Genomic DNA, 280561 nt, shown 5'->3' on the forward strand with positions numbered 1-280561 from the left:
CCACTTCAGCCTCTGAATGATCATGGGCCAAGTCTCCATTTCAGCCTCTGATTGGTTGCAGGCCAATCCTTCATAGGGTTTAGCCAATTGGAGGAGGCCAGTTTTATCTCATGGCTGTTGGAACAACCTGCAGGGACACCAAGACTAGCTTCACCCACCGCCATCACTCACCAGTCAGAGCTTCACCCGCTGCCATCACTCACTAGTCAGAGCTTCACCTGCTGCCGTCACTCACCAGTCAGAGCTTTACCCACTGTCGTCATTCACCAATCAGAGCTTCACCCACCACGTTGCTCACCAGTCAGAGCTTCACCCGCCGCCATCACTCACCAGTCAGAGCTTCACCCACCGCCATCACTCACCAGTCAGAGCTTCACCCGCCGCCATCACTCACCAATCAGAGCTCCACCCGCCGCCATCACTCACCAGTCAGAGCTCCACCTGCCGCCATCACTCACCAGTCAGAGCTCCACCTGCCGCCATCACTCACCAGTCAGAGCTTCACCCGCTGCCATCACTCACCAATCAGCGCTTCACCCACCGCCATCACTCACCAGTCAGAGCTTCACCTGCTGAAGGGGTGGCCAGCCACTCCACAACCTGTGGGTGTTTCTCATCAGGTGGGACGAGAGACTGAGAAAAGAAATAAGACACAGAGACAAAGTATAGAGAAAGAAAAGTGGGCCCAGGGGACTGACACTCAGCATATGGAGGACCCGTGCTGGCACTGGTCTCTGAGTTCCCTCAGTATTTGTTGATCACTATCTGTACCATCTCAGAGATGGGGATGTGGCAGGACTATAGAGTAATGGGGAGAGGGTCAGCAGGAAAACATGTGAGCAAAGATCTCTGTGTCATAAATAAGTTTAAGGAAAGGTGCTGTGCCTTAATGTGCATGTAGGCCAGATTTATGTTTGACTTCACACAGACCTCTCAGTGCATTAAGGAGCAGTATTGCTGCCAGCATGTCTCACCTCCAGCCATAAGGTGGTTTTCTCCTATCTCAGTAAATAGAACGTACAATCGGGTTTTACACCAAGACATTCCATTCCCAGGGATGAGCAGGAGACAGATGCCTTTCTCTTATCTCAACTGCAAAGAGGCCTTCCTCTTTTACTAATCCTCCTCAGCACAGACCGTTTACGGGTATCAGGCTGGGGGATGGTCAGGTCTTTCCCTTCCCACGTGGCCATGTCTCAGGCTATCACATGGGGAGAAACCTTGGACAATAACTGGCTTTCCTAGGCAGAGGTCCCTGTGGCCTTCCGCAGTGTATTGTGTCTCTGGGTGCTCAAGATTAGAAAATGGTGATGGCTTTTACTAAGCATACTGCCTTTAAGCACTTTTTTAACAAAGCACATCCTGCACAGCCCTAAATCCATGAAACCTTGAGTCAACACATCACATGTCTCTGCAAGCACAGGGTTGGGGCTAGGGTTACAGATTAACAGCATCTCAAGGCAGAAGAATTTCTCTTAGTACAGAACAAAATGGAGTCTCTTATGTCTACTTCTTTCTACATAGATACAGTAACAGTCTGATCTCTCTTTCTTTTCCCCACAATTCCTCCTTTTCTTTTCAACAAAACCGCCATCGTCATCATGGCCCGTTCTTGATGGTCGCTGTCTCTTCGGAGCTGCTGGGAACACCTGCAGACTAACAACAGACCGAACAGGCACACAAGGATTAATATGAAATTTACACTAGTAGTGCTTCCGATGGTCTTAACCTAAGTGATGGTTAAGGTTTGCGAGGCCATCAGCAACTCCTGCGATTGCCTCAGTTCCTGGTACCAAATTTAAATGGGCTTTTGATGCTTCAAAAATTTGTTCTTTTAATTTGGAAATGTCTAAAGTGAGATTTTTTCTCTTCCCAGTAGATGGTGTCTAACCATGTCCCAGTGATGCTCAGACTCATAAACTCAGGGTGTAATAGACAAATCTGATGTATTCCAGTCACACTGTAACTGGAAACGATGTTCTAAGCTCATGGGCCTATCTCCCATCCAAATGACAGTTTGTCTAAGATCATTCATTTGATTTGCCAATTTTTGATCAATACCAGATTGTGAATTCCACAATCTTGTAGAATTCGTTTGCCAATCATTAACATAGTTTACTGTCTGAACAGAAGAGTGCAATGCAACTCCTGACACAGCAGCCACAGCTGTGACTGCAGTTAATCCCATAGTCACTGCAATTAACGTAAAAATGAATCTTTTGGATCTATTTAGAATTCCTTGTAATACTGCAGTCAAAATATGGATGGATGGTGAGGCCTCCCATGGTCAGTCCATGGACACAGGGATCCACACGCCTTCTCTTGCCCTCACTAGCAGAATACGGTGCTGCCAATTAAAAGTCGAATCAATGCGAGTAAACAATCTGCAATTTTCACAGGTTATAGTTTGGGAGTCTGGTTTAATAACTATATTTCCTACAACTAGCATATAAGGGGGCTTTACACAACTTTGCTAAGGAACTGTTTGACTGGAATTTAGGTTGATAGTATAGATCTCTTGTTTCTATAGCTTGATTTCCAGACCAAATTCTAATGCGGTATGAGGCCACAGTAAGCCTCCATAATTCTGGATGTTCAGGGCCAGAAACAGGACTTATTGTTTTTGGTCTTGGAGTAGAGATTCCTTTTTCTCCCCATTCCCAAGGGTAGAAAGACTGTAATTTTTTGTGCTTATTTTGTCTAAACTTTCTGTTAAGTCACTATCAACTGTTGGACTCACTTGTGCACTGGGACACGATTGAGTTTGTCCTGTGCAATTGTGGTAGAATTGACCTCGAGGTGCCCAATCTATAATAGTTCTGAATTCATTGTTTTGTAATATCACTGCACTATTGGCCACACATTCTTCCCAAACTAAAACTTCTGTGCCTTTTTATCTTTTGGGAATTTCCTTGGGACAAGATTTCCGTTTAGGCCTAAATTTTAATGATCTTTGATAAGAAAAGTCCTGTAAATAATTTACCTGTGGCCTGAGTGACATTCCACTTACCATGTGATAAGTAAATCTACTGGTGGTACTGACAGTAGGTACTTCTACCAACCAATTTTGGATTGCAGGCATTAAACATCCTGGTGCTCTCCCTAGGCAAATAGGAGGATAACAATACCCAGTGGAAATATTCATCATCGTTCCTTCTTCCTCAGGTTTGGCAGAGCAACGATCATCTGTGGGGCCAGGTACCCATACACTATTATTAACATATATTTCAACAGGATTATCCATCCATGTGACTGCTCGAATTAAGGGTGGGAAAGGCACATAGGCCCAGTAGGTATAATTAGCTGCAGCCGCTCCTGCAGGCATGGGGAGACTTACCACCATTGATACAATCATCAAAGCTGCAAGCAGCATATTCTCTGGAGTTTGTGTCACCTTTGTGTTCTCTAGGCTTTTTTAGCTAACTGTGTCAGCTTCTTTAATTGTGCCCAAGTCGGCGGCTCCGCTTTCTTGGAGGATGGCAACTTCATCTATTCTTCTGACATCACCATTTTGTTCATCTTGTGAGTCGATGGTGCCCGATTGCGGTGTCTCCGTCTCCGTGGAGGCGCTTTTCTTTGCATCTCCTGTGGGTTCATTGTAGAACTTCAAATGTCTAGTGGGTATCCAGACAGGAAGCTGATTTCCTCCTGGTGAAACACAAGCAAAACCTCTCCCCCACGTTACCACCTTCCCTATTTCCCATGCCTTATTTTTGTTGTCTTTCCACCAAATCAGTTTTTCTTCATGTGAGCTGTTCTTTTTTCCAGTAAGATGTTGTTCTGCAGAGGTAGTAGTCTGATTTCTATAAATGTTTAAAAAATTTAAAGTATAGAGTGCTAGATTAAGTTGCATCTGAGGCGTGGTACACTCCTTACTGTCTCCCCCTTCTTTTTGTTTAACTAATTGAGTTTTGAGTGTTCTATTAGTTCTTTCAACTATGGCCTGTCCTTGGGAATTGTAGGGAATTTCTGTTGTATGTGTAATTTTCCACTGATTTAAGAATTTTTAGAAAGTTTTACTGCAGTATCCTGGTCCATTGTCAGTTTTAATTTTTTCTGGAACTCCCATTACAGCAAAACAAGATAATAAATGTTTTTTAACATGGGAAGTACTTTCCCCTGTCTGGCAGGTTGCCCATATGAAATGTGGATAAGTATCAACTGTTATATGGACACATGATAATCTTCCAAATGAAGGTACATGTGTGGCATCCACTTGCATAACGCATTAGGACACAGACCTCTGGGATTAACTTCTGCCTCTTGAGTGGGCAGGTGTAGGACTTGACACTGGGTGCAATGTTGTGCAATATTTTTTGCCTGTTTCCGTGTGACATCAAATTTGTTTTTTAATCCTGCTGCATTTATATGATTCAAAGCATGAAGTTCCTGTGCTTTTATGAATGCAGATGATACCAGTAAGTCAACTTGTTCATTTGCTTTAGTTAAAGGCCCTGGTAAATTAGTGTGTGCTCGAATATGAGTAATATAAAACGGGAAATTTCTTTTTCTTACAGTTTGTTGTAATAAACTGAACAGCTGGTTTAACTGATCATCCATGCTATATTTAATTAGAGCTGTCTCAACATCCCTTGTAGCCTGTACTACATATGCAGAATCTGATACAATATTAATAGGTTGATTAAAGTCTTGTAACACTGTAATGACTGCAACCAACTCTGCTCTTTGAGCCAATTGATAATGAGTTTTGATGACTCTCTCTTTTTTTGCCACCTTTCCATGGCTGGAACCATCAGTAAACACTGTCAGAGCATTTTCGAAAGGTTTATGTCTGGTAATTTTAGGTAAAATCCAAGTAGTCAATTTTAAAAACTGGAAGATTTTTGTTTTTGGGTAATTATTATGAATAATTCCCACAAAATTAGCAAGACCAATCTGCCATGCACCAAAATTGATAAAGGCTTGTTTAACTTGTTCCTTGTTTAAAGGAATGACTATTTTGTCTGGGTCATTTCCACACAATTTTATTATTCGTAATCTTGCCTGACCAATTAATGTAGCTATTTCATCCAAGTACAACGTAAAAATCTTAATTGTACTGTGAGGAAGGAATGACCACTCCACAAGATCAGTATTTTGAACAATGATGCCTGTTGGAGAATGTGCAGTAGCAAAAATCAAAAGTTGGAGTGGGGCTAAGGGATCTACCCTGTTTATTTGTGCTGACTGAATTTTTTCTTCCACTGATTAATTTCTTTTGTTGCCTCTGGGGTTAATATTCTTTTACTATTTAAGTCTTCTGGGTCTCCTCTTAAGATAGAGAACAAATTTGACATGGCATAAGTAGGAATGCCTTAGAGTTGGCCAAAACCAATTAATATCTCCTAGCAATTTTTGAAAGTCATTTAATGTTTTTAATGTTTCTTATTTCTATTTTTTGTGGCTGAATTTTTCTATTTTCTGTCTGTATCCCTAAATAATGAAAAGGAGTAGAGGTTTGAATCTTATCAGATGCTATTGCCAGTCCTGCGTTGGCAACCTCTGCTTGTAGAAATGTATAACAGTCAATTAATTTGTCTCTCGTTTCTGTAGCACATAAAATATCATCAACATAATGAATGATATAACAGTCTGAAAAGTTGTCTCTCACTGGTTGAAGAGCTCGACCTACGAAAGTCTGACAACTAGTTGGACGATTAAGCCTTCTCTGAGGCAACACTTTCCACTGAAACCTGGTGGCTGGTTCTTTATTATTTATGGCTGGTATAGTAAAGTCAATTTTTCACAATCCTGCTCCGTCAGAGGAATGGTAAAAAAGCAATCCTTCAGATCAATTATAATTAAAAGCCAGTCTTTTGGGGTCATGGCCGGAGAGGACAACACGGGTTGGAGAGGCCCCATGGGTTGAATTACGGCATTTACGGCTCTTAAGTCACTTAGCATACGCCATCTGCCGGATTTTTTTCTGAATTACAAACACAGGAGAATTCCAAGGCGAGAATGAAAGCTTAATATGTCCCTTTTTAAGTTGTTCCTTTGCTAATAAATGTAAAGCCTTGAGTTTTTGTTTTGGTAGCGGCCACTGATTTACCCATACTGGTTTTTCTGTTTTCCAAGTTAATGGAATGGGTTTAGGAGGCTCTACAGTGGCCACCCCTAAAAAGGATACCCTATTCCTTTTCTTTCTTGATTTCTCTCAGTCTCAATTGGGACTTTAATGCCATTTTCATTTTTTCCTAGTCCCTTTCCTGGTACATATCCCATCTTAGTCACAATTTTGTGACTCGTGGGACTGTATAAGGGAGCGGGCATAGTGATTTCCACACCCCATTGTTGTAATAAATCTCGACCCCACAGATTAACAGGAATTGAAGTAATCATGGGCTGAACAGTACTTTCTCGATTATCTGGCCCTAAACGATGTAAAATCATAGTACTTTGATACACTTCTGAGGCTGTGCCTACGCCAACAAGTCCTCTAATAGCCTTTTGTTTAGGCCAATTTTTTGGTCACTGATTTAAAGCAATGATAGAGACATCTGCTCGTGTCTACTAACCTTTCAAACTGTTTTCCTTCAATAATGGCCTTACACACAGGTCTGCTCTCTGAGACCTGACTTGCCCAATATGCAGCCTTTCCTGTTGGATCAGTGCTTCCAAACCCTCCTGTTCTTTTTATCTCACTATTTCCAACCTTAGTATAAGGCAGGAGTAATAATTGAGCAATCCTGTCTCCTGGACTGGCACTCTAAGGAATTGAAGAACTAATAACCAATTGAATTTCACCTTTATAGTCTGAATCAACCACACCAGTATGAATTTGAACTCCCTTTAGATTTAGACTTGATCTTCCTAAGATTAGTCCTACAGTCCCCTCAGGCAGTGGGTCATATACCCCTGTGGGGATTTTTTTGGGGGCTCCCCTGGAAGCAGAGAGACTGCTTGTATAGTATATAAATCTGCTGCACTGCCACTTTTGGTGGGGGACAATTGTTGTATTGTGGTAACTGGCTCATTCCTTGAGGCACTTGTGACAGCGGGGGTTGTTGTCCTTGAAAACCCTGAGGAACAAAGGGCTGAATTGGGAATGCTCCAGTTTGTTGTGGGGCCTGAGGCTGGCCCCTCTTCTCGTTTCTGACAATGGTTGCCCATTTTTATCAAATTTAGAACGACATTGATTAACCCAATGTTTTCCTTTTTTACATCTTGGACATAGGCCAGGTGGTTCTTTATCTGTTGTTGTAGTAGCTTGAGTTGTCATATTTTGTTTATTTGACACTTGGCAATTCTTTTTTAGATGACCAATTTGACCACAATTTAACATTTTTCCCCAAATGTTCTAACTTGTCCTGGTAAAGCAACTCGCGTTATTGCCTGAACCATAAGCATAGCTTTAAGCATAGCTCCTCCACTTCCATCACAGGCTTTTATGTACTCTGAGATTACATCTGACCCTGCTGGGACCTTCCCTTTTAATGGCTTAATGGCTGATTGACACTCAGGATTGGCGTTTTTCGTATGCCATCAACTCCACTATGAACTTACGGGCATTTTCATTGGTAATTGACTTTTGAGCAGCATCTTGGAGCCTTGCCACAAAATCAGGGTAGGGCTCTTTAGAGCCTTGTGTTATTGTATTGAACGAGGGGCAGGTGGTTCCTGGGTCTTGGATTTTTTTCCCAGGCCCTAAGGCAGATAGCTCTAACTTGCTCAATGGCCTCATTTTGCATCATTGCTTGTTGATTAGTAGTGCTCCAGTTTTGACCTGTTCCTAATAGTTGATCTGCATCTATGTTAACTGGAGGATTGGCGGCCCTATTTTTCGGGACCTGTTCTTGTGCCCCGTCAACCCACCAAGTCTTAAATTGTAAAAATTGAGAGGGTGAGAGTGATGATTTGGCCAAAATCTCCCAATCATAAGGAATGAGTCTATGCCCACGAGCAATGGAATCTAATAATGTTCTCATATAAGGGGAGTTGGGTCCATCCTGTTTTACTCCCTCTTTCATATCTTTTAGCATCTTTATAGAAAAGGACTCATATCTGGCCTCAGCTAGGGGAGGCGCTCCCTCGTGGGCCCCTTCTCCAGGTGGTATGGGCTGTAATATTACTGGGAACGGCCTGCCCTCCATATCTCCTTGTTGTCTTGCTTTATTAATAATTTTGTGTAATGCACCATCATGTCCACTAGGTGGTGGTGTAGGATTAAGTCTCATAGCGGGCGGCTGCGGATATAGCGCCCTGCCCTGTGGTGCTGGAAGCATTCCTGGCTGTCCATACTGATTTTCTTGGGGCGGCTGATACTGAAGTTCGGCTGTCGGCCAGTATTGATAGGCTACTGGCTATTGGGTCTTATTTTCTACCGGCTGATATTGTGGATACTATATTTGGATTGGCATCGCTGTGACAGAGACTCTTTCGCTATTTGATATTCTCTTGGGGTTTGTACTTGTCTAACCTGCATTTGAGGTTATAATGTTACAAGGCATCTGAACCACTGGAAGAGGAATTGGCCATCGTGGTTTAGACTCTGATGGCCCCGCTAATTCTGGACCTTTTTCTTCTAATTCTAATGTTTCAGGATATATTACCTCCTGTAATTGATTGTAGTCAACATTTTGCATTGACCAAGCCGTTACAGACTCTGCTACATATTCACAATGTGAACTTCCCATTCCTTTCCGGGATTCTATCCCCACCTCTTCTTCACAGTCTATTACACAGCTTTCAGGGGCATCAGAAACTGAAACACTATCTTCTTCTGTTTGAAACGGTTCTAAAGCTGCTTTAATAATGGCCCAATCATTCCATACTGTAAGTTGGATGATTTTACCCTCCCTACTTGTTTGTTTTAATTCTTTGCCAATTTTTTCCCAATCTTCTAGATCTAAAGTTCCCTGTTCTGGAAACCATGGGCAGAATTGTTCTATTGTTTGAAATAGCGTGATTAGATTTTCTGTAGAGACTCTAACTCCCCCTCTTCTTAAAAGAATTTTAATAAAGCTGAGATAAGAAGCATATTTACTTTCAGTTTGTCCTATTGTTACCTTAGGTTCTTCTGAGGGCACAAGCTTATCGCAAGGCTGACCGTAGATGTACTCGGGAATCTCTCATCAACTTGTCCTCAATGACCATGCTCTAGCATACCTTCGCCCTAGAGAAAAGCCCCACGTTGGGCGCCAGATGAAGGGGTGGCCAGCCCCCTCCACAACCGGTGGGTGTTTCTCATCAGGTGGGACGAGAGACTGAGAAAAGAAATAAGACACAGAGACAAAATATAGAGAAAGAAAAGTGGGCCCAGGATACTGGTGCTCAGCATATGGAGGACCCACGCTGGCACTGGTCTCTGAGTTCCCTCAGTATTTGTTGATCACTATCTCTACCATCTCGGAGACAGGGATGTGGCAGGACTATAGGGTAATGGTGGGGAGAGGGTCAGCATGAAAACATGTGAGCAAAGATCTCTGTGTCATAAATAAGTTTAAGGAAAAGTGCTGTGCCTTGATGTGCACATAGGCCAGATTTATGTTTGACTTTACACAAACATCTTGGTGCATTAAGGAGCAGTATTGCCACCAGCATGTCTCACCTCCAGCTATAAGGTGGTTTTCTCCTATCTCAGTAAATAGAACATACGATCAGGTTTTACACCGAGATATTCCATTCCCAGAGATGAGCAGGAGACAGATGCCTTTCTCTCATCTCAACTGCAAAGAGCCCTTCCTCTTTTACTAATCCTCCTCAGCACAGACCATTTATGGGTGTCAGGCTGGGGGACAGTCAGGTCTTTCCCTTCCCATGAGACCGTATCTCAGGCTATCACATGGGGAGAAACCTTGGACAATAACTGGCTTTCCTAGGCAGAGGTCCCTGTGGCCTTCCATGGTGTATTGTGTCTCTGGGTGCTCAAGATTAGAAAATGGTGATGACTTTTACTAAGCATACTGCCTTTAAGCACTTTTTTAACAAAGCACATCCTGCACAGCCCTAAATCCATGAAACCTTGAGTCAACACATCACATGTCTCTGCAAGCACAGGGTTGGGGCTAGGGTTACAGATTAACAGCATCTCAAGGCAGAAGAATTTCTCTTAGTACAGAACAAAATGGAGTCTCTTATGTCTACTTCTTTCTACATAGATACAGTAACAGTCTGATCTCTCTTTCCCCCCACCACCATCACTCATCTGTTAAAGCTTTGCCCACCACCATCACTCACTAGTCAGAGCTTCATCTACCACCATCACTCATCTATTAGAGCTTTACCCACTTCAGTCACTCACCAATCAGAGTTTGCCAACTCCCTAGAACCTTACTAGTGCCAATGAAGTTTCTGGAAAAACAGTATGTGACATTTTTCATTTTTATAAAACCTCTAACAGCTGAGCATGATGGCTGACAGGTGTGAGGTGGGAGGATCACTTAAGGCCAGGAGTTCAAGACCAGCCTGGACAACATAGTGAGACCCCCCTGTCTCTACTAAAAATCAGAAAAATTAGTCAGGCATGGTGGCATGTACCTTGTAATCCCAGCAACTTGGGAGGCTGAGGTAGGAGAATTGCTTGAGCCCAGGAGTTGGAGGCTGCAGTGAGCAATAATTGCACCACTGCAGTGCAGACTGGCCAATAGAGCCAGACCCTGTCTCAAAAAAAGCAAAACAAAACAAAAACAATTTTTTTAAATAATAGAAAAATATCCTCAAAGTCCAGCACGAGGCAATTGGTTAAATAGATTATGCTCCACTTCTTGCTAAAATAAGACATATTTTGGTGACAGATAGCAGCAGACAGATGGCAGCCAATCGGAGGCCTCTAAAGGGCAGCAAGGGGTGTTGCTGGGTTCCTTTAGCTTAATAAAAACCCTAATTGAGGAGGCTCTTGAGCCGTTTGCTCTAGCTACTCCCACCCTGTGAATTGTTTTCAATAAAGCTGTGATTTCCGGGTCTTTTGTTGCTTTGTTTTTCATTTGTTCTTTCTTTGTTCTTTCTTACTTTGTGCATTTTGTTCAGTTCTTTTTTCAGCACACCAAGAACCTGGATGACTCTATCTCTGCTTCGGTCTAATCAGTTATCAAACTAGAGTCAGACTGGATCTAAACAAAACCCCCTTCCAAACGGGGTCACCTCTTTATAGACAGCTCCTCCCAGGTCATTGAAGGAAAAAGGCACAACAGGCACTCCTTAGTTGTTGGGGAGACCTCACAGAGGTAGAGTCAGGAAGACTGCCAAATGCCTGGTCTGCCAAACATGTGAACTCTTTGCATTAAACCAAGCCTTAAAATCCCAGCAGAATCAGGAAGGAACTGTTTATACCGACTCCAAGTATGCCTTCGGAGTAGTCCATACCTTTGAAAAATCTGGACTCAACAAGACCTCATAAATAGTAAGGGCCAAGATCTGGTCCACAAAGAATTAATTATGCAAGCACTAGAAAATCTTCAGCTGCCAGGCCGGGTGTGGTGGCTCGCGCCTGTAATCCCAGCACTTTGGGAGGCCAAGGCGGGCAGATCACCTGACGTCAGGAGTTCAAGACAAGCCTGGCCAACATGGTGAAATCTCATCTCTACAAAAATACAAAAATTAGCCAGGTGTGGTGTTGGGTACCTGTAATACCATCTACTTGGGAGGCTGAGGCTGGAGAATTGCTTGAACCTGGGAGGCGGAGGTTGCAGTGAGCCGAGATGGTGCCACTGCACTCCAGCCTGGGCAACAGAGCGAGACTTCGTGTCAATAAATGAATGAATGAAAATCTTCAGCTGCCAGAAGAAATTCCAATTATCCATGTCCCAGGCCCCCAAACACCCATCTTTTGAAAGCTGGGGAAACAACTTCGCAGATCAGATAGCTAAACAAGTGTCTCTTCCCAAGAGGCGCCCATTTTCCATCTCACCCCTTGTCTTCCCCCTCCAGCTGTGATCCCCATCTTGTCCTGTGCAGACCAAGAGAAACTAAAGAACATAGGAGCTAAGGAGAGCCCAGAGGGAAAGTGGGTAATACCAGATGGAAGGGAAATGCTGTCTAAACCCCTCATGACAGAAATATTGTCACAGCTTCATCAGGGAACTCACTGGGGTCCTCAAGCTATGTGCAATGCAGCCCTCAGAGAGTCTATGAGTGTGTAGGGATATATACCCTTGCTAGGCAAGTGACAGATGGTTGCATAGTGTGCAGAAAAACTAATAAGCAAACCCTTAAAGAAGCAACCTCCTGGGGGACAAAACCCAGGGTTGAGGCCATTCCAAAGTGCCCAAGTTGCCTACACTGAAATGCCCCCAGTAGGCCGCCTCAAGTATTTACTAGTAATAGTACACCATATCACCCACTGGGTAGAAGCCTCCCCTTCCCAAGCGCAACAGCCAGTAACGTAGTCAAAGCCCTGTTGGAACATATCATGCCCAGGTTTGGACTAATAGAGAACATTGATTCAGACAATGGGACCCACTTCACTGCACACATCATTAAGGTGCTAACCCAAGCACTAGGAATAAGATGGGAATATCATATTCCTTGATCCACCCTCATTAGGGAAGGTAGAAAGAATGAATCAAACTGTAAAAAAATCACCTAACCAAACTAATCTTGGAAACGCGGTTACCATGGACAAAATGCCTTCCCATTGCCTTACTAAGAATCCAAACTGCCCCTCGAAAAGATCTTGGCCTGTCCTCTTATGAAATGCTCTATGGACTGCCTTATCTAAATTCCACTACTGACCTTCCTACATTTGAAACAAAAGATCAGTTTCTAAAAAAATGTATATTTGGTCTGTCTTCCACCCTTTCCTCCCTCAGGACTCAAGGCCTTCTAGTGCAAACTCCACCCCTCGAATTCCCAGTTCACTAACACCAGCCCAGAGATCATGTCCTTATCCAAAGATGGAAAGAGGGAAAGCTCGAACCAACCTGGGAAGGACCTTATCTAATACTCCTAACCACTGAGATAGCAATCCAAACGGCTGAAAAAGGAGGGACCCACCCCTTGCAAAGTCATGGACCATCACTCCAGGACCAACACCCTCCAAACTAATGTTCAAAAGGGTTTAATCTGTCTTTTTTTTCCTTCCTTTAGTTACCAAAGAACATCTTCTCATCAATGTAACCCAATCACCCTGCCTTCAAACAATCACATTCAGTGCTTGCCTTGTCATGCCCCGTGGAGACCTTCAGAGTCAAAAACAGCTAGCTTCTTCAGAAAAGTACCTCTGCCCCTCCACCCGCTTCAGACAAACCAGAAACTCCGGCCCTTGTGATGGACAACCACGAGCCTTCCAGGGGTTATGTTATAATTGGGTAGATGTTATCTAGACCACCCAATATCAGGGCTGGACCTCCTCAGAGGGTTGCACTGCCCTAAAACCTTACATCCACTTTACCAAAGGAGCCACACCCTCAAATTGCCAAAACCACCAGTTTTCCCAAAAGTCAGAAGCCCTATGGGACAGCCCCCAAGGGCCACTCGACTTCCAGCTCTTGATGCCAATTTTACCTCATGTCTCTCATGGCAAGGGGAAAATCTGACATTCCTCGGAAACCTGATGGGATGTAGTGGGCCTAAACCTTTCCAAGAGCTAACCAATCAGTCAGCCCTAATCCATCCCCAAGCAGATGTATAGTGGTATTGTGGGGGGACGAACAATATTGAGTACTCTGCCAAACAATTGGAGCAGCATTTGCGCTCTGATCCAATTGGCCATCCCTTTCAACTTGGCATTTCACCAACCAGACAGGAAGCAGGTAACCCAAAGGAAAAGAGAAGCCCCTCATGGGTCCTTCGACCCCTCATGTTTACATAGTATCAGGGTCGCACTGTGGGGTACCAAATGAATTCAAAGCTCGAAACCAAATAGCCACCAGGTTTGAGTCTATCTTACTCTGGTGGTCCACTATAAACAAAAATGTAGACTGGATACATTATATATACTATAATCAACAGTGATTCATCAATTACACCAGAGATGCCATAAAAGGAATAGCTCAACAATTAGGCCCTACCAGCCAGATGGCCTGGGAAAATAGGATAGCCCTTGACATGATATTGGCCAAAAAAAGACAGAGTCTGTGTCATGATTGGGGTCCAATGTTGCACTTTTATCCTCAATAACACAGCCCCGGACGGGACAATCACAAAAGCCTTACAAGCCTTACCACCCTAGCAAATGAATTAGCCGAGAACTCTGGAATAGATGACCTCTTTACAGGTGTCATGGAGAAATGGTTTGGAAAATGGAAGGGACTCATGACCTCAATCTTTACCTCCCTTGCAACAGTTACAGGTGTACTCATCCTTGTGGGCTGCTGTATCATACCTTGTATTCATGGGTTAACCCAAAGGCTCATAGAAGCAGCTCTCACAAAAACCTCCCCCACCTCTCCCCATCCATAGTCAGATAAGCTCTTGCTCCTAGATGATCAAGAAGAACAACAAAGCCAAATTCTATTAAAGAAATTTGAAGAGGAAGAACTATAAAACAGAAGAGGGGAAATCGTTGGGACAACTAAGTTCCTCTTCAAAGATTCAACTTCCTGGCCATAACTTGTAAACCAATCCTACCCTGCAACCTTTTCCAAAATCACACCTTTACCTTATTTGGGAAGGTTTAAGCCTTAGCCAGTCGGGGTCAGCTTAGATTATGTGGCCCAACCCCAGCCAATAGGGGAAGGACACAGAAATAGAAACTGCGTTAGGGATAAAAACCCCTTCCCTCCTTTGTTCAGTGTGCTCTTGGGATTGTAACAGCACAAGCAGCACCCTTCTGCAGAAGTAAAAGTGACTTGCTGAGAAATTTTCTAAGTGCAGGTTTTCTTCGCTACACTGAGCACTTGTTTCCAACACATGCAAACCAGAATGGAGGTCTCCCTGGACCTGGGTTTGGGCCACAACGTTGCCCTGAATTCTGCAAGACCTTGGGCAAGACTGTTCCCTCTTCTGAACCAAGTCCTTCCCTGGCCCAGCCGCTTGTGAGTAACAGAGTAACACATTGGTTTCATGCTTACACCTCCTGGTCTGACCGGGCTCTCCTTTGCAGAACCTTTTATTCCTTCCCTTCCTCTGAACACTGGCTGGCTGTTTTCAGGGAAGAAGTTCAGGGCAGTGGCAGGGAGCTCCTTGCACATCACCATGACAAATGTTTTATGGAAACAGTGAGCTGATGGGACGAGGGGTGGGGGCTAGAACGTCAGCCAAAAGGTGTGAGAACCCGGACTAGCCCCCAGCCCTGAACATGGCAGGCCACTGTGCCATGGTAGGGGAGTGAAAGCTTCCCTCTTAGGGTTCCAACTGGGGCTCCTTACAAAAGAGAAAAACAATTAATGCATGTAGCGCACATCTCACTGGAGAAGCCTCAACAAAAAGCAACTCAGAACAGTGACTTAGAACTGGGTTATGATGCCGGGCGCGGTGGCTCACGCTTGTAATCCCAGCACTTTGGGAGGCCGAGGCGGGCGGATCACGAGGTCAGGAGATCGAGACCACAGTGAAACCCCGTCTCTACTAAAAATACAAAAAATTAGCCGAGCGTGGTGGTGGGCACCTGTAGTCCCAGCTACTCGGAGAGGCTGAGGCAGGAGAATGGCGTGAACCTGGGAGGCGGAGCTTGCAGTGAGCCGAGATCGCGCCACTGCACTCCAGCCTGGGTGATAGAGCGAGACTCCGTCTCAAAAAAAAAAAAAAAAAAAAAAAAGAACTGGGTTATGGAGCATGTTCAACAAAGAATAATCAACATGTGGGGAAATGACAAGACCCAGGAGAGCGGTTTTAGGCTTCCAAGGTTGGGAAACCGACAAGGTGAGTATTGGGAGGAAACTAAGGTGGAAGATTCGTTCACAGAGTCCTCGGGTGCCTTCTTTCCTCTGGCTGATGCGTCTCTCTCCTATAAAGAGCATTTCCATCCTGCCTCAGACAGCAGAGGGACAGGGCAGAGAGAGATTTCCCTGCTTCTGCTGCATCTTAGTTGCCTTCAACTCAAGATAGTTTCTGAGGCTCATTTTGGGGTGACATATTCTGGTGTCCTTCACGGTACAGGGCACAGCCTCAGAGGACTGGATCCACAGCTGATCACTGAGCTCTTCCATGTGCCAGGCCCGTCCAGGGAGAACACTCAGCCCTGCAAACAGGGCAGGTGGCCCCAGGATGCTGGGCCGCAGCCTAACCCTCAGCTCATGGGTGGTGGAGTGGAGATCACCCTCCCCATGTGGGGCTCTCTGGTCGTGGACCTGGAGACCACCAAGGCTCTGAGGTCTCAGAAGTGGCCTGTTGGAATGGGGTCTGCAGGCAGGGAAGCCTTGGGCCAGAGTCCCTCAGGGGCAGGAACACAGCCCCCGGGCTTGTCCCACTTGTCCCTCTGAATAGTTAAGGGCTGCCCACAGGGAACTTCCCTCCCTCCCTCCCTCCCTCCTTTCCTTCCTTCCTTCCTTCCTTCCTTCCTTCCTTCCTTCCTTCCTCCCTCCCTCTGTCCCTCCCTCCCTCCCTTCTGTCCCCTTTTCTTCCTCCATCCTCTCCTTTCTTCCTTTCTTACTGTGGTAAAATACACATAACATAAAATTTACCATCTCAACTATTTAAACATGCACAGTTCCATGGTGTTGAGTTCATTCACATTGTTACGCAGCCATCACCAGCATCCATCCACAACACTATTTTCATGCTGTTGAGTTCATTCACATTGTTACGCAGCCATCACCAGCATCCATCCACAACACTATTTTCATCTTCCCAGACTGAAACTTGACACCATTCACAGCTCCCCATTCCCGCCTTCCCCAGGCGCCCACCATTCTCCTCTCTATTTCTACGAATTTGATGACTCCAGTCCCTCAGACATGTGGAATTGTGGCTGGGCACGGTGGTTCACATCTGTAATCCCAGCACTTTCAGAGGCCAAGGCAGGCAAATCACCTTAGGTCAGGAGTTCTAGAACGGCCTGGCCAACATGGTGAAACCCAGTCTCTACTAAAAATACAAAAATTAGCCGGGCATGGTGGCACACATCTGTGGTGCCAGCTACTTGGGAGGCTGAGGCAGGAGAATCACTTAAACCTGGGAGGCAGAGGTTGCAGTGAGCCGAGATCTCACCACTGCACTCCATCCTGGGCGAGAGAGTGAGACTCTGCCAAAAAAAAAAAAAAAAAAGTAAATAGAATCACATGGCATTTTTCCTTGTTGGACTGGCTTATTTTACTTAGCATAAGGCATCAAGGCTCACCCATGCTGTAGCAGGGGTCAGCGTCTCCTCCCTTTCTAGGGCTGAGTAATATTCCATCTACAGACAGACTCAGTGCAGCCATCACGCCTTGGTGAACACCGCAGCTGCTTCCAGCTTTTGGCTATGGTGAGTTCCGTTGCTAGGAACACAGACGTGCACATGTCTCTTCCAGACCCCCTTTCAATTCCTCGGGTGTATACCCAAAAGTAGGATTGCCAGCTCATATGGTAATAATATTTTTATTTTTATTTTTTGAGGAGTCTTGCTATGTTGCCCAGGCTGGAGTGCAGTGGGTGCGATTTTGGTTCACTGCAACCTCCACCTCTTAAGTTCAAGCAATTCTCCTGCCTCAGCGTCCCAGGTAGCTGGGATTACAGACTCAAGCCACCACGACAGGCTAATTTTTGTATTTTTAGTGGAGATGGAGGATTCACCATGTTGGGCAGGCTGGTCTCGAACTTCTGACCTCAAGTGATCCGCCCACCTCGGCCTCTGAAAGTGCTAGGATTCTAGGCGTGAGCCACCGCGCCGGGCCTCGTACGGTAATTCTGTTTGATGTTTTGAGGAATTGCCACACTTTTTTCCTGCGCCTGCACCAGGGACACGTCTTGGAGCTGGCGAACTGGACTTGGGGTGGGAGGGAAAGGAAGCATTAAAGATGCCCCCAGCTTTCACGGAGATGAGAACGGTGCCCCGCCCAGGGAGGGCGGGACGGCATCAGGGTCCTGTGAACAGGGTATCAGTGTAAACTCCTCTGAGAGATACCAGGAAAAGCGGGAAGAAGCCTCTGGGACGTCGCCTGGACCCTTCGGGAGGTACCTCCTCTTCGCAGCGGGGCGCGCTCTCCCCAGTCACTGCAGCCTTGAGCGGAGGCCAGGCAAGGGCGGGGGTCGTAGCGGGGCGGAGCAGGGCTTTGTCCACGGAACGCGCGAAGAGGCCTCAGGGCCCGGTGCGGGCGCCCGAGGGGGACTCGATCGCAGGGGGAGCGCGAAGGTTCCACAGTCTGCGGGACGCAGAGCTCCGTGCGGCCGCGAGCCGGGGCCGGAGGAGAGACTCTGCCTAAGGGGATGTCGCGGACGCGGGGCACAGGGTCCTGCGGGGCTGGAGGGCTACAGGCTGCGGCGCGCGCGAGCCGGAAGGCCGGGGATCGTGGGTTCTGGGGCCGGAGCTTCACGGGTTCGTCTCCCCCGCCTCCCCGGGGGAGCAGGATGTCAGGGGGTCGCCCCCGCCCCGGAGACAGGGTGTCAAGGGTCCCCCGGGGGCGGGGCTTCAGGGGCAACCGGAGCCGCTCGGCCCCGGGCGGGATGCAGGGACAGGGCCCCAGGGAACCAGGGCTACGAGGGGCTCGCGGGTCCCATGGGGGCGCGCGCAAGGAGGCGCGGTCCCTTCCTAGCAGGGGTCCTTGGGGACCCCCGGCCGCCTCCTGCGCTCCGCTGTCCCCTCCCGTGTTCGGCCTCGGCAAGTCGGGGCGGCGGGCGGCGCGGGCCGGGAGGGGGCGCCTCGGGCTCACCCCGCCCCAGGGCGGTCGGGCGGAAGGCGGAGGCCGAGACCAGACGCGGAGCTATGGCCGAGCTGCTGCGGACGCCGGCCGGTGAGTGCAGGCCTCGGCCCCGGGTGCCCTCAAAGGAGCCGCTGCGGTCGGGAATCCGGGGTGCACCCGACAGCCGGGCCGGGGTGGGGTGGGGGCGCTCAGGGCTGCGAGGTTTCAGGCCGGCCGCCGCCCCAGCCTCCGAGACCCTGCGTCCTGGGGAGCCGCCGGGCAGGTGGGCGCGGCCGCGCTGTGGGTGCCTGGGACCCGCAGGCAGGATGGGCGCGGTGGCGCGGCCTGGCGGGGGACTCGTCTCCGGGGTCCCCGGGTCCTGGTGAGAGTGGGGTCCCTCGACGCCGTGGCGGTCTCCAGTCTCTCCTCGCCCCTCCACGCTCCCCGCCTTCCATGAGCTGCTATTTTCAGCACCTAGCGCCCGACCCTGGACGAGGACAAGCCTCGGGGCTGCCCTGCCTGCCCCCCAGCCCTTCTCTCGGGCACGGCGGCCAGGCGCCCGGGTTGGCCGGGAACAGCCTCCATACCACAAACGCCGAGGCGCCTCGGGAAGGCGAGGTGGGCAAGTTTAATACCAAGCGTGACGGGGGAACTGCGCCCCGGGCGATCAGGTGATATAGGAGTTAAGAGGAAATTATTTAGGCAACCGGATGCGGTGACTCAGGCCTGTAATCCCAGCACTTTGGGAGGCCGAGGGTAGATCACCTGTCCTTAATTTTCTTGGCGCCAGAAGATGAATTGAGTATTTACCCAGACAACAACGTCGCTTCAGAGGGAGGGATGCAGAACGCAGGGCCACGGGGCGCAGGCTGCAGGCCAGTGAACCCCAACGCCAAAGGCCAGGGAGAGCCGGGGGGGTGCCCAGAGCCAGCACACAGCCCTTTAATTTAGAGGAGTGCTGTGTACACATTTGGGGAGAGAAATGTTTTACTTTGATTTGGAATCAGGTGGGGGATAAGGCATACTGAGGCCTGAGGTGGTGAGGGCTCCTGCCCTGGAGGTGCAGCCCTGGAGGAGCGGGAGGCAGAGGAGTGGAAAATTCATGAAGAAAACTGGGTGTGGTGTAGGTCGAGGCCCTGCCCTCAACAGTGCTCACCATTGTCAGTGTTTACTGTGCGGCAGCACTGTGTTCATTATCGCTGAGTTCTCAGGAAGGAACAGTAAATACTTCCCGGGTCATTCTTTCACCCACGGGAAAACAGGTTTAGAGAGATCTGGGACAGTGTTCTGGTCCCAGGCAGGAAGGGCTGAGGCCTGAGACTCAGATCTGACTGCAAACACCTGCCTCTTCCCTGTGCTGCCAGCGCGTTCCGGGTTCTTCCCTGTCCCTCCTTTGTGGTCTTTGTTTTCCTTTTTTTGTTCCCTTTTTTTGTCTTAATATGTTTCAACAGATGTATACAATAAACTGCATATAAAAGGTACAGCTGGATACATCTTGACCCAGTCAAGATGATGAACACAGCTGCCACCCCAGGAGTCTGTCCTGCCCCACGGGTTATGCTGTCTTAGTTGGTCTCATGTCAGGGAGCCTTGGAGGACCACGGACTGGGCAGTTTGTCTCCATACTCCTGGGGTTCTGGCACTGGCTCTGGCCCATGATCGCACCCAAGGCAAACATCTTGAAGACTAAGAGGTTAGGTCTTTTGAGAAACCTGGCAAATGAGTGCCCATTCTCAGGTTACCCACATTCTGCATGTTGATTTAGTCATCCAACCAATGTTGGTTGAACACTGATGAGAACAAGCAGGCCTGTGCTGGAAGGGGCCTGCAGCCAGGAGCTGGTGAGCGGGTGTCCTTAGGGACACCAATGGTGAGGGACCCAGTGTGTGGAAATCTGGAGGACGAGCATGCCAGGGAGAAGAGCTCGCATGGGGAAGGCCCTGCTCCACAAATCAGTCAGGCTTGTTGGGGCGGGCAGGAGGGCAGGGTGGTGGAGTCAGAGTTTGTGGTCCCCCGAAAGGCAGGAAGAGGACATGAGAGAGCCTTGGAGATGACGGTGAGGATGTGGTTGGTGGGCGGTGAGCTGGGTGTCATGTGCTGCTGGCTCCTCAGAGAATGCTCAGCTCCTTCACGCCCATCATAATCCCTGGAGGACTGCGACCACGTGCAGGAGTTTTGGAAGCTGGCAGTGCACCCAGTCCTGGCTCTCCTCCATTCTGGTGGGTCTCACCAGAGATTGGCCAAGAAGAGATCAAACTGCTCCTGGACCAAACTGAGGGTGGGCTGCTACCTCTCGCGGCCCAATAACGAGATGCAGATGAACTGGGGAGGAAGAGAGTTTTTATTTCTGTAACCAGTTACAAGGAGAAGACCTGGAAATTGTCACCAGACCAACTCAAAATTACAAAGTTTTCCAGACCTTATATACCTTCTAAGCTATGTGTCTATGTGTAAGTGTGCATTCATCTAAAGACATAAGTAATTGACTTATGTTAATCTATAACTAAGGTCTAAGTCCGAAGACCTTCCTCTGGATCCTCAGTAAATTTACTTAATCTAAAACCCTTACCTTGTCTCCTAAATCATGGGGGTTTGGGAAGTTCCTTCAGACCCCCAGTAAACTTATTTGTGGAGTCCTGGGGAGTTTCTTCAGACTCCCAATAAAACTTGTTTAATCATAAATGGGTCCTATTAAGAATTCCTTCGTTATTTTGTCATGCTTGAAGGCCCAGGAAAGGTCTAGGCGAAACTCTTGGTGGGACTTTGTTACATTCCAGCCTTTTTATGAGGGCACTGGCTTTTAATATTTAACTTAACCACTCAGTCAGTACTGAAACCGTTGTTATGGAGGCCTGCGTTAGCGAGACCTGACCTGCCACAAAACATCTTACTCGGAATGGTGCCCATAACTTCAAAAAATCAACTTGGACGGAGCCCTACTGAACACACCTAGCATCTCTCTTCCTTCAGCTTAAGGTCAATGGGCTGGGGTTGATGGCACCATTACAAGAAACAGCTTTATTGCCGTGTCATTGATATGCCATAAAATTCACCTGTTTCAAATGAATTATTTTTCAGTTAGTTTACAGAGTTGTGAAATAAATTTTAGAACTTTTCCATCCCCAGCCCGCCAAAACTCCCTGGAACTCCTCCGCAGTCATTCCCCATTCCCATCTGGCCTCAGACGATCACTTTCTGTCTCTCCAGTTTTGCCTTTTCTGGACCGCTCATATGAATGGAGTCCTATGTTACACGGTCTTTTGCATCTGACTTCCTTCACTTAGAATAATGTTTCCGAGATTCATGTATGTTGTAGTATGTATCAGTATTTAATTCCTTTTTACTACTGAATAATCTATTGTACGGATAGGCCACATTTTATCCATTCATCAGCTGAAGGACATTTCAGCTGTTTCTGCTTTTTTAGCTATTTTAAACTGCACAACACTGCATGAACATTCGTGTACAAGACTTTGTGTGAACATGTTTTCATTTCTCTTGGGTTGATACCCAGCAGTGGAATTGCTGGGTAATACAGGAAGTCTATATTTAACATTTTAAGAAACTAGAAAACTGTTTTCCAAAGTGACTGCCCCATTTTACATTCCCATCAGCAGTGTATAACGGTTCTAATTTTCTTTTTCTTTTTTTGAGACAAGGTCTTGCTCTGTCACCCAGGCTGGAGTGCAGTGGCGTGATCTTGGCTCACTGCAGCCTCAATCTCTTGGGCTCAATTGGTCCTCCCACCTCAGCCTCCTGAGTAGCTGGGACTACAGATGAGTACCACCACATCCAGCTAATTTTTGTATTTTTTTGTAGAGATGGGGTTTTGCCATGTTGCTCAGGCTGTTCTCAAACTCTTGGGCTCAAGTGATCTGCCCACCTCGGCCTCCCCAAGTCCTGGAAGTATAGGTGTGAGCCACTGCACCTGGCTGAGGGTTCCACTGTCTGTACATCTGCAGCAATACATACCATTCTTGTGGGTAAAAGGTGGTATCTCATTATAGTTTTGATTTACATTTCCCCAAGGACAAATGATGGCAAGTGGCTTTTCTTTTTTTTTTTTTTTTTTTTTCTTTTTGAGACGGAGTCTCGCTCTGTCACCCAGGCTGGAGTGCAGTGGCGCAGTCTCGGCTCACTGCAAGCTCCGCCTCCCGGGTTCACGCCATTCTCCTGCCTCAGCCTCTCCGAGTAGCTGGGACTACAAGCGCCCGCCACCACACCCGGCTAATTTTTTGTATTTTTAGTAGAGACGGGGTTTCACCGTGGTCTCGATCTCCTGACCTTGTGATCCGCCCGCCTCGGCCTCCCAAAGTGCTGGGATTACAAGCGTGAGCCACCGCGCCCGGCCAGGCAAGTGGCTTTTCTTGTGCTTTTTAGCCATTTGTATATGTTTTTGGTGAAATGCCTGCTGAAATGTTTTGCCTTTTTAAAAATTGAGTTGTCTCCTTTGTTCAGTTTTGAGAGTTCTTTACATATACTGAATACATAGTATCATATGTATATATATATATATACACACACACACACCAGATATATGATTTGCAAATATTTTCAACCATCGATAGTTTATCTTAACACTTTTTTATTGGTGTTTTGAAGTACAAAAGTTTTACATTTTGATCCATTCCAATTTATTAACTTTTTCTTTTATTGTGCATCTGGTATCATATCTAAGAAATCTTAATCCAATGTCACAAAGATTTAATCTTGTATTTTCTTCTAACCGCTTTCTAGTTGATGTGTAAGAATCTGTCCATTTTACCTAAGTTGTGTAATTCGTTGGCAAACAGTTGTTCATAGTATTTCCTTGAAATCCTTTTAATTTCGTAAGATTGGAATTTTAGTGATTTGTGTTCTCTCTCTCTCTGGTCGATGTAGCTAAAGCTTTGTCAATTCTCTTGATCTTTTCAGAGAACTGACATTTGATATTATTTTACTTTATCTTTTTCTTTCTGTTCTCTAGTTCATTGGTTTCCACTCTAATATTTATTAATTTCCCTTCGTCTCACTTTGGGTTTAATTTGTTCTGTCTTTTCTTATTGTAGTTACTTACAATGGAAGCTTACACACTGATTTAAGATGTTTTTTCTAATGTAGACATTTATAGCTATAAATTTCCCTTGAAACACAGCTTTAGTTATATCTCATAAATTTTGGTATGTTGTGTTTACATTTTCATCCAGCTCAGAGTATCTTTTGATTTTCTTCTTTGACCCATTGCTTATTTAGAAGTGTGTTGTTTAATTTCTATGTATTTATAGATTTCCCAAATTTCTTTTGTTAATTTCTGATTTCATTCCCCTGTGGTTAGAGAAGAAACTTTGTGGATATCAGTCCTTTTGAATTTCTCAAGACTTGTTTTATGGTCCAGCATATGATTGACCTTGGAGACTGTTGCATGTGCACTTGAGGAGAACGTGACTTCTGCTCTTGCCAGGTGGAGTCTTCTAGAGATGTCAGCTGGTGTCCAGTGATGTCAAGTCATTTGTATCTACTGATTTTCTTTCTAATTATTCTATCCATTATTGAGAGTGGGGTAGGATTTTGGTGTCCAATTATTGTTTTGTTTTTTTTTTTTTGAGGTGGAGTCTCACTTTGTCACCCAGGCTGGAGTGCAGTGGTATGATCACAGCTCACTGCAGCCCCCACCTCCCAAGGCTTAGGTCACCTCAGCCTCCTGAGTAGCTACAACGACAGGCAAGCACCATCATGCCTAGCTGATTTTTGCATTTTTTGTAGAGACAGGGTTTTGCCATGTTATTCAGGCTGGTCACGAACTCCTCGGCTCAAGTGACCCACCTGCCTCGGCCTCCCAAAGTACTGGGATTACAAGCGTGAGTCACCATGCCCGGCCCAACCATTGTTGTTGAATTGACTGTTTCACCCTTCAATTCTGTGAGTTTTTGCTTCATGTATTGCTGCGGGATAATTAAGGAACCAGAGAGACCGATGGGGTTGAGGAGGAATTATTTAATTATTTAGGTGCACCGACCCAGTCAGATTAACATCCAAAGGACTGAGCCCCAAACAAAGAGTCAAGCTACCTTTTAAGCATTTTGTGGGGCGGAGGGAGATTCGTGCAGGAGGAAGAGTATTACAGAAGCGAGAAACAAAGACAGTTATTCAATTAAGATATGCATTACATTATTTCTTACTTTTCAAGGAACAACATGTTTTACCACTCAAGATTATCTGTTTAGTGACCTTGCAGCTGCACAGCTAGAGAAAGAGAGTCTTCACCACGTCTGGGAAAGGGAGAGATAAGGCTCACTAGCCACAGAAAAACGGGCAGTTAATTTTTAAAGGACTCCAGCCCTTTCTCTTCCTCAAGGGGAATTGGTTTTTTACATACAACTGAGTTTTTGCTTACACAATTTTTAATTTCTTTTAATTCCTGTTCTAGTATTTTGGGGCTAGGTTGTCAGGTGTGTATATATTTCTGTTTGTTATATTTTCCTGATGTATTCACTTTATATCATGGCAGAATGTTTCTCTTTAGTAAGATTTTTGATCTTAAAAATGTTGGCCAGATGTGGTGGCTCATGTCTGTAATCCCAGCACTTTGGGAGGCCAAGGCAGGTGGATCACCTGAGGTCAGGAGTTTTGAGACTAGCCTGGTGAACATGGTGAAACCCCGTCTCTACTAAAAATACAAAAAAATTAGCCAGCTGTGATGGTGTGCGCCTGTAATCCCAGCTACTTGGGAGGCTGAGGCATGAGAACTGCTTGAACCCGGGAGGCTGAGGTTACAGTCAGCCAAGATCGTGCCACTGCACTCCAACCTGGGTGACAGAGTGAGACTCTGTCTCAAAAAAACAAAAAAATTATTTAGTCTGATGTTAGCATTTCTCCTCAAGCTCCCTTATGGTTGTTTACATAGCAAATCTACTATCCTTTTGCTTTGACCTATTTGTATCTTTGTTTCTAAAGTATGTCTCTCATAGGCAGCATATAGTCAAAGCTTAAAAAAAAAAATCCGGTCTAACGATCTCTGCCTTTTGATTGGCATGCTCATTCTATTCCCATTCAATGTTATTATTGCTGTGGTTGGATTTCCATCTATCAGTTCACAATTTGTTTTCTATGTTTTATGCCTTTTTGTTCTTCTGTTCATCTTTTACTACCTTCTTTTGTATTATTTTCTAGTGTAGCATTTAAATTCCCTTTTTCTTTTTAAGTGTATATTTTAAAGTTATTTTGTTAGTGTTTGCTCCAGGGATTACAATATGCATTTTAATTTATCAGGATCTACTTCAGATTAATACTAATTTTAGTAAAATACAGAAACTTGACTCCAATATAACTCCATTTCCTCCCTCCTTGCTTGTGGTTTATAGTATTATTGTCATATATGTTCATCTATATATGTTATAAACTCAACAACATGGTGTTATAATTATTGTTTCACACAATCTTATTTCTTTTCAATTCAGTAAGACAAGTAAGGAGAAAAACACTTTTCAAGTCTTTTATATTACACTGTATATTTATCACTGACTTTACTCTTGATTTCTTCCTGTATATTCAAGTTATTGTCTGGTGACTTTCCTTGCTCCAGTATATATAATAACTTCATTGCCTCGTTGCTCCCTTATGCTGTTATTGTCATATATATTATATATGTTTATGCTGTGAGCCCATCAACTAAGTCAGCTTAGCAAGGTCTCAAGATACAAAGTCAATGAATAAATCAGGTTGGGTGTGGTGGCTCACACCTGCAATCCCAGCACTTTGGGAGGCCGAGGTGGGTAGATCACTTGAGGCCAGGAGTTTGAGAGCAGCCTGGCCCACATGGCAAGACTCCATCTTTACAAAAATACAAAAAAAAAAAAAAAAAAACGTTGAGTGTGGTGGTGTGCCTGTAATCCCACCTACTTGGGAGGCTGAGGCATGAGAATTGCTTGAACCCAGGAGGGAGAGGTTGCAATGACTGGAGATCACACCACTGCACTCCAGACTGGGCAACAGGGCAAGACTCAGTCTAAAAAAAAAAAAAGAAAAAGCAAGAATAAATCAATTATTTTTCTATAATACTTGCCACAATCAATTGAACCATGAAAAATTTTAAATACCATTTACAGTAGCATCATAAAACATGAAATATTTAGAGAATAATTTACCAAATTAGGAGAAATGCCTATACAATTAAAACTGCAATACAAACTAGGCACCATGGCTCATGCCTGTAATCCCAGCACTTTAGCAGGCCAAGGTGGCCAGATCACTTGAGCCCAGAAGTTTGAGACCAGCCTGGGCAACATAGTGAGACCCTGTCTCTACAAAAAAAAAAATTAGCTGGGCATGGTGGCATGCACCTGTAGCCCCAGCTACTCAGGAGGCTGAGGTGAGAGGATGACTTGAGCCCAGTGGGCAGAGATTGCAGTGCACTCCAGCCTGGGCTACACAGCAAGACCCTGACAAAAAAAAAGAAAAGAAAAAGAAGGTCACAAAAAACCACAAAACTGCAAAATATTGCTGACAAAAATTAAAGAAGACATAAATAAATGGAGAAATATACCATGATCATGGATTGGAAGACTTATATTGCTAAACTGTCACTTCTCCCTAGATGGATCTATAGAGTCCACATAATCTCACTTAAAACTCCAGAAGAAATTTTTGTAAAGTTGACAGCTGATTCTAAAATTTTACATAGAAATGCAAAGGTCTCCGAATAGTCAAAACAATTAGAAAAAGAAAAACAAAGTTGGAAGACTTACTTTCCAGGCTAGATTTCAAGGTGGACTACACAGCTACAGTAATCAAAAAAGGTTGATATTAGGATAGACCGATAGTTCAATGGAATAGAATGCAGAGTTTAGAAATAGACTCACACAGAAATAGTCAATTATTTTTTAATAGTTGCTTTTTGATAAGGGTGCTAAGGCAATGTGATAAAGAAAGGAAAGTATTTTCTTTTTTTTTTTTTTTTTTTTTTTTTTGAGACGGAGTCTCACTCTGTCGCCCAGGCTGGAGTGCGGTGGCACGATCTCGGCTCACTGCAAGCTCCGCCTCCCGGGTTCACGCCATTCTCCTGCCTCAGCCTCTCCGAGTAGCTGGGACTACAGGCGCCCGCCACCACGCCCGGCTAATTTTTTGTATTTTTAGTAGAGACAGGGTTTCACCGTGGTCTCGATCTCCTGACCTCGTGATCCGCCTGCCTCGGCCTCCCAAAGTGCTGGGATTACAAGCGTGAGCCACTGCGCCCGGCCCGAAAGGAAAGTATTTTCAATTCAAATGGCTGAAATGACTGGATATCCATTGGGGGAAGAAAGGGACTTTAGCCTTTCACACAATACACAAAAATTATGGAATTCTGAAGAAAATAAGAGAAAATGTTCATGAACTTGGGGTAGGCAAAACTGTAATAGATGAGGCAAAAAAAAAAAAAAGCTCAAACCATAAAAATGGTTTCATTTTCATAAGGATAAATTAGAGTTTATAAAAATTAACACTTCCCTTCAAAAGAAAACTTAAGGAAAAATGAATAAATAAGCCACAGACTGAGAGAAAATATTTGTTTTCTTTTTTTTTTTTTTTTTTTTTTTTTTTGAGACAGAGTCTCGCTGTCGCCCAGGCTGGAATGCAATGGCGCGATCTCGGCTCACTGCAGGCTCTGCCCCCCGGGGTTCACGCCATTCTCCTGCCTCAGCCTCCCGAGTAGCTGGGACTACAGGCGCCCGCCACCTCGCCCGGCTAATTTTTTGTATTTTTAGTAGACACGGGGTTTCACCGTGGTCTCGATCTCCTGACCTCCTGATCCGCCCGCCTCGGCCTCCTAAAGTGCTGGGATTACAGGCATGAGCCACCGCGCCCGGCCGAAAATATTTGTTTTCTAAGAAGTATTTTTGTTTTTCATTTTTATGGGTTCATAGTAGGTGTATATATTTATGGGGTCCATGAAATATTGTGGTTCAGTCATACAATGGAAGATTCACATCATGGAGAACTGGTATCCATCCCCTTGAGCAATTATCCTTTTTGTTACAAACAATCCAACTATACTCTTTTAGTTATTTTTATTCTTTTTTTTTTTTTTTGAGACGGAGTCTCGCTCTGTCACCCAGGCTGGAGTACGGTGGCGCCATCTCAACTCACTGCAACCTCTGCCTCCCAGGTTCAAGTGATTCTCCTGCCTCAGCTTCCCGAGTAGCTGGGACTACAGGCACCCACCACCACGCCCGGCTAGTTTTTGTATTTTTAAACTTTTTTTTTTCTTTTTATTTTTTTTCTTTTTTTTTTTGAGATGGAGTCTCGCTCTGTCGCCCGGGCTGGAGTGCAGTGGTGCGATCTCGGCTCACTGCAACCTCTGTCTCCCAGGTTCAGGAGATTCTCCTGCCTCAGCCTCCCAAGTAGCTGGGATTACAGGCATGCGCCACCACACCTAGCTAATTTTTTGTATTTTTAGTAGAGGCAGGATTTCCCCATGTTGGTCAGGCTAGACTCGAATGCCTGACCTCATGATCCACCCACCTCGGCCTCCCAAAGTGCTGGGGTTACAGGCGTAAGCCACCACGCCTGGCCTTAGTTTTTGTATTTTTAGTAGAGATGAGGTTTCACCATGTTGGCCAGGCTGGTCTTGAACTCCGGATCTCAGGTGATCCACCTGCCTCGGCCTCCCAAAGTGCTGAGATTACAGGCATGAGCCACTGTGCCCGAACTCTCTTTTAGTTATTTTTAAATGTACAATTAAATTATTATTGACTATAGTCTCCCTGTTATGCTATCAAATACTGGGTCTTATTCATTCTTTCTATTTATTTGTACACATTAACCATCCCTACATACCCTCCCACCACTGCCACTACCCTTCCAAGTCTCTGTGAACCATCCTTCTATTCTCTATCTCCATGAGTTTAATTGTTTTGATGTTTTGATACTACAGATAAGTGAGAACATGCAGTGTCTGTCTCTCTGTGCCTGGCGAGAAAATATTTGTAATATTTGTATTTGGCAAAGGACTTGTATCCAAAATATAGAAATAAATTCTGCTCAATAATAAAAAGAGAAACAACTTAATTTAAAATGAGACCCAGTGTCTGCAAAAAGTAGAATAATTAGCCGGGCATGTTGGTGCATGTCTGTAGTCCCACCTAATCAGGAGGCTGAGGGGGAAAGATCGCTTAAGCCCAGGAGTTCGAGGTTGCAGCGAGCTGTGATCGTGCCACTGCACTCTAGCCTGGGTGACAGAGTAAGATCCTGTCTCTAAAAAAAATAAAAATAAAGGGCCGAGTGAGGTGGCTTATGCCTGTAATCCCAGCACATTGGGAAGCTGAGGCAGGTGGATCGCTTAAGACCAGGAGTTCAAGACCAGCCTGGGCAACATGGTGAAACCCCATCTCTACCAAAACCACAAAAAATTAGCTAGATGTGGTGCATGCCTGTAGTCCAGCTACTCAAAAGGCTGAGGTGGGAGGATCACCTGAGCCCAGGAAGTCGCGGCTGCAGTGAGCTGTGATCATGCCACCACACTCCAGCCTGGGCAACTGGAGTGGGACCGTGCCCCCCCAAAAATATATATAAGTAAATAAATAAATAAATAAATAATAAAATGAGCTAAAGATCTGCACGGGCTTCATAAGAAGCAAGCAAATGGCCAATAAATACATGAAAAGATGATTTACCTCCTTAGTCACTGGACACACTTAGATACCACTCCTCATCCACTAGCATGGCTAAAGCATAAAAGAGTGACCATCAAGTGTTGGCAAGGATTGTGGTTCTCCTACATTCCTGGCAGGAATGGAAAATTCAGTCACCACTTTGGAACACAGTTTGGCAGTTTCTTACAAAGTTAAATATATACTTACCATATGACCAGTCTTTTCCTTGCCTTGGTATTTACTCAAGGGAAATGAAAACACAGGTCCACAAATACCTGCACATGAGTGTTTACAGAAGCTTTGTTGTTAGTGGCCCCAAACAGTGAAAAAACCAGGAGACAGAATAAATGAATTGTGGCGGATTAACAATGGCATGCTTCTCGGCAATAAAAAAAGTTGAATTGTGGCGGATTAACAATGGTGTGCTTCTCAGCAATGAAAAAGAATGAACAATTGATACACGTGACGATATAGGTGAATCTTCAAAACAGCATGTGATGTGATACAGCCAGACATAAAAGAGCATGTATCAGATGATTCCGTTTACGGGAAATGCCAGGAAATCAGATCCATGGTTGCCGGGGTCAGGAGGGACCTTACTGGGGTGATGAAAATGTGTATATGTTGTTTGGGGTGGTGATTACATGTGTACATACATTGTGTGAAACTCATCAAAACCGTGTACCTAAAGTGGGTACATTTTATTGGATGTAAGTTATCTCTCAAATTAAATTAATTTTCAAAGTTTTAACAAATGGAACCATTTTTGCCAAATTGAAGGAAAATTATTTCCACTGAGATTTCCCTACAGCCAAACAATCTACCAACTACAAAATGGAAAAAATAATTTAGGACATGTAAAGTTCAAATGTTTTGCCTCCCACGTTTCTGTTTCAGGAAGCTATTCCAGATAAATCATTCCATGGTCACAGGACTTAAAAAGGTGGAGGTAAATACACACAAGCATTGTAAGATAAGAAGTAACAGATGAATTAGTTGAAAGGGACCGATTTTGGGGGAAGGAATAGGAACTGGGCCGGGAGATAGATGCCTTTCAGACTTGCCCTTGTGAAAACAGTAGTCCCCTCTTACCTGCAGGGGATAGCTTCTGAGATCCCCAGTGGATGTCTGAAACCACGGATAGTACCAAACCCTATAGAGAGTATGTTTTCTCCTATACACACATACCTATGATAGGGTTTAATTTATAAAGTAGGCACAGGGTGGGATTAACAACCATAATTAATAATAAAATAGAACAATTATAACAATATACTGTCCGAGGCGGGTGGATCACTTGAAGTCAGGAGATCGAGACCAGCCTGGCCAACATGGTGAAACCCGTCTCTACTAAAAATACAAAAAATTAGCCAGGCATGGTGGTGGGCGCCTGTAAACCCAGCTACTCAGGACACTGAGGGAGGAGAATTGCTGGAACCCGGGAGGCGGAGGCTGTAGTGAGCTGAAGTTGCCCCTTTGCACTCCAGCCTGGGCAACGAGCGAAACTCCGTCTCAAAAACAACAACAACAACAACAAAAACAATATACTGTAATAAAGGTTACGTGAATGTGGTCTCTCTAAAAAAATTATGTGTATATATCTTAATTTGTGGGGTTTTTCTTGTTGTTGTTTTGTTTATTTTTAAGAGACAGGGTCTTGCTCTGTCACCCAGGCTGGAGTGCAGTGGTGCAATCATGGCTCACTGCAGGCTTCACCTCCTAGGCTCAAGTGATCCTTCCACCTCAGCCTCCTGGGACCAGAGGCATGCACCACTATGCCCAGCTGATCGTTTTTTTTGTTTTTGTTTTTGTTTTTTGATAGAAATTAGTTCTCACTATGTTGCCCAGGCTGGTCTAGAACTCCTGGCTTCCAGCAATTCTCCTGGCTAAGCCTCCCAAAGTGCTGGGATTATAGGCATGTGCCACCATGCCTGTCCTCAAAATATTTTACTGTACCATACTCACCTATTATTGGCCTTTGGTTGACCATGGGTAACTGAACTCCAGCAAGCGAAGGTGTGGATAAGGGAACTACGGTACATGACTTTACTATACATAAAATCACCTTAAAAGAAAGACAATGATTCTTTCCAGGGCACAAGCCTCTGAGAGAGCAGGGAGATACTAGGGGAAGTTGGTGGCTCCTCTCCCTGGCAGAAACTGGTCTGGGCTCCTGGCTCAGCCGGCCATGAGGCTGTCCTGGCCTCCCTCGCTGGGTTCGACAGTGACCTCGACATGCTCATTTCAGTGTGGTTCGTTCCGGTCTCCCAGGGGAAGGGGGTGCGGAGTAGAAGGAGGTCATTAGGAAGCCGGGGTGGCTCTCAGAGTCTGCAGGGGCAGTCAGGCTGATGAGCTGGGAGGAGCAGACCACCTCCCTCTTCTCTGAGTGGGAGGAGGGCTGCATCTGGACTAGGTTTGGAGATTCTCAGGTGGGGCTCAGAGCATCACCTGTGGGGCAGAGGGACCATCTTGGCAGATGAAGGCCTGTCACAGGATGTGATGCCTGAATTACAAGACAGGACAGGTAAAGTGGGGCAGGTGAGAGAAGGAGGGTGAGTAATGTGATTTTTCTACCCCTGTTTTCCAGGAAAACCAAAATGCTACGCACTTCTACCTATGATCCTTTTCCTAATAATGCTTGTCTTGGTCTTGTTCGGGTAAGACACATTTGACCATCGAGGCTGGCCTGGTTTGGGGACAAGTGACCACAACAGCCAATCAGACCCATGGGGCCTCCCTGAGCTCCCCAAGTATCACAGTCATCAGGGTCCTAAGGACAGTTGTTGCCCGCGTCCAGCTCTGGCGGAGGGTGTCTTTACTTGCTACCTTATTTAAGCCTTACCTGGGCAATGGGCTCATCTCACTCCCATTTAGAATTTTCCTGAGTGTGGAGTCTGGGGCTGGGAGAGCAAGCCCCTTGCCCACAGTTGCGTGGTTGGGGGTGGGGAAGGCAATTCTGGGTCCCAAGCTGTTAGTTGCTTCCAGACACAGAAGGTCCCAGAACCACAGAATGAAGTCACCTGTTGGCTCTACTGGAGCATCTGTGGACACGGCCTGGAAACACTCCCTGAGGTGGCCTCGGGGGCTGCACTGACCAAGGCACGGGTGGCGGGGGGTAGGGGAGGGGGGGTCTGGAGCTCCTGCAGGTGCCCATACGTGAGCAATATCCCAGGGACAACCCTCCTGCCCACCTCCCGGTGTGGGACGTGGCGAGGCACCTGAGCTTTGCTGAGAACTTGCCCTACCTGCCTCAAGGCCTTGCAGCTTCACTGGGAACTCTTGTTCTCATGCTGCTGGCTGCACCATGCGCTTTTTGGAGGAAGGGACCAACAGGCAGTCTTGGTTCTGTGTCCTGAGTCTTGGCGCACTTCCTTCCTGCAGTTACGGGGTCCTAAGCCCCAGAAGTCTAATGCCAGAAAGCCTGGAAAGGGGATTCTGGTGAGTGCAGGGAAGAGCAGGTGGAGCGTCCGTGCTGGCCGAGGTGCTGGCTGTGGCCTGGGGTCCCACTCTGGAAACTCCCCCTCCCCGTCCTGGGCACACACATGGGTAGGCCTGGGCCCCCTCTATGCTCTGCCCAGTGTAGACATGGTCAACTCTGTGGCCTTGAAGGGTCACCTGGATACGTCTGGAGTCAGCCTTGACCTCCCTTCTGACCTCCAGTCCCCAACTCCAGGCTTACCCAGAGTTCCCATGCATGGTCACTGCTCCCCCACCCCACCCCTCCTCCACCAGCCATCCTCAACTCTCCCTTTGCTCTCATCCCTACACTGGGTTCCCAAATCCTGCCAGCCCTGCTCTTTAGCAGCTCGCTTGCCCACTGGCCGCCCTACCTTCGAGGTCCTGCTCCAGGGGTCTGGTGGGGCTGCCCTCATCTCTGCAACAGCCTCAGACTTGTCTCCCCATCCCCATCAGCCCTGTCCCCCTTCTCCTCACAGCAGCTGGAGTGATCTTTCCAGAACATAAGGTAGGAGGCTCTCCATGATCTGATCCTGCCTTCCTGACCTCCCCAGCCTCATCTCTCCCTCCCCTGCCCTTGCCCTCTGTGCTCCAGCCAACGTGGCCTGTTACTTGTCCACCTGCTGTGCTGTCCTGACTCCAGGCCTTTGCCTGTGCTATGGCCTCTGTTGGGACCACTCTTGTCTCTCCCCTGCTGTGTCTGCGAATTCCCACTCGTGTCAGTGATCCATGGCTGCAGAACACACCACTCCATCCATGGAAAACAATCGCAATCATTGATTACTATCTCTCCCTGGGCTTCCTGGGGTGGACTGGGCTCAGCTGGGTGGTTCACTTTGGGGCCTCAGCAGTCGTGGACAGACAGTGGCTGGGGTCACTGCAAAGACTTCCCTGCGTCTCCGGCAGTTGATGCTGGCTGTCATCTGAGACACCTACCCAGAGCCTCACCCCGGGGCCTGGGCTCCTGCTCAGCTTGGTTGGGAGGCTCCAAGACCAACATCCCAAGAAAGATGAGACAGAAGCCGGATCGCCTTTTTGGGCCTGGCTTCAGAAGTCACCCAGTGTCACTTCTGCTGCATTTTATTTCTTAGAAACATGGAATATCAGACCCCATCTCTTGATGGGAGGGGGACTCACGGTTTGCAGACATGTTCTGAAACTCCGCTCTGCCTGGCCTTGGCTTCGACATGTCTGGTGAATGTGTGGGCTGTGAGGCTCCCCGAATGTAGACCTCAGACTGCAATGTGGGCCGTTACAGGGTCTGGCACACGGGTCCACACCAGGCCCATCGCCACAGTGATGGCTGTTCTGTGACTGTTTCTGGTGGCCTCTGCTCCACACTCCAGGCTGACGCTGTGTCCCTTCCACTGGGACCCTCAGGTGGCTTCCATGCACTTGTGCCCTAAATCCTGCTCCTGGAATAAACTTCATCTCCTATGTTCTCATTCTGCAGCATGGCTGTTAGGGAACCTGACCGTCTGCAGCGTGTCTCGTTGCCAAGGTATAACGTCAGTGCCTCCCTTCAGTGCCTCCCATGTCACAGAATTGTCCTGCAGCCCTGGCACATGTGTGCATGTGGACACAAGTGCGTGGGAGCTAGGGCAGGTCCTCTTTCCTCCTGTGGCTCCAAGGGAGGGGGCCGCTCCTTCCCCAGTCTCTACCCTGACTTGGCCCTCATCCTGCAGCCACTCAGAGAGCACGATGGAGCTGGAGCTTCAGTTTTGACCAGCTGCGTGTCGCTGGCTTTTGTGTGTGTGTGTGTGTGTGTGTGTGTGTGTGTGTGTGATGGAGTCTCGCTCTGTTGCCCAGGCTGGAGTGCACTGGCACCATCTCTGCCCACTGCAACCTCTACCTCCCGGGCTCCAGTGATTCTCCTGCCTCAGCCTCCTGAGTAGCTGGGATTACAGGCGCCCACCACCACACCTGGCTAATTTTTGTATTTTTAGCAGAGACAGCGTTTCATCATGTTGGCCAGGCTAGTCTTGAACTCCTGACTTCAAATGATCCGCCTGCCTCAGCCTCCCAAAGTGCTGGAATTACAGGCATGAGCCCCTGCACCTGGCCTTCAAACTGGCTTTTAAAGAGGATGACCAGCTGGTCTGTTCTGTCTGGGGCCTTGGAGGGCTGTTTCCCAGGATGTGGGCCTTTATCAGTGCTGACCTGAGAAAGTCTAGGCAATCAAGGCCAAGCTGGCTACACTGCTTTTGATTTTTTTTAATTGTGATAAAATACACTTAACATAAAATTTGCCATCTTAGTCATTTTGGAGTGTTCAGTAGTGTTAAGTCCATTCACATCGCTGTGCAGCCATCACCACCATCCATCTCCAGAACTCTTCATTTTGCCAAACTGAAGCTCTGTCCCCAGAAAATAGCATCTCCGTTTTCCCTCCCCCAGCTCACCATTCCATGGTCTGTTGTTATGAGTCTGACTACTCAAACTACCTTTTATAAGTGCAATCGATGGTACCTGTGTTTTTATGTCGGGCCCAAACCACTGAGCATGATGTCCTCACGGTCCATCCAGGTTGTACCAAGTGTCAGAATTTCCGTCCTCTTTTCTGCTGACTCCCTGCTTTTAAGGGCCATCTTGAACATTCAAATTGTGGCCATTACTGACAGTTAAAATGGCCCCAGCTCATGACTCCTGAGCCTCTACAATACTTTAGGTGGGGACAGTACTGTGGCCCACACGTCCCCACAGGCTGCGTGTGGCACCTGACAGTGCTTTGTGCCACTGTGGAGCAGGTGTCACTCTCCCACTTCTTAGAGAGGAAGCTGGGCTCTGGAAGCCACCAGCCCACAAGGAGGCCCAGCAGGCTTCGGGCCCAGGTGGGGAGGTCTGCACATCTCAGGGCCTTTCCCTGGGAACAACCAGGGACAGAGGCCACACACCCAGCCTCCTCTCTGCCCACAGTGAATTGAGACACAACCCCTTACGTCCCTCCCAGCCTTGACTCAAGTGGAAAGCAATGGCCCCTGAGGTCACTTAGTCCCTCTTGCCAGTCTCTGAATCAGAGACTCTGAGCTTCGGCCCTTTCCCGAGGTCCCGGGATTGTGAGCTGACACCGCCCCCAAGCAACCACAGTGATTCCAGCCTGGGAGTGTGGCCTTGGCGGGAGGGTCGACGCCCGGTCATGGTTCAGCGGCTGTGCATACCCCCTGCTCACCTGCATCCCACGCTTTCCACGCAAACTCACGTGACGGCGCTTTGTGCTTGCAGGATGGCCTACCCCCAGCCAAAGGTGCTGACACCCTGGTGAGTAAAGTTACTGAAGCTGAAACTGAACGCAGCTCAAGGGGCTGTTCTGAAGGTATTAGAGGGCGGTTTCCTTGATGTAAATCTCAGTTGGGGCTGCTTCGCTATTCTCTCCTCTCAGTTTCTCCTGACATCTGAATTCAGAGGCCCACATGGCTGTCCTCTTTCCCTTTGCTTTCTCTGACTTGCGTCTCGTTTCCTGTCCCTTTGTTCTCCAAAGCCCCTGCAAAGGCCTGATAGCTACCTCCTTCCTGGGGAGGGGCAGCGGGGGTTGGGTGCCGGCGGGGTTGGTTCCTACCTCTTTGCCAGCAAAGCTCAGCTTGCTCTGGGTTCCGGCAGGCCCAGTGTTGAGGGAGGGCTGGGAATGATCTGCCCGGTTGGAGTCGCATTTGCCTCTGGTTGGTTTCCTGGGGAAGGGCGGCTGCCTCTGGAAGGGTGGTCAGAGGAGGCAGAAGCTGAGTGGAGTTTCCAGGTGGGGGTGGCTGTGTGCCAGAGGCGCATATGGGTGGCACCCTGCCAGCTCCATGTGATCGCACTCCTCCCTCCATGTGCAGTAGGAAGGACGTCCTTGTGGTGACCCCTTGGCTGGCTCCCATTGTCTGGGAGGGCACGTTCAACATCGACATCCTCAATGAGCAGTTCAGGCTCCAGAACACCACCATTGGGTTAACTGTGTTTGCCATCAAAAAGTAAGTCAGTGAGGTGGCCGAGGGCAGAGACCCAGGCAGTGGCGAGTGACCACGGACATCGAGGTCTCTCCTTGTGTTCAAGACAGAGTGGGGTGGCGGCCAGCTTTGTCCTCCCAGAGGGTAGATGGGAAAGGTCATTCATGCATCTTACTGAGCTCACGTGGGCTCGTGGGCTCGCCGGGTCGGTAAAACCCAGCTCCTTCTCCAGAGGCTGCGTCTCACCCAGGGATGGTGGTTTCTGCTGCCCCCTCCTCTCTGTAACTGTGGCCGGCCCTCATGCTGAGCCACCCCCTCAATACAAGGCTCCAGATGTTTCCCGCTCACTGACCAGAGATAGCAGGAGGGGGACACCTGTTTGCTGTCCTTGGACCCTAGAAAGAGGATGCTGGCAGAGCCGTGGTCACTTCTCTGTCAGATGTAGCTGGGGCAGGCAAGGCAGTTGGCCCCAGACACCAAGGGAAGTGGCTGGCCCACAAGGCCCTCTAACACTGGGCCGGGCCAGAGAGGGAGCTAGCCAGGCAACCACAGACATATATTTGACCTCTGGGCAGCTGTGGGCAGCTGGGCCAGCGACAGTGGCGGAGGCCAGGAATGACCTACTCTTAGGAATATGTGCAGTTCAAGCCGGAGGGAGGAAGCTCTAGGGTGCAGAGGCGGGTGTGTGGAGGCCTCGCGTGCAGCTTATAATGAGGGGGCACGTGGCCGACCTGGCCATAAGAGGGGCAGCTGCGTGGGGAGGCGTGGCTCAGGCCAGGCTGAGGGGGAGTGAGCGGCGCCAGCCTGCAGCCTGCTACCAGCCTCCAGCCGCCTGCCCTCAGCCCTCCTTAGTAAGAGGGGGTGCTGGTGGTCCCCCATTGCTGGGAAGAGGATGAAGCGAGTTGCAGCCCGAGGACTCGCTCAGGACAGGGCAGGAGAACGTGGTGCTTCTGCTGCTCTGAGCCTTCCAATGGCCACTGGTTGGCCGGCGCAGGGCGGGCCTCCTGCAGCCCAGGGGTGCACGGCCGGCCGCTCCCCCAGCCCTCGTCCGCCTGCCTTGCAGATACGTGGCCTTCCTGAAGCTGTTCCTGGAGACGGCGGAGAAGCACTTCATGGTGGGCCACCGTGTCCACTACTATGTCTTCACCGACCAGCCGGCCGCGGTGCCGCGCGTGACGCTGGGGACCGGTCGGCAGCTGTCGGTGCTGGAGGTGCGCGCCCACAAGCGCTGGCAGGACGTGTCCATGCGCCGCATGGAGATGATCAGTGATTTCTGCGAGCGGCGCTTCCTCAGCGAGGTGGATTACCTGGTGTGCGCGGACGTGGACATGGAGTTCCGCGACCACGTGGGCGTGGAGATCCTCACTCCGCTGTTTGGCACCCTGCACCCCAGCTTCTACGGAAGCAGCCGGGAGGCCTTCACCTACGAGCGCCGGCCCCAGTCCCAGGCCTACATCCCCAAGGACGAGGGCGATTTCTACTACATGGGGGCGTTCTTCGGGGGGTCGGTGCGAGAGGTGCAGCGGCTCACCAGGGCCTGCCACCAGGCCATGATGGTCGACCAGGCCAACGGCATCGAGGCCGTGTGGCACGACGAGAGCCACCTGAACAAGTATCTGCTGCGCCACAAACCCACCAAGGTGCTCTCCCCCGAGTACTTGTGGGACCAGCAGCTGCTGGGCTGGCCCGCCGTCCTGAGGAAGCTGAGGTTCACTGCGGTGCCCAAGAACCACCAGGCGATCCGGAACCCGTGAGCGGCTGCCAGGGGCTCTGGGAGGGCTGCCGGCAGCCCTGTCCCCCTCCCGCCCTTGGTTTTAGCAGAACGGGTAAACTCTGCTTCCTTTGTCCATCCTGTTGTGTCCTCTCTGTGCATGTCTGTGTGTCGATATGTCTGTGTCTTTGTATCTGTGTCTGTGTGTCTTTGTGTCTGGTGCGTGTCTTTCTGTGTGTGTGTGTCTTTCTGTGTATGTCTGTGTGTCTGTGTCTCTGTGTGTCTGTGTCTGCGTATGTAATGGTTCGTCTCTGTGGCAGGAAGAGGGTGTGTGTGATTGTGTGTCTGTATGTGTGTCTTTCTGTGTGTGTCTGTGTGTGTAATGGTATGTCTCTGTGGCGGGGAGTAACTGAAGCCTAGGCCCCACCCCCACCTCAAATCACACACACCCCCTCCCCACCACAGAGACACCATTACATACACAGACACACACAGAAAGACACACACAGACACACAATCACAGATACCCCCTCCCGGCCACAGAGACACACCGTTACACACACATATATAGAAAGACACACACAGTCACACAATCACACACACACCTTCCCCGCCACAGAGACACACCATTACATACACAGACACACACAGACTCACAATCACACACACACCCTTCCCGCCACAGAGACACACCGTTACATACACAGACATACACACACACACACGGACATACACAGACACACACACAGACACACAATCACACACACCACCTCCCCGCCACAGAGACATTCCATTACACACACAGACACACATGGAAAGACACACATACAGACAAACAATCACACACACCCTCTTCCTGCCACAGAGACGCACCATTACATACGCAGACACAGACACACAGAGATACAGACACACAGACATACACAGAAAGACACACACACACACAGAAAGACATGCACCAGACACACAAAGACACACAGACACAGATACAAAGACAGAGACATACAGACACACAGATATGCACAGAGACATATGGAGACACATGCAAAAACACACAGAGAAAGACATACAGAAGTGTACACACAGACACATAGACCACACAGACACACAGACATGCGTGCAAACATACAGACATGCAGACACACAGACATGCAGACACGCACACACAGACAGACTTGCAGACATGCACACAAACACAGACGCACGTGCACAGACTTAGGCAGCCCAAATTCAGCACCTGGGGCATAAGTTCCTGGAGGGGTGGCCACCTTCAGCCCCCGCAGTGAGGTCCTGAGGAACCTTCCCCTTAGACGAGGGATCACGGAGGAGGTCTCTTCCGGAGCCTGGAGGGAGGCCTCAGGTGGTCCTTCCACCTTGGCATTCCAAAGTGCTAGGATTATAAGCATGAGCCACTGCACCTGGCCCCAGCATCATTTATTGAAGAGACTGTTGTTTCCACCTTGTTTCTTGGCATTTCTGTCAAAAATCAGTTGACCATAAATGCATGGATTCACTTCTGGGCTCTCTATTCTGTTTCATTGGTCTGTTTGTTTTTATGCCAATACCATGCTGTTTTGATTATTATAGCTTTGTAGTATATTTTGAAGTTAGGTAGTGTATTGTCTCCAGCTTTGTTCTTTTTGCTTAAGATTGCTTTGGCTATTTAGGGGTCTTTGTGGCCATTACTGACAGTTAAAATGGCCCCGACTGATGTCTCCTGAGCCTCTACAGTACTTTAGGTGGGGAAGTACTGTGGCCCACATATCCCAACAGGCTGTGTGTGGCACCTGACAGTGCTTTGTGCCACTGTGGAGCAGGTGTTACTCCCTCATACGAATTTTAGGATTATTTTATTTATTTCAGTGAAAAATGTCAATGAAATTTTGATAGGGATTGCATTGAATCTGTAGATTGTTTGGGGTTGTATGGACATTTTAACAATATTAATTCTTCCAATTCATGAACATGGGATGTCTTTTTTTGGCACCTGATCTCAGATATGGGATAGCTTTCTAATTATTTGTATCTTCAATTTCTTTCACAAATGTTTTATAGTTTTCAGCATACAGATCTTTCATTTCCTTGGCTGGATTTATTCGCAAGTATTTTTTCTAGCTATTGTAAATGAGATTGTTTTCTTGATTTCTTTGTTAGGGTATAGAAATGCTACAGATTGTTGTATGTTAATTTTATATCCTGCAACTTTACTGATTTCATTTATTCTAACAGCTTATTGGTGGAATCTTCAGTGTTTTCTATAAGATCATGTCATCTGTAAACAGGGACAATTTAACTTCTTCCTTTCCAATTTGGATACCTTTTATTTCTTCCTCTTGCCTAATTATTTTGGCTGAGGGCCAACTTGTTGGGTTTGTTGTTGTTGCTGTTTTTTGTCTGTGTCTTTTGGTGTTTCGTGTTGCTGGCTTTTCCAGCACGCAGTCGCAGATATATCAGGCAGAAAGAAAACCCAGGGAACTCCTGTCATGTCATTCTTCAGGTCCCAAGGTCCCTACCTGGTCTGCCTTCTTCTCTCCACCTTTTAGTGTTTGATATACATACATTTATGTATGTAGTTATATATGAATGTGTAATATCCAGGGAAATATACAGGGCTTTTAACTGTCCTTAGTGTAGGGCATGGGGACAGGTGCATCTATTGTACCTTGCCTGGAAGTGGAAAAATCTTCAAGAAGTCAATTTATCACCAACTGGCATGACAGAACTCCTGGTTTAGTGTCTAGCTGTCCCCACTAAAATCAATCACCATGCCATCAGGCACTCTCTTCCCTGTGTGCTGTGTACTGAGACCTGAAACACCGCCCAGCACCCTGAGATTACAGGAAGTCTGAGGGGCAGGAAAGAATGAACGCGGCTTCTTATGTGCCCCACCCAATAATCCCAAGTCAAGCACGGACCTGGGAGCTGATGTGACAAGCTGGAGGTCAGGCAGTTCTATTACTTAAGCCTGGTTCTTCCTGACTCCAAAGGCCAGGCGCCACCCCATGCTCCTTTCCAGCAGAAGCTGCTTTTCACCGGGTCAGGAGGACAGGATGGCTATTCCTGACCGTTGTACAGCAGTGCCACATCTCCTAGTTTCCAGAACATTTAATGTGTTGCTGTGGAGGCCCGGCAGCTCTGAATTAGCCCCACGCGCCCAGGAGAAACCGGGCCTGGGTAGGGGTGGGGTGGGGTAGGCTGAGACTTCCAGTATCCCACGTGGGCATCCCATTGCTGAGGGCAACCGCCCCTCCCTGCAAGGGAGGGGAAGGAGCAGGGAGGCACACCCTTCCTCCCTCTGCGTTTCACTGGAGATGACCTGCGTCCGACTGTGGTTGCACGTGGACCAGCCCAGAGGGACTGGAGTGACTCTTCCCGCAGGTGGGGCGCAGCCGGCCTGGGCACAGGGCCTCGAGGCAATCCCTGCGCCCCGCCTCCCTGGGGAATTTCCAGGGGCCGTCCCGCTGCTTGGTGAGCTGGGGGTGTGGGGGACCACAGATGAGGCAGGTGCCTAAATTGCTCGGGCGGAGTCCGGCTGCTCTCCCCCTCCAGGCCCCTTCCTGTGTCCTTGGGCCCCTCGGGTCCCTGCACCAGGCCAGCAGCGGTCGGGTGTCAGAGGTTCAAGTCCAGGCTGACTCCTCAGATGCACTGACTTTGCCCAGGAGGGCTGGGGAGAGGGCAGCCCCAAAGTGTCATCTTTGATTATTCTTTGTCCTCAAAGCCAGCCTTGGGCATGTGCCCAGCACAGGGAGAGCTGCTGCGTCTGCGGGCTTGAGTCACTTTTGCTTCCTTGCCCCTCTCTGCTCTGTTTGGTTTAAAAAACAAAAACCTACACCCGTGGGTGAGGCGAGGCGAGCCTTGACCCACCCGCTTCCGCCCCTGCAACCTCGGGCCCCATCCTCCCACGTAGCCACACTAGGGATGCTGCGGGCGGAGTGGGGACCAGACCTGAGTGGGTTCTGGGTTCGGCTTCCTAGCAGGAGCAGCTGGGGCATCATCAGTCGGGCAGGTGACCCAGTATCTGAGCAGGACTCTTCCAGGCAGAGGTGGGGCCACCCCTCTGCTTCCCACAGCTGCCTTCTGCTCTGGGAGCAGCTCTGGCTGAGAATACAGTGAAGTAAGGGCTTTGAAATGGTTTTGATTGTAAAAGTAATGTTTAGCCATTCCTTTTTTTTTTCTTTTCTTTTCTTTTCTGAGACAGGTCTCCCTCTGTCACCCAGGCTGGAGTGCAGTAGTGAAATCTGGGCTCACTGCAACCTCCACCTCCCAGGTTCAAGTGATTCTCCTGCCTCAGCCTCCTGAGTAGTTAGGATTACAAGCGCCTGCCACCACACTTGACTAATTTTTGTATTTTTTAGTACAGATGGAGTTTCACCATGTCGGCCAGGCTGGTCTCAAACTCATATCCTCAAGTGATCCACCCTCCTTGTCCTCCCAAAGTGCTGGGATTTTGGCATGAGCCACCACGTGCAGCCATGTTTAGCCATTTTTAAAAGTTGTGAACAGATAATTAAGTCTATTCGCAACATTAGGAAATTTAAGTTAAAATTTAAATGACTCTAGCAAGAATTAGCCTTTAGGTGCCCTGGGTCCCCCTCCTCACCGCCCCCCCAACCCTGCCGCCTTCTGAGAAGTGTTTTGTAATTTTTCTTATTTATAAAATGGGTTTGATTCAAAACTGACTTTTCCTCTTCACAGAGTCTCGCAGGTCCTTTCCCAGGTCCAAGAGGCTCTTCTGTGGCCTGATGAGGAGTAGCTGCCCAGCCGTGGTAGCACCTCCCATCATATGTTAAGGGACACCTCCCCAGGGCTATACCTGGCAGAAGATGGCTTATGATGTCAGAAGCTTGAAAGTAGTATAAACCAAAGATAAAATTCTAAGCCCACCCCCCAGCCATCGGAATGGACCCCTCCTCTTGGCCAGGCACTCCAAAGTTAGCCTGAAAAACTGGTTCAGGCTGTGAAGAGAAGGTGGGGTGGACATGCCTCATTTATGTCCTCCTCCCTTTTGGAATTCAGCAAATCTGACCAGCAGGAACAGTAACACAGACCTTAAGTCTGATAAGAGGCATTTACAATCCATTCTCTCTGAAGCCTGCTACCTGGAGGCTTCCTTTGCATGATAAAACTTTGGTCTCCACAACCCCTTACCATAACCTAGACATTCCTTTCTAGTGATAATAACTCTTTCAACCAATTGCCAAGAAAAAAATTTCGAATCTACCTATAACCTGGAACCTCCCCGCTCCACCTTCGAGTTGTCCCACCTTTCTGGGACATGCGGATCTTGCATGTATTTGATTGATGTCTCATGTCTCCCTAAAATGTAGACAATTAGGCTGTGCCCAGATCACTCTGGGCACGTGTTCTCAGGCCCTCCTGAGAGCTCTGTCTTGGGCCATTGGTCACTCAGATTTGGCTCAGAATAAATCTCTTCAAATATTTTACAGAGTTTGACTCTTTTTGTCGACAATAAGCTCATCAGATTAAAGCTGTTGGTACTTTAAATTACTTTGAACCTTGAAGGAATGTGATTCTGAGACCCTAGTCAAGCAGCAAGTTGCTGTGAACTTTGCTTCTCCAATTATAGATTAACGCTCTTCCTTTCTTGATTTGTAAATTGTTATGAAGGACTAAATGGCACCAGATGTAAGACCCCTTCCCTTTCTTAGTTACTGACCTTTTGTTACGAATTAACTTCTTTCTTTTCTTGCACCCAACTCAGACCAGGTGGTACAAAAGACCCCATGCCTATCAAATTCCATAAGACAGTATGTTAAATATACTTTTCCCGAAGGGAACAAGATATAACCAAACAAATTGCTGCAAGTCATAAGCCAATCTTATGTGGAAAATGTAATCATGCTAAATCTCCTTGCATTTTCCCATTTAAGTGAAGCCCTAATCCCTCCACCTCAGAACACTGAGCCCATTCCTTTAGTGTCTGTGTTTTCTGAGTGGTGGTCCTCAAACTTAGAGTTAGAATAAACTCTATTAACATTGGATTTTGAACCTTTCAATTATTTCAGGTGGCAGAAGAAACACACAGACCCCACCTCTTCCTTTGGAGTTCTGTACTGCTCATTTCAAAGGGATTTCATCCTGCCCTTCGTAACCACCCAAGGGGTTCCTCCTGCTCCCTTTCTACATAAAGACCCTGCATTCCAGTAAAGAAAGAGTTTAATAGAACGAGGCCAGCCACACCGCATGGTAGAGAGAGTTTGTACTCAAATCATCTCATCAAAGGCTCATAGGTAGGGGTTTCTCAAGGCAGTTTGGGGGGTCGGGGTGGCCAAGTAACAGGTACTGATTGGCTGGGGCAGACATGAACTCATAGAGGGTCAAGGCTGTCCTCCTGCAGGCTAAATTGCTTCTTAGGGAGGTGCCAGAGGAGTGCGGTTGGGGGTTCCAGGTAGAACCATGGGTATCAGACCTGCAAAAAACCTGAAAAGATATCTCAAAAGACCAATCTACAGTTGGAGAAATTGCATATTTTGTGAGAGCAGGTCTACACCTTAGCTCCTCCCTCTAGCCTCATAGCTTTTCATTAGCTCTACACAGGCAGAAGAGTTTTGGGGGAGGCCTGTTGTTATTTAAACTATAAATTAAATGTCTCCCAAGGTTAGCTCAGCCCAAAAGCCCAGGAATCATTAAGGGAAAGGAAAGATGAGGGGCGGGTTAGCTCAGCCCACTCTTACGGTTTTTCTATCCCGAGTTTTTGCGAAGGCGGTTTCACTTTCAGCGTGGTCGTTCTCCTAACCTCTCCTGCTTCCTCAGGTCTTCACCCCAAACCAGCACCCACCCTGCACTCCCAGGGTGTACCCTCCCTTCCCTCCTGCTCACCTGGGCCCAACCCAGGTTCCCCCCAGGAGCTTTGGAAGGGCCCAGTGGTGCCACCTTGGCCTCCAGGCATCACTCTCCAGCTTCTTCCCTCCTCCCTCCACAGGAACCTTGCCTCAAACGTCCGTCCCGCTGCTCTCTGCTGCGCTCAGCATCTTCCTGGCAAGTGTGCCCCTCCCCTCTTGAAAAAGAAGCCATCACCAGCCTCTCGTGCCCACCCCCATCTAGGCTCCCCACTCCTCTCCAGTCCCGGTGTCTTGGAAGAGCCTGTGGATCACAGGGGCTGGGAAATTCGGCTTGTCATCCCCGCCAAGCAAACACATGCTCTCATCCAGGGCCCCTCAGTGGGTGAAGGCTGAGCCCCAGTAAAGGATAGATCATCACTGTCGGAGGCGAGTGAACTAGAGCGACTCCATGTTGAGTAGGGGCTGGGTAAAATGAGGCTGAACCTTCTGCACTGCATTCTCAGGGGGTTAGGCATTCTTAGTCACAGGATAAGATAGGAGGTTGGCAGGATTAGTATCACAAGATACAAGTCACCAAGACCCTGCTGATCAAACAGGATGCAGTAAAGAAGCCGGCCAAAACCTACCAAAACCAAGATGGCGACAAAAGTAACCTCCAGTCATCCTCACTGCTCATTATGCGCTAATTATAATGCATTAGCTGCTAAAAGACACTTGCACCTGCGCCACAACAGTTTACCAATGCCATGGCAACATCCAGAAGTTACCCTATGTGGTCTAAAAAGGAGAGGGACCCTCAGTTCAGAAAAATCCCCTCCCCTTTCTTGGAAAACTCACAAACAATCCACCTGTTGTTGGGCATATAATCCAGAAATAAGTATAAGTATACTCAGCTGAGACCCAAGAACCCTGTCTTGGGGTTTGGACTGGGACTCCTTTCTGGTAACAATACTAGGGTACCTGGAGCCTCACATCCCGGGGCAAGTGGTGCAGAAGCCGGAGCCATCAGCAGCCACCCCTGTCATGCTCCTATGTGGACTCCTTGGTGCAGGGCATTTGGTTTACCAGGCCTGAGAGACCCATACCCGAAGCGCTAGCCCAGCCCCATCACCACAGCCCAGCCCCACCACTGCAGCCCAGACACACCACTGCAACCCAGCCCACCACGGCAGACCGGCCCACTACTGCACCCCAGCCCCTTCACTGCAGCCCGGCCCCTTCACTGCAGCTCAGCCCCACCACTGCACCCCAGACACACCACTGCACTGCAGGGTCACCACTGCAGCCCAGCCCACCACTGCACCCCAGACACACCACTGCACCCCAACCCCACCACTGCAGCCCAGCCCCATCACTGCACGCCAGGCTCACCACTGCAGCCCAGCCGACCACTGCACCCCAGCCTCACCACTGTAGCCCAGCCTCACTACTGCAGCCCAGCCCACCATTGCAGCCCAGGCCCTGCAGTTGTTGTCCCTGCTAGGTCTGTGTGGAGGAATCAGAGAGAAAACTCTGGGAAGTGCTAGACACATGGGAGGCCCTCAAGGAGTGCTGCCTGGCAGTGGGAACTCTGTTTCTGTGGCGCTTACTGGACAGATGGCTCCTTTGCAGATTTTTATTCCAAAACTAAGCTCGCATCACCCAGTCCTGTCCTACCTACTGGCAGAGCTTGTCCCTGGATCCAAGCTGTCTCCTCTGCATCAAATCCGGTGGCCTCGATTCCCAGCTCTGCTTTGCAAAGGGGCTTTTCAAAGCCCTGTCTGCCCTGCTGTGAGATGGGGTCACCCAGCTGCCCCCCGGGGGGTGGTGTTGCTGATGGAGCAGGTGAGGACGATGCCAAGAGCTGCACGTGGTCTGGCTTTCCCAGGCTGGATGTGCCCCTCTGATCCTCAGTCTCCCCACATGGACAATGGGTGATGCCGACCACCCACACTAGGTTTGCCCCAGAGTCAAAGTGAGCTCCTTGAGGACAGGGATCTGACCCCCACACAGGGCACCCCAGGATCTGCTTGAGGAGGCGCCAGGCAGTTCTCCCGGAAGGCAGGGGGTGTCTTCAGAGCTCTCTGGGTTGAGTGGGCCTAGGCCATCGCTGCCTCTGCCCAAGTCTTTCTAGAGGCTTCCCAAGTACCAGAGCTGCCCTGGAGGGCCAGGGTTACCGGAAAGCCCAAAGGGAGAAAGTCAGAGAGACACCAGCACACCCAAGAAGTCCAGGGCCTTGGGGACACCAAGGGTGAACTCTGTGCTGTGCAGGGCAGGCCTGGCCCGGAGAGAGGGAGCCTGCGGAGGAGACGGGAGATCTCTCGGTACTCTTCCGAGGAAGCCCCTGGATCTCCCACTGTGTTCTGCTCTCCGGGGCGTGCAGGTGTCAGGATGGTGCCTGGTACAGCTGGTTTTGGGCAGAAGCCCCGCCCGTGGCCTGCACGTTGGGTGTCTGCGTGTTGGGCCCCTGCTCTGCAGCCTCAGCAGGTACTGTGACGGGGGATGGCTGGGCAGGGACCTGGCCAGCTCTTTGTCTCAGCTACCTTCACACAGGAGGGTTTGCTTTGCACATTACATCCCTGTGAACATACAGGTGCGATTAGTTTGCTGGTTTGTGGCAGGGTGGTTTTCTCTTCTTCCTAAAAATGGCTTTAGTGGATTTTTAGCTTCCCAGGTTTCGTCTGAACCAATGACTTGGAATTTAAGACAATGGCTACACGCTTTTGACTCGGTTTGGGATTTGTGATCCAAAACGGTTCTTGGTTCATTTGTTATATGGCTAGAATATGACATGACTTTTCGTGTGTTTTAAAAAATATAATGAGGCGGCGGCTGCGTCCACATCGACCAAGACTGGAGCGAAGTTTAAGGAAGGGACAGAATCGCCGGGGAGTGCCCTTGTTGTTGCTGGGGGACTCCCAGCCTTCCCCGTGGCCCGAGAAGGAGAAGCAGTGGCTCTGTGAAGCAGGCATGGAGAGGAGAAAACTGGAGTTATTAGCATACCCTAGTACATCTTACAACTTTCCCTTCCATGTTAGCACTTTAGTGCTGGAGTCTCAGTTTTCTTAACATTGAGACAATAAATGTGCGTTGTGTCTTGTAGATGGCATAAAGAGTAAATAAGAAGTTTCAGCGTTGTTCTGGAAAATGTTAGAATAAGTCTCCACTTGGGTTGTGTATTCGGCTAGTCCAAGTGGACAGCAACTTCCTGCTACCTTCCCTCCATGAAAACAGCCATGCAGACAAGTCTCTCATCTGAAGAACCAATTAGATTTAGCTAATTAGAATTAATCCTTGCTTTCCTTGCCATCATCTGTAAAATAGTTTGATGGACAGACCACTTTATACCTTTGCAATACGGTCTCTGTGGGAAAAAAACAAATATCTGTAATGCAGACAGGAAGATGTAAAAAGTTCTGCTGCACATATTTTTTTGTTGTTGTTGTTTGTTTTTTTGAGATGGAGTCTCACTCTGTCCCCCAGGCTGGAGTGCAGTGGCGCGATCTCAGCTCACTGCAAGCAAGCTCCACCTCCTGGGTTCACGCCATTCTCCTGCCTCAGCCTCCCGAGTCGTTGGGATTACAGGCGCCCGCCAACACACCTGGCTAATTTTTTGTATTTTTAGTAGAGATGGGGTTTCACCAGTTGCATGTATTTTTAATTCTGTGGCTGTCACATGATAGAGAATGGAATTGAATGGAGATTTCCCTTTTGCTTCTTAGGGTTGGAAATATTCCCATGAAAATGTTCAGATTTGGAATTTGAAAGCCGCCAAATGAATCTTTATGTATAAATCCTTGTAAATGATAGATTCATTCCAATCCTTGTAAATGATAGATTCCATTATGTATTTCGGGTGGGAGCCTACTGGCATATATTTTTAAATGTTCATATTACTTAGAATCTCCAATAGGAAGCCTTTATTTGAAATAGTTGAATCAGTGTTCTCGTATTTTCCTTTCAGCAAGATCTGTTAGGTTTTTACCCCTTCAAAAATAAGTTTTATTTCATCTGCAAATTGCGGCAATATTATAATGATCAGAAACTACGTAAGGAATGTTATATAGGCTTGTCAGTTCCCATTTATCTTAACAACAATAAATATCACCTTTCTTCTTTTTAAAATGACACATATTTAGGCCGGGCATGGTGGCTCACGCCTGTAATCCCAGCCCTTTGGGAGGCCGAGGCAGGAGGATCATGAGGTCAGGAGATCCAGGCCATCTGGCTAACATGGTGAAACCCTGTCTCTATTATAAATACAAAAAAATTAGCAGGGCTTGGTGGCAGGTGCCTGTAATCCCAGCTACTCGGGAGGCTGAGGCAGGAGAATGGTGTGAACCTAGGAGGTGGAGCTTGCAGTGAGCGGAGATCGTGCCGCTGCACTCAAGCCTGGGCGACAGAGCAAGACTCCGCCTCATAAAACAAAACAAGGCCGGGTGCGGTGGCTCACACCTGTAATCCCAGCACTTTGGGAGGCCGAGGCGGGTGGATCACGAGGTCAGGAGATCGAGACCATCCTGGATAACACAGTGAAACCCCGTCTCTACTAAAAATATAAAAAAATAGCCGGGCATGGTGGCAGGCGCCTGTAGTCCCAGCTACTCGGGAGGCTGAGGTAGGAGAATGGCGTGAACCCGGGAGGCGGAGTTTTCAGTGAGCCGAGATCGTGCCAGTGCACTCCAGCCTGGGCGACAGAGTGAGACTCCGTCTCAAAAACCAAACCAAACCAAACCAAACCAAACAAAACAACAAAACAACAAAACATATTTAAACACTTAGAAAATAAAGTTAACACTTACTGAAGTCCTGGTACTACATTCTGCTAGTACTAAAAGGAAGCAGGTTGGAACATATATATGTTCTATCATTTATAACAGAATTAACTTGTCGAATGTCTATAAATGATTTTTTTTTTTTTGCAAAGGAAAAAATTGATACTGGAAAAGATTGTTGTGCATAGTTATTAGTCATTTGTAAGCTCGCTTAAGTATTTCTTAGTTCAACATAGACATTTTTTTCTCCTTACCATGCATTTTTAAAAATAGTCTATTACCTGACTTTGAACTTAAAGCTTTAATCATAATTTCTCATGTATACATAGTTCTTCTGATGGTAAGCTGGATTTGAAGGTAGTGGTTTCAGCGTTTCTTAAGTTGGTAGCTGAGGGTATCAGGCATCAGTTCATGCAATAATACAAAAAAATGTATATCCTTTGCTTGCCAAGGGGTAGAGTGATGTGCATTTATCTGTTTTCTGTTCTGTAAGTCTAGACTTTCAAAACGTTTTGTAAACCAACCGTTGGGAAATTTGAGATTACCTTATAACTTAAGACTCTGTGGTCTCTGGAATCACCCTATCTGTTTCTTGTCTGCGTAGGTATTTATAACATTGCTGTTTGACTATAGTGTGCACTCTGAAATGTTATCAGTGGAAATTAGTTTGAGTTTCGTTAATGCTATTTCACCAGTTGGACATAATTACTTCTACCAGTGTAAATGACACTGATGCCCACAGAGTTTCCAGATCTTTCCGACTCAACTACTAGGTCAATTAGTTTGCATAATAAAACTTGGCAGTTTCTACAAGCCTATTATGACTAACCAGGAACTAATTCTTTAATGAAAAACTATCCATTCTGAATGATAGGGACATAATTATTTGCTGCTGCTGTGCTTTGTAAATTTTGAACATGGCATTATACTCTGTACCTACCAAAGGTATCCTCTGGAGTTTTTTGAGAGGAGGGAAACTGGAAAATTAAATTGTATTTTTGCCAGAAGACTCTTACTTGCATGTGTCTCAGGGTCTTCAGTTTTTCTAGAAGTTTCCATATCCAAGGTTCAGAGTTCATGTGAAATACTTGTTTGGAAGAAAAAATCCTTCATTCCTGGTATTCATTGGATTGGAAATCTGCAGCAAGTTTAAAATTACTATGTGGTTTTTTTGTCTTATACTTAGCTCTCTGGCTATTGAACTTTTTTTTCTTCCTTGAAGTTAGCTTCAAATTTGCTTCTATGCTAAATTACTTGTAAATATTCTGGATAGGAACTATTTGAAATAGTAATTTGTTAAAAGAAATGATAAAATGAAAATGTTCAAACTACAGAGATTTTAAAATGCCATAATGATCTTGCAAGACTAACTTTAAAATATACTATAAATGGTTATTATGATTTTGGTGGTAACGATCCCCCACACACAACCACTATGAAGAAATAACGCCACACTTTCCGCTATTGTACCAAAAAGATAAAGATGGTAAACATTGATCAAGGTATTTGGTATTGTCAAGGTGTGCATATTCTAAAGAGTTAAATGCCAACTCAGCAGCACTGGCTTCCTGGCTGGTCAACCATATGAAACCTTGTTCATTTCTCCCAATACCGTGATGTTACTTCTACAATCTTTCCTGTCATGACTTTAACTTCTACGTTTCATTAACCATTCCTGATGTTAGTTCTTAGAGCTTCTTCTTTTTTTTTTTTTGAGATGGAGTCTCACCCTGTCGCCCACACTGGAGTGCAGTGGCCCGATCTCGGCTCACTGCAACCTCCGCCTCCCGGGTTCAAGCGATTCTTCTGCCTCAGCCTCCCAAGTAGCTGGGACTACAGGCGTGCACCACCATGCCCAGCTAATTTTTGTATTTTTAGTAGAGGTGGGGTTTCACCATGTTGGACAGGATGGTCTCGATCTCTTGACCTCGTGATCCTCCTGACTTGGCCTCCCAAAGTGCTGGGATTACACGTGTGAGCCACTGCTGATTCTTAGAGATTCTTAAGGTAAAAATAAAATGATTTAATTCTGAAAAAATATAAATAAATAAATAATGAAAAATATAATGAATCTGGAGGACTGCATGGTGTCCTATAGCATGATGGTTAAAAGCTTGGGCTTTGGAACCAAGTCGGCTTCGAAATTGCAGCTTTGCTGCTGCCTGGGCCACTGGACCTTCTAAGCCTTGTTTTCCTCCTATGTCAAGTGAGGGTGGTGACTTGGGCTCCCGCTCAGTGGCTGAAAGAGATTCTGCAGCCTCTGGAGCTGCCCCTCAGCGCATCATCACTGGGTCTGCTGTTCTCGGTACCTGCCTGGGTGGAGGTTTCTGTGACTTCTCAACAGAAGTGGCAGTCTCAGGCGAATGCTGTAACAGTGACCATCCCTTGAGGTGCCTGTTTCTTGCTCTGTTTTTATTTAAAGATCTGTGGAAATGTTGAATATGAAAAATGAACTGCAATATTCGGGATGAAAATGGACTAGGCTAAGTATTCCTGATTTAAAAAAAACTTTTATCTTAGGTTTAGGGGAGCATGTGCGGGATTGTCATATAGGTAAACTCCGTGTCTTGGGGGTTTGTTGTATAGGCTATTTAGTCACCCAGGTAATAATCATAGTACCCAATAGGTATTTTTTTTTTTATCCTTTCCCTACTCACATGCTTCACTCTCAACTAGGCGTTGCTGTTCCCTTCTTTGTGTCCAAGCATTCCTGATTAATGAGCCTAAAGAAATAGTGAAAGAACAAGCGAAACAAATCCGTTCTCTTTCCTGCTACCCTCTCCCCCATGCCTCCCTCTCTCTAGAAACCCATGCCTCCCTCTCTCTAGAAAACAACAGTTCTAATCTTGGCTGCACATTAGAGTCACCTAGGGTGCTTTTAAAATTCCCTTTGCCGGGAGCCACACTTGAACGTTGTGATTTAGTTGCCTGGCCCAGGTGTCAACATTTTTTTTTAAGAGATGGGGGTCTTTCTCTGTTGCCCAGGCTAGAATGCAGTGGCGTATTCATAGCGCACTGTAGCCTTGAACTCCTGGGCTCAAGAGATCCTCCGACCTCAACCTCTTGAGTAGCTGGGACTACGGACACGTGCTACCATGCCTGGTTAATTTTTAAAAAGTGTTTGTAGAGATGAAGTCTCACTATGTTGCCCAGACTGGTCTCTAACTTCTGAGCTCAAGCGATTTCCTGCTTCAGTCTTCCAAAGTGCTGGGAATATAGGCATGAGCCACTGGGCCCGGCTGGCATCAGTATCTTTTGAAGTTCCCCTGATGATTCTACAGAGCAGCCACAGTTGACAACCATTGCCCTGGAATCATCGTCTTCACTCACATTTCATTTTTACAATGACTGTAATTGGAAAGACACATTTGGTCATGAGGAATAGGAAATGGACAATTCATGTCTCATACAAATCACAACAAGTACCTCCCGGTGGAAGCAGCAGGCCTCTAGGAAGGTTCTAGAAAGAACGGGTCCCTGTGTTTGGAGCTGTGCTTCTGAGCAACTGCCTGGCTGGGGCACCCCTGCTCACTGGGTGGTCACTGAATTTCACACACTGCTCCCCAGCTACGCTTTCCTCCTTCATGCTTCCTTCTCCTTGCTTGACTGGACTCCAACCAGGAAGGCTCTTTTTCTTCATGATTAAAAGAGTAGTAAGTGCTCATGGGAGAAAAATAAAGTCATATAGAAGCAGGCAGGTTGGGTGCGGTGGCTCATGCCTGTAATCTCAGCACTTTGGGAGGCCGAGGTGGGTGGATCACTGGAGCTCAGGAGTTTGAGACCAGCCTGGGGAACATGGTGAAACCCCATCTCTACAAATAATGCAAAAAAAAAAAAATTAGACAGGCATGGTGGCACTCACCTGTAGTCCCAACTACTCGGGAGGGTGAGATGGGAGGTTCACTTGAGCCTGGGAGTTCGAAGCTACAATGAGCTGTGATCAGGCCACTGCATTGCAGCCTGGGGGACCCAGCCCGACCATGTCCCAAAATATAAAATAAAATAAAATAAAATATAAAATAAAATAAAATATAAAATAAAATAAATAAAATAAAATAAAATAAATAAAATAAAATAAAATAAATAAAATAAAATAAACATAAAAAAGGAAGGAGATGAGCAGAAAGTAACCACCCAACCCCAAAAGCTCCTCTACCTGGGACAGTAGGTTGGGGGAGTGTGGCACCCTGGAGCCAAAGGTCCCAGGCTCCTGTCCCGCTCACTACAGGCCATCTCTGCTCTCTAACCCCAAGCCTGAGTTTCCTTGCTTGTAAAATGGAGAGGACAGCAGAGCCTGCCCCTGGGCCTGGGAATGAGGAGTAGAGGAGTAAAGGAGTCGGAGCATTACCGGCACGTGGGGTGGCAGAAGTGCTGTGTCCTGTTTTTACACACATGCGCAGCTGTAAAACGGTTTTTTTTGTTGTTGTTGTCTTTTTTTTTTTTTTTTTTTTGACAGAGTCTCGCTCTGTCGCCCAGGCTGGAGTGCAGTGGTGCGATCTCGGCTCACTGCAAGCTCCGCCTCCCGGGTTCACGCCATTCTCCTGCCTCAGCTTCTCCGAGTAGCTGGAACTACAGACACCCGCCACCACACGCAGCTAATTTTGTGTGTGTGTGTGTGTGTGTGTGTGTTTACTAGAGACGGGGTTTCACCGTGTTAGCCAGGGTGGTTTCCATCTCCTGACCTCGTGATCCACCCGCCTCTTCCTCCCAAAGTGCTGGGATTACAGGCGTGATCCACCGCGCCTGGCCAAAAGGTTTTTAAAAACATGAAATGAGTCATTCTGTGCACACCATTTTGTTGTCCTGACTTTGTGCCCAGGGCTGAGTTTGCCAGACGAAGGACCACCAGTCAGCACCGTGGGCTCAAGAGAGGGCAGCCTCAGAATCTCAAGTGGCCTGGCTCCGGGCTAGCCCCAGTGTCTTGGACAGTGCCCAGACCTGAAGGCAGCAGGGACCCCCTCCCCCACACTGCCCAGAGTGAAAGCTCCAGAAACAGCTCAGGCCCTGAGCCGGGAATCACTGATCCCTAAAGTGGAGTTACAGAACTTTCAGGGCTGTGGGGAGGATGATGAAAGGGGCTCGGGGCGGCAGCCCCGTTGAGTCAAGGGGGAGTGGCCAGCTTTGACATTTTATCCACAGGAGGCTTGGAGGGGCAAAGTCCCATTTCGCTTCCATCTGGCTTTCCCGCCACTTGCTCTGTGTGCCTGGTTTTTTGTTTTTTGTTTTTTTTTTTTGAGGGAGTCTCGCCCTGTTGCCAGGCTGGAGTGCAGTGGTGCTATCTTGGCTCACTGCAACCTCCGCCTTCCGGGTTCAAGCGATTCTCCTGCCTCAGCCTCCCGTGTAGCTGGGATTACAGGTGACCGCCACCAAACCCAGCTAATTTTTTGTATTTTTAGTAGAGACGAAATTTCACCATGTTGGTCAGGCTGATCTCGAACTCCTGACCTCGAGTGATCCGCCCACCTCAGCCTCCCAAAGTGCTAGGATCCTTGTGCCTTTAACTCCTTGCCTTTCGGAGTCGCCGTGCTGAAAGCAGCACTGCCGAGGGGTAAGGGCGGGCGCTGGAGACTGGCAGTGCTCACCAGCGCCCCCAGCTGGTAAGTATGGCAGTCATCGAGCCTGGGGGGCACAGAAAGCACCACTGGGATTTCTCCCAGCTGAGGTGGGCAGGTCTCTCCTCTGCCCAGGGCGCTGCCGTGCCCCCAGAGGGCTTTGGGAAATGTGAGTTGGCTCTTGTGGCTGTTCCTATGCCTGGGGAATTTGGGAGAGACCAATGTCATTGGGAGGAACAGAAAGTACCACGCACTAAAGAAGTGTGCCCACCTCCCAACCCCATGCCCAGGGTGCTCAGGAGAGGACCACTGGGAAGACCGCGGATGAACATTCCAGATCTGTCTCATTGGGTGACTGGAGAGAGAAGGCGCTCCTAGCCAGCTGGTCCTTGAGCGCACGCGCACTCCGTGCTGCAGCACATTTAGAATAAACATTCAAACCCTCAGAGCCCACTGGAGGGCTCAGGGCCTTTCACCTTGGCTAAGAAACGATCCCCACAGCCTTGAAGCTGAGTGGAAGCTCAGGTAGGTGGTCAGGGTCCGTGGGTCAGCCTGTCTGCCCAGCTTCCCTGATCCTTACAAACTCTGGGTGCAGCTCCGCACCGCCGGGTCCCGCCCACCGGCCCCGCCCCGACCACGCCCACTCTACCCCTCAACACAGCCTTGACCCTGCCCACTGGCCCTGCCCCAACCACGCTCATCCCACTCCTCTGCTCCGCCCATCTCGGCCCCGCCTCCCCCGCCCAGCTCAGCCCCCACTGGGCCTGGACCTCCCTGGTTCCTTTCTATCCTCCCCCTCCACCCTGCCCTGTCTGACCGAATCCCTGCCCCATCTAGAGCCCTAACCTCTAGCTGGAGTGGGGGTTCATAGATCATAAGCCAGGCCCTGCTGGTGACCTGGAGGCCGCAGACAGCCGCCCTTCACCCTGGTGGGGCCACCCTGCCAGGAGCTGACCTGGAGGCGGGGCCCGGGGCTGAATTTGGGGTCGCTGCTCCCACTGCCCACGGTTCTTCCCCCAACCCTGCCCAGCTCTGCTGGGGGGCCTTTCTCTCATCTCTCTCCCTTTTGTTGTTGCTGAAAAATGCTGCTGTTTTTCTCATGGCTAAGTTATATATGCTCTTAAAAAGTAATGCCCGGCATGGAGGTTCACACCTTTAATCCCAACGCTTTAGGAGGTGGAGGCGGGAGGATCGCTTGAGCCCAGGAGTTCAAGACCAGCCTGGGTAACAAAGTGAGACCCCCATCTCCATAAACAAACAAATAAATAGTAAGAACTTGATAAAGGTCTGAGAAAGAAATTAGAGATCACTGTGAATCCTTTCCATGCTGACATTTTGGCACATTTTCTCCAGGCTGCGTGAGGCCCAGGCTGAATGTGCACGTTGGCATCTTGTTTTCTTTATTAACATCATTTCAGAAGCATTTTCTGAGATGAGTACAAACTGAAAACATTCTTCTGAACAGCTACATGAAGCCCTCTTTTCACACATGACCCTGTGATGGGCCAGCTGGGCTTTGGATAAAAAAAAGAAAAAAAGGAAAAAGTGATCAGAGGTGATCCAGTAGCGCGATGCTCCTTCCATCTGAGGCAAAGGAAGAAGAAATAATTTTAAAATGTTCCCAGGGTAAAAACAGCCGTTTTCTAAAGAATGACCCCACAATCGGTTCAAGTTGAAGAGCCTCCCTGAGGAATAACATCTTCGTCCTCCATCTGATTCAGGGGTTGTTTCTATAGTAACCTGTGACACGGTCCCCTTCCCAAAACACAAAACAAAACAAAAAAAGAAACAAAGACAATGAATCCCTGAGAACAGTGAGAAAGAGAAAGCTCTTGCTTCCTTTGGCCTGCAGAAGGGTGTGGCTGTTGAGCTGAGCCTTGGAGTTCCTGGGTTTGCCAGTTTCCCCATCTGGCAGTGCTGGGGGCTTCGAGCCAGCGACCTCAAAGAATGGCCATGCCAGGGAGGCCAGTGTGCGCCCAAATTTTGACGTTGGCTTTCCATAGATGCAGTGAGCTGCATAATGGTTTGGGGTGAGGATTTAAACGTTTTGAGACAGGCATGGCTTGCCGCTGTTTTAAAGGTCAGCTGCTGCCATTTCAAAGATACGTCCTGTTGCTTTGCCAAGGGGCCCACTCCATGTTGCTGGGAATCAGCAGCGGTGCTGCTCTGACGTGGCCGGTGGCTGTCCCAAGCCTCCACACCTCCCTGACCTCTTGCTGCCCAGCACTCCCCTCTCCAGGGGCACTCACACCAGCCATGACTCCCCCTCCCAATGCTCACATCCCCTGCCTGTCCACTGTGCCCTGTCCACAGCACAGCTAGCTCAACACACGTGGCATCCATGCCAGACACCATGCTTTGCCTCACACTGCTGAGCCTGCCTGGCCCTACATGCCTACGTGGCTGGAGTCCAGGCGTGGGGCAGGCTTCCGGGATGGTGTCAAGGACTGGGCACTTCCTGCCTCTCTCCTCAAGGTCCCCAGGGCTGCCTCATCCCAACTGGGTCCCCTGCTGTGGTTCTCAGATGCCCTCTGCGTGTTTCTTCTCTGGGCTTCCTGGCCCATTCCAGAGCAATCACAGACCAGAGGGACAGTGCCCCATTAGATCAATCAGACAAGCCCTGGAGTGGGGAGTGCAGTCACCATCCATGAGGATGCTGGTGTGTTGGGGGATGCAGGGAGGGGAATGGATACCACGTCAGCCACCAACAGCTCTGATGGGCCCCTGACTTCCTGCACTAACATCGTCCCAGTGCTCACATCTGCCCAGTACCACTGGGGCCATTCTCACCTATGGCTCTACCAGATGCCCAGGAAATGCCCCCCAAAATGTATGGTGCTCACAAGGCAAAGGCCACCTGCCCTGAAGGATGCAGGGGCCACAGGGTAATGGAAAGCAAAGGGATGGGGGAGTTATCCCCAAATCAGTTACACACCTGATGGCAGCCCTGTCAAAATCTCTAGGGAGGTTTTATGTTTTGTTGTGTTTTTGGAGGGGGGTGACTTTGTAGACAAACTGCATTTTTTCTTAAAAATGTAAAATGATCTGCAATGCAAATATACCATGCTCTGTTTAGGGCAAGTAGCTTCTTCTGATTTTGAGTCTACAAGTAATCAGAAAGCACTGAAAATTCAAAAGCAGGAGTTAATGTCCTCAGCAGCGCTTGGGTGATGGATGCTGAAACTGTGGGCTTTAAAGGCCAACACAGGAAGGAAGGAGAGGGCCTCAGAGGAGGGGGCAGATCGGACCCGGTCCACCCCCGGCGTGGCACCCTCAGCCCTTCTCAGCTCCCGGTGCCTCTTAACATTGCTGGCAGGTGTGAGCCTGGGGTTGTGCCAGCCTCCGAGCGAGTTCAGCCCCTTCCTCACCATTTCCAGCCTCACCTTCCTCTCCCATGAAAGGGGCACGAGGGTAACAGCTCCCTCATGGGAGTGCAAGGCTGGTACAGGCTTTAGCCGCATCTCTGAGCCCTTTCACCAAAAAGGAGTCACCGAACCAAAGAGTTGCACAGAACATTGGCATCCACCCCCACCCCAGAGAGGGGCTTCCTAGTGCTCACCTGGGGGAGGGTGTGTGTGCAGGTGGGAGGACAGGGAACGTGGCCTCTCTCCACGTGGCTTGTGGTATGAAGACTCCACCTCAGACATCTCCTGCCTCCCAGGTGGCAGCTGCCTGAGTGTCGGGTGGTGGCTGGAACCAGGAGACCCGGTTCTGCCTGGCTGGGCCTCAGTTTCCCAGGAGGTGACCTGGACAGGGTCACACTTCCCCCTCTCTGTGGCACCTGGCTTGGGACTCCCTCCCTCCCTCCCCGCTGCTCTTCCTTCTCCTTACTCCTTGGGTCTTCCAGGAAAGTGCCGATCCCGGAGTAAGATTTGGGGGGCAGTTCCCGCGCTGGCCTCAAGCCCCCTGTGCACTCCTTCCCCAGCGGCAGAGCGAGGGCATCCCATCCTCCAGGAGAAGAGCTGGGCTAGGAGCTTAGTGTGTTCCCCGTGTCACGGGGCCTCTTCCACCCCGACTCATGGACCTCATGCTGGCCGCGCTACGGAGGCCTGCCAGGCTTCCAGACGCCGGCGACTCCCCTCCTGGGACCAGCCTTCTGGAAGGGGGGTGTTGAGCCCATGAGGAGCTCCATGAGTGGGGAAGCAAATGGGGACGGCCGTGTCCACAGCATCACCTTGGCAGCTGATAGGCAGGAAGACAGATCCAGGCGACCTCCAGGCACATTCTTGTTTGTGTGACATTCACCGTGACTGGTGCATGCTGTGGCACACAGGGTCTTGTATGCAGATAAGCCAGGGCCTCGGAGGATCTCAGGCAGAGGAAAGAGCCGGAATACAAACACGGCGCAACCTTTCCCGGGGAGGAGCCCCTCCACGAATGCGCCCTGGGCCCCCCTGCCACGCCCTGGGCCCCCATGGCCAAGTGCCCCTCACTTCCACCACCCGCAACTCCACTCAGCCCAGCTGAGCCTCAAGAGCCTCTGCTGAGCCCAGCCCAGAAGGACCAGGGAGCCTGGGTGGCCAGAGAGGGTCGAGGCCTGTCGGGATGACTGGGCTCCTTCAGAACAGGCACCCACCAGTGACAGGGACGTGCAGGGACTGCTGCGGCTGCCCTGGCCCAAGATGCCCAGGATGCCAGGCAGGCAGGGCCCCTTCCTCCTCCAGGAGGTGGGACTGGGCTGGGTTTTGAGGGATGGCAGCGGCCGGGTAGACTCAGGGCGTGGACAGGGAAGGCCACACAGGCCTAAAAGCACACAGACTCAGGCGGGTGGGAACTGTGAGGTCAAATCCTGGAACCCTTGGAGGGGGACTCAGGAAATCAGATGCTCAGTGGGGGGTCGAGTTTGGAGCCTTGGCCTTGGGGCAGGCGCTGTGTCCAGCAGAGGGGCTGCTGCCCCCCACAGCTGGCCTTGCCCTTGGCGTTGGCCCCGGGGAAGTGCAGGGTGCAAGAGAGACACCACAAGGCCCTTGGGTGTCCTTCCTGCAGCTTCCTTCAGTCACAGGCGGGTGACACATCTTTGTCACCGCATCCACGCAAGACGCTCTGTTAGAAAAAAGACAGGAAGGAAACTGTTCCAACTCACGAGTGAGTCACTGAGGAGGTGGGATTGGAAGTGATTTTCTCCCCTCTTCCAGCTTTCTAAGATTTATAACACGTGTGCATCCTTTAAACACGTGTCAGGAAGTGACCTCACTAGGGCGTTGTGTCTGGGCGTGTGTGTGCATGTGTATGGGTGTGTGTGCATTTGTATTGTGCACATGTGCATGTGTGTGCATGTGTGTGTGCATGTGCGTGCACATGTGTGTGTATATCTGTGTGTGTGTTGTGTTTTCAGAGCTGCTGCACTCTGGCTGGTTTCCTCCACTCACTTTATTACTAGCTCCAGGCTGGAGACTGAATCTATCTGTAACACCTCAATTTCTCTTTCTAATTTTTCTGTCTTCATTGATTTTGTTAGTACTATCTTCCATGACACTAAGTCTCTTTTCTACTATGTCAAGTCTGGAATTTAACCTGTCTCTTGAGTTTTTTATTCACTTTATTATTCATCTTCAAGATTTGTAATTATTTCTATTTCGTTTCTCCTTGTTTCTTATATTCCAGCCATTTCTAATTTTATACTTTGCATATTTTTAAATCACTAGGCATCTTGATCATACTCCTGCAGTTTTAAAGTGTATATCAGACTTTCCTTAGCTGGTGTAGGTTCCTGTACCAATTGCTCGTTTTTAGCCTGCCTTTCTTAGTGTGGTGTTTCCTTGGGTAATTTGGAACCTGGCCTTGCTCATTTCAAGGCGAGGATATTGTGTCTCTGCATTTCTGCCTTTCTCCGCCATCTTGTTGTCACTGTTCCCTGTCTAGCAGTGTTTCATAGCCTCTGCCCCGGGTCCCAGGCTTCTGCTCTGCAGCGATGTGGAGGATGTCACAGATAAAGTCACCCTTTCCGAGGACGGCTTGTCTCAGCTTCTGCCCTTCAGGCTGTGTCGATGTCCTCTTGTCTTCCTATGCCCACAGTGCTCCACTAAGTTATAAGAAGTTACAGCCCTGGGATGTGTCAGGAAGGGTTTCTCAGCTTCCTTTCTGGAGTCAGGGAAGCCCCTCCCATCACTCTCAGGAGCTGGACCTAGGCCCTCTCTGCCTGCCTTGGGACTTGGAGCTGACAGGTCCCTGCCTCTGCCCCATCACCAGCCTGTGGTTCTCCTCCATTCCTGGTTTCATGTGAGTGATTGTGTGTGTGTGTGTGTGCATGTGTATATGTACACACATGCATACACACACACCCCTGTCTTGGTCTTGTCTGGCCTATTGCTGTTCTGTGTGTGGAGCAGAGAGGGTCCTCACTGCATACCTTGCTCAGGAGAGTGGACACCCTCTTTAAATGCACATGGTACCATGTTCACACAGGAGGATCCCTGCTTTTCCATGATGAATCTGAGGCCAAGTAACCTGCCCAGAGATGCAGGAAGCTCAGCCGAGCCCCAAGCCCACGGCCCTCGGACTCCAACCCCAAACCCCCTTGGTGATGTGCACGTCAGCATGTGTGGGATGGCTGGAGGGCATCTGTTACTGCCGCACATGTCCCCAGGAAGCCTGCACGCCCTTCACTCCCTTCAGTTTTCCTTCAGGTGAAATCTGCAAACCTGCTCCTCTGGACCTGGTCCTGTCCAGGTGAGCCTCTGGAATTAACAAGCTGTTATTCACCAGCCTCCAATAACAATGGCACGTTACCTGCTCCGTTGCAGAACTGGCCGTGGTTTACATCCAGGAAGGGATTGGTCAGTCACCTGTGCCAGGTCCCGGGTGGATCCTGAGCCCAAAGGTATAAAGGGCAGCTGTGGGAGTGGCACAGCCTCTCTCAGCCCCAGCAAGCGAACTGTCAGGCAGCCGTGGACTCAGACCCCAGAGATGAAGCCCCTGTTCTTGGCCGTCAGCCTCAGCCTCGTTGCTGCCCTACAGGCCCACCACCTCCTGGCCTCAGACAAGGAGATTCAGGATATGAGGCTTGGATAGGGAGGGAGGGCTGGAGGGGCCACGGGGCGAGGCTGAGACTGCTGGATGGAGACCCCATCCCTCCCCCATCCAAGGAGACTCTCATTTTCAGGTTGGGCATTAAAGCCCTGCCCTGAAGGATGGTGAGATGGGACAGCAGGAGTCTGGGCTGGGGGGGCCGGGGTGCAGAAGGGCAGGGCTGGGAGGGTGGGGGTCTGGCTGATTTCACTTCTCTCCTGGGGGTGAGGGCTCCTGTGGTCCTGGCCAACTTGCAGGGGCTGGAGTCACGTTCAGGTGGGCCCAGCGAGGGTGCTGGGTGTTTTCTGGGTGGATTAGATTGGGGAATGTTCCCTGTGTTCAGCCCTTGGGGTAGGTAGAGTCTGGGGGGCTGCAGGCCAGGGAAGGGGGAGGCTTTGGAGCGGTCGGCCTGAGCCTGATAGAGAGGAACTTTCTCCAGGTGTCAGGCACGTGGTATCTGAAGGCCATAATGGTGGACGGGGAGCTCCCTGAGATGAATCTGGAATCGGTGACACCGATGACTCTCACAGCCCTGGAAGGGGGCAACCTGGAAGCCAAGGTCACCATGCTGTGAGTGTCTGCCAGCCGCCGGGCACCTGCAACCTGGTCTAGGGCCTTCCCTTTCCCCACCCAGGAGAGCTCTGGTGCTGGGGAGGTGGGCAGACCTGCTGGGAGGCTTCTCTCAGCCCTGCCTGCTCACGCAATGCTTGAGGGCAAATGGTGCCAGTGAGGTGCCTCGGCTGGAGGGGGCCTGAGGGAGTAGAGGCCCCTGTGGGCTATCAGGGGCAGTGCTGGGTACCGCCCACCACCTCCTCCTACTAGGGAATATCTGGTGCCATGCAGGCCCCTTTGGGAAAAGGTGTTTACCCCCGATCAGAGTCAGAGCCAGCAGGCAGGGCTTGCAGACTCTAGACTTGTAGTCCTGGCAGTAAATTTCTGCTTTGGAGAAGTGCAGGGATGGCGCCACCAGGGCCCTCGGCACTGACGCTGAGTCCGTGAGGCTGGACGTTCGGGGAGGGGACAGCAGCTCAAGGCAGGGTGTGGCTCAGGCTTGAGCTCACCGGGGAAGCCAGTCCTGTCCTCCAGCAAACCACACCAGCACTGCCCCCAGGGTCTGGCTCCACGCTGTCCCTCTCTGTGCCTGGGTAGGTTTGGGACAGCAAGTTCCCAGCTTGGGAGCAGCCACCAGAGGTCCCACCTGGCGCAGGTGCCTTTCCTGACCCTGGCGGTTTGTAGGATTTAAAGTTTCTTTCGATGCCGCAACATCGCACAGTGACACTGGGAGCGAGGAGAGGCAGACTCTTAGTGACTTGCTGCTCCGCAGGAGAGGGCAGCTGCCAGGCAGGGCCACACGGGGTGGCTTGAGCCCAGGACAGGAGAGTAGCCTGTGGAGCTCAGGGGAGGGAGCGGAAAGGGTAGCAGGTGACCGGCTGCCTGTAGACAGCTAACATGAGTCATTTCTCTGCTCCAGGGCATAGGGGCTGTCCCTGATTGTCTGGTACCTGGCCTTGGGGCAATGAGGGCTGGTGGGGAGTGGCCCCCCAGTGGGGCTGTCTTATTAAGGCCCGGCTGCTGTGTGGACCAATCGGCTGCTCAGGAAGGGGCCGGCCCCTAACCAGGGCCTCAGGGATGGGTCAAGACTGCATTAAAAAAAAAAAAAAACTATAAAGACACATGCACACGTATGTTTATTGTGGCACTATTCACAATAGTAAAGATTTGGAACCAACCCAAATGTCCATCAATGATAGACTGGATTAAGAAAATGTGGCACATATACACCATGGAATACTCTGCAGCCATAAAAAATGATGAGTTCACGTCCTTTGTAGGGACATGGATGAAGCTGGAAACCATCATTCTCAGCAAACACCGCATGTTCTCACTCATAGGTGGGAATTGAACAATGAGAACACATGGACACAGGAAGGGGAACATCACACACCGGGGCCTGTTGTGGGGTGGGGGGAGGGGGAGGGACAGCATTAGGAGATATACCTAATGTAAATGACGAGTAAATGGGTGCAGCAAACCAACATGGCACATGTATACATATGTAACAAACCTGCATGTTGTGCACATGTACCCTAGAACTTAAAGTATAATAAAACAAAACAAAAAACTCGATTCTGGCCAGGCATGGTGGCTCATGCCTGTGTTCCAGCACTTTGGGAGGCTGAGGTGAGAGAATAACTTGAAGCCAGGAGTTGGAGACCAGCCTGGGCAACATAGCGAGATCCCATCTCTACCAAAAAAAAAAATTAGCCAGGCTTGCTGGTGCACACCTGTAATCCCAGATACTCAGGAGGCTGAGGTGGGAGGATTGCTTGAGCCCAGGAGGTCGAGGCTGCAATGAGCTATGATCATGTCACTCCAGCCTGGGGGACAGAGCAAGACCCTGTATCAAAAAATAAGATAAAAAATAAAAGAAACCCGATTCCATTTGGGCTCCGCTTTCTGCATCTCAAGATGAATCTTGGTTCTTATGAGGTGTCTGAGGTTCTCACTCATAGCAGATGTCACACATCCCCAGCTCCATCTCCCATCTGCCGGGCTCCAGGGGTGACATGGCTGTAGAGGGTGTCACCTGCAGCAGGCAGACGTGACCATGCCGGCCAGCACGCCCATCTCAGGTGAGCGAGTCTCTGCACCAGTCTTCAGATGCCACACAGATGAGTGCAAAGAGCCCATGCGAGCACCTGTAGCTCATAAAGTTCTGCGTGCTCCACACAACCTCCACGGGGAAGCCAGAACCCCCTCTCCCGCAGGGCCAGTGCCAGAGCCCAGGCCCAGGGACAGACTGGGCGACTGTGCAGAGAGGAGAGGATGATGGGGCAGCAGTGATAGAAGACAGACACCCCGCCTGCGTGCACCCCAGAAGGGAGCACCCCTCGCTACGTGCGGCGATAATGAGAACTCTCGTGTGGACCAGAGCGTGACTGCACGGGAGCTGGAAAGGGAGTTTGGAAGGCACTGGACCGGAATCGACCTCTTAGGGAGGCACAGGGTCAGTGCGGAGGGGCCATCTGCAGAGGAGGTGTCCCTGGAGGATTGGTGTGGAAGAAAGTGGGCTGTGAAGAAAGTGGTGAAGAAAGAGGACCGGAGAATGCCTTGGAAGACGTTACGGAAGGTCAGAGGGCAGCCCATCAGCCCTAATGACTCTGTTCATCCCAATTTCATCTCAATTCATGTGTCAGCTTTTTCATTATCCCTCTATGCATTATTTTAAAAGTGTCTGCTCTAGGGGTAACAATGACATCCTTAATTCACAGTGGACTTGGAGCGAGCACTGCGTCCTTTACTTAAAACATGAAGACCTTGTGACAGCACAGGTGCGTCCTCCCCGCTCTCCCTCATGTCACGGACCTTGTGACGGCACAGGTGCATCCTCCCTGCTCTGCCTCATGTCACAGACCTTGTGACGGCACAGTGAACTTCTCTGCCATCCCCGGGGGCACAGACACACCCTCTCCACGGCGGCCTGAACGCCTTCCAGGTTGTTCCTGCCCCGGTGCTGAGCCTGAGCCCTGGGGTAGAGCTGGCTCCCATTTCTGTTATTTCTGTGGTGTTAGAGTCCTCTTTACCTGTTGGCAGCCCCTCTCCTGTTACCAGTTGGGGATTCTTTACAGTAATTTGCTTTTCAAATGACTGCACGACCTGTCTCCGACACCCTCTCTGTGTGAACCACGGCCTTTACTTTCTGATTTTGGACCCTTTGACATCTGGGGCCTTGCTAACCCTGGAGGAAGTGCTTCTCCTTGAGTTGGCTAATTTCTAGAAATAGCAAATGACTTGTCTGTACGTGTGCCTTCCATATGCAAACCAACCAGTCCAGAGCCCACACCCTCCCCAGGGCAGGTACCAGACAGCTAGGGACAGCCAGCCCCCACACCCCAGGGCCTGGGACATTATTGAAACCAGCCGTCCCTGAGCCGGCTTACTCTGCTTCCTCTGTTCCTTCCCGTGGGAAACGTGGGAACCGCAGGAACCGCAGGAACCGCAGTGCAGGCTCTGCCCGGTGCCTCCAGACAGGCCCTGGTGCTTCCGTGAGGCCCCGCCCCTCCTGTTTCTAGGGGCCTGAGTGTAATAAGCCTCCGTCCCACAGTCATTCCTACGGCTGTGTCTTCCCCCACCAGCCTAAAGCAAACCCTGGGAACCCTTCAAACACCTGCAGCGCTGAGTCATTTCTCCGTGTTATATGGGGCCACTCTGGTGTCCCAGCCCCTGTGAGTGAGGTCACGACGCCAGCTCAGCCAGTCCTGGAAGCCATCGTGAGAGCTGCTCTCCTGCTCAAGCCAATGTGTGAAATACGGCATTTTGGATACATCGTCACCAGTGAGCCAGGCTGGACGCTAGTTAAAGCGGTGAGGACAGTATTTATTCAGCAACTTCTGAGAGCCAGGGACAGACTGGTTCCATGCCACTTTGTGCAGGGGTGAAGGGGCGTTGTGAAGGGAGAGTGGGAGGGGGTGCGGGAGGGAGTGGGGGCTTCAGTGAAGAGTTACAGAGAGCTGGTCAGGGTCGGTGCAGTGGGGCCAGCTGTGTGGCGGTTATGGAAGGAGGACTCTGTCCCCCAACAGAGTCTGGAAGATGGAGGCCCATTCTTCCTGAAAGTCACATTTCCAAGGAATGGCTCTCAGGTCCTTGAGAATGACACTTTTTTTTTTTTTTTTTGGAGTCTTGCTCTGTCGTGCAGGCTGGAGTGCAGTGGCATGATCTCGGCTTCCTGCAACCTCTTCTGCTTCCCAGGTTCAAGCGATTCTCCTGCCTCAGCCTCCTGAGTAGCTGGGATTACAGGCATGTGCCTCCACGCCCCGCTAATTTTTGTACTTTTAGTAAAGACAGGGTTTCACCATGTTGGCCAGGCTGATCTTGAACTCCTGACCTCACTTGATCCACCCACCTATTCCTCCCAAAGTGCTGGGATTATGGATGCGAGCCACTGCACCTAGCCTGAGAAAGACAGTTCTGCATTGTAGGAGAAACACAGATTTCTCAAAGGGGCAGAGGAAGGAGTCACAGGTGTAAGCCCTTTTTAGCAAAAGCTCTAAGAAGGGGCAGCTGGGTGCTGGCCAGGACACACAGCGAATTCACCTGCAGTGCTGAGCTCTCAGGCAAGCATTTAGGGGGCTGGGGCCGCCCCAGGGATGCACCTCCTGCTGTTGGATGCCATGAGAGCTTGGCGGTCTCCTGTCCCCTGGTGCAGGGGCTTGGGCAGAGCCGATCCGTGCCGAGAGCTCTGCCGTGCTCAGTACCTAAGCACTGACACACTCACCTTGGGTCCACATTGAAGCGCGGTTCTCCTGGTGTAACGCCCCTAGAATCCATCCCCACACAACTGCCTCGGGGGAAGATGTCTGAGAAAGGGAAGTCTCATCTCCTCACGCAAAGGAGGAGAGGGTGACTCTGCCCAGTCAGGTTCAGGGGGTTTGGGGAAGGGATCAAGTTTCTCACTTCCATCTGAGATCACATAAGTGTCCCAGTTCTGTGTGTCATGGCCCCTCTCCTTAAGCAGTGACCCAACTTTCACATAAAACACTTAGCAACTTTTGAATCCAACTCACCATGCAACTCACACTATTAAATATGGAGTCTGATTTTCAGCCATTTCTGCTCTGTGGCTGCAAGAATGAAATATTATTCTAAGGCCAGGATGGAGCATCTCCAGTGTCTTGCCTGTTACTCAAGCTCAGACCTTGGCATTTCCTTTCTGAAAGCCCAGATCAGTCAGGGTAGCCCCCACCCCATTCTCCTTGCAGTCATCATTACCATATTTGTGGCCAAGCATAGCAGCCAGTTGGCTTCCCAAAGCCTTGGTTCCAATGGGTGCCATGTCCCAATGAGCAACCACAGCAAACAATTTAGGGAATTGTGGTGTCACTTCATGCCATGCCCATGAGTATCCCATTTTCCATCGATGAGATGCCCTCCCTGCATCTGTGCACACCCAAGCAATCTGCACACGCGCCCGTAGACATGAGAAAGTCCTGTGGTTGGCAAGGGTGGGAAGAACGACTCCAAAGTTCCATTGAATGAGAGGGAGAAGTCAAATAATTCCAAATGCTTTCCCTCCTTGAGCTGCAGGAGAAAGCTGTGAGGAAATGCATCCTCTGGTTGTGGGGCTGGGACTAGGAATAGATATTCACTCTCCCTTTCAGCCGATGGTGCATGGGGTCTTAGAATGCTTTCATTTGTTGGTCAAAAAACCCGTAACCACGACCGAGCATGCAGGTTTTGCTGAGAGAGCTTCAGATGCTTCATTCCAGCTCTTCTTTTCAGCATGTTTCACGGGGCTAAAACGAAGGTTGGCAGGGCTGGCTCCTTCTGGAGGCTGTTGGCGGGGAATCTGTCCCTGCCTTTTCCAGCTTCCAGAGGCCTCCACATGCCTTGGCTCGTGGCCCCTCCTCCACCTTCAAAGCCAGCAGCACAGCCTCTTCTGCTTCTGTCCCTAAATATTCTCTCTCCCCGCTTCCCTCCCTCGCACCCCAGCCTGTCTCCTATAAGAGCCCCTGTGATAACAGTGGGCCCACCCAGATAATCCAGGGTATTTGCTCATCTCAGATCCTTCACTGAATTATATCTGCGAAGTCCCTTTTACCATCCACACATCCACAGGGCCAGGGATGAGGATGTGGACATCTTTAGGGGACCATTATTCAGTCTACCATACGGGGGACACAGGGCCAGGGATGAGGATGTGGACATCTTTAGGGGACCATTATTCCACATTGGGAAAATTGACAATCAGTAGGATTGCAAGTGAATGAACAGGGTGTCTCCGGGGAGTGATGTGTCCTAAATGGAACACAGCTCAGGGAAGTGACAGGGAGAGGAGGGGCTGCATCTTTCCATTGTGTAGCCTGGAGAGGCTTCTCTGGGGAGGTGGTTTTTAAAATTTTTATTTGGTATATATTTCACATGCCATCATACTCACTCTTTAAAAATGCCCAAGTCAGTGGGTTTCAATAAATTCACAAGGCTGTGAAACCATTACCACTATCTAATTCCAGGAGATCTCCACCATCTCACAAAGGTCCCCACGCCCGTCAGCTCTCACCCCCATTCTTCCCTCCCCACCCCGGCAGCTCTCATCTACTTCCCGTCTGCATGAACTTGCCTGCTCTGGACATTTCATAGAAATGGAATCATATATATGTGTTTCTTGTGACTGGTTTCTTTCCCTTAGCATAATGTTTCAGCGTTTGCCCACGTGTAGCATGTGTCACTGTTTTCTTTTTATGACAGAATAATATTTCGTGGTGTGGATAATACCACCTTTTTTATCCATTCATCCATTGGTAGACATTTGAGTTGTTTCTACTTCTTGGGTTTTGTAATGTTGCTAGGGACGTTTGTGCATAAATGTTTTCGTGGGAACCTATGTTTTCGTTTCTCCTGGGTGTAAACCTGGGAGTGGAACTGCTGGGTCATATGGTATTAAATAATTCTATGTGTAACTGTTGTATAAACTGCCAAACTATGTTTTTCTGAGCAGCTGTGCCATTTACATTCCCACGAGCGGTGCATGAGGGTTCTAATTGCTCCACATCCTTGTCAACCCTTATTATCTGGCTTTGTGTTTCTAGCCATCCTAACGAATATGAAGTTGTATTTAACTGTAATTTTGACTTGCATTTCCCTAATGACTAATGACATTGAGCATATTTTCATGTGCTTATTGGTCATTTTTATATCTTCTCTGAAGAAAGTCTATTCAAGTCATTTCCCTTTTTAAAATTGGGCTATTTGTGTTTTTATGTTGAGTTATAAGTGTATTTTATATATTGTTGATACGAGACTCGACTCATCAGATATGTGATTTGCAAGTATTTTCTCACGTTCTGTATCTTGTCTTTTCATTTCCTTGACAGTGTCCACTGATGTACAAAAGTTTTTAATTTTGATGAAGTCCGATTTGTCTGTTCCTTTGGTTGCATGCTATTTGAGTTTATAGAGAAGAATTCATTGTCAAAGCCAAAGTCACAGAGATTTACGAATCTTCTTAGAGTTGTACAGTTTTAGCTCTTATGTTTAGGTCTTTGATCCATTTTGGGTGAAAGCTTGTGTGTGGCGTGAGGTCCCACCTCAGTCTTTTGCATGTGGACATCCAGTTGTCCCAGAGGCATTTGTTGAAGACAGTTCTTCTCTTGGCGTCTCAACTCATTCTTGCACCTGTGTTTGTGGGGTGTCGATTTTCTTCAGTTCCTTGGAATCCCTCTTTACCCAAACGTCATTTTCTCTGGCCCTGTGGAGTTCCACCCTCTGCCTGCATGGACCGGTATTTAGCTATGGTCTTGAGGACCCCTCTGCACGTTTCTGACGCTCTTCCTCTGCAGAGCGCTCTCCTGTCTGCTTCCTTGTCTTCCACATTCTAGTTGTCTGCGATGCCCAGAGTCCAATCTGTGTCCCGTCCACGCCGTCTGACTCCTTGCTCTGTTGGGTTCCTCTCTGCGGTGGGTTGGAATTCCCTCCAGGCGTAAAGCTGCCATGATCCAGCTGAGCTCGTTAGCTCCCACTCTCAGGGATCACAGCCTGCACTGTCTGTGTCCAGTGTCTAAACACAAGCGTTTTGCACCTGGGGGCCAGTTTCCCTCTGTTTCTGGTGGGACCGTTAGGTCCATCCCCTGTTCTCCTGGATGCCCAGGTATAAATCAATGCACCATCCTGGGTTATTGCTGCGTCTTTTCTAAATGCTTTATCTGCTTCTATATTCGGCCCCCAAATCTGTGCTCAATGCAGCAACTGGAGTGACCCCTTAAATATGTAAGTCACAGCTTGCCTTTATCAGAGCTCTCCAGGGTCTTTCACTCAGAGCAGAAGCTGAAGTCCTCGTGGTGGTCCTCAAGCCCTTCATGGCAGTTCCGCCCACTCCCCAGCCTCAGGTGTGGCCGGTCTCCCTGGATTATTTGCTGCAGCTGCTCTGCTGTGTGTTCCCAGAGACTGCCAGCCTTCTCCCACCTCCGGGCTGGCACTGGAAGCTCCTGTCACCTGGACTCCTCTTCCAGCTGACGAGCTCATGGCTTGCTTCCTTCATGTCTTAAATTCGGTGTTTGAATGCCACCTTGACGAGGCTGTTCCTCATCATTTCATTTAAAGGACAAATAACCCCTTGTCCTGACACTCCCTGTCCAACTTGTCCACTTTGCTTTTTCCATAGCACTGATCACCATTTAAAATAATATATAATTATATGAACCAGTGACCCATCAGGATCCAGAGACAATAGATTGAACAGGGATTGCTTGCACAATGAACAATCAGCTCTAGAGGTTTAAAGAGAACCACAAAGAATGGCTCAGGATTGCAGGAGGGCAGATAAGGAAGAAATAAACAGGGGCGGGGATCCTTTCCACAAGGCTGGGTTCAGACTTCGTGGGAGAAGGTGTGGTTCTCCCAAAGGATGCTGGAGAAGTTTGCTGGGTTGCCCTGACCAGAGCTGGTCCATGGTCGGGGCAGAGGCCAGCAGGCAGGGAAATGCAGGCTGGGTCTGGCAAGCAGGAAGCCTCTCTTCCCTCCCAAGGCAGGTGGGCTGGGGCTGGGAAGCCTACAAGAGTCGCTGGGAAGCCTACAAGAGTCACTGGGAACCCACATGTGCAGATGCCACTGAATCTCAATAGGAAGCCATCGGGGGGTCCCCTGAATTCAATGTGGTGAGTGCCGCCAGATGTCCCTGACTTGTGCCACTGCCATTTGTACAGGAAGAGAATGAAAAAGAAAGAAATGGAAACATCCTGGAACCAGGCATCCTGGACCCATGCTGGGAGGCGCTTCCCCCTACACCTCAACCCACAAAGCTTAGCATTGCGCCAGATGCACAAGAGAAGCGCCTGCTGGCTCCAGCTCCATTGCCTTGCAACCGGCCATGAAGGGTGGGTGTGGAGCTGGAGGCAAGACATTGATTGCTGGCACTGCAATTCACTTATTTATTTTGTTCATTTTATGTCCCCTGCACCTAGAGTATAAGCCCCACGAGCACAGGACATTTGTTTTATTGATTGATGTATTCCTTGTGCCCCAAAGAATGAGAGGCATCTAGAAAGTCTGCAAAAATCAAACATAAAAATGAACCTTTATTCAGTCATTGTTATTCTGATGGATATTTGAGGCATTTCCAAGATTTGTAAGTAACGATTGAACCCATCTACTGGTTCGCGTGTGGGAGGGTATCTGTTGAAATGATGCTTCTGAGTGGAGTTGCTGAGTCTTTGGCTCTAGGTTTGTTTTTCTTTTTTAAGCATTTATGCTCATTGTGGTTTTTAAATTACACATTTAACCCTGAGACATTGTAGATTCCCATGCAGTTGTAAAAGGCCACACAGGGCTATCATGTGTATCTTCACCTGGCTTGCTCCAGCCCCAACCCTAGCAATGACAGACCTGTTCTCCACTCCTGCAATCTGCTCATTGCAAGAATGTCATCTATTGCAATCATAAAATTGTGGGATTGGCTTTTTTTTTCCTGTGCAGCATCATTCTCTGGAGATTCATCCCATTGTTGCATTTATCAATAGTTTATTCCATTTTACTTCTGAGTAGTGCTCTACGGTATGGATATACCACAGTCTGTTTAACCATTCACCTGTTGGAGGATGTCTGTGTTTATAGATTTGGGCTATGACACATGTACAGGTTTCTGCATGGACATCAGTTTTCATTTCTCTGGGACAAAGGCCCGGGGGTTCTATTGCTGGGTTCTATGCTTGTTGCAGGGTTGTTGTTTTTTTTTAAACCTGTCAAGCCATTTTCCAGAAGCCGTCCAGTTTCCATGCATCCTCACCAGGCTTCAGTGTGATCACTATGATCTTATCTCAGCCACCTTGATAGGTATGTACTGATATATCATGGCTATTATTTGCATTTCACTGATGACTAATGGCGTTGAGCATCTTTTCATGTGTTTATTTGCCATCTGTATATCCTCTCTAGTCAAGTGTCCCTTCATGTCTTTTGTTTACGTTCTATTTTTGAAACTGTTGAGTTTTGAAAAATTCTTTATAAAGTATAGAAACTAATTCTTTGTTGAATATGTAGTTTGTCAATATTTTCTTTCAGTCTTTAGCTTGTCTTTTTACTCTCTTAACAGGGTCTCTTACAGAGCAAAAGGTTTTTATTTTGATGAAGTCTATTTTAACAATTTTTCCTTTTATGGATCATATTTTTGGTGACAAATCTAAAATCTCCTGACCCAGCTCCATATCCCAAAGATTTTCTTTCTGTTTTCTAAAGCTTTTATAGTTTTAAGTCTTATGTTGAAGTCTGTGATCCATTTTGAGTTAATTTTCATGCAGGGTGTGAGACCTAGGTTGTGGTTCTTCTTTTTGTTTGGTGGTTTTGTCTGTGGATGTCTAGTTGCCCCAGCCCATTTGCTACAAAAGCTATCTTCCCTTGAATTGCTTTTGCATCTTTGTAAAAACTTAACTGGGTATATGTGTGCAGGTCTGTTTGAGGATTCTTTATTGTCTGTCCCATTGATCTATGCATCTGTCCATCTGCTAGCTATATAATAAGTCTTGAAAGGGTAGCCTGTAGCTGGATATGGTGGTGCACATCTGTAATCCCAGCTACTCAGGAGGCAGAGGCAGGAGAATCACTTGAACCTGGGAGATGGAGGTTGCAATGAGTCAAGATTGTGCTACTGCACTCCAGCCTCGGCGACAGAGCAAGACTCTGTCTCAAAGAAAAAAAAAAAATGAAGAAGAAGAGGAAAGAAAGGGTAGCCTGATTCCTCCCACTTTATTCTTAAAAAAAAAAAAAGTTTTAGTTATTCTAGTTCCTTTGCCTTTCCATATAAATGTTAGAATAATCTTGTCTATGTCTACAAAAATTCCTTCTGGAATTTTGACAGAAATTGTGTTAATCTTTATATTATTTGAGAGAAATGACGTTTTTATTATACTGAGTCTCCTAATCCATGGATATAGCACATCTCTCCATTTGTTTAGATCTTCTTTGATTGATTTTATAATCATTGCATTATTTTCAGCATACAAATCCAGCATATGGGTTGTTAAACTTATGCCTAGGTATCTCATTTTTTTAGCCATTATAAATAGTATTGTGTTTTTAAGTTTAGGGTCCATTACTAGTATGTAGTCACACAATTGGTCTTTGTATATTTATCTTGTGTCCTGCAACCTTGCTGAACTTGCTTAATAGTTCTAGGAGGTGTATTGTTTTCTTTTGTTTTGTTTTTCAGTTTCTTGGGATTTTCTACAGAGATGATCATGTCATCTGCAGATGCAGACAGTTTTCTTCCTTCCTTTCCAATTTGTATGTCTTTAATTTCCTTTTTAAAAAACCTTTATTGCTCTGACTAGAACTTTCTGTACTATATTAAATACAAGTGGTGAGAGTGGACATCCTTGCCTTGTCCCTGATGTTAAGGAGAAAGCGTTTGTAACTGAGTATCCCAGCCTCAAAATGTGCTTAAAAACTTTTTTCCTTTCTTCTTTCAGCCTTGAAACATACTTTGAAACTATTTCTTCCTTTCCCACCAGGCACTTCCGCGAGCAGTGCTTGCTTATCTAATTATGTGCTTACTTAGAAATTCCAGGGGCCAATTTTGAAACAAACCAGGCAGAGAGACCCAGCTGCAGAATCCTCCCTCTTAGGGGGAGTTACAGGTAGCCTACCACTTCCTGGCTGAAATCAGGATGATGCAAACCAGATCTCCGGACAGACGATTGATGACTCACGATAATTGTCGGAACAAGATGCAGACCAACATCCTCCTGCACCATTCCCACATATTTCCCACACCTTTTCCTCCTTAAACCCCTTCACGCAGTCCAGAAAGTTAGAAGGGTCTTTTAAAGGCACGGGCCTGGCCATTCCTCAACTGCTAGCATTTGAATAAAGCTGCTTTCCTTTAACCACACTTCACTTCTCATGCCTTGACTTCTGAGCAGCGAGCAGCTGGACTTGAGCCAGTTACACATCAGTCTTTCACCATTAGAAATAATGTTAGCCATAGGTTTTTTGTAGATGTTCTTTGTCAAGTTAAGGAAGTTCTCTTCTATTCCTACTTTTTTGAGAGTTGTTTTCCTGAATGGGTGTTGAATTTAGTCAAATACTTTTTCTGCATTGATCGATATGATCGTGTAATTTTTCTTCTTAACATATTAATATGGTTGATTTTTGAGTATTGTACCAGGTTTCCATCCCTGGAATAAACTGCTTTTGGTCATGGTGTAGAATTATTTTTATATGTTGTTATTTGCTAATATTTTGTAAAGGATTTTTGTATCGATATTCATGAGGTATATTGTTCTGCAGCTTTCCTTTTTGTGTTGTCTGGTTTTGGTTGGGAGATATTCTCTCATCTTCTGAGATTATGTAGAGTTGGTGTTATTTATTCTTTAAATGGTTGGTAGAATTTTCTAGTGAAACCATGTGGACATGAAGAATTCTTTTTGGAAGCTTTTAACATTAAAATGTTAACTTTAATTGTCATAGAGCTATTAAAGTTATGTATCTTATATTGGTGTGTTTTTTGAGAAATTGGTTCATTTCACCTATGTTGTCAAATATATGTGGGAAGGTCTCTTTGTAGTATTCCCTTATTATCCTTTGATGTCTGCAGGGTCTGTAGTGATAGTCTCTATTTTGTTCCAGATGTTGGTTATTTGTGTCCTTCTTTCTTTTTTTCTTTGTCAGTCTTTCTAGAACTGCCTAAATTTTATTAATTTTTCCAGAGAACTAGCCCTCATTTCATTGTTTTTCTCTGTTGTTTTTCTGCTTTCGATTTTATTAACTGCTGCTGTTATCTTTGTTATTTCTTTTCTTCTTGCTTTGGGCTTATTTTGCTCTTCTTTTTCTAGGTTCTTGAAGTGGGAGCTTAGATAATTGATTTTGGACTTCTCTTTTTCTAATGTATGCATTTAGTGCCTCTCAGCATTGATTTAGCTGTGTCTCACAAATTTTGATATGTTTTTGTTTGTTTGTTTTTGAGGCGGAGTCTCGCTCTGTATCTCAGGCTGGAGTGCAGTGGCACTATCTCGGCTCACTGCAAACTCCACCTCCTGGGTTCAAGTAATTCTCCTGCCTCAGTCCCCCAAGTAGCTGGGATTACAGACGTATGCAACCATGCCCAGCAATTTATTTATTTATTTATTTTTGTATTTTTAGTAGAGATGAGGTTTTGTCATGCTGGCCAGGCTGGTCTCGAACTCCTGATCTCAAGTGATCTGCCTACGTGGGCCTCCAAAGCACTGAGATTATAGGCATGAGCCACTGTGCCCAGCCTGTTTTTGTCTTTTTTGAGACGGAGTCTTGCTCTGTCACCCAGGCTGGAGTGCAATGACATGATCTCAGCTCACTGCAACCTCCGCCTCCCAGGTTCAAGCGATTCTCCTGCCTCAGCCTCCTGAGTAGCTGGGATTACAGGTGCACACCACCACACTCAGCTAGTTTTTGCATTTTTGGTAGAGATGGGTTTTTGCCATGTTGGCTAGGCTGGTCTCAAATTCCTGATTGCAAGTGGTCTACCCGCCTGGGCCTCCCAAAGTGCTGGAATTATAGGTGAGAGCCACCCACGCCCAGCTGATACGTTGTATTTTCATTTTCATCCAGCCTAGTATATTTTTAAATTTACCTTCAGGCTTCCTCTTTGACCTGTGGATTGTTTACAGGTGTGTTGTTTCCAAGCATCTGAAGAAAGATTTTCCATTATCTTTCTGTCATTGATTTATAGTTTGATTCCATGTGGTCAGAGACCACCCTCTATATCATTTAAATTTTTAAAAATTTCTTGAGGCTCATTTTCTGATCCAGGATATGGTCTATCTTGGTATATATTCTGGTGCACTTGAAAAGAATGTGTGTAGTGCTGTTGCTAGGTGGTGTGTTCTACAAATGACAATTCGATTATGTTAATTGATGGGTGGCCAAGTTCTTTGATGTCCTTGCTGGTTTTCTGTCTAGTTGCTCTGAGAGAAGGGTGTTGAAGTCTTCAACTATAATTGTGGCTTTTAAAATTTCTCCTTTCAGTTCTGTTTTGCTTCACATATTGTGCAGCTAATGTTTGGTGCACACACGTTTAGGATTACTATGTCTTCTTTGCAGAATGGCCCACTTATTATTGTATAATTTCCCTCTCTGTTAACTAGTCTTTGTTCTAAAGTTTATTTTATCTGTTATTGAAATAATGCTTCTGCTTTCTTTTGATTAATGTTTATGTATCTTTTTTCATGTTTTTACTTTCAACCTGCCTCTATTGTTATATTTGAAGTAAGTTTCTTGTAGACGGCATATAGTTGTATAATGGCTTTTAATTCACTTTGCAAATCACTGTCATTTAATATTTAAACCATTTACATTTAATATAATTATTAATATGCTAGAGTTTGTATTATTTTTATAGGGCTGCTATAACAAAATACTACAAACTGGGTGGCTTAGAACAAAAATTTATTTTCTCACATCCTGGTGGCCGGAAGTCTGAGATCAAGTGAGATTTGGAAGGTAGAAAAACCAACAAAATATGTTAATGAGAAGGTTACCATTGTGGACAACTGGGACTCAGTCCTTCTGAGGACCATCTGAGAAATAGGGTGGAACCATATTAGATTGTCCCACTCAGAAGGAAGAGTCCAGGCCATTTATCCCATCAGTTACTATCCCTATGGACTGAGGATGCTGATTCACTTGCACATCTGGGTTTCATCAGTGTTGGGGAAGCACAGAAGAAAAGGTGCAGGCACTTAAGGTGGGAAGCTGTGAATACATCCATGCGCCAGGAACCATCTACAACTGCTGCAGGTGGGCCAACAGGGTGGGTCACCAGTGCCTTCAGCCACCCCTTGCACTGCACTGACCCACTCACACAGCAAATCAAGTCCATTTTGTAACTGATGCTTCAGCATGGTGGCCAGCCACAGTCTCTGAAATAATTAAAATAGGTGGTTAGTGGCACAGGCGATGGTCCCTACTGTGCAGTTGGTCTTGCAGCCTTAACTGAGATTCATCGTAAGCTCCCCCCTGCTCCTTCTTGGTGTGCCTCAGTCCCAACCAGCACATGCTCTGGTCTGGGTGCTTGTTTGGTGGTGCCATCTAAACCTTCTTATGCCCAGATGTCGGGTAAAGCCCAGACACTGTCCACTTCAGTGAAGCACCTAGGAATTAGCAGCCCTGAAAAGCTGTGATCACCCTGAGATTCAAAGAAAAGGGTCGTGAGGGAAGTGGTGAGAGAGAAAGCTGTGTGGTAGCGGCAGCCCAACAGGAGCCACCATCAGAAGGAACACAGCCATCCAGAGAAGTGCCCCAGGCCACAAATCACTGCGGGCCAGAGATCTTGCTCCTCATGTCTGCCATGGGTTGACCCCCAACCTCCAGCCCTACCATCCCTTGACGGTGTCTGCACCAGTTGAACCCAACCAGTATCTAACAGAACACAGTTGGCGAATGAGACTGGGACACAGGGCAAGATAGGTGGATGATGGGAGACTCCTGGTGAGCACTCGTCGCACTGAGTGTGGACCTCATGGGAGAGCCCTGTTCTCTGAAGCATCTGTGCATGTTGTTCCAGCATTTTCTTCAAGGATTGAGCCAGCAGCACCAGTGTTGTAAGGTGCTTAGATCAATGATTCACAAACAACCAATGAAATACGGGGTGCCTGGATTACAGTCAACAAACACAGAGAACAGAGAAACCTTCCCGTTGATATAGAGACTCCAGCCTGTTTGCTCATCTCTGGTCCTGAAGAGCCCAGGCCCCATCCTTTCCTGCCCGGGGGGATGAGGGTGGGGTTTCTGCTCGGAAGCACTTGCCGTGAGAGGGGTGAGGCACTGGGTCACGCCAGCCCTTTCTTTACAGCCCCCAGAGTTTATTAGAGTATGCATTAGTATTATTGAGTAAGTACTTGAGGGTGTCTGATCTTGGGCCAGAGAGGCACAAAGATGCCATTGTGTGGGTCCAGCACCTGCCTGCAGAGCGTGGGTCACCCGTGGGTCCCAGGGAAGATGACACACACCCGGGAACTACAGGGTCCGGGAAGGAGAAGGCAAAGTTCTGGCTCAGGTTGGCTGAGGATGAGGCCAGCAGAGCCAGGTGCCCAAGGGACCTCAGCCACGAACTCTGAGCACAGGCTGGCAGGTGGCTCTTGGTGCCTCATGCGACCTGTTTATCTAAAGGGATGAGATTCAAGGCCTGTCCTGGGGGCTGGGGGCTGTCAAAGCTGATGAGAGAGGGGAATGTATATTCTAACAGGGAGATGATCGATGAACACGTGCACGAAGAAATGGGCAGGACAATCCAGAGAGATCGCGTGTTCTGAGGACAGCACAGCCAGGCTGCGGTACGGAAGCGGGGTAGGGGAGGCGGCGGGGTCCCTTGTATGGCCCAAGGAGGCCGTATATAAACTGAGCCACACAGTAGTGCCCTCCTCTGCCCCTAGGATGCTCGAGTACACGGTCCAGATGGGGAAGATCAACGCAGAGTGGGTCCCAGAGTGGGTGGAAGCTTGGGCTCTAGGGCGTGCGGGACTCAGCTGGCAGCAGCCCCACGTCTCTGTGGTTCTAAAGCCCAATCCGTTTCTGCTCAGCAGGGAGACGGCCAGTTCCCCAGAGAACTTGTCCAGGGTCCCAGCTGTGGCTCTGGGAGGGCTCAGGGGTTGGGGAGGGAGTATCCCGAGGCCATGGGCCCTCCCTCTGTGGCTTGGGGTGCAGATGTGCACCACCCTGCCCTGTCCTCTTGAGTCCTCTGGGCTCATCTGAGTGGGCGCATTCGGGTGGTGCAAACTCTGGACGGCATCGTGTGTCTTTTCTTCTCTGGCTGGCACTGAATTGCTGTTCACCAGATGCCAGCAATGAGGACACTCCCCCTCCCGGATGCAGGACTGGTTGCCACCACGGGGAGGGGTGCACTGTGCCACATGCTCCCAGGACATTGGCCAGGGGGCTATAAAGAACATCTTGAGAGGAGCCAGCACAGCCTTGTTCAGACGCCCAGTGACGTGCCGAGGTTGGCAGCACAGAGCTCTGGAGATGAAGACCCTGTTCCTGGGTGTCACTCTCGGCCTAGCCACTGCCCTGTCCTTTGCCCTGGAGGAGGAGGATGTGAACTAGGCTGGCATAGGTGGGTGGAGGAGCCAGGCGGACTCCTGGGCGGGGGGCAGTGCCAGGGGCCCTGCTTTAGGAGGTGTCACTTAAGGCTGGCTTCTGACCCCGTGCTCCCAGTCTGGGGTGGCGGTGGGGGGGTCCTATTGCTCCTCCAGCAGACACGGCCCCCCAGAGGCCCAGGGCCGGAGCAGGCTCAGTTCAGGGGTTCCTGCTGCACTGATGCCTGGAGCCTGAAGGTCTCGCAGGGTTGGGCCCTGTGGAGGGAGGGCTCACCTGGTGCTGGGGCCCGGGGGTCCATGGGGTGCAGACATGCTGTCCTTCCACTGGGGGCTGGGAGCCCTGAGCAGGGGGCTGGCTCTAACTCACTCCAGCTGAGCTCTAACTAAGGTGCAGGAATCCAGCCTGCCTTTAGGGGCAGCAGCCGGGCACCATGGGTGTCTGGTTATAGCTGCAGGCCTGAATGCCAGAGTCAGAGTAGAATCTGGGCCAGTCCATGGTTGGCTCACGGCCTCGGCCTGCTCCAGATCACAGGGACCTGGTACGTGAAGGCCATGGTGGTCGATAAGGACTTTCCGGAGGACAGGAGGCCCAGGAAGGTGTCCCCAGTGAAGGTGACAGCCCTGGGCGGTGGGGACTTGGAAGCCACGTTCACCTCCATGTGAGTGTTGCCCACTGCGGGGCCCCTCAGGCCACTTTCTCTCCCCTCCCCAGACCCACCTGGTGCCCATTGCCCCATCCACGTTTCGGGTGTTGGTAAGAATCACCCTCTGCCTTGGAGGGAAATAGCCTGGGCATCCTAAAGCTCGGTGGGGTGGGGGACAGTGGAATTTTCAGGTTGCCAGGTCAGGGCCATGCACCAGGTGAGCTGAGGATGGCCCAGGTGTGTCCTGGGAGCTGCTGCTGCCCGCGTGTCTACTGTTTTCCAGGAGGGAGGATCGGTGCATCCAGAAGAAAATCCTGATGCGGAAAACGGAGGAGCCTGGCAAATTCAGCACCTGTGAGCCCCTTCCCCACCCCCACCCTCCCCCACTGCCAACCCCAGCGCACCAGCCCCACCACAGGCAGAGAGTGCCCAGGCTGCCCTTTTGCCAGGGTCCCAGCTCTGCCCACCTCCAAGGAGGGGCTAGCTTCTCCTTCCTGGGGGGCTGGTGGCCCTGACATCAGACACCAGGCATGACAGGCTTGTCCACAGTGGAGATGGACCAGATCACGCCTGCCCTCTGGGAGGCCCTAGCCATTGACACATTGAGGAAGCTGAGGATTGGGACAAGGAGGCCAAGGATTAGGGACGGGGAGGCGGAGGGTTAGGGATGGAGAAGCTGAGGGTTAAGGATGGGGAGGCTGAGGGTTAGGGATGGGGGGCCAAGGGTTAGGGATTGGGAAGCTGAGGGTTAGGGATGGGGAGGCCGAGGGTTAGGGCTGGAGAAGCTGAGGATTAGAGATGGGGAGGCTGAGGGGGAAGATGAGGGTTAGGGACAGGGAAGTGGGGCAGGAGCAGCTGCTGGAGCTGGGAAGGCTGGGCTCTAGTCCCGGATGTGCTCTGGCCTTGTGGCTCCATTACTTGCGTTGGGACCTTCCTGAGAGGAAGCTCCTGCGTCAGTGTCCGGGTCCACACTGTGCAGAGCAGCCAGGCCTGGCTCAGGCTGTCCAGGGCACCCGGGTGACCGCTGAAACATTCCTGAGTGTTTCTTCATGTGGTCCTGAGTGCTGTCTCTGGGAATGACCCATCTTCTCCATCATCTACAGATGGGGGCAGGAAGCTCCTGTACCTGCAGGAGCTGTCTGGGAGGGACCACTATGTCTTTTACTGCAAAGACCAGCGCCGTGGGGGCTGCTCCACACGGGAAAGCTTGTGGGTGAGGGGCCCACTGGTGTCTGCATATCCTGCCACACAGTCTCTGCCTCCGGAAGCCAGTGGAACCAGCACCACCATCCCTGGCACGGGGGGAAAAGGAAGCCCCCTGTGCCAGCTTTCGTGTGCCGGGCACCGCTGGGCAGCCGGTCCAAGTACCTGAAGTGGGAATGGGGTGGGCAAGGCAGGGACAGACATGGCCCTCGGTGACATGAACCTGCCAAGGGCTGCTTCTGGGGTCTCAGGTGTAAGGGCCTCACCTTAAGGGGGAGGTAGCGTCCTAACAGCTCTTCATGGGGCAGGGAGCCTCCAGGGCAGGAGGGTGGCAAGTGCCTCGGGGACACAAGGTCCCTCCAGGTGAGGGCTGTGACCCTGCAGGGTGGCTTTGGGAGCTGCCCAGGTCCCCTGTGGTTGCTGAGTGGCTTAGAGAGTCCCCGCCACTGTCCCCCTTCCTGGGGACCTCTCATCTGGGCAGTGGCCGTCTCCTCTGTCCCCAGCCCCACCCCCGAGCTCTGATGTCCTGGTGCTGGGCCGTGGTCGTCTCCTTTCAGCATCTGCTCCCTGCAGGGCCGTGCCACTGTCCCCACCTCGGCTCACCTGGCCACCTCACCCGCAGGGAGGAATCCTGATACCAACCTGGAGGCCCTGGAAGGATTTAAGAAATTGGTGCAGCGCAAGGGACTCTCGGAGGAGGACATTTTCACGCCCCTGCAGACGGGTGAGGACGGCTGTGCCCAGTCCCCTGTGTCCCTCTGCCGTGTCTGTCTGTGATCTCCACTGTCCCATGACCCCCATGTCCTCCCATGTCCCCCGCATTCCCCGTGTGCCCCGAGTCTCCTCGCAGGGGCTCCTGGGCCCTGCTTAGCGTCCTTGTCATTGGAGGCTCTGCGCTCTGGGCTGTGATGGGGTCTGGGGCTCTGCGCTCTGGGCTGTGATGGGGTCTGGGGCTCTGCGCTCTGGGCTGTGATGGGGTCTGGGCCCTGGTCTAGGGCGTCTTCTCATCCCTGGGTTTTTCTTGGTCTCTGCAGGAAGCTGCGTTCCCGAACACTAGGGTGAGTGAGGCTTTGGGAGGACACTGGACAAGCCCAGAGTCCTGGGTTCCTGGGGTTCAAGGGTCCATCTGCTCTGGCCCCTCCCATCCCACACAGGCAGGGAGACCCCCCAGCGTCAGGCACGAGGTTGGCACCTCAGCGGCTGCCCACCCACAATTCCTGGGACATTCAGGAAGTCCTTTGTTTTACCTATTCCTGCACCTGCCAGCCCGAGTGAGGGTCCTCCTCGGCCCTTCCACAGCGAGGCCTCCCTCGGGCTCTCTCAGGTGTCAGCTCGGCCCATCGCCCCCTGCACCTGTCCCTACTCGGTCCACTCCCCCCCATCCACCCACCGAGCATGCTCAGAGGCCTGCCCAGTCATTGGAGGAGCTGAGGCTGCTCTAGAGCCCCGAGGCTGCCCAGCAGTGGCCGATGTGGGGGCTGCAGAGCCTGGGGAGCGAGCTCTGGGCCTGGCCTCTGCCCTACCCTGCAGCCTCCCTGACCTCTGCTCCTCTTCCCAGCACAGCAGCTCCTGGGTCCGCACCTCCAGAGCTCACCCTACCGCCAGACACAGAGCCTGGACCACCTGGACCTACCCTCCAGCCATGACCCTTCCCTGCTCCCACCCACCTGACTCCAAATAAAGACCTTCTCCCCCAGCTCTGGGCAGGCCTATCTGTGGGGACGGAGGGGGTTGCACCGGCTCCCTGGGAGGCCTGCTGGGAGGGGGAGCCACAAGGGAAGCTGGGGAGATGTTGGACCTAGCAAGGGCCAAATCACAAGAGGCATGATGTCCAACAGGCCTGAGGGGCTGTGTGATGTCTTGGAGGGGCCTCCTGCAGAGCTGCCCTCAGGTCTCAGGTTCAGCTTAGGACAGGCAGGGCCCTGGGCAGGAGCGTTTGGAAAGCCACTGGGGAGGACAGGAGCAGGGACACGGCATTAGGGTTGCAGCAGTGGGGCCACTGCAGGGCTCCCGCCCCAGGGGTCTCAGAGGGATCCTCCGAGCAGCCCCATTTTAGCAGACTGGGCTCAGTGGCAGCGCTGGAGAGAGGGGCATTGGAGAGAGGGGTGCGGCGCCACCGTCATCACCCCCAGAGCAAGGCAGAGCCGACCCTGGTCTCCGAGATCCTCGGCCCCACCCTGGCCTTCCCATGGCTTGTCCAGGGGCCATGGTCTGTACAGACACTGGGACTGCTGGGACATGAGGAGGCCGACCACAGTGAGGGACGAGAGGCCACTGCACCGCAGTGATAAACATGCCCCAGGAACCACAAACCCAAGCTGGACAGGGCTCCTGGGGGTTGAGCCTTCAAAGCAACCGCCTCTCCCCAGGGCCGCACCAAGTAACCACTGCCCGCCTCCCGCCAGACCAGCATCCTCATCCCCTCCTCTCCCACCTGGACATGATTCTTGGCTGAGGCTACAGGGTGGTCCTGAAGTGAGCCAGGCCAGCAGGGCCCAGGTGAGCTGAGGCGGAGCCAGCTTGGGTGTCCACGGGCCACATGTGGAGGGCAGGGCACACCTCACCCTACAAAGATGGGTGAGCAGTAAGCCATCTCCCTCACCCTGTGCTACCATGCAGATTCCAGAAAGGTTAGGATGTGTGTAAAAATTCGAGATTGGTTGGTTATTTGCTATTGGATAGAAAACTTAAAAAGTTAAAAAAAATACATGTTTATGAAATTGGCTGGGTGCAGTGGCTCACATCTGTAAGCATTTTGGGAGGCCGAGGAGAAAGGACACTTGAGGCCAGGTGTTCGAGACCAGCCTGGGAAACATAGCGATACCTCATCTCTGTTTGTAAAAAGAAGAAAAAATAGTAAATAGTACAAATATTTACCTGGTGGAAAAGGATTTTTCACACATCTAAGCAGTGGGGAGAGTCTCCTTGGGAAAGACAGGGATTGGACTGCAGAGCGCTGAGCATGGGTGCAGGGAGATGCTGGCAGAAACAGGAGGTGGGCACGTGAGAAGCTGGGAAGCCTGTTCCTGGCCACTTGGAGGGCCTGGCATGGGCGGCTGTGGGTTTCCCTGCATCCTTGCCTGGGCTGTTTGTCCATTCATCTGCCCTATCCATCCAATGTCCTGGCCACCTTGTGATGAGTGGACCAGGGACCTGTAGCCCGGGAATGTAGCCCTCGAGGTGGGAGGCTCTGTCCTGGCGGACATGGGCCCCGACCATCATCCATTTCTGCTCCCAAGAGCCCCGGCCCCATGCAGCTTCCCCTTCCAAGCTCAGCACCCCCCAATTCCACCCACAAACTCTCCGATCACTGAGTCATATGAAGCCTCTTCCCATGGCTCATAACCATGGGACCCTCACAGACACCCAACATCCGAAATATTTGAGGACAGCGTCCGGAATAAGTCAGGAAAACTTTCACTCCCAACCCAAGGATGGCAGAGGCACTGAGCAGAAACTCCCTGGGAGCAAAACGAGCCTTTCAGTGTTTGAAAATCAAGAAATCACAGAAGTGGAGGAGGGCAGTGGAGCTTTTGTTCTTTCAAAATGAGTTTTTAAATATATGTACAAAGGGACACACGTATCCTGGAGACGGGGCACCAGGACAGGTTCTCTCTGACATGACTTGTTCACCAGGGGCCGAGTGTCCAGGCTGAGAGCGAGGGCCCCACGCAGACCGAGAAGTGTGACACAGGGCTCGTGGGTCACCAGCCTTCCGGAAAGTGCTTAACCTCTGTTTCTTTGTTCGTAAAATGAGGACCACAGGAGCACTGACCAGCAGGGTTGCTGTGAGGAACGGGCACACATCTACACACAGTCTCACACATGAACACACATATGTGTGCACACACACCCCTACACACAACTATACATTCACACATGCACACTCACCACACACACTGCCACATGCTCTCTCTCACACATACACACAGTCTCACACCTGCACACACACCTACCTACTCACGATGCACCCCCCTGGTATACATGCCTGGTACAGCCTAAGTCTGCATGTGTGTCAATGATGAGCCGTCTTGCTGGGGAGTGTAATCCGCATGCCTGCGGTTGCCTAACTCCATGTCTGGACTCAATATTCAGAGAACAAAGATGCCGGAGTCGGGTGTGGTGGAGCGCACCTGTAGTCCTAGCTCCTCAGGATGCGACATGGGAGGATCACTTGAGCCTAGGAGTTTGAGACCAACCTGGGCAACATAGCAAAACTCTGTCTCAAAAAAAAAAAAAAGTTTTTAAAGACATAAGCAAGCATTCACTATCCATAGAAGGATTTCAAATCACACCACTCCATACAACAAAAAATTAATTGGTTTTTCTAGTGTGAGTCCCCCAGAAGCAGATGAGACAGATGCAAGCTCAAGTGGTTTACTTAGGAGGTGGTCCCAGGAGACCCTGGTAGGGTTGGGGAGGTGACGTTAGCAGGGAAAGCCACTGATGAAGGGTCCCGCATCAAGGTGACCACTTGTGACCAACTGGGGCTCAGTCTCTGGCGCTGCCATGTTTTAGACCAGCTCCAGCCAGTCACGGGATGGGGATGCTTCCATGGGACACTAATTCCTGACACTTCCCGCTGTGGCAGGGCAGGGCGGCTTTGGTGGAAAGACGACCCCTCCAGAGAGGAGCTGAGGACACTGCGGTGGAAACGTGGCCAGCGTGGCCTGCAACGGCAAGACCCAAGGGGCTATGACGGCCCCCATGGCACCCACTGCAGTCCACCCCTGGCAGCTTCAGAACACTCATGCCCCACACTGAGCTCACACCTTGCTGCCACCGGGTCTTCAAGGTGACATTTGCCTGTGAGAATCTCTAAAAAACAAAAAAGAAAAAAGTCTTAGAACAGAAACATTCTTAGGCTGGGCGAGGCTCTGGCCGCGGCAGTCAGTACCAGGCGTGGCTGATGTTCATCCTTTCCTCCTCGCTGCTGGCCAGGGGCTCAGCTGGACTAGGTCGCTTCTCTGGTGGGATAGCACCGACCTTCACCCCCGGGGTTCTGAGCCCCCGGGTGGGCATCTTGGAGGTCTGTGGTCCTGCTGTGCCAATTCACAGGCCTGGAAGCACCAGAGGGTGCCCAGAGAACCCTGGAGTTCTGTACATCCACCCCCTATCCCTCTCATGGGACAGTGCACCTGTTGCTTGGTGATAGGCAGATTCACTCATCTGGCAGTAGGTTAGCAAGACTATCATACTGTATGTGCAAAAGAGAGATGGGCAGAAGTTTAAAAAGTTCTATTTTGCCTGCAAAAGTAAAGGCGGCATCTGGCTTGCTCCTGAGCCCTGAGAAACGCTGAGCACCTGCCCAGAGGATGAGCTGCCCGTCTCGCCTGGCATTGCCAAAGGTTGGGTGGGCAGAAACCCTCAGCCGTCCGAAGAAGCGGTGCGTTTCAGATCAGGCCCCAGCAGGAAAGTCCCATGAGGCCCTGGTGAGAGCTGACCGGAGGACATGGGGTCCCAGCCACCTGTTGGACACCATGGTTTGGGCAGGTCTGGGAAGGTTTTCTCCTCTTTTTTTTTTTTTTCTTTTATGAGACACTGTCCTTCTCTGTTGCCTAGGCTGGAGGGCAGTAGTACAATCACAGCTGTAGCCTTGATATCTCAGGCTCAGGCAATCTTACCTCAGCCTCCTGAGTAGCTGCCACTGCAGGTGTGCACCACCATGCCCAGGTAATTTTTTTTTTCTTAGAGACAGAAACTCCATATGTTGCCCAGGCGGCCTCAAACTCCTAGGCTCAGATGATCCTCCCACCTTGGCCTCCCAAAGTGTTCGAATTCCAGGCATGAGCCACTGACTGTGCCTGGCCTCTTCTCTTCTTGTTGGTGTTTGTCTGTTACACATAGTGAACAGCAGGAGAAATATATCCCAGGGCTGGTGGCAGTGCCCTCACCCTAACTCACCCCTAAACCCCGCTAACAGACACAGAGCAGAACCAGAGCCGGGATGTTTATTCTCTCAATGCAGGGGGATTCCTGGAGGTTTATTGTCAATGCAGAGGGATTCCGGGAGGTTTATTCTCTCAACGCAGGGGGATTCACGGAGGTTTATTGTCAATGCAGGGGGATTCACGGAGGTTTATTCTCTCAATGCAGGGGGAATCCATTGCCACTTGCTGCCATCTCTGCACGATCAACTCCTATGCATCTTCCCTTGGACTTGACTGTGCTCAATGCCAGGCCCCTGCCCACCCGCTTGCCTGGTGAGCGCCTCTCATTGGCTCCTCTCCTCGGATCGGCGCTCGTCTCCCCCAGATCATTTCACTTTCTTCAGTTCCTGGCCTGGTACCGCATTCTTGGATATCAACCTTTTTCTCCGAACAATCCATGGATGCTTGCTCTTCCTTTCTGTCAGCGTTTAGGGGTTCGTTTTATTAAAAACAAACAAACAAACAAAAGCGTTTTATATTCTTGATCTTTCGAGATCTTTCCAGGATCATTTATTTTCATCTTTTAAGTCCAAGAGCTTTCCAGGATGCGCAGGCCTGTGTCTCTCCTCACCTGCTGTGCCTGAATTTGTGAGAGCTAGCAATCTCACGCTCACACTCAGAGGCGTTCCTTCTGCTTGGAGAAATTTTGTACCATTCTTGGTCTCCTGTGCTCCATCCGTGCGTCTCGCTGCCCCTGGAACGGCCGGGGTTTGCAGGGAAGGCTCCCGCGCGCCCGGCCCCCTCCCGCCCGCGGGCTCTCACTCAGCTCTGGCTGCGAGCTTCCTCTTCGCGGTGGTCTTCACCTTCTACGTTTGGCTGCGGTCTTTGCTGCATCGCCTCACTCATTTCCCCATCTGTAAAGCACGTGTTTCCGAGCCGTCTGCTTTTGCGCCGTGGCCTCCTGTCCTCAAGGGGCGCGTTACTGGTTTGGCGCCCGCGGTGGCCTCCGCTGCCGTCGGGGCGCTCTGGCTCCCGCTCTCTGGGCCACTCGCGAGCTGCGTTCGCTTGCCCGTCCCCGGGCTCAGGTCCAGGTGCTGCTCCTCCCGGCAGGCGTGACCCGAAGTTGTCGTGGGTCCCGCAGTCACTGGCTCTGCGGACGTTTTGCTCATCTCCTGCAGAGAATCCTGAAGGAAGCCTTTCTGTCCCCAGCCTCCTTGAGGCAAAGGCCGGGGTGCCGGGGTCTCAGGCTGCAGGGCATTGCCTGCGAGCAGTTCTCTGGGGGCAGGCCAGGGGCCGGCCTGCGGGGCCTTGTGGAATGTCACAGGAGTGGCACTGCCTTTCCGTGGGGCCTGTGGGTCACACTCCCTCCAAGAAGGGGAACGGACCCACCCCTGGCGGAGTCCTGGGCCTCCGTCCCTGGCTCCCGGGAAGCCTGCCTGGGAACGCAGCTGCAGCTGGGAGAGGAAGGCACCGGGGGTTCCCACACCGCCGCTCTTCCAGAACTCGCTCCGCCGCCGATTTGGAGCAGCTTACATTTTGTTTTGTCTCTGCTTCCATCCGCAGTATTTATTTCTGCCTCCTGTGTTTCTGTTCTTCTCCAGTCTCCCCAGAGTCCACTTCTTTCTTTCCATTCTGTAAGGAACCAGCTTCTGCCCCCGAGGAGTGTCTCTGCCTCGCCCTGTGCCGACTCCCAGCTCGCACTCCTGTCTCACGTTCCCATGGCATTTTGGTTTTGCTCTGTTATTTGTTTGTTTGTTTGTTTGTTTGTTTGTTGAGACGGAGTCTCACTCTGTCCCCCAGGCTGGAGTGCGGTGGCGCCATCTCAGCTCACTGCAACCTCCGCCTCCCGGGTTCAAGTGATTCTCCTCTCTCAGCCTCCCAAGTAGCTGGGACTACAGGAGAGGGCCACCACGCTTGGCTAATTTTTGTTTTCTTGGGTTTTTTTTTTCAGACAGAGTCTCACACTGTCGCCCGGGCTGGAATATAGTGGGGCCATCTCGCTCACTGCAACCTCTGCCTCCCAGATTCAAGCGATTCTCCTGCCTCAGCCTCCTGAGTAACCGGAATTACAGGTGCCCGCCGCCACGCCCGGCTTATTTATTTATTTATTCATTTATTTATTTTGTATTTTGAGTAGAGATGGGTTTTCGCCATGTTGACCAGGCTGGTCTGGAACTCCTGACCTTGTGATCCGCCTGCCTCGGCCTCCCAAAGTGCTGGGATTACAGGCATGAGCCACCGCACCCGGCCTAATTTTTGTATTTTTAGTAGAGATGGAGTTTCACCATGTTGGCCAGGCTGGTCTTGAACTCCTGACCTTGAGTGATCCACCCGCCTCAGCCTCCCAAAGTGCTGGGATTACAGGCATGAGCCACTGCTCCTGGCCTGCTCTGTTATTATTTTTAATATCGATTTGAACACTTGGTTCATTTATTTATATGTTATATGTTTCTTTTTTTTTTTTTTTTTTGGAGACAGGGTCTTGCTCTGTCGCCCCAGGCTGGAGTGCAGTGGCGTGATCTTGGCTCACTGCAACCTCTGCCTCCTGGGTTCAAGCGATTCTCCTGCGTCAGCCTCCCGAATAGCTGGGATTACAGGTGCCCACGACCATGCCCGGCTAATTTTTGTATTTTTTTTTAGTAGAGGCAGGATTTCACCATGTTAGCCAGGCTGGTCTTGAACGCCTGGCCTGAAGTGATCCACCTGCCTTGGCCTCCCAAAGTGCTGAGATTACAGGCGTGAGCCACCACGCCCGGCCATATTTCCATGTTTTATGTTTCTAATGCTTATGTCTGTAATTTTCTCTGAGTGCAACAAAGGACACCTTTAGCTGCATCCAACAAATGTTGATAGAGATTGCTGTCACTGTTACTCATTTCTCAGTAGTTCATAAGTTCCTTTGTAATCCTAAGAGTATACACTGTCAATTATGGGAATCTATTGATACTTCCTTTCTGATATATGGCTGAAAAGTTTTTGCAAACATTTCTCATGTGCTTGGACTTAATTTGTGGGTTTTGGTAGTTGCATATTTCCACAAACACCTATTAACTGATCACATTACTTAGATCTTACACTCTCAAATATTTTTCTCTACTTTATCCATTTGTTTCTGAATATCTGTTAAATAATCTCGCTTCAGTTGTTGATTTCTCATGTTCTCCTTAAATTTGGTTAGTTTTTGCTCCATATATTATTTAGAATTTATAATTGTTTTGGTGTGGCCAGCTCAATGGTGGTGATTTTGTTTTCCCTAAGGATGATCATTCCTGTTATCAGCACCAAGCATCTTTGTGTGTTCACATTTGATGTTTCTCCTCATATTTCACAGCAACTTCTTTTGGAAAATATATTTTCCTTTTCATTCTTTGTTTTTTAACGTGAGTCTCCTTCTGATTTTTTTTATTATTTTATTTTGATATTCACACAGAAAAAAAGTGGTTTTTGTCATGGACAGTTCTGTGGATTTTAGCATGTGTATAGATTTTTTTTTTTTTTAAACAGAGTCTCGTCCTGTCACCCAGGCTGGAGTGCAGTGGCACGATCTCTGTTCACTGCAGCCTCCACCTCGAGGGTTCAAGCAATTCTCCCGCCTCAGTCTCCCAAGTAGCTGGGATTACAGGTGCCCACCACCATGCCTGGCTAATTTTTGTATTTTTAGTAGAGGCAGGGTTTCACCATATTGGCCAAGCTGGTCTCGAACACCTGATCTCAGGTGATTTGCCCTCCTCGGCCTCCCAAAGTGCTGGAATTACAGGCGTGAGCCACCACACACAGCCACATGGATAGATTTGTGTAACCATCACTGTCATCAGCACACAGAGCAGATCTGCCACCCCCAGCACCCACTCCTGCTTACCCTCCACAGTCAAATCCTCCCCCAGCCCTTCACCTCTGGGGACCTCAATCTTTCTTCCATCTCTATAGTTGTGTCTTCTCTAGAATATCACATAAGTGGAATTGCATAGTATGCAGCCTCTTTAGACTGGCTTCACTCATTCAGCATATTGCCTTTGATATTAATCCATGCTGTTAAGCGTATCAACAGCTTGCTCCTTTTAATTGCTGAGAAGTATTTCATTGCGTGGATGTACAACAGTTTGCCCTATTGCTGGTGAAGGTGTTTGAGTTCTTTCCAGTTTCTAGCAATTATGAATGGAGCTGCTACACACATTTGTTTTTGTACAAGTTTTGTTTTTGTTTTTTTGTTTTGTTTCGTTTTTGTTTTTGAGATGGAGTCTCGCTCTGTCGCCCAGGCTGGAGTGCAGTGGCGCCATCTTGGCTCACTGCAAGCTCGGCCTCCCGGGTTCACGCCATTCTCTGGCCTCAGCCTCCCGAGTAGCTGAGACTACAGGTGCCTGCCACCACGCCCGGCTAATTTTTTGTATTTTTAGTAGAGACGGGGTTTCACCATGTTAGCCAGGATGGTCTCGATCTCCTGACCTCGTGATCCACCCGCCTCGGCCTCCCAAAGTGCTGGGATTACAGGCGTGAGCCACCGCGCCTGGCCAATATTTTCTTATACATATATACCACATACCATATTTGCTTATCTGTTCATCTTTTGATGGACATTTAGGATGCTTCCACCTCTTGGCTACAGTGAATAGTCCTGCTGTGAGTATGGATGTGGAAGTATCTTTTCCAGACCCGGTTTTCAATTGTTTTGGCAATACATGCAGGAGTGGGATTGCTGGATGATATGGTACTCGTATTTTTAATGATGTGAGGAACCTCCACACTTTTTTCCACATAGGCTGCAGCATTTACATTCCCACCAATGGAGCACAAGTGTTCCAGCTTCTCCACATCGTTGCCAACACTTGTTATTGATAGTTGCCGTCCTAATGAATGTGAGGATAGTATCTCATTGTGGACTTGGTTTGCATGCTCTGATAATTAGTGACGTGAAGCATGTTTTTGTGTGCTTGTTGGTCATTTGAAAACCATCTTTAAGGCCGGGTGCGGTGGCTCACACCTATAATCCCAGCACTTTGGGGAGCCAAGGCAGGTGGATCACCTGAGGTCAGGAGTTCAAGACCAGCCTGGCCAACATGGTGAAACCCTGTCTCTACTAAAAATACAAAAATTAGCCAGGCGTGGTGGCAGATGCCTGTAATCTCAGCTACTTGGAAGGCTGAGGCAGGAGAATCACTTGAACCCGGGAGGCGGAGGTTGCAGTGAGCCAAGATCACGCCATTGCACTCCAGCCTGGGCAACAACAGTAAAACTCCGTCTCAAAAAAAAAAAAAAAGAAAGAAAGAAAAGAAAACCATCTTTAGAAAAATGTCTACTCAAGTCCTTTACCATTTTTTTCTTTTTTTTTTCTTCAGCACTTTTTACTCATTTTTTTAAGTGGGAGTATTTGTTTTCTTGTTGAGTTGTAGGGTTTATTTATTCTAGATAAAAATCCGTATCAGAGATATGATTTGCAAATATTTTCTCTGAGCTTGTAAGTTACCTTTTCACTTTACTGTTAGTGTTTTTTGATGCCTGAAAGTATTTATGATTGATGTACTTCTGTCTGTCTGTTTTTGCTTTGGTTTGCCTGTGTTTTTGGTGTCATATCTGAAAAGTCAGATAAGCAATTTCAAATTTTCCTGTATTTTCTTCTAGAGGTTGTGCAGTTACAGGTATTACCATTAGGTCCTTATTTCATTTCTAGTTAATTTTTGGATGTGGTGTAAGGCAAGGGTCTTCCTTTATGCTTCTGCACATGAATATCATTTTTCCCAGCACCATTTGTTGGAGAAACTGTCCTTTCCCCAGTGACAGGTCTCAGCACCATTGTTGAGGATTGCTTGAACATATACACAAGAGTTCTCTGTTTTATTCCATTGGTCTATATCTTTGCCTTTGGCCAGTACCATACTGTTTTGATTACTGTAGTTTAGTAATATGTTTTGAATTCAGGAAGTGTGAGTCCTCCACTTTGTTCTTTTTCCAAATTGTCTTGGCTATTTGGGGTCCTTTGAGATTCCGTGTGAATTTTGGGGTGAATTTTTATATTTATGAAACAAATACCATTTGGATTTTGATAGAAATTGCACTGAATCACTTCAAGTGGTAGGGAAATTTGACAATATTAAAGTCTTTGAATTCAAGAACACAAGATATCTTTCCATTTATTTGTGTCTTCTCTAATTTCTTTCAGCAACATTTTATAGTTTTCAGTGTACAAGTCTTTGAGCTTGTAGGGTAGGTTTATCCATTAGTATTTTATTCTTTTTGATGCCATTGTATTGAAATTATTTTCTTCATTCCTTTTGGATTGTTGATTGTTAGTGTATGGAAAGGCAACTGATTTTTGAATGCTGATTTTGTATCAGCAACTTGGCTGAATTCATTTACATTTCTAACTTTTTTGGTAACTTTAGGGTTTGCTAAATATAAGATCATGTCATCTGCATACAGGGATGATTTTACTTCTTCCTTTCCAATTTGATGCCTTTGCTTTCTTTTTCTCGCCTAACTCATCTGGTTATGAGTTTCAATACTAACTTGAATAGCAAAGACAAGAGCCAGCACCCTTGCTTGTTCCCACTCTCAGAGGAAAAGCGTTCAGCCTGTCACGATTGAGTATGATGTTAGAAGTGAGCTTTTCATAAGCGACCTTCATTGTGTTGAGGCAGTTTCATCCTCTTCCTATGTGTGGAGTGTTTTTTTTTTTTTTTTTTTTACTGTGAAAGGATGTTGAATCTTGCCACATGCTGTTTCTGCATCAGTTGGCATTACCATGGAGTTTGTCCTTCGTTCTGCTGATGTGTCTGCATGGTTCATATGTTGCTTCATCCTCAGAATATACTCTCATGTGTCTGGCTTTCCGTATTCAGCTCATGGGATTCATAAATGTCTATGTTTCAGTCTGGGTTGTCTCCATTCTCTCTCTCTTTTCTTTTCTTTTCCCTTTCTTTCTTTCTTTCTTTCTTTCTTTCTTTCTTTCTTTCTTTCTTTCTTTCTTTCCTTCCTTCCTTCCTTCCTTCCTTCCTTCCTTCCGTCCTTCCTTCCTTCCTTCTTTCTTTTTCTTCCTTTTTTCTTTTTCTTTTCTTTTTTTTTTTTTTTTTTTTTTTTTGAGACAGAGTCTCACTCTGTTCCCCAGGCTGGAGTGCAGTGGCATGATCTTGGCTCACTGCAACCTCCACCTCCCAGGTTCAAGTGATTCTCCTGCCTCAGCCTCCCAAGCAGCTGGGAATATAGGCACGTGCCACCATGCCTGGCTAACTTTTGTGTTTTTAGTAGAGACTGGGTTTCACTATGTTGGCCAGGCTGATCTAGAACTCCTGGCCTCAAGAGATCTGCCTGCCTCCGCCTCCCAAAGTGCTGAGATTACAAGCTTGAGTCACCCCACCCCGCGAGCCTGCATTCTTTTCTGTTGCTCTGTGTGTCTGTTCTGTGCACTACAACCTCACTGCCTTGACTCCTGTAGCGTCGTAAGTCTGAATATCTAGTAGCATAAGTCCTCCAAATGTGTTCTTATTCAAGATTCTTCTGATTCTATTTTAGTCCTTTGTATTTCTACATAAATTTTTAAATTGGTTCCTCAGATTCCACATAGCAATATCTGCTGTTGTATTTCACAAAGAATGTATTGCATCTATAGAGCAATTTGGGGAGAACTCAACTCAGTAATACGTGGTAGGGGGAGCCCCACAATGTGAAAAGGAAGGAATAAGCTGAGAACAAATACCTGCAACTCATCTCAGGAAAATGACTCGCATCCCCAATATGTAAAGAGCTCCTAGAAACTGATAAGAAAAAGATCAGCAAAAGAGAGTATGAGACCCTTTACAGAAAGAAATACAAAAGGCTTTAAGCATATGAGCGTATGTTCATTCTCAATGATAATATACAAAATTGTCTAATCCAAAGGTTTGAAAATATACTCCGAAGCTGTGTAGAAATAGGAACTTTTATTCATTGCCGACAGAAATATAAGTTGCCTGCCAATGGATGCAGTTTGACCATATCTATCAAAGTTACAAATTGGCCAGGCACAGTGGCTCACACTTGTAATACTAGCACTTTGGGAGGCCAAAGCAGGTGGATCACTTGAGGTCAGGAGTTCGAGACCAACCTGGCCAACATGGTGAAACCCCATCTCTACAAAAAAATACAAAAATTAGCTGGGCATGATGGTGCTCCTGTAATCCCAGCTACTTGGGAGGCTGAGGCACTTGAACCCAGGAGATGGAGGTTGCAGTGAGCCAAGATCGCACCACTGCACTCCAGCCTGGGCAACAGAGAGAGGCTCTGTCTCAAAAGAATAACAACAACAACAAAAACCCCACAAAATAACAAATGTATTTACCCTTTCATTTATCAGTCCCAGTACAGGGAATTCATCCCACTTAACACTTCTACACTTGACGTGTTCACAGTTATTGATTGCGGCTTTCCTCGCAAGAGCAAAAGATTAGAAACAACCCAGTTTCCTCCAGCGAGGGTCCGGTTAAATAAATGATGACCATCCCCATGACAAAATACAATGTAGTTGGGAATGAAAATAAGGAAGAGTGAAAGGAGGGAGCCTTTTATGTATCACTCCGGAAAGATCTCTGGCTAAACCCAATTGCTACCAGGGCTAGCACTCTGTGCCTCAGACACCCAGCTGGATTTGGCAGCACCTTGGGAGATTGCTTTACCAGCATGTCCCCAGCACCTGGGTCATCATGGTCACTAGGGGCCAGGCCGGAGCTCCCGGCCCAGCTCAACCACTGACCAGAAGAGAGACATTGGCCAGTCCTCCCTTGGGGGCACATAGCCCAGGTCCTGCAGTGAACTCTAACCCTGGGCCTCCAGGTCACGTGAAGACAGACAAACCACAGGGAGCTCTTCTTTGCTTACCTTAAAGAATCAAGGCCAACTTCGTTATGGAACCAGTAAATGGATTTCTTCACATGCCCATTTTATAGATGGGAAAACTGAGGCCCAGTGAGGGGAAAGCCATTGAGAATCATGGATAGCATGGCATGGCCGTTCAGAGCAAGGATCCCACATCCCCTCCATCACAGGCCCCACCCAGGCTGGCCCTGAGCTGCTGGACAGAAACTTGTGCCTGACCTACCGATCCCGGCAGCTGCTCCCACTGAGCTTGGACCACATGCTTGAGACACGCCTCCCCTCATTTAAACCCTGCTCGGGCAGCCTCACACCAGTGGGGACTGTGCTTGTTCACAGCAACTCTCTCAAGCCTCTAGAACAGAGCCTGACACAGGAGGTGCTTAGTGTTTACTGAAAAATAGATGAATGAATCAGTGTAATCCTCCCAACAGCCCTTCGAGTGGGTGCTCTAAAGAATCCTGTGACACAAAGAAGTCTTGGGTTCATTCATTCATTCATTCATTCATGCATCCAGCACCTGTGTGCTGCTCCCTGTTGTATGCAGACACCTGGAATATGACAGTGAGCCTCAGACACCTGGAATATAACAGTGAACCCCAGAGCCCTGGAATATGATGGTGAATGCCAGACCCCTGGAATACGATGGTGAACCCCAGACCCGTGGAATACGATGGTGAACCCTAGGCCCCTGGAATACGATGGTGAACCCAGACACCTGGAATACAGCAGTGAACCCCAGATATCTGGAATACGACAGTGAATCCCAGACACCAGGAATGCGATGGTGAATCCCAGACACCTGGAATACAACAGTGAACCCAGACACCTGGAATACGACGGTGAACCCCAGACACCTGGAATATGGTGGTGAACTCCAGGCCCCTGGAATATGTCAGTGAACCCCAGACACCTGGAATACAGCGGTGAACCCTAGACACCTGGAAAACAACGATGAACCCGATACCTGGAATACGACAGTGAATGCCAGACACCTGGAATATGATGGTGAACCCCAGACCCCTGGAATGACAGTGAACCTATACACCATCCCTGTCCTGAGAGCTCACAGCCCAACAGAGGGGACAGCATCTCACCCACAGCCAGCAGTGGAGGCTACAAAGCTAGAGCCTACTCTAGTGCCAGCCACAGAGCTAGAGCCACCTCCAGCTGCAACACTTGGACCAGCTCCAGAACTAAAGCCATCTTCCGTGTCGGTTCTTGCACCCCTTCTGGCACCAGGCTAGAGTTAGAATCAGCTCCAGAACAAGAGCCAGTTCTAGATCCAGCTCCAGCACCACTGCCCAGGATAGAGGCAGCTCCAGCCCCGGCTCAGGCCCCAGCTACTGAGCCAGTTTCACAGCCAGAATTCAGCAGCTCGAGCATCGGCCACCACTCCAGCTCCAGTGCGGGAGCCTCAGGCGGGCGCCACCTTCAGCACCAGCTCCTGTGCCAGAGCTTTACTGCCCCTCCCTGGGATGGCAACATTTCATTTTTATAGTATGTTTCTGTTTCATATTCTTTACGGTTTATTATGTTTTGTGATTTAAATTTCATAGACAGATCAGGTGCAGTGACTCAAGCCTATAATTCCAGCTCTTTGGGAGGCCGAGGCACGTGGATCGCTGGAGCTCAGGAGTTTGAGACCAGCCTGGGAAACATGGTGAAACCCTGTTTCTACCAAAAAAAAAAAAAAATTAGCCGAGCGGTAGTCCCAGCTCCTCGGGAGGCTGAGGTGGGAGGATCCCTTGAGCCTGGGAGGTTGAGGTTGCAGTGAGCCGAGATTACATCACTGCACTCCAGCCTGGGTGACAGAGCAATACTCTGTCTCAAAAAACTAAAACAAATTACACACAATGAAATGAAATTCAAACTTTAATCATTGTAAACTGTACAATTCGTGGATATTAAATGCATTTACTATGTGGTATAACCATCACCACTGTCTAGTTCTAGAATGTTTTCATCACCACTAACAGACACCCTGTACCCATTAAGCAGTCACTCTCCACCCCTCACCCCTGACAACCACTCATCCACTTTGTCTCTATGGAGTTCTCTGTCTGGCCTGTGGCCCCCTCTTGAGCACAGCTGACCATCCTTCTGCCCTTCCCCACCAAACTGAAGACCCCTGACAACGCCAACACGTTTTCAACCATGAACTCTACCGCTGACTGTGACTTTGTCCAAAAGAAGCAACGCTTACCAAGGGGACACAGGTCAGGTGTGGAGCCAGCTTGGCCCTCCTTGCATGAAGCAGAAGGGCCTGGAGATTCCCAAGAGCATCCTCTCAGCCATCTCCTGTGCTGACTCACCACAGGGCCGCCCTCCCACGGGTCTGGCTGGTGGCTAGGCACTTACAGACTGGAGGGGACCAGGCCAGTCAGGCCCCTTCCACCCACCTGCAAGCCCAGGCCACCCCAGACTCCAGTGACTCTGTCCTTCTGTCGGATGAAACACCTGTTGGTCACCAGGCTGACCTGGCCTCAGTGGGCTGCCATAAGTGCCTTCTGTGCCCCGGGAACCAGAGGACCAGCTAACCCTTTCCAGAGGGTGCTGCCACCATGTTCCAAGCCCTGTTGGCCCCAGGTGCTGCCCCCCGCCAGCATGTCCCTGACACCCTTCTAGTACAGGTCACTGCCATCCATGTCTGGGGCATCCTAGAGCACCCACTCACCCAGCAGATCTGACCATGGTGAAGCTGCCCTTCCAGCCGCCAGGCCCCCAGCAGTGAGCTCAGGACCAGAGGCAGCTTCCACTCAAGCCCTGAGACCAGCTCAGGTGAGCTTCTCCCTCAGCAGCCGGGACATTGCCAATGCACTCAGCGTGCACTCAGCTGGCTCCTCCAGATGCAAAGTGGAGGAGATCAATGCCAGCTTTGTCCTGGAGCCCCCTAATGGCAGGGAAGGAAGGCGACTGCTCGCCCTTCTCCCTGCCAGCTCTTTCATTCTATGTCCCCTCCCAGCCACGTGCTGCATTCCCCACTCTGCACCCACAAAAGAAGGGACAACCCCTTGACTCCTGAATGGAGCTGCTAAGAAGCCCCAGAGAGGGACGCTGGCCTCAGAAGCCCTGCAGGGTCCAGGCTTCTGCTGATCTTGCTATTCCCACAGTTCTGGGAATCGACCTTGCTGTCATCCCCGGGGACCTCCAGCATCAACTCTGACTCCAGCAGCACTTCCTCCTCTTCACCCTCCAGCACACCATGGCTGCTAAACCCACCTTCAAATTACCAGTCTCAGGGCTCTGCAGCCACAGCTCCTAACGCTGCTCTACAACCTGCAGGTAGGCAACGCCACATCATCCATATTGGCCTGGACAAGGACAAGGCAACAGGTACAAGAGCGTCCTGGGGTGCCAGGCGGGCGGGCAGTCCCCGGTCCCCTCACTCAGGCCTCTCCTGCACGACTGTTTTGACAAGTAACCCATTCTGGGCCATGCAGGCAGCATGCCCAGCCTGAGAGGAGGCAGACGGTCCCCCCGGGCCTCATCTAGAGCCAGAACCAGCTCCCAAACCAATTTAGAATTGGAGCCAGTACCAGACACAGAGCTAGACTCAGTGCCAAGTTCAGAGGAAGAGCCAGTGGCAGCACTAGCTGCAGTGGTAGTTCTAGCACCAGCTCTAGAGCTTGAACCGGCTCCAAACTGATTCCAGAATTAGAGTCAACGGCAGGCTCATACTACAGCCAGCACCAGATTCAGAGGAAGTCAGGTCCAGAGCCAGCTCTAGCACTAGCTCCAAGCTAGAGCCTGTGCTGCCTCCGGAGCCTACACAAGAGCTCTAGCTCCAACACCGAAGCAACTCCAGAGACAGAGGCAGCTCTCTCAACCCGGATACCATCGCTAGAGCTAACCGCAGCTGCAACAAGAGCTCCAGCTCCAACACCGATCTAGAAATCGCTCAAGCACCACCACTCCCAGCAACTCCAGGGATAGAGGCAGCTCTAACCCCAACTCTGGTGCCATCGCTAGAGCTATGACCTGCCCCAGCACCAATTCAAGGAGACAGCCAGTGAGAGTTTTCATTTCAGATACAGCCCCAGAACCTCCTGTAGCATCACCTCCTGACCTAGAGCCACTCCAGCATCCACCTCATAGCTAAGGCTAGTGCTGGCTACACGTCAAGACCCGACTCTGCCATCACCTCCAGAGGGAGAACCAGTCGCTGGCCCAGAACCATAGCTAGACTCAGCTCTGGCACCAGCTCCAGTCCCAGCTTCCAAGATACAGCCAGTGCCAGCCCCAGAACCAGAACCTTCATGACCCTCACCTGTCAAAGGCATTCCTTTTTTTTTTTTCTGCCTGGTTTTCTTTTATTCATATACTTTATATGTATTTTATGTTATAAAATTCATATAAAATAAAGGTTACTTTTTTTTTTTTTTTTGACACGGAGTATTGCTCTGTCGTCAGGCTGGAGTGCAATGGCATGATCTCAGCTCACTGCAACCTCCGCCTCCAGAGTTCAAGCGATTCTCCTGCCTCAGCTCTGGATTACAGGCATGGCATTACAGGCGCAGGATTACAGGCGCCCGCCACCATGCCCGGCTAATTTTTGTATTTTTAGTAGAGACGGGGGTGTTCACCATGTTGGCCAGGCTGGTCTTGAACTCCTGACCTCGTAATCCGCCCGCCTCGGCCTCCCAAAGTGCTGGGATTACAGGCGTGAGCCATCACGCCCGGCCTAAAGTTTACCTTTTAAAACATAATGGTACAACTGAGTGGTATTCACTACATTCACCATCCTGGGCACCATCACCGCTCTCTAGTTCTAAACACTTCCATCACCCCAAACGGAAACCCCGCCCCTGGTAAGTAGTCACGCCCCGTCTCCCACTCCGCGAGTCTAGCACCAGAGCTGGCCCCTGAGCTGGCATTAGAGCTCCCCCTGCTGTCAGCCTCGAATCTGCCACCCATGTCTACTCGTCTACCTTCTCTGGATTTTTCATACAAGTGAAATCATATCACGTGTGGCCTTCGCTGAAGGGTTTCTTGCACTTAGTAAGAGGTTTTCAAGGTTCATCCGCTTTGTAGCATATATCAATACCTCATCTCTCCTTATGGCTGAATAATATTCCACTGTATGGACAGACCACACTTTTTTTGTTTTTTGAGACAGGGTCTCACTCTGTTGCCTGCCCAGGCTGGAGTGCAATGGCACAATCATGGCTCACTGCAGCCTCGACAACCCAGGTTCAAGCAATCCTCTCACCTCAGCCTCCTGAGTAGTTGGGATTACAGGCACACGTCATCACACCCGACTAAGTTTTTTTTTTTTTTTTTTGTAGAGATGAGGTCTCTTATCTCTCGTGTTGCCTAGACTGACCTTGAACTTCTCCTGGCCTCAAGTGATCCTCCTACCTCATCCTCCCAAAGTGCTGGAATTATAGGCATGAGCCACCACACCCAGCTTGTATTCAATTCTTTTGGGTATATACCTAGGAAAGAAATCACGGAGTCCAGTGGTAGCACTATGCTGAATTTTCTGGGAACTGCCAAACTGCCTTCCAGCCACTGCACCATTTTACACTTACTCCAGCAAAATATGAGGCTTTGGTTTCCTCAACATCCTCTCCAGCAGTCGTTACTTTCATTTTTTAAAATGTAGCCACCTAGTGGGTGTGGAGTGGGATCTCATTGTGGTTTTGGTTTACATTTCTCCAATATCTCAGGATGCGAATCATCTTTTCCGGTGCTAATGGCCACTTACTTGTACATCTGCTTTGCAGAAATGTCTGTGCAAGTCTTTTACCCATTTTTAATTAGGTTATTTGTGTTTTGACGTTGAGCAGTAAAAATTCTGTACCTATTCTGGATATAAAACCGTTGTCAGATTTATAATTTGCAAATATTTTCTACCATCCCGTGGGTTCGCTTTTCATTCTTTTCAGGGTGTACTTAAGGGGTTTTAATTTCAATGAAGTCCAATTTACCTGTTTTTTTCTTCTGTTGTTTGTGCTTTTTGTATATTTAAGAAACCATTTCCAAATCAAAGGGCATAAAGATTTGCTCCCATGTTTTTTTCTAAGAGTGTCATTTTTCTTCCGCCTGCCTGGGCTGGAGTGAGTGCAGTGGCGTGACCTCGGCTCACTGCAGCCTCCGCCTCCTGTGTTCAAACAATTCTCGTGCCTCAGCCACCCGAGTAGCTGGGATTACAGACATGTGCCACCATATCTGGTTAATTTTTTTGTATTTTTAATAGAGACAGATTTTACCATGTTGGCCAGGCTGGTCTCGAACTCCTGGCCACAGGCGTTCCACACGCCTCAGCCTCCCAAAGTGCTGAGATTACAGGCATGAGCCACCACACCCGGCCGAGTGTTAAAGTTTCATTTCTCTAATTTAGGTCTTTAATTCCTTTTAAGTCAATATCTTATATGGTATTAGGTAAGGCTCCAGCCTCCCTCTTTCGCCTGAGGACATCCAGTTCTGCTGGCACCATTTGTGAAAGAGACTGTTTCTGCCTCATTGAATGATCCTGATGGCCATGTTGGAAATCAATTGACATACATGTATGGATTTATCTCCTGATTCTCAACTGTATTCCACTGATCTGTATGTGTGTTCCTCATCTCTGCTGAAACTTTGCTGAAATTGTTCATTAACTCTATTTTTATTCTATAGAATTTTCTACACATAAGTTCATGTCATCAATAAATAGAGATACTTGGCTGGGCGCAGTGGCTCATGCCTGTAATCCCAACACTTTGGGAGGCCGAGGCGGGTGGACCACAAGGTCAGGAGTTCAAGACCAGCCTGGCCAACATGGTGAAACCCCATCTGTACTAAAAATACAAAAATTAGCTGGGCGTGCTGGTGCGCACCTGCAATCCCAGCTACTCGGGAGGCTGAGGCAGGAGAGTCACTTGAAGCTGGGAGGCAGAGGTTGCAGTGAGCTGAGATTGCGCCACTGCACTCCAGCCTGGGTGACAGGGAGAGACTCCATCACAAAAAAAAAAAAACAAAAAACAAAAAACCAAGAAAACAGAGATATTTTTACTTCTTCCTTTCCAATTTCAGTGCCTTTATTTCTTTGTCTTGCCTAATTGCTTGGCCAAACTTCCATCGCGATGTTGGAGTGAAGTGCTGAAAGCAGGCATCCTCGTCTTGTTCATCTTAGGCGGAAAGCTCTCAGTCTTTCACCACCGAGTCACAGTAGGTGTGCATTTTTCATAAGAACTCTTTATCCTGTTGAGGAAGTTCCCTTCTGTTTCTCTTTTATTGAGTGCTCGTATCGTGAATGTTGGATTTTGTCAAATGCTTTTTCTGTATGAATTGAGATGGCGGGTTTTCCCCTTCATTCTAGGGAGACAGTGTGTCGTATTGAAGATGTTGAGAAGTCTGGGAAGGATTGATGTTACATGTTAAATGTTTGGGAGGATTCGTCAGTGAACTTACCTGGTTCTGGGCTTTTCTTTCTGGGGAAGTTTCTGATCACTGACTCAATCTCCTCACTCTGACAGGTCTGTTTAGATTTTCCATTTCTTGACTCAGGTGTGGTAGTTTGTATGTTTCTAGGAATGTGTCCATTTCATTTATGTTAACTAACTAGTTGGCCTACAATTATTCCTAGCATTCTCTTTATAAATCCTTTTTATTTCCGTGGGGTCATTGGTGCTGTCACCCTGTCATTTCTGATTTTAGTAATTTGAGTCTTATCTCTTTTTTCTTAGTCAACTCGCTAAAGGTTTCTCAATTTTGTAAACCTTTCATGGAAGGAACATGCTGGCCGGGCGTGGTGGCTTACACCTGTAATCCCAGCACTTTGGGAGGCCGAGGCGGGCGGATCACGAGGTCAGGAGATCGAGACCACGGTGAAACCCCGTCTCTATTAAAAATACAAAAAAATTAGCCGAGCGTGGTGGTGGGCACCTGTAGTCCCAGCTACTCGGAGAGGCTGAGGCAGGAGAATGGCGTGAACCTGGGAGGCGGAGCTAGCAGTGAGCCAAGATTGTGCCACTGCACTCCAGCCTGGGTGACAGAGCAAGACTCCGTCTCAAAAAAAAAAAAAAAAAAAGAAAAAGGAACATGTTTTCACTGATTTCCTCTAGTGCTCCTCTGTCCTCTATCCCATTTATCTCTGTCTAATCTTTATTATTTCCTTCCATCTGCTAACTTTATGGGGTTTTGGGGGTTTTTTGTTTGTTTGTTTTGTTTGCTTTATGACAGGGTCTCACTCTGTCACCCAGGCTGGAGTGCAGTGGCGTCATCTTGGCTCACAGCAGCCTTGACCTCATGGACTCAAGTGATCCTGCCACCTCAGCCTCTCAAGTAGCTGGGACCACAAGCACATGCTAATTTTTTGAATTTTTTGTAGAGACAGGGTTTCACCATCTTGCCCAAGCTGGTCTTGAACTCCTGAGCTCAAGCAATCCTTCTGCCTCAGCCTCCCAAAATGCTGGGATTACAGGCATGAGCCTCCATGCCTGCAAGGGCATCTTCTAATCAACCCCTGGCACCAACCAGGGCTTCCCTTCCTAGGGTCTCACTTGCAGAGTGGCTAAGAACTTACAGACTGGAGTGGACAAAGCCATCCAGACACCCTCCACCCACCTGTCAGCCCAGGCCACCTCCAGATTCCAGTTTCACACTGAACCTGTCCTGCTGCTGGGCAGGACACCTCCTGGTCACCAGGCTGACCTGGCCTCTGTGGACTACTCACTGCGTTAGATGCCTTTTGCTCCCCAGGATCCAAAGGAGTAGCTGACTTTTTCCAAGGAGCACTACCCATGGGGACGAAACCCTGACACCAAAGGGATAGCTGACCTCTATGCGCTTCCCTCACACCTTCCCAGATATGAGTCACAGCCACCTGTGCCAACGAGCACCCTTAGAACACCCATTCACCCAGCAGGTGTGACTGCTGCAAAGCTGAACCTTCCATCTGGCCGCCAGGCCCCCAACATGGAGCCTGGGACCAGCAGCAGCCCCTACTCCAAGTGCTGGAACCAGCTCAGATGCAACCCTCTCTGTAGGGTCCAGCCCCACAGGGTCAGTGGGTTTTCTCCCTGTGTGTGGAGAGGAGAGAGTGTAGAAATAAAGACACAAGACAATGAGATAAAAGACAGCTGGGCCTGGGGTACCACTACCACCAAGACACGGAGACCAGTAGTGGCCCCGAATGCCAGGCTGTGCGGATATTTATTGGGTACAAGAAAAAGGGGCAGGGTAAGGAATGTGAGCCATCTCTAATGATAGGTAAGGTCACATGGGTCATGTGTCCACTGGACACGGGGCCCTTCCCTGCCTGGAAGCCAAGGCAGAGAGAGAGAGAGAGAGGGGAGAGAGAGAAAGAGACAGCTTATGCCATTATTTCGGCTTATCAGAGACTTTTATTACTTTCACTAATTTGCTACTGCTATCTAAAAGGCAGAGCCAGGTGTACAGGATGGAACATGAAGGCGGACTAGGAGCGTGACCACTGAAGCACAGCATCACAGGGAGACGGTTAGGCCTCTGGATAACTGCGGGCAGGCCTGACTGATGTCAGGCTCTCCACAAGAGGTGGAGGAGTAGAGTCTTCTCTAAACTCCCCCAGGGAAAGGGAGACTCCCTTTCCCAGTCTGCTAAGTAGCGGGTGTTTTTCCTTGACACTGATGCTACTGCTAGACCACGGTCCACTTGGCAATGGGCATCTTCCCAGACGCTGGCATTACCACTAGACCAAGGAGCCCTCTGGTGGCCCTGTCCAGGCATAACAGAAGGCTCACACTGTTGTCTTCTGGTCACTTCTCACTGTGTCCCCTCAGCTCCTATCTCTGTATGGCCTGGTTTTTCCTAGGTTATGATTGTAGAGCAAGGATTAGTATAATATTGGAATAAAGAGTAATTGCTACAAACTAATGATTAATGATATTCATATATAATCATATCTATGACTATATCTAGTATAACTATTCTTATATATTTTATTACACTGGAACAGCTCGTGCCCTCGGTCTCTTGCCTCGGCACCTGGGTGGCTTGCCGTCCACACCTCTCAATCCAAGGAGTCTGGGACTCTACATTCTGGGACTCCAGCTAATTTTATGCATAAAAATTATGGGCCCAGAACTTGTGCATTTTTAGAAAAATGGGTTAACCTAACTAAAGAAAACTTAGAATTAAGATGGCTGCAATGGGGAAGTTTTAATTTGGATAAAATTGTTTATTTATGAGGCATATTAGAAAAGGGGGAATGAAAAAGACCACGAAACAGTGGGATGTGTATTCTTTTATTGGTATGCAGAGGCCCCTACAAGAGTAAATGAATCAAAAATTGACTCCTTAAAAGATTCTTTGCAAAAAGCAATGAAAAGCTTAAGCAACAGACTAAGGACATGATGAAAGAGGACTGTACTGTGACTGACCTCATCCCGACTGTTCCTTCTCTTTATCCTTCTCTACTTACATACTCTGAGTCCACTAACCTTTTTGCTAAATTACCCTTTCAGGCCAGGCATGGTGGCTCATGCCTATAATCCCAGCACTTTGGGAGGCCGAGGTGGGTGGATCACCTGAGATCAGGAGTTTGAGACCAGCCTGGCCAATATGGTGAAACCTCATCTCTACTAAAAATACAAAATTAGCTGGGTGTGGTGCTGCACGCCTGTAATCCCAGCTACTCGGGAGGCTGAGGCAGGAGAAACTGCTTGAACCCAGGAGGCAGAGGTTGCAGTGAGCCGAGATCATACCACTGCACTCCAGCTTGGGTGACAGAGTGAAACTCTGTCTCAAAAAAATAAAAAATAAAATATATATATATATTAGCCTTTCACCCTGAAGATTATTAAAAAAAATTAAGTTAGACAGGCACCTTACAAAGTGAGACTTTCTGACCAGTCATGCCTGCCTGCTATAACTACTTTCACTCCATGGTCTAAAACTGAGCTTAGAGCCATTGTGAGGGACTTCCTTGATCCAAGAGAAAATCCTCAAAAATTTACTGAGGAATTTAGAATCCTCATAGGAGCTTATGATCCAGGACTTCCTGACCTTGACTAATGTATTCCCATGATATTGGGGCCTGGTAAAGCTCGGAAATGGATGGCAGCAGCAGAATGGGACAAACCTGAGGAGGATATTAAAGACCCCTCCAAAAGCTCCTCACAAGAAGGACCAAAAGTCGCTGGAAAAATTGCTGAAACCCTTTTAAATTCAATTCCTAAAATTTTTCCACAAAAAATTGACTGGTCCATCATACAATCTTGTAAACAAACAAAAAAAGATTTCAGTTTCAGATTATAGAACTCAGAAATGCGGTTTGTGAAACATTCTGGGATCCAAGTACAGCAAGAAGTATTCCCTGCAAGGACTGAAACGGCATTAAGTGCTCTCTTTGTAAATGGACTCCATCCCGAACTCAGCAATTTAATTAAAATACATACGTTGGGATAGGAAGTTACAGATATGACTAAATTGTTGGCCTTAGCTGAACATTTTGAGGGGACTCTAGAGCAAGAAAAAACTCAAAAGGCTAATAAGCTTATGGCCCTTCAGTTATAACAGTTACAGGGACCGGGACCCAAGGGATCAATCATTTTATTTATTTATTTCGAGACGGAGTTTTGCTCTGTCACCCAGGCTGGAGTGCAGTGGCAAGATCTCAGCTCACTGCAACCTCCACCTCCCAGGTTCAAGCGATTCTCATGCCTCCGCCTCCCAGGTAGCTGGGATTACAGGTGCGTGCCACCGTGCCCAGCTAATTTTTGCATTTTTAGTACAGACAGGTTTTCACCATGTTGGCCAGGCTGGTCTCGAACTCCTGACCTCAAAATATCCGCCCGCCTTGGCCTCCCAAATTGCTGGGATTACAGGCGTGAGCCACCACGCTCTGCCTCCTTCTCATTTTAAATCACAATCAAGAGGTCCTAGAACAAGAAGTTCTACCCCAAGATGTCTGCCTGTATTGCAAACAACCAGGGCACTGGAAAAGGGATTGTCCGCTTTTTCATCAGTCCACCGATGAGCCTCCCTTTCGGCCAAACTGTTTCACCACTAGAGGGAGCCCAAGAGACCTTAGGCCTCCTGATAATAATCAACCTTGATGAGGTTCCAAGGGATTCTCCAGTAGATTGCTCTCCATACCTTTAAATCAGCGTGGAGACCGGCCGGGCGCGGTGGCTCACGCTTGTAATCCCAGCACTTTGGGAGGCCGAGGCGGGCGGATCACGAGGTCAGGAGATCGAGACCACGGTGAAACCCCGTCTCTACTAAAAATAATAATAATAAAAAAATTAGACGGGCGTGGTGGTGGGCGCCTGTAGTCCCAGCTACTCGGAGAGGCTGAGGCGGGAGAATGGAGTGAACCCGGGAGGCGGAGCTTGCAGTGAGCCGAGATTGCGCCACTGCACTCCAGCCTGGGCGACAGAGCGAGACTCCGTCTCAAGAAAAAAAAAAAAAAAAAAATCAACGTGGAGAAACAGGTTAAAATAAATGGGGAGTTGTGTACAGTCCTCGGGGATATGGGGGCTACTCTACCATAAACCCCGCTTTAATAAGCCAACAAATCCCTCAGAGTAAAAAGGTCATTTCTGTGGTGGGGGTTTCAAATCAAGTTCAAGAGGTTCCCGTATCTGAACCAATCCAATTAACTTTGGGCCCCTTTTCAGAAAAACACTTTTTTACTATGTTATACTCCCCCAGTAAACTTGTTAGGGCGAGATTTACTTTCAAAGCTAAAAGGGCACATAAAATTTTTCTTAGGAGAAATAATCTTAGAGTTTCCTGATTCTCCTGGACTAGAATTGTTATGCTGTCTACAGACAGAAATCTGTAAGATTGAAACTCAGGCCTGTAATACCCCTGATCTTTCAAAAATATCTAAATGTTTTTGGGCCTCTTCCCCAACTGATATGGTAAGAATTAAAAGTTTGGAACCTATAAAAGTACAAACAGATCATTCTAAACCTTTGCCGAAATTATCCCAATATCCTCTAAAACCTGAAGCAGTTCAAGGGCTCTCACCAATTGTATTTAATTAAATAAAGACTCATAATCCCATGCACCAGCCCTTGTAACACTCCAATCCTCCAGTTAAAAAACCAAATGGACGAGGCTAGAGATTTGTTCAAGATTTATGGGCAATTAATAAAATTGTAATATCAAGATTCCTGTAGTTCCAAATCCTGATACTTTATTATCTAATGTACCAATTAGTTCCAAGTGGTCCACAGTAATAGATCTCTGCTCAGCCTTCTTTAGCATTCCAGTTCATAAAGAAAGCTTAGTGGCTCATGCCTGTAATCCCAGCACTTTTGAAGGCTGAGGCAGGCGAATCACCTGAGGCCAGGAGCTCGAGACCAGCCTGACCAACGTGGTGAAACCCCATCTCTACTAAAAATACAAAAAGTAGTCAGGCATGGTGACAGACACCAGTAATGCCAGCTACTCGGGAGGCTGAGGAAGGAGAATTACTTGAACCAAGGAGGCAGAGGTTGCAATGAGCAAAGACCATGCCATTGCATTGTAGCCTGGGCAACAACAGCGAAACTCTGACTCAAAAAAAAAAAAAGAAAAGAAAAAAAAAGTCAATACTTGTTTGCCTTTACTTGGAAAAACAGGCAATACACCTGGGCTGTAAAGCCGCTAGGGTTTACCAAAGCCACTTCATATTTTTCCCAGGCATTGCATCAGGACTTAATAACACTACAATTTCCTCAAAATTCTACTCTCATTCAGTATGTAGATGACTTATTGTTATGCTCTCCCACTAAGGAGTGCTCTGAAATGGACTCAGTTTACCTTTTACAGCAACTTGCACGTAAAGGTCACAAGGCATCAATGGAAAAACTTCAGTTTTCAAAAGAAAAAGTCCACTATTTGGGACGTGACTTGATTGCCAAAGGGATTTCCTCTCACCTGGGAGGATAAAAACTATTCAAAGTTTTCTTTGACCTGAAACCAAAAGACAATTAAAAGGATTTCTTGGACTTACAGGATATTGCAGATCCTGGGTTCCGAATTTTTCCTTAATAGCTTCTCCATTGTATGAACTCACGAAAAATGCTGTACCAGAGCCTTTACCTTGGGAAGATAGTCATAAGCAGGCTTTTAGCCAAATGAAGTTGGCCTTACAACAGCCCCCAGCTTTAGGACTTCCAAAATACCCTAAGCCTTTCACCTTGTTTGCTCATCAGTGTGACAATCAGGCATTAGGAGTCCTTACACAAGCACATGGTGCTAAACATAGGTCCATTGCATACGATAGCCTGCAATTAGGCCCAGACTCTAAGGCATATTCTAACTGTTTAAAAGCAGTAGCAGCAACTGCCGAGCTGGTAGAAGCTTCATCAGATCTGGTTTTAGGAAGTGAACTTAATTTGCAAATCTCACATGCTGTGGAAAGCCTGTTAAATTCCAACCAAACCCAGCATTTTTCAGTAAGTAAACTAACATCTTATGAATTACTGCTATCTCCTAATCTTTATCTAAAATGCTGTAATCTACTTAACCCTGCTTCTCTGTTACCTCTGCCTGACGACGGTGAAGACCTCAATTGTGTAAGTGTAGCGTCAGAAATAGCGGCCCCTCATGCTGATTTACGAGATACCGCACTGGATAATCCTGAATTAATACTTTTGGTTGATGGGTCCTATCCTAAAATCTCAGAAGGAAAATACCAGGCAGAATATGCTGTTACCACCCAAAATGAGTTAATAGAGAAGGAAACTCTTCCTCAATTTAAGTCAGCCCAACCTGCAGAGCTTTTTGTCCTTAACCCAAGTTTGTCATATAGCTAAGGACAAGTCAGTAAATATTTATACAGCTAGTAGATATGCTTTCGGAGTAGTACATGATTTTGGCATGATATGGAAACTACGAGGGTTTCTTACCTCTAGTGGGACCTCCATCAAAAATGGATCCCAAGTAAATGAGCCCCTTTCTGCTATCCTGTTACCATTGTAGACTGTTGTTACTAAGATTGAAGCTCATACTTGTAGAACTGAACCCAAATATCAGGGGAATGCTTTAGCAGATTTTTATGCTAAATCAGCTAGTGCTGAAGCTGTTAAGATATGCAATCTGAATGACCTCCATTGCATTAAGCCAAGCCAACTTCCTTATGATGACCTATTTAGTAAACAGTACAGTGCACCTGATTTGGAAAAGCAAAATGGGTATCTAAAAGGATGTAAATTTAATGTGATGCACAGACTCACAGAGGGCCCAGACAGCCGCTTGGTCCTTTCTGAGTCTTTGAAGCTTCCATTGTTGCAAACTCTGCACCCCACCACTCATCATGGAACAGACAAAATGATCCAAATTATGAAAAAATACTGGTGGGGTGACTGTTCCAAAATTGCTAAAATGGTTTATAATCAATGTTTGACTTGTCAAACTCATAGTCCTGGAAAAACAATCAAAACTTCAGGTCGTATATTTCCACCACCTGATGAACCATTTGAGCATTTACAGGTGGACTTAATTCAGTTGTGACCCGCAATGGGGTATCAGTATGTTCCTGTAATAGTTTGCATGTTTTCTGGTTGGATAGAGGCCTTCCCATATAGGAAAGCTGATGCTGTGACCATAGCTAAGAAATTATTTTAAAATGGCTTTTCTTTATGGGGGATCCCTCTAAAAATCTCCAGCAATACAGGAACTCATTTTACTGTGCAAGTTATAAAGCAGTTCAATAAGGTGTTACTGACAGGGAGCAATTACCATTATCCCTATCACCCTCAGTCTTCAGGAAAGGTTGAAAGAACAAATGGCATATTAAAACTGAAATTGGCAAAGTTAACTGAATCAATTGGGTTGCCTTGGCCAAAGGTAATAACTTGAATTGCAATCAGATCCACTCCCATTGGAAAACATAAATTGACGCCTTACGAAATAGTCACTGGAAGGCCTATGTCCCTAATAATAGCACTTCATGCTTCTCCTGATCTCTTAAGCTCTGATATGACTAAATACTACAAGGCTTTAATGTATTATACCAAAGTATACTTCCACCAGGTATAGGAAGCTTTTCCAGATCCACCAACTGAGGACAATCAAATCCTCCACGATCTGGAACCTGGAGACTGGGTCTTCTGGAAACGACATCAGAGGAAGACCGCTCTTCAACCTCATTGGAAGGGACCATACCAAGCTCTTCTCACCACCCATACTGCAGTGAAGCTTCAGGGCCTTGAATCTTGGGTTCACGTCTCATGACTCAAAAGGGCTCCTTCAGGCCGGGCGCGGTGGCTCATGCCTGTAATCCCAGCACTTTGAGAGGCTGAGGTGGGCGGATCACGAGGTCAGGAGATAGAGACCATCCTGGCTAACACGGTGAAACCCCGTCTCTACTAAAAATACAAAAAATTAGCCGGGCGTGGTGGCGGGCACCTGTAGTACCAGCTACTCAGGAGACTGAGGCAGGAGAATAGCGTGAACCCGGGAGGCAGAGCTTGCAGTGAGCCGAGATCGCGCCACTGCACTCCAGCCTGGGCGACAAAAAACAAACAAACAAAAGGGCCCCTTTAGACTTCTGAAACTGTACACCTGTTGGAGACTTTACAGTAAAGCTGACCAAGGAAGTCTCTCCTCAGAAGCAGACAGCACCCTAGTTTTGGCAGCTTTCCCAAGAGCATGGACCAAGGCTTCTCTGTCATCAGGGAAGCCTCGTGCTTTTCTGTTTTCCTCATCTTCTGCCCTAATCTTGTCCTTTTCCCTACAGGCAAAGCCATGGCACCATAGTCAGTGGATGGCTTTAGCTCAAGTTTACGCTGTAGCACAAAACCAGAGTAATTGCTGGGTTTGTGGGCTAATTCCAAAAACAGCAGGAAATTATTCCCCTGGTGCCAGTGCCCCTCCGCGTTCCCAATGAGAGTTACCTGAAACTCCAGGGGAAGAACAGAAAGTTATTCTTGATATTCTAAACATCACTGCTACTTGCTTCCTACACTCACTAAAAACAACACTCTAACTTTTTCAATTGATAACTCGATCATTACCAAATACAAAAAACCAATCCAAGGCTGGGTGCAGTGGCTCACGTCTGTAATCCCAGCACTTTGGGAGGCTGAGGCAGGTGGATCAACTGAGGTCAGGAATTCAAGACCAGCCTGGCCAACATGGTGAAACCCCATCTCTACTAAAAATACAAAAATTAGCCAGGCATGGTGGTAGGCGCCTGTAATCCCAGCTACCGGGGAGGCTGAGGTAGGAGAATCACTTGAACCTGGGAGACAGGGTTGCAGTGAGCTGAGATCGTGCCATTACACTCCACTCCAGCCTCGGCAACAAGAGCGAAACTTTGTCTCAAAAAAAAATCCAAGTGATGCCAGCAAAAGATATATTGTGCTTCCAGACATCAGGCACTCAAGATTTGGGAATTACTTATGTCGATACAAGTGATTGCTTGTATAATGTAACTGGATTAAATCAGTACAGTCTCTTTTTTACTAGATATGGTTATATACCCTTACAGCATGCTATAAAGGGGCCACAGAAAAGTAAATTTCCCACTGGACGTTGTTCAGGAGGTATGCAGATTTATGGTCGAACAAATCTGACTGATCTCTGCCCAAATGCAGCTAGGTGGCCCTCTTTTCCAATCCCCGAGGGTCTATACTGGGTCTGTGAAGAGTCTGCATATCCTGTTCTGCCTCCTCGTTGGTTCGGTTCTTGTTATGTGGCCCGGCTTACTCCTGCCTTTCAAATAGCTTCCCCTGAAAATTCTCATAATGGCCCTTACGATTGGAGGCCAAAATGATCAATAACTGAAATTAGCACTAGCCTTGAAATATTCGAGGATAAGCCAGTTTCTACTGAGAAAAGATTCCAGTGGGGCCCCTGGGGGAGCACTCTTGGTGGTAGTGAGATACCAGTTGTATGGAATTTAAAGCTAATTCGTAAATTGGGAAAAAGTCTTGGATTTTGTAATCAATCAGACCTCCCAGGGTTTCAGATGGGTAGAAGCTACTCTCAGAAAGGTAGACGACAGGGCTGGGCGTGGTGGCTCACGCCTGTAATCCCAGCATTTTGGGAGGCCGAGGTGGGTAGATCTCTTGAGGTCAGAAGTTTGAGACCAGCCTGGCCAACATGATGAAACCCCATCTCTACTAAAAATACAAAAATTAGCTGGGCGTGGTGGCTCATGCCTGTAATCCCAGCTACTTGGGAGGCTGAGGCAGTAGAATCGCTTGAACCCAGGAGGTGGTGGTTGCAGTGAGCCAAGATAATGCCATTGCACTCCAGCCTGGGCAACAGAGTGAGACTCCGTCTCAAAAAAAAAAAAAAGGTAGATGACAACACACGTATTCAACAAAAACACTTACTGGAACGTCGTGCAACCTCAGATCTCTTTGCTCAAGCTGAAAGCCTAGGTTTGGTGTTAAACAAAACTGAATGTTGTACTGATCTCTTACCTGATTTTGTTACTACAGGAAGCTTAATTAAAAGGTGCTGATACTGCCGTTTCCTTAGACACTGCCACCAAATACATTAAAGACATCTGTCAAGAGAAAGGAGCCCATGACATGTTTATAAGAGCAACTAACGGTTTGCAGGCATCCTAAGGGTGGATGGCAAGCTTGGGTTTTCCAAGGGCTTCTCATCCTTATAATTCTTCTAGTAGGTTCCCAAGTTATTATGACTTGTATTACCAGTGTAACAATGAAAATGAGTAACTCTTTAAGTCAGGCCACTTTACAACAAACCATGGTCCTTAATCGCTATCATACTCTAAACGAGGATAATGACCAATTAGACCCTAACACTGTTGAACTGCCTATATTGTCTGAACCTTCACTTGGCTAATTTGGTTCGGTTGGTTTCATAAGCACTCTTATTAAGGAGTACGCCTTGGCATTTTGATAGTATCCTCTTGATAGTCATAATAATCGTCACCCTGATACACTGTATCCTCTCAAGTCTTAAATGTTTTGTATGCAGCCATCCATTAAGAGTTAAATGGTCTCTTTCCAACCAGGTCAAAAAGAACATAAAGAATCATTTAGCTGATACAAAGCTGCAACTTGTGAACTCCATATTAACACCAAAGAAGACGTGTGAGACTCCATACTAAAACTAAAGAAGACTTGTGAATTCCACACTGAGACCAAATAAGTCTTTAGGATGGTGACAGAGAGTGGCATCAATGCCTAAAGTTTCGGTCAATCTCTCTAAATTGAGAGGCTGACCAAAAGAGGGGAATTGTTAAAGCAAACTAAATATGGCCTAAGAAGGGACTCCCTACCTCTGTATTTGAGTCCTTGTGGATGAACCATAAGCTGGCTTAACAGGCAGACAAAATGAAAACCCAACTTAGTAGTATGCACCTACAATAATGGCTGAGTGTTGGCCAGTCTCAGCGGCCATACTTCAACCACTCACAGACTACTGAGCGTTCAAACTGCGTTCAACTAATGCAAATGCCGAGCTGCAACCAATCTCACTGTTTCTGTACCTCACCTCCAATTCCTGTACATCACTTTACTTTTTTGTCTATAAATTTGTTCTGACCATGAGGAACCCCTGGAGTCTCTCTGAATCTGCTGTGATTCTGGAGGCTGCCCGATTTGTGAATCATTTCTTTTTTTTTTTTCCAATTAAACTCCATCAAATTTAACTTGTCTGAAGTTTTACTTTAACCGCTGGTAACACTGGCACCATAGCTTCCTGATGCATTCACTCATTCAGCAAATATTCTCCGGTCCTGCTGTGTGCCCAGCTGTGTGCCTCAGTGAGCGTGATCCGACGAGGTCACTCCCCACGTGGAGCTCACGCCCACTCTGTGACATGCAGGGATGGTCCATGGGGTTGGCAGGGATGATGGGCACCAGGAATTGGCCACTTTATTAAAAGAGAGGCCTGTATTTGAAAGAAATAATGGAGAAAAGGCCTACTTGGCACTTGATCTTGAAAAATGAAATAAAAATATGAAAAATAAATGTAGCCTTTTTTATTTGCTTATTTGCTTTAAGACAGGGTCTCACTCAGTCATCCAGGCTGAAGTGCAATGGTGCAACCTCATTGCTATCTCTCCCTCCCTCGCTCAAGCAATCCTCCCACCTCACACTCCCAAGTAGCTGAGACTATAGGCACACACCCCCACACCCAGTTAATTTTTGTATTTTTGTATTTTTTGTAGAAATGGGGTTTCTCCATGTTGCCCAGGCTGGTCTTGAACTCCTGGCTTCAAGGGATCCTCCCACTTTGGCCTCTCAAAGTGCTGAGATTACAAGTGTGAGCCACCACGTCCAGCCAGATGTATATTTAACAAAATGTGGCCCAGTGCAGTGGCTCACACATGTAATCACAGCACTTTGGGAGGCTGTGGCGGGTGGATGACCTGTGGTCAGGAGTTTGAGACCAGCCTGGCCAACATGGAGAAACTTCATCTCTAATGAAAATACAAAAATTAGCCGGGCGTGGTGGCGGGCACCTGTAATCCCAGCTACTGGGGAGGCTGAGGCCGAGAATCGCTTGAACCTGACAGGCAGAGGTTGCAGTGAGCTGAGATCACGCCACTGCACTCCAGCCTGGGTGAGAGAGGAAGACTCTGTCCCAACCCCCCTCCCCCCAAAAAGGAAGCTATAATAGCAAGTATACACTGAGTTTTAGAAACAACAATGAATAAATAAGTCCACTGTAGATTAGGTATGTGTGACACAATTTTTACGACAAAATTATAGCGTATCAGCAGAAATCTTCTAGGGCCTCATTAATTTTCCTAAGGGTTCTTAAATCTTCTGGTGCTTAAATTGTTCTCTTTGAAAACCTCTGTTGCGTTGTCTTTTTTGTCAGTTGTCTCTTCTTCCATTGCTAAGTGATCCGACCCTGCCAGGGTCTCCCTCGGCAGTGGTTTGCTATGTCTGGACAGGCTGCCAGCAGCCCTTCCTCAGCCAGGCGAGCTCCGGTTTCTTCCCACGATTTGCATTCCCCTTTGCAATTGACTGGCATTTTGACTGTGCATCACTTTGCATGTGCACATGCCATGTCTCCTTTAATGACTTCATGAGTTAGGACTTTTGTCCCCATTTTACAGATCAGGACACTCAAATCCAGAAGGTGGAGAACACCTGCTCAAGTCCTGCAGCCAGTGTGGAACCCTGGCAGAGTTTGGGTCCCTGAAAGCAGACAAGGATTTGGGGACACATCATTTGTTACAGATGATCCCAGGACGCCTGAGTGAGGACGTGGGAAGGTGAGCCCGGAGGAGGGGAGCCAGAGAGTGGCCCTGATGAGCAATCTCTGCGGTGGGCGCCTGGGCTCAGTCTCGGCTCCCTGTGTCCCACCTGGATGGGCTCCGTCTCTGTGGTAGAGGGTTATCCCTGGGGCATTAATGCTCTTGCTCTACTGGCTGGTGCTGGTGTGCAAAAGAGGAAGCTCCCATGGGGTTTGAGGTACATGACGCCATCCCACCTGGGAGCAGGGGTCTTCACCGTGGATCCCTGTTCTGTTCTAAACAAGGAAGCCGGTGCTCAGAGAGGGAAACGGTCGTGACTAAAGTCTCTCAGCCAAAGAGCAGTGCAGCTGTGGTTCCTGCCCAGCTCGGGCTGCCTCGGCACAGAGCCTGAAGCGAATGCACCAGGAGCTTTGTAAGTAGAAAAACCCCAGCACAGCCAGGGGCTGCATCCTCTCTGCCTCCCTGGGGTCTCCACACGCATCCCCCTTGTGAGAGGCAGGAGTAAGTGGCCTCCTCGGGCCAGGAAAGCTCAGCCGGGAGGGCACCTGGTGCCTGAGAGGTAACCATAGTGCCTGGTCAAGCTCGGAGCAGCGGGCTGGGTGAGGGAGCTGCGGGCTGGGTGAGGGAGCAGCGGGCTGGGTGAAGGAGCTGCCTAGTACAGCCAGGCCAGATGCAGGTGCAGTCATCTACCAGCTGCCATCAGTGTGTGCCAGGGGCTGGAGAGCAAACCGTGTCATCTGCAACCGAGCCTCTGAGGTGGAGAACGCGGTTCCCCCATTCTCCAAGTGGGAAATGGAAGCACCTCCTGGCCAGTAAGTAGCAGTGCTGGGGATTTAGCCGGGTCTGTCTGGCTCAAAGACAAGGCTCCCCACTCTCCTGGGAACAGGGAGCCCTGGGCAAGGATGTCAGAGACCAGGAGGCCTCTCCTGTACAGGAGTCCTGGGCTACCCCAACCCCCTCCCACACCTGCCACACCTGGCCTGTCCCCCATCTAGAACACTTCATGTCTGATGGCATCCACACGCACACACCTGAGACCAGCAGTCCACGAAACCCTGGCCCTTCCTGGGAGGCCACTCTCTAATGTTTTCTATTTTGTTTAAAATCCAGGCCAGGCACGGTGGCTCACGCCTGTAATTCCAGCACTTTGGGAGGCTGAGGCGGGTGGATCTCCTGAGGTCAGGAGTTTGAAACCAGCCTGACCAACATGGTGAAACCCCGTCTCTACTAAAAATACAAAAAGTTAGCTGGGCCTGGTGGCAGGCACCTGTAATCCCAGCTACTCTGGAAGCTGAGGCAAGAGAATTGCTTGAACCTGGGAGGCGGAGGTTCCAGTGAGCTGAGATGGTGCCATTGCACTCCAGCCTGGGCAACAAGAGTGAAACTCCATCTCAAAAATAAATAAATAAAATCCCAGCCTACCCCATTAACTCGGCTCACGGTCCACTGAAGGGTGTGCTGACCTCTGTCTGACACCAGCATTTTTTTTTTCTTTGAGACAGGGTCTTGCTCTGTCACCGAGGCTGGAGAGCAGTGGCACGATCGTGGCTCACTGCAGCCTCAACTTCTTGGGCTGAAGCCATCCTCCTGCCTCTGCTTCCCAAGTAGCTGGGACCACAGGTGCATGCCACCACATTCAGCTAATTTTTTTGTGGAGATGGGGTCTCCCTATGTTACCCAGGCTTGTCTTGAAATCCTGGGCTCAAGCGATCCACCTGCCTTGGCCTCTCAAAGTTCTGGGATTACATGTGTGAGCCACAGTGCCTGATCTGACACCAGCATCTTTTTTTTTTTTTTTTTTTTTGAGATGGAGTCTCACTCTATCACCCAGGCTGGAGTGCAGTGGCGCCGTCTCGGCTCACTTCAAACTCTGCCTCCCCAGTTCAAGAAATTCTCCTGCCTCAGCCTCCTGAGTAGCTGGGATTACAGGAACATGCCACCATGCCTGGCTAATTTTTTTTTTTTTTTTGTATTTTTAGTAAAGATGGGGTCTCACTATGTGGCCAGGCTGGTCTCAAGCTCCTGACCTCGTGATCTGCCCACCTTGGCCTCCAAAAGTGCTGGGATTACAGGTGTGAGCCACTGCACCCAGCCAACAGCAGCACCTTTAATGGCTGTGGGGCGTGTTTCTTCCTCCAGGGACACCAGATGCCCCTGCTCAAGGCTGGGGGGCAAGTGTGCCACTCGGGGCTCTGAGATGGGCAGAGATGACTATCCTCGAACTTGAACCCTTTGTTCATGTCTCTAAGCCTTTCCTGTTTTCTAGAAGTAGACAAACTGAATCCAAGGGCGGGTGTGCTGGGGTCTTAGTGCCAACTCACCCTCCAGGAGGAGAGTCCAGACCCCTCTCCCACTGCCAGGGGGAAAGTGTCCATCCCCCTCAGCCACTCCAAGGGTTTCGAATTTCAGGGGTGTGATATCATACCAAATATATATATGTCCATCCATGATTCCTGGCTCATAACTCCCATAGCGCTTGTTATAATGTTGGGGTGTTTTAGGCCTCAGGAGCAGGCCTCAGAAAACAGAATGTCTCTCTCTCTCTCTCTGATCTTCTCCTGCCCTCCTTTCACCTGCACCTTTTTCTCCCCAAGGCAAGAATCTTCCCCTGCCTTTCTGTCTGGCCATAAATTCTCTGACCTACCTTGTGTCTAATTGTAGGTCACAAGATCCCCATTTTAGGAGTCCTGCCCCATACCCTGGAGGAAGGAATGCTGCAGGGAGAAGCCAAGAAGAATCTGCACAGACAGGCCTTGTGAGTTTCCCACCCACTAATGCTAGACCGTGCGCTAATGCTAGACTGTGTGCTAATGCTAGACCGTGCGCTAATGCTAGATCGTGCGCTAATGCTAGATCTTGTGCTAATGCTAGATCATGCACTAATGCTAGACCATGTGCTAATGCTAGACCGTGCGCTAATGCTAGACCGTGTGCTAATGCTAGATCGTGTGCTAATGCTAGACCGTGTGCTAATGCTAGATCGTGTGCTAATGCTAGACCGTGTGCTAATGCTAGACCGTGCGCTAATGCTAGATCGTGTGCTAATGCTAGATCTTGTGCTGATGCTAGATCGTGCACTAATGCTAGACCGTGCACCAATGCTAGACCATGTGCTAATGCTAGATCATGTGCTAATGCTAGACCGTGCGCTAATGCTAGACTGTACACTAATGCTAGACTGTGCGCCAATGCTACACTGTGCACCAATGCTAGACCGTGTGCTAATGCTAGATCATGTGCTAATGCTAGACCGTGCGCTAATGCTAGACTGTACACTAATGCTAGACTGTGTGCCAATGCTACACTGTACACCAATGCTAGACCGTGTGCTAATGCTAGATCATGTGCTAATGCTAGACCATGCGCTAATGCTAGACTGTACACTAATGCTAGGCTGTGCGCCAATGTTAGACTCTGCGCCAATGCTAGACCATGTGCTAATGCTAGATAATGTGCTAATGCTAGATCGTGCGCTAATGCTAAACCGTGTGCTAATGCTATATCGTGTGCTAATGCTAGACCATGTGCTAATGCTAGATCATGTGCTAATGCTAGATTGTGCGCTAATGCTAGATTGTGCGCTAATGCTAGACCATGCCCTTTTTGTCCAACCATGTTTCTACACAGTTGTCCATGCTTCAGTCATGCCTATCCAATTATCCAACGGAGCCTCCATGAAAGGCCCAAGAGGACGGGGTTTAGGGAGCTTCCGGATGGCTGAACACACAGAGGCTCCCAGAGGGTGGGCGTCCGGGGAGGGCCGGAAGCTTCGCACCCCTTCCCCCATACCTCGCCCTACACATCCCTTCATCTGTATCCTTTGTAATATCTTTTATAATAAACCGGTAAACATGTTTCCCTGAGTTCTGTGAGCTGCTCTAGCAAATTAATTGAACCCAAAGAGGAGGCTGTGGGAACCCCAGTTTGCAGCTAGTGAGTCAGAAGCTCTGGAAGCCCAGATTTGTTTGTTTGTTTTTTTGTTTGTTTTGGAGATGGAGTCTCACTCTATCACTCAGGCTGGAGTGCAATGGCGTGATCTCAGCTCACTGAAACCTCTGCCTCCCAGGTTCAAGCGATTCTCCTTGGAAACCCAGAGTTGTGATGGTGTCAGTGGGAAGTGGGGGAGGGGGCAGTCTTGTGGGACTGAGATCTCAACCCCGGAGGATCTGATGCTACCTCCAGGTAGACAGTGTCAAAATCGAATTGAACTAGAGGACACCCAACTGGTGTCTGTTGCCTGGTGTGTGAGAAACCCCCATACACTGGACCACAGAAATCTTCTGTGTTGAATGTTGAATGAGGGAAGAGAAAAAGCCCTTTGAGAGAGAGAGAGAGAGAGTGTGTGTGTGTGTGTGTGTGTGTGTGTGTGTGTGTTTTCCACTCAAGGAGCTTTGGGGGAAATGGCTGCACACTTCGTAGGTCAGATATGCTATCTAACTCATTATCTTATTTCATTGTCCTGATGCAGGCAGAGGCTGGATTTTCATCTTTCCACCGTTTCTGAAGCGTGGCCCCTTCTGCTCTCAGGGGAGCCTGCTGAACATGTGTTCTCTGGGCATCCCTGGGGTCAAGGTCTAGGTGTGGCTTCCAGCACAGCCAAGAAGCTCCTCTCCCAGGTGCTGGGGGCCCAGGAACCAGCCCTGGGATCTCTCCTCCGGGCCTAGCTGGCTGGTTTCAGTTAGTGCTTGGACTGGCTCCCCTAGGACAGGGTGCGGTGGGTTCTGCTTGTATCCAGGCCAGGCCTTAGCTAGTGCAGGATGATGGGCTTGGATCAGAGAATGGCTCCTGGATGCCGCTGGGTTCTGGGTGGGCCAGCTGTATAGATGTGAATGCACTTGTCCTCCTGAACCACCAGGTCAAAGAGGAACACAGTGCAGGGAGCCCCAGAGGAGCAGGGCTGGCCCAGAGTCCACCCAGCCCTGTAGTCTTTCAACCCCACCTTTTTGGGGCAGTGAAACATTGTTCTGATAATACAGATGTAGAACCCCAAGTACCAAACCCCGGACAGAGCTGCTCAGGGTGGAGCTGGGATGAGGTCTGGACTCCCTACCCCCAACCCAGACACACTTCAGGAGCCTCCTCCCTGACACCCCATTCCTAGGCCTCTGAGAGGCACAGCTTGACAAGCACTAAAGGAAACTGTCGCTGCGATGCATAGTGGGAAAAACTGAGGCTTTGTCCAAGATCACCCAGCAAAGCAGGGGCAGAACCTTGGGTGATGGGCTGAGACTTGGGGTCTGTCCTCAGGACCCTCCTGCTGCTGCCCACCCCCAGGTTCCAAGGCCAAGGGGAGCCAAAATCAATGTCTGGGTCCAAATTGAGCTTTGCAGAGATGCCTGCCGACCACTCAGGAGAGCACTGGCTCTTGTTCCAGACAGAAGCTTCTCCTAAGGTGAGGAAAGTGAGGTCCACACGGGGGGCCACGGGGCCTGCCTCCACCCTGCCCAGTCCCTCCACCCCAGCTCCACCACCAGGGAAGCTCTGCAGACTCTCCCCACCTCCCCTTAGAGATTAAAGGTCTGGGGGGTTCTGCCACCCCTGCTCACCTGAGTTCCCAGACTTGACCATGAACTCCCTTATTTCTGGGAAACACTCTGGAGCATTCTCTGGCATCCCAGAGGTAGGTCTCAAGGGGGATCAATTACAGAGGATCTGTGCATGGTGGGGAGCCCAAGGGCGTCCCTTGCCTTTGATTATTATATTTTTAAGTCATGGAGGTCTCTCTTGTCTTAGCCAAGGGGTCTCAGCCCAGCTCTGCCACTAACCAGAAGGGGGACTTTAGCCATTCCCCTAGGAGAGGACATTTCCCCGTTCCCTTCATGAATGCAACCCTTAGCCCTCCAGGATTACCAGTGGGAAGACAGGTCACTTCTTTGTCTGCTTCAGAAGATCAAGACCAATTTATGGAGAAACTGAGAGATGGATGTCCTTACAAGCCCATTTTCCAGATGAAAAGCTGAGGCCCAGTGAGGGGAATGACCACAGAGGGACATTGGATAGCCTGTGAGTTGGGACCAAGAATCCTATATCCCCTCCACTGCCGACCCCACCCAGGCTGGTCCTGAGCTGCTGCACAAGAACTTGCGTGTGACCTCCCGATCCCAGCAGCTGCTGTCGCTGAGCTTGGACCACGTGCCTGAGACCCGTCTTTCCTCATTTAAACCCTGCTCGGGGGGTGGGGACTCCACACCAGTGGGGAACATGCTTGTTGACCGTTTGTTCTTAGCCTCTAGAACAGAGCCTCAGGCACAGGAGGCACTTCACATTTATTGAATAAATAGATGAATGAATCAGTGTCATCCTCCCAACAGCCCCTTGAAGCAGGTACTCTTATTTGACAGAGGAGGAACCTGAGACACAAAGAAGTCTTGGGTTCATTCATTCCTTCACTCATTCATGCATCCAGCACCCCTGTTGTGTGCAGACACCTGGAATATGACAGTGAACCCCAGGCACCATCCACATCCTGAGAGCTCACAGCCCAAAAGCAGGGACAGCATCTCACCCACAGCCAGCAGTGGAAGCACCGATCTGGGTCCCAGCTTCAGTGGCCCACCACCTCCTCAAAAGATAGTTAAGTAAGGCCAGGCACAGTGGCTCACACCTGTAATCCCAGAACTTGGGGAGGCCAAGGTGGGTGGATGGCCTGAGGTCAGGAGTTTGAGACCAGCCTAGCCAACATGGAGAAACCCCATCTCTACTTAAAAAAATATATAAATCAGCCAGGTGTTGTCATCCCAGCTACTCAGGAGGCTGAGGCAGGAGAATTGCTTGAACTGGGAGGCAGAGGTTGCAGTGAACCGAGATTGAGCTACTGCAGTCCAGCCTGGGCGACAGAGCAAGACTACATCTCAACAGATCGCGCCACTGCACTCCAGCCTGGGTGACAGAGTGAGACTCCATCTAAAAAAAAAAAAAGTTAAGTAAAACAAAAATTTTATTTATTTACTTATTTTTGAGACATAGTCTCACTCTGGCACCCTTGCTCCAGCCTCATAGCTTGCCATGTTGCCCAGGCTGCTCTTGAACTCCTGGGCTCATGTGATCCTCCCACCCTGGCCTCCCAAAGTGCTGGGATTACAGGCTGGAGCCACCATGCTCGGCCTTAAGTAATATTTAATAAGAGTTTTCTTTAAGTCATATATAGAGAGACAGACAGAAAAACAGAGACAGAGAGAGACAGAACTGGAAGGCTGGCAGTGACTCTTCTCCCCACTGCTCTTCTCCCGCTCTGCCTGGCTTGGATTTGTTCTTTCTGGTTCCCTTGAACACTGCAAGTCTCTGCCTACATTCCTATTTCGGCCCACTTAACTCGCTGATGAGAAAGATGCCCATATGCACCTACAGTGTTTTCTCCCATCTTCCTTTTACCTCCCTTGCCTTTGATTATTACATTTTTAAGTCATGGAGGTCTCTCTTGTCTTTCTTTACCTTTGCACCCAGCCCCCTCCAGGCCAGTGCTGTCTTTAAGCCACATTTTTTCTCCTCTGGGGGTGCAGCGGGGAGGGATGGAGAGACTGCTGGCTGGGCCAAGGGAGGGCTGTGGCCAGTAGGCACAGCCATAGGGCTAGGTCGGTCCTGTCTTGCTCACCTTAAAGCTGTATTAGAAAACAATTCCCAGAGAGGCATCAGTGTCTGGAAGGCAGACCAGGGAACTTTGCAAACATAAATCGAGTAAGGAAAATGAATCAGCAGATCCCAGACCAGGTCCCAGGGAGCTAGTGTTTGCAGCGAAAAGGTGGAAGCATGACCTTTTGAACAGCACTCACCAGCTCCCAGGGCCCATGCCAGGCTCCCGCAGACTGAGAAAACAGGCCCTGCCTTACAGGAACCCCAAGGTGCTCTAGAGAAACCCCAGGGACACAGGTAATCATCACACCCCTGAGGGGCCTGGGAGGCTGTGCCCAGGCACCAGACAGGGGTGGGTTTCCAACTTCCAGCTGCACTGTGACCTGGAGCACACCCGTAACCTCTCTGAGCCCATCTCTGGCTGGGTCCCACCCCCCACCCCTTTGGTTACTCTTTCCTTTATTTTCCCTTAGGGCCCCTTCATTTCGCCTTCCTGTCCCTCCCCTCCCGCACCCTTCCTAGGAGAGGTTTATGCTACGAAAACCTTCTACCCCATGCGCTGACCGACCTCTGGTGAGCTGCAAGAGGGTCTCTCCTGGGGTCCCAGAGTCCCTGGGGTGGACACGAGCAGCCCTTCGTGGAAGGGATAATGCAACCGCGACAGGCCGTGGGAAGAAAGTGCTGCCAGTCCCATTTCACAGAAGAGGACGCGGAGGCTCCGGGTAATTCTGGGAGCCACTCACTTGTGTCCCCTCGCTGGGTAGGGGCGCCTGGCTCAGAGGCCCTGAGCAAAGGAGGACAGATCTTAAACCGGACAGCAAGCTGCGTCCAGCTGGTTCTCCCTTTCCGTGACTATTTCAAAGCTCTTATAAACAAGGTAAGGTTTTCCCCACAAATCGCTTCATTTCTCCACCCGCACCCTACCCTGGCCCCGGACCTGCGGTTCTTGGCCCCCCGCGTTGGGCCTGCTGCATCCTAGGCAGAGTTCTAGGCGGCTAGCGGAAGCCAGGCCCAGGGGTCAGCTCAGGCGCTCGGTCCCCCGGGGTCCTGCTCCCAGGCCTTAGGGAAGGGGCTCTCGGACCGCGGGGGCGGGGCCTGCGGTAGGTGGGCGGGGCTGCGGCTCCCTCTTTCCTGTCTGGCTTCTCCAGCCTCGCGCGCGGCCCCGCTGCCTGCCCTGCTCCAGGCTCCACCTGCGCCGCCGATCGCCTGGGTATCGCGGGGGCCCAGGCCAGCTGAGTCCGTTTTCCGCGCCGGGGTGGCGCCCCTCCATCCGTCCTAACACCGGTCCGGCAGCAAGGAGTAAGTCTGCACCCCGTAGGGACAGTCGCGCTCCCTCGGCCCCACCCAGTTCCTGCCACGCAGGGGGCAAAGGAGGAGGGCCCCGAGCCCAGGAGGTGCGCATCTCGGACCCAGGGTCCCGGGTCCCGACCACGGACTGGGGCCGGCTGCGCTCGGGGCTGGGCTCTACGTTCGCGGGAGGCGGGGGCGAGACGGGGCTTGGAGGCCCGGGTGGGGAAACTGAGGCCCCAGAGGAAGAGAGAGGCAGAGGGCTTGCCGGACACTCCCGAGTGGCAGCGGCCTAATCCCCAGGACCCCGGCTCTCCGCTGACTGTGGCCCGGGCTGCGCCCAGCGTTTTACAGCCGTTCCCGCCTGTCCTCCCGCTGGGCGCCGCGTGCCGCCCCCCATCCACTGAGGCCGGGAGCAGGGGAGGACTAGCCCAAGGTCACCGAGCCAGCGGGTTGAGTCGCGTTCCCATCCTTCCGTGGAGAACCTGGGCCCTGCCTCCCGGAGAGGTGGACAGCGGCCACCTCGCTCCCCTCGGGGAATCCTGGGCGCCGCTTCCCGCGCATCCTGCGCTGAGACTGCGTGTGTCCTCGCTGTGCCTCGGGACTTGATTTCCAGCGCACGGTGGACTGGCCCATGCGCCCCTCCCGGCGGCCTCGGCTCACCTCCGACAATGGACCAAGTGAGGGAGACGCGGGAGCCAAGGCAGGGGTCCGCCGCCTCCGCGAAGTCGGTCCCAGCCCCTCTCCCAAAGGACAGCTGGAAGCAACAGCTGAGCACCGAGCCGCTGAGCGCCGAGCCACTGCCACCGTGCGCCTCCCAGAGCTGCCAGAGCTGAGCCCGCGGTCCAGCGGGACCTAGAGTCCACACGACCCCAGTGGGTGACCGAGGGGAGGGCAGGGCTGCAGGGCTGGGGTCACCGTCTCCCAATAAAGAGCGTTCCTGGCCCGGTGCAGTGGCTCAAGCCTGTAATCCCAGCACTTTGGGAGGCTGAGGCGGGTGGATCACCTGAGGTCAGGAGACCAGCCTGACCAACATGGTGAAACCTCGTCTCTACTAAAAATACAAAAATTATACAAAAAATTAGCCGGGCGCGGTGGCGGGCGCCTGTAGTCCCAGCTACTCGGAGAGGCTGAGGCAGGAGAATGGCGTGAACCCGGAAGGTGGAGCTTGCAGTGAGCCGAGATGGTGCCACTGCACTCCAGCCTGGGCGACAGAGCGAGACTCCGTCTCAAAAAAAAAAAAAAAAAAATACAAAAATTAGCTTGGCGTGGTGGCTTATGCCTGTAATCCCAGCTACTCGGGAGGCTGAGACAAGAGAATCGCTTGAATCCAAGAGAAGAGGTTGCAGTGAACGGAGATTGCGCCACTGCACTCCAGCCTGGGTGACAAGAGTGAAACTCCATCTCAAAAAAACAAAAGTGTTCCTTTGCAGGTGTTCCTGGGACCTCAGAGACCAGGCTCAGAGCCTGACATCCCTGAGAGGGGACAGCCTCATCCACCCAGGCCGGCGGGGTCTCTTCAGGTGCCCAGGCTTAGATGCAGCCCCCAGCAATGCATCGCCGGAGACTGGCCCTGGGTCTGGGTTTCTGCCTGTTGGCGGGCACAAGTCTCAGTGTCCTGTGGTGAGTCTGCCCCACGGAGCTCTCCCTGTCTCTATCCCCACCCAGGACTCCCTCTGTCTCTGCAGGTCAACCCCAAAACCTTGATCTCCTCATAGGATTCCAGATACCATCAACCCCTCCTGACTCACCTGTTCTCCATCCCCAGCCCCAGCAAGACCCAACTAGTGTCTCTGGCTTCTGAATTCTGCCTTGTACTGGCCTCCTGGCCTTTGAATTGCTCTTTTCTCTGCCTGGACCATCCTTCAACCAATGTTGATGGGGAATCCCTGTTCCCGGTTCCAAATTCACCCTCTGTTTCTGTCCTTCCATGAAGCTCCTGGGGCTGCCCCTCACACTGCTGTTTGTGTGGGGGGCCTGGCATCAAGAATATATACTCCCTAGGAATGAATGACTCTATGGGTGAATGAATGACTTCGTGGCAGGCCCTGTGACACATGCTGGGAATAACAGCAGGCTTTGTCCTCCAAGGTCAGCCAGACCTACAGAATGACAGGGGACCTGGCCTCCTAATGCACTGTGGGAGGCCTTCACTCCCAGTTATGTGCATGAGGTGTGTTTTCAGCCTCTGGAGCAGAGTGGATAGACAGATTTTTTTTATTCACAGGGTGTATCTTGAGAACTGGCTGCCAGTCTCCTATGTCCCCTATTATCTCCCCTGCCCAGAGATCTTGTAAGTATGGGTGGGGCTAGGAGAACTGGGGGCCCTGTGGGCTGCTCACAGTTGGGGAGACAGGGAAGTATTTAAGTTCACTTCATCTGTCAGTTCCTGAGTCCTAAGTTCATGTTTCTGATAAATGCAATAGTATTTAGGTAATTTAAGGGCTGTGACAAGCGTGAAGTGAAATTCCCATTTCGGTCTTCCAGCATCCTTGCAGCCCCCTGCATGGTCCGACCTTCCACATGTTGCACAGCTGTGAGCCTCGCTTGCTGTGTCTGGCCACTGAGAACATGGAGTGCAATGATGCCCATAAATAGCCTGCTATTGCTCCCGGTGACCAGCAGGGGTTCAGTGCTTTTAGGACTTGACCTTGTTGCTCAATTTTGTGTTCCATGGATTCAAGGAACAAATGAACATGTGACCAAAGTCCTCCTCACCTAAGGAGTCTTTTTTTTTTTTTTGAGTCAGAGTGTCATTCTGTCGCGCTGGCTGGAGTGCAGTGGCGCGATCTCGGCTCACGGCAACCTCCGCCTCCCCGGTTCAAGAGATTCTCCTGTCTCAGCCTCCCAAGTAGCTGGGTTTACAGGCACCTGCCACCATACCCGGCTAATTTTCGTATTTTTAGTTGAGAGGGCGTTTCACCATGTTGGCCAAGCTGGTCTCGAACTCCTGACCTCAAGTGATCCACCTGCCTCAGCCTCCCAAAGTGCTGAGATTACAGGCATGAGCTAATGCATCAGTCCGGTCACCATCATCTTATTCCACCCAGGGGCTGGTACATAATTTTTGAGACCCTCTCTCTTTCCCACCACCAGTTGCTCTTGGCATTTAGGTTGCTCCCAGTTTCCCAGGCTCTAAGTTAGTTTGTGATGAGCAGCATGACCCTTTCTGCATTTCAGAGATCACTTTGTTCAGATATGTTCCCTTAGTGGCCAGAGGATGCGGATAGGTTCTGATGCAACTCATTGGGTTATTTCCAGAAGGACCACAGCACATCAGTCACTCATTCATGTGCCCTGCCCAAGCAGTACCCAGCAAAGCCACCATGTAGTACACCTGGGCTACTGCTGGGAATACCAGGGGTTATGAAAACAAAAATGAACCTACCTTGCTGATTGGGAGAGGGAAAATGCTATCCGCTTTGGTATAAATTTTATTTATTTATTATTATTATTATATTGAGACAGAGTCTTGCTCTGCCACCCAGGCTGGAGTACAGTGGCGTGATCTCAGCTCATTGCAACCTCCGCCGCCCGGGTTCAAGCAATTGTCATGCCTCAGCCACCTGAATAGCTGGGATTACAGGTGCACCAGCTAATTTTTGTATTTTTAGTAGAAACAGTGTTTCATCATGTTGGCCAGGTTGGTCTTTGCCCCCCTCGGCCAGGCTTTGCCCCCCATCGGCCTCCAAAAGTGCTGGGATTAAAGGCGTGAACCACCACCCCTGGCCTTAATTTTTTTTATTATTATTATTACTAGTGAGACTCTCATTTCCCTACGTCTTCCCATTAATTGAATTTTTTCTTGTGTGAAGTGCTTCTTCCCCACCTTCTCTGTTTGTGGGTTCTCTATCATCACTCTTGGCTGAGTATACCTACAACTTTTTTTTTTCTTTCCAGTTTGTCTATCTTGTGTGTGCGTGTGTGGTGGGGAGAGATAAGGTCTGGCTCTGTTGCCCAGGCTGGAGTGCAGTGGCACGATCACAGCTCGCTACAGCCTTGGCCTCCTGGGCTCAAGTGATCCTCACACCTTAGCCTCCAGAGTAGCTAGGACCACAAGTACTCACCACCACACCTCCTAGCTAATTTTGTTTTATTTGTTTGTAGAGACAGGGTCTCACATGTTGCCCAGGCTGGTCTGGAACTCTTGGCCTCAAGGTGTTCTCCCAACTTGCCCCTGCCGGGATTGCAGGCATGAGCCACCACACCGGCCTGCTTTTGTATTCTTGTGTGTAACTCTTCACTGCAGCTGGAGTGTGTCTGGGCTTGTGGAGAGAAAAGAGGAGCTCGCTGCCAGGGAGGCGCAGAATGCTGGGTTGTTTGGTGCTCCTTCTAACTCCTGACCGCTTTTTGGAATCCCAGGGCTTTCTGAGCAGGGCCCTGAAACATGCTTGCTTGTAGGAAACTAGGGCAGAGGGCCAATTTGACGAACTGACTTTAAAAAATTGATTCAAGAGTAGCAACTTGGCTGGGTGTATCGGCTTATACCTGTAATCCCAGCACTTTGGGAGGCTGAGGCTGGTGGATCACTTGAGCTCAGGAGTTCGAGACCAGCCTGGGCAACATGATGAAACCCCGTCTCTAATAAAAATACAAAAATTGGCGGGCTGTGGTGGCACACACCTGTACTCCCAGCTACTTGGGAGGCTGAGGCAGGAGAATCACTTGAACCCAGGAGGCTGAAGTTACAGTGAGCCAAGATCACACCACTGCACTCCAGCTGGGATGACAAGGTTACTGAGACTCCATCTAAAAAAAGAAAAAAAAAGTAGCTACTAATCACAAAAGGACAAAAACTTTATTATTCCACTTATAGGAAGTACTTTCCATACTCAAGTTCATAGAGGCAGAAGTAGAATTATGGTTCCCAGGGGCTGGGGGAGGGGCAATGGCAAGCTGTTGTTTAATGAGGACCAAGCTTCCTTTTGGGATGATGAAAAAGTTCTGGACACAAGTGTTGGATGGTTGCATGACGATGTGAATGTACCTAATGCCGCTGAATTGTGCACTTAAATATGGCTAAAGTAGGAAATCTTGTGTTTTGTATACTTTACCACAAATAAAAAAGCATAGCCTAGAGGTGGAAGAGTTCAAGGAGGCTTCAACCAGCCTATCATACATGATGTATTGAAACTCACAGGGCACCAGGCAAGGCAGCTCATGCCTGTAATCCCAGCACTTTAGGGGGCCGAGACAGGCAGATCACTTGAGCTCAGGAGTTCAAGACCAGCCTGGGCAACATGGTGAAACCCAGTCTCTACCAAAAATATTAACACAAAAACAGCTGGATGTGGCGCCTGTGGTCCCAGCTCCTCAGGGGGCTGGTGTGGGAGGATCGCTTGAGCTCAGGCGGTCAAGGCTGCAGTTAGCCGAGATTGTGCCACTGCACTCCAGCCTGGCCAACACAGATAGACCCCACCTCAAAAAGGAAAAGAAAGAAAAGAAACTTACAAGGACCTGGCAGACTACTGTGTCATCAGTGGGTGGCATCCTTACGAGCTTCTGCCTGGGGACAGTCAGCATCGGGCCTTTTCTTGCTGCTGCTGGCTGGGTGGACTTTCCCTTTTTTTTGAGACGGAGTCTCGCTCTGTCGCCAGGCTGGAGTGCAGTGGCGGGATCTCGGCTCACTGCACCCTCTGCCTCCCGGGTTCAAGCGATTCTCCTCCCTCAGCCTCCTGAGTAGCTGGGACTACAGATGCCCACCACCACGCCCAGCTAATTTTTGTATTTTTAGTAGAAATGGGGTTTCACCATGTTGCCCAGGATGGTCTTGATCTCTTGACCTTGTGATCCGCCCGCCTTGGCCTCCCAAAGTGCTGAGATTACAGGCGTGAGCCACCGCGCCCGGCCGGTCTTTCCCTTCTCCGCACCTCGCTTCCACCTGCTGGAAACACTCTGAGTGGATGGTTTTATTGTCCTCATTTTGTGGATGAGGAAACTAAAGTTCACAGGGTTAAATGTCTGGCTCCAGGTCCCTGGGCCAGTTAGTGGCAGAGCCAGAGGTGAGCCCAGGGGTCTGACCCTGCAGCCCTGGCACCTCCTTCATGGACCCCCTTCTTTCTTCTCCATCCAGTTTGACCTTGAAACTGACCATGCAGGCTGCCTGCCAAGACTTGCCCAGGATCCCTCACCTTACTGAGCACTTGCTCCATGCTGGACATGGGCCAAGGAGCCCCTCACACACCTTTTGTAATTCTCACCACATCGCTAAGGCTAAGGATGGTTTTGCCCATTTTGCAGATGCAGAGAAATGGCAGTCAGTGTTCCACTAGAGAAACAGAACCAGTAAGAGGTAGGAAGGTAGACAGACAGCCAATGTACCTAGGAAAATTGACTTATGTGATGGTGAGGCTGGCTAGGCAGCTGAAACTCAGATAGGAGCGGACACCACAGCCCACAGGTGAAAGTTCTTTTTTTTTTTTTTTTTTTTTTTCGAGACAGGATCTCACTTTGTGGGTGGCCCAGGCTGGAGTGCAGTAGTGTGATTACAGCTCACTACAACCTCCACCTCCTGGGCTCAAACCATCCTCCTGCTTCAGCCTCCCAAGTAGCCAGGACCACAGGTGCACACCGCCACACCCAGCTAATTTTTGTTGTTTTTGTAGAGATGAGGTCTTGCCATGTTGCCCAGGCTGGTCTTGAACTACTGGGCTCAAGCGTTTTGCCCACGTCGGCCTCCCAAAGTGCTGGGACTATAGGTGTGAGCCACCTGGGCTGGCTACCAGTTCTGTTCTTAAGGCCTTTCAACCAATTGGATCAGTCCCACCCAGGTTGTCTAGGATACTCTTTTACGTAAAATCAACTGATATAGAATGTTAATCACATCTACAAAATACTTTCACAGACCAGCCTGGGCAACATAGCAAGACCCCATCTCTACAAAATTTTAAAAAATCAGCCGGGGGTGGTAATGTGTGCCTGGCAGGTCCAGCTACTCAGGAGGTTAAGGCAGGAGGATTGCTTACAACTGACCATTACAGTGGGCTCAGCTTAATTCGCTCTTAGCTCACCCGAGGTCCCAGTCACCAGGCCTTTGCAGCTTTTCTTCCTTTTTTTTTTTTTTTGAGATGGAATCTCACTCTGTCACGCAGGCTGGAGTGCAATGGTGCGATCTCAGCTCACTGCAACCTCTGCCTCCCGGGTTCAAGCAATTCTCCTGCCTCAGCCTCCGGAGTAGCTGGGATTACAGGCGCCCGCCACCACGCCCAGCTAATTTTTGTATTTTTAGTAGAGACGCGGTTTCACCATCTTGGCCAGGCTGGTCTTGAACTCCTGGCCTTGTGATCCACCCGCCTCGGCCTCCCAAAGTGCTGGGATTACAGGCGTGAGCCACCGTGCCTGGCCCTTTGCAGGTTTTCAAATCTTCTTTCTGACAACGAGAGCGACGTGGTTGGAAAAGCATCAGCCTTAGGACCAAGCGGCACTGGGTTCGAATCACTGCCCTGCCACTTAGTCTCTCAATGACCCTGGACAGATCACTTCTGTAGGGGTCCCCAGCTCCTCTGTAGAGTCAGGTGGGGCTGTGGGGGAAGGTCAGAAGGAGCCTGCATGGACCCTGGGTACCCGCCCGCAGGGGCCTCTGACTCCTCCTTCTTCCTGTGCTGAGTATCTCTGTCCCCAGCCCCATGATGATGGCTCTTTCTTGCCTCTGCCAGCAGCAACATGAAGCTGCACTACAAGAGGGAGAAGCCACTCCAGCCCGTGGTATGGTAAGGAGACTGGCATTTCCTCTTTTGTGGCCCTGAGGGTGGTGGCTCCCCTCCACCACTGGCCCTTCTTGGTTGCAGGTCACAGTACCCCCAGCCCAAGCTGCTGGAGCACAGGTAGGTGTCATGGAGAGGCCTGATGGGGGTCGGGGGAAGGGCCAAAAGAGCTCTGATTTATAAGTTGGGGTAGTGGAGGTGCTAACATCAGGGTGGCCTTGGGGCCCAGAGAGTTAGGGACTGTGGAAAGACACAGGGCTGGGAGTCAGGGACCTGGGCTGTGTGACCCTGGGCAGTGTACCCAACTGCTCTGAGCTTTTTCTGTGCAGGTGGATAATAGTGCCTAGCTCACTGGAGGCTGGAGGAGCAGATGAGAGGTATTGTAACATCGGCACCGTGCTTGCACTCAGGAGGTGCTCAGGCCATTGTTCATAACCTGTGGTCTTGCCCTTTTTAATGACTCTCATTTATTAGGGGCTTGGAACACATGGACAATGCCACCTCCTCCTTGGTGTGCGTTAACTCCTGGTCCTCCCAGTCCTGCTGGGAGGTGGCTATCATTATCCCCACTTTCCATATGAGGACGGGGGTGCCCAGAGATGGGGACGAAGCTGCCCTGGGTCATACAGTGTGAGAGCCAGGGCCGGGATGAGACTCAGGGTTTCACAGGGGAGAGTCTCATTGCCCACGGCCCCCCTGCTGCCAGGCCCACACAGCTGCTGACACTCACACCCTGGTTGGCGCCCATCGTCTCCGAGGGAACCTTCAACCCAGAGCTTCTGCAGCACATCTACCAGCCACTGAACCTGACCATTGGGGTCACGGTGTTTGCCGTGGGGAAGTGAGTAGTGGGCTGGGGAAGGGGAAGGAGGTCTTCCTGAGCCACAGGAGTTTATAGTTGGGAAGAGACCAGACGTGCACACAGGACCCTGCTGGGCACCCGGGAGGCTCAGAACCAGGTGCCGAGCAGATAGAAAGTACAGTGTAGGGTGTGATAGTGGGATGGGGGCTTCCTGGGGTAGGGGATCTGGCTCTAGCATAGACGGGAGGCAGAGTCCAGGTGAGGGGACAGCAGGAGCCTTTGTCAGGAGGCGCCCTCGCCCCTCCCTGTTTCATCTAGACCCCTCCCTGAGAGGGAGAGACCCCTCGTCTCTCCCATGACCGCACCTGGCCTTCCTTTAGGAGCTGCCGCTTGGCAGCCTCCCTCTGGGCCTCCCTCCTTCCTGGAGTCCCAAGCCCTAAAGCATGGCCAGATGATGAATGGCCCACCTAGGGTCAGGTGTCCTTCTTGTCCAATGAGTTTTGGCCTGGGGGCAGGGCTGTGTCAACCACACCCCACTCCATGTCCCCAGCATCTAGCTCAACTTGCCTTCCCTTGATTCGTCCACTTACCTGCTTCTTCCCTACTTTCTTCTCTGTGATCCTCAATGTTCCTGCCTATAAAATGGGCACGCTTTAAGACAGCTTATGAGGATCAAAGATCATAAGAATTCTTAGAACGTTGCTGGGCACTTAGAAATTGCTCAGTAAAAGTTCACCTGGTCTGGGAGCGTAAGAAACTCTACCAGGAACATGCTTACGACAGCCGTAAGAGGCTGGTACTAGCATTTTGGGAATTGGACAAATGAGGACCCAGAGGGCCGGAGGACAGTGACATCTTGACATGGGGAGCTGGCAAGAGGACCCCAGCCTGGCTGACCCCGGCACACTGTGGGGACCCAGTCAGGCTGCTGGGGTAGCAGTGGGTGACCGGGTGATCATCACTAGGTACACTCACTTCATCCAGTCCTTCCTGGAGTCGGCCGAGGAGTTCTTCATGCGTGGGTACCGGGTGCACTACTACATCTTCACTGACAACCCTGCAGCCGTTCCCGGGGTCCCGCTGGGTCCCCACCGGCTCCTCAGCACCATCCCCTTCCAAGGTCACTCCCAGTGGGAGGAGACATCCATGCGCCAGACGGAGACCATCAGCCAGCACATTGCTAAGAGGGCTCACCGAGAGGTGGACTACGTCTTCTGCCTTGACGTGGACATGATGTTTCAGAACCCGTGGGGCCCTGAGACCCTGGGAGACCTGGTGGCTGCCATTCACCCAAGCTACTACGCCGTTCCCCGCCAGCAGTTCCCCTATGAGCGCAGGCGTGTTTCCACTGCCTTTGTGGCAGACAGTGAAGGGGACTTCTATTATGGTGGGGCAGTCTTCGGGGGGCAGGTGGCCAGGGTATATGAGTTTACCAGGGGCTGCCACATGGCCATCCTGGCGGACAAGGCCAATGGCATCATGGCAGCCTGGAGGGAGGAAAGCCACCTGAACCGTCGCTTCATCTCAAACAAGCCGTCCAAGGTGCTGTCCCCTGAGTACCTCTGGGACGACAGGAAGCCCCAGCCACCCAGCCTGAAGCTGATCCGCTTTTCTACACTGGACAAGGATATCAGCTGCCTGAGGAGCTGACCACGGAGCTGGGGGCTGCCATGGATGGGGACCCAAAGACCTGCAGCCACCAGTGCTTCACTAGCGTGCAGACCAGCCCTGTCCCGCCTCCCTCTGTCAGTCAGGCGAATTCCACCGGAAAAGGGATGTGGAAAGGCCACTGTGAACTGCAGAGGGCTGTGCACACAGTAGCACACAAGATCTCACCGTAATGCAGCATAGGAACGGTGAGACGGGGAGGCGAGGCGCAGTGACAAAGGCAGCACCCGGCAGGCTTGCCGCGTTCTGCAGCCCTGCTTTTGTGGGGCAGGCTCTGAAGCCTCAGCCCGACTCAGAGTGCCAGAACCCTGCCGCGCCAGTCCCCCACTTATTACATATTGCCCTTAACGTAGCATTTCTAATACCCTAGTACGAAGGCGCCCTAGACCCCTTTTCTCTGGTGACAGGGGTCCTGGGTCCCTTGATGTCTCCCAACCACATGTAGCCAATTCCTCACTCAGGCCCCCAGAGCCAGCCTTTGAAATGGAGCAGGTCTAGGCTCCCTCTGGTTTCCTGCACCCCAAAGTGAGCCGCACTCTCAGGGGACTAGCCATCTCCTTCTTAAGAGGGTTTGGGGCAGTTTTATATTAAAGGGGGTGTGTGCTCGACCCTAGCTAGGGTGATTTTTTTTTTTTGTTTTTTTTTTTTTTTTTGAGACCGAATTTCACTCCTGTCACCCAGGCTGGAGTTCAGTGGCATGATCTTGGCTCTCTGCAACCTCTGCCCCCCAGGTTCAAGCGATTCTCCTGCCTCAGACTCCCGAGTAGCTGGGATTACAGGAGCCCGCCACACTCAGTTAATTTTTGTATTTTTAGTAGAGACAGGGTTTCACCATGTTGGCCAGGCTGGTCTCAAACTCCTGGCCTCAAGTGATCCACCTGCCTCGACCTCCCAAAGTGCTGGGATTACAGGTGTGAGCCACTGTGCCTGGCCACTAAGGTGGTTTTTACCTGCACATCCAGCCTGCCTGTGTCCCCAGTGTCTGTTCCATCAGGCAGTGGGGACACAGGCAGACTGGATTTCAAACACAATCGAATAGGGGCGGGGGGTAGGGGATATAGTTACTCCAGAAAATCTGAGCTAAAGCTAGAGGCTGCAACGGACAGGATTTCATTCCAGTTCTCCAGGGAGACTGGGTGAAGCGGAGCATGCTAGCAGATCCGCCACACTCCCAACTGCGTAGAGGGATATGCAGCCCAGCAGCCGGACAACCCTGGGAGCTCCTGTATCCAGGGTCACTGCAGCCCTGTGAGGTCACCAGTGGGCGTGGGACTCTGAGCCAATGGTACAGGCCAGGATTAGAGGGCGCGGGAAGATGACCTCTCCAGTCTGGACCCAGAAGGACTTCAGAGGCCTACAGTGTGGTTCTGTCTGCCTGGCCACGAAGAAATGGGGTGGGGTATGGGTTCAGGGCTTGGCGGCCTGGTGCTCACCACCCTGGAGACAGCAGCATCTCTTCCATGGAAGGAGAAGACAGAGAGGAGGGTGGGGTAGACTCTGGTCATACTAGAACGGGCAGGCACCCACCCACTTGGTCACCTGTGGAAAAGCTGGGGCCAGCCCTGAGTTCATTCTTCCTGCACCTGTGGTTTGGCCGGTGAGCAGCGACAGATCCCAAGAGTGTGGACAGATGGAGTGACCAGTTGGAGGAGACAGACTGGGCTGGAGAGGCCTGGAGTCTTGAAGGGGCTCTGGGTGCCTCCTGGGCAGAGGAGCAGGAATGAAACCATGGCCTCTGTGTCCCTCATAGGGAGCACGTGCTCCATGGAAGGGGTTCTGTGCTGAAGGAGTAGGCCCTGCCTCCAAGGAGCTTCTGTTGAAAGCAGAGACAGGGCCATGGAAGCACTGGACTCAGCTGGGTGGATGGCTGGGAGATGGGGGACCCGAGGTGACGGCAGACTCTGAGGCCTGGGCAGCTCCGCCTAGCAGGGGAGAAATCCCCCATACCTCCCTCACCCCACTTACACCCAGCTTTACCCCTGGCACACCCTCCCGGGTGGGAGTCCCTGACCCATTTTCAGTAGAGGAAACAGACTCTGAGAGGTCACCATGAGCTTGCCTGTGATGTGGCCCAGCTGCAGGTTTGAACCCAGGTCATCTGGGTTCGAGACTGTGCTCTGCACAGGGTGGGAGGAGTGCAGCTCTGAAGGTGAGTGCATTGTGGAGGAGGATACAGGGAGGGGCAGTGCTGGCAGGGGGCTCTGAGAGGGGCAGGGGCTTGATGGGGTCCCTGGGTCAGGACGGCCCCAGGAGGCTAGAGTTGGGGTATAGGGACCAGGTCACACAGGGTTCTGAATGCCAGGCAAGGAGGCAGGGGTCACTGCAGGTCTGCCCCAGCAGGAGGATCAATATATATGGGGCCCAAGTGCTGGACTCAGGGGATACCTGGCCAGAGAGGCCCCAACACAGGATGAGGCCTCTGATGACCAGCTCGGGGATGAGTGACAGGGAAGAGCCATGAAGTGGGGGTCACCATGCACAGCAGGGCCTGGCCACTTACAGCTGAGTGGCCTGCAGTGCTGGTGCCTTGGCTCTGATATAAAATTGAATGAAGCTGGGCACGGTGGCTCACGCCTGTAATTCCGGCACTTTGGGAGGCCAAGGCAGGAGGATCGCTGGAGCCCAAGAGTTCCAAACCAGCCTGGGCAACACAGTGAGGCTTCGTCTCTACATAATTTTTTTAAAAATAAAAAGGGCGGGGCACAGTGGCTCACGCCTGTAATCCCAGCACTTTGGGAGGCCAAGGTGGGCAGATTACGAGGTCAGAAGTTCCAGACCAGCCTGGCCAACACAGTGAAACCCCGTCTCTACTAAAAATACAAAAATTAGCCAGGTGTGATGGCACATGCCTGTAGTCCCAGCTACTCGGGAGGCTGAGACGGGATAATCACTTGAACCTGGGAGGCGGAGGTTGCAGTGAGCCGAGACTGTGCCATTGCACTCCAGTTTGGGTGACAGAATGAGACTCTGTCTCAAAAAATTAAAATAAAATAAATAAATAAATAAAAGGGACGGCCAGGCACAGTGACTCACGCCTGTAATCCCAACACTTTGGGAGGCCGAGCGGGCAGATCACCTGAGGTCAGAAGTTCGAGACCAGCCTGGCCAACATGGTGAAATTCTGTCTCTACTAAAAACACAAATTAGTAGGGCGTGCTGGTGGCGGCATGCACCTGTAATCCCAGCTACTTGGGAGGCTGAGGCAGGAGAATCACTTGAACCCAGGAGGCAGAAGTTGCAGTGAGCCGTGATCTAGCCACTGCACTCCAGCCTGGTCGACAAGAAGGAGACTGCGGCTGGTGCAGTGGCTCATGCCTGTAATCCCAGCACTTTGGGAGGCCGAGGCGGGCGGATCACCTGACGTCTGGAGTTCCAGACCAGCCTGGCCAACATGGTGAAACCCTGTCTCTACTAAAAAATATAAAATTAACCGGGCGTGGTGGCAGGTGCCTGTAATCCCAGCTACTCAGGAGGCTGAGGCAGAATTGCTTGAACCTGGGAGGCGGAGGTTGCAGTGAGCTGAGATCGCACCATTGCACTCCAGCCTGGGGGACAAGAGTGAGACTTCGTCTCAAAAAACAAACAAACGAGACTCCATCTCAAAAACAAAACTAAATAAATACAAAATAAAAAGGGACGAAATCAGTGAGCCCTAATAACACTGACCACCCCCAACAGTCGCTCAACCCCAGTGTGAGGCCTCCTTCCCCAAGGCTCCCTCGAGCCCCTTCTTACACCAGCTGAAGCTGCAGCTGGACCTTGTGGTCCCGGGTGCTGTCGGGGAAGACAAGGAGGGAGGTGGGGAAGAGGAGGGGAAGGGGAGACCTGACTTTCTCCCTGCCCAGGCTGAGTCCGCTGTCACCTCGGGTCCCCCAGCACCCAGCCATCCGCCAAGCCGAGTCCAGCAGGTGGCATCGGGGTGCTGGGCGACAGGGTGAACGTGTATATTTGGTAACGCCGGCGCGCTGACTCAGCGGCCCCCGCCTGGCTGGGGCGAGGTTGGCCCTAGGTCCCCAGCGCGGTGGGGAGTACTGAGCAGGCTGCTGGGGCGGAGGGACACGTGAGATCGGCCGCACACAGCGCTTGGAGCGTGGCGCGTGGCGCGTGGCGCGTGCGCGCGGCGAGGTGGAGTGACGTGCACGCGCTGTCTGCGGTCCCGCGCAGGCCCCGTGTGCGCGCCCGGCCTTGGACACCAGGCCTGGCTGCCCCGCCCGGGGAACACCCGCGTTGGCCCGCGGGAGGGAGGCCTGAGCGCGCCCCCGAGCGCGTCCCCGAGCTCGCGCAGCGGGGCGCGCCCCTCGCACCTGCGGGCGGGCTGGGGCGGGGCCGAGGCTGTCCCCGCCCACCCGGGCCCGAGCCCCGGGAGCCGGAGCGGAACCGAGCGGCGGGGCCCGAGCGGCCGGAGCGCGGCGCGGCGCAGACAATGGGAGCGGCGCTGGCGGCGGCCGGGGCGGCCCCGAGGGCCGCAAAGTCCTGGGCCCGGCGGGGACCGGAGGCCGCGCCATGAGCCCCGCAGCCGGGCGCACCCCTGCGCCGCGCGCGGGCCGAGGCGAGCGGCCTCTGCGAGCCCCGGGCTCCGCCCTGGGGCCGGCGATGAGCCACCAAGGCTGAGGATGATGGTAGATTGCCAGGTGAGTGCGCGCCGTCCCCAGCCCCGCGTCGCGAGTGGAGGGAGGACCTCACGCCCCCGCCCACACCCACCGGGGGGAGGGAGCCCAGCGCCGCGTCCACGCAGAGCGTGCGCTTACGCAGCTCCGCGTCCAACCCCGCCCGGGACAGTAGGGAAACTGAGGACAGGAGAGGGGCAGGGACTGGCCCGGGGCACACGAAGTTGGCGGAGTCCAGAGATGAAAGGAGGGTTCCGGCCTCTTAGGCCGGGAAGGGCTCGGCTCACCCTTCCCGTGGGGTTTGCTTTGGGAATGACAGCCTCTAAGATCTGGGGACCCCTGCCCATCTGCCATGTGGGCTCCTTTGCCTGGGCTTCTCCGCGCACGCACAGGCGCAGGCCTGCGCATACATGCTCACACACACGCAGACACACACACCACACACTTCCTGGGGCTCAGAGTAGGACGGGACGCTGGGGAAGTGACTGGGGGAAAGAAGAAAGAGGGCGGGGGCTGCTCTGCCATGGGCAGGGGCATCCGGTACCCAGCAACATGCCTGGGGCCATGGCACGGGGTGGGGGGCAAGGGGAGGACACGCCAGCTTGATGGGCGGGGTTCTCCAAGGTTCCCAGGATCTGTCTGGGGTGGGGCAGCCTGGAGAGGACAGATTGTGGGGTTCTGTGTTCACCGCTGTGATCACCTGGACGCAGGAAAAGACTCCTTCAATGTGGACGGGCTGTAGGAAAGGAAGCCTCGAATTCCTGCTCTATAAATTGGAATGTTTGGCCTGGGTGACCCCAAGGGTCCCACAGGCCCGTAGACGTGTCTGTCGGCCTTAGGTCTCCATTGGGGATGCCCCCACTACCCACCGAGGTCTGTGGAAAATGCCTTCTTCTTGGAGGTCCTTCTGAGCAAGAGAAGTCTGGGGGGCTGAAGGGCTGAGGGCCTGGGGTGGTGCAGAGCGTGGCCAAGCACTGGACCACTCTTGTGGGACAAGACTGTCCTTGTTGAAACCTCAGGGTTTTTATTTGGAAGTGGGGCCAGAGCCGTTGCCCTGGTTGGAGTGAGGAGGCCTCACGAGTGAACTGGACACCCCAGGGCCAGCAGAGGGAAAAAGGGGAGCAAACGAAGCTTCTGAGGCTCCTTGAATTACCCCTGGAGACTGCAGGTTCTGCTCCTTTGACCCCCTGGGACTCGGGAAAGCTGCTACCTTGACAACACCCAAACAAAGGTGTGTGTTTTGTTTTCTGGGTTTTCTGCTTGAGGCTGCTGCTGTGCTATTGCCGGCCACCAGGGGGAGGCAGTGCCCACTGTGCTCCTTGGAGCAACTGGAGTCAGGGAGAGCCCGGCAGGGTCCCTCTGGGGGACCCCGGCCTCCACCCAATGCACACCCCCCATTACTAGCATCCCTCTCCACAATGTGAGCTGCTCAGAGGCGGGAGGGGGCTCTGAGAGCCTCCTCTTTCCCGTCAGCAGGTGTGCCCAAGCACTCACCCTGGGTTGCAGAGGGGGCAGCGTTGGGCTTGGGCGTGGCTCTGAAAGTGACCCAGGGGGGCCTGCCCTCCGGAGCTGGCAGTCTGGAGGGGGCGATGGACAGGGCACAAAAGCAAACAGGCACAGAAAGGAAAAAGCAAGTGCTGCAGCGAAAATAATGCCGGGGCTGCCAGGGAGGGCTGGGGCCTGCTGGGTGGGGGTCTGAGAGGTCTTGCTAAGGGGACATCTGTGCTGTGACCAGAAGACAAAGCATGGGCCAGCCCTGCACGAGTCTAGACAGTGTGATGGAGAAGGCTCAGCAGGCAGGGCTGGGAGGCAGAAATGAGTTTGGCCAGAGAGGAGTGAGAAAGGAGGCCAGTGTGGCCCAAGTGAGCTGGGGGCGGGAGGGGCAGCCCAGGGGCCTGGAGACAGCTGTGTGACAACACTACCCTAATGTACAGCTTCCAGCAACAGACATTGATCATCACACAGTTTCTGTGGACCCGGATCCAGGGCAGCTCAGCTGGGTGCCTCTGCCCCCAGGTCTCAAGGGAGGCTGGGACTGGGGTCTCATCCATGGCTGGACTGGGCAGGACCTGCCCCCAGGCCATTCTCATGTTATTGGCAGGATTCAGTTTTGACTGAGGGCGTCAGTTCCTCTGTGACTGTTGGTGGGGGCCCTCCCTTGGTTCACTGCCATGTGGGTCTCTCTGTAGGGCAGGAAGCTCATGGCATCAGAACTCACTTCCCCAGAGTGAGGGGTGAGGGTGGGGAGGAAAACAAGAGCAAACAAGCAAGACAGAAGTCACAGTGTTCTGTAAATCTTGGAAGTGACCTCATGTCATCTGTGCTGTATTCTGTTGGTGAGAAGCCAGTCACTAAATCCAATCACCCTCGGAGGAAGGGGATCACTCAGCAACTTATGTACCAGGAGGCAGGGATCTCTGGAGCCAGTGTGGAGGCTGCCTGGGACAGTGGCTGAGACGAGGCAGTCAGGCCTGATTCCGAACATAACAGAGGTCGGGCGCGGTGGCTCACACCTGGAATCTCAGCACTTTGGGAGGCCGAGGCGGGTGGATCACCTGAGGTCAGGAGTTCAACACCAGCCTGGCCAACATGGTGAAACCCCATCTCTACAAAAAAGAAATACAGGCCAGGCGCGGTGGCTCACACTTGTAATCCCAGCACTTTGGGAGGCTGAGGCGGGCGGATCACGAGGTCAGGAGATTGAGACCACGGTGAAACCCTGTCTCTACTAAAAAATACAAAAAAATTAGCCGGGCGTGGTGGCGGGCGCCTGTAGTCCCAGCTACTCGGAGAGGCTGAGGCAGGAGAATGGCGTGAACCCGGGAGGCGGAGCTTGCAGTGAGCCAAGATTGCGCCACTGCACTCCAGCCTGGGCGACAGAGCGAGACTCCGTCTCAAAAAAAAAAAAGAAATACAAAAATTAGCTGGGTGTCGGCCGGGCGCGGTGGCTCACACCTGTAATCCCAGCACTTTGGGAGGCCGAGGCGGGCAGATCACAAGGTCAGGAGATCGAGACCGCCCTGGCTAACCCAGTGAAACCCTGTCTCTACTAAAAATACAAAAAATTAGCCGGGCGTGGTGGCGGGCGCCTGTAGTCCCAGCTACTTGGGAGGCTGAGGCAGGAGAATGGAGTGAACCCGGGAGGTGGAGCTTGCAGTGAGCTGAGATTGCACCACTGCACTCCAGCCTGGGCGACAGAGGGAGACCACATCTTAAAACAAAACAACAAAACAAAAAATTAGCTGGGTGTCTTGGCAGGTGCCTACAATCCCAGCTACTCTGGAGGCTGAGGCAGGAGAATCACGTGAACCTGGGAGGTGGAGATTGCAGTGAGCCAAGATCATGCCACTGCACTCCAGCCTGGGCGACAGAGCCAGACCCTGTCTCAATAAACAAACGAACAAACAAACAAACATAATGGGAGCCATCAGAAGGTGTTCCCATTGGAAGATGCTCCCGTATGCTACAGGGGGCCGATATCTGATTTTTGCTTAATTTTCAACCTGTTCATGGTGCAGACGAGGAAACCAGACCAAGAAGGGAGTGACTTTCCCTAGATCACAGCACCAGTGCCCAGCCTGTCAGACTTGTATTCCGGGCTGTGTCTCGCCCCTGTGAGAAGTCTCTTTCCTCACAGTTGTAAAGGCCAGAGGTCCAAAATCCAGGGGTCAGCAGGGCCCTGCAGTCTCTGAAGGCCCCTTCCCTTCCTAATCCTTCCATCTCTAAGTCTGTGAGGTAGCTGACAGGTTTTGTAGTATTGTCTCACATTAGCATGGTGATGTCCCCAGGAAGTAGATGTTAGAACCATCCCCGTTGTGCAGGTCGGGAGACTGGGGAGGCCCTGAAAGGCACAATGACTAGTTTGGGGTCACAGAACTGGCAAGAGACAGGAGCTTGGTGACCCAGATGGCTTTCCCTCTCTGAGCCTCAGGGGCTGGGGGCATGAGAACACACTGGTTGGCTGTCCCAGCTCCCAGGGTGGCTGTGAGTACCTGGAAGTGCCCCCTTGTCTCCCCTCACACACCTGCCATCACTCTCCCCATTTCCTTAACCCCCAGCACTGCTGCCACTTGATTTTTACAAACATCTGAATATGACGAAGTAGCAAAGGTGGATATTCGCTCATTCATTTCGTATCTGTCTCCTGGGCCAGGCCATGCCAGGGCGGGAGGTAACACAGTCCGGGAAGTTGCCAGGGGAAGGGGAAGTGCTCATCTGGGGAGTGGGTGGGCACAGATTCCAGAAGGAGGTGTCCTGTGGTCATTGTTGATTCGCGGAGGGGAGGTGTGGTGATGGCACAGAGGGCGATGACTGGGGCCAGTGTCTGTCGGGTCAGTTTTCTCGGGCTGCTGTCACAAAGTGCCGGGTGGCTCAACACAACAGAAATTTATTCTCTCACAGTTCTAAAGGCCAGAAGTCCAAAATCCAGGGGTCAGCAAGGCCCTGCTGTCTCTGAAGGCTCTAGGAGAGGATCCTTCCTTGCATCTTCCAACCTCTGGTGGCTGCCAGTTTCCTTGGCATTCGTTCCTGGTTTTGTAGACTTGCGACTCCAAACTGTGCCTCCATCATCACATGGCTGCCTGTGCGTGTCTGTCCAATTTTCCCTGTTATCATAAGGATAGCAGTCATTGGATTAAGGCCCACCCTAATCCAGTATGACCTCACCCAGATTCTATCCGCACAGACCCTATTTCCAAATAAGATCTCATTCACGGGTACCAGGGATCTTTTTGGGGGACACAGTTCAACCGTAACAGGAGTATTGGGAATGATCCCCCTCCCAAAGGCCAGGTACCCGCGTGCCTACGGGGAGTAGGGGAGCAGCGGGTAGTCGGAGGACATCGCAGAAACCCAGCCCCCAGCTAGGGGGTGTGGGGGCGTGAGCGGAGCCCGCCTGCTCCCCAGCTTGGCGCGTTCTGGCGGCAGCACCAGCAGGTGGCGCTGTGCCCTCCCGTGCGGCCGCCCAGCCCGGCGCGGAGCTGCCGCAGACAAAGGTCTCGCTTTCGGGTTGCGAGGAGCCTGCGCACAGCTGTAAACAGGCCAGGGGCACGGCCACCTCATGGGTGACACACACGGGAGGAAATCAAACCAGGCGGGGCCGAGGCGGGGTGACTGGGTGGCGACTTTGCGTCGGAGGCCTGCGGGGGGGCCGAGGAGGAGGTAACAGAGGTGGCGAGGAGGACCATGGTTTGCAGACCGTGGTGTCAACGGGGCGAAAAGGAAGGCAGGGAGGAGGGATAGGGGACCTGCGAGGCTGCAGGGGCCGGGCCCACAGGCGCCAGGAGTTTGCCTTTCGTTTGGTTTCTCACCTGCAAGCCGAGCTGTCCTTTCTCAGGCCTCTCCAGAGGCCCTGCGGCTGATTACACCTGCGGTTTGCAAATAGCTCTCCTGTTACTGCAGGCCCAGGTCTGCGTGTGCTCGGAAGGCAGCCCTGGGCACGGGTGGGCTGTCTGTGCAAATAGAGACTTGAGGGGTCCTTCCCCCCCAACCCCAGCCCCAGACCCTGCCTCAGGGGAGCTGGGATGCCTGAGGTGGTCCTGCTGCTCCTGATGGGGGTCAGCAGGGCCCCTCAGAGGCCCCTTTGATATACAAAGGGGCGAGGCAGTGTGGGGCTGAGGAGCAGGGGTCAGGTCCCCGCCATGGAGCCGCTCACATGGCATCAGCAAAAGGGAGTGGAGTGCACAGTGGGCCGCCGGCCCAGGAGTGGAATGAGTGGAAGCCATTCCTTTTTTTTTTTTTTTTTTTGAGACAGGGTCTTTCTCCGTGGCCCAGGCTGCAGTGCAGGGGCCGGATCACGGCTCACTGCAGCCTCGACCTCCTGGGCTCAGACCTCCAGAGTAGCTGGGGTGGCAGATGCACGCCAACACTCCCAGCTAATTTTTGGATTTTTTTTGTAGAAACAAGAGTTTCACCATGTTGCCCAGGCTGGTCTCAAACACCTGGGCCCAAGCGATCCAGCTACCTCGGCCTCCCAAAGTGCTAGGATTAAAGGCATGAGACACTGCATCCGGCCAGAGGCCATTTCTTACTGTCACCTCCCTACCCGCACAAGGCCCTCCCACCACCTCCTCACTCACCGAGCTACCAGGCCCCCCCCGAGGCTGCTGGTCCTTGACAGTTGGTTCAGTGATTGATTCGCACAGCAGATGTGGCCTCTGTACACCTGCCTGGCGCTGGGTGCCTGGCCCGTGGGGAGCACCCTGGCTTCTGTGGAAGGGTCAGGGGTATGGGGCAGACAGATCTTGTGGAGAAGGCATGGGCTACAAGCTTGGGGACCTGGATTCAGTGGCCACTCTGCCATCAGTGGCGTGGTCAGTCACCATTGCATGCTAGCCACAGGGCTATTCTCCACAGAGTCCTTCCCTCTGTCCCCTGCTGCAGAGGTGCCTGGTGATGACAGCCAGCCCATAGGCCTTGTGCTAAAGTGTCCCTTGTATCTGCTCAGCACTCTGCAAGGTAAGTGCCACTGCCATCCTCACTTCCAGGTGGGGAAACTGAGGCACTGGAAGGGGAAGGGACTCCCACAGCTAGGTAGTGGCAGTTTGGCAATGGCACCTCCCTGTGTGCACACAAGCCTGGGAAGGGCCAGGCACCAGGACCACATTCCTTCGAATTACAGTGGCTTTCCAACCGTCAGGGCTGGGCCCAGCTGCTGGGCAGGGCGGGGCGGGGAGGCCCCAGGCCCCCAGTGGTGGTTAATGTCGGCAAGGAGACGTAAACAGAGCTAATGAGCCCCTTTCCTCGTCTCCCTGCTCTAATGAGGGCCTTGGACTCTGGGCTCTGCATTTTGGGGGTTCTTGATTCTGGAGCCTCAAAGAATCTTAGGGCCAGGGGTATGTGGGTCCCCCACAGGGGTGGGGTGTGAGCTTATGGGCTCCCAGTGTCCCCTCCCAGGGCAGCCAAGCCAGGATGAGGAAGTGGAGAGGAAAGGGAATGGGAAGCATCGTGGCATCCCCCTAAAAATGACAAGCCCCAGAAAAAAGTGAGTGTTCCCATGGCAACCCAGAGCAGTTGCTTGGCAACTGCTGGCCCCCAAAATACTTGCCTGCAGGAAGGCTCAGGGCTGGGGCTTTCCGATGGGCTTTCCGATGGCTCACCTCCAACCCCCACCAGCGCACACCCACCCCTGGCCCGAAAAGAAGACTCTGAGGCTGAAAGAGAAAATGCAGAGACCAGGGTCCAGGACCTTCATTAGAGCCTGGGGAGGAAGGGGCCTGACCTGCTGAGTTTCCTCGGATACTTCTCATGGCCCTCCACCCTGACACAGGACCCAGTAGCCTCTGCCCCTGGATCCTTCCTGAGGGACACCCCAGTCCACTCCCCGCTCCCCATTTCCCCACTCTGCCAGCCACCCGGCATCAAGCCAGTCCCCTAGCAACACAGGCCACTTCCTGGATACCTGGGTGAGAGTTGCCAGTGGCAGAATGTCAGAAAACGCAAGGTCAGAGGGCACAGCGATGGCTCGGGGCCAGCCAGAGTGTGTGGGGCCATGGGGTACCATGTGTGGTACCATGTGCTTTGCCGCCCTGCAGCTGTGGGCTCCCTGGCCTGGGGCAGGATGGCATGCCAGGTTGTGGTTGGGCTGGGTAGAGCCCCTGCAACAGGGGACTGTGGTTCTGGGCCAACTCTGATACCGACTGACTATGTGACCTTAGTGTGTCCCTTCTCACTGGCCTCAGTTTCCCCATTGGTGGCCCATCTACCCCTCTGCCTGTGTGTTCACCGTTCAGTGCATAAACATTGCCCTGTGAATTATGTCACCTACTGGGGCCTTGGGGCAGGAGAGTGAGGGGACCAGGACCAGGCCGGCCACTGTCCTTCCTCCTCACCTGTCGGCATCCACCTCGGCCATCAGACCCCCGGTCCTCAGGTGAGGCAGGTGGCTTTGAAGCAGGACATCTGGGTCTGAATTCCAGCTCAGCGCTTATTGCCGGGCATCCTAGAAGAAGCACAGGACACCTCTGAGCCTCCCTGTCTGCCCTGAGGCCCCCACAGTTGCTGTGAGGGGGTAAGGAAGCCCTGCCCTCTGGGCTCCCATAGGGGCTGCCTTAGTCTGTGGGCACCCACCCTGCACCCAGACCTGGGCACTGTCGGAGCCGAGGTGAGAACATGGATGAGGGGTGTCCAGCCTGGAAGGAGCGAGTTGGAGCCCCAAACCCTGGGAAAGGGTGGGGCAGCAGAATGGTGGGAGAAGGCAGGTGGGGCCACACTGCCCAGTGGGTTGGACTTTGGAGATGGGAAGGCTGTGAGACCCGGTTGCCTCAGATGTTCTCTCTGGGGATGACAGTGAGGGTAGGACTGTTGGTGACCACTGCCCGGGTCCTCCCGGTGCTCTCATGGAGCCAGGATGCCAGTCTGACCCTGATCATTTGCTCACTGTGTGACCCTGAGTCATGATCTCACCCCTCTGAGCCTCCCTTGCCCCATCTGTCAAATGGGCAAAGGGCGTGCCCACCTCCGGAGTTGGGTGCTGGGCTCGTATGTTCACTTGGGGGTCGTTGGCTGGGCTCAGGGTGACCCCATGGGGACTCTGCCCAGCCACCCCCGGTTAGAGTGCCACAGGAGGAGGGGCAGGGCAGGGGGCAGCACAGACAGTGGCGGGGAGCTGCCAGCCCACAGCCCAAGGTGCATGCAGCCCCGGCCTGCATTCATGCCAGATGCCACACCAAGAAGGTGGGCGGACGAGGCGAGCCCCCAGCCCAGCACCAAGGAACAGGCGGCAGAAGGCCACTTTAGCTGGTGGGAGGGAAGATTCAGGCACACAGCCCCACCCACCCTGCGTGGGTGCTGCACCAAGGACCACCCCCCACCCCCTCCCCCACGTTGGCCTCCCCTCCCTGCACTGCCTGGCGGGCACATAATTAGCTGAATTGAGCTGTCCAGTCCTTCTGGGAAGGATAAGGGGGGCCCGGATCCACTGCCTGCTGGAGGGCACCCCAGTCCTTCCCTCTTTCTAGGTTGGGGTCCAGAAAGGGCTCCCATGGGAAGGGTGCAGGACCTCTCTGCTGGACACCACCGGAGAGGTCAGGTGTGCCCATCTGACCTTTGTGTTGCGGGGGAGGAAGGCAGGGAGGGGTGGGCGTGTCCAGTGGAGAGAAAGAAGAAAGCACCCTTGGCCAACCAGAGGCCCTGAGTCCAGGAACTTCCCCCACCTCTGGCACCCGCCCCTCTTGGAACTTTGTCCCGATCCCAGATGTGTGTGTGTGTGGGGGGGGGGGGTGCCCTTTGACTGTAATGTAAGTTCAAAACTGGGAGGGTGGGACCGTGGGGAGAGCGGGACCGCGGGGAGGGGGGGACCGCGGGGAGGGGGGGACCGCGGGGAGGGCGGGACCGCGGGGAGGGGGGGACCGTGGGGAGGGGGGGACCGCGGGGAGGGGGGACCGTGGGGAGGGGGGGACCGCGGGGAGGGGGGACCGTGGGGAGGGTGAGACTGTGAGGAGGGTGGCAGAAGGTATTTAAGTCCTGGGGGCTGCCATCACCTGACCTGAATCCATTTCAAAGGGATTCCGGCTCCCACCCCACCCGTGCTGGGCTATAGCTGCAGCAGCACTTATCTGTCCCGATGATCAAGTGATCAGCTGATTTTTTTTTTTTTTTTTTGAGACGGAGTCTTGCTCTGTCGTCCAGGCTGGAGAGCAGTGGCGCAATCTCGGCTCACTGCAAGCTCCGCCTCCCGGGTTCACGCCATTCTCCTGCCTCAGCCTCCCGAGTAGCTGGGACTACAGGCACACAGCACTATGCCCGGCTAATTTTTTGTATTTTTAGTAGAGACGGGTTTTCACCGTGTTAGCCAGGATGGTCTTAATCTCCTGACCTCGTGATCTGCCCGCCTCGGCCTCCCAAAGTGCTGGGATTACAGGCGTGAGCCACCACTCCCGGCCGTGATCAGCTGATTAATCACCTGACTAGTGCTGTCATCTGTCATGATGGTCACCAGGAACAGCAGCCCCAGGGAAGTTCGGGCTGTCTAGAAGTCAAGGGGAGAGAAGCCTGGGAGGCGGGATGGGAGCCCTGACTTGGCCTCAGGGGACCCAGACAAGTGGGTTCCCTAACTCCTCTGCACCCCCATTGCCTCCTCTGTGGGCCTACGGATGTGGGGGAGTGTGAGGTGTTCCTGAGGCCCCTGGCACCGCACAGGCAGGCCCTCTGCAGATGGCAGCCAATGTTCGCTCCGCTTCACAGAAGGGAGATGGCCGATGGCCCACCAGCCCCCGCTGCCCTTGGGGAGCCAGGGAGTGGGCGGAGGGCAGGGACACTTGCAGGCCCTAAGTTGAACCCACAGGTTTTTTCAGGTAGGGGAACTATGGCCCCGAGGAGGCGAGTAAGTTGCCCAGGCCACGCGTCCCACTTTCCCCCCACCCCCTTCTTCCCTGAGGCCAAGTTCCAGGCCCTGCTGCCCAGTTGACGGGACTGGAGTTCAAGGGTGAAGCAGTCCACCTGGCCCCAGGCCCTGGGTGGCTGGGGAGGTGACAGCTGGGGGTAGTGGGCAGGTGGGTAGTGCCCAGTGTGGAAGGTCTCAGCTGGCAGCACCGCCTGCCTGGTCCCCCTGCCCCCTCGAAACAGCCGCTTGCCGTTCTTCAGGACTCCGTGAGGTGTTTCCTTCCCAGCTGCTGGGGCGGGGGAGTCGCTGCATGCAGCCCTGCCTCCTCCCCTCTCCACAGCCCTGAGGGAGTGTGCTCAGGGGTCTGGGGACACCGGGGTACCCATTGCTGTCTGGCAGATATGCAGGGAGCAGGGTGTGTATCTGGGGCCTCTGGGCCTGCAGGGGCAGCGGCTGTGTGCTGTGGGATGCGGTGGGGTACATGTGCATTCTAGCATGTGTGTCGGGGGCAGGGGCATCTCTCTGCCTTTGGGTGACCCCATATGTCTGCAGCATGCATGCGTTCAGATGTGACAAGCTTGACAGTGGCTGAGGGAGCACAGATATAAAGGGGTACGTGTGGCTGTGTGTGGGGACACATGGCTGGTGCCTGGGGAGGGAGAGCACGTTGCCACAGTGAGTGTGGGAGGGAGTGGGGATTTGCATTTTGCCTTTTTAAAGCACTAGACCTGGACAGGTGCGGTGGCTCATGCCTGTACTCCCAGCACTTTGGAAGTCGAGGCGGGTGGATCACCTGAGGTCAGGAGTTTGAGGCCAGCCTGGCCAACATGGTGAAACCCCATCTCTACTAAAAATACAAAAATTAGCCAGGCGTGGTGGTGCACACCTGTAATTCTAGCTACTCAGGAGGCTGAGGCAGGAGAATTGCTTGAACCTGGGAGGCAGAGGTTGCAGCGAGCCGAGATCACTCCAGCCCGGGTGACAGAACAAGACTCTGTCTCAAACAAACAAAGCACCAGGCCCAGGCCGGAGCCGTGACCATGAGGAGGGCTGAGTGTCAGTTTTCTCATGTGTTACTGGGTCGACAGCCGGGCCCAGCTCACAGGGTTGTGGTGGCTGGAAACTGCTCAGCCACTGCCTGGCACACCCAGCTGCCCACTGTGATGCTGGCATGGAGACCTGAACAGCTCTTGGGGGGTTCCTGGGCAGGGGAGGGCAGCTGGTACCTTGCTGTCCTTTGTCAGGCATCCCAGGTGAGGCTTGGAGGGTCCTTGGGCAGGGGAGGGCAGCTGGTACCTTGCTGTCCTTTGTCAGGCATCCCAGGTGAGGCTTGGAGGGTCCTTGGGCAGGGGAGGGCAGCTGGTACCTTGCTGTCCTTTGTCAGGCATCCCAGGTGAGGCAGACAGGAGAGGCCCTTGAGCCTCGCCTTCCAGGGGAGAAGCCAAGGAAGGAGCCAAGCCCAGGGGTTAACGGGACAGTGGGTGGCAGGAGGGTGGGACACAGCAGTGTCCTTCAGACCCAGGGCCCTAGAGTCCCAAGGGATTGCTCTTCTCTAGCCCTGGGGAACTTCTTGCAGGCAAAGGACTCTGAGAAGGAGGGCAGCGGGCACCAGCCCTGCCACCTCCTGGCAGCCAGCCAAGGCACTGTGCCCTCTCCGGAGGCCAGGGCAGCTCAGGAGGTCCCCTTCGGAAACGGTAGCCCCACTTCCCAGGCCCTCAGCCCCTTCAGGCAGGCGGCAGGCTGGTGGCGGCGGCACCGGGCACACAGTGTCCCTGGCACGGCAGGCAGCCTCCCAACTACAAGGGCCCATTTGTCCTGGTTCCCCTGGCCCGAGTGCACTGGGTGACCAGGGCCTGCTGGACACAGGGGCCTGACTGTGGGCTCAGCCCCCATCCCCCATCCTCACCAGCCATGGCTGTGCCTTGGGGAGAGGTCTCTTTGCCCACACCAGAGCAACTTCTACTTACCTGTGAACAGAGACCCATTCCCCAAGAATTGTTCCTGGGCCAGGAATTTAGGAAGGGAAAATCCCCTAGGTTAAACCAGGGCCAACCTGACCATCTACCACCGCCTCCACCGTCCCAGGGCAGGCTGGCTTCTGGGAAACTCCAGGGCCTTGCTTCTAAGAAAAAGGGCTGTTGCTTCCCAGAAAGCCTGGCTGCCTTCCTCCTCGCTCTTTCCCGGCCTGGGCTTGCTTCTGCCTCTCTTCTCAGTCTAGTTCCTGGGAAAGCACTTCAATGGGAGGGAGCCAGGTGAGCAGAGACGGCCCCGCCCTTCCCTGGCTCTCTGCCCCCCTGCCCTCCATCAGGCCCCTCTCCAGCCTCATCACCTCTTCCAAGGAGCTCTCCTGGTGATCTTCCCACAAGAACCTCCGAATATTTTAGAGTCTGGCCTGTCGAGCTCACTTGTTCATCTAGGCGTTTACAGAGAGCCGGCTGTGTGCTAGATGCTGTTCCAGGCATCAGGACCCTGGGGAACAGAGTCCTTGCTCTCAAGGAGCTTACAACCTCCCCACCATGGGGGGCATGAAAGGACCCTGTGGTAGGTGAATTGTGTTGTTTTGTTTTGTTTTGAGATGGAGTCTTGCTCTGTCGCCCAGGCCGGAGTGCAGTGGCATGATCTCAGCTCACTGCAACCTTTACCTCACGGGTTCAAGCAGTTCTCCTGCTTCAGCCTCCCGAGTAGCTGGGACTACAGGCACACCACCACACCCGTCTATTTTTTGTATTTTTAGTAGAGATGGGGTTTTACCGTGTTGGCCAGGCTGGTCTCGAACTCCTGAGCTCAAGTGATCCGCCCGCCTCCGCCTCCCAGAGTGCTGGGATTACAGGAGTAACCCACCACGCCCAGCCTTGTATTGTTTTTTGAGATGGAGTCTTGCTCTGTTGCCTAGGCTGGAGTATGCAGTGGTGCTATCTCAGCTCGCTGCAACCTCCACCTCCTGGATTTAAGCCATTCTCCTGCCTCAGCCTCCTGAATAGCTGGGATTACAGGCACGCACCACCATGCCCAGCTAGTTTTTTTGTTTGTTTGTTTTTGAGATGGAGTCTTGCTCTGTCGCCCAGGCCGGAGTGCAGTAGCACGATCTTGGTCACTGCAAGCTCTGCCTCCCAGGTTCAAGCAATTCTCTGCCTCAGTCTCCCGAGTAGCTGGAGTTACAGGCACCCGCCACCATGCCTGGCTAATTTTTGTATTTTTAGTAGAGACAGAGTTTCACCATGTTGGCCAGGCTGGTCTTGAACTCCTGACCTCATGATCCACCCGCCTCGGCCTCCCAAAGTGCTGGGATTACAGGCGTGAGCCACTGCACCCGGCCTAGTTTTTTTGTATTTTTAGTAGACGCAGGGTTTCACCACGTTGACCAGGCTGGTCTTGAACTCCTGACCTCAAGTGATTCACTTGCCTTGGCCTCCCAAAGTGCTGGGATTACAGGCGTGAGCCACTGCGCCTGGCCTAGGTGAAATGTTTTAATGTCCCTCCTTCCAGCCATACCTGCGCTGCCCCCTCAGCTCTCCTGGCCTGTCTGCAGTTGTAGCACCTGCTGCTGCCCCATGGGCCCTATCAGCCTTTCCTGTTCTGTTTTTGCCTTCTGGAGCATTCTTATTTTCAAAAATGCATTTTACTTATTATGACCCAGGCCAAAGGTGATTTTTATGTTTTGTGTTTTTCCCTGGTCTATTGCTGGCACTCGAATAGTGCCTGGCACCTAGTAGGTGTTCAGTAAATTCGCGTGGTCTGGCTGTGTGTATATAGTTGTGCCCTGGGCCCTCTCTGTGGTCTGCAGACAGTGCAGGCTACAAACTCTGTTACTGATCCTCATCTCCTTCAGTAGAGAAATTGACATTGTTTAGAAACTCTATGGCAGTTGACATTGCTGCAACATTTCAGTTGCATTTTACAGAAGTATCAGCTGCCCTTGAATTCAAAATAAGAACTCTGGTTCTTCCCTGCAGAGGATGCCACCTTGGGGTGCCATTTTCTGACACGGAGCATGTGCCAGGCCCTATCTTGAGTGCTTCCCATCCAGTGTTTCATTTCAGCATGCAGTCTTTTTGAGGCAGAGATGATCCCTGTTTATGGACCAGAACCAAGTCTCAGCAAGGGAAAGGGACCTACCTGGCTCACCCAGCTCCACCCAGCCAGGAAGTGACAGGACGAGGGCTTGGCTCCAGACTCCTGACACTGTAGGCCCCAGCTCCCAGCCACTGCTTGGAGCCTTACAGTTAGACGCTGGGTTCCTCCTGGAGCTGGACCTGGGGGCAGGCAGGGTTGGGGAGGGGAGCTGCGGTGCCCTTGGCAGGGCTGGGTCCTGCTGGGCTCAAAGCCAATGGGAGCGGCTGGGGCAGGGCCTGGATTCTTGGATCCTCAGCTTCTTGGCAACCTGTGTGACTCAGTGGGCCGGTAATAGGGGCCGGCAGGCAGGCAGCCAGTGCAGGGGAGCCCTGCTGTGGGTGAATCAGCCAGTTGCTGAATTACTGTCCTGCCTGGGATGGTGCCAAGCCCCAGCTGCCAAAATAAGCACAGCCCCTCTTTGCCTTTCTCTCCCCACTCCAGGGTGGCCCACCTTCCACATGCCTTGGCAGGTGTGTCCCGTGGCTCTGCTGCTCCTGGGAGTCCCCAGTTCTCCCCAGCCTGGAGCAGGGGAAAGGGCCTCGCCATTGGGGTGTGTAGACTTCCACAAGTCATTCTGAGGCTCTGCCTCCCCACCACACACAGGGGCCCTCCTGTGAACTGGAGGTCATTGAGATACTTGCACCCTGAACTTAGAAGGGCACTGTGAGGATAAAATCACCTTTGACTCTTTATGAAGAGTTATAAAGAGTCTTCCTGCTAGGAGTTTGCAGGAAGGAGTGACTGGGAGTGCAAACCTCAGAGCCAGACAGGATTGGAAGCCCTGCTCTGCTGTGTGGCTTTGGATGAGTTTTGTGGTGCCATCTCTGAGCTTCGTCCTCAAACTCGCCTGCAAAACCTGCCTCACATATCATGATAGTGAAATGATACCCACACTGGCATGGCAGTGCGTAGTAGAAATTATCAGAGGGTTGTTGACTCTGGTTTAGGCGCCAGGTTGGAGGCAGCAGTGATCAGCAGAAATGGAAGTCAGAGTCGCCAGCCTAGGCCTCCTACAGGGGACAGACCACCCACCCCAGGGACAGGGTCCCAGCAGCGTCAAGTCTGTGTGCTGCCTGGAACAAATCTACTTGTGATCCTTCATTTGGAACAGAGTAGAGGAAAGCAAGCAGCCTTGGGGGCCGGACTTACACCCTGCCTTGGCACTAACACGCTGTGTGACATCAGGCAAGTTGCTCGCCCTCTCTGGGCCTCAGTTTTCTCAGTTTTACAACAGAGATGATGACTGTGGCATCATCTTTCTGGCAGAGGCTGTCTGGAAAAGTGCTTTGTCCCTACTGAGGTGTGCTAAAGGCAGCGCCAGACTAGGCTCTAGGGTACGAAGGGGTATCAGGAGTTGATCCTGCCTCCCAGGCTTCTGAACGTGGCAAGAATTTGCCTCTGGGCTGCACGGTGACAGGTGTCAGTGGTGCCCCCATCCCTGGGAGTCTCCTAGTCAGAGCCAAAGAGGGAGGGGATGCCAGGCATAGGTGCAGCCTCCAGGGGCAGGATCTGTGTCGTGCACGGCCACAGCACCATCACTACCTAGCAGAGCCAGCTGGGCCTGAATATGTGTTGAGCGACTTGACGGGGCCTCAGGTTCCCAGAAGCCAGGGCGAGGGGAGCTGGAGTGTCCCCCAAGCTGGACACAGAGTCTGGTCAGCAGGTCCCTGGGTCAAGTTAGCAGCAGGAAAGAGGAGCAAAAGCCAGGCCTCGGCCTCTGCTATCTGCTTCCTGGACAGGATGTGGTGCCGAGTAAACAGCTTCGCGAGGAGTCACTGCTCTGGCTCTGAGTCACAGCTCCTAGCGACAGCTGCACAGTGTTTGTAAACAATGGGCCTCGCCCCCGGCCAGGGCCTGCCCCTACCTAGAAAGGTGCCTGTGGGTTGGGTCTTGCTAGCCTGGGCTTGTGTGTGTGGCCAGGTGCATTATCCCAGGCCACCTGGCGTGCTGGGCAGAGCATCGTGGGACCGCTGGCAGGTCGTGTGTCCTGGGAGAAGCCCGAGGTCAGGGCCGTCGTGAGCTTCATGCACAGTAGCTGGAAATGTTTGTGCCATGTATGGCCCTCACTAGGCCCAGCTCCTGAAGGCAGCCAGAGTTGGGGTGGGGAGGCTGCAGGTGGAGCTCCTGCAACTGGCCTCACCCCCAGGCCCCAGGGCCTGGGCTGTGTCCATGGCGGTCTTCGTTCCAGGCAGTGACAGTGATGTGACGCATCACGTGGCGGCCTGGCCGGCAGGGAACAAAGACCCTGCTCTCCCCCAGGCTGGCGGCAGAGGCAGGGCCAGGGACCACGTGGGTGGGAGGAGGGGTGCATGGCCCTGCTGCTTCCCTCCCGCCAGCACCACCTCCTCGGGGCTCCTGCATTTCTGCGTGGCAGCTGGTGCTGCTCCTCCTGCGGCCTGTGTCTGCAGTCCCTCAGTGGCCTTTCCAGGAAGCTCAGTGCCCACTGCCCTGCGTAGCCCTGCCCACCCTGGCTCCGAAAGGAGGAGCCCCAGGATTGGGCCCTGAGGCCAGGCTGACCTGTGCTGGAGGTGGGGGCAGGGGAGATATGGGGGTAACAGGCTTGGGAAGCTGGGCTAGAGTGGGCTATTCAAGAACAGCACAGAAAGCTTGCATGAGAGATGCGATGCCCTGCACAGAGCCTGGTACCCGGGAGCTGCTTGTCCAAGCAAAGGCATTAGCTCACAAACACACCTAGCAGGGTAGCCTGGGTCCCTGCCACTCCCCTACTGGTCCCCCACCGTGAAAGTTGAGCACTTCTGGCCGGGCGCAGTGGCTCACGCCTGTACTGTAATCCCAGCACTTTGGGGGGCTGAGGCAGGTGGATCTCAAGGTCAGGAGTTTGAGACTATCCTGGCCAACATGTGAAACCCCATCTCTACTAAAAATACAAAATTAGCTGGGCGTGGTGCCGCGTGCCTTTTATCCTGGCTAGTTGGGAGGCTGAGGCAGGAGACTTGCTTGAACCTGGGAGTCAGAGGTTGCAGTGAGCCGAGTGCAGTGCGCCACTGCCCTCCAGCCTGGGTGACAGAGCGAGACTCCGTCTCAAAAAAAAAAAAAGAAAAAAAGAAAGTTGAGCGCTTCTTTCCAGGGCCTCTTTAAGCCCCCCACCCAACCAAATGCGCGCACACTGTAGGAAACACCTTCTCGCCCACTGAGCCCTTCTACGGGGCTGGGCTAAGAGGTCACACTTTGCAGACAAGGAAACCGAGGCTCAGGGAAAGCCCTCCCCACCCACTCAAACCACATGGTGAGCTCCCTGTTATACCTGGAGTGGCAGCCGAACCACACCACACAATGCCCACAGTCACATGGCCAGGCAGTCGGCAACACCGGGGTGAGAGGCCGAGGCTGGGGATGGCCGCGGATCCCTGCTCGGATACCAACCCCTGCCACCTGCCTCACCCAGATCCTGCCTGTCTGCACAGGGCTTCTCTCCAGTTAATAGTGTGTACCCAGACAGTTTCCTCTTCACTGGTCCCCTCTCCGGGGACTGGGCCTGCCTTGCAGTACCCATCTGTGTGTGCTTCTACATCAGCAAGCATTTCCGAGCTATCTGCTAGGATCCAGTTACAAGCCACACTCTGAGCACTGGGCAGACCCCGGACTGCCATCTGGACCTTGCTCTCCGGGATGGAGTCAGGCTATGGCACTCCTGGCACAGGGGCAGCATCCACCAACATTGATCAAATGTCTGTTATGTGCCTGACCCTGTGGCACCTGAACTCCTCAATCCCCGTTGGAGATGATCATTGCACATCTGCCAAGCACGGCCATGAGCCGAGCCCATGCTGAGTTCTTGCGGAATCTTCCAGCGCCCTTGTGCCCATTTTACAGAGGAGCAAACTGAGGCCCAGAGATGCTAAATCATTGGCCCAGGGTTCCAGAGTCCCTGGGGATCAGAATTTCAGTCCTGGGCTGACCAATTCACAGCCTGGTTGGGTCTACTGTTTCTCGAAGGTCAAGGTTGAGTCACTGTGTGCAAGACAGGCCAGCGGTGATGCCTGACTTTCCCAGGGGACAGGGCCTTGGAGCCTGGCACAGAGGAGGAAGTGTGCCAGATGAAAAAGGACAGGGAATGGGTGGCTGGGGCAGGGATGGTGTTGGTGCATTAAGACAGGGGCGTCGGAGAAGGCTGCTCTGACTGGGGGCCGAGTCCTGAGACCAAGGGGGAAGAACATGGTTCCCAACAGAGGATGTTGGCAGCTGGAGTTAGTAGGAGGGGGCTGTGGGCAGGTGAGGACTTGGGATTCTCTTCTGGATGGGACAGAAATGGTGGAGGGATTTTAGTGGAAGTGACTTGTTCTGGCCACAGGGTGAGTACAGGGAGATAGGTTTCAGGGCCCCCCTGAAACCCTCTAGCTCCATTTCTCTGATGCTCCCCCAGCCCAGCCTGGCCCCCACCCCCAGATGCCCACCCACATCCCCTGAGAGTCCCCACCCTGAGGGTGGCAGAGCTCCCAGGCCCTGAACTGTCTGCTCAGCTGGGTCCCCTGAGGCCCACAAAACCACCGGAAGAGGATGTGAGATGCTCAGAGGAGCAGGGCTGGGAGCGAGGTGCTGCTGGGGCAGTGTCTGGGCTGGAAGCTGGGCCCCGGGGCCTGATGTGCCTGTGGGGGCGCTCCACAGCCCCTGCCCATACCCAATCCTCCCTGCCTCTGCTGTTCTGCTCCCTGCCCTGTGCCCTCCGCTTGCAGCCAGGGACTGGGCATCCACCCGGCCAGGGTCCCAGGAAGGTAAGGAAGTAGCTGAAACTCTTGGCCTCTGACTTCGCCCTGGCATCTCTGGGCTTTGGGGTTGGGGCTCTGAGTGTTCTGACCCCCAGGTCAGGATGGAGGGAGCGTCTTCAAGCTTTGCAGAGCAGCTGGACAGACACTTTTCCTGTGAGATCTTGGGCAAGTCCCTGCTCTCCCTGGGGCTCAGTCTTTCCACTCGTCAGATGCGTGTGTTGGATGCATCCGATGGCTTCCAATGTCTGGTTTGCAGCAAAATGAGAAAAACAGGGACAGGGACAAGGTAGTAAGTTGTTGTGTTGTTGTGGTGGTGGTGGCCGTTGTTTACAACTCCGGTAGTCACTCTAGTAAATTATTCTAAAAGCCAAATGTACTCATTTCATGCCTGCCCTTCTTTCTGATGGCAGCCCTTTCTTGTTACCTTTGGTGGTGTTTTTTCTGAATGGTGGGAGTAGTGGTGGTGATATTATTATTTTTTACCACCCTACTTAATGAAACAAACAGTTGGCAACCCCCACCCCTGCGCCCAGTTAAAATGAAATCTTGTGGCCGGGTGTGGTGGCTCACGCCTGTAATCTTACCATTTTGGGAGGCCAAGGCAGGTGGATCACCTGAGGTCAAGAGTTCGAGACCAGCCTGGCCAACATGGCAAAACCCCATCTCTAATGAAAATACAAAAAATTAGCCAAGTGGCTGAGTGTGGTGGCTCACACCTGTAATCCCAGCGCTTTGGGAGGCTGAGGCAGGCATATCACGAGGTCAGGAGTTCGAGACCAGCCTGGCCAATGTAGTGACACCCCATCTCTACTAAAAATACAAAAATTAGCTGGGTGTGGTGGCGGGCGCCTGTAGTCCCAGCTACTCGGGAGGCTGAGGCAGGAGAATCGCTTGAACCTGGGAGGCGGAGGTGCAGTGAGCCGAGACCATGCCACTGCACTCCAGCCTGGGCGACAGAGCGAGACTCTATCTCAGGAAAAAAAAGAAAAAAGAAGAAGAAGAAGAAAGGAAATCTCATGCCTGGGTGCCAGGGATGGAGGAGCTCAGGTCTAGGGGGCAGGGAAGCCTTCCAGAACAAGTGAGTGGGGGTCTCCTGCCTGCCTCCCAGTGCCCCTGGCTAGACTCACATCCACCTGGTGGCTCTGCTGACTGAGCCCTGTTTTGATTTGGTTACTTGTATCTGTCACCTTTCTGTCTCTGTGTGGTGGTTTCCAGGCCCCCGCCACAGGGGGAATGGGAGTGGGGACTTGGAGAATTAAGGGAGAAAGCTACGCTAGCTTGGGGCAGCCTTTCCACTTGTCCTCGGCTGGCCCATGGCCTGGTACAAGCGGGAATTCCTGGCCCTGCCTGTCACAGGAGCAGGTATGACAGCCACGCGGGTGACACCAGGCCTAGGCACTCGGGTGCTCCACTCCACTAGGGCATGCAGGCGACAAGCACACTGGCAGAGGGCCTCCCGCAGGGCCCAGTCCCCACCTGGCTCTCGCCCCACCATGGCCCGGGAAGCAGGCCAGGTTTGTGCCAGGCCTGCCGTGCCCAGGGGGAGGAAGGGCTCCGTGTTCTTTGCCTGTGTCTCTGTGGTGACCGCCAGGAGAAGGGCCATCGCCCGTCGTGCCGCTCTCCAAAGCCTGACACCTTGGCTGGCACCTCTGCCAGCACCGGCCACCACCGAGGTGAGTTTCCAGGGCAATCAGTGCCTCTGCCGGGGAGGGGCTGGTTGGGTCACCGCCGAGCCCCAGGCGCGGGAGTTGCTTTCCCAGGACTCCCTTTCTTCCCTGCCAGAACTGGTTGGAGGGGTTTGGAACTCACAGGGGAGTCTTGATCTCCCATCTCGGGTATGATAGAGGAGACTGGGGGTCTGCTCTGCTGCTGGTGCCCGTGTGCACGCACTTGGCCTCCCCAGCTGCCCCCAGCCCCACGGGTTAGTCCAGGGTGGCTGCGGGCTGTCCTGGCAGCTCCGTCCAGAGGGTACTTCTTGGATTACCAAGGACTTCTGTGCACTGCTTCACTGTCTGCTCGCCTGAGAAGCCTGAGAGCCTGGTGCTATGACGGTTACTGTCCCCATTTTACTGATGGAGAAACTGAGGCCCCAGAGGTGAAACTAAGGCTAAGAAGACACAGAGCAGGCACTGGAACCTGAATCTGTGCTCCAGATCTTAAAAGAGTTCCCCAAACCCACAGGAAAGAATGGCCCCTTGGGGCTGGCTCATCCCAAGGCCCCCTGTGCTGTGACATTTCCAGCTGGCACTTTGTGGAGCATTTCCAAGGAGTCTGGAGCCAGGATGGCAGCTGACCACCCTCCAGGAGGGGAGATCATGGATGCCGGGGCCCCTCGGGATGTGATGTGCCCCACCTATCGCAGCTGTCGGATAGACGTCGCTGCCTTGTGATCAGGGCCCCTGGGCTTGGGGACAGGTACTAGGCTGAGACTATGGGACCCTCTGGGCCTTTGGTCCCTTCCTCAGCCAGGTGTGCCCAGCGGCCCCTGCAGCCCCTCTGCGCTGTCTCTCCTCGCTTCTGTCTGCCTGCTGCCTCCCTCTCCCGCCGTGGTCCTCTGGCTCACTTTTGGGTGTTGGGCTCAGTTTCTCTCTATGTCTTCCTCTCTCCTCTGCTTTCCTCCACTTCGGCCTGTCACATGTTGAATTGGTGGCCCCTCGGGGGTGGCAGTGACTCCTCATGGTGCCAGGCAGCGAGCACTGCAGGAGTGGGGGATAGCTGTCCAAGCGGCCCCCGGTTTGCAGCCCATGGATGCATTTATCACGTTTGTTCCTCTGCGTGCCTCCCCCTCAATATGCCGGGGGTGTACCCATTTCCAAGGGATGACAGCAGGGCCCCACAGTGAGCCCCAGGCTGATCCGGAGCCCTCTGCATCCCCATCCAGGGCCATTTCCACTGCTGCGGGCATCGGCACACCTTGTTCCAGTTGTGCTGGGACAGCAGCGCCCTGTGAGGTCAGAGGGTTGCTGTCACATCCGCCACCAGTGTGGTCTCCTGGAGATTTCAGTGGTTTGGTGCTTCGCTTCTCACCTGGCCAGCTCTGAGTTCAGCCTCTCGCCTGTGGGGACCCCTGCATCCTGGGGGCAGAAGGAGGAGGAAGAAGCCACCAGAGGTTGCCAGGAACCCAGTGCAGGGGAGGTGGGGCTGAGCCAGGCCCGCCCGCTGTGCCGGGAGTTCCCACGCGTGGTCCAGCTGCGTCACCTCCTGCCAAGGTGTGTGCTCACCCGCCCACCGAGGGCCACCCCAGGACCTAGGCAGGCTAGGAATGGTGACGTCAGTGTTGGGAAATGACCAAGGAGCATGTCCAGGCCTCACCCTTTTCATGTCCTCCCCGGACTCTAAATATAGATCACAAGAGACAGACAGGGGTCAATGACCTCCACCTGCCCAACAGGAGGTGACAGGTTTTCCACCAGGGCCTGACCTGAGTCAGGGTACCTGGCTGCCATTCCTCCCGGCCTTGGCCAAGCCCCGGTTGGAAAAGGTGATGGCCAAAGGCCACAGTCACCCAGACACTGCCTTGTGCCCAGTTCCCGCTCTGAACTGCTGTGTGTCCGGCAGTCCCCAGAACTGCACCCCAGGCCCAAACCTCATTGCCCAGGGCCCTGCGTAAAGGCAGGCCTGGGTCCCGACTTGAAGGTCCATAGGGGCAGCTTTTATGATCCGCCTCTCAGGTACCGGCCAAGGATGTACCGGCCAAGGAGTGGGTGGAAGGAGGGACGCACCAGCCAGACAGAAGGGGCGGCATGAAGAAGGAGCTGCAGCAGTTCTGCTGAGAGGGAACCTGGAGTGGGGAGCTGGGGCCACACCGAGCCAGTGATCTTCTGCCTGAGGGCAGTGGGGGGCTTTGTGGGATCAAGACCCCACTGGCCGTGGTGTCTGAATATGGGAGCAGGAAGAAGAGGGACCACAGAGATTCAGCCTGAACACACCTTTTTCTTAAACGAGACAGCTGCTCAGGGGCCGGAGAGTGACGTAAGATGCCCAGGGAATCTCTCCTCGCCTCCGTCTGCCTGCTGCCTCCCTCTCCCGCTGTCCCTCGCTGTGGTCCTCAGGCTCACCCTTGGTTCTTGGGCTCAGTTTCCATCTGTGTGTCCCCCTCTGTCTCTTCCTCCTCTGCTTCCCTCCACTTCGGGTTGTCACACGTTGAATTGGTGGCCCCTCTGGGGTGGCAGCGACTCCCCAGGGTGTCGGGCACTGGGCACTGCGGGAGTGGGGGGACAGTTGTTAGGGCGATCCCCACACATGCCCTGGCTACAGGGGGCAGCTGCAATCAGCTTCCGGTGGCACTCGGGAACACACACCCAGTGTGGTCAGGTCAGCCAGAGTTACAGGAGAAGAGGGAAATGTGGATTTTTATGTGAAGTCACCTGACCTTTTACTGTTGGCTTAAAATTTTAAAAACACTTGGCAAGCCAAACAAAACACATGCGTGGGCAGGATCTGGCTGCCAGCTGTCAGTTCACAGCCTGCCTTTTTAAGTTCCTCTGCGAGCAGCGTCCCGACTTCCGAAAGGTCTGTGCAGCCGTGCTCTCCAGGGGCTTGTGGTTGTAGCCCCCAAGGAAAGGCAGGTGCATGTCCCGGGGGTGGGTTGGGAACCTGGGAAGGCTAGGTGGGGCTGTAGGGGGGCGTGAGCTGGGGCAGGAGAGAGGAAGGGACCGACGCCGCTTCCTAAGAACCCCCCACTTCCGGGCGGTGCTTAGTGCTCTCAGGAGTCCTTAGTTCCTCCCAGCAGAGGCACCAACCGCCAAGCACAGGGTTGTCATTGGCTTTGAGTGTCCAACCCACCCAAGTTCACCTGGACTGCCCCCACCCACCTCTGACAGCCCCATCTGGGCATCCGGACTCGGGTTCTAGCTGCCCACGGCCTCAGTCCCCACAGTAGAGCCCCCAACCCCTTTTGTAGTAAAGATGCCATCAGTGACCCCTGTGCCCACAGAGAGTGATACAGGAAACGGTGAGCCTGGCAGGAGTCACTGCCCAGGGTCGGAAGTTTGTAGCCCTCTCTGGAGGACTGCTAGGAGCCTCAGAGGCATCAGAGGGTGAGTCTCAAGCTGTGTCCTTTTTCTTCTCTTTTTTTGAGATGGAGTCTCGCTTTGTCGCCCAGGCTGGAGTGCAGTGGTGCAATCTCAGCTCACTGCAACCTCCATCTCCCAGGTTCAAGCGATTCTCCTGCCTCAGCCTCCCAAGTAGCTGGGATTACAGGCACGCGTCACCATGCCAGGCTAATTTTTTTGTATTTTTAGTAGAGACGAGGTTTCACCACGTTGGCCAGGCTGGTCTCGAACTCCTGACCTCAAGTGATCCACCCAGCTCAACCTCCCAAAGTGCTGGGATTACAGGCGTGAGCCACTGCGTCTGGCCATTTTTCTTCTTATAACTTTTATTATGGATAATTCCAAATAGACACAAAAATAGAGAAAATGGCATAAAGACCCCCAGCTTTCATGACCATCGGTTCAGGGCCACTCTTGTTCACCTCTCACTGTCCCACTCCCTGCCCGCCCCTGGAGATGTTTACATGAATCCCAGGCATGTGATGCCATCCACAGATAGCCCAAGATGTAACTCTACTAGTGACCGCAACACCATTCTCACACCTAAAAAGATGTCTAATGTCATCCAATATGCAGCAGTGTTCAGACAATCCACATGTCTTATAGTTGTTTTTTTTAAACAGTTGTCTTGCTGACATCATGATCCAAAATCCACACATTGCATTTGTTAGATGTCTCTGACCCTTCTTTTAATCTAGTTTCCCCTTTCTTTGTCCTCTGAAATGTATTTGTTGAAGAAACTGGGTTGTTTGTCCTGTAGAGGTTCCCACAGCCTGGATTTGTGGATTGCACCCTTGTGGTGTGTTGAAAATGTTCCTCTGTCCCCTGTAATCCCACAAATGGCAGTTATATGCAGAGGCCTGCTTTGATTTAGGTTTGGGTTTTGAGGAGAACACTGTGAGTGGTGCTGTGTTCCTCCACTGGTGACACGTGCTGTCCCAGGATGGCCTTGCCCTTGGTTAGGGTGTCCCCACAGCTTGCAGGAGGCACAGGAGGCCCCAGGAGAGGGTCTTGCATGCAGGAGGCGTCCCACGAATGCCAACCCCAGTTGCTAACAGTGTGGGGCAGAGTCAGGCCCGCCCGATCTGAGGGCATTGGGCAACACATCCTGTGCAGGGAAGTTTACCTGTGCATTCATTAGGGGGGCGTGTGTATCTGTGTCTCTGTCTCTCTGTGTATGTATCTGTGTCTATGTCTCTATATCTGTGTATGTGTGTCTGTGTCTATCTCAAACTTGTTTTTTCCCTTTTTGTGGAGAATGGGGTCTTGCTATGTTGCCCAAGCTGGTCTCCAATTTCTGGGCTCAAGAAATCCTGCCTCTGCCTCCCTAAGCTCTGGGTTACAGGCATGAGCCACCACACCCAGCCTCTGTGTCTGTCTCTATGTCTCTGAGTATGTATGTCTCTGTCTGTGTGTCTCTATCCCTGTGTGTGTCTCTGTTCCTATGTCTCTGTGTGTGTGCCTCTGTCTCTATATGTGTGTGCCTGTGTCTGTCTCTGTGCATCTGTGTCTCTGTGTCTGTGTCTTTGTGTGTGTGTGTGTGTGTGTGTGTGTCTGTGTCTCTGTATGTGTCTCTGTGGGTCTGTGTGTGTGTGTGTCTGTGTCTCTGTCTCTATGTATGTGTCTCTGTGTGTGCATCGCTGTGTATCTTTGTGTCTCTCCGTGTCTGTGTGTGTGTCTCATGTGCAGCCAGAGCAGTGATCAGGCTTCCCAGAAGTTGGGAGGGGAGTCCCAAAGGTAGGTGAACAAGGCAGGAAGAGGAACTTTGTAAAAACAGACACTAGCCAGAGGGACTGGCTAAGTAATGCCCTCCCCTGCCCTGGTTCCTGTAGATGATATAGTCAGATGGGATGGAGCCAGGCCAGCCGCGTTGGGGGAGTTTAGTGTGATGAATTCTTTACTCTTCACCTCTCCAGACTCCTTGGGGCCACCCCTCGCCCCTGCACCCGGGACCTTCAAGGCCAGAATAGTGGTGACTCCTCTATGTCTTCATGAGTCACTTGTCCTTCTGGGCTATAAAACGGGTGGGCGCTTGTTCCCAGGCCCATCACTCAGCGAAGGAGATAGAGAGAGCAGAGGAGATAAAGTCGGTGGCAGGCAGCTTCTGGACTTCCAGTTTCTGGAGGCATTGGGAGCTTGGCCCCAGGAGAAAGGGATGGGAGGAGGAGCTTAGGGCCAGAGGGCAATGTCTAGGTCACCTCTTTGTGGCCCTGTGGGGACCTCATGCCTCTAAATGCGCCTCACCTACATTACCCTCCCCGGCCAAATGGCTTGGAGGCTTCCTAAACAGCCTCTAGGGATCTCCATCCCAAATCAAATCTACCCATCTTGCTTCTTAAAAAAAAAAAAAAAAAAAAAAAAAAAAAAAAAAAAAAACAGGCTGGGCGTGGTTCTCATGCCTGTAATCCTAGCTCTTTGGGAGGCCGAGGCGAGCAGTTCACTTGAGGTCAGGAGTTCAAGACCAGCCTGGCCAACATGGTGAAACCCTGTCTCTACGAAAAATACAGAACTAGCTGGGCATGGTGGCGGGTGCCTGTAATCCCAGCTCCTCGAGAGGCTGAGGCAGGAGAATCACTTGAACCCAAGAGGTGGAGGCTGCAGTGAGCCGAGATCACACCACTGCACTCCAGCCTGGGTGACAGAGTGAGACTCTGTCTCAAAAACAGCATTTATCACATACAGCTGATTATTAAAATACTGATTTTAGAAATTAGAAATTCAGAGAAGTAAAATGAAAACCAGTATAGCTTCCACCCAGCTGCAACTTACCACCATAATTTTTGTGAAGTAGGCCCTTCTAGTCGTGTGCACATGGGGGTCTGGTTTTCAAAGGATGACCTGCTGCCTCACTCCAGTCACAGTGGAAGTGTTTTGTGGGTGTCTGAGGATTGGCACTTGGGAAGGGGGCAAGATGTGCTTGTGGAATGTGCTGTCTGGTCCCGCCCTCTCAGTTTACAGATGGAGAAACTGAGGCCCAATGGTACGGACCAGACCTGGGGAGGTTGGCATGGCCAGGGCTGCTGGCAGCAATTGCTGGCCTCCGTGAGGACTGAAGGCTGAGGCCAGGGCAGGCCCAGTGACGGGTGAGGCATGAGGAAGGGTCCCATTCATTCATCCATTCTCCTGGCCCTGCTGTTAAGCCCCAGGCTGTCTTCCTTCCTCACTGGCTTCCAGAAAGAGTAGTTGAGGATCTCCCTGTCCCTGCTTCCCCTTCAGCCCCAGCAGCCCCACTTCCACCCTGAGATCAGGGATGTCCAAGCGACAAGCAGCCCCAGCTGACAGGCCACGCAGCCATGTGCTCTGCCCAGCGTTGTCACTCTTGATGCCCTCCTCCTTGTCAGATGCCTCTCAGCCCCAACCTTGGTGCCTCCCGCTCTCCCCCACCTCCCTGGCTTCCCCTCCTCTGAGGATGTCTGTAAGGCTGAAAGGGGATAGGGCCCCACTCTCTGACCCTTTCCCCCACTGCACACACAGCCCCACACTCAGGATTTCCAATTGCACTGACAGGGTCACTGAACATATGGTCAGCCTTTCCAAACTCCGCATGCGCCTGTAGTCAGGTGCAGGTGCTGAGTGCTTTATGTCCATTACGTAACGTCATCCTCCCCGCAACTGTTTGAGGAAGTCATTTTCACTACCCAGATTTTCCAGATGAAGAAACAGTGAGACTCAGAGGGGTTAAGCAACTTGTGGAAGGCCACAGAGCTGGGGAGAGGCTTCGCTGGAATTTGGGGTAGCTGACTCCAGGGCGGCTTCCCCACACATCATCAGCACGTACACATTTCAGCCCTACACAACACACGCACTGCAGCAGCGTGACACGCAAACGGTGCCTAACCGGGGTATCCAAGGCCCCACGACACAAGTGACGGCCGGTCCTCCGGGAGACCCAGCCAACGCGCGCCACTCGACCTCCCCCGGCCCCGCCCTCTTTGTTCAGACCCCGCCCCTCCAGGCTCCCGGTCCCGCCCCGGGTCTGACCTCGGCGGGGGCGGGGCCGCGGGCGCGCGCACGCGCGCATCTCTCGGACTCTCCGGCTCCGCCCCTCCCTGGCCCTACCCCCAGCCTGACATCAGCAGGGCCGGGCCGCGGGCTCACAGCAGAGGCAAAGCCCAGTCGCGCGGGCCGCGCCGCCGCCCCCGCCGCGCGCCGGGCCGGCCCCGCGCCCGCGCTGCCCCGGGTCCCGCGGCCCGGCCCCCGCCGCGAGCCTTCCATGGTGCAGCGCATGTGGGCCGAGGCGGCCGGGCCTGCTGGCGGCGCCGAGCCGCTGTTTCCGGGCTCCCGACGGAGCCGCAGCGTGTGGGACGCCGTGCGCCTGGAGGTGGGCGTCCCTGACAGCTGCCCGGTGGTGCTGCACAGCTTCACGCAGCTAGACCCCGACCTGCGGCGCCCGGAGGTGGGTGAGCTGGGGCGGTCGGGCAGGGGGTGCGTCGGAGCCTCCCCACCCGCGGCGGAGCTGGGCAGGCCGGGGCGAGCCCCGGACGGGGCCGGGCGATCCCAGCACGCCGCCTCCCTCCTCTCTCCTCCATAGATGGGGGTCGGGGCCTTCTGCAGAAATCAGCCAGCAGGGTGGGCGGGGGGGCTGCTGCCGCGCCCCATCCAACAATAGGGACCACGGCTGGGGTTTTGCCCCCCCTCAATACCGTCCCAGAGCCTGCTGTCACCGAGCCCCTGCAGCCCAGGTGGACCTTTTCCTGCGACACTGTCACTGTTTACATCCGTGGCCTGTGTCTTATTTCACTCAGTTGCCCACCCAGGGCCTGCACCGCATCGTTAGCCTTTACGATGCAGGTGTGGAACAAGTAGTCGGGAAGGCCAAATCCTAGAATCCTCAGAGGTGATGAGACCATATGGGGCCTTCCAGACCCTACTTGGGGCAGATGTGGATCTGGTGACCAGGGACATCGGGGCTGCTCAGAGCGCGGTGGGGGGAGGGTCGGGGGATGGGGCGGAGCAGCAGGCCTCCAACACGTGGGACCAGATGTCCTGGTGGTGAGGGGAGGGTGGTGGCCCAGGCCCAGGGCGGGCAAGACTTGTTTCTGCTTAACTGGAAAGAGTGCCAACACCCTGAATCGGTAAGGACGGTGTAGGATTCAGAGAAGGGAGTGGTGTACCTGTGATGGATGGAGGGGAGGGTGACTAGGTGAGGGTGGGGGCTTGTTTCTCGTGTGCCCTGGGTCTCTGAGTGGTGCCATCTGCCTCCCACCTGACTGCTCCTGACTACACAGCAGAGGGAGTGGAATCCAGAGACGCCCCCCTCGCCCTGCTCTGCCTGGGCACAGGGCCTGCACAGAGGCCATCCCTGGATCGGGGGTTCAGGGCCCATCAGAGCTTTGGCTGGGCTGCAGCCTTCACAGTGAACCTCCTGAGTCCCCGTGCTGCATCGTGTCGCCTTGGTGCATCTCCAGTCGTTTCATGGCTTTAGACTGTGGTGCGTTGTGATTGCTGGCGATTGTTAGCCTGAGTCTCGTGCCTCTTGGTGTCCCGGTACCTAGACAGGGCCTGGATGAGACTTGTTTCTCCGCCCAGTGTTGGGCAGAGCTCTTGGTGGGGGAACACCCCGAGCCTGAGACCCTTTCCTCCTGAGCTTGGCAGATGGCTGGACCAGACGTGTTCCCTCAACCCTCATCTATCCAGGGCTCTGGTCCTCATTGGTGGCTGGAGAGGGACCCCTGGGAGGGTGGGGGTGGGAGGCTGACAGCAGCCCAGCGCTCATCTGGCTTTCATTAGCTCTGGCAGCAGCTCGGGCTTTGTGTGCTGGGAGGGTCCGGCCGAGCGCTCACAGGGGCCGTGCAGGTTCCCTCTCTCCCTCCCTGAGGAACCGAGGGAGAGGAAGAACTGAGCCCCACCCCTGCCTGGGGGTCTTGTCTTCCTTCTCTCTGGCCCTGGCACTCCTCGCCCAGCCTCAGCACTGAGATCCAGACCGCGGCTGCTATTTAGAAATCGAAGGGGAAGCTTCTGGCTGGGTCAGGAAAACCAGGATCCTGGCAGAAAAGGAGGCCACTGCCGGAAACTGAACACAATGACCATTTACCGAGGGCCCACGGGAGGGGGCGGGGAAGTCCCTGTCCCTCCTGCCAACACCCCCCATCCTGGGGCTGGTTTCCTGGTGGCTCTGTGGCCTGCCAGAGCTGACGCCGCACACTTGGTCCCTGTCCTCTCTGGAAACCACCAGACAGTTTCTGCCTTCCCCCGCATCCCCGTTTCCCCACCTAGCTTCCACCCGGTGCTTCCCTCTGGGCTGCCAGATGTCCTCACATCTGGGCTTCCGCTTATCTTCTTGATTCTAAGCCAAGCCACCACCGACCCAGCTTGGCCTGCACACTTCTTGCTTTCTGGAGGTGACCTGGTCCGTGCCCCCATCTCTGGACAGGCTGTTGCTTTGGCCAGGCAAAAAGTGCAGATTGTGGGCCACCCTCTCACTTCATCTGCCTTAGACCAACCCTACAGAGTAGATACCAACACCACCTTCTAGGAAGCTAGGGAGTCAGAGAAGGGAAGTCTCTGACCTAAACGCCCGTGCAGCCAGCAAGGGCCGCAGCCAGGATTTAAGCATGGGCTATGTTCTCTGTGGCACCTACTGTGTGCAGGAGCCATCAGGAATCGGAGAAGGCACAGGCAGCCCAGAAGCCCTGAGGTCAGGTGAGCAGTAGGGAAGCTTAGGGCTCAGAGGAAGGCAAAAGTGCTCTGAGCCACAGGACGCTGGGGAGAGCTGCCCGGAGGAAGCAAGCCCAGAACTGGACCCCACAGGTTTAAAGTAACAGCTAATAAGAGCCAGCAGATTTTGGGGAGGTCCTTGGCTAAGTAATTTGCATCACCTTCTTTTGGGGTCAAGACTGTTAAGAGCTCACTTGACAGATAAAGTCACTGAGGCAACAGAGGTTAATTAGATTGCACAGAGTGACCAAGCTGGTCAGTGGCAGGGGCGGGATTCTGACCCAAGGCCTGAGGGCAGTTGTAGGTGGGCTGGAGTGAAGAGGGCCTCTCTGTATTCACAGGGAGCATCTCCCTTCAGCCTCCCACGTCTTCCCACTGTTTGAGCTCTTCATCACACTGTGTGCAGGTCTTCGGTTTAATCCCCAGGGCTCATGAGCACTTTGACACTGAAGACCCCAAGGCAAGGGGCCTGTCCCTGTGTGGGTGTGTGTCCCTGCGTGGGTGTGTGTCCCTGTGTGGGTGTGTGTCCCTGCATGTATGTGTGCAGACTGTGGTCTTCCAGGAGAGCTTCCTCGGTGACTTCAAAGGGGCAGCCCCCAGGACCCTCAGGCTCCCCTCTTGCTCTATTCAGGAGGGTCCCCCAGGAGCTTATGGCTTCCCTACTGCTCCCCTGACCTCAGGGCTTCTGGGCTGCCTGTGCCTTCTCCGACTCCTGATGGCTCCTGCACACAGTAGGTGCCACAGAGAACATAGCCCATGCTTAAATCCAGGCTGGCTGGTCCTGGGTCTTTGTTCCTCCTCCAGGCGGGGGAGGCTCAGTCATGCTGGCCTGTTTCCCAGGAGGCTCAGGAATGGCCCTGGGAGGTACTAAGCTGCTCGCTGGCAGGGCTGGGGTCTGATTCTTAACCTGGAAGTTGGGCATTTCCAGGACCTGTCTGCGTTGCCAATGAGAAAAGAGTGGGGAGATTTATCACTGGTCTTCTGCAGGCAGGCTCTGAACGAGCCAGTGGAGCGGTTTCAGGAAGCTGCGCCCAGGCAGTCAAGGACTGGTTCCCAAGGGCTGCTGGCTGGCCGCCCAGATGGCTCCCATGGTGTGGTACCACCATGCTGTGGCCACCCAGTCCCAGGGTTGGACTTCCAGCCTTGCAGGCCCAGAATCGCTGTGTTCCCAAATATACAGCACCAGCAGAGCAGTGCTCCCCATTCGATTGTCAAGGGGCAGACACTGATGCCTGCAGCCTCATGCAGGACAAGCTGAGCTTTGAGCAGACCCAGTTCTCCCAGTTCCGCACACCTTGGTTGCCCACGGGCCGGGGAGGCAGTGGGATGACAGCCCAACGGTGGCTTGGTGGGCAGGGCAGGGCACCTGCGTTGGAGGGTTTTGGCGTCTTCCTCCATGGGGAAGCTTGCATGCTTTGGCAGCCTCCCCTGCAGTCATTCCTGGAGACTTGTGTCCATCTCAACCAAGGGGCAGGGAGCCTGGGCTCTGGAGAGAGGAGAGCTATGTTGGGATGCCAGCTCAGCTCCCTAGCAGCTGTAGACATGCTCCTGAGCCTCACTTTCCTCATCTGTAAAATGGACATGATGCCAGCTCTCCTCTTAGGGTTCTGGTGAGGACTCTCGAGTTACACAAGAGGCCTGAGGAGCAGCCTGCACAGCACTTGGCACAGTGGACGGGTGGCAGCTGCCACAATGAGGTTTTCTGATTAGGTGCCAGGGGAGTGGCCTGAGCCTTCCAAGTGCCCTGGGCTCCTGGGGTGCATCACCTGGCACCTTCGGCATGGCACTTCCCTGGCCTGGTGTCTTGCAGGCCTTTTGCCCAGGGCACATCCACAAACCTCTCAGAGATGCAGGTGCTGGAAAGCAGGCCCTGCCACCCTCCCCTGTGAATTTGCTGTGTGACCTGAGGAAATCTTTCCTGTCTCTGGCCCCTCCTCCACATCTGTGCCACAAGGGTCTGGACTCTGTTCCAAGCCTGAGACTGTGGCAGAGGCAACGCCAGGCCTGGGTGGGTCCCAACAGGCCAGGGTTCAAATCCCTGTTCTGGCTGCCACTTCCTGGCTCCCGACCTGGGTGAGTTCCTCTCAGGCTGTTTCCTTATCCATCAGGCAGGGCGTTAGGAGGATTAAACGTGATGGGTGTCCAAAGGGCCTTGCACCCAGGAAGTGCCCGCATGTGCTGGGCACCATGGCTGGTTAAAGTTGGGGCTGGACCTTCAGCTGGCCCTGCCCTGCACCCCCTTGGGACCAGCCCACCTTCCTCCTCAGCTGCCACCAGCCACGCCCCTCCCGGGTCTGGCCCTGTGTTCACCTGACTGTCAGGGGCTGGGTGTGGACAGGGACCCTGGATGCCCAAGGCTTGCGGCTGACCTGGAGGTCTGGTTCTCCCTTCTCCTGCTTGAGGCACGATTTTCCCATCAGTGAGTAGCAGGGCACAGGCCAGCGGGGAGGGTTTCTGGAGAGATGGGCCGGCCTTTGCGGGGCTCAGCACAGGTTGGTTCCCAGCCTCCACTTTCTGAGGCCAGGGAGCATCCTGGTGGGCAGACACCTCGTGTTGTCCCGGTCTGAGGCCGCCTCTGTGGGCTGCCGTGCCTGGGATCAAGAGTGTGGCCCACCCACACCCCGGGCTGGCCTCCTGTCATCTTGACGCCTTGTCCGTGCGCTGGGGATCAGGGTTGGGTCCACCCACCGGGAGCTGGAGGGCAGGCCCGAGGGCAGGAGACGCATGGACACGAGGCGCTTGCGTTCCACCTCCCTTGGTGAGGCTCGTGGTCCTGGGCTCTCACCTCTGTCTCAGCCAGCACACGCCCCACTGGCTTCCCTCCTCGGGCCTGGGTCCCCACCTCTGTAGGACGGAGAAGGGCACAGCAGCGTGGGCCCCGCACTGTCGCAGGAGCCTGGGCTCTGTAGAGAGTAAGCAGCCTTCTCTGATGCGTTTTACGTATCCGAGCAGGAGCAGAAAGCTGAAGTCAGAAAGCTGCTCCCACCCACTGGGTTTCAGGGTGACTCAGCCTCTCTTCACAGTGTCCCTCGGCTAGGTCCCTGAGCCTTAGGCAGGCCTCAGACAAGTTTCCCTCAGGTTTTTACGGCCCAGCATCCGTCGCCGGCCCCGGGGGGCTGTGATGTCAGGTGTCGTCCGGTACCACGCCATCAGGTCCCAGTGCCGGTCGCCGAGCTGTGTGCATTCTCTCTTGACCCCCACTGTTGCCTGTGACAGGTGATGCTGCCCTGCCCAGATGACACACCAAGGCCAAGGGCCAGGGGCTGGGCAGAGCCAGCAAGAGACAGTGAGCTGCTGTCTGGTGGGCCAGAACTGTGAGGTGCTGGCAGGGGGGCGGCAAGCATCCTGGGGTGACCTCTGGTGACTGGGACCTGAGCAGCAGCCTAGAGGGGCTTGGGAGGTCCACCAGGACGATCTCACGCACACAGAGGCTCTGCTGTGAGCCTTTCCACGCACAGACCCGGGGAGGACCAGGCCGCAGTGCAGGATAGAGCCCTCTCCTCATTCCGCTTCAGCCCTTAGCCATGTCTCCCTGGGAGGGGCCGGTGAGTTCCTGGAGCCGTCCATGGGGCAGGGGGCCACTAGCTACGGTTTCCAAGGAAAGGGGTCTGAGTCCAGAGCTGCACCAGAAGGCTGATGCTGGGAGGAGGTGCTGTTGGCCTGGGCAGGGAGCTGGCAGGGCTGGGGCAGGCCCCGTAGGGCTCCTTAAGACGCTCACTATTCTACCCAGAGGGAGTCTGGGTTTGGCCTGTGGCTTCCTCCTTCTGTCAGCCAGGGACACGGCATCCTGCTGGCCTGTCACTCTGAGATGGCTGATCAGGTGACACACTCATCAGACACCACCAGGCCCTGTTTCCCCTCCTCATCTTCAGGGCTCTGGGCTGTGTCCCTGGAGACATTGGGGTGTGGGGGCCCCTGCTCACCAGGGACCACATATGCCACCCTCACTGCACTGACCCAAATGTTAGAAGGCCAGTGTGTTTACAGGCACAGCTGCCGACTGGGTCCCAGAGCCCAGGGACATCAGCATGCCTGCTGGGGGTGGGACAGGAGTGTCCCCTGAGGACACAGCCAAGCATGTGGTGTTCGTTTCTCCTCCTAGCAGTCAGCTCATAGCGGCTGCCTGGGCACCTGCCCTTGGGGGAAAGCGTTTTCTCTGCATCAGCTGTTCATTAGGCCGTTGCTGCTCCTCCCCCTCTGAGCTCCCAGCCCGGCCAGAGTGCCCTGGGGCCCAGGCACTGCCAAGATGGGCTGTCTGCTAACAGTGACCTAGGGTGGCCTATGGGTGCTGGAACCCTGCCTTTCTTGCTGCAGAGGGTCCTGGGGCAGCTGCCAGGGCTGTTGGCTGCTTTTTTTCTCTGTCCTGTGAGGGGGCTCAGAGCAAGGGCTAGAGGCCTTATTCTGCCACTTTGTTCCCAGACCCCAGGGCAGCTCTCTCTGGAGCCTGCACCTCCACCATCTGAGCAGACGGTTTAAACGGCCGCTGTGCTCCACGTAGCTCTATGGTCTGATTCCATGCCTGCTGCTGCTGTGACGGGAAGCGACCAGAGAAGACAGGCCAGCTCCATGCAGGCTAGAGCGTCTCCCCGACTATGTGACAGGGTGGCAACTCCCTTACCCCAAGCAAGCGTGGCTCTCAGCGTTGGGCCTGCATCCCTCCCCACCACCCGGCTGGCAGAAGAGGGCCCCCCGGGGGTGGGGGAAGGGTGCAGGGATCACATGACACCAAGCGGGGCTGGGCCAGCTGCTGGCCTGCCAGCTCACGGAGCAGCTCTCTGGACCTGCTCAGGGACAGCCGAGGCCACCTGGCTTCAGCCCCTCCTGGGGATTGGCCTGCCTGGGGACACCTCTGTCCAGCAGGCACTGATGGTGCTCAGCCAGGACCTGGGTGCTGTGCCGGGCTCCCCCAGGGTTAATGTTTAGTCCCCTGTGACGGTCTTGTCCTGCACGAGATCTCAGAGCCACTGCCGGTGACTTGGACACTCAGGATACTGTCTCCCAGCTGGTCCAGATGTGGCTAAAATCCCCGGGAGAGAGACTCCCAGCTGAGCCAACGGCCTTCACAGGAGGCAGTCTGGGGCCCCTGAGGAGGCCCGGGTGGTTGGGGGCCCTGGTCACTGTAACCTCTAATGCTTTTCTTTTCAAAGGAACAATTTTCTAGGCAGGAGAGAGATGTGTGAGTCAGGAAAAGGGGGGTGAGCCTATGTCTCTTTTCCTGTCAGTGGAAGGGCCAGACCTCCCCTGGTGGGGCTGTTTGTGGGGTGTGAGTGTGCCTGTGGCTTCCCTGCTAACTTCCAAGAAATGGGGCTGGCTCTCTGTCCAGAGGCGGTGGCGGTCAGGAGCCCAGACAATGCCCGCAGCTTTCCTGTTGTCCAAAGCCCAGAGTGGGCGGCGACCTCAGGTCGGAGGAAGTGGACTTCCAGGATGGCTCCTGGGCCTCCGAGGGTGCGCAGGAGGCCAGGGTCCCGTCCACAGCATGCTGGACAATCTACCTGGCTCCCGCTGGGGTTGAGGGAAGGGCCTGAGTCAGCACTGTCTGCCACGCCTTCTCTGAGCTCCACGCCCACCTGGGTTGGGGCATTGACTGCACAGTTAATGACCCTGGGCCAGGCCAGTACCTCTCAGCTCCTTCCTAACCTCTGAGGTTGGTGTCCTTACCCTCCCTGGCTCCTCTACCCGCTGCAAGCTCATTCCGTCCCTGGACAGAGCAGGTGGCATAGGGGGCTGTGAGGCCGGGGGTGATTGTGGCTAAGTGACCTAGGCCAGCCTGCCAGGTTGGGGGAGTCTGTCTCCTAAGACAACGGCCTTTCCTTACTGCCTGGGGCCAGATGCCCTCTTCCTGTTCCAGCCCAGGCCTGTGGTTTAGGGCTCTGTGGAACCCCAGCATCTGCCTGGATACCAGCACCGTCACCTCTCACACCCGTCCCCTCACGTGATGATGGTCAGAGAACTGGGAACTCCCATTGCCCAAGCAGGCACGAGGGCATGAATGAGCAGAGGGGAAGGAAGTGGCTGGGATGTGGCCGTCGGGGGTGCCCCACACCTGCCCAGACCTGGGCTGCCAACGCACCAGGGCTGGGCCTAGAGGAGCTGCCCATTCCTGCTGGGTCAGCCAGGGCCCCCCAGGCTGGGTAGAGGAGGGGTGAGTGTGAGGACGCCCATGGGCCTCTGGCCCTGGGGAGGTAGGGGGACCTTCTCTCGGGTCATAGGTGCCTGAACGCAGTCAACCATGTCAGAGCCCGGGGAGCCCTGCCTCGCCACTCACCCGAGGCAGCATGACCTTGGACCAGCTGTTCCTCTCTCAGCCTCCATTTAACCCATCTGCGCAATGGCTGAATAACAGTCCCGTGTGTGGAGGGGGATGGCTTGAGGGTGGGTCTGTCCTGGGCAGGAGCAGAAGCCAGTTACTAGGGGATTGGAAGCCTGGTAGACTCATCATGATCACGTCCCAGGTCTTGGCTAGCGGAATTGGACAAGTGGAGTGCCAGGACAGCGGCCCTCGAGCTGTGATCTCATTCCACCCCAGGCTGTAGGTCTGTGCAGCCGCCAGTCCGTGCCCTATCTGGGAAACAGGTTGCACAGGTGCATCCCCCGCATGGTGGCCAGGCAGGCCCTTGACGTCCCCACGCCCGGCTGCTGGGCGTTGTCTTCACAGAGCTCCACGCAGGAGATCGATGAGGAGCTGATCAACGGAGTCATCTACTCCATCTCCCTGCGCAAGGTGCAGCTGCACCACGGAGCCAACAAGGGCCAGCGCTGGCTCGGGGTGAGTGCGCTCTAGGTCTCCACGAGGAGACGCAGCTGGGGATCCCTCCCAGGGCTTTTTCACTTGAGGGCCCCACAGTTCTGATCCCAAAGGAAACGGCCCTCACTCCCTTCCCGACTCCCCACTGTCCAGCCCAGGCTTAATCAGGTTTTCTGCAGCAAGTTTTCATGTTTGACCTCCCTTCCCTGGGTGTGCAGCCATCCGCCTCACCATCCTCCATGCCTTCTCCCAGATGTGCACACCATCTGGAGTAGTGGGGCTGTCTTCACCCAAGAACAAAAGGGCTTCAGGCCGTTAGGTCTCTGCAAGTTGCCATCTCCCAGAACACATCCCTGGGGGTCCTCCAGGTTGAGAGCCGGGGCCTGACTCAGCTGCATAATATTCCAGAAGGGAGGCTGGAGCCACTGCCCCAGTTCAGCTCCTCATGGCTGTGGGGCCACTGTGAGTCCTCTGAGGACACTTCAACAGTGCTGCAGGAGCCAGGCGCGGTGGCTCGTGCCTGTAATCCCAGCATTTTGGGAGGCCAAGGCAGGAGGGTCGCCTAAGGTCAGGAGTTTGAGACCAGCTTGGCCCACATGGTGAAACCCCATCTCTACTAAAAATACAAAAATTAGCCAAGCATGGTGGTGTGTGCCTGTAATCCCAACTACTTGGGAGGCTGAGACATGAGAATTGCTTGAGCCCAGGAGGCTGAGGTTGCAGTGAGCCGAGATCACACCACTGCACTCTAGCCTGGGTGATTGTCTCAAACAAAACAAAAGTGCCACAGGGAAGATGCTGTGCATCCTAATGGGCCAGTCCCTCCCAGCCGCTGGATAAGCCTCTGTTTCCTCGTCTCTAGAATGGGGATATATTGTTAGAACTCTCAGATGATGCTCTTCCCACAGGGCAGCTACCATTATTCAGCTAACAACTGACCTCAAGGTGTTAGTATTTAAATCATCCCCGCACCTCAAATTCTACTTTAAAAAATTTTTCACTCTTTTAGAGACAGGGTCTCACTCTGTCACCCGGGCTGCCATGCAGTGGTATGATCATAGCTCACAGCAGCCTTGACCTCCTGGGCTCAAGCGATCTTCCCACCTCAGTTCCCCAGGTAGTTGGGACCACAGGCGTGCGCCACCACACCTGGCTAATTTTGTATTTTTTGTAGAGCTAGAGGATTTCACTTTGTTGCCCAGGCTGGTCTCGAACTCCTGGCTTCAAGTGATGCTCCCACCTTGGCCTCCCAAAGTGCCGGAATTACCGGTGTGAGCCACCACACCTGGCCTGAAATTCTCCTTTTAAAGCTGATAACCTTGTTCTGCCAGAGACACCCAGTCCTGCCTCTTGCCACAAGCTGCTGAGGGCTCGGGGTTCCATCTGAGCTCCAGGAGATTCGTGTGCTGCCACTGACTGTCCCTCCTCTGTCCCACCCCAGTATGAGAATGAGTCGGCCCTGAACCTTTATGAGACTTGCAAGGTGCGGACCGTGAAGGCTGGCACGCTGGAGAAGCTGGTGGAGCACCTGGTGCCCGCCTTCCAGGGCAGCGACCTCTCCTACGTCACCATCTTCCTGTGTACCTACAGAGCCTTCACCACCACCCAACAAGTCCTGGACCTGCTGTTCAAAAGGTGAGCATGAGCCCTCCACTGCACAGGGGCCCTCGCCCCCGCCCCACCCGGCTGTGGGTCTTGGCAATGCTGATTGACCTCTCTGAGCCTCGCTTTGCTCATACAAAAGAAAAACTGAGTGCTAAGAGGACCTCATGGGGTTGTCATCAGGCCTGGGCGGGACGAGACATGGAAAGTGCTCCCCCAATGCCTTGCCCTATAAGGAATGGGCTGTGGTGCTCATTTTTATGCTTTTCCTGTCCCCATGGGGAAGCTCTCTGCCCCAAGCCTCTCTTGTATGTGGCCTTGGGCGAAGCAGTTTTCCCACTTGTCAAGGACATTCCGGATTCTATCTGGGGGCTGTTGGAGGGGCCCAAGGGGCGCTCAGATAGCTGGGAAGGAGCTGGTTGGGGCTCATTGATTGAACACATGTATATGAAGCACATACTGTGTGCTGGCCCTTTTCTAGGCATTTAGTATAATTTGATGAAAAAAAGCAAAAAAAAAAATCCCTGCCATCCCGGGCCTCCGTTCTAGTCGGAGAGTCAGACAGTAACACTAGACATCGTAAGCAGGTACGGTAGATGTGACGCCCTCACGGCCTCCTCTAGATACGGCTGCGTCCTCCCCTATTCCGACGAGGATGGCGGACCCCAGGACCAACTTAAAAAGTGAGTGAGCTTTGAGCCAAGAGGAAGGGACCCTGTCTCCACCGAACAGTGGGAGAGTACATGGGGCTGGGGCTGGGGCTGGCTGGGCAGAACCCTGGCTCCCACACCTCTTGTGGTTCCTGCCAGAGGGCTGGGGTCTGGGGGCTTTGCCTGCAGGAAGAAAGATCCGAGAGCTGTGGAGGGGTCCTGGGGTGGCTGGGGCTCAGAGCAGCAACCCATCCCACCACAGCCTCATCCGAGCTGGGCTTGAATCAGTGTGCCCTGATCTAGGGGCCCAGGGCAGGAGGTGGGGTGAGCCTCTGCTCTCACATTGCTTTGGGCCTCAATAGTGAGTGCTCAGCGGGCAGGCTGCACCCCACCCTCTGGGAGAACGGGCTTAGTGGGAAGACGAGACCCACGCACAGCTCTCAGAGAGTAAGGCAGCTCGCCAGCACTCAGCTACAAGTTGAGGAGCCGCCAGGGACCTGCAGATGCCGGGCAGGAGGACAGGTCCCTCGTGGAGTTTACGTGCCAGCGAGGAGGGGGTGCTGGGAGACATGCAGAGGCATGGGCGGGGCTTCCCTGGAGGAGGGGAGAGGTGGTCACCACCGACCAGGGGCCTCCTTGGTTCTTTTGCCTGGACAGCCAAGGGGGCTTGGGCTGGGGCGGGTGGCCTTCAGATGGACAGGGGCCGGCGCAGGAGCCCAGCCTGGCTCAGGGGAACCCTGGGAGAGCCATGGGGAAGGGGATCCCAGGCCTCTGACTCTGCTGCCACCCACCTGTCCCCAGTGCCATCTCCTCCATCCTGGGCACCTGGCTGGACCAGTACTCGGAGGATTTCTGTCAACCTCCGGACTTTCCCTGCCTCAAGCAGCTGGTGGCCTACGTGCAGCTCAACATGCCAGGCTCAGACCTGGAGCGCCGTGCCCACCTTCTCCTGGCCCAGCTGGAGCACTCGGAACCCATCGAGGCAGAGCCTGAGGGTGAGGAGGACTGGGGTGGGTGCCAGAGGGTGAAGGAGGAGGGGTCGGTGCTGGGCCACACAAAGGGGAGGCTCCAGGGTCTGGTGCTGGGCCAGGGGCTCGGATGAGCCTCAGACCACACAGGCAGGGACCACAGGCAGGAGGGCGGCCTGGTACACGTTTTATGGGTTCAGGGGGAGAGGCTTCTCTGGAAGCCGGGGCTGTTCTGTGTCTTTGGAAAGGCACAGGAAAGGCTGGCATGTTGAACTTTTCTCCTCTTGCAGCTCTATCACCAGTGCCAGCTCTAAAACCAACTCCAGAACTAGAGCTAGCTCTAACACCAGCTCGAGCACCTAGCCCAGTGCCAGCTGCAGCCTCAGAGCCAGAGCCAGCTCCAACACCAGCTCCAGGTTCAGAGCTAGAAGTAGCTCCAGCACCAGCTCCAGAGCTCCAGCAAGCTCCAGTGCCAGCTCCAGACCAGGATCCACCTCCAGACCAGGATCCAGCTCCCTCACAAACTCTAGAGCTGGAGCCAGCTCCAGCGCCAGTTCCATCATTAGAGCCTTCCTGGCCTTCACCCGTGGTTGCAGAGAACGGGCTGAGTGAGGAGAAGCCTCACCTCTTGATGTTCCCTCCCGACCTGGTGGCAGAGCAGTTTACCCTGATGGATGCGGTGAGCAGCTCAGCTTGGCAGGGCAGGGGTGGGCCTGCCTTCTGGCATCTGCTGCCCCAGACCTACCATTTCCTGGTCCAGAGCTGATGTTCTGGTCAAATCCCAGCTCTGCTGCTACACACCAAGTAACCAGGGCAAGTCTCTTAACCCCAAGTCCTCAGTTTGCCTCTGGACAGTAGAGATGAGGTCACCCCTGTCCTCCAGAGTGACTATGCAGATTCCAGACGGAACAGACAGGAAGCTCAGCAGGCCTGGCCTGTGGGAGTGGAGGGTGCTCACCAAGGTGCACCCATGGGTCACCCCCATCTATTTAGGAGGCTCACCAGCCTCAGCACTCGTTAGGCACTTGGTGTGTCCTGGAGCCCATAGCAGACACTGGACAAAGCCCCTAGTTGTAGCGCCCACAGCAGATGTGCATCTGGATGGGGAGCAGAGTGAGGCAGGGGGATGGGGGGTGGGGCGCCAGGGGGTGGGCAGGTGGTGCCGTTTGGTCCATGCAGGCGTGAGCCACCTGTGGGCGCCGGGGCTTGGTGAAGCTGCGAAAGGCAGTGCTCCTCTTGTTCCCACCAGCAGTTTGTCCTGGGTCACTTGTGTGCTGGGCACCCCGCATGGACATGGGATAAAACCTCCACAAGGCTCAAGCTGCATCCTCAGCTTCCCAAGCACCAGCCCAGACTGCTGGCACAGGACCAGGTGACACTTAGCCTCCTCCTCCCCAGGAACTGTTCAAGAAGGTGGTGCCCTACCACTGCCTGGGCTCCATCTGGTCCCAACGGGACAAGAAGGGCAAGGAGCACCTGGCGCCCACCATCCGCGCCACCGTCACCCAGTTCAACAATGTGGCCAACTGCGTCATCACCACCTGCCTCGGGGACCGAAGCACAAAAGCCCCAGACAGGGCCAGGGTGGTGGAGCACTGGATCGAGGTGGCCAGGGTATGCCACAGGAGGGGCCTGGGCCCCCACTTTGCCTTCATCTGTTCTCACATTGTGGTCTCCAGTCCAGGGCCCTGTACAGGCCCCAGTCCACTCTTCCCAGGGGCATGCTGGCCTTGACTCTCCCAGCCCACTGCCTGGACGCTCACGTCTTCCTTACGCGCTTTCCTTGGGTTGAGCTAAAATCCTCCTGTCACTCCCTGGTCGCAGGCGTGCCCTCTGGGGACTCCCTGGGTCTCTGTCTCATTGTGGGGGGAGGCTCAGCCAAGGGGGACAGGCCAGGCAAGCAGGGAGCTCCAGCCCCACCTCATGCCTCCTGTTCTTCCCGCCCCAGGAGTGCCGGATCCTCAAGAACTTCTCGTCACTGTATGCCATCCTCTCTGCCCTGCAAAGCAACTCCATCCACCGTCTGAAGAAGACGTGGGAAGATGTTTCCAGGTGGGCATGCCTCTGTAGAGCTCCTGGCGCACCAGGGACCTCCCACAGGGCTGGCATCGCCCCCTTAGTGAGCCCATGGGAGGCCACAAACCCTGAGGGCAGGGACCCTCCACTGACCTGAGTTGGCAGCTCTGCCTCAGAGCTCAGCTTCCTAGGCCGTCAGATGGTGGGTTGAGCCACATCAGAGATTTTCAGGTATTTGTGTTGTAGCCACAGAACCCTTATCCAATTGGAAATCAAAACCTTTATGCCAGGCATAATGGCTAACGCCTGTAATCCCAGCTACTTGGGAGGCTGAGGCAGGAGAATCTCTTGGACCCAGGAGGTGGAGGTTGCAATGAGTCGAGATCGGGCCACTGCACTGCAGCCTGGGTGACTGAAACTGTCTCCAAAAAAAGAAAAAAAACCCTTTGGAAATAGCTGCTCAGTGGAAGCGGGAACAGGGGTCGTGTTGCACCAACATGAAGGCCCCCTCCCCAGACCTGCAGAGCGTTAGTGCTCTGGGGAACCCTGTGTGCTGCGTTCAGGCAGTCTGGGGGTCTTTCAGCTCTAAAATAAAATGGATTTGCACTCACACCCCTCCCCGCCATTCGCAGCTTTCTCCTTCCTTCTTTGCCCTTCTGACAGGGACAGTTTCCGGATCTTTCAGAAGCTGTCGGCGATCTTCTCAGATGAGAACAACTACTCATTGAGCCGGGAGCTGCTCATCAAGGTGGAGTGGCGGGGGGCGGGGGCGGGGGCGGGGGCTGGGGCTGGGGCTGGGGCTGGGGCTGGGGCGGTGGCATTCGCTTCTTGCTGGAAAAGTTCCTTTCCCGTGTGCATGAAGGGGGAAGAGGGATCTGTTTGGCCCCTGGGCGTTTGAGGGATAGGGCGCCAGTTAATTGGACACAGTAAGGATGGCAGTGGAGGTTCCAGGAGGAGTAGATGGGCGTCAGGACCAGCAGGTCTCGGCTTCCTCGCTGGTCCCTCCTGCTAGGTGGGAAGGGGATGCGGCTCCTGCCCCCACACGGGCCCAGTCTGTCCCCAGGAGGCCAGGCTCCTGACGCTACCTCTGTCTGCTCTACACACCCAAGGAGAGGGCAGCCTGCCTACCCCAGGGACAGGAGCTGCAGGGGATGCCAGGGGCCAGGTGGCCAGACCTGGGAGGCAGATTTGGAGACCCCGTGTGGCTTCCCTACCCTGCCCCGAGAAGAGACACTGACCAGAGAACCCTGTAGAATTCTTCCCATGGCACCCCATTAGCTGTGGCGGATACCCCAGATGACTGAGAACTTTCAGTGACTAATGGAGTCACAAGGCCTCAGAGGGAGTAAAGTGTCACTGCCTGGTGCCCGTGCCGTACCCGGTCAGTGAAATGGCATCTAGGCCCCCCTCCTGCATGGACAAACACAGAGTTCCCTACAGGGGAGCATCGCAGGGGGCTCCTGGGACACCTATCCCTCTCCCTTCGTGGCACAGCTCCACTGGGGGCCCTGGCACGCACGAGAAGCCCAGAGGATGGTACCCTGATCAGTGGCCAAACGGGTAAAGGCAGATGGGGCAGAGCCTCTGGCTAGGACAGAAGAGCCTGTTCTGAGTCCCTGGGGGGCCCAGGGCAAGTCGCTGCCCATCTCAGGGCCATGGTTTCCTCATCTGGAAAATGGAGGAATGCCAGCCCTGGGGTGCTGACCTCATGGAGGGTTCAAGGGAGAAAGGAGTGTGCAGCCATAATGGGACTGTAGCGCAGAGTCTCTAAGGCCCTGCGAGGCAGGCGGAGTTTTTGTTTTAGAGAAAGTCTCCCTCCGTCTCCCAGACTGGAGTGCAATGGCGTGATCTCGGCTCACTGCAATCCCCACCTCCTGGGTTCAAGGGATTCTCCTGCCTCAGCTTCCCAAGTAGCTGGGATTATAGGTGTGCACCACCATGCCCAGCTAATTTTTGTATTTTTTAGTAGAGATGGGGTTTCACTGTGTTGGCCAGGCTGGTCTTGAACTCCTGACCTCAAGTGATCCACCTGCCTTGGCCTTCCAAAACGCTGGGATTACAGGCGTGAGCCACCACACCATGCAGCAGGCGGAGTTCTCATCCGCACTTTCCAGAGGGGGAGGCAGGCTCAGAAAGGCCAGGCCGCCGGCCCGGGACCCCTCACTAGTGAGTATTGATACAAGATCAGCCCTGGAACCCGAGCACACTGGCAGCACCCCAGCTCAGGGTGCCTAAGGGCCAAGGGGATAAGGCCTCGCTCACCCTGTCCTCTACCCTGCCAGGAGGGGACCTCCAAGTTTGCCACCCTGGAGATGAACCCCAAGAGAGCCCAAAAACGGCCAAAGGAGACGGTGAGAGTGCCCAAGGCCACGGAGGGGCAGGGGGCCGCCTGGGGGTAGGGAGGAGGGCCGTTTCCTCTGTAGCCACGGTGCCCATGGGACCCATTAGAGGTGGCCTCCCCTGGACCCTAGCAGAGCCATGCTTGGATCAGCTGGTATCTGGGAAGAGCAGCTGCAGCCACAAAAGGACAGGCCTGGCAGAGCCGGCTCAGGCGGGTGTGGGGCTGGGGAGGGCCAGGGGCCACACGACTCGGGAACCTGGCATTTCCCAGATGCCAGCCAGGGAGATGGCTAGAGGGAATCTGGGGGCCAGGGAGGCAGCGGGCCCCAGGAGGCCCCCAGAAAGGCCCCCCAGCTGTTCCAAGTGAGGCCAGTTGGGGCTGGGGGCTGAGGGCTGAGAAAGCCTTCAGGGGAGGGGCCTTGCTCATCCTTCTACCCCAATGTCACAGGGCATCATCCAGGGCACCGTTCCCTACCTGGGCACATTCCTCACCGACCTGGTGATGCTGGATACCGCCATGAAGGACTATCTGTATGTGAGTGTGCCGGGCGGGGCTGGAGGAGGGGAGACCTTCCCTGAGCCCTGGGGGCTGGGCTGCCACGCCTGTCCCAGCAATGAGTAAACAGCTCAGTGCCCTGCTGGTGACACCCCAGGGCTGCCCAAACACAGAGCTGCAGCAGGGTTTGGCTGAGTGGGACACAGCCCGTCCCTCAGGCAGTGACCCTGAGCACAGAGGGAAGCCAGGCCCTCAAAGCTCAGGCGGCACGTGGTGGCTGAGCAGGGCCTTCTTGCCCAAGGCCTCAGTCCATTGTCCTTGGAGAGGGCTGGACAAGAAGTCCCCAAGCCTCTGCCCGCATGTCCCCTTGCCCTGGTGCCCAGCACCAGCTTCAGTCCGGGGGTGTGTGTGCCCTGCCCCCTTGTGGGCACTCTTGGTAGTGCAGCAAGAGGTAGGGAAGCTGTAATGGTCAAGGGGTCACTTTCTGATGGCCATTGGGTGTCCATCTTCCAGGGCAGACTCATCAACTTCGAGAAGAGGAGGAAGGTAAGCAGCTGCAGGCAGCCCTGACTTGAGGAGGGGTGGAAAACAGACCCACCAGGGTAGGACACTCGACTCCCACCCTCCCCCTTTTAGATTCATGGGACATTTGGAAAGAGAAGGGGGTCCCCTCCCACTGGAGGGTGGGGGGAGGAGGTTATAATCTAGGACCACCTCTTGGGGAATGGCTGTTTGAGCCCAGCTTTGAGAACAGGAAGGCCTGGATGGGAGTAGAGGGGATGAAGGGACTCCAAGAGCAAAGACCCAGAGACTAGCCCCTGTCCTGCCCGGGGGGCCTTGTCACCGCCCTGTGCTTCCCCCTCTGGCCCCAGGAGTTCGAGGTGATCGCCCAGATCAAGCTGCTGCAGTCGGCCTGCAACAACTACAGCATCGCGCCAGATGAGCAATTTGGGGCCTGGTTCCGGGCCACGGAACGGCTCAGCGAGACTGAGAGGTGAGGCCGCGGCAGCAAATGGGGACAGTGTGGGCAAGCTGTCCTGGGGGGCCAGCTCCAGAGGGCCAGCAGCTATGACCCGTGGTCAGCATCAGCCCCTGGTGCCTGAGGGCGGCTGGGGCATCCCGACTCCAGCTTCTGGGCAGGTGCGGGGGGAAGGCTGGAGCGTGGCCCCTGGTCGTCACACCACTGCCCCTCTGCTCATAGCTACAACCTGTCGTGCGAGCTGGAGCCCCCATCTGAGTCAGCCAGCAACACCCTCAGGACCAAGAAGAACACAGCCATTGTCAAGCGCTGGAGCGAGTAAGGGCCTGGCCAAGGGTGGCAGGGGCAGCTGCCTTGGGGCTCAGGGAGTCAGGGAGGCTGGCCCCGGAATCCTACCCCGCTGCTGACTGGCCCTGAGACCGGGGTGAGTCCCCTCACCTTTTTGGGCCTCAGATTCCTCCTCTGAAATCGGGTGATACTAAATGCTCTCCCAGATGGCTCTGGTGAACGGAGTACTGGCAACTGTCCCAGCACTTTGCACAGTCCTCGTGCACAGAGTGCAGGGACTATGGGGTTGGGATGTGTCCTTGGGGACCCCCCCTTAACTAAGCCAACCCTTCACCCAGCCGCCAGGCCCCCAGCACTGAGCTCAGTACCAGTGGCAGCTCCCACTCCAAGTCCTGTGACCAGCTCAGGTGTGGCCCCTACCTCAGCAGCGGGGACGTGGCTGACGCGCTCAGCGTGCACTCGGCCGGCTCCTCTAGCTCCGACGTGGAGGAGATCAACATCAGCTTCGTCCCGGAGTCTCCTGATGGCCAGGAAAAGAAGGTGACTGCCTGCCCTTCTCCCCAGTATCCTTTCCCATCTCCCACTCCAAATCCATGCACGGGGCCAGGAAGCCCTGGGTCCTGAACACAGCTTCTAGAAGGTTCCCCATCTGGCAGCTGGCCTGGGGTGCCCCCACAGGGCAGGGGGATCTGCTGATCTTACCGTCTCCCTCAGTTCTGGGAATCAGCCTCACAGTCATCCCCGGAGACCTCCGGCATCAGCTCGGCCTCCAGCAGCACCTCGTCCTCCTCAGCCTCCACCACGCCCGTGGCTGCCACGCGCACCCACAAGCGCTCCGTCTCAGGGCTCTGCAACTCCAGCTCCGCGCTGCCGCTCTACAACCAGCAGGTGGGCGACTGCTGTATCATCCGTGTCAGCCTGGACGTGGACAACGGCAACATGTACAAGAGCATCCTGGTAAGCCGGGTGGGTCCCTCCCTCCACCGGCGGCAAATGCACCCTGAACACAGTGCACCATCCCTGCCCTCCCGGGGTCCACCTTGTAGTTGGGGGGGGGGGAAAGGACAGATGTCAGCCAGGTACAGAGACGAAGAAGGTAGTGGTCAGGGACAAGGCTGGCCTGAGGGCAGAGGGGGAGGGAAGGACCAGCCGTGCAAAGCTCCCAGGAGGTGAAGAGGCGGTGCTGCGGGGGAGGTGAGGTCAGAGAAGTATCCAGGGCCTTCGACCTTCTCAGGGAGGAAGACAGGAGCAGCGACGGCTGGCTTCTCTGTCTGGCGTGGGCTGGTACCAGAGCCGCAGGGGTGTTGGTTAGGAGGCCACTGTGGCAACCAGGCTGGGAGCCCTGGAGGGGGCCAGCGGGGTCAGAGTCTGAGTCTGGATAGGATTTGGAGACAGCAGATGGGAATTGCTCACAGAATAGGTTTGCCTGGGGGCTCTTTCTTCATCCTCCAGGTGTCCTGCGACAGATGAACCATTTGTAACCCCCACCCTCTGTACCCCAGCCCTGGGTCAGGTGCCCCATTCATTATTCACACACCCTCCTGACTCGTCGTTGCCAGGAGCTAGCATGGTTGTCGTTAAGCAGTCAGCTGTAGCCCTATGTCTGAGTTCCACCTGTGCTCTGGCCCTCAGGGTCAAGGTAGCAGGGGCCTGGCCTGTGCTGACCACACTGAGCATCCTGGCCAGCCCCTCCTTTCTTACCTCCAGGGCTTAGACTAGGGACTGTCTGTTCCCCAGGCTCAATGATACTGTTATCCTGGAGGGGCAAGTGCTTCCCAAGGAAGTGTGGGAGGAGGGAACAGTCTCTTACAGGAGAAGCAGGGTAGGCACTGCTGGGACAGACCCCTCGTCATTCCATGGAGGCCTCACATGGGGAACAGGAGAAGGATGGAGGCCTCACTTGGGGAGCAGGAGAACGTGACAAAGCCCTCTCTGGACCCAGCACCTGGCCAGAGGCTGTGAGTGCCTGTGCTCGGTGCTGAGGGGACTCCAGACGGTCCTTGGCCACTGCACTCTAGGGAGCTGCTCCAGGGTCTTTTCCCTGACGGTCCGTCCCCCCGCCACGATGCAGGTGACCAGCCAAGATAAGGCTCCGGCCGTAATCCGCAAGGCCATGGACAAACACAACCTGGAGGAGGAGGAGCCGGAGGACTATGAGCTGCTGCAGATTCTCTCAGATGACCGGAGTAAGTCAGAGGACCAGAGGGCGATGGTGGAGGGGGCAGGGCCGTGCCACTCCCCAGCCCCAGGTCGGAAGCCTTTGGCCCCAGAGAATTCACCAGCAGAGTGTGGGTAGACACTGTGGACAGGGCAGCCCCCATTGTCTGCTTGCTGTCCCCAGCGACCACTGGAACTCCCCAGTGTGTGCCCTTCCCTAGGCGTGAACAGGCAATTCAAAGCTCACATCAGTGAGGAGCAAAGAGAAAAGGCATTTTCACTGGGACAGGTTACCCAGGTGGCCCACTGGAAGGGACGCTTTCTGGCTAAGACAAGAAGACATGTGTTCTACAAAGAGTGGTGACTGCTGTGGACCAAACTGTCAAGTGTTAAAATCCATGGGTGTGTGACTGTAAAAGCAGAACAGGCTACTAGGAGGCCAACTCAGTATTCTAGAAACTGGGAAAGTGTCAAGAACCAGTGCAGGCTCAGAGTGGGGTATCCTGGGCCTGGAGACGCTGGGCAAGCGCCTTAAGCCCTCTGTGCTTGTCTTCTCATCCCCCGAATGGAAATGAAAGTAGCCAGTGTGTTCATCATATATATAAAAATCTATGTATATATGTGCACATATATGCAGTATGTGTGTGTATATATATGCATGTATAAAGCATCTATGTGCACCATAAAAGTTAACTACAAATATTACCATCGCTGCTTTCTTTCCAGTGAGCTGAACACCACCCCCCACCATTAGCCCAGACAGTAAGCAATAACTCCTATGATCCCTAGAAGTTATAGTCTAAATCCTCTGGCAGCTTCTTGCACCATTTTGGTTAGGTGGGGTGGGACCCCCATCTTACAAAAAAGGAAGACTGAGGCCTAGAGAGGTTAAAGAAGATGACGAAAAGCCACACGATGTCGGCAGGAGCACGAATCGAGCCCGGGTCTGGTTTATAGCAAGATGTGGGCCAGAGGAGATGGTGGGAAATGGAGCCAAGAGGAAGTGCTTGCTGGGTGCCAGAGTTCAAGGAGTACAGGCCTCCCTGGAACGGGCGCCGGAGCCCTGGGGCAAGCCTGTCCTTTCCTGGTCCTCGGAGCCCTTTTCCTCGGTAGGGCAGGATTCTGGGAGGTGACCTGGATTCTAGAAAGCCTGTTCCAGCTGGGCAGCCAGCACTGCAATATGGGCAGGACGGGATGACCCTCTGCCAGTTCAGGCCAAGCCGGGGGGGTTCTGGAGTCAGTCCCTGTTTAAACAAGAGTCATCAGGTTTTGTGAGGACCTCAGCAGAGTCTGTCCTCAGGCAGGAGTCATTGAGAGGGGTCCTTGGAGTCCTGGAGCTGTATTGGAGGGGGATCTGAGGTCTGTGGCTCAAGACAGTCCTTGTATGGGTATGGGCTCTCAAGTGGTAGGGGTATCCTGCAGGGCCCCCAGGAGCATCACTGATCACCCCTCTGCCCCTCCCCCACCAGAGCTGAAGATCCCTGAAAACGCCAACGTCTTCTATGCCATGAACTCTACCGCCAATTATGACTTTGTCCTGAAGAAGCGGACCTTCACCAAGGGAGTGAAGGTCAAGCATGGAGCCAGCTCAACCCTCCCTCGCATGAAGCAGAAAGGACTCAAGATTGCCAAGGGCATCTTCTGAGAGCATCTTCCCAGGGTCTGGCTGGCTGGTAGCCAAGCACTTATGGACCAGAGTGGCCCAGGCCAGCTGGACACCTTCCTCCCACCGGCCAGCCCAGGGTACCCCCGACTCCAGTTTCATCCTGAACCTCTCCTGCTGCTGGGATTGACGCCTGCCATTGGTCAGGCTGACCTGGCCTCCCGTGGACCACTCGCTGCCTTAGGTGCCTTCTGCTCTCTGGAACCAGAGGACTAGCTGACTTTTGCCAAGGAGCAGTGCCAACGGGCATGGCATGGTGCCCTGCCTGCCCCTGGGCACCACTTCTGTACACTTCCCTGACACCTTCCCAGGTGTGGGTCACTGCCACCTGTGCCCATGGGCATCCCAGAGCACCCACTCACCCACCGTGTCTGACCACTGCAGTTCTCTCCTCATGCCCACGGGCACTGGCCTGTGACCTTCACAGGGGTCCCGGCCCCTCCCACCACTCTAGCCTTTCTCAGGCTGCACCAAAGATTCCATCATCAGGGCCAACTGAGAGTGAGGGAGTCTCACCTACCACTTACCCCAGCCCTCCCCCGGGAGCAGAGAGAGAAACCCTCTTCATGGACCAGACTCTGCACCCGGTGAGTGAGGACAGTCCCAGCTGAGTCCCATCGATGTTGAATCTCATGCCACTGCAAGTGCCATTCACCACTGCGTCCTGGGCTTTACGAGACCATGCAAGACGGGGGTTAGTGAGGAAGGAGGATTTGGGGTGGGGGTGGGGTGATTGAATATTTGTATAAAAAGAAAAAAGAAAAAAAAATGTTTACTGATTGGGGAGGGGCACTATTTATTTGTTGTAAATAGCAAATGCTAGACTTGAATATTATATTAAAATCCTGTTTCTACTATAGCCTGGTCATTGCAGTTTTGTTCTTTCATTACCTGTCTTAATTAAAATGAGATAGAGACTCTCTCACATTCCGTGTTTAAATAAGGACCCTTGCAGGGTTATCCAGTTATTTTATGCACAGGAAAAGCCAGCTACCCTTCTCAGCACATTGAAGGAAACACAAAAGTTTACCTTTCATACAGCAGATGTTCATTTCGGCACCATTAAACTGGGAAATGTGCTGAGACAGCCCTCAGAACTCCTGGGACTAGAGTTTGGAGGTACTTTCACAAGGCATAGCAAGAATTTCTGAAATTTAGCTGTCTTTAAAAGTAACATTTGTGGCCAGGCGTGGTGGCTCGTGCCTGTAATCCCAGCACTTTGGGAGGCCAAAGCAGGTGGATCATGAGGTCAGGTGTTTGAGACCAGCCTGGCCAACATAGTGAAACCCCATCTGTACTAAAAATAAAAAAAATTAGCCAGGCATGGTGGCAGGCACCTTTAATCCCAGCTACTCGGGAGGCTGACACAAGAGAATCACTTGAACCTGGGAGGTGGAGGTTGCAGTGAGCTGAGATCACGCCACTGCCCTCCAGCCTGGGCAACAGTGTGAGACTCTGTCTCAAAAAATAATAATAATAAAGTAACATTTGTGACAAAAGATGGCAGAGTAGGAGGCCCCAGGGTTCAGTCTCTCCACAGAAACAACGATTAAGCTGGAAAAAAGAAAACTATCAGAATAAACTGTTTTGGGACTCTGGAACCTGGTCGGACATAGTCACCAGGGGAACACTTGGTGAAGGGAGAGGCTGCTGAACTCCAACAGTTAAGGGGATCTCCATCAAGTCACAGGCTGACCAAGAGACAACAGAACAGAAACTCCGTGACTATACACAACAAGGAATACAAATATAAGCCTGGCAAACATACAAATATAAGCCTAACAACTATAAGCCTGGAAAAGTCACTATGGACACAGAAGACTGCATCCTTTAATAAGCAAAAAAGCAATTCCTGAGGAGGGAGACAATCTGATTTCCAGAGTCACTGCATTATAATACTCAATGTTCAGTTCTCAAAAAATTACAAAGAAACAAAAATATGGGTCGTTCACAGGGGAAAAGAGGATTTGACAAAAACTATCCTTGAGGAAGCTCAGACATTAAAATTACTAGTCAGAGACATTAAATCACTTGTCCTAAATATGCTTGATGAGCTAAAGGAAACCATGGAAAATAATGGATGAGCAAATGGGTGATTAGCAATAAAGGGATAGAAATTATAAAAACCAACCAGAAGTTCTGGAGCTGAAAAGTATAACTGAGAAGAAAAATGTACTAGAGCGATTCAACAGCAGATTTGAGCAGGCAGAAGAAAGAATCAGTGTACTGGAAGATAAGGCAATAGAAATTATTCTGTCTAGGGAACAGAAAGAAAAAGGAAGAAAAATGAACAGAACTAGAGGTTCTTGTGGGACACCATTAAATGTACCAACATACATTTAATGAGAGTTCTGAAAAGGCAGAGATTATTTGAATAATGGTCCAGAACTTCCCAAATTTGATGAAAGACATAAATCTCCATATCCAAGAAGCTCAATGAGTTTCAAACAGGATAAACTCAGATCCATACCCAAATTTATTAGTCAAATTGTCAAAAGACAGAAAATCTTGAAAGCAGCAAGAAGAGATTCATCATATACAAGAGATCCTCAGGATTAACAGCTGATTTATCATCAGAAACCATGGAGTCTAGAAGGTAATAGGATGACATATTTAAAGTACTGCAAGAAGGCTGAGCGTGGTGGCTCACACCTGTAATCCCAGCACTTTGGGAGGCCGAGGTGGGCAGATCATCTGAAGTCAGGAGTTCGAGACCAACCTGGCCAACATGGTGAAACCTTGTCTCTACTAAAAATACAAAAATTAGCCAGGCATGGTGGCACATGCCTACAGTCCCAACTAGTTGGAGGCTGAGCCAGGAGAATCGCTTGAACCTGGAAGATGGAGGTTGCAGTGAACCAAGATTGCACCACTGCACTCCAGCCTGGGTGACACAGCAAGACTCCATCTCAAAAAATATTCTCAAAATAAATTCAGCTTCTTGCTGAAAGAAGAAGCAAAACATCCTTTAAGGACGAAGGAGGCCAGGCTTGGTGGCTCACGCCTGTAATCCCAGCACTTTGGGAGGCCGAGGCGGGCGGATGACGAGGTCAGGAGATCGAGACCATCCTGGCTAACACGGTGAAACCCCGTCTCTACTAAAAATACATAAAAATTAGCCAGGCGCAGTGGTGGGCGTCTGTAGTCCCAGCTACTCGGGAGGCTGAGGCGGAAGAATGGCGCAAACCTGGGAGGCGGAGCTTGCAGTGAGCCGAGATTGTGCCACTGCACTCCAGCCTTGGCGACAGAGCCAGACTCCGTCTCAAAAAAAAAAAAAAAAAAAAGATGAAGGAGAAATTAAGACATTCTCAGATAAAAGTTAAGGGAGTTTTATTAGTAGACCTGCCCTACAATAAATGGTAAAGGGAGTCCTTCCAGCTAAAATAAACACTAGGCAGTAACAAGAAGCCATATGAAAAACTAAAGAACACTGGTAGAGATAACTAACAGGTAGTTAGCAAAGCCAGTGTTATTTCACTTTGGGTTTGTGTAACTCATCCTTTCTTATGATTTAAAGGTAAAATTCATAAAGCTATAAATCCACATTAATGGAAACAATGTATAAAGATCTGTGACTGACAGTATAAAGAGGGAAAATGTGTCATAGCAGTGTATACTACTTAAATTCAGTTGGTATTATTGAAACTAGATTGTTGTATGTTTAAGATGTTACTTGCGGCCGGGCGCGGTGGCTCACGCTTGTAATCCCAGCACTTTGGGAGGCTGAGGCGGGCAAATCAAGAGGTCAGGAGATCGAGACCACGGTGAAACCCTGTCTCTACTAAAAATACAAAAAATTAGCCAGGCATGGTGGTGGGTGCCTGTAGTCCCAGCTACTCAGAGAGGCTGAGGCAGGAGAATGGCGTGAACCCGGGAGGCGGAGCTTACAGTGAGCCGAGATTGCACCACTGCACTCCAGCCTGGGCGACAGAGCGAGACTCCGTCTCAAAAAAAAAAAAAAAAAAAAAAAAGAGGTTACTTGCAATCCCAAAGGTAACCAGTAAGAAAATAACTAAAAAGTATGTAGGAAAGCAAAGAAAGGAATCAATTGTACAAAAGTAAATCCATAAAAAGCAGTAGTGGAGGAATTGAGGAACAAAAATCATAAGACATACAGAAAACAAACAGCTAAATGGCAAAAGTAAAGGTTTTCTCATTAATTACTATAAATATAAATGAGTTAAATTATCCAATTAAAAAGCAGAGATTGGGCCAGATGCAGTGGCTTACACCTGTAATCCCAGCACTTTGGGAGGCTGAGGTTGGAGATGGCTTGAGCCCCACAGTTTGAGACCAGCATGGGCAACATGGTGAAATTCTATCTCTACAAAAAAAATTTTTAATTAGCCAGGCATGGTGGTTTGCATCTGTGGTCCCAGCTCTCAAGAGGCTGATGTGGGAAGATCACTTCAGCCCGGGAGGTCAAGGCTGTAGTGAGCTGTGATCCTGCCACTGCACTCCTGCCTGGACAACAGAGCAAGAGCAAGACCGTCTCAGGAAAAAAAAAAAAAAAAAAGATTGGCAGAATGGATTTTTTAGAACTTGATCTATCTACATGCTGTATAGACAATTTTTTTTTTTGAGATGGAGTTTCACTCTTCACCTAGGCTGGAGTGAAATGGCATGATCTTGGCTCACTGTAACCTCCACCCCCTGGGTTCAAGCAATTCTCCTGCCTCAGTCTCCCAAGTAGCTGGGATTATAGGCACCCGCTATTACACCCAGCTAATTTTTGTATTTTTAGTAGAGACAGGGTTTTACCACGTTGGCCAGGCTGGTCTCAAACTCTTGACCTCAGGTGACCCACCCGGCCTTGGCCTCCCAAAGTGCTAGGATTACAGGTGTGAGCCACTGTGCCCAGCCTGTAGAGACAAATTTTATTTTATTTTGAGGTGGAATCTCACTCTGTCACTTAGGCTGGAGTGTAACGATGCAATCTCAGCTCACTGCAACCTCCGCCTCCCAGGTTCAAGCAATTGTCCTGCCTCAGCCTCCTAAGTAGCTGGGATTACAGGTGTCTACCACCACATCTGGCTAATTTTTTTGTATTTTTGGTAGAGACAGGGTTTTACCATGTTGGCCAGGCTGGTTTTGAACTCCTGACCTCAAGTGACCCACCTGCTTTGGCCTCCCAAAGTGCTAGGATTACAGGCATGAGCCACTGCACCTGGCTGAGACAAATTTTGAATACAAAGATACAAAAAGGTTGAAAGTAAAAGGTTGGAAAAAGTTATTCCATGAAAATAGTATATTTTAACAATGGCTATAGTATTATCAGACAAAATAGATTTTAAGTCAAAACAGTAACAAGACAAGGCCAGTATACACTGACAAAAGCTTCAACTTATCAAGATACGACAATTGTATACATACACACACTTAAAACACTCAAAATATATGAAGCAAAAATTGACATAATTAAATGAGAAATACACAGTTGGAGATTTCAATACCTCATTTCCAATAATGGATAAGAACCACCAAACAGAAGATCTATAAGGAAAGAGGATTTGAGCAACTCTGTGAACCAATTAGACTGAGCAGACATATACACAACACACAAACCAGCAACAGCAGACTACACATTCTTGTCAAGTGTACATGGAACATTTTCCAGGATAGACCATATGTTAGGCCATAAAGTCTTAATTTTTTTTTTTTTAAGACGGAGTTTTGCTCTTGTTGCCCAGGCTGGAGTGCAACGGTGCAGTTTTGGCTCACTGCAACCTCTGACACCCAGGTTCAAGTGCTTCTCCCGCCTAGCCTCCGAGTAGGTGGGATTACAGCACCTGCCACCACACCCAGCTAATTTTTGTATTTTTAGTAGAGATGGGGTTTTACCATGTTAAGCAGGTTAGTCTCAAACTCCTGACCTCAGGTGATCTCCCTGCCTCGGCTTCCCAAAGTGCTGGGATTACAGGCATAAGTCACCGTGCCCAGCAATAAATTTTTAAAACTTGAAATTATACAAAGTATCATTCCAATTACAATAGGATAAAATTATAAATCCATAGAAGAAAAACTGGAACACTCATGAATATGTGGAAGTTAATACACTCTCCTTTTTCACATCAGATGGGTAACGTGCCAACGTAACAGAGTTTGAGGGTGACACATCTCACACATGTGCGTGAACACCCAATCATCATGCTCATCAACTACAAAAAGATCTTAACATTCTTCCCCTCCCCGACTCCAGACGGAGTCTTGCTCCATCGCCCAGACTGGGGTGCAGTGGCGCGATCTCAGCTCACTGCAACCTCCACCTCCAAGGTTCAAGCAATTCTCCTGTCTCAGCCTAAGTAGCTAGGATTACAGGTGTGCACCACCACGCCTGGTTAATTTTTATATTTGTTTTAGTAGAGATGGGGTTTCACCATGTTGGCCAGCCTGGTCTTGAACTCCTGACCTCATGATCCACCTGCCTCGGCCTCCCAAAGTGTTGGGATTACAGGCGTGAGCCACCGCGCCCAGACTTAACACACTCTTAAACAACCAATGGGTCTAAAAAGAAGTCACAAGGGAAATTAGAAGACACCTTGAGACAATGAAAACCAAAACACAACATACCAAAACTTACAGCATGCGGTGAAATCGAAAGCAGTGCTTGGGGGAAATTTATAGCTGTAAATGACTACATTAAAAAAGCAGAAAGATCTCAAATCAACAATTTATCTGCACACATTAAGGAATTAGAAAAAGAGTGAACTAAACCCAAAGCTAGCAGAATGAAGGAAATAATAAAGATTACAACAGAGATAAACAAAATAGAGAATAGAAAAATGGAGAAAATCAGCAAAACCAAAAACTGGTTCTTTCTAAAGAAGAAAATTGATAATACTTTAGGTCAACAAAGAAGAGAAAAAGACTCAAATTACTAAAATTTGGAATGAAAGTGAGAACATTCCTACCAACTTTACAGAAATAAAAAGGATGAGAAGAGAATGCTTTATAAGAGAATGCACCACTGCATGCCAGCAACATACAATGGAATATTATTATTCAGTCATAAAAAGGCCAGGTGCAATGGCTCATGCCTGTAATCCCAGCACTTTGGGAGGCCAAGGTGGGTGGATCACTTGAGGTCAGGAGTTCAAGACCAGTCTGACCAACATGGTAAAACCCCATCTCTACTAAAAATACAAAATTAGCCGGGTATGGTGGTGAGCACCTGTAATCCCAGCTACTTGGGAGGCTGAGGCAGGAGTATTGCTTAAACCTGGGAGGCAGAGGTTGCAGTGAGCCAAGATTGTGCCACTACACTCCAGCCTGGGCAAGAAGAGGGAAACTCTGCTTCTAAAAAAAAAAAAAAAAAAAAAAGGTATGGTATGCTGACACATGCTACAACATGGATGAACTTTGAAAACATTACAATTCCACTTATGAGAAATATCTCCAATAGGCAAATTCATGGAGACAGAAAGGATAGAAGTTACCAGGGGTTAGAGAGAGGGGAAATGAGGAGTTAGCTAATGGATATAGAGCTTCTATTTGGGGTGATGAAAAAATTATGGAAATAGAGTGGTGATGGTTGCCCAACAGTGAATCGAACTAATGCCACTCAATTCTACTCTTAAAAACAGTTAAATTAGCGTCAGTTTTGTTATACATGTTTTACCACAATTAAAAAAAAAAATAGTATCTGTAAGGACCATTTCCTAGCCCAGGTTGGTGGCTGCCTTTCTACAGCTTTAGGGGAAGAGGAGCATTTTCTACTTGTCTTGCTGAGGTTTCCGTTGACCACCAATTAGGAACTTGTGGATTTCAAGGTCTAACTCTGGAATTTAGTCAGCACTACGAAAAATTATAAACAGATAAAACGTACAATATGGAAAGCAGGGAAAAAGCTAGAGTGTTAGGCAGTGCACGGGCAGGACTTTGCCCCCTCAGTCCCCACTAGAGGCCCGTGGTCCACCCTTTTTCTTAGATGGGAATCCTTGTTCCTAACCACCGATTTCCATTGCCTGTGCGTTTTCTCTCTGGGGAAAGACTTGTGATGCTGTGTTAGGGCTACAGTGGGCCTCATTCTATAAGCATTCCTGCCCACAGTGCCCACGTCACAAGGCCATGGTGAGGTCAGGCTGGTCAAGTGCTCAGTGCAGTGCCTGGACTTGGACCCGGAAGAGGTGGGGGTGGTCCCGACTCTGGCCCAACAACTCTGCTAGAGCCATTGGGCACTCCCAAGGGGCCCACCGCCCAGCACCTGTCACCCAGCACCCTTGACATCCTCTGCTTCTGACCTTCCAGAGTGATGTGTTATTCTAGCGTCTACCCGTGAACCAGGACGCCAGCATTCCTACAACTCCTTGTGTGATTGATGGCATCCAGAAACACCTTGGAAAGCTCCAGCCCCTGTGCCCTGCACACTGTGGCCACTCGTCCTGCTGGAGCCTCATGAATGGCCAGTGAGTGCTGATTGCCAGGATAAGGGTGCTGATTCCTGCCAGCAAAAGACCTCCATACTCTCCCTTGATGGCCAAGGTGAAGCACAGGTCTGTGTGGTGCTGAGGTCCAGTCTCAGGTGATCACCAATTTACAGAGTCAGTTGTGTTGTTACTGACCCATCCTAAAGGGGTAGCTGGACCCTGAGCCTTTAGAGCTTGCAGCCCCCTGGGGTGACTGTATTCTTTGTCCACAGTGTAGGATTTGGTTATGTCCTGGTTGGGGGTGGGTGTGTTAAACATGCAACACAGGAGTTGGGGTTGGGGGAAGAGGAAGGCCACTGAGACTGAGGCTCCACAAGCACAGAAGGCCACAGCCTTACAATGAAGTGCTGAAACATGTCCCCTGTGACACTAAACATGCACTGGCCCGAGCTCACCCCAGTGCTCTTCCAGGCTTCCTGGGATTGGGAGCCAGCAGGACCCCAGATGGCCTCCAGCCTGTCCTTGTATTTTCAACTTCATCATCTGGAGTCGGTAATGGCAAGAGCCAGATGGATTTCAGGTGACTCTGAGCTGTCTCCTCCCTCTCGACAGCTGCAGGCATCACTCAGACACACTGCAGGGCTCACCTGTGCCATGGAGGCTTTTAAAGTAGATTTTCTGTTGCTTATAACAGAACACCTAAAACTAGGTAATTTATAAAGAAAAGGAATTTCTCACAGTTATGAAGGCTGAGAAGTCCGAGGTTGAGGTGTTATAGGATGGAAGGTCCCAACTGAGTTGTCCAGGTTCTTGGTGTATTGAACAAATAAAACAAAACTCACAAAGTAACAAAAGAATGAAGCAATGACAGACAAAACAGGTCAGTCGCAGTGGCTCACGCCTGTAATCCCAGCACTTTGGGAGGCCGAGGTACCTGAGACCAGCCTTGCCAACATGGTGAAACCCCGTCTCTACTAAAAATACAAAAAAATTAGCTGGGCATGGTGGCGGGTACCTGTAATCCCAGCTACTTGGGAGGCAGAGGCAGGAGAATCTCTTGAACCCAGGAGGCGGAGTTTGGAGTGAGCCCAGATTGTGCCATTGCACTCTAGCCTGGGCAACGAGAGTGAAACTCCGTCAAAAAAAAAAAGACAAAGCAACAAAAAAACAGCGTACCAAAGCACAGATTGATTGAAGAAGCGAACATACAACCCACAGGGTGGGAGCAGGCCCGAGCAAACCACTCAAGGGCCTCCCAATTGCAATGCTTCTCAGGGTTTTTATAAAGAACACCCAGATGCCCTTTAGGGGCCTCCAATTGGTTACACCCTATGAAGGATTAGTCTGGGACCAATCAGAGGCTGAAGTGGAGGATTGGCCCAGGGTCAATCAGAGGTTGAAGTGGAAGCTCCTGACTTGTTATCACAGGAGTGAGGATGTGGCCTGTGTGCTCCCCAATCCTGCCTAGAACGGGCTGCACCTGCTGTTCTCTGGCTTATGAGAACTGGCTGCACCTGCTCTTCTCTGGCTTATGTGAACTAGCTGCACCTGCTGTTCCTCTGCTTATGCCCCAACCCTTGGCTTCCCTAATTCCCTCTCCTCCTGCCTCAGAGAGGCTGCATCCGGTGAGGGCCTTCTTGCTGGTGGGGACTCTGTGTCCCGAGGTGGTACTGGGCATCACGTGGTGAGGATGCTGAGCCTGCTCACATGGTAGCTCAAGTTTCTCTTCCTCTTACAAAGCCAACAGTTACCCTCCCATGATAACCCACTAACCCATGAATCCATGAATGGATGACTCCATCTACGGGGACAGGGCCCTGATGATCCAGTCACCTCTTAAAGGCAGCACCTCTCAATACTGCCACATTGGGGATTAAATTTCAGCATGAGTTTTGGGAGGGACAAGCATTCAAACTGAAGCAGGGGCATGGCGGGTGCAGCCCAGAGGTAGAACACGCCTGGATCCCCACAGCCCATCCCTTCTGACGTGGCCTGGCCATCCAGGGATGTGATTTTCTGAATGACAGGCATGACTGTGCTTTCTCTGAACAAGAGGCGGGCGCCAGTCCCGAGGGTTGGGAAGAGGCACTAGAGTCCCAGGGGTTTCTCCCACAGTGCTGGAGGCTCCTGGGAGCTGACTCCACAGGTAGAAACACAATAATCCCTGTGGGTACCAGTGTGGCCAAGGAAGGGACACATCATTGTATCCTCGGGCTTCCGTTGCCCAAGAGAACAGGGACAGTCGCTGGGGGAGGCCCGCATTGCCGGGCAGCTCCATCTCAGTCTTCGACAGGGAGTCCCCTTTTTACACCAGAGACCCCTCGACCAACCCAGGAAGCCCAGGGTGGCTAAAGTGGTCACAGCCAGCCAGGGTGTCTCCTGCTTCTCCAGGGGATGGGGTTCGTCCTGGCTCAGCTCTGCTGCATGAGGCCGCAGGACTTGTCGGCCCTGAGCCTTATCCTCCCACCTGTGGGCTGGAGGGGCAGAGAGAATGGCAAGCGGGTCCTTGGGTGCTGCTGCCCTCCACCGCGGAGCCCCCCAGGCAAAGTTGCTCAGGATTCCAGAATTTTCTCTCGTCTGAGCCCCACAGCGCCTGTTTAGAAGGTGGGTGCGGAGTGGGGAAGAAGACCCCCAATGTTGTTCCAAGCACTGGCTTTGGAGTCAGGGACCTGGGTTCAAATCCTTGCTCTGAGTGACCTTGGGCACGTGATGCCCTCTCAGGGCCTCGTTTTCCTCTAAATATCTATAAACGTCTAAAATGAGGGTGTGCACAGTACCCACCTCACAAGGCCATGATGAGGTCGGGCCGGGCAAGTGCTCAGTGATGTGCCTGGGCTTGGACCCGGCAGAGGCAGGAGTACTCCTGACTCTGCCTTCTGCCCTCTGCCCCCTGCCCTGTCAGCTCTGCCAGAGCCATTGGGCACCCCCCCCAGAGACCCACTACCCAGCGCCTACTGCCCAGCACCCTCCCTATCCTCTGCTTCCAACCTTCTGGGGTGATGTGTTATTCTTTCTTCGCCTTGCATCCGGCTGGAGGAGCAGAATCCTTTTCTTTTCCCAGGCAGGGTCCCCAGACCCCAGTTAGAACACAGACTTCACTCCCTGCACCCAGAGGACGTGGGTGTGGCTGGGCTCCCCTAGTCCAGAGGAGGCCACAGCCTGCCAGACCCCAGCTCCCTCTCTGACTGCAGCTGTCACCAGGCCCTCCCACCATTTGGGGCAGAATCTAGCCCCTGGGAGCCAGCAGCCTGGTTCCATTCAGGGAAGGGCAGGCTCTGGAGTGACCTGTGCCTGACTCCCACTCCTGGGCCTGCCAGTCAGCTTCCCTGGGCCCACCTCCTCCACTCGAGATGAGGATGGCACCATCAACATCCCCAAAGCCTGGGGATTGTGCCAGGTGATGGGGTCACAGGTTGGGCCCCCACCTGGTGCTGTAAGGGTGACTGAGGTCCACTCCTTCCTGCAGCTTAGCCTTGGGAGCAAAGAAAGACGCCAGACAGGAGAATGAGGTTTTATTCAGGAAGAGCTCAAGACGGGAGGGAGCCCCTGGGGTCGCACCCTTTCGGACTCTTGAGACCAAGGCTCATGGAATGCTAGAAACTAATGACTGCAGGCATCTGAGCTTCCTTGGAGTCATCTGTGGGGGGCACAGGGGCAGCCTCAGAGTCACCCGAGGTGGGCATGGGGGTGGCCTCAGAGTCACCCACAGGGCGTACGGGGGAGGCCTCAGAGTCACCCGAGGGGGTCACCGGGGCAGCCTGGGAGTCACTTGTGAGGGGCACAGGGGCAGACTCGGAGTTACCTGTGGCGGGGATGGGAGTGGCCTCGGAGTCCCCTGTGGGGGGCATGGAAGTGGCCTCCTGGTCGGTCACTGTGGGCAGCGCCAGATAGGTGAGGGTCCAGTAGCGCAGGCAGTTGATTCTCAGGCTCTGCTTCATGGAGCTGCTGTCCATCTTCTTGGTGATCTCCAGGTAGCCGCCGTTTTCCGTAGTGTAGGGTTCCCAGTGTGTGGGCACAGCCGAGTGGCCCATGTTGGGGTCCCTGCAGAGTGAGAAGAGGCTGTGCAGGGGCTGGGGACTCCCTGGGGGCTGAAGCCCTGCTCTGCACCTGCACGCCTGAGCCATCCCCGCCCTCTGAGCTGGCGCTGGGTACCATGCCCCTCACTGCATACTGGGCACTGGCTGTGCACATGCACAGGCTTGGGGCTCTGCCAGTAGCTCTTATCCCATAAACACACAAGGATTCCAAGGCAGGGGGAGGTTAAGTGACTGGCCCAAAATCCCTCCACTGGCAAGTGAGGGAACAGGGCCTCGTGGTGGGAGGCCCTTCTCGGCTGCCGCCCTCCGCCCTGCACTCAACCCATGCTTTACCTGTTTTGGCAAAGTTGGTCCAGTAGGCGATCATGGCCTTAGAGACTGTCCTGTCTTGGGGCTGGTAGCCCGTGGGGGTGGCGAAGGGCTCCCCAAAGATGTACTGGATGTCGTCTCCATGGTCGGCCCCCACCCACTTGGGGTAGACGGGCATCCAAGATGGATGGGAAAACAGGTAGGTGTAGGTCTTGGCACTCCTGGAGGGGAGAGACCACCCGAGTAGGCAGGGTCCTCACTGGGGACCGATCAGCCCAGAGACCGGACTTGGAGGGAGGTCCCGGGCAGCCAGCAGGGAAGTGTCTGGGGAATTCCCATGAAGAGATGGGGCTTCTTCCACCCAGGGAAGGGAAAGCTGAGAACCAAATTCATGGATTCATGGGTTCCACGATTTCACTTGAATTTATACTTCATCTCCACAAAACATTGTGAGGCACCTTCCTTCTAGAATTCAGTATCAAGAAACATTTTGCTCTCCAAGTTAATGTGCATTCTTCGATTAGATTGGACAAGGTATAGGCTCTCAACTGTTTCCCTTTTTGCCTTGACTGAAAGGAGGCTCACAGCTAAACGTACTGCTTAGTTGCTGTAAAGCTTTCATCCTAGACTTCTAGGTATACTTTTGTTTTCCTATCTTTTTCGTATTCCTAACTTATTTATTATTTTTATTATTTACTTATTTATTCGAGACATAGTCGCACTCTGTTGCCCCTGCTGGAGTGCAGTGGCGTAATCTCGGCTCACTGCAACCTCCACCTCCAGGGTTCAACTGATTCTGCTGCCTCAGCCTCCTGAGTAGCTGGGATCACAGGTGTGCACCATCATGCCTGGATAATATTTGTATTTTTAGTAGAGATGGGGTTTTGCCATGTTGGCCAGACTGGTCTCAAACTCCTGACCTCAAGTGATCCTCCCACCTTGGCCTCCCAAAGTGCTGGGATTACAAGGGTGAGCCACTGCACCCGGCCTTATTTTTCATTATAATTGGCTATTATTACATGAAGGTCTTTAATGAGGCCTTGGACTGAAATTATTTTGTAAGTTGGCAAAGTTGAGGCCCATAAGAGTCAGTGGATAGAAACCATTGTCCAGTGTTCTCTCAATGCACACAGCATGGGGGATGGAAGGTAGCTCAAGAACTCTCCAGTGGGAAGGCCCATGGGGTGCAGGGCTGAGCAGGGCAGAGGATCATAGGGTTTGTGAACCCCTATAGGCTGGGAGGTAAAAAGAGGCCCTCAAGTCTTGCCAGGCCTTAGCAAAGTGGATCAGGCAGGCACAGGTGGGGACTCAAGCACCACTTTCCCAGACAACCCAGACACCTGAGAGCCACCCACAGCGAGGCCTCAGCTGGAAGGTGCAGCACCCCAGGAAGGCCCCCAGAAGCCACCTGCCGCCCAGATCCTCACTTGGCGTTAGCTCTGTGCTGGGCTAGGGCAATCTCGGTGGGCATCAGGAAGAGGACATCAGTCTCAAAGTCCACCACAGTCTTCTTCTTATTCTCCTGGGATGGGTCCAGCAGATTCTTGTACCTTCCACTTCCCCCGAGTTGCCCCTTGCCTCTCAGGGCTGGAATTGGCTATGTCCTCCCTTCTCTGATCTATGGGCACTTGGGGCAGGGTTGATTCTGCACCATCGGGGGCATCCTGTGCCCTGTAGGATGTTTAAAGCATCCCCGGCCTCGACCCACGAGGTGCCAGGAGCACCCCCTCCCCAGCCGTGACAATCACAAATGTCTCCAGGCCTGCCACATGTCACCAGGCTGAGAGCCACTGTCTAGGGCCAGATCTGTCCTCTTCAGCGGCAGCCCCTCCCTCTCCTCTCTCTTTGCTGGGCCTGAATCAGGAAGGAGGAAACTTAGAAGCCGCTGAGGGAACTGATGGAGAAGGAGCTCCCTCTCTCAGGGCTGGGTTCCAGTCCATCAGCCAAAAATGGTGCGAGGTCTGCATTGCCCTCCAGACCCCTGGACGGGCCTCTAGAGGACCCAGTGGCTGCTGAGGCAGGCGGGGCCCGGCTGTCACTGGGCCCAGCACAGCAGACTTTGCTTCCAGCAGGGCCATGGGGCTTGCTTTGTTTGGCTTCTCCAGCCTGAGGGCCTCAGGGTGGGAGAATGGGGAGGGGTTGTGTTGACCTGCCAAAGGCCTCTCAGCACCCCAAGAAGAGCTCGCCGAAGAAGAGTGACCTCTCCTTTGAGTCAGGAGCCCAGGACCACTGCCCAAACCTCAAGGTCCCAGGGCCAGGGAGTGTGGAGAGCAGGCAGCAGAGGTGGAGAGAGGAGTCCCCAGGGCCTGAGACACAGCAGGCGGCAGAACAGCATGGTTGGGATCTGGGGTCCCCTGTGTGACTCCTGCTGGGGGAAGGGACTGGGCTGGGCACCGACACCGGCTTCCTGTGGGGCTTGGGGTTGCTGTGGCTTCTCCTTCACAGGCAGAGAGGGCGGAATTTATGGATGCCTCGAGAGAGCTCCTGCCTGCCGGCTCTTTCTGGAGGGACACGGACCCGGGTGTGGAATAGCCCGGCTTTCAAGTTCCTGCACAGGAATAGGAGGTGGCAGCTGTGCGATGCTGGGCAAACTGCCTGCCTGCCTCTCTCCACCCCGTCTGCCTGCTCTCCACACTCCCTGCCCCTGGGCCCGTTTCCCCTTCTGTAAAATGGGAACAAGGTCGCCATCAGAGAGGTTGGTAGATGGGATCACCAGGCTTAGCAAATGCAAATTCAAGAAGCCCAATTACATTTGAATTTCAGGTAAACAGTGAATTGTTTTTTGGTATATGTTTCATTTTTTCCTTTTTGTTTTTTATTTTTTGAGACAGAGTTTTGCTCTGTCACCCAGCCTGCAGTGTGGTGGCGTGATCTTGGCCCGCTGCACACTCCACCTCCCAGGTTCAAGCGATTCTCCTGCCTCAGCCTCCCGAGTAGCTGGGATTATAGCCACAGGCCACCACACCTGACTAATTTTTGTATTTTTAGTAGAGACGGGGTTTTACCATGTTGGCCAGGCTGGTCTCCAACACCTGACCTCAAGTGATCCACCCACCTGAGCCTCCCAAAGTGCTGGGATTACAGGCGTGAGCCACCGTGCCCGGCCCATATAGATTTGTTTCAAATATCGCATGGGACATACTTACACAGCAGTTCTTTGCAGTTTATCTGAAATTTAAATGGAATTGGGCATCCTGTGTTTTACCTGGCACCTGTCCCCATAGAAATGAGAGTGAGTGCCCAGGATCTGCTGCGGGGCTGTGCTGGGCTCTCTTTCTCAGCCTGGCCTGAAGTTTCCAGGCTGAGAAACTTCCTGATTGAGTGGGAGAGCAGCAGGACCTGCCCCTCTGCTGGGCTCTTACCTTCGCGGCACTCGCCACTGCCCGGCAACAGGTGAGGCCCAAGACAACCAGTTGCAGGCGCCCCATGGTGTGCGTCAGCCTCTGGGTGGCCTTCCCTCTGGGCCTCAGGTATTTATGGAGCCGGATCCAAGGCCACGTGCTTGTTCATGAGCTCTCAGGCACTCCCTCCCCTCTACCCCCTCAGGTGCAAGGAGATCCAGTTTTCCCAAAACCCACAGTGCACCTGTGCAGGTTACCGCTTACCTGGGAGCAAAGGCAGGTGGCAAGGTGGCGGGTGGTAAGGGGGATGGTGGGGCCGGGCAGGGTGCACAGTGCCCTGCCTTCTGGTTTGTTCACAGGGCTTGGTGTCACTGTCAGAGAAAAGGGCACACTTTGTCTCCATGTCTCCATGCCCTGCTTGTCCCCTAGGTCCCCAGAGGGGCTTCACAGGGGACCGAGCACGTGACTTCTGGGACAGAGAGGGTGACATGCTGTGCGCCCCCCACCCATGTGGCTGACCTTATCTGTACGAGCTTTTCCTGGGGCCCGTGGAGCGGGCAGTCCAAGCTGGGTGCAAATCCCAGAGCAGCACAAAGCAGTCTCATTTAAGGGTGGGGAGATGTCGCCATCCAGCCTGTCATGTCCTGGGAAGGAGGACTAGAGGCTCAGAGGGACATGGTGTGGGTGGGGGATGGGGAGGAGTCTAGCCCAACCTTGAGGGCTTCCCTGAGGAAAGAAAGGGCCCAGCCAAGGCCCTGGGGCATGCCCAGGCAGAGTGACAGAAGGGGAGGGAAAGAGGCCAGCGGGAGGGAAGGGAGAAGGTCGTGTGAGGTTGTGGAGGAGGAGGAGGAGGCCACTCATATTTTCTGTGAACGGGTGTTACTCCTGGAGCCAGGATAGGCTCTGAGAAGTGAAAGAACACCATGAACAAAGTCTTCAGATGGGGCCTTTAAGAAGCTCAGCCAGTGTGAGGTCACCCTCACCAAGACACTCAGTGGCAGCTCCAGCCACCGCACAGCCCTCTGCAGTGATGGGGACAGGGCGAGGGCAGCCAGAGCCTTCCCACCCAACAGCCCCCCAGGAGACGTGGAGCCTGTGCTTCCCACACCAACCCCACCCCCGTTCTGCCACCCCTGTGGCCAGTGCCAGGGACCGAGTGGACCTGCAGAGCCATGTCTGTCCCTCTGTCTGTCGACCACAGCCGGTGCCCAGCAATTCAGGAGGCCTAGTGGGCGAGGGAGGCTGGGGAAAGGCCGGGAGGGTGGGAGGAGGAGCTTGGCCACAGGAAATAAGGGGCCTGCAGGCGGCTGGGGCGCCCCAGAGCCAAGGCATTTGCCTCAGGCCTTTGCTGCAGTGTTATTTACAGTGGCTAAGGAGGAAAGGGGAGGGCAGAGGGGAGGCAGCAGGGAGAGGAAGGAGGTGGGGGAGAGGGCTGGGGCAGGGCAGAGGGAAAAGAAGGCCCCAGTTTATATTTATGTACATTTTTAGAGCAGCTTTAGGTTCACAGCAAAATTAGAGGAAGGTTACAGAGATTTCCCGTATGTCTTCACCCCACCCCAGTCTCCCCCATTATCAACATCCCCCACCAGGGGGTACAGCTGTTACACTTTATGAACCCACATTGACATGTCATAGTCACCCGGAGTCCACAGATTTGGGGTTTTTGTTTTGTTTTGTCTTGAGACAGGGTCTCACTGTCACCCAGGCTAGAGTGCTGTGGCACAATAACAGCTCACTGCAGTCTTGAACTCTTGGGCTCAAGGGATCCTCCTGCTGTAGCCTCTCAAGTAGCTGGGATTACAGGCACCCGCCATCACACCTGGCTAATTTTTGTATTTTTAGTAGAAATGGAGTTTCGCCATGTTGGCCAGGCTGGTCTCGAACTCCTGAGCTCAAGTGATCTGCCTGCCTCAGCCTCCCAAAGTGCTGGGATGACAGGCGTGAGCCACTGCGCCCAGCCCCTAACCTAGTTTTGGCCATGCTCTGAGCCCACATTCTTTGTGGGACCTCAAGGTGGTATCTAAGCTCTGTGCTCTGTCGGGAAGTTGGCTCTTCATTTCAAAGGTTCCCGTGTATACGCATTAAACAAATATGTATGCCCTTTCTCCTATGAGACAACCTGTCAGTGATTTTTCAGTGGTCCTTCAGAGGGAGAAGGGGAAAGCTCTCCCTTGGTCCCCACAGTATCATCCTGAATAGTTTCAATGCTCTAAAACCCCCCTGGGCTCCACTGATTCATTCCTTCCTCACTCAAATCCCTTGAAGCCGCTACATTGTCTGGTCTGTATACCGTGGGGTTCTTCGTCATGCACCAGGAAAATTTAGGACAGGGACAAACACGAGGACTTTAGGAGCGGAGGTTTAATAGACAGAAGAGAAGAAAAAGAGAAACATCTCTCTCTTCTCCAAGCGTAAAGGACTGGTGGGCAGCCGACACGCTGAATTTTATATTCAGGTTTGTCCTTGCCCAGCCCCGCCAGCTGACTGTAGGAGCAGGAGAACTAAGGAAGGAAAAAGGAAGCAGATCAAAGGCTTAAGAAAAAGGCAGATCTGTTGGCAGCAGCCCTTATAGGAAGAGAAATCAGCAATGTGAGAGGATGTGGACGCAGATGTGGACGTGGAAGAGTTCAAGTTAGACAAGGATTTGAGAGCTGACCAAGGCTAGAGAGGGATCAACGTGAGAGACGCAAAAAGAAAGGACACTGGAAGGATGAATGTCCAGAAGACAATGAGGGAAATGGCCAAGGCCACAAGACAAAGAGGCCATAGGCCGGGCTGCTGTACCTTAGAGGAACCAGATACTAATTTGATTGGGCTGCCAGGAGCTGAAGGACGTGAGGACTAAACAGACTGGGCTCCTTCTCACTGGGCCTCCAGGAGTCTATGGTCACATTAGAAGTTGAAGGCAGCAGGATTCTGCCGTATCTGGATTCCAGATTTCTCACTGAAGGCTAATGTATACGAATGTATGTAGATGAAGGCTAATGTATATGAATGCATGTAGATGAAGGCAAATGTATATGAATGTATGTAGATGAAGGCTAATGTATATGAATGTATGTAGATGAAGGCTAATGTATATGAATGTATGTAGATGAAGGCTAATGTATATGAATGTATGTAGATGAAGGCTAATGTATATGAATGTATGTAGATGAAGGCTAATGTATATGAATGTATGTAGATGAAGGCTAATGTATATGAATGTATGTAGATGAAGGCTAATGTATATGAATGTATGTAGATGAAGGCTAATGTATATGAATGTATGTAGATGAAGGCTAATGTATATGAATGTATGTAGATGAAGGCTAATGTATATGAAGTTACAGAAAGAGGCGAAAAGGAACCCCTCTGGGAACCGAACAGGAGAAGGATCCCTGCCTTGTGAAAACTTGCTTATAGACTACTGAAATGCCCCGTGCCGGAGGCTATCAGTATATGCTAGTGTTTATTTGCACCTTTTTCAGGGTAGGTTGAGGCTTTCCCCATCAGGACAGAAAAAGCACGACAAATGACTAAAGTACTGTGAAAAGATATTATCCCCAGGTTTGGACTGCCTCTGTCTTTATAGTCAGATAATGGGCCGGCAATTGTAGCTGAAATAGTACAAGATTTAACAAGACTGTTAAAAATAAACTGGAAGTTACACACAGCCTATCGGCTGCATAGTTAAGGAAAAGTGGAATGCATGAAGTGGACACTCAAGCAGCTACTGAAGAAATATTGCCAGGAAACTCATCTGAGATAAGATTAGGTTTTGCCTGTGGTCCTCCTCTAAGACAGGTGCACCCCCCACCAAACTGAGTATTTACCCTATGAGGTTTTGTTCAGTTGGCCAACCCCAAATCATAGGTCAAATTAAAGGTGATCTCCAGGAACTAGAGGAATTAACCTTAAGAAAGCAAATGCAGGCTTTAGGAATAGCCATGCAAGAGGTCTATGGCTGAGTACAAGAAAGGATGCCTATAAGCCTAACAGACCCAGTACACCCCTTTAAACCTGGAGACTTGGCCGGGCGCGGTGGCTCACGCTTGTAATCCCAGCACTTTGGGAGGCCGAGGCGGGCGGATCACGAGGTCAGGAGATCGAGACCACGGTGAAACCCCGTCTCTAATAAAAATACAAAAAATTAGCCGGGCGTGGTGGCGGGCACCTGTAGTCCCCAGCTACTCAGAGAGGCTGAGGCAGGAGAATGGCGTGAACCCAGGAGACGGAGCTTGCAGTGAGCCGAGATCGCGCCACTGCACTCCAGCCTGGGCGACAGAGCGAGACTTCGTCTCAAAAAAAAAAAAAAATAAATAAATAAATAAATAAACCTGGAGACTCTGTTTGGGTTAAAAAGTGGAATCCAACTTCTCTAGGACCCATATGGGATGGGCCCTATACTGTAATCTTGTCCACTCCCGTTGCTGTTAAAGTTGCAGGTGTTATGTCTTGGATCCACCACAGTTGGCTGAAAGCGACAGCTCAAAACAAGTGGACCAGCCAGCAGGACCCAGATCATCCAACCCAGCTGATCCTGAGAAGAGAACAAGCTGCTGCTGAGGACAACCGCCCTGCTCTGGTCACTCGGGAGGCTGACCAGTCAACACATGGCTGAAGCTTAAGGAGACAAGCCCCGCTCTAGTCACACACCCGAAGCTGACTAGTCTACGCACGGCCGAAGCTTGAGGACTCGTCAAGCAAGTAAATGTGGTTAGAAATCTTAGGACTAGTCGTTTTCCTTATATTACTAACTGCGGTGCTATTGTTCTGTCGCTGTGCTCAATCTCCTCCCCCAGGCAAGGCCCTCTTCTGTCCTTGCTGGATATGAATATGCTGTACATTGTTTTGCTGTTATTACCCTCCTTGACCATGCTAAAAGAAGCACCCTTAGAAAGGTGTCCCCATTGTACACACACTACATGGTCAGGAAACAGTATAACTAAGACTGTATTATACTATACTTACTAGGAGTGTACAGGGACTCACCTAGGAACTTGTACTGACAATCAGATCACCTATTCAATTTGTGACCCAGGAAATGGCCAGCCTTATATATGCTATGACCCTAAGTCTTTACCTAGGACATGGTTTGAGGTTCATATTGAGTCAAAGAAAGGAAGTCTTATAAGTCAAACCCAATCCTGTCTCCCCCAGGGGGGTCTATAGCCGATATTTGTCAGTTGAGATCCATGAACCCAACCTATCTCGCAATCTCTGGTCCTACAGGGTACTATACAAACTGCCAGTACAAAAGTGTACGTGCACATCCTGTTTGCCTCTCCAAGACCCTAGCAATAGCTTGCTGGAACTGCACAACACAGTTCACTGACCGATCATCACAGAGCCTAAAGCCAATATTGCTCATCAAAGTGCCAACAAAATCGGATTGTAAGTCAAGCACTTGCAATCCTGTAAATCTCGCTATCTTAGAGCCAGATCTACCTGTATGGACTACAGGTCACTCCGCGGCATTACAAAGCAGCAGCCAAAAATAAATTTGTATATTATACAAATATACAAAAGTAAATTTTATAATATGCAAAAGTAAATTTTATAATATACAAAAGTAAATTTGTATATTATAAAGAGGACTCCAACCAAGAAGTCATCCCAGCGGCAATTCCAAGTCTTTTTTTTTTTTTTTTTGGTTGGTTGGTTTGTCTGTTGTATTTTTCATGTTTCGCCAAGTTGGCCAGACTGGTCCCGAACTCCTAGCCCGAAGTGATCAACCCGCCTCGCCCCCCAGAGTGCCGGGCCCACAGGCGTGAGCCACCACGTCCAGCCCCCACATTGCTTCTGGCCTCCGTGGTAGACCTCCCAGACGGAGCGGCCGGGCAGAGACGCTCCTCACTTCTTCCCAGACGATAGGTGGCCGGGCAGAGGCGCTCCTCACTTCCCAGGCGATGGGTGGCCGGGCAGAGGCGCTCCTCACTTCCCAGACGATGGGTGGCCGGGCAGAGGCGCTCCTCACTTCCCAGACGATGGGCGGCCAGGCAGAGGCGCTCCTCACTTCTTCCCGGACGGGGTGGCCGGGCAGAGGCGCTCCTCACTTCTTCCCAGATGGGGCGGCAGGGCAGAGGCGCTCCTCACTTCTTCCCAGGCGAGGCGGCCGGGCAGAGGCGCTCCTCACTTCCTCCCAGATGGGGCGGCCGGGCAGAGGTGCTCCTCACCTCCCAGACGATAGGTGGCCGGGCAGAGGCGCTCCTCACTTCTTCCCGGACGGGGCGGCCGGGCAGAGGCGCTCCTCACTTCCCAGACGATGGGTGGCCGGGCAGAGGCGCTCCTCACCTCCCAGACGGGGCGGCCAGGCAGAGGCGCTCCTCACTTCCCAGACGGGGCGGCCGGGCAGAGGCGCTCCTCACTTCCCAGACAATGGGTGGCCGGGCAGAGGCGCTCCCCACTTCCCAGACGGGGCGGCCGGGCAGAGGCGCTCCTCACTTCCCAGACGATGGGTGGCCGGGCAGAGGCGCTCCTCACTTCCCAGACGATGGGTGGCCAGGCACAGACGCTCCCCACTTCCCAGACCGGGCGGCAGCCGGGCAGGGGCTGCAATCCCAGCACCCTGGTAGGCCAAGGCAGGCGGCTGGGAGGCGGAGGCTGCCGCGAGGCCAGACCACGCCACCGCACTCCAGCCCGGGCAACACCGAATACCGGGTGAGCGAGACTCCGTCTGCAGTCCCAGCACCTCGGGAGGCGGAGGCGGGCAGAGTACTCGGCGGTAGGAGCTGGCGACCAGCGTGGCCAACATGGAGAACGCGTGCCTGCAGCGAAAGGAGCGCGACGGCAGTCCCAGGCAGTCCGCGGCGCGGGGAGCAGCAAGCCGAGTAGATTGCAGCGTGGGCCCCAGAGGGAGGGAAAAAAAAAAAAGAAAAAGAAAGAAAGAAAGAAAGAAAGAAAGAAAGAAAGAAAGAAAGAAAGAAAGAAAGAAAGAAAGAAAGAAAGAAAGAAAGAAAGAAAGAAAGAGGAAGGAAGGAAGGAAGGAAGGAAGGAAGGAAGGAAGGAAGGAAGGAAGGAAGGAAGGGAATTCCAAGTCTTTAAGTCATTCTATGAGCATATAAATCAAAAGTTGCTGAGCCTCCCCCTTTAGCCAAAAACCTGTTTGCTCAGATGGCTGAAAACATTGCTGGCAGACTGGGCATCTCCTCATGTTATGTTTGTGGAGGGACTAACATGGGAGGCCAATGGCCTTGGGAAGCAAAAGAGTTAATGCCTCAAGATAACTTTACTCTGACTGACTCTTCCTGCAAACTGACTCCCACAATTTCAAGCATCTGGCTCTTAAAAACTTCTATTATCGGGAAATACTGTATTGCTCGCTAGGGAAAAACTTCTACAGACCCAGTAGGGGAATTAACATGTTTGGGACAGCAAAAATGTTAAAAAATTAGGAAAAACTTTATGGCGCGGCAAAGATAGTCCCAAACCACCTCATTCAAATCCATTCTCCCGTTTATCTTCTCTTCTCTAAACCATACCTGGTATCAGCTTGAAGCTCCAAATACTTGGCAAGCACCCTCTGGTCTCGGATCTGTGGGCCGTGGGCCTACCGACAGTTACCAGCCAAATGGACAGGGGCCTGTGTACTTGGAACAATTAGGCCGTCTTCTTAATCCCTCTAAGACAAGGAGAAGACTTAGAGTATCCTGTCTATGATGAGAACAGAGATATAGGAGCATAAAGAAAGACATAGCCATAGGGGACTGGAAAGATGATGAGTGGCCCCCTGAGAGAATAATTCACTACTGTGGGCCAGCTACCTGGGGGGAAGACGGCTCATGGGGTAACTGTTCTCCTATTCACATGCTTAACTGCATCCTAGGTTTACAGATAGTGCTTGAGATCATCACTAATGAAACAGCAAGGGCTTTAGATCTATTAGCCCAGCAATCTACAAAAATGAGGAATGCTATCTATCAAAATAGATTAGCTTTAGACTACCTCCTCGCCCAGGAAGGAAGAGGATGTGGAAAGTTCAATCGAACTAATTGCTGCTCGGAAACTGGTGACAATGGAAAAGCAATTATAGAAATAACTGCAAGAATGAGAAAATTCGCCCATGTTCCAGTTCCAACTTGGAAAGGGTGGCCTCCAGATTCTCTCTTTGGAGACTAGTTTTCATTTTTCGGAGGGTTCAAGACGTTAATAGGAGTAGTTCTGGCTGTACTAGGAAGTTGCCTAATACTCCTTTGTCTCTTACCTCTCCTTGCTAGAAGCATTCAATCAGCTATAGAGGCGATAGTAGCTAGGCAAACTACCACTCAGCTGATGGCTCTGCATAAATATCAACCTTTGCCCAAAGAAGAAAACTTGTCTCTTCACGCAGAATTAAGTAATAGTGAGGTCTTCTATTAAACTTCTTTTATAAAAGGTCTCGAAGCAGGGAAAAATGTAGTGAGGGCTAAAAAGAAAAAGAAACAAGTTTTCCTCTGCTTAGCAGCTCACTTCAAGGACAGTTGTAAGATAACGCTGTCCAAAAAGCCAAGGCCAAAGGAATGGGCTCCAGACAGCCCCCCACCTCCAGAGCAAGGTTGAGGAAAAACAGAGAGAAAGACAAATTCCTTTACTGTTACTCCTTTCCCTGGCCTCTGAAGCATGACTATGTTTTACAAATGTTTGTATTTAGCCAGTTCTTGTTTTTCTTTTGACACAGCTACAAGGCCACCAGCTAGGCAAGGCCACAAGTTATGCACTCTATGATTGACTGCCTTTGTTTTGCTTTTGTAAGCCTGCTTATAAAAACCCCACTCTGTCTTTGTTCAAGGCTCACCTTTTTGGATGTGAATCCACTGAGCCGGTGCATACCTTAAAATAAATATCCTCCTGTATTCACCTGTACTGGTCTTTCTGGTCCTCTGCGTCCCGCAACATTAGACCTGAAAAAAATTCCATTGTCTGGATGTATTGCATCCATTCACCTGCTGAAGGACATCTTGGTTACCTCCAGGTTGTGGCAATTACGGATAAAGCTACTATAAACATCTGCTATGTTGACCAAAAAACCCAAACTGTAAAATATTTGAAGAGATTTATCCTGAGCCAAATGTGATTGACTATAACCAGAGGCATGGCGTCAAGAGTTCCTGAGAACATGTGCCCAAGGCAGTTGAGTTACGGCTTGGGTTTATACATTTCAGGGGGACATAAGACATAAATCCGTAATGTGAGAGGGTTTGGGATGGCTTACAAATCATAGGTGAATTCAAAGATTTTCTAATTAGCAATTGGTTGAAAAAGTTATTATCAAAAACTCTGGAATCAATAGAAAGGAGAGTCTTGGTTAAGTTAAAAGGTTGTGAAGACCAAGGTTCTCTTTCTCTTTCTTTCTTTTCTTTCTTTCTCTTTTTTTCTTTCTTTCTTTTTCTTTCTTTCTTTCATCTTTATTTCTTTCTTTTTCTTTCTTTTTCTTTGTCTTTTCTTTCTTTCTTTCTTCTTTCTTTTTTTTAGAGACAGAGTTTCACTCTTGTTGCTCAGGCTGAGTGCAATGGCATGATCTCTGCTCACTGCAACCTCCACCTCCCGGGTTCAAGCAATTCTCCTACCTCCACCCCCTGAATAGCTGGGATTACAGGCATGCACCACCACGCCCAGCTAAATTTTTGTATTTTTAGAAGAGTTGGGGTTTCTCCATGTTGGTCAGGCTGGTCTCAAACTCCCGACCTCAGGTGCTCTGCCCACCTCGGCCTCCCAAAGTGCTGGGATTGCAGGCATGAGCCACCGTGCCTGGCCCAAGATTTTTGTTATGTAGATGAAGTCTCATAGATGGCTTCCCTTAGAGACAATAGATGGCAAATGTTTCCTCTCAGACCTCTAAAAGGTGCTGGACTCCTCAGAAATGACCTGGTAAGGGAAGGAAATTCTCCACAGAATGCAAATTTCCTCCACAAGAGATAGCTGTGCAGGGCCATTCCAAAATATGTCAAAGAAATACATTTTGGGGTAAAATATTTCAATTTCTTTCATGACCTGCTATCTGTCATGTGATGCTATACTACAGTCAGGTTGGAATTTGATATCTTATTTCTACAGAGTCTGTTCTGTCAGTCTTAAGGTCTCTGTCTTAAAGCTGGTCAGCTGTGCCTGAATTCCAAAGGGAAGACAGTACAATGAGGCACGTCCAACCCCTACTGCCCATCATGGCCTGAACCTTCAGGTTCCTTTGGGTTCCCCTGGCCGAGAGGGCGTTCCATTCAGTCAGTTGCCGGGCTTGAAGTTTTATTTTTGGTTTACAGCTATAAACACCTGTTTGCAGGTTGGGCAAATCCTAAGGAATCAGAGTGCTGGATCACATGGAAGAAATAGGCATTATTTTTTGGGAAACTGCCAAACCGTCTTCCAAAGTGACTGTACCACTTGTTATTCCCAACAGCACTGAATGAGAGTTCTGGTTGCTCCACGTCCTCATCAGCATTTGGTGTTTGGCCAATTTTCTGGATTTTGGCCATTCTTACAAGTATGCAGTGGTAGCTCACTGTTTAAATTTGCATTTTCCTGACAACATACGATGTGGGTATCTTTTTGAAAAAAATACAGATGGCGTCTTGCTATGCTGTCCGGGCTGGTCTTGAATTAACTAGGCTCAAGAGATCCTCCTGCCTTGGCCTCCGCACGTGATGGGATTCCAGGTGTGAGCCACTGCACCCAACCTAGGTTAACTTTTCAGATGCTTATTTGCCACCCGTATAGCTTCTCTGGTGAGGTGTCTGCCTTTGACCCATTGTGGAATCAGGTTTTTTTTAAATTTATTGAGTGTTAAAAGCTCTTTGTGTATTTTTGGATAACAGTGCTTCGAGTGCAGTGGTGCGATCTCGGCTCACTGCAGCCTCTACCTCCCGGGCTCAAGCGATTCTCCTGCCTCAGCTGGGACCTCAGGTGCACACCACCACACCTGGCTAATTTTTTGTATTTTTAGTAGAGATGGGGTTTCACCATGTTGGCCAGGATAGTCTCCAACTCCTGTCTTTTGCTAATGTTTTCCCAGTCTGTGGCTTGTCTTTGTTTTCCTAATAGTGTCTTTGCAGAGCATAAATTTTTAATTTTAATGAAGTCCAGGTTACATCACACAAGGCAGAATTGCAAATCCAACACAGGTCCCAACCAATGCTGCCGCTCTCCAGCTGTGTGGCCTGGACCCGTGCCTGCCTCTCTGAATTTCCCATTTCCCACCAATACTTTCACTCAGCAAAACTATGGATGAGAAGTTCATGGCACAACAAATATCAGGGTCTACAATTAACTGTTTACAGGTTGCTCTAAAAGGAACACTTAAGCTTTGTTTTCAGACAGAGAAACATCCGCTTAAAAGTCCTAGGTAGGGGCTGAGCACAGTGGCTCATGCCTGTAATCCCAGCACATTGGGAGGCTGAGGCGGGCAGATCACCTGAGGTCAGGAGTTCAAGATCAGCCTGGCCGAAATGGTGAAACTGTCTCTACTAAAAGTCAAAAAAAATCAGCCGAGTGTAGTGGCGCATGCCTGTAGGCCCAGCTACTGAGGAATCTGAGGCAGGAGAATAGCTTGAACCCAGGAGGCAGAGGTTGCAGTGAGCTAAGATCATGCCATTGCACCCCAGCCTGGGTGATGAGTGAAACTCAAGTCTCAAAGTAAAAAACAAAAAGTCTTAGGTCAGTGTCTACATCTGCATGACTAAAAAAACCTCAAAGTTCTAACTGTGTATCGGTAGATGGCTTAACCATAGAGTTACTTAAGGGACCTGGAGGCACAATTGTTTATTCTGTGGGATAATTTAAGGAGAATGAGCAAACCAATCTTAAATGATCCTTAGTAGTCTAAATATTTTATCATATATTACTTTATATAATTTATAATGTTATTTAAATTCATGTACTTTAAATATAACTTATATGATTTATTGCAGTATCTTATATTTCTTTTTTTTTTGAGACAGAGTCTTGCTCTGTCACCCAGCCTGGAGTGCAGTGGCGCGATCTCAGCTCACTGCAAGCTCCGCCTCCCGGGTTCCCGCCATTCTCCTGCCTCAGCCTCCCGAGTAGCTGGGACTACAGGCGCCCGCCACCGCGCCTGGCTTTTTTTTGTATTTTTTAGTAGAGATGGGGTTTCATCGTGTTAGCCAGGATGGGCTCAATCTCCTGACCTCGTGATCCGCCCGCCTTGGCCTCCCAAAGTGCTGGGATTACAGGCGTGAGCCACTGCACCCAGCCTCTATCTTATATTTCAAAACTAGCATATGCATGCTATAGGAAAAAGAACATCAATTATGCTGGTGCTGTCGAACCCAGACTTTCAGCATAGGCAGAGAAAGAAACAAGTGTAAAATCAAAGAAGTAAAACCTGACAATCTTACAACTGGGAAATACCTGTATGAATTCATACTTTCATTATTATTATTTGAGAGGTGACTTGCTCTGTTGCGCAGCCTCGAGTGCAGTGGTGCGATCTCGGCTCACTGCAGCTTCTACCTCCCGGGCTCAAGCGATTCTCCTGCCTCAGCTGGGACCTCAGGTGCACACCACCACACCTGGCTAATTTTTTGTATTTTTAGTAGAGATGGGGTTTCACCATGTTGGCCAGGCTAGTCTCCAACTCCTGACCTCAAGTGATCTTCCTGCCTCGGCCTCCCAAAGTGCTGGGACTACAGGTGTGAACCACTGTGCCCGGCCTCATATATATATATTTTTTTTACTGGTTAAAAAAAAAAATACTTATTTCCTGGCTCTGTCTCTTCCAAAGCCCTAGCAGTAAAGAAATCCCAGGACCAAGCACCACCCCTGGTGACCAGATTGGGGTCTCTAAACACCATATTCACACAGACGAAGGAGTGTACCCTGGGGAGATGGTTGGGCCGGGTCCATGGCAGGAAATGCCAGGGAGGGGCTGGAGCCTGCACCATCATGGTGGCTGCAAGAAAGGAAGGTGCCCAAAACCCAAGGGTTGTGTCAAAGGACTACAGAGGTTAACCTGAGGCCGCCTCTGGCCAAAGATAGACGAGCTGGGCATGAAAAAGCAAGCTTGCCATTGACAGGCAGATCCTGCAGCTTAGCCTGGGAGCAAAGAAAGCCGCCGACAGGGAAATGAGGTTTTATTCAGGAAGAGCTCAAGACGGGAGGGGAGCCCCTGGGGTCCTACTCTTGAGGCCTCTTGAGACCAAGGTTCATGGGACACTAGAAACTAATGACTGCAGGCATCTGAGCTTCCTTGGAGTCATCTGTGGGGGGCACAGGGGCGGCCTCAGAGTCACCCGTGGGGGGCACAGGGGCAGCCTCCGAGTCACCCGTGGGGGGCACAGGGGCAGCCTCCGAGTCACCCGTGGGGGGCACAGGGGCAGCCTCCGAGTCACCCGTGGGGGGCACAGGGGCAGCCTCAGAGTCACCCGTTGGGGGCACAGGGGCAGCCTCCGAGTCACCCGTGGGGGGCACGGGGGCGGCCCCGGAGTCACCCGTGGGGGGCACGGGGGGGGCCCCGGAGTCACCCGTGGGGGGCACGGGGGGGGCCCCGGAGTCACCCGTGGGCGGCACGGGGGCGGCCCCGGAGTCACCCGTGGGGGGCACGGGGGCGGCCCCGGAGTCACCCGTGGGGGGCACGGGGGGGGCCCCGGAGTCACCCGTGGGCGGCACGGGGGGGGCCCCGGAGTCACCCGTGGGCGGCACGGGGGGGGCCCCGGAGTCACCCGTGGGGGGCACGGGGGCGGCCCCGGAGTCACCCGTGGGGGGCACGGGGGGGGCCCCGGAGTCACCCGTGGGCGGCACGGGGGGGGCCCCGGAGTCACCCGTGGGCGGCACGGGGGCGGCCCCGGAGTCACCCGTCGGGGGCACGGGGGCGGCCCCGGAGTCACCCGTGGGGGGCACGGGGGGGGCCCCGGAGTCACCCGTGGGCGGCACGGGGGGGGCCCCGGAGTCACCCGTGGGCGGCACGGGGGGGGCCCCGGAGTCACCCGTGGGGGGCACGGGGGGGGCCCCGGAGTCACCCGTGGGGGGCACGGGGGCGGCCCCGGAGTCACCCGTGGGGGGCACGGGGGCGGCCCCGGAGTCACCCGTGGGGGGCACGGGGGTGGCCTCCTGGTCGGTCACTGTGGGCAGCGCCAGATAGGTGAGGGTCCAGTAGCGCAGGAAGTTGATTCTCAGGCTCTGCTTCATGGAGCTGCTGTCCATCTTCTTGGTGATCTCCAGGTAGCCGCCGTTTTCCGTAGTATAGGGTTCCCAGTGTGTGGGCACAGCCGAGTGGCCCATGTTGGGGTCCCTGCAGAGTGAGAAGAGGCTGTGCGGGGGCTGGGGACTCCCTGGGGGCTGAAGCCCTGCTCTGCACCTGCACGCCTGAGCCATCCCCGCCCTCTGAGCTGGCCCTGGGTACCATGCCCCTCGCTGCATACTGGGCACTGGCTGTGCACGTGCACGGGCTTGGGGCTCTGCCAGTAGCTCTTATCCCATAAACACACATGGATTCCGACGCACGGGGAGGTTAAGTGACTGGCCCAAAGTCCCTCCACTGGCAAGTGAGGGAACAGGGCCTCGTGGTGGGAGGCCCTTCTCGGCTGCCGCCCTCCGCCCTGCACTCAATCCACGCCTTACCCTGTTTTGGCAAAGTTGGTCCAGTAGGCGATCATGGCCTTAGAGACTGTCCTGTCTTGGGGCCGGTAGCCCGTGGGGGTGGCGAAGGGCTTCCCGAAAACGTACTGAATGTCATCTGCATGGTCGGCCCCCACCCATTTGGGGTAGACGGGCATCCGAGATGGATGGGAAAACAGGTAGGTGTAGGTCTTGGCACTCCTGGAGGGGAGAGACCACCCAAGTAGGCAGGGTGCTCACTGGGGACCCATTAGCCCAGAGACCGGACTTGGAGGGAGGTCCCGGGCAGCCAGCAGGGAAGTGTCTGGGGAATTCCCATGAAGAGATGGGGCTTCTTCCACCCAGGGAAGGGAAAGCTGAGAACCAAATTCATGGATTCATGGGTTCCACGATTTCACTTGAATTTATACTTCACCTCCACAAAACATTGTGAGGCACCTTCCTTCTAGAATTCAGTATCAAGAAACATTTTGCTCTCCAAGTGAATGTGCATTCTTCGATTAGATTGGACAAGGTATAGGCTCTCAACTGTTTCCCTTTTTGCCTTGACTGAAAGGAGGCTCACAGCTAAACGTACTGCTTAGTTGCTGCAAAGCTTTCATCCTAGACTTCTAGGTATACTTTTGTTTTCCTATCTTTTTCGTATTCCTAACTTATTTTTTATTTTTATTATTTACTTATTTATTCGAGACATAGTCGCACTCTGTTGCCCCTGCTGGAGTGCAGTGGCGTAATCTCGGCTCACTGCAACCTCCACCTCCCTGGGTCAATCAATTTTGCTGCCTCAGCCTCCTGAGTAGCAAGGATTATAGGTGTGCACCACCATGCCTGGATAATTTTTGTATTTTTAGTAGAGATGGGGTTTTGCCATGTTGGCCAGACTGGTCTCAAACTCCTGACCTCAAGTGATTCTCCCACCTTGACCTCCCAATGTGCTGGGATTATAGGCATGAGCCACGTGTCTGGCCTTATTTTTTATTATAATTGGCTATCATTACATGAAGATTTTTAATGTGGTGGTGGGCTGAAATTATGGGCAAAGTTGAGGCCCATTAAGAGTCAGTGGATAGAAACCATTGTCCAGTGTTCTCTCAATGCACATAGCATGGGGGATGGAAGGTAGCTCAAGAACTCTCCAGTGGGAAGGCCCATGGGGTGCAGGGCCGAGCAGGGCAGAGGATCATAGGGTTTGTAACCCCCTATAGGCTGGGAGGTAAAAAGAGGCCCTCAAGTCTTGCCAGGCCTTAGCAAAGTGGATCAGGCAGGCACAGGTGGGGACTCAAGCACCACTTTCCCAGACAACCCAGACACCTGAGAGCCACCCACAGCGAGGCCTCAGCTGGAAGGTGCAGCACCCCAGGAAGGCCCCCAGAAGCCACCCACTGCCCAGATCCTCACTTGGCGTTAGCTCTGTGCTGGGCTAGGGCAATCTCGGTGGGCATCAGGAAGAGGACATCGGTCTCAAAGTCCACCACAGTCTTCTTCTTATTCTCCTGGGATGGGTCCTGGGCCCAGGACTCAGTGTAGACATCAAAGGTAGTCTTGGCACCTCTGAACCCCTTGGTGGTTGTGAACCCACTGACCAGCTTGTAGAAGTCCTCCCTGGGGGAATCAGGTAGGCACTGACACTCAGCCTGTGCCAACAGGAGGGTGTGTGCGTACTCACCCCGACTGGTGCTAACTTCCTCACTCCCAATCCTCCACTCAGTGCCTTCCTCCTCCAGGCTGGCCCCCTCAACAGTGCTTTCCCGGCGGCCCTCCCGCTCGGGTCGCCACTGAGTCCTGTGCCCCCTGCTTACTCCGTGACTTCCTTCTTGTCCTTGTTGATGGCAGGCATGTCGATGCTGGCGAAGATGTGGCCGTCCATGTCGTTGGTGCCTGCTATATAGTCGATGTCGGCGGCGTTGGCGTACAGGTTGATGGGGTCATCGGGGATGAAGTCTCCATCAATGACAGGGATGAAGCCCGCATAGTGCAGCATGGGGTCTGGGTGGGAGAGCCAGCAGGTTAGCAGGTTCTTGTACCTTCCAGTTTCCCCCTGAGCTGCCCCTTGCCTCTCAGGGCTGGAATTGGCTACGTCCTCCCTTCTCTGATCTATGGGCACTTGGGGCAGGGTTGATTCTGCACCATCGGGGGCATCCTGTGCTCTGCAGGATGTTTAGAGCATCCCCGGCCTCGACCCACGAGGTGCCAGGAGCACCCCCTCCCCAGCCGTGACAATCACAAATGTCTCCAGGCCTGCCACACGTCCCCAGGCTGAGAGCCACTGTCTAGGGCCAGATCTGTCCTCTTCAGTTGCAGCCCCTCCCTCTCCTCTCTCTTTGCTGGGCCTGAATCAGGAAGGAGGAAACTTAGAAGCCGCTGAGGGAACTGATGGAGAAAGGAGCTCCCTCTCTCAGGGCTGGGTTCCAGTCCATCAGCCAAAAATGGTGCGAGGTCTGCATCGTACTCCAGACCCCTGGATGAGCCCGTAGAGGACCCAGTGGCTGCTGAGGCAGGCGGGGCCCAGCTGTCACGGGGCCCAGCACAGCAGGCTTTGCTTCCAGCGGGGCCGTGGGGCTTGCTTTGTTTGGGCTTGTCCAGCCCGTGCAGTTGAGCTCACGTCAGGTAAACGTGCAGATGACTTGGCTTCATGGCACGTTGCCATAGAAGAATGAGCGAGGGACAGCCTTAGCCTAGCAAGCTGGTAAGGCTGACACGCAGAGGTGTTTGTGGAAGCGGTCCCCAGGACTTCCCGGGGTACAGTATAGTGGAGCTGGAGGCTCCAGTGCTGCAGTTCAGTAAATGTTTGCTGAATGAATGAATGAACGGTTATCTAGCACAAAGGCTCTTGGTCTGAGGTCTATGAATCTCCCTAAAATTGTACGCAAATGACTGCATATGAATACATGAGGTGGGGGAGGGGGCCCCAAATGTTCATCAGCTTCTCAAAGGGGAGTCTGTAACTCATGGGAGATAAGAATAAAGAAGGGGCTGGGCGCAGTGGCTCACACCTGTAATTCCAGCACTTTGGGAGGCCGAGGTGGGCGGATCACGAGGTCCCGAGACCGAGACCATCCTAGCTAACACGGTGAAACCCCATCCCTACTAAACACAGAAAACAATTATCTGGGCATGGTGGCATGTGCCTGTAGTCCCAGCTACATGGGAGGCTGAGTCAGGAGAATCACTTGAACCCAGGAGGCGGAGGTTGCAGTGAGCTGAGATCGCGACACTGCACTCCAGCCTGGGCAACAGTGAGACTCCATCTCAAAAAAAAAGAAGAAATGGCTCCCCCTCTCCCTTACAGCTGGGGCCTTCGAGGGGAGACACCAGCTAGTTGGCGACAGGACCAGACCGCAGCTCTGGCACCTTCCTCTCTTCTCCAGAGTACTTCCTGGCAATACCCCCCCAACCCCCACCTTGAGACCCCATGCGCCAACCGGAGCAGCTACTCACACTCCAGGCCCGTCAGCGGCACCTTATAGGCCAGCGTCAGGGCTCGGGGATCAGTAATCTTCAGACACTGGGCCATCCTGGCGGTATCATCCACAGGGCAACCCACCTTCTCAGCCACCTGGGGGCAGGAGCAAGGCCAGCAGGTAGGTGAGGCCAGAGCTCAGGGCTCAGAACCATTTGAAGGCAAGGACGGGGTCCAGGATAAAGAATGGAAATGTGGACGGCCCCCACCCGGGTATTAATTCCGCCCCCGCCCTGCCCAGCCCTGCCCTGCCCTCCTCCGTTTACCTTTTTGGCCCAGAAGAGTGGGTTTTTCTGGATGACCCAGGGACTCAGGGCCACGCCGCTCTGGCTGACGGCTCGCCGGATGAGGCCCTTGTTGTAGGGGGAGAGGGTCTACGAGACCCAGAAATCCCGTCACCAAGGCCACTCCCCACTCCGCCCACCCCACGCTGGGATGAGGACACCCCAGCACCACAGCCCCAGCTCCACGCTCCTCCTCCCACCCTCCCCTTCCCGTTTGAGCTTCCTCTCAACCTTTGGGGCAGGCCCTCCCCACGGGGATCCCCAGACCTGCAGAGAGACACTGGCACCTCCAGCAGACTCCCCAAAGAGCGTGATGTTGTTGGGGTCCCCCCCGAAGGCCGCGATATTCCTCTTCACCCAAGCAATGGCCATGTGCTGATCCCGAAGGCCATAGTTACCTGGTGGCGGGGCAGGGGGGCGGTGCTAGAGACCGGTGGCCCAGGCCTGGCCTCCAGGAGGGGAGATCAGCATGGGTGGGGCAGAAATGCCCTCAACAGAGTTGGGGCCATGGCAGAGCCCCAGTTGGCAAATGGTGGGTCCCTAAGAAGCTGGGTCGGGTAGGGTGCTGGAGGGGGTGGGTCCCCAGGAGACTAGGTTGCGTTGGTTGCTGGAGTGGGTGGGTCCCCAGGAGGCTGAGTCGGGTGCGGTGCTGTATGGGGTGGGTCCCCAGGAGGTTCAGTCGGGTGGGGTGCTAAAGGGGGTGGGTCCCCAGGAGGTTGGGTTGGTGAGGTGCTGGAGGGGGTGGTGTTTGTGGGGAGCAGGATGGTCAGGCCCATGCACCTCTCCTGCCCCTGCCCAGGCCCTCTTGTCTGTGTCCTGCCACTTCTGCGTCCACAGCTGTCTCTGCCTCAAGGTATTGTTCTCTCTCACTCGGCTCTGCTCTCCTGGTTTCTCTCTGAGCCTCAGCCTGTCTGCCTGTCCGCCTGTCCCACAGCCTCTTATTTTTGAGATGGGGCTTCACTCTGTCGCCCAGGCTGGAGTGCAGTGGCACGACCACGGCTTACTGCAGCTTTGAACCCCTGGGCTCAAGCGATCCTTCTGCCTCTGCCTCCCAGGTAGCTGAGAACAGAGGAATGAGATACCACGCCTGGCTAATTTTTTTTTTTTTTTTTTTTTTGAGACAGTTTTGCTCTTGTTCTCCAGGCTGGAGTGCAGTGGCATGATCTCGGCTCACCACAACCTCCGCCTCCTGAGTTCAAGCGATTCTTCTGCCTCAGCCTCCCGAGTAGCTGGGATTACAGGCAAGCGCCACCACGCCAGGCTAATTTTGTATTTTTAGTAGAGAAGAGGTTTCAACATTTTAGTCAGGCTGGTCTCAAACTCCTGACCTCAGGTGACCTACCCACCTTGGGCTCCCAACGTGCTGGGATTACAGGGGTGAGCCACCGCGCCCAGTCCCCAGCTAACTTTTAATTTTTTTGTAGAGATGGGGGTCTCCCTGTGATTTTCAGGCTGGTCTTGAACTTCTGCGCTCAAGTGACCCACCTGTGTGGGCCTCCTAAAGTGCTGGGATTACAGGCAGGAGCCACCTCTCCTGGCCTCTGCAGCATCTTTTATTTTACTACGGCTACCAAGGGCCTCCTGCATCTCATGATTCTACTCCAGCTTCCGGGTCTTTCTGTGGACCGCCACTGGTTGTTTGGGGTGAGGGGCGCTGAGGAAAACCTCCCGGCTGGGCTCAGCACGCTGGTCGCCCCACCTCAGGGCCGAAGGCACACACGCACCTGGCAGGTTGGCGTCCCCAGTGCTGAGGAACCCAAGGGGACCGACACGGTAGTTGAAGGTGACCACAATGACGTTTCCGCGTGTGGCGATCTCCTCGCCGTCATACAGGTAGTTGTTGAGGAAGTTGGCCCCGTGGCCGGACCCCATGAGGAAGGCGCCTCCATAGATCCAGATCATAACGGGCAGGTCCCGGGAGACTGAGATGGGGGAGCGGCTGGTGACCCCAGACGCCCCGCCTGGCCCTCTCCCCAGCTGGTCCCCTGTCCCTGTGCAGCAAGTGCCTGCGGCCAAGACAGGGAGGTGCTCCAAGGCGCTGCCCTGCCCCAGGCTGGGTAACGGCAGTGGGCGCTCCCCTCCCCGTCTCTGTGGGATTTCATGGAAGTTCAGCTTTGCAGCCCCCAGACTCAAGCCAGGAGTAGATCCGGGGCTCTGGCTGCATGGGAGGTTCCCTTGGGGAGTAGGGGGGAGGCAGACCTTGCTTCCTGTCCTGGGGCACCCAGATGTTGAGGTACAGGCAGTCTTCATCCCCGTAGGTGCTGTCCTGGGTGATGGTGGCCTGCAGGCATCTCTTCTCGAAGTTCTTGGCCTTCAGGGTCCCTGCAGGTGGCAGGAGTTGGCATGAGGAAGACAGCTGCCCTCACCCGCCCCAGCGCAGGGCCAGTCCGGCACCACCTACTCCCACCTTGCCAGCCGGGGTGTGGCTGAGGATTTTCCAGGGCCTTGGTGGGAGCCGCGAAGGGGATGCCCTTGAAGATGTCCACAGAGTCACCCAGGAGGCCGAGCTTCTTATTGATGCCTTCCACGAACCCACCTTCTGTGTACACGGCGCCCAGCTGCGAGGGAGACACGGGCAGGGTCAGGGGGGCTCAGGCCCCATCGGCCTGAATCCGGAGAGGGCAAGGCAAGCCGACTCCGCGTGCCCAGAGGCAAAGGCAGCTTCAAAGCAGGACAGCTCTGCACAGGAGACCCAGACAGCACCCCCTACCCCGCAATGCTCAGGGCTTTAGGATTCCTGTTCCTCTCCTTATCACTGGGGGTGTCCTGCTCCCAGAATCTTAGAGGAAACTGGTTCAACCAGTGTTCCCACTAGGGAAGCTGGCCAAGAGGTGGGATGGAGGTTTGGGTTCTGGCTATGGCCGCCCAGGTTGACTCCGATCCTGTTTCCCCACGTGGAAGATGAGCGACAGCCGTGTCTCCTGTCGGCCTGTTTGCCCTCACATGGGAGGCCTGTCCAGCTCCCAGCAGGAGCGTACCCAACGCTCAGTGTACCCGGGATGTTTCACATCAACCTTCCTCCTTTCTGAGGGGTGGGGCCTGCTTTTCCCTCCTCCCATCTCCCTGCACAGGGCCTAGCTGGCTGGGCACAAAGTCGATGGCCCCATGCCCAAGTCCCCACGGTTCCTGTGCCCCCTGCTGATAAAGAACCCCCTAGGGACCACCCCCCCACCCCCGCCACGCTTCCCTGTGCCATGAAAACTGCCTCTGTGCACCAAGCTGTCCACCCCCACGAGGGGCCTGGAGGTTGTTGCTCATCCACCCTCTGTCCCCGACGGAACTGAGGCTGGGCAGCTTTTGGGCTTGAAGCCACCCTGTTGAGAGGCAGCTATCTGCCCCAGTGCCACCTCCTGTCCATCTTGGGCAGCAGTTCCCCCTTCCCGTGGTGCATGGTGGGAGCAGGTCGTTGCTTGCTGGCTGTCACCTATGCCAGGTTCCAGGTGGGGAAGGGCAGGGTGGCCCTACACCCCCAGGCCCAGCCAGGGTCCCGGCAGCCCTCTGAAGTCTAGGGTGATGGGTCCCCTGCCACACTGGTGTGGGAGAGTGTGGCAGTTGGAACTGGAGGGAAGGAGCCAGAAGCAACACATGCAGACATCATGGGCATCCCCTGCGAGGTGTCTGCGTCTCCTTGTGCCAGTGGCGTGATCCCTGTGCAGTTGAGACTGGCCTGAGGGCCTCAGGGTGGGAGAATGGGGAGGGGTTGTGTTGACCTGCCAAAGGCCTCTCAGCACCCCAAGAAGAGCTCGCCCAGGAAGAGTGACCTCTCCTTTGAGTCAGGAGCCCAGGACCACTGCCCAAACCTCCAGGTCCCAGGGCCAGGGAGTGTGGAGAGCAGGCAGCAGAGGTGGAGAGAGGAGTCCCCAGGGCCTGAGACACAGCAGGCAGCAGAACAGCATGGTTGGGATCTGGGGTCCCCAGTGTGACTCCTGCTGGGGGAAGGGACTGGGCCGGGCACCGACACCAGGATGCCCATGATGCCTGCATGTGTTGCTTCTGGCTCCTTCCCTCCAGCTTCCTGTGGGGCTTGGGGTTGCTGTGGCTTCTCCTTCACAGGCAGAGAGGGCGGAATTTATGGATGCCTCGAGAGAGCCCCTGCCTGCCGGCTCTCTTTCTAGAGGGACACGGACCCGGGTGTGGAATAGCCCGGCTTTCAAGTTCCTGCACAGGAATAGGAGGTGGCAGCTGTGCGATGCTGGGCAAACTGCCTGCCTGCCTCTCTCCACCCCGTCTGCCTGCTCTCCACACTCCCTGCCCCTGGGCCCGTTTCCCCTTCTGTAAAATGGGAACAAGGTCGCCATCAGAGAGGTTGGTAGATGGGATCACCAGGCTTAGCAAATGCAAATTCAAGAAGCCCAATTACATTTGAATTTCAGGTAAACAGTGAATTGTTTTTTAGTATGTTTCATTTTTTTCTTTTTCTTTTATATTTTTTGAGACAGAGTCTCGCTCTGTCACCCAGGCTGGAGTGCAGTGGCGTGATCTCAGCTCACCGCAACCTCCACCTCCCAGGTTCAAGCGGTTCTCCTGCCTCAGCCTCCCGAGTAGCTGGGATTACAGGCACCCACCGCCACGCCCGATTAATATTTGTATTTTTAGTAGAGATAGGGTTTCACCATGTTGGCCAGGCTGGTCTCCAACTCCTGACCTCAAGTGATCCACCCACCTGGGCCTCCCAAAGTGCTGGGATTACAGGTGTGAGCCACCGCACCCAGCCCATATAAATTTGTTTCAAATATTGTATGGGACATACTTACACAGCAGTTCTTGGCAGTTTATCTGAAATTCAAATGGAATTGGGCATCCTGCGTTCTACCTGGCACCTGTCCCCACAGAAATGAGCGTTGAGTGCCCAGGATCTGCTGCGGGGCTGTGCTGGGCTCTCTTTCTCAGCCTGGCCTGAAGTTTCCAGGCTGAGAAACTTCCTGATTGAGTGGGAGAGCAGCAGGACCTGCCCCTCTGCTGGGCTCTTACCTTCGCGGCACTCGCCACTGCCCAGCAGCAGGTGAGGCCCAAGACAACCAGTTGCAGGCGCCCCATGGTGTGCGTCAGCCTCTGGGTGGCCTTCCCTCTGGGCCTTGGGTATTTATGGAGCCGGATCCAAGGCCACATGCTTGTTCATGAGCTCTCAGGCACTCCCTCCCCTCTACCCCCTCAGGTGCAAGGAGATCCAGTTTTCCCAAAACCCACAGTGCACCTGTGCAGGTTACCGCTTACCTGGGAGAAGAGGCAGGTGGCAAGGTGGCGGGTGAGAAGGGGGGTGGCGGGGCCCGGCAGGGTGCACAGTGCCCTGCCTTCTGGTTTGTTCACAGGGCTTGGTGTCACTGTCAGAGAAAAGGGCATACTTTGTCTCCATGTCTCCATGCCCTGCTTGTCCCCTAGGTCCCCAAAGGGGCTTTAGAGGGGACCGAGCACGTGACTTCTGGGACAGCGAGGGCAGCATGCTGCAGGCCCCCCACCCATGTGGCTGACCTTATCTGTACGAGCTTTTCCTGGGGCCCGTGGAGCGGGCAGTCCAAGCTGGGTGCAAATCCCAGAGCAGCACAAAGCAGTCTCATTCAAGGGTGGGGAGATGTCACCATCCAGCCTGATGTGTCCTGGGAGGGAGGACTAGAGGCTCAGGGGGTGTGGGTGGGGGGGTATGGAGGCATCTAGCCCAACCATGTGGGTTTCCCTGAGGAAAGAAAGGGCCCAGCCAAGGCCCTGGGGCATGCCCAGGCAGAGTGACAGAAGGGGAGGGAAAGAGGCCAGCGGGAGGAAAGGGAGGTCATGTGAGGTTGTGGAGGAGGAGGAGGAGGCTACTCATAATCTCTGTGAACACCTGTTACTCCTGGAGCCAGGACAGGCTCTGAGAAGTGAAAGAACACCATGAACAAAGTCTTCAGATGGAGCCTTTAAGAAGCTCAGCCAGTGTGAGGTCACCCTCACCAAGACACTCAGTGGCAGCTCCAGCCACCGCACAGCCCTCTGCAGTGATGGGGACAGGGCGAGGGCAGCCAGAGCCTTCCCACCCAACAGCCCCCCAGGAGACGTGGAGCCTGTGCTTCCCACACCAACCCCACCCCCGTTCTGCCACCCCTGGGGCCGGTGCCAGGGACCGAGTGCACCTGCAGAGCCATGTCTGTCCCTCTGTCTGTCGACCACAGCCGGTGCCCAGCAATTCAGGCCTAGTGGTCGAGGGAGGCTGGGGAAAGGCCGGGAGGGTGGGAGGAGGAGCTTGGCCACAGGAAATAAGGGGCCTGCAGGCGGCTGGGGCGCCCCAGAGCCAAGGCATTTGCCTCAGGCCTTTGCTGCAGTGTTATTTACAGTGGCTAAGGAGGAAAGGGGAGGGCAGAGGGGAGGCAGCAGGGAGAGGAAGGAGGTGGGGGAGAGGGCTGGGGCAGGGCAGAGGGAAAAGAAGGCCCCAGTTTATATTTATGTACATTTTTAGAGCAGCTTTAGGTTCACAGCAAAATTAGAGGAAGGTTACAGAGATTTCCCGTATGTCTTCACCCCACCCCAGTCTCCCCCATTATCAACATCCCCCACCAGGGGGTACAGCTGTTAACACTTGATGAATCCACATTGACATGTCACTATCACAGAGGTGGTTTTTTTTTTTTTTTTTTTTTTTTTTTTTTTTTTTTTTTTTTTTTTTGGAGACAGGGTCTGACTGTCACCCAGGCTAGAGTGCAGTGGCACAATCATAGCTCACTGCAGTCTTCAACTCCTGGGTTCAAGGGATCCTCCTGCTTTAGCCTCTGAAGTAGCTGGGATTACAGGCGTGCGCCATCACACCTAGCCGATTTTTGTATTTTTAGTAGAGACGGGGTTTCACCATGTTGGCCAGGCCGGTCTCAAATGCCTGAGCTCAAGGGATCTGCCCGCCTCAGCTTCCCAAAGTGCTGGGATTACAGGCATGAGCCACCATGCCCAGCCTCATACTTTATTTTTTTTAAATTGGCAAAAAAAAAAAAAAAAACAACGAAAAACCTTATATCCTGGCTCTGTCTCTTCCAAAGCCCTAGCAGTAAGGAAATCCCAGGAGCAAGCACCATGCCTGGTGACCAGATTGGGGTCTCTAAACACCGTATTCACACCGAGTGCACCCTGGGGAGATGGTTGGGCCGGGTCCGCAACAGGAAATGCCAGGGAGGGGCTGGAGCCTGCAGCATACTGGTAGTTGCAAGTAAGGAAGGTGCCCAAGACCCAAGGCTTGTGTCAAAGGACTACAGAGGTCAACCTGAGGCCGCCTCTAGGCAAAGAAGACAAGCTGGGCATGAAAAAGCAAGCCTGCCATTGACAGACCTGAGTTCACCAGGCAGCCCAGGAAACACTCTCCACCCCCTCCTGCCCTGTCACTGGCCCTTGCCAGGGCACTAACTCATTGTTCTGAAAACTGTTAGAGGTGAAAGCAGGCATTTTCCCTTCTTTTCTTTGAAAATAGTATTTCAGGGTAATCAAATAGACGATGAGGAAGATTCCTTTATAGGATTCCAGCTACTAAATGCAGAGGGAATGATAGAATTCAAAAAATCACCATTTTACACCCTTAAGGAAGTAGTAGGTCCAGGCAATTATCAACAGCTGTTCAAAAGCCATTAAATAGGTTGGACGCAGTGGCTCACACCTGTAATCCCAGTACTTCGGAAGGCTGAGGCGGGAGGATCCCTTGAGCCCAGCCTGGACATTAGTGAGACCTCATCTCTACAAAAAGTTAAAAAATTATCTGGGCATGGCGGTACATAACCTGTAGTTCCAGCTACTCAGGAGGCTGAGGTGGAAGGATCACCCAAGCCCAGGAGGTTGAGGCTGCAGTGAGCCCTGATTGCATCACTGTACTCCAACCTGGGCGACAGAGCAAGACCATCTCAAAAAAAAAAAAAAAAAAAAAAAAAAAACCCACAAATGAAACAAAAAACCACAGAAACCTAAAAACCTTTTAGATAAAAGAGCAACGCATCAGGCTGACGAAACCTAAACCTGCTGGTCAATCCTAGTGTCAACAAAGGGGCCCAGCAGACATCCCATGCATGCAGACCGATGCAGCCTAGGAAGACACCTTGAACCTGAATCTGGCTGAGCCTCCACCTGTCCCCAGGAAATACAGGGGAGAGAGGAGCAGATTCAGCACCACACAGAAGCAACTGGCCAATCCAGAACGGGGCCATCCTCTAGGACAAATGACTTTGTTTCTTCAACAAATACTCGGCAAGCACACGGGTTGGGAGTGCTGCTGCCGACTTGGGGAGACATAAGAGGTGCCTCAGCCAAGGGCAACATGGGGAGCAGGGCCAGGCAGGCAGGCTCGGTGGGCTCAGGACCCACTAGTTTCACACTGGGCAGCCATGGGACAGCAGGGCCCATTTCCCATGACTCTGTCAAGAAGGTATTCATTTAGAGAAGAACTGACACCAGGCCTGGAGTCCTCCTAGCTGCCCTCACCCAACCCGACCACGTGAGGGGCACAGGCCAGCACTGCCAGCATGTCACTGAATGAATGAAGGAATGAATGAAGGAATATATGAAGGGACAAAGGGGGCCCAAGCCCCAAGGCAACAAGAAGACTCCCCTGCAGCTCCAACATTCACACTGAGAAACCAAGACTTCTCGGGAAACTGGTTTAATAAGGACAATTCCAGAGGGGCCTGGCTGTGGCCAAAGCTGTGCCAAACGGTTAGGATCCAGAGCTAAAGGCACTTCTTGCCACCTGAGACCATGGGCCAGGCTCCGCACACTATCTCCACCACCACAGTGATGAGAGCCAAGCGTGACTGGCCTGTGGCCTGGGGCTCTGCAGCTGCCCAGCTCCACCTCCGGCATTTACTGGTCTCATCCCGAGAGGCACTGGGTGCCCACTCACTGGCTGGATGCTGGGCTGGTTCATGGGTAGTAGTGCCAGGGCATACCCTTTGGGGATGTCCCTAAGCCCTCAGGACCAGAGGCAGCACCAAGCAGCATGTCACAGCCAGTGCCAGGGTCAGCTGCACCCTTTGATGGGACTCCAGCTCTCCTCGGAGGGCCTTCTAGGGCCATTCCGGGCACTGTGCATGGCAATGGGGAGCCCTGGCTCTCCCATTAGGCCAGACACTAGTCTGGCCGGGTCAGGAAGGCCCAGCCTTGGGCTCTGTCACACATAGTCCAGAATCTCTGTCTCCATCTCGTTTTCACTGCCGTCGGATGGCTTGAAGTCCTCCTCCTCCTCTTCCTCCTCCTCATCCTCCTCCTCGTCTTCCCCAGAATCGTACGTCAGCTGCTCTTTCCCGCCGTCAGCCTTGGCTGAGCTGGAAAAGAGAGCTGGGGCCGGAGGAGACAAGGCCATGGGTGTCCCATGCAGGCTGCCGGGTGGCCCCAGAAAGGCCACCAGGCTCTGGGGAGCCTGTTTACTACTATGAGGGTCTGAGCTCGAGCTCTGAAGAAGCTGGTGGGTGAGTATGGGGTGGAGGCCCCCAGGGAAGCTGTAGTTTGACGGGCAGCACGGGGGCCATGAGCAGCTTCAAGGGCCCATGGACCCTCGAGAGTGAACATGCCATTTTCTCTGGGAAAGGGTCCACACCCTTGATTAGATTCCCAAAGGGGGCTGAATCTGGGTTCCAAGCAAGACCAAGAACCCCTGCTTCGGTCAGATCCGTGGGGCGTGGCTGGGTTCAGGATGCCTCCTCCCCAAGCCTGGGAGGAGTTCCCTGAGAGAGGGGGCCTCTTATGACTCCCCCCAGCCTCGTAAGACCCACAGCCTGGCAGGTGTTGCCCCCTTCACTTTCCCTGCAGCTGGCCCTCGCTCCTGCCAGGGCTCCCAGGAAGGGGCTGGGCCACACAGAACAGGAAGAAGACAGAGGCAGAGCCTGTGCATGCACAGCTGAAAGACGTGGGCTGGTGTGAGGGCGTCAGGTGGAGGCCCCGATGGCAGTGCCAGGCTGCTGCACCCGGCCCCTCTGGGCTTGTCTCCTGCCCCAGACCGCAGGGCTCAGGGCCTCAGCTGAGGCAGCCTCTGGGCAGCTGGGGTGATGCCAGCACCTGGGCTGGGCTGTGGCTCACAATGTCCCCCTCCCACCAGGGCCAGAGGCAAGATGATGCCACCTTGGTGCCATTTCCCAGGAGTGGGTCCCCTTAGGGACACCTCTGTCTCAAAGGAGATCCCCAGGCATCCTGGATCCCCTTTACCCCAGGCGGCTCTTACCAGGCCTCTTGGAGCGGATGGTCTGCCGGATCATGAGGGACATGGTGTCCCTGAGCTCGTCGCTGGTCTTGGGGAGGCACCACCCATCCCGTTCTGTGCAGCAACTCTCTGCCCCGTCATTGCGGTGAATGATCTTCTGCAACCTGGGGGTGGGGAGAGGGTTGGGACATAAAGTCCCGGGGTGGGTCTCTGCTAAGCCATGCCAGTGTCGGTTTTTGCCGGAGGCAGAGCTGTACTGAGAACGGCAGCCCCATGAGCGAAGTCTACAGAGAGGAACCGGAAACACAAGCTGTGTGCTCCCAGCTGGGGCCCTAAACCTGTGTGCTCCCTGGACCCCCTCACACACGGGAAGCTCGCCGTGTTACCACTGCACGTGCTTCTGGTGAACCATGGCTTTCAGCAGATTTCAAGATGTATTTGATGGGTTCCCATCTCCTCCCATCCCAGTGAGTGCCCTTTCCCTGCAATTCTTTAAACATCACTGAGAACAAGTCAATAAAAGGTTTCTGGGATCTGGCAGGTCCTGGGATTGAGAACCACCTCATGGGGCCTTTATGTGGACAGTGGAAGAGGAGCAAGGATGTAACAGTAAGAACTGTCTCTGCACAGCTTGGAGCCATGGCTTTCTATAGGGCACCGCCTCTACGAGGGCCACCAGCATGCCAGGGCTCTCGGCAGCACCAAACTCCCAGACAGGCGAGTGCTCTTGCCGGAGATGAAGGCCGACATGAAGTGGGAGAGTGGCAGAGACCACTTTGGTCCCCGGGTCCCACGGGCCCCCCTCAGTGTCTCAGGGCCCCTCCCATACGTACTCTTCCACATTCAAGTCGCATAACTGGTAGAACATCTGCCGATAGGGTGGTAGGGCCCCTTCCTGGAAGATGTAGACAGAGTCCTGGTGAAAAAGGGGGAGAGAGACAGGGAAGGTTAGCCAGGGCCCTGGGGCTGCCCATGTTGGAGACTCCATGTAGGCTCCCATGGGGTCTCTCCAGGGAGCTGGCTGGTCACCAGGACCAGGTTGGGCAGACAAGCTGGAAGGCCAGGGAGTTGGGGAAAAAACAAGGTCCAACTCCCCAGGAGGCTCTGGGAGAGGCAGAGGAGCACGCAGGCCCTCCCAGGGCCACTGGCAACGGTGAGCCCACCTGCGCAGCAGGCCATGGCATGGGGCCGGCACTAGCCTTGTGCCGGGCTCTGCTCTCTGTGCCCTCCTGCCCTCTGACCTTATCCCTCACCCACTGGTGCTAATTTGTCACCCTATGTCCCTCTATGGGATGCCCTGACATCTTTTCTGGGGAAAGCAGGGCTTAGTGAGTATTTACTCTCTCCTTTCCGTACCCAGCCGTGTAGTTCTAGAGGTAAGGATAATGGCCTCCTAGGAGAGGCCTCGAGAAGGAAGGCCACACAGACTGTGGCATGATCGTCCCTCACTGGGAAGACAGCAAAGGTCTGAAAAACCTAGGAAGTAGGCAGGGGCCCCGGACACTGGAGCACAGCGAGTCCCTCGCATCACCTATCTCTGCTGCACTCATCTCTGCCACCCACTCCCTTGGCAGGTGATTCCACCGTGCGGGATGCCCCCTTCTCGGCCGCCCCCAGGACTGTGGAGCGGCTTGCGGGAGCCTGAATGTGGGAACAGCTCTGGAAACTGCCAACTCCCGCCGGGCAACCGCACTGACGGAAACGTGAGCCGGTGAGGCTCCTGCCACAGCTGCGGCCCACATGGCCTGCTCTGGCTCTGTCCTCCTGTGTGTGCCCAATTCTGATCATTCCGGGAGTGGTCACGTGGCTCAGTGGGTGCCCAGGCTCCCAAAGGGCTTGAGAAGGACAGCCACATGCAGCTGCTGGTGCCAGGCTTCCCTGTCGGAGACTTGTCACCACCTCTTCGCCAGATGTCCCCAACACACACAGCCCCGGGGGTTTGCACCCGAGTTCTCACCCTCAGTGTCTGAAGGCTGACCTAAAAGTAGGCAAGTTGCCGAGGCCCCAGTGGGCAGAGCTGCCTTAATCACAGCCTCCCAGGTGTCACCCACAGGGTGCCCAGCCCCAAGAGGGAAGTCCTCCCCTCCATTCCCGGCCTCCCCTGGGAGCCACTCCCCCATGGGGCTCAGGGGCGCCCACCTTGAGCTTGTACTTGCTGGAAGCTGGTTTCCGAGCACCACTTGTCCCTGATGGGCCCAGGCCCTGCTTCAGGTCATGCATAGTGACAAGCTGGCTGGCTGCGTGGGGACAACAGCAGTGCTTGGCATGTGCAGGGTGGGGAGGAGGTGTCTCTCCCAACCACCATGCCCTGCCCTCCTGCCAGCCCACCCTCTCCTAGGGGAGGAATGACCGGCAGAGCCCTGGAGTGACCCCCAGGAACCACCTCCCCATCTGGGTCCAGGTGCCCCGCCTTCCTTGGCAAATCACTCATGACCCACAAAAGGCGCCTGGCACGCTTACGTGTCTTCTTGACGGTGATGGGGAGGCTGTAGTTGTAGGTGCTGCGCTTTGCTTTGACTGGCAAGTCACTGGGGGCATAACCTGCAGGCGAGGGCAGGCATGTCAGGTGGGCGGGCACAGGGCCTGTTGGCACACAACGCTGGCTTCACACCGGAGGTGGGACTTGGGTCTATGGGGCCAGCTCCTGAGAGGGCAACCCCAGGCTGCCAAGCACGCCACTGTGGTCACCAACACATCTCAGCACTTCCCAGGCAGGGTGGGCACTGATGCTGTCACAAGTGCCTGGCCTGCATCACAGGATCATAGGGCACGTGGAGTCACTTAATGAGGGACTGTGGTTCAGAAACGGGCGGTCAGCGGTGGGGCCAGCACAGAACTAGGGCTTTCGTTTCCACGCCATTCTGCACTCAAAAGAGTCTCAGCAACGGGGGCAAAAGGTTTTTTTATTCTTTCCAAATGAAAAGATTCTTACTACAAAAGAGAATGCTAGAAACGGAGAGAGAAACTGAAAGAGAGAAAGGCAGGAGGCAAAGCTTTCAGGAGTTTTTACCGTGTTTCATTCCACAACGGATTCGGAAATCGAGGACTTGATAAATCTTGGCATCTGGGTTTTTTCGGGGGTCATACCCAAATCGAATCCACAGGCTGCGCCAGGGGCCTGTTATCTGGGACAGAAAAGGGGGGAAAAATGTGAGGTGAGGTGAAGGCCCAGGTCCCTGAACAGGGCAGAGCCTACGCCAAGGCAGCAGAAGAGCTCAGGAGCTGGGGACAGGGCTCTGGATGCCCAGCCCTGCTCTGCCATGTGCAGGTCCTGTCACCTTGGTGAGGGCATGTGGCCTTCCCAAACCTTGGTCTTCCTGTCAGATGGAGGGAACAGGAGCACCCTTTCCTGTGGGTTTTTGTTTTTGTTTTTTTGAGAGAGGGTCTCACTCTGTTGCCCAGGCTGAGTGCAGTGGCACAATCATGGTTCACTGCGGCCTCAACCTCCTGGGCTCAAGCGATCCTCCTACCTCAGCCTCCCAAGTAGCTGGGACTACAGGCATGAGCCACCTCACCCAGCTAATTTTTAATTTTTTTGTAGAGACGGGGTCTCATCATGTTGCGCTGGCTGGTCTCCAACTCCTGGATGCAAGCGATTCTCCCGCTTAAGCCTCCCAAAGTACCGGGATTCTAGGCGTGAGCCATCGTGCCTGGCCTCCTGTGGTTTTTCAGAGGATTAAATGAGATAGCGCCCGTGGAGCCTTTACCATGGTTCCTGGCACATATTAACTGTCCAATGTTACTACTGGCCTAATCGATGAGACTTCTTCTGTCCCCAGACGGAGATTTGAATGACTTATGTCTAAAAAGCCAATGCCAGCCAGGCGCAGTGGCTCTCGCCTATAATCCCAGCACTTTGGGAGGCCGAGGCAGGCGGATCACTTGAGGTTAGGAGTTCGAGACCAGCCTGACCAACATGGTGAAACCCCATCTCTACTAAAAATGCAAAAAAAGAAAATTAGCTGGGCATGGTGGCGTGCGCCTGTACTCCCAGCTACTTAGGAGGCTGAGGCAGGAGAATCACTTGAATCCCAGAGGCAGAGGTTGCAGTGAGCAGAGATCACACCACTGCACTCCAGCCTGGGAGACAGAGTGAGGCTTCATCTCAAAATAAATAAAATAAATAAAATAAAATAAAATAAAATAAAATAAAATAAAATGCCAACACCAAGCAGCACAGGTGGCTCTCCTGAGCCGGAAGTCCAACAAGGCAGAAGAAATGAGTCTTTCTTATGTCCTACTGCCTGCTGCAGACCCTCACGGTCATGTCTTACGCTGGCCTTCCCTAATGCTTTGTGAGGCCTGGCAGCGGGGAGGATCCCTTTCCCACTAGCACCTTTGGGAACCTCAGTAATGACATCCATCTTTACATGCTTGTGGATCAAAGGTGGATCTGCCTCCCACTGAACCCCGCTCAACACAGGTAGAGGACGACATGGGGCCGCTGTGGTCAGGGGCTGGGTTCTGCAGCCCAACAGGCTGTGGAGGGCGCCCTGGACTCAGGGAGCTGAAACTTTTCTAGCTGGCTTTAATAAGCTGTCTTAGGGATGCTAGGATCGGGGGGCCAGGACAGGCGGGAAGGAAGGATGGGGGTGCCAGGACGGGGGAGGTGCTAGGTTGGGGGTAGGGCAGGAAGGATGAGGGCCAGGCCAGGGGTGGGTAGGAAGAATGGGCCAGGATAGGGGTGGGGCAGGAAGGACGGGGAGCCAGGATAGGGGGTTGGCTGCTCTTACTATGGCTCTAAGACATCACAGCAGGGACCAGGGACCATATGGGTGGGAACCAAGGCAGGTGGGTGGGCAGCTGACACTTACCATGTAATAGGCTATGAAGGGAAGCAAGACCTTGAGCTTGTCTGGGTGGACGCTGATGTTGGCCTTGACAGCATTCCGGGACCAGATGGGACGGATGTCAAACAGCTGGGGAGGCCAAGGGCAGAGGCTGCAATGAGCACCAGCAGCTTCCACCCTCCTGCCCTGAACTCCCAACACGGTCTGGGCCCCAGTGGCCCCTCCAGAGAGGAGCTGGTAGAGGACAGGGGCTGGACACACAGGGCGTGCCCCTAGGACCTGCTGCCCTCACTAATTCATCCCTTCCCTCAGAAGCCTGGGCTGCACGCCCAGCCTGTGCCAAGTGCAGTTGTGGGGCTGGGTCTCTCAAACAACAAGAGACATGGTCGCTGTCCTCATATAGCCCACAGCGCGGTGGGGAGCAGGGCTCAGGGGGCACGTGCTAGAGTCCCAGGGTCCCCATGCTGCTCCAGTCTACAGAACAGGTGCCTGAGGTGGGACATCGTCAGGGCTGAAGGGGACAGCCTGGCCTGGGGAGGACTGCAAAGGTCAGTGTGGCCACAGTGTAGAGGGCCAGGGGGCTGGGGCAGCGGGCCTCACAAGCCAATTCAGGTCAGGAATGTGGGCTGTGCCTGGTGGGCAATAAGGAGCCACTGACAGTGTGCCCCAGTGACTGCTGGAAATCAACAAGAAATCCACGTGGTCTCCCACAGGCACACTGCGTAAGGGAAGAGCCGGGCTCCAGGTGGCAGTGGCCTCACTGTGAACCTGATGCTCATGCCAGTGGGGACGCAGGACTCCACGGCACCCACAAGCCCAGGGAAGGCGGGCTGCCTGGCAGCACAGTTCCAGTTCTAATGGTAAGAAAGTGCTGGGCCTGGCACACTAGGTGCCCCACTGGGTTTGCTGCAATGAGTGAATGGATGAATAAGAGCTCAGCGGATCCCAGAGCTCCATGTTTAGGTCACATTTGAACAATGCACGCACATTTTTCTTAAGAACTCTAAGAAGCATTTTCAACCTCAGGAATGTAGAACTTATACCCACACAGCCTTTAGACATGGCATCTGAAGGTGAGAAGTTCCCATGCACTAAGGAATGGGTAAAGGTCAGTGCAGCCAACCCCACAGCTAGGAACAGGGAACAGCTGGGTAAACATGGGAAGCCAACAGAGAGGCTGGAGCCACCAGGGCCGGGCGCAGCGCAGGACTTGCCTTCCTCAGCTCCTCCTCCACCTTCCGGTCCACTGGGTTAGTGCAGACTCTCCTCCACGTCTGGGCTGCAGCCTCCAGCGGCTGCTTGGGCACCTCCTCATCCTCAAAGTTGACAAAGATGGCATTGTGGGGGCGCCGGGCCCTGCTCAGGCCAATCAGATTCTCGCCTGAGATGGGGGGATTGTTGTAGCCTTCCCTGGGGACAGAGAGTACAGGTGAGAACAGGGGCACTAAGGCCATCCCAGGCACCCGCTGGGCCAGACCAGGCAGGGAGCCCAGCAGCCCGGCAAGGCCCGCAGCCACCGTGTGCCTCTCTCTGGACATCTGTGCTGGGAAAGGACCCCAGAGTTGGCTGCTAAAGGAACCTCTATTCACAGAGGACGAGATGTGGCCACAACTGCCTATGACAACTCAGAGAAACCCTGGGGCCTGCGGCTCTCAAACTGGGGAAAGGCCAAAAGGTCCTCGAGGCTGGAGTGCAGGAAACGGCACCTGTCATGGGGCTGGTGGCCCCAAAAGTGCACTGAGTCAGGCGCAGCACTGTCCAGCCAGTGAAAAACTGGACAGAGTCTAATGTCCAGCAGCTGGCAATGGTGAAATCACCCAGCACAGTTGCATGAGAGAACACAATCTGCTGTCAAAACAGGGACAAGAGCTGCACTCACTCACATCTGCTTACATGCAAGTCACTTATTTAATGCTCAAACTAATCCTACAGAGAAGGGACCATTTTCTAATGAAGCAGCTGAAACCACAGGGACTGGGAAACTTGCCCAGAGACAGAGCTCCTGGGAAGGAGGTGGGACTCCCATCGAGGAGCCTGGCTGCAAAGGTCCCATCACACACTTGTCCTGCCACCCAACAGAGCATGACTCTGGCTCACAAGCATCTCAACCCCATGCAGGTGAATGAACAAAGAACCTCACCAAATGGCATTGTCATGAAACACAGGGGTTAAAGCCAAGGGTTCCATTTGTCCAAACACATAGAATGCCCAACACCAACGGGGGAACCCCGATGTCAACTACGGACACTGGGTGACGATGTGTCAGCATAGGTTCATCCACTGTTAACAAGTGCCCCCACTCTACTGAGATGTTGACAATGGGGGAGGCTGTGTGTGGGGGCGGCTGGGGGCATATGAGAAATCGCTGTGCCTTCTTATTTTGCTGTGATTCTAAAATTGCTCTAAAAAAATAAAGTCTTAAAACATATACTCACACATACAAAGCAAAGATTCTAGAACTATTTCTGTGTGTTGGCACAGAACACCCTTAGGTAGGTATTTCTCAAAATATTTGTAGTGGTTACGTCTTTAAGGTTGGACACCAAACTTACACAAAAGAAGGCAGGCCAGTGTAAAGAACCCCCACGAGCCCGTTACCAGCTTCAACAATGATCACCACGTGGTTAACTGCATTTCATTTGAACCTCCACCCAACCCACTATTTTGAAGTACATTTTAAAGTAGGTCCCGGACATCATTGAATTCATTCGGGTGATTATTACCTTTTAAAATTTGTTTCCATTTTACCTTAGTTTTCTACATGAGTACATACCATCTGCACACTTACAAAGAATAACAGTATTTTCACATTGTGAAACAAAACTAGAAAGACGGGATCAAGTCTGGGCCTTCTTTTTAAAGTGCCTGCGTTAGAAACCGCACAGGACAGGTCGGCACTATCCCGTTTTCAAAGATGTCCCCAAGGAAAACCGGGTGGCCACCTGCAAGAGCAGCCCGCCTGTGCCCAACCCTGTAGGGAGAGGCTGCACCCCCAGCCTGCTCCCCATGGTGGCCTCAGGCTGTGGTCTGTGTCACCATGATTCTAAGTAGGTGGGGAACTGCTGGCAGGGGTTGAACGGTGCTGATGGCAAAGTCAACAGGACCACCTTGGAGAGTCCCTGAGGAACAGGAGGGACCCACCATCCTCCAGTTAGGAGGACCCCATCAGGCCACCCAGCAGCCTCTGCTTGCCCACCTGGTTTGTGGGAAGCTCAATCTCCCCAGGAAGGGGCCAAGGAGGCAGTGGCTAGGTTTCCTCCCTGCCAGTCCTCATGCACCCAGCAATGTCAGCAGGGTAGGAGAATCGACAGCAGCCCTGGGAGAAAATGCAGATTCTTTCCAGGTGCTGGAAACTGATAAACCACATGTGGAGGGAGAGGGGCCTTGGGGGCCGAGGGCAGCTGGCCCTCCTCCCTCATTTTACCCCAGGGGCTTGAAACAGCTTCCCACTGGCCCGCAGGGCAGAGCAGGGACTCAGATGCTGCTGCCATCTAGTGCCAGGGGCGGCAGTGCTGACAAGTGCTGTTTTCTTTTTTTTGAGATGGAGTTTCACTCTTGTTGCCCAGGCTGGAGTGCAATGGCACAATCTCAGCTCACCTCAACCTCCATCTCCCGGGTTCAAGAGATTCTCCTGCCTCAGCCCCCCAAGTAGCTGGGATTACAGGCATGCGCCACCACGCCCGGCTAATTTTTTGTATTATTATTATTTTTTGAGATGGAGTCTCACTCTGTCGCCCAGGCTGGAGTGCAGTGGCGCGATCTCGGCTCACTGCAAGCTCCGCCTCCCGGGTTCACGCCATTCTCCTGCCTCAGCCTCCCGAGTAGCTGGGACTACAGGCACCCACCACCACGCCCGGCTAATTTTTTTGTATTTTTAGTAGAGATGGGGTTTCACTGTTAGCCAGGATGGTCTTGATCTGACCTCAGGTGATCCACCTGCCTCGGCCTCCCAAAGTGCTGGGATTACAGGTGTGAGCCACTGTGCCCAGCCTGTTTTCTTTTATGTATTTTTGTTTCTGACAAGAGTATGCTGCTTGTGGTGAAGAAAAAACAAACCAAAAAACCACTTTTTTTTTTTTAAAACACGGTCCCACTCTGTCACCCAGGCTGGAGTGCAGTGGCACAATGATAGCTCACTGCAGCATTGACCTCCCAGGCTCAGGCCATCCTCCCATCTCAACTTCCCAAGTAGCTGGGACCACAGGCACACATGCCACCACACTCGGGTAATTTTTTTAAAATTTTTTGTAGACACAGGGTCTCACTATGTTGCTCAGGTTGTTCTCAAACTTCTGGGCTCAAGCAATCCTCCCACACCTCAGCCTCTCAAAGTGCTGGAATTACAGGCATGAGCCACTATGCCTGGCCAATAAGTAACTTTAAAAAATAGGCTGGGTGCGGTGGCTTACGCCTGTAATCCCAGCACTTTGGGAGGCTGAGGCAGGCGGATCATCTGAGGTCAGGAGTTTGAGACCAGCCTGGTCAACGTGGTGAAACCCTGTCTCAACTAAAAATACAAAAGTTAGCTGGGCATGGTGGTGCGCACCTGTAATCCCAGCTACTCGGGAGGCTGAGGCAGGCGAATCACTTGAACCTGGGAGGCAGAGGTTGCAGTGAGCCGAGATCACACCACTGCATTCCAGCGTGGGCGACAAGAGGGAAATTCCGTCTCCAAAAAAAAAAAAAAAAATGGAAAGGATCATGTCACCCCCTGCTTCAAACTCTTATAGTGAATAGTGAATACAATATACTTACAGAAAATGGTATCATTCTATGTGCAAAAGTTTTCTGCAGGGAAGCAAAGTGACTTGATTCTTTTTAGTTAATACATTTCCACAATGTTTTGTTTTTTTTTCTAACAGGTACAATTTATTCTTACAATCAGAAAAAAGTAGGGGGTGGTGGTGGTAGGGGATGTTACAGACTAGGGGACAGCAACCAAAAGCAACATGTGTGGCCCTTGTTTGGCTCCTGAGTGGCTTTTGAGACAATCGGGAAAAAGTGAACAAGGACTGGTTGTGGGTGATGTTGGGGAGTGCTATTAATTCTGTTGGGTAGGAGACTGGTATTGCAGGTCTGTCTGAAACATGAGTCTTCCCTGTCGGAGATCCGCACCGCTTGTTTCTGAAGGCAGCACTGTGCCACTGGGGGTGGAGAGGAGCAGAATGTTGCTCACTGGATGCTCCTGATGGGCACATGGGGGCTACTAGACAATTCGATTCTCTCCACTTTTGAGGTGTGTTTGAACCTTTCTGCAATGCTTTTCTGGAGGCAGAGAATAACACACTCTCTCCTGAGGATGAAGCCTAGGCACTGGTCTTCAATCCCCACCCCCATTCCCTGGCTCACCTGCTCCGGGGCACAGCAGCCTCCCCAGCCTTCCTTTGCATGCGCCAATCCCCTGGTCTGGAAAGTTCTCCCTGGATCTTCACCTGGCTGGCTCTGTCTCAGCTCCAGATGTCAGCTCCTCTGAGGGCCCTCGCTGCTACCTGTAGCCCTGGCCCACTGCCTTCCACCAGTGCAGCCCACTCCCCATGATCTCCTTTAAGGCTCCCAGCCAGGTACTCATGCTCCGTCCAGCTCCCCGCCCCTGCACTGCACCCCAGCTGCTGTGTTGTCCGTGGGCACCAGGCTCCAGGGAGTGCCCTGGGCCACCACAGGTGCTCAATCAGGACATAAAGGAAATACGTAATGAGGAATGAGAAAGCCCTCTCACCCCTTCAAAGAAAACTGCTCTGAGCCCCAAATCTTCCAGACTTTTCTAGGCTTCTGTTATCACACCACCACTTACTTCTATTCTACAGAATCTGGTCTTGCACCTGCCTTTCTCATAGAGCAAGGGAGGCACCTGGGCATGGGTCCCATCAGTCCACAGAGTCCACTCTTTTTTCTGTTTGTTTTTTGTTTTGTTTATTGAGACAGGGTTTTGCTCTGTCACCCAGGCTGGAGTGCAGTGGTGTGATCATATTCACTGCAGCCTCAAAGTCCTGGGCTCAACCAATCTTTCCACCTCAGCCTCCCGAGTAGCTAGGGCTATACAGGTGCATGCCACCATGCCCAGCTAACTTTTTTAGCTTTTTTGTAGAGACAGTCTTGCTATATTGCCCAGTCTGGTCTCAAACTTTTGGCCTCAAGTGATCCTCCCACTTTGGCCTCTCAAATCACTAGAATTACAGCCACTACACCAAGCCCAAGCCCATTCTCTTAAGGGCTGTATTTTTGGAAGCTTAAAACATGCTATGGAACAATTATTCAACAAACACCATCACCTCTGGCCCAGTTTTCAAAGTCCTTTTCGGGCTGGGCGCTGTGGCTCACGCCTGTAATCCCAGTACTTTGGGAGGCTGAGGTGGGCGGATCACTGGAGGCCAGGAGTTCAAGATCAGCCTGGCCAATATGGTGAAACCTCACTTCTACTAAAACTACAAAAATAAGCTGGGCGTAGCCTGTAGTCCCAGCCACTCAGGAGGCTGAGGCAGGAGAATTGCTTTAACCCAGGAAGCAGAGGTTGCAGCGAGCCAAGATCGCACCACTGCACTCCAGCCTGGGTGGACAGAGCAAGACTCCGCCTTAAAAAAAAAAAAAAAGGCCCTTTCATTTTACTCATCTGTTTGCAGTAATCTTGCTCCCCTAAATCTGTGTGTGGCCCATGGACACTTGCTGAGTACCTCTCACAGGCCGGGCTCTGTTCTGGGCACCAGGGCTATGACAGAGACCGAAGCAGGCCAAGTCGCTGCCTCTGGGGAGCATCCATTACGATGCAAAGTTTTTTTCCATGTTGTCTTTCTGTGTGTAATTTTAGAAAGTAGAGCATACAAAAATCAGGACACCGTGGCACTGGGCCACGTGCAAAGCCTGCAGAGTGGGAGACCGGGGCGGTGCTGCCGGCGGGACCTGGCGCCGACCCCACGTCTCGGCTTCCTCATGTGTACGATGGGGGTGTCAGGAACCCTGGGGAATTGATCCCAGGCTGGGGTGAGATGTACTCACAGCGCTGCTGCACAGGGATGTGGAATAACTGGCAGTGTGGCTGGTCAATGTCATTCATCCCCAGTTGGGCATTTTCAAACTTGTTTTCTTCATTTTGTTTTCACAGTATTCAATCTTGGATTTTATATAAAGGAAATCCTATTCTTTTACGTCAATGTATGGCATTTGACAATTTGACTACATTTGACAATGCCCAGGCCTGCCTTTCCAACAGCCGCTGAGGTCTCTATTATGTCAAGAACCTCTGAGTTACAGAATTCATTTCATCTGAATTGAATGTGGGCTTGGGCAGGCTGTGCACACGGGAGGTGTGGTGGGTGGCAGGGGGTGGCGGTGGGTGCACTATGAGTCACGTCCATGTGGCTCTTCAAAGCTCTCAGTGTAGGAGAAACCCACTACTGATGAGAGTGAGCACCTGTCCTGAGGAGAGGCACCATGTTCCGGAGGGGACACAGTCCATAACCAAGTGCAGAGCAGGTGAGAGCTGTATAGAGTCACAGATGCCTTGAGAAGGATGGCACTGGGCACTGGGCACGGTCGGGGGTTCTCTGAAGCGACCTCCAGCCGCACGGGGCAGACCAGGAAAGGGTAAACAGCTGAGGTGAAGTGGGGCCGAGGCTTGGCAGGTGAGTGTGGCAAAGAGAGGAGGGCAGGGGAGGGACAGATGATAAAGAGGCTGTGAAATCTCTGCCAGGGACAGGGACGGTGAGGCCATAGGAAGCAAAGGAGGTAGGAAAGAGCTGGGGTCAGAGAGTGGGACGTTCCCAGGCGGCTTGCTTAGGTAGTGTCATTACTAGTGACAGCAAGGTCCAGAGACTGGCTGGTCAGCAATGACCAGGGGATTAAGCCAAAGGACATTTCTCAGCAGGAACCCACATGTCCCAGAGTCACGTTCTTTGCACTGTCCTCAGGAGTGAGGCCAACCTGGTGATCACACAGGCCACCACTTACTAAGGCCCTGTTCTGTACTCAGCTCTGTGCTGAGAACTGCATGCGCTTTTTAAATTCAATCCCAATACCTCTGTTGGGTAGGTACTACTATCATCCCATTTTCCTTTTTTTGTTTTTTTTTGGAGACAGTCTCACTCTTGTCACCCGGGCTGGAGTGCAGTGGCGTGATCTTGGCTCACTGCAACCTCCGCCTCCTGGGTTCAAGCGATTCTCCAACCTCAGCCTCCCGAGTAGCTGGAATTACAGGTGTGCATCACCACGTCCAGTGCGTGAGCCTCCACGCCTGGCCCATCCCATTTTTTCAGGATGGAGAACCGAGGCTGCATGGAGGGGGGCCTTACCGGTGCTGGGTCTCTGGTCGGTAGAAGTAGTCCACCGGGGCGTCCAGCCGGGAGAAGATGGGCGGGGGGATGTAGAGCGGCAGCTCCTGGTGGAAAAAGGCCTCCTTCTCGGGCCGGAGCATGAGCACCTTGTCATACATTGACGTATGCTTGCCGCCTGCTTCCGTATGCACGGCCAAGTACTGGAAGTCAGACATCCCTAGAAAGAGAGGTGGGCAGATGGCAGACATTGTTGAGTCCAGGAATGGGCAGCTGCCACACACCGACACCCACATCTGCTTAGGGAGGTGCTGAGTAGGCCATGTGGTGGAGGCTGCAGGGTGAGGGTGGCAAGAAAACACACCCTTCCCAAATGCTTCTGCAAAGTTGGCTCGATGCAGTCCAAATCACTTACATATAGATTATTTTGGGGAGGTGGGGAGCTACGTGATAGGTAAGGATGGAGTCCAGGTGAGTGCTTCTTAGATGTTACTTTTAACTGTAATAACTGCAATTACCTTTGCACCAACCTAGTAACATGCATATGAATCTGCCGGGATCTTGCTAAATGCAGGTTCTGACATGGTGCATTTCTACCAAGCTCCCAGGTGAGGCTGATGCTGCCAGTCCAGAGACACACACACTGAGCAGCACGGTGCTGGTTCAATTCGATGAAAAATACGAGGTGTTATGTTTTATGAATCACTTGGGAAACTTTGTCCCAGAAAGAACAGCCCTCTTTGGCGAATGCCATGACCCACCAGAATGACTGCCACTAAAAATGCCCAACCCATAGGACCCCAGGTCCTGCTTCTCCTTCATTTCACTTTCTTCTTCCCCTCTTTTCTTTCTAGTCCTCTTTGCCCTTCTCAATCTTTATACTCTTCAGATTCTGCCTAGAACTGCAGCTGTAACTCAGCCAACTCTAAGGCTTGTTAGTAATATGCCAGGCACCTCCTGTGGGCCAGAGGCTGGCCCATTCACAGGCATTGCCTCCCGGAATCTTCACAAGGGCCTAAGGAACGCAGGCTCTGTAGCCTGCATTGCACAGACAAGGACACTGAGGCTCAGGGAAGCCAAGCCACCTCCCAAAGAAACTGGCAGGGCTCAGGCAGGCACAATGCCAGAGTCTGTCTTTCTCATCCGTCTCCCTCCCTTGCCTTATTGCCTCCTCATTGGGGTTCCTGGTAGGTGGCAAATCTGATTGAGGGCTCCATGAGGGACGTTCAACCTGCTGGGAGTTCAGAGGAGGAGGAGGTCCCAAGGAGCTTCAGGAGCTAGGAGGGCATGACCAACAGCAGCCGAGACAAGAGAAGGTTCACAACACTGTGGTGGGGGAAAGACTGGAGGTCTACTGACCAGTTTTATTTGGTCCCACACAATGGTTTCATTAAAAATTAGGAGATTTCTAGCTTAAGAACGCTGAAGATTGGGCAGCAATGAACCCGCAGTCTCTGGGGAACTGTTGGCTGGAGGGAAGAAAGGCTGCCTCCTGGATGGGGCCTGTGCCCTGCTGTGTCCCCACAGCCCCTGGGCATATCCTGGCCCCCTCTACTGGTGCAGATGACCCACACAGCTCCTGCAGGCAGCTGGGATGGCCCGCCCTGAAATAACCAGACATTGCAAGAGTAGATTTCAGTTACCCTGAAATTTGTAAATGGTGGAGATGATGCCAAGGATCTCCATGTCAAATGTGACCTCGGAGTGGGCCTCAGTGCCCATCACCCCTTTCTGCCGCCTCGTTCTCTTCCTGATGCGGAGCAGCAGGCTGCTGGTACTGAAGCGGTTGGCGCACACTGGGTGGCAGTATGGGTCCTTGGGCCGGAAGTACAGCTCCAGCCTCTTGGTGGGGTCCGCGTAGATCTGTGGCAAGGCCAAAGGAGACAGAGCAAAGCAGTGACAAGCCAAGTAGCCAGCAGGGAGCTGCTCCTCTCTCAATAGAAGCCTGACGGTGATCCAGGAAAGGCCAGGAGGCTCACGTTTCATTCTGGGCTCTTAATTCCCAAAAGACCCATTTTTTAAACCCATGTATCTTGGTTTTTATCTGGTGGAAAAAATGAGAATCATCTCCTTCCTTCTAAGTAAATGCCATCATCCATCAAGTGCCTGCTCAGCGTGGGGCATTAGTTGGTCCTTCTGGCAACACTTGAGGGGAGATACTATCACCCTCATCTTTGTAGGGACCAGCCCCACAGGGTCAGTGGGTTTTTCTCCCCGTGTATGGAGACAAGAGATTGTAGAAATAAAGACACAAGACGAAGTGATAAAAGAAAAGACAGCTGGGCCCGGGGGACCACTACCACCAAGACGTGGAGACCGGAAGTGGCCCCAAATGTCTGGCTGCGCTGTTATTTATTGGATACAAAGCAAAAGGGACAGGGTAAAGAGCGTGAGTCATCTCCAATGATAGGTAAGGTCACATGGGTCACGTGTCCACTGGACAGGGGGCCCTTCCCTGCCTGGCAGCCGAGGCAGAGAGAGAGGGAGGGAGAGAGAGAGAGAGACAGCTTATGCCATTATTTCTGCGTATCACAGACTTAGCACTTTCACTAATTTTGCTACTGCTATCTAAAAGGCAGAGCCAGGTGTACAGCATAGAACATGAAAGTGGACTAGGAGCGTGACCACTGAAGCACAGCATCATAGGGAGATGGTTAGGCCTCCGGATAACTGTGGGCAGGCCTGTCAGGCCCTCCACAAGAGGTGGAGGAGTAGAGTCTTCTCTAAACTCCCCCAGGGAAAGGGAGACCCCCTTTCCCGGTCTGCTAAGTAGCAGGGTTTTTCCTTGACACTGATGCTACTGCTAGACCACGGTCCCCTTGGCAACAGGTGTCTTCCCAGACACTGGCGTTAGCGCTAGACCAAGGAGCCCTCTGGTGGCCCTGTCCGGGCATAACAGAAGGCTCGCACTCTTGTCTTCTGGTTCTCACCATGTCCCCTCAGCTCCTATCTCTGAATGGCCTGGTTTTTCTTAGGTTATGATTATAGAGCGAGGATTATTAAAATATTGGAATAAAGAGTAACTGCTGCAAACTAATGATTAATGATATTCATATATAATCATGTCTATGATCTAGATGTAGTATAACTCGTTGTTTTATATATTTTATTATACTAGAACAGCTCATGCTCTTGGTCTCTTGCCTCGGCACCTGGGTGGCTTGCCGCCCACAATCTTGGAGGTAACTCAGGCTTGGTGTAGGGTGGAGTGGCTTGTCTAGGGTTACCTACTCTAACAACTACCCACCATAAAGGGTCTTGGTATTCAGTCTCATATGCAAATGTTTCCAGGTCCAAATGAGATTAAATCAATTAGTAACAACCATTTGGGCTCTGACTTGCTGTTACCTCTAGCTTTCCAAGCACATGAAACTGAATACCAACACCCTTTTGGGTCCCTCTCCTTAAAAACCCCAAGAATACCATCTATGTCATACGATTGTTATGATTAAATATGTATAAAGCACAGCTCCTGGTGCCTAACTCATGGTAGACATTCAATATGTGCCACTTACATATGAATGAATACTTGCCCGATGCTGGGTCACAACGAGCATTGGATGTGTGCATGTGAAAGCACCAATGTGAACTGGGACAAGGTCACCTACGTGCTGGTGAGCTGGCTCCCAACACCCGGGACAGGGTCTGGCCCTTAGGAAGCGATCAGGAACTATCTCAGGAGAGAATGAAGAAGACTTGGTCCTCAGGAATCTCCTCCTCATGAAACACACACCTCTGAGTCCTGATGGGGTGGGAATGAACCCAAACATAGGCCTGGCACAGGGGAGGTGCTCAAGAAACATGAGAAGACTGAACGGGTAAGGAAGGTCCCTTCCCAAAGTGCTCACACTGTAGCTGGGTACAGATAATCCTTGAGGTTAGCGAGAGTAGGGAGTCTGTCAAAGCCATAAATCAAGTGAATAATATAAAACAGGAAAACGTGATTAACTGGGGCTCTACTGGCAGCCTGTGCTTAATGAATTCAGGGCTTTTCCATATTCGTAAAGGATGAGGAAGCAGGAGGTAAAAGTTCAGACTCTAGATCAAAGTATGAGTTCAAATCCCCTTGTACCATATAGATGTCTGACCTAAACTTTCTTGTGTCTTTATCTGAAAAATGTGAAAAAAATGGCATCTAACTCACTAGATTGCTGTAAAGACTCAATCATGCATTTGACAAGTATTTACAGAACTAGGCAGTGTTATGGATGTTAGGAACAGAGAACTGGGCCAGGCATGGTGGCTCATTTAGCAAGATCCCGGCAGATTCATATGCATGTATTCCAGCCCTTTGGGAAGCCAAGGCGGGTGGATCGCTTGAGTCCAGGAGTTCGAGACCATCCTGGGCAACTTAGGGAGACCTCATTTCTACAAAAAATACCAAAAACTAGCTGGGCGTGGTGGTGCATGCCTATAGTCCCAGCTACCTGGCAGGGTGAGGTGAGAAGATCACCCAAGCCTAGGAGGTTGAGGCTGCAGTGAGCCATGATTGCTCCACTGCACTCCAGCCTTGGTGACAGAATGAAACCCTGTCTCAAAAAATAAAAAAATAAAAATAAAGAAATACGGAAGTGAACAAAAGAAGTCCTCACTCTCATGGAGTTGATAGTCTTAGGGCCAAGAGACAGTAATTTTTTTTTCCTTTTTTCTTAAATGTTTTATATTTATAAGCCTTTGTCAGAATAAACATTTTAAAACATTTTCACATTGGAATTAACAGGATGAGGAGGCAGATAATTGCCAGTGGCCACTTTGGTTAGGGCGATCAGGGAAAACTCCAGAGACACTTCAAGTTCTGGTACATGTAAAGAACTTACACAGAGCATCCTCCAGCTGCCCCACTTGCTGTGTGACCTTGAACAAGTTCCTTCTCTCGTAAAATACAGACACTGACAGTTCCTACCTGGTAGGGTTCTAAAGAGGATGGACTGTAAGTAAGGCACCTAGAGCCGTATGTGGCACAGAATAAGATGTCAACCATCACTCCCTCTAATCCTAACCACGTAACAGTCTATCCCTCTCAGGTAAGTCAACAGAGCTTCATCTCCCCGTGCCTCAGTTTTCTACCCCAGGTAATGAGGATACGGCAGTGCAACACACCCTGTGGGGCTGCAGAGTTGCATTCCTGGCACCAGTGCCAAGGCTGCGGCTCACATTTGGGGATGGAATGGAAAAAAAGCCCCTAGGAGCTGGGCACAGTGGCTCATACCTATAATCCCAGCACTCTGGGAGGCCGAGCCGGGCAGATCACCTGAGGTCAGGGGTTCGAGACCAGCCTGGCCAACATGGCGAAATCCCGACTCTACTAAAAAAAAAAACAACAAAAATTAGCCGGGCGTGGTGGCGGGTGTCTATAATCCCAGCTACTCAGGAGGCTGAGGCAGGAGAACTGCTTGAACCCAGGAGGCGGAGGTTACAGTGAGCCAAGATCGTGCCACTGCACTCCAGCCTGGGCGACAGAGCCAGACTCCATCTCGAAAAAGAAAAAGAAAGAAAAAAAAAGCCCCTAGGGGTCTCCCCCACAGTCCCTTCCCCTCTGTTCCCTGGGGGAAAAAAGGCCGTTCCTGGCAATTACAAATACCAAAGCCCTGCCCATTGGCCACCCAGAGTCCGCCACATTCTCCGTTGCCAAGGAAACCACACAACTGGGTAGACTCGCCCCTTCGGCCGCTGTCCAGCAACTCTGTCCCTCTCTCGGTGTCCCGGATATTAGATATAGTGAGTTCCTCTTCAAAGGTTCAGCTTGTTCAACTCCCTTGTTCTTTGTTCTCCATCTTCAAAGTCTAACTTCCTTGTTCTTCGTGTCTCCTTGCCCTTAGTTACCCGCTCTGTAACTGTCCTTCCCGCCAAAATCGCTCATCCCGCCACTGTAACCCACATCCCTGTTCTATTTGAAATAGCCAATCGAAGGCCAGGCGCGGTGGCTCACGCTTGTAATCCCAGCACTTTTGGAGGCCGAGGCGGGTGGATCACGAGGTCAGGAGATCGAGGCCATGGTGAAACCCCGTCTCTACTAAAAATACAAAAAATTAGCCGGGTGTGGTGGCGGGCGCCTGTAGTCCCAGCTACTCGAGAGGCTGAGGCAGGAGAATGGCGTGAACCCGGGAGGCGGAGCTTGCAGTGAGCCGAGATAGCGCCACTGCACTCCAGCCTGGGCGACAGAGCGAGACTCCATCTCAAAAAAAAGAAATAGCCAATCGAGATCAGCTTAGATTGTGTGGTCCAACTCCAGCCAGTGGGACAAGACACAGAAACCTTCCCTCCTTTGTTCGGTATGCTCTTGCAGCGGCCAGAAGAGCGAGAAGTAAATTTGCTAAGTTTACTTCTGCAGAAGGGTGCTGCTCGCTCTTCTGTTTCTTCCCTTCCATCGAGCATCAGCTGCTCCTCAGAAGAGCTTTTTGTTTCAGGGGTAAAGGGAGAAGGATTTAGAGCAAAAATCTTAGAAGACACAGAGGTCAAATATAAAAATTGATCAGCCCACGTTAAATTTCTGCTAATCCCTGAAGCGGGAACTAACCTGTTAGGAAGAGACTTAAAGTTAGGTATTTACATGTTAACCCAGAAGGATTCCTCACCTCATTAAACCTACTTATCACCACGAAGAAAAATACGTTCATCTCGATGTCTGGTCAAGGGAAGGGAATCGGGGAAGACTCCAAGTCCTGCCCCACCCCGCCATACATATAAAGTTAAAAACCCTGGGGGGAAATAGTAAGAAGGAAGCAATATCCCATCCCCTTAGAAGGCAGAATAGGCCTAAAACCTATCATTGAGAGTCTCATTAGAGACGGGCTCCTTGAACCCTGTGTGTCCCCTTATCCCAATACTGCCTGTAAGAAAGTCAGATGGGTCATACCGACTAGTGCAAGACCTCTGGGCCATCAACCAGATATTCCAGACTACTCGCCCTGTTGTCCCTAATCCTTACACCCTCCTCAGCAAAATTCCATACGACCATCAGTGGTTTACACTAATATATTTAAAGGATGCTTTTTGGGCATGCCCCTTGGCTGAGGACAGCTGAGACATTTTTGCTTTCGAATGGGAAGATCCCCATTCTGGACGGCAGCAATGGTATCGATGGACAGTTCTCCCCGAAGACTTCACAGACTCCTCTAACCTCTTCGGTCAGATTCTAGAACAAGTTCTAGAACAAATTTCTACCCCAAGACACATGCCTGCTCCAATACGTGGATGACCCGCTGGTATATGATGAAGCTATAGAACAGATAGCTCTCCATCCACCTCCTTAACCATTTGCAAGGAAAAGGGTTACGGGGTTTCAAAGGGAAAGCTTCAATTCGTACAGCCAGAAGTTAAATACCTAGGACACTTGATAAGTATGGGCAAACGAAGGATAGGGACTGAACGCGTTGAAGGGATCGCGTCCTTCTTACCTTTACCTAAAACTAAGCAGGAACTCATAACATTCCTAGGATTGGTTGGATATTGCCGCTTACGGATTGACTCATATGCCCTAAAAACAAAAACTTTATACCTAAAGCTTGCCCAAGAAAAGCCTGACCCTCTTCTGTGGACCTCTGAAGAAATCCACCAGGTTGAAGAACTAAAACATATGCTCATAACTGCCCCGTCCTAGCACTGCCTTCCCTAGAAAAGCCATCTCACCTTTTCATTAATGTAAACAAGGGGGTAGCTTTAGGGGTACTTACTCAAGAAGATGGGGGTCACTGGCAACCTGTGGCCTTCCTGTCGAAAGTTTTAGATCCAGTAACCTGTGGACGGCTTGAATGTATTCAATCCATCGCGGCTACCGCTTTGTTAACTGAAGAAAGCAGAAAGCTGACCTTTGGGGGAAATTTAGTTGTGAGCATGCCTCGTCAAGTTAGAACTATCTTAAACCGGAAAGCAAGGAGATGGCTCACTGACTCAAAAATTTTAAAGTATGAAGCTATCCTATTAGAGAGATGATTTAACACTAACCACTGATAATTCACTTAACCAGCAGGTTTCCTAACAGGGAATCCAAATCTAAAAGGACCTGAGCATGAGTGTTTAGATTCAGGCCCGATGTAAGGGAGACCCCTTTCAAACAGGGCAGCACTTATTTATAGATGGCTCTTCCCGGGTAACTGAAGGAAAAAGACACAATGGATATTCAGTAGTCTATGGAAAAGCCCTTGCAGAAGGAGGGTCAGGAAGGCTGCCCAATCATTGGTCCGCCCAAACATGTGAATTGTTTGCAATGAATCAAGCCTTAAAGCACTTGCAAAACCAAGAAGGAACTATTTATTCTGATTCCAAGTACGTCTTCGGGCTAGCTCATACCTTTGGAAAAATCTGGACCGAATGAGGTCTCATTAATAGCAAAGGCCAAGACCTTGTCCACAAGGAATTAATCACCCAAGTATTAGGTAACCTCCAGCTGCCAGAAGAAATAGCTACTGTCCATGTCCCAGGACACCAGAAAGGTCTTTCTTGTGAAAGTCGAGGGAATAACGTTGCAGATCAAATAGCCAAACAAGCTACCATTTCCTCCGAAACGCTCATTTTTCACCTAATCCCTTGTCTTCCTCCCCCGACCGCAGTTCCCATCTTCTCTTCTACTGAAAAAGGGAAATTAATAAAAATAGGGGCCAAAGAGAATTCCGAAGGGAAATGGGTGTTACCAGACCAAAGAGAAATGTTATCCAAACCCCTCATGAGAGAAGTCTTATTTCAGCTGCATCAAGAAATTCACTGGGGACCCCAAGCCATGTGTGATGCAGTTCTCAGGGTTTAGGGATGTACAGGAATTTATACTCTGGAAAGACAAGTTACAGATAGTTGTCTAATATGCAAAAAGACTAATAAGCAGACCCTAAGAAAACCACTCCTTGGGGAAAGGAGTCCAGGGTTAAGACCGTCCCAAAGTGTCCAAATTGATTACACCGAAATGCCCCCAACTGGTTGCCTAAAGTACTTATTAGTGATAGTAGATCACCTTATACACTGGAGGGAACCTATTCTCTTTTTAAGTGCAACTGCTAATAATGTAATTAAAGCATTGATGGAGAATATTATACACAGGTTTAATAGATTAATAGAAAATATTGATTCAGATAATGGGACTCATTTCACTGCACATGTCATCAACAAACTAGCCCAAGTACTAGACATAGCAGGTGAATACCACACTCCCTGGCACCCACCTTCATCAGGAAGAGTGGAAAGAATGAACCAAACTCTGAAGAGTCACTTAACCAAATCAATCTTAGAGATTCAGCTGCCATGGACTAAATGCCTTCCCATCGCCTTGTTAAGAATCCGAGCTGCCCCTCAGAAAGATGTTGGCTTATCCTTTTATGAAATGCTATATGGGTTGCCTTATCTACACTCCATTGCTGACATTGCTACGTTTGAAACAAAAGATCAGTTTCTTAAAAACTATAAACTTGGTCTATCCTCCACTTTTTCTTCCCTCAGGACTAAAGGCCTCTTAGCACAGACGCCAGCCCTAGAGTTTCCAGCACGCCAGCATCAGCCTGGGGATCACGTTCTCATCAAAAGCTGGAAGGAGGGAAAACTTGAACCAGCTTGGGAAGGGCCTTATCTGGTACTCTTAACTACTGAAACAGCGATCCGAACGGCTGAAAAGGGATGGGCACACTACACGCAGGTGAAAGGAGTAATGTCCACAGACAGGGAAAAATGGGCTGTCACCCCGGGACCCACCCCTACCAATCTAACCCTAAAAAGGGCTTAATAATCACTTGTTTATTTTTCCTTTTCTTTCCAACAGAAGGTCATCTTGTCATCAATGTGACTCAGGCTAACCATCCCTTGACCCTTCAGTTTGACCCTTGTTCAGTTACCCCGTGCAGATACGAACAAGCTCAAAGGCAGCTATCCAATGTAGGTAAGTATGTCCATATCGCAGAGAGTCAAACAAGTATAAGTATGGAGCCTTAAAGGGCCCCTGTGCTGACTGGGCAAATGTTTGGTGGATCAACCAACATGGGAGGTGGACAGCCAACCCCCCTCCTTTAAATAAGTTGCGGAAAGTCAAACAAAAACTCTAACTTATCCATGGTTCAACTTCACCAAATTGTAAGCCACTGCAGTGTAACCCCTTATTGCTAATTATAGATAATCCCCAAACAATGGCCCAAGAACCCTCTGTATTTGGACGGTATGGGTTAGGAGCAGATGTTACAGGACAGGATCCCATAGGAACCCTCTAAGGTTGACTAGACCATCGGCGGTTAAAAACAATGAAGAGGCCGGGCACGGTGGCTCACGCTTGTAATCCCAGCACTTTGGGAGGCCGAGGCGGGCGGATCACGAGCTCAGGAGATCGAGACCACGGTGAAACCCTGTCGCTACTAAAAGTACAAAAAAAAAATCAGCCGGGCGTGGTGGCGGGCGCCTGTAGTCCCAGCTACTTGGAGAGGCTGAGGCAGGAGAATGGCGTGAACCCGGGAGGCGGAGCTTGCAGTGAGCCGAGATTGCGCCACTGCACTCCAGCCTGGGCGACAGAGCAAGACTCCGCCTCAGAAAAAAAAAAAAAAACAACAACAACGAAGAAACCCAGACCCAGAGTCCAGGGAACGTATGGGACCCAACGCTCTCCCCAAACATATCAGGCCCAGCGTTCCCCTCCCGTCTCCACAACGACCCAGCCAAAGTAACAGTTGTAGAAGTAAGAGACCTAAAGCAAACTCTAGCAACTGAAACAGGGTACTGAGACGCAAACGCCTGGATGGAACGGATTAAATATTCCGTCTGCACTTTAAACAAAAGTGATTGTTACACTTGTGCACACGGTAGACCACAGGCCCAGATTGTCCCCTTTCCACTTGGATGGTCCTCCAGCTGAGTGGGCAGGGGCTGTATGGTAGCTCTTTTCCGGGACCCCAAAGCCTGGGGTGATAAATCGTGCTGAGCTCTCTCTCTGCTGTTCCCTGAGGTTCAACACCCTGCAGGTCAGCCCCTGAGGGCTATCCAGCTTCCGTCTCCCAATGCCAATTTTACTTTGTGCCTCTTGTGACAAGGAAAATTTGGCATTCCTTGGGGACCTAACAGGATGCAGTGAGCTTAAGCCCTTCCAAGAGCTTACCCATGAATCTGCCCCTAATCATTCATCCTGAGCAGATGTATGGTGGCATTGTGGTGGACCATTACTGGATACTCTGCCAAGTAACTGCAGTGGTACTTGTGCTCTGATCCAATTGGCCATCCCTTTCACTCTGGCATTTCATCAACCAGAAGAAGTAAAAACAAGGCACCGTAGAGTAAGAGATGCCCCCCGCGGTTCCTCTGACCCTCATGTTTATATAGATGCCACTGGAGTTCCCCGAGGGGTACCTGATGAATTTAAGGCTCGTAATCAAATAGCTGCAGGATTTGAGTCTATGTTTTTCTGGTGGTTAACTATAAATAAAAATGGAGATTGGATAAATTACATCTATTACAACCAGCAACAATTTGTTAATTATACTAGGAATGTTATCAAAGGAACAGCTGAACAACTAGGACCCACCAGTCAAATGGCTTGGGAAAATAGAATAGCATTAGAAATGATACTAGCAGAGAGGGGTGGCGTTTGTGTCATGCTTGGAACCCAGTGTTGTACTTTTATCCCCAGTAATACTGCTCCTGACGGAACCATAACAAAGGCACTGCAAGGTCTTACTGCTTTATCCAATGAGCTAGCTTAAAATTCTGGGATAAACGATCCCTTCACTGATCTAATGGGAAGATTGTTCAGCAGGTGGAAAGGTCTTATGTCCTCGATCCTTATCTCCCTTGCCATTGTAATAAACGTGTTTATTCTCGTAGGATGTTGTATCATATCGTGTCTGAGGGTTAATACAAAGACTTACGGAGACAGCTCTCACTACAACCTCCAATATCCCCCCGCCTTATTCAGACAAACTTCTACTTTTAGAAAACCAAGAACAGCAAAGTCAAGACATGCTAAAAAGGTTTGAAGAGAAAGAAGTATGAAAATCAGGAGGGGGAAACTGTTCGATACAGTGAATTCTTCTTCAAAAGGTCAGCTTGTTCAACTCCCTTGTTCTTTGTTCTCCATCTTCAAAGTCTAACTTCCTTGGTCTTTCTGCCTCCTTGCCCTTAGTTACCCGCTCTGTTTAACTGCCCTTCCCGCCGAAACTATTCTCACCGAAACCGCTCGTCCCGCCATTGTAACCCACACCCCTGTTCTATTTGAAATAGCCAATTGAGATTAGCTTAGATTGTGTGGTCCAACTCCAACCAGTAGGGACAGGACACAAAAACAGGGACTGACTGCGTTAGGGATAAAAACCCCTTCCAGGCTGGGCGCGGTGGCTCACGCCTATAATCCCAGCACTTTGGGAGGCCAAGACGGGTGGATCTCCTGAGCTCAGGAGTTCGAGATCAGCCTGTAGGACACAGTAAATTCCTCTTCAAAGATTTTAGCCTGTTACCTTCCTTTAAATTCAAGAGGGGAAAATTAATAAACACAATGAGTTATGAGTTCCATTTTAAAGAACCAATGTCAGTATGTTCAGCTTCCCTGTTCTTTATTCTCCATTTTAAAGTTCAACCCCTCGTTCTTTACGCCTCCTTGCCCCTAGTTTCAGTAAACGACCCCTTCCTAGCTTCTATCACCTGCTCTGTCCTTAGTCATCCTGAGTCACCTGCTCTGTAACCATCCTTCCCACCAAAACTATTTACCCCACCACTCAGGCCTGTGCCCCTGCCCTCTTTGAAATAACCAATCGGAATTAGCTTAGACTGTGCGATCCAACCCTAGCCAATATGGGAAAGACACAGCAGTAGAGAGTAGCTGTGTGAGAGATAAGAACCCCTTCCCCTCCCTTGTTGGTGTGCTCCCGCCATTGCTCCATCCGCAAGATGTACCCTTCTATAGAAGTAAATTTGCCTTGCTGAGAAAACTTTTTGCCAGAGTGCTGATTCTTCTTCTTCCAAAATTTATTTCCAACAAGCCTGACCAACATGGTGAAACCCCGTCTCTACTTAAAATACAAAATTAGCCGGGCGTGGTGGCATGCGCCTGTAATCCCAGCTACTCTGGAGGCTGAGGCAGGAGAATCGCTTGAACCCGGGAGGCAGAGGTTGCAGTGACCCAAAATCGCGCCACTGCACTCCAGCCTGGGAAACAAGAGCGAAACTCCCCCTGAAAAACAAACAAAAAAACAAAAACGAAAACAAAAACCCTTCCCTCCTTTGTTCTGTTGGCTCTCTTGCAGCGGCCAGAAGAGCGAGCAGCACCCTTCTGCATAAGTAAATTTGCTAAATTTCCCTTGCTGAGAAATCCTTTGGGTGCTCGTTTTCTTTGCGACTCCGAGCTCTTATTCCAATACAGAGATTCCCAGCCTCTTACCCGGGAGACGCCTTCCTCGCCGCCCAGCGTCGGCAGCATCTTAGCCACATCACGCACCACGCCCGGGTACTCGACGCACACCATCCGTCGCTCCCGCCTCAGCTCCACGGGGACGGCGGCCCCCAGCCCCAGATCGGCCGCCTCCGCCGCCATCCCTGCGCGTCTGGCAGGGCCCGCCATGGTCCGTCCCACAAAGTGCTCCCAAAGGCCTCGCCTCAATTGTTCCGCGAAGGAATCGTTCCGGGCTCCCTCACCGCTCGCGTCATCCTAACTCCCCGGGCTCAGCAAGACTCGAGGGTCTTCGGGGAGCAAGTGGCCCATGGGAGGCCCCATGGCTTCGGGAAAACGACCGCCGTGTCCTCGACTTTTTACTTAAAATGAAGCGGGTTAGTGTACCGGGCAGGGCAAGCACCCGTCTCTCCTGCTAGCCAGCGAGGGACCCGGAGAATAATAAGACACCAACCTCCCTCGACTTCAGCCAATGAGAATCCGAGGGCCGAGCGAGCTTTTTGAGCCAATGAGAAGTCCGGAGGACGCTAGGTCCCACCTTCTCCGCCAGCTCCATACATTTTAACCAATAAAGAACTAGGATTTGACTACGTCCCTGCCCTCTTCTGGGTATCCCACCCAATGACAGCTCTGGGGCGGGCCAAAGGCAGACTTCCGGCCCGCCTGCATGGGTGGGAAAAAGTCCCGGCTGAGAATTGATTTCCGGGTGAGGGTGGGCGTGGGATTTTGTCTGTGTTGGCGCTTCTTCTCCCAGGCTCCTGCAGCCACTTCGGGACTAGGTTTCTAACGGCGCCTGCGGGGGGGCCTCGCGGAGCTGGATGTGGAAAAGGCGAGCGCGGGGGAACTGTGCTGTAAAAACTCGCCCTGCCTCCACAGAAAGCCCCGAAGCGCCGGCGTTTGTCTGTTAGGCAGGCTGACATTAAGCGCCTACTGTGTGCTGGGCCCTTCTTAAGACCCGGGGGGCAGAACAGCGTCTGTCCGGTAGGCGCCCAGGGCTGCTGCGAAGCCCCGGAGCGAGGAGTGTGGCCCCTCAAACAGGGAGGAGATGAGGTCCGAGGCCGACCGAGGTCAGAGACCCGCACCCACGAAAAGGGTCCACCCGTCGGGCTGGCTGCTTCCCAGTGCCGTGGAGAGCCCTTGAAGGTTTCCTTTTTTGAGCAGGAATCTCGCTGTGTCGCCCAGGCTAGAGTGCAGTGGCGCTTTCTCGGCTCACTGCAAGCTCCGCCTCCCTGGTTCAAGCTATTCTCGTGCCTCAGCCTCCCGAGTAGCTGGGATTACAGGCGCCCACCAACACGCCCCGTTAATTTTTGGTGTTTTTAGTAGAGACGAGGTTTCACCATGTTGGCGAGGCCGGTCTCGAACTCCGGACCTCAAATGATCCGCCTGCCTAGGCCTCCCCAAGTCCTGGGATTACAGGCGTGAGCCACCGCGCCTGGCCCCTTGAAGGGTTTTATGCGGAGCAGTGATCCCATTCATGCATTTAAAAGACCTCTCTGGCTGTTGTGTGGAGAATAGATCAAAGGGGGCGAAAGTGAATTCAGATAAACCAGCTCCGAGACTGCATAATCCAGTCAAGAGATGAAGGGACTGGGTTTGAGAATATTGGGAGATGAGAATCATGGCCCAGCACAGTGGCTCACGCCTGTAATCCCAGCACTTTGGGAGGCTGAGGCGGGAGGATCACTTGAGCCCGGGAGTTGGAGGCCAGCCTGGGCAACATGGGAAGACCCCGTTTCTACCAAAAAATACAAAATTAGCCGGCCGTGGTGGCGCATACCAGTAGTCCCAACTACTCAAGAGGCAGAGGCAGGAGGATCCTTTGAGCCCTGGAGTTGGAGGCTGCAGTGAGCTGTGATCATGCCACTTGCATTACAGCTAGAAATTAGTAAGAGCAAGTGACCCCTTGGGTATAGGTACCCCAAGTTTCTGAAGTGATTTTTTTTTTTTTTTTTGAAAGACACAATATCCCTCTTGTCACCCAGGCTAGACTGTAGTGGTGTGATCATGGCTCACTGCAGCCCCGAACTCCTGGCTCAAGTGGTCCTCCTGCCTCAGCCTCCTGAGTAGTTGGGACTACAGGCGTGCACCACCATACCCGACTAATTTTGTATTTGTGTGTGTGTGGCGACGGGGTCTCACTATGTTGCCCAAAGTCATTTTTTGTTGTTGTTTGTTTGTTTTGAGACGGAGTCTCGCTCTGTCACCAGGCTGGAATGCAGTAGCACAATCTCTGCTCACTGCAACCTCTGACTCCCTGGTACAAGCGATTCTCCTGCCTCAGCCTCCCGAGTAGCTGGGATTATAGGTATGCGCCACCACGCCCAGCTAATTTTTGTATTTTTAGTAGAGATGGGGTTTCACCATGTTGTCCAGGATGGTCTCGATCTCCTGATATCATGATCTGCCCACCTCGGCCTCCCAAAATGCTGGGATTACAGGTGTGAGCCACCGTGTCCAGCCTGCGATTTCTTAATCAGAAGAGTACCTGATTGCTCTCGATGGGTTTAAGAAGGCAGAATAAATAGCTGCATGAATTCAGCCCACTGAATACATTCTAAAGTGTAACCTCAATGTGAAATATATTGTATTGTAATTGGAGGGCTGGGTCAGGAGCCCCAAAGCTTTGAAAGAATGCCTCCTGAGAGTGCGGTGATGATGGTTGAGCTAGAAGAACCACGTGTTTCCACAGGGAGCTGCACGCGAGGACCCGGTGGTCCCTGACCTGCCCTCTCCAGCGGGGACCTGCACTTTCTGTCACCAAAGAAGATTCTCTGTAGGGAGGCCAGGATGATTCTCCAGAATTTACTGTGCCTTGAGATGAAATTTCCTTTCAAACTTCCTTGTGTCCTTTTGTCCTCATTCCATGTTCACCAATCTTCTGATTGTTTCATTTTCCAGAAAGGAGAATCTGAATAACATGTATATTTTAACCTTGCCTGCAATTGTAAATCAATAAATTGGTGTATTTACATCAGATCCCTGTGAGTTTGGTGCACATAAGACAGTCATGAAGACTTGGTCACTGTTGGTAGAGTTGGCCAATAAAATATTGAACACAGTTAAATTTGAATTCATGCAATATTTTGGGCATATTTATACTAAATATGTGTTATCTGAGATTCATATTTAGCTAGGTGATTTTTTAATTTGCTAAATATGGCACTCCCACCTCTGGGTATTGAAGAGATTGAGTTTCTGAACTTGGAAAGCTGATTCCAAACCACCTGGAACCTTAGTGAACCCACCCTGCAATCCATTCACCCTCTAGTTTGTCTGCTCTATTTTTGCTCCTTACTGAAGCAAGAGTGATCTTTCTAGAATGAGATCGCAGTCTGTCCCTGCCTCCAGTGACTCCCCAGCATCCCTGGCCCACCACCCAGCTAACTACTCCTTCCCTTTAGGTTGTTGCCTTAGACTTCACTTTGCCTGGTAAATCCTCCCTGACCCCAAAACACTAGTTTGGTGGCATCCTCGCTGCCCAAGGCCCCAAACCCACTGCATCATGGAGCCGGAAGCACTATTATTTTTTTTCTTTTTTACTTTTCCACTTGAGCGGCAACTTTCTGAGGACAGGGACCATGTCTGTGTCATTCACCACTGTCTTCCCACTGTCACCACTTCTAGCGGTCCTGCCGCAGGGGTTATTCAGGGATGCACCGAGAAGTAGTGAGAAGAATGGTGAAAGAAAGACACAGAAAAGCGGGATTAGGAGGGACGGTTCCCTGATAGGGAAACGCCGACAGCTCTGGTTCATTCAGTGTTTTTATACATGCCAGGGGTCAAAAGTTCACACAATAACTATCTTTGTCTTCCTTTGATGCGGCCTCTGCAGTCTGCCCTGTGCTAACTATTAACTATGAAAAGCCATTCACAGCGCTTCACTGATCTGGTAAGAACAGGAAGGTACCCATAACAGGATCTTCGGTGGGGTCCTTGCCATGCCACCTACTTCCCTGTCTGCAGGCCTTGCCAATGCATGGGAATGTGAATTTGGCTCCCCACAGTTCCCCCTTTTCTTTCTAAAAGAAGCCGTTGATGATTTATCCGGAGCTGGGTGATGGCAGAGAAGGCTGCTTGGAGACAGACTGGGAAAACACAAAGAATTAATAAAACAATACCTGCCTCAGAGTCACTGATCACTCGGCCCACTGCTTGTAATAATCGAGAGACAAAGTTCTGATAAGGCTCGTCAGGTCCCTGGCGAATTTTTGTAAGTTCCTCTGTGCGTTTGGAAGATGGCAATTTATTCCAGGCAGAGAGGGCAATATTGGATACTTGATCATAAATCCATCTTTCCCAACCAATTTGATTAGCAGTATCTGAAAAGTTAGCTAAGCCAGTGAGCATTTCATAAGTAACCTGATTACCTGCCAAGCGATTACGGTGAGAAATTTCCTCAGCTTTTTCCAAAAATTCAGTTTTCCACAACAAGTAGCCACCCCCGTCTAGGCAGGCTTTTGCTATGCCCTTCCAGTCATTAGGAGGTAAAGCATCCTCTGCCAAGGTCTCCACCATGGCTAAAGTAAAGGGTGCTGTAGTCCCATACTGAACCACAGCAGCCTTAAGGTCCTTTAAAGTCTTAAAAGGCAGAGGCTCGTGATATTGCTGATTTGTCTGTGGGTCAAGCCTGACAGGGAAGGCATGAAAACCCTCAAGAGTCTCCCCTGACATACGAACTTGATGAAGAGCCCCTTCAAGGGGAGACATAACAGTGGCAGACAAGGTGCCCAATTTGAAGGGAGGCAAGCAAGCATTAGGAGCCCCAGGGGGATTTTTAATAAAAGTAGCTGCAAAAGCACGTACCAGGGCCTCCTGTTCCTCTTCAGAGACAGGCATGGGCGAAGTAGGCAAAACAGGCGAAACAGGAGAAGAAGACATACCCTTCTCTCTAGATAATTTCATTCCCAAGGGTTGAGGCTGTGTACAAGTTACAGGAGTCTCCTCGGGGGCCGACGGAGGAGGAGGAGGCAAATCCTCAGGAGGAGATGAAAAAGGCTTGTATGCCTCAGGACACGGGACTAGGCATTCTTGGACTAGATTAAAAAGCCCAAAGGTGTCTACAGGAATTCTATCAGGGCCATGCAGAGTATAATGCTTCCGCAGGCCTTCCCCTACCTTTGACCAGGTATCCATGTTAATAGTGCCTTCCTCAGGAAACCAAGGACATGCCTCTTGTACTGTCTCCAAGAATTTTTCTAACTGCTTAGTTTTTATAGAAGCCCCAAGGGCATGCATCATAGATTGCAACACTTGAATGTAAAGAGCTCGTTCCTTAGAACCAGAATGTCCCATTTTTACTCCTAATGTATAACTATGCGCCCACAACTGTTTATACTCACAACTTCTGCAGAACTTACCAGAACTGGGCGTTCTTCTCGCAGTATTTCTCGGGTCCCTGTTCCGGGCGCCACCTCTAGCGGTCCGGCCGCAGGGGTTATTCAGGGATGCACCGAGAAGTAGTGAGAGGAATGGTGAAAGAAAGACACAGAAAAGCGGGATTAGGAGGGACGGTTCCCTGATAGGGAAACGCTGACAGCTCTGGTTTATTCAGTGTTTTTATACATGCCAGGGGTCAAAAGTTCACACAATAACTATCTTTGTCTTCCTTTGATGCGGCCTCTGCAGTCTGCCCTGTGCTAACTATTAACTATGAAAAGCCATTCACAGCGCTTCACTGATCTGGTAAGAACAGGAAGGTACCCATAACAGGATCTTCGGTGGGGTCCTTGCCATGCCACCTACTTCCCTGTCTGCAGGCCTTGCCAATGCATGGGAATGTGAATTTGGCTCCTCACAACCACTGCCTTGCATGGGGCTGAGCACAGAGCAGGTGCTCAGGAAGTATTTACTGAACAACTGAATGAGGCCACTTGACTTATTTGAGCCTTCAATCGAGCCCCAGGTCAGGGCATGGTCATGGGGACACTAAATCAAGGCTTGTCAGACGAGGAGTGTCCCTTAGTGCACAGGAAGTGAGGAGAGGGGCTGGGTGTGAGGGGAAGACAAGGGACCAACCCCAGGGCATCAGACCAAGCTTTTTGAGATTAGACTTGGTCCTGCCTGAGATCCAAAGCAGGAAGTCAGAGGCAGGAGCAGTAAGGCCAGGCTGCGAGCAGAGACAGGCCAAGAAAGATCAGGAAGCCAGTTAAAAAGTAGCTTTGGCTGGGAGCGGTGGCTCATGCCTGTAATCCCAGCACTTTGGGAGGCTGAGGCGGGTGGATCACTTGAGGTCAGGAGTTTGAGACTAGCCTGGCCAACATAGTGAAACCCTGTCTCTACTAAAAATACGAAAATTAGCCACGTGTGGTAGCACATGCCTGTAATCCCAGCTACTCAGGAGGCTGAGGCAGGAGACTCGCTTGACCCCAGGGGGTGGAGGTTGCAGTGAGCAGAGATCATGCCACTGCACTCCAGCCTGAGTGACAGAGTGAGACTGTATCTCAAAAAAAAAAAAAAAAGAAGTAGCTTTAACGTTCTCCAAAACCTTGCAGCATTCAGAGCAGGCAGCTGTGACAGTATATGTGCACTGAGGGGACGCTTTCTCTGCCTGGATTCAGGGCATATGCTGCGGCTTGAAAATGTCCCCCAAATTTCATGTGTTGGAAACTTAATTTGTCTGCCCTCATGAATAATCAATGTTGGCTCAGCCTTCATGCATGGATTAATGTCGCTGTTGTGGGAGTGAGTTGCTTATCTCTTTGTTACAGAGGCAAGCTCTCTCCGGCTCTCTCTCTCCTGCCCTCTTGCATGTGTGCCCTCCACCATGTTATGGCACAGCAAGAATGCAAAGACCCTTAGCAGATGCTGCCATCATGTCCTTGAACTTCTCAGCTTCCAGAACAAATGTCTTTCCTGTAGGAATTACCCAGTCTAGGATATTCTGTTATAACAGCAGAAAACAGACTAATGAGGCATCCTTCTCGCATCTTGCCCCACTGTGGGGTGGCAGATTTCATCCCACTGGACAGAAGGGCACTACAGCTCTAGCCACTTCCTATGGGCTGGATTGGGCACACTGGGGGTGAGGGGGCCACCTCTATGTGCCACTTCCACACGGGAGAGATTCGGAGCTCCTGAAGGATGCTTGGGTGCTGCAACCAGCATTTGTTGCTCAGGGAAAGGAATATAAACTCCCCCAGGGAAAGGGAGACTCCCTTTCCAGGTCTGCTAAGTAGCGGGTGCTTTTCCTTGGCACTGATGCTACTGCTAGACCACGGTCCGCTTGGCAACAGGGGTCTTCCCAGACGCTGGAGTTACCGCTAGACCAAGGAGCCCTCTGATGGTCCTGTCTGGGCATAACAGAAGGCTCGCACTCTTGTCTTCTGGTCACTCCTCACTATGTCCCTTCAGCTCCTATCTCTGTATGGCCTGGCTTTTCCTAGGTTATGATTGTAGAGCGAGGATTATTATAGTATTTGAATAAAGAGTAATTACTACAAACTAATAATTAGTGATATATATAATCATATCTATGGTCTATATCTAGTATAACTCTTGTTATTTTATATGTTTTATTATACTGGAACAGCTCATGCCCTCGGTCTCTTGCCTCTGCACCTGGGTGGTTTGCTGCCCACAGGTGGGGACCCCTGGCACAAGACACAGAAGGGTGCATCTTCCACCACCACCCCTTGGAGCTGAGCTCCTCTTTCCAGACTCAGGGACCCTCCTGCTGAAGGGACCGAGGAGTTGGCCCCCTCGGGGATAGTTTGGGTTTTAGGCTGAATCTTGGCCTTAGCCAAGGACCTGGCAGAAGCTTTGACATTGAGAAGCTTTGAGCTGCTGTTGGCACGAGGAGGGGGGATGAGTCTGCGTCACCCGTTGGGCCTCACTTCTGTGCATGGGCACTGCCCTGCTTGGTTTGAACATTTTTTCGGCTTAAATGTTTAATTTCCTGTGATGTGAGTGGGGTGGGGTGGGGGGGAATGGGATCTTACTGTCACCTTGCTACTGGATGCTGGCCTCTAGAACTCTGAAAATGACATTTGTGCTGTGTTTTCAGCCACCCAGTGTGTGGCGATTTCTTACGGCCACCTTAGGAGATGAATACAGATCAAGGAGTCCTTAAATTTCCAGAGCATTTCTAGAATTCATTTTTGGGTCATAACTTTTTTTTTTTCCTTTTTGAGACGGAGTCTTGCTCTGTTGCCCAGGCTGGAGGACAGTGGCATGATCTTGGCTCACTGCAACCTCCACCTCCCAGGTTCAAGCAATTCTCCTGCCTCAACCTCCTGGGTAGCTGGGACTACAGGACCATGCCATCTCACCCGGCTAATTTTTGTATTTTTAGTAGACACAGGGTTTCACCATGTTGGCCAGACTGGTCTCGAACTCCTGACCCCATGATCCACCTGCCTCGGCTTCCCAAAATGCTGGGATTACAGGCATGAGCCACTGCACCCGGCTGAGTCATAACATTTTCTGGCATGAGCAGGTCAGGTTTTCTTCTTTTAAGTTACTGGAGCTCGCTCACTATAAATCAGGCCTCCCCCCTTCATTCGTTACCCCTCCTATAGGGCCAGAGACCACCCATTTCCAGAATGGGGGTCCTTTTTGAGGTACTGACCATCACTGGGGGCCCATGGTGTAAATGTCACAGCCCAGCCTGGGTGGCTGAATTGCAGCAAGTGTTGTCCCCACCCACTCTCCAGATTATATGTTAAAACTCTAACTCCCTGAGCTGGTATTAGGAGTTGCTGCCTTTGGAGGTGATTAGGTCACGAGTGTGGGGCCCTCATGGCGGGATTAGTGCCCTCATAGAGGAGACGAGGGTGTGTGCTCTCTCCACTCTGCCGTGTGAGGTCACAGCAAGAAGGCGGTCGCCTGCCAGGCAGGAAGAGGACCCTTGCCAGACCCTGTATCTGCCCGCACGTTGACCTGGGACTTCCCTGCCCGTAGAACTGCGAGAAATAAATTTCTGTTTAAGCCCCCCAGTCTGTGACATTTTTGTTCTAGTAGCCTGAACTAAGACCGGTCACTTCACAGCAGCCATTCAGATATCCATTTACCAAATGATCCCCACGATGTGCCAGATCTTATGCTGGGCTCAGACGATGAAGCCCAGAGGACCGCCCCTCTCCACCCTCACGGAGCTCACATTTGATTGGCAGAGACAGACAGCAGGCGAATAAAGGCAATCCACACCTAAGGTAATACCAGGTAATGAGGGCTTCCAGGAAAAACGAAGCCCAGCGCATTTCAACTGTTTCCCTGCAGTTGGCCCTGCTGGCCCCAGCCGCTGCCTCCAGACCCCGGGAAGTCACAGAGTGTGTTCTCAACTAGGTCCACACAGGCTTATATCCTCCCTGGGCAGCAGGGGCAAGCGATGTGGAAGTTAGGGGGTGGCCGGGGCCACCGTGCCCTGCCACCTATGGTCCCAGCTCAAGCACTAAGGACATGCCAGGCCCAGCCCTCAGTTGCCCCAGCATCCAGCTGAAGCCCAGCCCCTGCTCCCTGATTGTAGATGTGGGGAACATCACACAGCTGTCCTGTCTGATGAGGTGTCCCAAGGCAAAAAAGGGGCTACTGGCTGATTGACAGGGCCAAATCCCGTGGGGTGGGGGGCCTGACACTCTGGCCACCCCACAACCCCCACACCTGACTTCTGTCTGGGGCCTCGAATACTTAATACTGTCTGGGGAGGCCCTTCTGTGGTGGGGCCTGGGTGGGGGGATATTGATCCTCTACTAACTGAAGACAAGGAGGGCTTTCAAAAATGTTTTCTTTGCACCAGAGCATAATGGCTCACGCCTGTAATCCCAGCACTTTGAGAGGCTGAGGAAGGCGGATCACTGGAGGCCAGGAGTTCAAGACCAGCCTGGCCAGCATAGTGAAACCCCAACTCTACTAAATATCAAAAAAAGAAAAAAAATTAGCCGGGCTTGGTGGTGGGCACCTGTAGTCCCAGCTACTCGAAAGGCTGAGGCAGGAGAATCACTTGAACTCGGGAGGTGGAGGCTGCAGTGAACTGAGATTATGCCACTGCACTCCAGCCTGGGCAACAGAGCGAGACTTCACCTCAAAAAAAAAGTTTTCTTCGGGTCCCAGAATCTGAATATTCCTTCCTGGGATGCTAGGTCAGTCTGTGAAGCACACAATGGGTATTTCTTTAGTATTCCCTGGTCTGGAACTGATTCCTGCACCCTGAGCGGGAGGAAGGGTGTAGTGTTGAATTTTGGCCACGAGATGGCAACAGAGCGTCCTCCTAGGCAACATCGCCACCTGGTGACCATCAGTGCCCATGACAACCTGGAAGAAAGGGCGAAGTAGCCACGTCCCAGCTTGGGGAGCTTAGAGCCTCATGGAAGCCATATGCTGTGCCAGGGCTCACCAGCCTGCTCCCGATCGGGGACCATACACACACCCACATCCAGGTCCAAGAATACTCCCACACAGTTCCAACACTGGGTGGCAAATGATGGGGACCTGGGGATGGGGTTTATGCAGATGTTTCACAATTTTCTTTTTATTTCCTAGTGGGACAACCTGTTCCAAAGGATAGTCTCGCTTTTAACCAACTTGTCATTCTGAAGCAAAATTAAATTACATACATATAGTACTGAATTTCAAAGTCTGTTCATAAACAGTTATATTCCTAAAATAAATATTTTTTAAAATGTACCAGGCAGAGGGAAATTTATAATAAAGCTAATACAATTTAAGCATCAGATTCCCTCAATTGTATGTACTTTTTGAAGGCCCTGGTAGGTCCCTTATCATTGTATTCACGTAGGCATGTTTTTATAAAAACTGAAAACACAAGATTTTAACTGCAATTTAAACTGCTGTCTCTTTTTCTTTTCTTTCTTTCTTTCTTTCTTTCTTTCTTTCTTTCTTTTTTTTTTTTTTTTTTTGTGAGACAGAGTCTTGCTCTGTTGCCCAGGCTGGAGTGCAGTGGTGCCATCTCAGCTCACTGCAAACTCCACCTCTTGAGTTCAAGTGGTTCTCCTGACTCAGCCTCCCTAGTAGCTGGGACTACAGGCATACCACCACACACACCCGGATAATTTTTGTATTTTTAGTAGAGACAGGGTTTCACCATGTTGGCCAGGCTCATCTCGAACTCCTGACCTCAGGTGATCTGCCTGCCTCCGTCTCCCAAAGTTCTGGGATTACAGGCATAAGCCACCATGCCCAGCCTGCTGAATCTTTCCATGGGACCTGCCCTCTATCACAAGTCCCCTGGTGTTGGGAGACACTGGAACAGTCACAGGCATTTGGAGAATTTGACTAAGGGGAAGTTGAATTGGGAATGCATTTAGTTTGGACTGAATGGACTGCATGTGTGGCTTGCAGTCATTTCAATTTAGTAGTTATCACTGGTCATCCCATATAGAAATGGCTTCCAGGAATACACATTATTACTACCTTCTGTGACAGTTTACTGATGTTTTGACATGAAGTCTAGGGTCAAAGGAAGTATAGTGCTCAGAGTTAAAAGCTACTCTGTAGAAATTTCACCAATCAGCAGATGTGTAAAACATAAAAAGAGGAATGTAAAATGGTGTGGCCACTGTGGAAACAGTATGGCAGTTTCTCAAAATATTATTTATTTATTTATTTATTTTTGAGATGGAGTCTCCCTCTCTCGCCCAGGCTGGAGTGCAATGGCATGAGCTCGGCTCACTGCAGCCTCTGCCTCCCAAGTTCAAGTGATTCTCCTGCCTCAGCCTCCCAAGTAGCTGGGACTACAGGCTACATGCCTGGCTAATTTTTGTATTTTTAGTAGAGATGGGGTTTCACCAAGTTGGCCAGGCTGGTTTTTCAACTGCTGACCTCAGGTGATCCACCTACCTCAGCCTCCCAAAGTGCTGGGATTACAGGCGTAAGCCACCGCACCCAGCATCAAAATATTAAAAATATAATTACCTAGTCAGGCACTGTGGCTCATGCCTGTAATCCCAGCACTTTGGGAGGCTGAGACAGGAGTATTGCTTGAGCCCAGGAGTTCAAGACCAGCCCGGGAAACATAGAGAGATCTTGTCTCCAAAAAATTTTTAAAATAGGGCCATGCCATGCACAGTGGCTCACACCTGTAATCCCAGCACTCTGGGAGGCCGAGGCAGGTGGATCACTTGAGGTCAGGAGTTTGAGACCAGCCTCGCCAGCATGGTGAAACCCCATCTCTACTAAAAATACAAAAATTAGCCAGGCATGGTTACATGCGCCTATAATCCCAGCTACTCAGGAGGCTGAGCAAGAGAACTGCTTGAACCCGGGAGGCGGAGGTTGCAGTGAGCCAAGGTCGTGCCACTGCACTCCAGCCTGGGCAACAGAGACTCCATCTCAAAAAAAAAAAAAAAAAGTCGTGGTGAAGACTGTGCAACAATATGGATGTATTCAGTGTCATTGAACTGTACTGTAATATTTTGAAAAAAATCTTTTTTTTTTCTGAGCAGCAGGTCTCAACAGAGAGCTTAAAATATTCAGTAAACCATGCTACAAACAAACACGCATCATCCAGGATTTGTTCTTCCATTTCTAGAGCATGGGCAGAGTAGATTTAGCGTCATTCTTTTCTTTTTTTCACAGGGTCTTGCTCTGTGGCCCAGGCTGGGGTTCAGTGGTGCAGACTGCACCCTTCACCTCCCAGGCTCCAGTGATCCTCCCACCTCATTCTCCTGAGGAGCTGGGAGTTTCACAGGCATGAGCCACCATGCCTGGCTAATTTTTGTAATTTTTGTGGAGACGGGTTTCACCATGTTGCCCAGGCTGGTCTTGAACTGGGCTCAAGCAGTCTGCCCAACTCAGCCTCCCAAAGTGCTGGGATTACAGGCATGAGCCACCGCACCAGGCTGATTTAGCATAATTTTTAAGGGTCCTAGGATTTTTGGAATGGTAAATGAGCACTGGCTTCAACTGAATGTCAGCAGCTGCATGAACCCCTGAAAAAGTCAGCCTGTCGTTTGAAGCTTTGAAGCCAGGCATTGACCTTTTCTCTCTAGCTAGGGAAGTCCTAGGTGGCATCTTGTTCCAATAGAAGGCTGTTCCATCTACATTGAAAATCTGTTGTTTAGTGTAGCCGCTTTCATCGGTGATCTTAGCTAGATCTTCTGGATAACTTGCTGCAGCTTCTCCATCAGCACTTGCAGCTTCACTTTGTACATTTTTTTTTTTTTTTTTTTTTTTGAGATGGAGTCTCGCTCTTGTTGCCCAGGCTGGAATACAATGGTGCGATCTTGGCTCACTGCAACCTCCACCTCCCAGGTTCAAGCGATTCTCCTGCCACAGCCTCCTGGGTAGCTGGGATTACGGGCATGTTCCACCACACCAGGCTAATTTTGTATTTTTAGTAGAGACGAGGTTTCACCATGTTAGTCAGGCTGATCTCGAACTCCCGACCTCAGGTGATCTGCCCACCTCGGCCTCCCAAAGTGCTGGGATTACAGATATGAGCCACCACGCCCAGCTCACCTTGTACTTTTGTGTTATGGAGATGGCTTCTTTCCTTAAACCTCATGAACCAATCTCTGCTAGCTTCCAACTTTTCTTCTGCAGCTTCCTCACCTTTCTCATCCTTCCTAGAATTAAAGAGAGTTAGGGCCTTGCTCTAGATTAGGTTTTGGCTTAAGGGAATGTTGTGGCTGGTTTGATCTTCTGTTCGAAACACTCAAACCTTAGCCATATCAGCAATAAGACTTTTTTGCTTTCTTATCATTTGCGTGTTCACTAAAGTAGCACTTTTAATTTCTTTCGAGAACTTTTCCTTTGCATTCACACCTTGACTGTCTGGCACAAGAGGTCTAGCTTTGGGTCTGCCTTGGCTTTCAACCTGCCTTCCTCATGCCAACATTCCTCACTAATCATTCCTGGCTTTTGATTTTAAAGGGAGAAACCTGGGACCCTTCCTTTCAGTTGGACACATAGAGGCCATTGTAGGGCCACTGATCTGTCTAATTTCAGTATTTTGTGTCTCAGGTGGGAGGGAAGCCTGTGGAGAGGGAGAGAGATGGGGAAATGGCCAGTCAGTGCAGCAGTCAGAACACACACAACATTTATTGATTAAGTTTGCTGTTATATGGGTGCAGTTTGAGGTACCCTAAAACAGTTACCATGGTAACATCCAAGATCACTGATCACAGATTACCATAACACATATAATAATGAAAACATCTGAAATATCGTGACACAGAGACATGAAGTGAACATACACTGTTAAGAAAATGAAGCCAATAGTCTTGCTGGACCCAGGGTTGCCACAAACCTTCAATTTGTTAAAAAAAAAAAAAAATCAGGCTGGGTGCGGTGGCTTACGCCTGTAATCCCAGCACTTTGGGAGGCCAAGGCAGACAGATCACCTGAGGTCAGGAGTTCGAGACCAGCCTGGCCAACAAAAATTAGCCAGGCATGGTGGTGCACACCTGTAATCCCAGCTACTCAGGTGGCTGAGGCAGGAGAATCACTTGAACCCAGGAGGTGGAAGTTGCAGTGAGCCGAGATCGTGCCATTGCACTCCAGCTTGGGCGAGAGAGCAAGACTCCATCTCAAAAAAAAAAAAAAAAGAAAAAAGAAAAAAGAAATATCTGAAAATTGCAATAAAATAGAGCATCATAAAACCAGGTGTGCCTATATAGTATATTCACCTTTAGAGGTCTTCCAAAGAGACTAGCCTGTAATTTTTCTTTCTCGTAAAGTGCTTGCCAGTTTTGTATAGCAAGGTTTGTGTTAGCTTTATACGATAAATTGAAAAGTGTTCTCTCTTTTTCCATTCTCTTTGTGTAACCCCGTACATGACTTGTTATCTTTCTTTTTTTATTTTGTCTTTTTTAATTTTTGTTTTTGTACCTGATTTCCTTTTTTACATGTTGGGAATGGGAGGGAGGTTTGCGAGGAAGTCTTAAATTACAGATTCAGATCAAGGACTACTCAGATTTTCCAATTCTTATTGTGCAGCTTTGGTAAGTTATGTTTTATTAGGGATTATTCAGTTTCATCTAAATTTGTAAATCTATTGAGATAAAGTTATTCATAATATTCTCTTATGACCGTTTTATAGTACTCCATTGAGGTATAATTTATTTGCAGTAAAATGCACAAATCTTTTTTTTTTTTTTTTTTTTTTTTTTTTTTTTTGAGACGGAGTCTTGCTCTGTCGCCCAGGCTGGAGTGCAGTGGCGCAATCTCGGCTCACTGCAAGCTCCGCCTCCCGGGTTCACGCCGTTCTCCTGCCTCAGCCTCTCCGAGTAGCTGGGACTACAGGCGCCCGCCACCACGCCCGGCTAATTTTTTGTATTTTTTAGTAGAGACGGGGTTTCACCGTGGTCTCGATCTCCTGACCTCGTGATCCGCCCGCCTCGGCATCCCAAAGTGCTGGGATTACAAGCGTGAGCCACCGCGCCCGGCAAATGCACAAATCTTAAGTGTACACCTTCATGAATTTTTGTTTTGTTTTGTTTTGAGGTGGAGTTTTGCTCGGTCACCCAGGCTGGGGTGCAGTAGTGCGATCTCGGCTCACGGCAGCCTCTGTCTCCCGGGTTCAAGTGATTTTCCTGTCTCAGCCTCCTGAGTAGCTGGGACTACAGGCACACGCCACCACGCCTGGCTAATTTTTGTATTTTTAGTAGAGACAGGGTTTCGCCATGTTGGCCAGGCTGGTCTCAAACTCCTGACCTCAGGTGATCTGCCCGCCTTGATCTCCTAAAGTGCTGGGATTACAGGCATAAGCCACTGCGCCCGGCCCTTCGTGAATTTTTACCTGTGAATTAATATATATACATGGGGCCATTTCCCAGATCAAGAAGAAAAACACTGCCATCATTCCAGAACATCTCATGCCTCTTTCCAGTCAATATCTCCATTGCTGTCAGACCCAACCACTGTTTGATTTCTATCACCATATATAACAGTTTGGCTGGAATTATACTCCATATCTGTTCTGTCTGGCTTCTTTTGTTCAACATAATGATTTTGAGATTCATTTATATGGTGTATATCAAGAGTTGTTCTTTCGGCCGGGCGTGGTGGCTCACACTTGTAATCCCAGCACTTTGGGAGGCCGAGGCGGGTGGATCACGAGGTCAGGAGATCGAGACCAGGTGAAACCCCGTCTCTACTAAAAATACAAAAAATTAGCCGGGCGTGATGGCGGGCGCCTGTAGTCCCAGCTACTTGGAGAGGCTGAGGCAGGAGAATGGCGTGAACCC

The 280561-nt window shown here is 51.9% G+C and overlaps 7 protein-coding genes, 1 long non-coding RNA gene, 1 other non-coding gene and 2 pseudogenes across 30 annotated transcripts; 7 read left to right on the plus strand and 4 right to left on the minus strand.

The window, feature by feature from the left end:
* The first annotated feature begins 17874 nt into the window (after window positions 1-17874).
* Window positions 17875-39514, plus strand: ABO (ABO, alpha 1-3-N-acetylgalactosaminyltransferase and alpha 1-3-galactosyltransferase). Of its 2 annotated transcripts, none has more exons than XM_055270528.2 (7): window positions 17875-17973; window positions 32832-32901; window positions 33626-33682; window positions 35154-35201; window positions 36923-36958; window positions 37513-37647; window positions 38687-39514. In XM_055270528.2, the coding sequence occupies exons 2-7, from the start codon at window positions 32861-32863 to the stop codon at window positions 39375-39377; spliced, it is 1008 nt and encodes a 335-aa protein (XP_055126503.1). In that variant the 5' UTR covers window positions 17875-17973; window positions 32832-32860; the 3' UTR covers window positions 39378-39514. The 2 variants fall into 2 exon arrangements, with proteins under 2 accessions (XP_055126503.1, XP_055126508.1); XM_055270533.2 differs by lacking the exon at window positions 17875-17973 and adding an exon at window positions 18567-18749.
* OBP2B (odorant binding protein 2B) lies at window positions 18703-85050 on the plus strand. The gene is given in 10 exon segments (XM_055270547.2): window positions 18703-18749; window positions 80658-80745; window positions 80845-81505; window positions 82033-82166; window positions 82435-82505; window positions 83255-83341; window positions 83344-83364; window positions 83912-84078; window positions 84389-84412; window positions 84918-85050. Coding segments are annotated over 8 exon segments (840 nt in total). The 5' UTR covers window positions 18703-18749; window positions 80658-80745; window positions 80845-81277; the 3' UTR covers window positions 85026-85050.
* A 5200-nt stretch (window positions 85051-90250) lies between these two features.
* Window positions 90251-141186, plus strand: GBGT1 (globoside alpha-1,3-N-acetylgalactosaminyltransferase 1 (FORS blood group)). 9 transcript variants are annotated; one of them, XM_055270536.2, is made up of 18 exons: window positions 90251-91296; window positions 97603-99562; window positions 101028-101398; window positions 105083-105217; window positions 119022-119180; window positions 119447-119974; window positions 121824-121917; window positions 122790-124554; window positions 124999-127304; window positions 127496-127608; window positions 127880-128030; window positions 129452-129641; window positions 130246-130311; window positions 135677-135727; window positions 135806-135841; window positions 136051-136098; window positions 136391-136562; window positions 137508-141186. In XM_055270536.2, the coding sequence occupies exons 12-18, from the start codon at window positions 129556-129558 to the stop codon at window positions 138171-138173; spliced, it is 1125 nt and encodes a 374-aa protein (XP_055126511.1). In that variant the 5' UTR covers window positions 90251-91296; window positions 97603-99562; window positions 101028-101398; window positions 105083-105217; window positions 119022-119180; window positions 119447-119974; window positions 121824-121917; window positions 122790-124554; window positions 124999-127304; window positions 127496-127608; window positions 127880-128030; window positions 129452-129555; the 3' UTR covers window positions 138174-141186. The 9 variants fall into 9 exon arrangements, with proteins under 9 accessions (XP_055126511.1, XP_055126512.1, XP_055126513.1 ...); XM_055270537.2 differs by having other exon boundaries at window positions 119447-119574; XM_055270538.2 differs by lacking the exon at window positions 136051-136098 and having other exon boundaries at window positions 90253-91296; window positions 121142-121917; window positions 136428-136562; window positions 137489-141186.
* A 1387-nt stretch (window positions 141187-142573) lies between these two features.
* RALGDS (ral guanine nucleotide dissociation stimulator) lies at window positions 142574-194433 on the plus strand. Of its 7 annotated transcripts, none has more exons than XM_055270523.1 (18): window positions 142574-142822; window positions 180326-180436; window positions 181857-182050; window positions 182605-182700; window positions 183469-183662; window positions 183926-184314; window positions 185034-185249; window positions 185584-185687; window positions 186315-186399; window positions 187934-188002; window positions 188440-188526; window positions 189001-189033; window positions 189360-189481; window positions 189689-189784; window positions 190093-190294; window positions 190469-190711; window positions 191826-191940; window positions 193381-194433. In XM_055270523.1, the coding sequence occupies exons 1-18, from the start codon at window positions 142805-142807 to the stop codon at window positions 193554-193556; spliced, it is 2550 nt and encodes an 849-aa protein (XP_055126498.1). In that variant the 5' UTR covers window positions 142574-142804; the 3' UTR covers window positions 193557-194433. The 7 variants fall into 7 exon arrangements, with proteins under 7 accessions (XP_055126498.1, XP_063492875.1, XP_055126497.1 ...); XM_063636805.1 differs by lacking the exon at window positions 142574-142822 and adding an exon at window positions 161745-161965; XM_055270522.1 differs by lacking the exon at window positions 142574-142822 and adding an exon at window positions 161759-161965 and having other exon boundaries at window positions 182641-182700.
* Window positions 194434-199643: 5210 nt separating this feature from the next.
* Window positions 199644-199744, minus strand: LOC129479985 (small nucleolar RNA U13). Its single transcript, XR_008656899.1, has one exon. It is a non-coding gene; the product is annotated as a small nucleolar RNA U13 (small nucleolar RNA).
* A 5692-nt stretch (window positions 199745-205436) lies between these two features.
* LOC129478740 (bile salt-activated lipase-like) lies at window positions 205437-210111 on the minus strand. Of its 2 annotated transcripts, none has more exons than XM_063635750.1 (3): window positions 209892-210111; window positions 206311-206507; window positions 205437-205981 (listed from the first exon to the last, which is right to left on the minus strand). In XM_063635750.1, exon 3 carries the CDS (start codon window positions 205969-205971, stop codon window positions 205534-205536), a length of 438 nt encoding a protein of 145 aa, XP_063491820.1. In that variant the 5' UTR covers window positions 205972-205981; window positions 206311-206507; window positions 209892-210111; the 3' UTR covers window positions 205437-205533. The 2 variants fall into 2 exon arrangements, with proteins under 2 accessions (XP_063491820.1, XP_055126527.1); XM_055270552.2 differs by lacking the exon at window positions 209892-210111 and adding an exon at window positions 207714-209881.
* A 278-nt stretch (window positions 210112-210389) lies between these two features.
* LOC129478451 (uncharacterized) lies at window positions 210390-214230 on the plus strand (annotated as a pseudogene).
* Window positions 214231-222655: 8425 nt separating this feature from the next.
* Window positions 222656-236382, minus strand: CEL (carboxyl ester lipase). 3 transcript variants are annotated; one of them, XM_063635732.1, is made up of 12 exons: window positions 234002-236382; window positions 233112-233491; window positions 230305-230455; window positions 230097-230219; window positions 229622-229819; window positions 228165-228295; window positions 227880-227987; window positions 227592-227709; window positions 225953-226139; window positions 225552-225755; window positions 224157-224354; window positions 222656-223827 (listed from the first exon to the last, which is right to left on the minus strand). In XM_063635732.1, the coding sequence occupies exons 2-12, from the start codon at window positions 233256-233258 to the stop codon at window positions 222753-222755; spliced, it is 2640 nt and encodes an 879-aa protein (XP_063491802.1). In that variant the 5' UTR covers window positions 233259-233491; window positions 234002-236382; the 3' UTR covers window positions 222656-222752. The 3 variants fall into 3 exon arrangements, with proteins under 3 accessions (XP_063491802.1, XP_055126523.1, XP_063491803.1); XM_055270548.2 differs by lacking the exons at window positions 233112-233491; window positions 234002-236382 and adding an exon at window positions 232869-233066 and having other exon boundaries at window positions 222656-222851; window positions 223149-223827; XM_063635733.1 differs by lacking the exon at window positions 225552-225755 and having other exon boundaries at window positions 233112-236382.
* Window positions 233605-236955, plus strand: LOC129478452 (uncharacterized; annotated as a pseudogene).
* GTF3C5 (general transcription factor IIIC subunit 5) lies at window positions 236481-264901 on the minus strand. Of its 3 annotated transcripts, XM_055270549.2 has the most exons (12): window positions 264411-264893; window positions 252724-252943; window positions 251102-251300; window positions 244034-244229; window positions 242844-242948; window positions 241040-241154; window positions 240490-240570; window positions 240169-240266; window positions 239987-240007; window positions 238863-238945; window positions 238051-238193; window positions 236481-237170 (listed from the first exon to the last, which is right to left on the minus strand). In XM_055270549.2, exons 1-12 carry the CDS (start codon window positions 264588-264590, stop codon window positions 237004-237006), a joined length of 1608 nt encoding a protein of 535 aa, XP_055126524.1. In that variant the 5' UTR covers window positions 264591-264893; the 3' UTR covers window positions 236481-237003. The 3 variants fall into 3 exon arrangements, with proteins under 3 accessions (XP_055126524.1, XP_055126525.1, XP_055126526.1); XM_055270550.2 differs by lacking the exon at window positions 239987-240007 and having other exon boundaries at window positions 264411-264901; XM_055270551.2 differs by lacking the exons at window positions 239987-240007; window positions 251102-251300; window positions 252724-252943 and having other exon boundaries at window positions 264411-264859.
* A 244-nt stretch (window positions 264902-265145) lies between these two features.
* Window positions 265146-267395, plus strand: LOC129478278 (uncharacterized). Of its 2 annotated transcripts, none has more exons than XR_008656374.2 (2): window positions 265146-265486; window positions 267109-267395. It is a non-coding gene; the product is annotated as an uncharacterized lncRNA (long non-coding RNA). The 2 variants fall into 2 exon arrangements; XR_010120123.1 differs by having other exon boundaries at window positions 265146-265469.
* Window positions 267396-280561: the final 13166 nt, after the last annotated feature.

Source organism: Symphalangus syndactylus, chromosome 3, assembly GCF_028878055.3.
Source record: "Symphalangus syndactylus isolate Jambi chromosome 3, NHGRI_mSymSyn1-v2.1_pri, whole genome shotgun sequence".
Classification (NCBI taxonomy): Eukaryota; Metazoa; Chordata; class Mammalia; order Primates; family Hylobatidae; genus Symphalangus; species Symphalangus syndactylus.

What these genes read in the sequence shown, in the direction of transcription:
- ABO (XM_055270533.2), top strand. Translation starts at nt 18,722, where the DNA reads ATGGCCGAGCTGCTGCGGACGCCGGCCG. An exon ending in CTTGTCTTGGTCTTGTTCGG is followed by an intron (nt 32,902 to 33,625) that starts GTAAGACACATT and finishes TCCTTCCTGCAG; the next exon opens with TTACGGGGTCCTAAGCCCCA. An exon ending in ACTGTGTTTGCCATCAAAAA is followed by an intron (nt 37,648 to 38,686) that starts GTAAGTCAGTGA and finishes CCTGCCTTGCAG; the next exon opens with ATACGTGGCCTTCCTGAAGC.
- GBGT1 (XM_055270536.2), top strand. Translation starts at nt 129,556, where the DNA reads ATGCAGCCCCCAGCAATGCATCGCCGGAGACTGGCCCTGGGTCTGGGT. An exon ending in ACAAGTCTCAGTGTCCTGTG is followed by an intron (nt 129,642 to 130,245) that starts GTGAGTCTGCCC and finishes TTTTATTCACAG; the next exon opens with GGTGTATCTTGAGAACTGGC. An exon ending in CCCAAGCTGCTGGAGCACAG is followed by an intron (nt 135,842 to 136,050) that starts GTAGGTGTCATG and finishes TTTTCTGTGCAG; the next exon opens with GTGGATAATAGTGCCTAGCT.
- RALGDS (XM_055270519.2), top strand. Translation starts at nt 163,273, where the DNA reads ATGGCCTGGTACAAGCGGGAATTCCTGGCCCTGCCTGTCACAGGAGCA. An exon ending in ACTGGATCGAGGTGGCCAGG is followed by an intron (nt 185,250 to 185,583) that starts GTATGCCACAGG and finishes TTCCCGCCCCAG; the next exon opens with GAGTGCCGGATCCTCAAGAA. An exon ending in ACGTGGGAAGATGTTTCCAG is followed by an intron (nt 185,688 to 186,314) that starts GTGGGCATGCCT and finishes CCCTTCTGACAG; the next exon opens with GGACAGTTTCCGGATCTTTC.
- LOC129478740 (XM_063635750.1), bottom strand. Translation starts at nt 205,971, where the DNA reads ATGGGCCACTCGGCTGTGCCCACACACTGGGAACCCTACACTACGGAA.
- CEL (XM_063635732.1), bottom strand. Translation starts at nt 233,258, where the DNA reads ATGGAGACATGGAGACAAAGTATGCCCTTTTCTCTGACAGTGACACCA. An exon ending in GCCCCAGGACAGGAAGCAAG is followed by an intron (nt 229,820 to 230,096) that starts GTCTGCCTCCCC and finishes CCCCCATCTCAG; the next exon opens with TCTCCCGGGACCTGCCCGTT. An exon ending in CACTCTTCTGGGCCAAAAAG is followed by an intron (nt 227,710 to 227,879) that starts GTAAACGGAGGA and finishes TCCTGCCCCCAG; the next exon opens with GTGGCTGAGAAGGTGGGTTG.
- GTF3C5 (XM_055270549.2), bottom strand. Translation starts at nt 264,590, where the DNA reads ATGGCGGGCCCTGCCAGACGCGCAGGGATGGCGGCGGAGGCGGCCGAT. An exon ending in CCTTCATAGCCTATTACATG is followed by an intron (nt 241,155 to 242,843) that starts GTAAGTGTCAGC and finishes TTTCTGTCCCAG; the next exon opens with ATAACAGGCCCCTGGCGCAG. An exon ending in TCAGCCTTCAGACACTGAGG is followed by an intron (nt 238,946 to 239,986) that starts GTGAGAACTCGG and finishes CTTTTTCACCAG; the next exon opens with GACTCTGTCTACATCTTCCA.